Source organism: Coturnix japonica, chromosome Z (assembly GCF_001577835.2).
Source record: "Coturnix japonica isolate 7356 chromosome Z, Coturnix japonica 2.1, whole genome shotgun sequence".
Classification (NCBI taxonomy): Eukaryota; Metazoa; Chordata; class Aves; order Galliformes; family Phasianidae; genus Coturnix; species Coturnix japonica.
The window spans coordinates 50154008-50442365 of record NC_029547.1 but is presented as its reverse complement, the minus strand read 5'-3'; the positions used below and the strand labels follow the sequence as shown (position 1 = coordinate 50442365).

General features: G+C 38.7%; 3 protein-coding genes, 1 long non-coding RNA gene and 1 other non-coding gene across 8 annotated transcripts; 1 reads left to right on the top strand and 4 right to left on the bottom strand.

Annotated features, from left to right (window-relative positions):
* Window positions 1-128147: 128147 nt before the first annotated feature.
* On the top strand, window positions 128148-163256 carry LOC107306487. Of its 2 annotated transcripts, none has more exons than XR_001552137.2 (4): window positions 128148-128232; window positions 142962-143038; window positions 144354-144563; window positions 163078-163256. It is a non-coding gene; the product is annotated as an uncharacterized LOC107306487 (long non-coding RNA). The 2 variants fall into 2 exon arrangements; XR_001552138.2 differs by lacking the exon at window positions 128148-128232 and adding an exon at window positions 128245-128396.
* Window positions 129789-131080, bottom strand: CTXN3 (cortexin 3). The gene has a single exon (XM_015849713.2). The coding sequence runs from the start codon at window positions 131035-131037 to the stop codon at window positions 130744-130746; it is 294 nt and encodes a 97-aa protein (XP_015705199.1). The 5' UTR covers window positions 131038-131080; the 3' UTR covers window positions 129789-130743.
* A 2343-nt stretch (window positions 163257-165599) lies between the features above and the next one.
* Window positions 165600-186664, bottom strand: PRRC1 (proline rich coiled-coil 1). Of its 2 annotated transcripts, none has more exons than XM_015849708.2 (9): window positions 186552-186664; window positions 180286-180402; window positions 178421-178804; window positions 177020-177183; window positions 174646-174748; window positions 172481-172644; window positions 171618-171721; window positions 170104-170206; window positions 165600-166997 (listed from the first exon to the last, which is right to left on the bottom strand). In XM_015849708.2, the coding sequence occupies exons 2-9, from the start codon at window positions 180380-180382 to the stop codon at window positions 166788-166790; spliced, it is 1329 nt and encodes a 442-aa protein (XP_015705194.1). In that variant the 5' UTR covers window positions 180383-180402; window positions 186552-186664; the 3' UTR covers window positions 165600-166787. The 2 variants fall into 2 exon arrangements, with proteins under 2 accessions (XP_015705194.1, XP_015705193.1); XM_015849707.2 differs by having other exon boundaries at window positions 186499-186612.
* A 4146-nt stretch (window positions 186665-190810) lies between these two features.
* Window positions 190811-281175, bottom strand: MEGF10 (multiple EGF like domains 10). 2 transcript variants are annotated; one of them, XM_015849712.2, is made up of 25 exons: window positions 280797-281175; window positions 257622-257754; window positions 255426-255527; window positions 254385-254485; window positions 247500-247592; window positions 233568-233814; window positions 233127-233247; window positions 231018-231154; window positions 228201-228413; window positions 222464-222638; window positions 221469-221589; window positions 219274-219437; window positions 217182-217284; window positions 207882-208028; window positions 204362-204496; window positions 203893-204021; window positions 202919-203047; window positions 201420-201548; window positions 199919-200047; window positions 198719-198955; window positions 198170-198297; window positions 197876-197999; window positions 197028-197072; window positions 196034-196240; window positions 190811-195090 (listed from the first exon to the last, which is right to left on the bottom strand). In XM_015849712.2, the coding sequence occupies exons 2-25, from the start codon at window positions 257735-257737 to the stop codon at window positions 194930-194932; spliced, it is 3393 nt and encodes a 1130-aa protein (XP_015705198.1). In that variant the 5' UTR covers window positions 257738-257754; window positions 280797-281175; the 3' UTR covers window positions 190811-194929. The 2 variants fall into 2 exon arrangements, with proteins under 2 accessions (XP_015705198.1, XP_015705197.1); XM_015849711.2 differs by lacking the exon at window positions 280797-281175 and adding an exon at window positions 280483-280575.
* On the bottom strand, window positions 205892-206055 carry LOC116652578. The gene has a single exon (XR_004305738.1). It is a non-coding gene; the product is annotated as a U1 spliceosomal RNA (small nuclear RNA).
* Window positions 281176-288358: the final 7183 nt, after the last annotated feature.

Below are 288358 nucleotides of genomic sequence, written 5' to 3'. Positions count from 1 at the left end.
GGAAGAGTAGCAGTTTGTGCTGTTTTATTGAGAACAGAAGATCCAACAGGGAGACTTACTGTTTTAGGTATAAAGAGACTAAATAGGGCAGAGGATTTTTTATCCTGTCCAAAGCGCACATCTATTAATAGAAATGAGAGCCTGGAATATATCCTCTAGTGTAGCCATAAGCAAGTCAAAAACATAATTAACAAATAGCCAGCGGATGTCATTTATGTTTTAGGCTATTAAAGCCAAAAGACGATTGATACAGCTATGAAGTACTTTGATAATTTGCACTTTAGGGAATGTAAGATTTAGGTCAGAGTTTGAAATGTGCTGCTTACTAAGTTTCAGTGGAAATTAGATTAAAACATGATAATCTATATTGCCGAAAGTTAGAAATTTGTACGAGTCAAAACATTTCAGTGTACCTCTCAGTGTGGAATAAAATAGGATTTTAATCATTTTTTTAATTTAAAATCAATCTAACTCTCATGAGTCGCTGTAGCAAAATTGATTAATTTCCGTAGAGAAACATCAAATTAAGTACTGCATGCATACAGTTAAGTTACTTTTAAAAAATAATCTATCCAGAAAATCCTTAGGGTGAAAAAAACAACAACACAGTTATGTTTAATTTATGGCATTTCTGTTTTGGTGAGGAAAGATTCTGTGCCAGAAGAGTTGTTTGAGCAAAACATGGAACGTTATAATTTTTATACATTTTTAAATTCTGCTAAGATTAACTAGTTCGTTTGGAGACCAGGAATAGAATTACTTGGTGCTGAAATCTTGACACATTCTAAAGCATTTTCTTGCACAGGATGCAAAGTCACTGTCTGCAGAAACACTTCAATAACAAAGCCAGATGCATTGCCATCCTTCCTTCACATGTATGAACTGACAGGTACTGCCACATTTCTTTTCACCTCTGGACTGATGAATTTGCTTGCTTTCTACTAATACTGTTAAAAATGGAAAAGCTATCCCACAGCCAAACCATTTACAAATATCTGTCAGGCAAGGTTGTTGAGGCTTTATACATATGCTTCTGAGCTTTGAACATTGGGTTAGATTTGCTGTATTGCTATGATTTAAATGTGAACAATTTGTATCACATATTGTCTTGGAGACTGGTATACTTCAGCGGAGTTTAGCATTACATTATCAGAGAGAAATGGAGTATATGTAGTTTCCTGAGCTGGTATAATTTACAAAGTAGACACTTATGTTCTCTTTACCCAACTTTTATAAAGCAGATCACTGACATTTGAAGCTTTTATTTTTTATGTTCTTCTTATGCATGTTAATACTCTGTTTAAAATATTATTATATTACATTTTAATTATGAGACGCAATAAAAATCATAATTGTGAAGGTCTTTGCATATCATTGCAAACATAAGATGTTTATCTTACCTGCTGTGCAGGAATTTTTCTGTGATATGAAGAGTTCAAATCTCTTCTAACACAGCATTCATAAAGTAGTGTGTGACTGTAAGGTAATGGAAATGCAGATACCAAGGACTATTCCAGGATTTGTGCTCACTTATGTCAACTGAACATTATGCTGTGAGCCAGTAATTAAACATTTACAGAAGGATACAAAAGAATGTACACGAGATCTTTGAAGTTGTATGTGTAGTAATAGTAAGGGTATTGAACCGTTCAGAAAACTTCCAACAGTGATGAATTTAGAAACAACACTCATACACATCACTACTGACAATAAAATAGTGCTACTTCAAGGCAACCAATTCATTGTTCCTGCCAAAAGCCTTAGAGCCTTACACACTTGAAAAGTTCCCTTGCAGTCAGTTGCCAGTATCAATATTTCTATGCTTACTCATCTATCTTTCCAAGCATCATAACTCACTGCATGTGCATGGGCAGGACCACCCAAATGCTTATGACAACTATAGAGATAGTTGAAGCAGAAATAGTCTTAGAATCATAGAATGTTTTAGGTTCAAAGTGACTTCAAGGATCATAAAGTGCCAGTTTCCTTCCATGAGGCAGGGCTGCAGATCAGGCTGCCCAAGGCCACATCCAACCTGGCCTTGAACACCTCCACAGACAGGGCATCCACAACTTCTCTGAGTAGTCTGTACCACCACCTCGCCACTCTCTCAGTGAAAAATTTTCCCCTCTCTTCGAACATAAACATCTCCTCTGTTAGTTTAAAGCCATTCTCCTGCATTCTGTCACTACCAGTGTAAAAAGTCAGTCTCCCTCTTGATTTTAAGGGCTACTTATTGGAAGGCCACAATAAGGATCAGTCCAGCAGTAGTATGAACAAGGCAGATCTACAAAATTATTTCACACAATTAGCTGCTGAACACTTTTAAAATTCTAGCTTACTTGAATTATGCTGACATTATTCCTGTTTGTACGGAGTGATTCCAACCATTTTGAATTTGCCCCAGTCTTTGTATTATTTTAGTTTCATATCAAAAAATATTTCTTATTTCAGCATAATAAGATTTGTGTATTGATAAAATGCTTTTAGCTCAATATAAAGGACGTCCAGTGTTATTAGGGCAGCATTTCTGAATATTGCACAATCCTTTTTCATCTTACATGCTGTGAACAGGACAACATGCACTCCAGAGATCCTCCAAAAAAACCTGCTAATACAAGGTGCTATAAAAGTAACAATACTAAATTCTACATATATAACTTTGTAAATTGATATGTGAAGCCCTATTGATGTTCAAATTTAGTCATTACTGTAAAAAAACACAATTGATAGTAAGATGAAGAGAGGCTGACATGTAAGTTACAATAGCAATTTCAAGTTTTGTTCTCATCTCAGTCCAGAACAACTCTGAAGAATTACTCAGATAATTGTCAGATATCATTTCATTTTCTGCCTTTACATATTTTGATAACACTAATGCCCCTGAGCTCAAAAACTTCTCTTAACTGAACTTCAGGAGGCCCCCAAAATGGATTATTTAATTATACTGAAGATGTACAGTACCTTCAGACAGTCTTCCTGATGTTATGAACCACACATCAAAATTCTCACAAAGGTTAGATCCTAGAAAACACATGCTCAAGAAAGAAGAAGGACAAAAGAGCAGACTCTGGGAGTTTAAAGGCAGATGACAATAATTTCCAGTGGATTTGTTTTGGATGTTGTCTGGATGGGATGTTGCTGACTCTCAATATAACATAGCTCCTGACAGAGCTAAGGATTAGGATTACTCAGGAATTTTCAGTCTGATATATGGAGATATGAGACAGTCTTCTATGGGAGACGAAGTTGAACTATTCTCAAGTAGTATATGAGCTCCAGGCATACTTCGCTTATCACTGACACTCTTACAACATGACTGATCAGCTATTACTTAACAGTATCATGAGAGAAGACAGGTCTTTAGTAGGTGAGAGACAGAAGAAGAATCATGCAAAAAAACACTGGAACTTAAGGAATACGTGGGAGGAAGCCAGCGTGAGCTAAGGAAAGGTAGGGTTTTTTAGCAGGTTCAAGCTAATCTACTTGAACGATTACCACCAACAGGAAAGGATCCAAAGCTGATAATCTTGAGACACAGGCCTATCAGCTGGCTGAATCAGATTAGTCATAAGCTCCTCTATTAAGCTTTTCTTTTGAGCTCATGCTCACTTTATCTTCTCAAAGGCCGTTCCTTAGAGAACCAATTCTCCCAGGCAGTGTGGTGAAACTTCAGCTCCCAGTGAAATGCTAAAGATACCATCTGTGGGACTGCCTAGAGTTTGTGGGCAGACATGAATTATTCTGAGCTACACTCTAGAATGTAAAAGCAAGGATTTAGAAAAGTGAGTATCCATAGCCTTTTTTTTTTTTTCTTTTCTTTTTTTTTTTCCCCCAATAACAAGAGCCTAAAGCAAAGGTAAAAACCTACACTTGAATAGCAACCTTCTAGATGCCATTCTAATTTTTGAAAAACATAGAAATACCTGAAGATGTTATAGTTTATCTTTCCTTTTTCAAGATTTCATGATGTACAAAACATCAGTAAAAACCACTCTAATGTCCAATGCCACTTAATAGTTCTTATTGGGATGTGATCCTGTGTACACAATTCATATATTAATTTTATTCATTTGGGCCAGTTTCCAAATTCTGTATGTACAGAATGGGAAAAAAGCAAGAAACTAATTGCAAGAAACAAACTTTACAGAAATCTGCAAGTGTTTGATTTTATACACATCCACGTGTTACTTTTCATTTCAATGAAACTCTAGAATGAAAAAAAACTGGGACACATGTAAGACAACATGTAAATTAACTTGAAAACAATTGCATGTGAAATCTCAGTAATGGTTCAAAGCTGGAGGAAAGCTGAAAGGTAAGAATAGCATCACAACGCACTGATTCCCAGTGCTCTGTCTTTTCTGTGGCATCTAAACCCTACTTGTGTTAGAATAGATGTTCTATTTTAAAACAGTTAAGTAAATATTAAACTTCTACATTCTCTATCTTATTGTTTGCATTCTTTGACACTTGGCTGCAACTTGCTGCAAGTTTCTCAGATGAAGTCATTTTTTAGCAAGATGGCAGATAACTCTGAAGTAATACAAACAATCAAAACCTATTAAAAAAGACATTTCCTAAACGTTTTTCACATATGTTTCTTGCTAAACACACTTTTCGAGATAAGCGATTCTAGCATTCTTCCAACTACAAGAAGAAAAACACTGCACTCCATTCAGCTATTCTATTGCTTTATTATTATTATGCTTGTTTCCTTAATAAAAAGGAGGAACTTATGGCAAGCATATGCTTTTTGATGAAATGAAAGGTTGTGTTGCTGAACTCATAGCTAAGTCTCTTCTTTATTTGTTCTATCAGCCATATTCTAAGGAGATGTGGTGGCTCTGCTTAATTTAATTTCCTTTGCTTATGTGTGCGTGGCTTACTGACAGACTCTTAGGCTTTTGCTTTGTTGCTTAACGAACACCATGATTCAAAGTCCTGATCAAATGGGCGTTTGCTTTATTTGTTATTGGTAAGATATTAATTCTTTCCGTTAATGATTTGTGATTAAAAGCAAAGAAAATATTTTACATTTGTTATATGTTACCAGCTATTAGATTGATTTCTGGACGTCTATGGGAATTTCATCTATGCATCCAGGTTTCCTTTAAAATATTCTGCATTTAAGAATTAAGATGTTTATAGTTTTTTTGTAACTGTCATTGCTGCAATCCTGAGACAGAAAGCTGAACGTAGAAGCCAGAAATAAATAAACAAACAAATAAATTGTACAGCAGATTGTCAGCAAGTAAGCTTTATTCCTAGATATGCTACTGTCTTTGAAGATAACCTCGAGTAATCATTTACTTCAAAGCTTTCAAAAACATCCTCTGATTCTGCAAAGTCAATGAAAGGCATTAAGGAACTGATCCTCCCATTATAGAGGAATCATGGAAGAATCCTGTGCACTTCACAGGTAGGGGAATCACAACCCGATACGGGAAAATGAAATGCCATGCATCTCAAATTAAGCACTTATTCTGTAACACAGCAGAAGTGTGCTAAATTTTCTTAGTGAACCATCATCCGTAAAACAAGACCAACAGAGACTAAGATATCTTTCTGTTAGTAAAATTTGCTGAAAATCAGTAACAAGTTTCCCTCCTGTCCAAGAGTGCCAATTAGGGTCTCCTAGGAAACAAACAAGCAAACAAACAAACAATAACAACAAAACACCTGCTGCTCGTTTGGTTATTTTTTACTGACAAATATTAATAAATTCTTCTCACATCTTTGTGAGAAGCTTTGGGGTTGTCTTCAAGACTTGTATGGCATTAACAATTAGAAAGATATTGAATCCATTCTCCTCTGAAACTAAGAATAAATTAAGCTACTGTTACAGTCTATAAGGGTGGGATTTATCACCCTGAACTTTAGCCGCCTAAATTTAAACATCAATTTTAAATCCTGTGTTTATTCTCACACTGTGATAATGAAGAGAGATGCACCTCCAACATATGATTCACGCTGCCTGAAGATAGAAACCCAAAAGAAGTGGAAAGTATACGTTTACCTGAAGGCATCTAAGTGATGAATTCATACAAGATATCTAACTTTTGAACATGTAAAATTATTTGAAAGAAATACCAAGGAACCATGTACTACAGAAAAGGAAAAACATGGACTAATTAGCAGGATTACGGGTTAATTATTGCCTGATTATTAGGCTACAGAACAGTAGCAATAAATTAAAACCACAAATCCTGAAACTATCCTCGAGGAAAGAAGAACTAATAAAACTATTTTCCAGTTTTCTCTACTAAATGCCCTGATTTCAGCATCTAACAGTAAAGTGTTGGAAGGAGCAGTGATTCATCATCACTGCAATTGCTTTCCCATATTTCAAATAATTATTCTTAATTTGACTTCTACACGTACTCAGTCAGAGGATAGAGACACAACTTTGTTAACAGCTATCAGCCATCTGCTTTGGACTTCTGACCTATGTGCAAGAGGAACCATGCTGGAAAAAAAATTAATAAAAGCCAGACAAGGCTAGAAAAATCTGCATTGCCTGGAAAAGGAGCCAAGTCAGGTGCTGTAGGGCAACAGGACTGACACTGGAGCTCAGTACCAGAGCTGAAGGAAAAAGAGGACACAGTAATACTGCCTCAATTCATTTCCTGGCAAAAAGTAGTCATGGAATCTACAAAGCTGTTACTTCAGACAGAGAAGTGGTAGAGATAACAATAAAAGCAGCTTATCTTTGGGGGGAAAACAGACAAACAAGCAAACAACAAAAAAAACAACACAACAAATATATACATATATATATACGTATATATATATTTATATGCGCTCATCTCTCTTCTGCATCTTCTCTGTTCTTAACTTCAGACACATTCCAAAGAGGCTTTTGGATATAGACAGGCTCCCCATGATTTCTTCTGCTTGTTTCCTGCCTCTGACTTTCTCCGAGTTCCTGGCTTATATTCTGCTATCCTCCTACAGTTCCTTATGGCACTGTCTTAGGGCTATCCAAAAATACATGTGCTCCATAAAGAAGATGCCTATTTGCTTGAAGCTGATACCGGCTTCCTGGATCTTGTTAGATTGTACCTTCAGTTCATTAATTTCCTTACAGAACAACGCTTTTCTAATGCAGTGATCCAGTTTAGTGAGTCAGCTACTTTAACAAAAAGTGTGACTGGGTTTAGGTAGGATAGAATTTCTAGGTAATCTCTGTGTTTTTTTCCCCCTTCCATTTATAAATTTACACATGGACACTCCTTTACCCAATGAAATTACAAGAAAATTACTTTGTTGTTGTGCCAAGGCATACAGATACTCAGAGCTGCAGAGCACATTCATAATCACAGTCCTGTTTTTTTATGGGTAACGTCCACCAGTCTGCACTTCCAACCTCTGGTGTTCTAGAAAGTGGAACAGCGCTGGTTGAAGATGTGCAGAAATGTGATTTGGAGCTTCAGATGAGTTTTGGTACTTCCAGTTTCATACACTATCCTCCTCTGCCCTTGGCATTATGCATGCATATAAGCACACTAATACATTTATTACATAACTGTTCAGAAATGCTCCCGTTTCACAGGAAGGATGCATCTCATTCACACACCTTATGCAAACAAGCTATGAATTGCTACACAAGTAAGGACATGTAAGATGATGTTTAAAAACGCTATTCTGGTAAAGCTACCATGGCCCTTCCCTGGTCCTAAAAGTGAGACCCTCCCTTTGGCTTTTCCTCCATTCCTGGAATTGACAAAACACTACTACTTCAACGCTGATGGGGATAAGCTGAACCATAAGGAACAAGACCCTACTTACCCCTGCAACATGTGCTTTAATTTGGAGATTTGATGCCAACTGGATAGTTTTTAAAGAGCTGACCTAGACAAGGCCAGTCACCAGAATGCATGTATGGGTTAACTTATTGTCCTGTACACTGCCTTTCTCACCCTTGTCCCAGTCAGAATACAGCTGCAGGGAAGCAAGCAATAGAATGGCTGCTGCTTGGTTTCCACTTTTAAAAAGAGACATGTTCTTCCAGCAGTAGCCTTCAAACAGCTGTGGAGTATAAGCAGTTTGTCTCACGTGCAGATTTGTGGAATAAATCCTGGGTTTTTTCCCCAGCTGTGATTTTTTCCCCTTTAAACAGGCCATTTACAAAGCCTTTGATAAATTAATTTCTCATAGACTTCTTCCAACTGCTGAAGTTGTGCTAAGGTTATTTGGGTGCAAGGAGAGGAAGAGAAAGTGATCATGGTCTGACAAGAAGCTCTACTGTGATAATTCTAGAAGCTTTCCTTTTTTTTTTCTTTTTCCTTAGTTAATTCCTAAATGACAGGAGCTGAAAGCAAACTGTGTTCCCATATTTTCAGACACTGAAACACTGCAATATTTAGTTACAGTCAGTAAGCACTACTCTGCAGGAGAGCACCAAAGTGAAAACATATTGTCTCAGGCATCAGTAGACTCATGAACTGTAACAGCTGAGGCTTAGATCCTTATCAGTGAGCATGAAAATGGAGAGAGGAGAAATCTTCGCGGGAAAGATGATTGGTTTGTTATTCTAAGGAAGTTTCTGTATGCAGCAGAATATATACTGCTAATCTGCAACTTGAATTAAGTCTCCTATAATTCCCAGTCAATTTTACAGAACATTTCTTGAAAAAGGAAGTGTACTGAAGTAAGAGCGAAGCATAAGCAGGGCAGGTGAGCTGCTGACCCTGTTCCTTCACCACTCCCCCTCCCCCTGTCTAATTCTGGTACTTTTCCTGCAGCGCTCCTCACTGCAGGACAGTTTAGGAGTGTTTTGGCAGGGAACAGTCTGCTTATTCTCCCTGGAGACTGCACAGAGATCATAAATCCTCCTTGGAGTTCTTAACCCTTATATGCAACTGACAGCTTTAATCTTCTGGGTTACTAAAGGAGGAAGCAGTGCCAGTATGAGGGGAGAAGTCACATGTTCAGACCTTTGGGTAGCCAGCCACATGCTTTTGCATGTCGTTGTTGATGCATTTTGTGAGTAGATTTCTGTCACCTGCTATGCATACGATGTCTGCTTAAAACACTGTATTGTTGCAATTAAAATTAGTAACAGAATTAGGTCGCTGAGCTTTCTTTTCTTAAGGAATTGTTTATTCCAATCATGTTAGTCTCTTCTCAGTTCTGTTCTACTCTGTCCCCTCTGTCTTTTCCCCTTGGCAGAACTGGCACTACTGTTCCTTCTGCTGTTAGCCAGGTCCCAGTAGTAGTATCACAGCAAAGTGATAGGTGAAGGCTGATCTTTTTGCAGAAAAATGGAGATGACATACCTCTTAAGCCAATTAAGCCAACTATTCAGACAATAGAACATTCTGTCCAATCCTTTTTCCAGCTGGCTGAATAAGCTGTAAGAGATAAACCTAATGTTACTAACCTTACTTCTCATAAACCTCCCAGTGCCATTTTTCATTTATGCAGCACTGCTCCACATACGGTTCAGATCATTTTAAGTCACAAGTAAACATTTATCCTTGCATTGAAAAACTGAGGAAATAAGTTAGGTGTTCCAAATCGTCACGTGACTTTACTGTTAGAGTCAGGGAGAGACTGATGTCTTGTGTCTTCTTGTCGCACCATTCTGGAGCTTCAAGAACCATTTCTGAAAGATACTGGAATGCTGACGTATAATGCTTGGGGTTTTTCCACTGTTTTAGCATGCTTGGCATTAGTGTTAGACTGCGTGTTTCTGGAGATGACAGAACATTGTCTTTTTTTGGTTTGCAGAGGTTTTCATCTCTTTTACATAAGGATTGCTTTCACAGCATGGATTGCTTAAGGCAAGTGCTATCTAAATGTGTTTGAATGTCTGCAATCACCAGAAGCATGTTTGGCAACTTTTTGTCAGAACGCAATAAATACACAGCAATTAAAAGAGAGATTATGAGAATCTGGTAGGCGGGCAAACAAGTTTCTAAAACGAGCATTCTCCACACTTAAGTATTTGCCAGTATAATTTTTAAAGAATCCAGCAGTTCATAAACTGCTGTGGTGCTCTGCTGTCTTCTAGATAGAATAAAAGCTCCTTTTATTTAGATGCCAGCACAGGAAACAACATGTGAAAATTGGTACGGTGCAGATAAGTCTGATGTATCCCAGTACTTCTCTTGAATATACTCTGAATGTCAACACAGCAAAGCCAAACATCATGACATTTAAACTTCATTCATTTTCCTTCAGTGACAAGATAGACTAGGATTTGATAGTTCCCAGCAGGGGGACAATACGTGGTATAGTTACAAAGCTTGCCTTCTTAGGTGCTATCCAGATCAGCTCACCATCAGATGGTTTCACGTGAAGGGTTTGCCATTTGTGGTACAAGGAAAACACACAAATAAAGCCTCTGTTTCTGATTTTACAAAAAATCTTCTGGTAGTGAGTCAGAAGCAACTTTCCCAGGGACAGTAAAGATGTAACAGGTCACAGCATTCTCCAGCTTTGATCTAAAAACCCAAATTACGTCTTTTTAGTATCACCAACATCTGTTACAGTATAGGTGATTTATAGTGAATGTCCCTTGATTTCCGAGGTTTGTCTTGTTTCTTTGTAACTCCCCACTACCTACGGGAAGCTGCTGATAGAAAGTTGCAGGGCAGATGTAGTTGTACCTCTGTGGCAGCTCTTAGAAGTATGAAGTACTTTAGGAGCATTTTATTCATACTCACTAAGACCTACAACAGAAGTTGAAGTTCAGTCTACAGAAGCATGTAATTCGCCATGTGCCAGCATAGCAGTCACGTGTCCCTTGCTGTTATCAGTAATCAATACATCTTTTAACAGATGCTTTTTATCTACTTGAAGGATTTTAAACTGTTACTAGAAAAACAGTAGAAAATTATATATGATTTGCTGTCCACAATCAAGGTTCTCGCAACATGAAAATGTAAGAATATAAAAAAGTAACTTTTAAGAAAATGGGTAGAATATGGATATACACGTAGAATAAAGATATACATATAGTTCAAAAAAGGACAGTCTTTTCCAGGTTGTATGTGGGAGGTTTTGGATATTATCCAGGATGACTCAGTTTGTCTGGCTTTTCTGAGTCTGTGACAACGAAAGTGACGCAAACATGAATTACAATCATAACATGCCAGTGCTGCTTTTTAAGGTCTCCGCTGTGCCTCACAGCATTTATTTTCCCATAAACAGTACAAGTGTCCTTAAGATACCATTTCTTACTTTATCAAACAGATTACTGATGTAAGTCTAAAGCAAGCAAGCTTTCTTGTACATTAACAACAGTAATATAAGCAAATAGGTCAATCCTATTTCTTGTCCTTGATTCCAAGTACAATAGTTCTTTGAGGTTTTTGAAGCTGCATACATTATTGCCACATCATTACATTATTGTCAAACAAAAAACCAAGCTAAAACAAAACAAAAAAACTCCTCAGAAAAGCAAATGCTTTTCCATTCATGTAATCAGAATGAGAAATAGAAAAGAGAAAGAGGTACTCCAGTACACATACACTTCTTAACTTGTGCCAGAAAAAAGCACAAGTAAGATAATGCTATTGCTTGTAGCTTTCAGACCTGACCCACAACAAGTTCTTTGAATGAGGATGTTAGCCTGTTCCACAATTTGGTGCCACTAGACACATTTTTCATAGAATGCCCTTTGCCTTCTACTGTGTGAGATAAACACTGACTTCACAGAATAATGATTCCACCTGAACAGCAATTGTGACATATTAGATGACTTTATCTACCTTAATTGTGCAGTTCTGACATTCAGTGTGGAGTTACAAAGTTTGGAATTCAGACCCTAAATTTACAACAGTTACTTTATATATATGCATATATATATGTACATATTTCTTTTAATGTATCACCAGAATTGCTGTCAAAGAGGCTTAGGTTGAAAATGGAGATGCTTTGTAATTATTTTCTCAGGTTAACTGGCTAATTGAGACAGTATAAGAGTGAACATATGAAAGATAAAAACTGTTTTAGAAAGCGGTAAATCCCATCTGAAACAAACTGGTTTTGTCCCTGTTGATACCAGCAATTACTGCGTTTCAGGACAGCACTATAACAAACTCTTATGTGGAACTAACATACCCTTTGTAGCACAACATTCAGCCTCACCCTTCCTCCCTCCCCACTCAAGGATAGGCCCTTTGTTTCGGGCAGGGACTTTGCTGGGGTACTCCCTACAGTGGAAGGAAACTACAGCTTGTTTTTGGAACTTTTCCTTGAAATCTATCTGTCCTCCCCCAGCTCCTCTTCCTTCTCAGTTCCATGACTTAATGAAGTAGGTTCAAAAGGCTGGTGGCTGACAGCTTCTGAAACAGGTGGCGTGTAAGATAAAGGCCTGACATGTTTCTGATACGCCTTCTATCAATGGTTGCTAACATGCTTTGAGTCAGACAGGCAACTGCTCTTAATATTTGAGACTAAAAAATTCTGTGATTATTCTTTTTGTATAACGGCTTCAAAGGAAAGAAAAAAAAACTTACAACTGTTCAGCACATGTGAAATGTGAGTTTAAGGCATCAGATGGGTTTTCCAATAGGTGCACTGAGATGTTAATAGAAAAGTGCTTTCTGTCTTTCTAATGCTATGCACATATTGAATATCAAGGATCCCGCTCCCCACTACTTAGAGAAAAATACCTTTAACCAGATGCTCAATTCAACATATCAAATAACATGAAGGAAATAGTTTCTATATTTTTAGGGTGCTTTAGAAATTGCAGTCTTTGGAGAGGAATTTGAAGCACTTTGGGAAATGTATGAGTTATCCCCGCTCTGCTTGTTTTTACTGCACATGGGTACACAGATCCAGGCACACACACACACAGAGTTAAAATGACACATTAGACTTGCAGGCTACCTGATGCTTATGTTACTACCTCCACAATGAGTTGAAGAAGGAGCTGTCTGAAGTGGGCTTCTGCTCAGCTTGGAGGGAGCCTGTGCTTCGGGTTACAGGTGCTCCAAAAGAAGGCATTCTGGAGAACAGTGCAGAAAACTGCAAGACACAACAATCTACAGAGCATTTCTATAGCCACATATATACACATATAGGCCAGAAGTAACCACTACATTGATGATCTGTATAGCAAGCCAGGAGTATTTCTCAAAAGGTATTAATCTACCAATGTCATTTTTATCATTATTTTTTTTTTTCCTACTTGCAGAACAAAAATTTAGAAGAAAAGCACTGAAAACAGGCATAGAGCCTGAACATTTAAGGCTTCAGTACAGAATAGACAGGAATGGAAAATCAAAACCAAGAAACTCAGTATAACAAAACAAAATACTATGGTGTACTAAGACTGCAGTTTTGAAGCATTCCAAACTCCAGAGTCTGTTTGACAGGGACCTCCATCATCACCATCTCTAGGGATGCCACTGTAGAACCCTCCTTTTGCAGATTAGGACAATATTTATGTCATGGGTCTTGAGATTCCGCAAGATGATTTTACATTACACCTCATGTACTATGGTTCTTTTCATTCAAATTAAATTGCCTCTCTATTATTCTTTTTTATTTTTTTCTTCCATTTTACCTCTGAGTCTGGCAAAATAGGTAAGCCCCAAACTATAAAAATATGAAAATCAGAAGAAAAGCTTCCAAATAATCCAGTTTCTTTTTCATGAAACATTTCAAAACTTTCACATAAATGAACACAAATAGAAACAAGGGGAAAAAAAAAAAGACAAACCACATACATATTAGATTACTTTGTCTTTATTCGAGGGAAAGAACAACATGACTGTAAAAGGAAGAAAAACAGAGAAGGAAAATGTATACGAAAACTAATTTTGAGATTATTTTCAAAAATATCAGAGTGATCAAAGGAAAAATATAAAAATATTTTTGTCAAATCATTTGATTTCTCTAAAAATAAAAAATAATAAAAAGTAATAATTAAAAAAAAAACCTACTAAAACTTCCTACTCCCCCCTGTTTCAATCTTCAAACATTTCACACAACTATTTATCACAGTAGCATGTTTCTAGAACTGAACAAAACAAAACCGCAGCCTATCACGTTTGCTTTGTGCCTCTTGAAAGGTCAGGTCAGACTGGATGTCAGCTGGAACCTCCAACCTTGGAGGATGCCCTTCTCTCCCTTTCTGAAGAAGGCCAACCAAACAGCCTGATTCACAGCGGACTGCACATTAATTGCAAGTGACTGGCTGCCTGGGTGTACCTCACTCGGCTGTGTGCCATCTATTGTGTGCTCAGTAACGAATCTCACAGTGCTGATACTTGGGAAGTTAATATGTCCATGCAATGAATCTGCTGACTCCCATCCAAGACATCATCAACAGGACACATTCTCTTCAGCTGAGGTCTCATGAATTAATTAATGCAATCCAAGACTCTTTTATGTTGAAAATGTGCTCAGTTATTTGCAGGCTAAAGCCTAACTCTTCCAACTGGAGCAGATGATTTGCGCTATTAATCAAGGGCATGCTTAACCCAGTGCTTTGTTGCTGAAAGCAAATACCGCTCTAATCACTTCCTAAGTTGGAGGTCAAGAATTACATGTTTCCTTTTTGAGTACAGAGCATCCTATTTCCCAAAGCACAACAGCTTGTAGGCCTGGGAGAAAAAAGCATACTAAAAAACAAAGCCGCATTTCTTGTGAATCATGGAGTCTGCTCATTTCACATCTTCATTTTGTGGGAACTTCATGTTGCCAGTTACTTTCTCCTTAAATGGGCAGAAGGCCAAAGAAAACTTGAGGGATTTTCACTATTATATATATATGTGTGTGTGTGTATATATATAATATATTTACCATCTGCACAAATTTTCCTGGCTTACCTTGCATGAGAAATGAAACTGTCGTGCTCCAGTCAGCATCCTGCAGTCACATGGGAGATATCTGCTCACATATATTGCAGACCTCATACAGTACAATCATTACTATGAGCTTCTAAACCTGCCTTCAGTGTTTTGGGAAATTTTAGTAACAAGCATAATTAAGCATTTTTTAATTAGTTATCTGTCAAACAGCTTAGTTTCTTTGACAGCCACTGCTGACAAGAGAAGGCCTTTAATAGCTCTGCAATGTAGTGATGATGCAGTCTGGGCTTCTGTGTGTGCTCCTGTATTAGCAAAATATGCACACACATGGCTATACACTGACAGAAGGGTAATGTGAAAAAAATAATTAAGCTAATTGGAACAATATGAGTACCTTAAGATATTCAGAAGCTGGCTATATAACAATTTGGTATCAAATCTTCACTATGACTATTTAAACTTCTCCTCACAGTTCTGCTGGCTACACTCTTGCTGTGTGTTGTCTAAGGTTGAACCATAATGATTCCTGTGCAAAGACTGCCCTGTAGGAGTCCTCTAATACTATTGTCACATTAAAAAGAAAAAAAGAGAAAAAAGAAAAAGAAAAAGAAAAAAGAAGCTACATTTTTACTCCCTGATGTCAGTAAAATTTATAGTATAGCCCACTTCCCACTTCCCAAATCAGAACCGACATTATGCTCCATAGAGCTGTGGCAGTTGCTAGTTGGCCTATAGAGGTCCCTAGCTTTTAAACGCACTGTGGGATGGCAAAAAAGTACATTTTGTGTTAAGATAAAAAGCAATTTATTATGATAGGAAAGAACAAGGAAAATAATAATAGTGATAATGATGCAATAAATATTTACGCAGTGTGACTGCTTACCATGCACCAGCTGATACCCAGCCAGTTCCCCCCACACAGTGGCTGCCCTCCACAGCCAACTCCCCTCAGAGTTACAGCTTTTCCACAGGACTCCATGTGGCATGGAACAGGAACATCCCTGTGGCCATTTGGGCCAGCTGTCCCACTTCTGTCCCCTCTTATCTCCCCGTGCCCCCTCAGCCCCTCTCTGCAGATGATATGAGGAACTGGAACGGCCTTGGCTCCATGCAGCTCTGCTCAGCAACAGCTGAAAGGAACGTCACTGCACTGTCAGCACCATCTTACTCCCAAAGCCAAAACACTGCTATGTACCAGACTTGATGAAGAAAACCAGCTCTGTTCCAGATGAAACCTGGACAAAATGACAGTGGGAAAACTGGATGTGCTGTAGATTCAGAGGCAGAAAGAGTCTTTCACCGATAGCACTTTCAGCTGAAATATGTTTGTATGTGGAAATTGTCCAATTTCAAAGGACTACCTAAGCAGAAGTTGAAATGAACATCATAAATGGTACACACAATAGACCAAATGGACATGGAAAGCAGAGATTTGATCCTGATTTGGCTTACAGGTTTCAACTTTCTTGGTGAGAATTCAGGGGATGAAGTAACGTCTGTTGAAAAGAAATTTCAACAGTAATTGACCCTTAAAATGAAATCTGTGCCCATTTTTCTCCATCTTGTAGCCTCACAGCCTGAAGGATCAAGTGGTGGTAAGAAAAACTTGGCAGGGCTGAACTCTTGACTGCATTTGTTGATAAGCTGATTCTTTTATTTCTTTCTCCTTCACAATAATTAAATTATGAAGTAATGGGAATACTGGTGTTTAAGCTGCATAGCTGAAAGAACAATGTAATCCATTACATCAGTTTTAGGAGCAGAGTTTCTAAAATAGTTGATGTAGGTAGGTATTTCAGAGACAAGAACTTTGGCCTCATACAATCACATTTGCATGTAAGTACAAATAAAACCAGTATTTTCAGTATTTGGGAATCATTCCTCATAGAAGTAGAGGTGTCGGCTTAAGTAAAAATATTCATGCTTAATTTTCAAATTAATGTGCATTGCCAATAATCCCTAGACAGTAAATTTAGTTGTCAATATTTTCAAATACATTCCAGTAATGAATATCTTGCCAAATAGCAGGACTTTCTAAATTCAATTCAAAGCTAAACATTTCAAGATCTGAAAAGCAGTTACACTGCCAGTATAATCTATAGTTTCATACTCATGGCAACTGAACATCATTTGGAATAACTAGGTTTTATTTTTGCCTCCTTTATGAAAATGATATGCAATACTGGCCAAGTCACATGTCCCCAGACAGGTACTATGCATTTCTTGCATTCTGGGAACTAAACTTAAAGGTCTGATCCACAGCAAACTTTAACAATAACTTCTGTAGTCGGTCTAGATCTTGGTTTTCATGGGTGCTAAGCGCTGTAAGCGTTCAGATAGACATAGCTATGTGCTAAACATGATGAAAATTTACATTTTAAGTCTCATAAAGCTGAAAATTCCAAATCAATTTTAGCTGTAACCAACATTTATAAACAATCACCAGAAAGGTCATTAATATTAATTAAAGAAATAGGCATTAAAAAACTCACAAGAGCAATTAGAACCTTGGAAGGTGATTAAATCCCTTTTAAATAAGTCTTAAAATCACAAGACTACTGGAGGACTCTCTAGGAGGAGACTGATCTTTCTGCATGCACCATATCATTTCAAACATAGGCAGCAAGTAATGCATAAGGGCACAAGATCTCACACCAAGTGGCACTGTAACAATAACGGCTGGCTATTCAGCTTTTCATCATCTCCCAACCTGAAAATTATATATTAAACTGACAAACTGTTTTGAGTTCGTCATAAGTTCAAGCACTTATTTTCAATAAGAAGTTGCTCTAAGGAGACAGAGGCTGTTTGAAATACAGGCTGTATATCTAAAATACCTTTCTACAGTCTTAAAAAGACTGCAACTATGCAAAATGCAGAGAATTATTCAGGTCATTTTCTGCTTGTTTTGAAAAACTGCTGTTGTGGATGATGACATAGTAGAGGAGAGTTTTTCTGCCACAGTCAAAGTCAGAGATTTTTAGGCATGAGATGCTCTGAATTTAAGTATGAAATAAGTAAGCTGTCATTGCTTTCAGAGAGCAAAAGTAAATAAGATCTTAGTAATTTAATCTAAGAAAAGCTGTGTGGAAAAAAAAGAATTAATTATTCATCTGTGTATATTTTTTTCTTAGTATGTTAGGAGTGTACTGTTCTTCAGAGCCTGGACTGCCCTTTGAGCTAACTGCTTTTGCTGACATGTGTGCGTACGTGAGGATTACAATAAAAATAAGTTATAGGCTCTCTAGGGAAAAGACCTCTCTAAGAGAGATGTGATTGATGTGCTGTTCTTATTCCAAATATATCTCAGTTCATGCTCAATCTGTGTGAACAAACTTACAGTCTGTTCAGTAAGGATGTCTTCCTCCATTTCACCCAGTATTGAAATGGTCAGGCAATCATCAGTTTTTCAAACAGCTTGCCTTGTAGAAAATGATGGTCTAGAGATATAAATATGGGTGCTCTCCTAGGGTTAAGAAAAAAATGTTTCTCCACTGATTTAGTTGAACAGATTTATGGTCTGTGGAGCAATAAGTTGACATGCTAAAAAGGAAATAAAGATGTTGGATTGAACATGGTAATGTTAAAGGGATAAATATTAAGACAAATTATAATAGTAAAATCCTTTCTATCTTCCAAATCTAGAAAAAAAGGCCTTTAAAGCAGTTATTTTCTACAGCATGCAAGCTTCTCCACTTGGAAACTGACCAACTTTTCCATACTGAAATACCTGCCATACTACAACTGTGAGATTAAAACTTGGAAGCATGAACAAGTGTGGGAGGAGCAGGCTGTCCCTGCAGCACATGGGCACCACGCAGAGCAGATCTCCCCATGCATCCACAGCCCATGGGTACCCAACAGAGCAGCCCTGGGCCAGAGCTGCAGCCCAAGGGAGGAGATTGTGGTGAGGCTGGAGGGCTGGGGAAGCTACAGCCTGTGGGGACCCATGTGGAGCCATGCCTGAAGGGTGGGCCCAGTGGTACAAAGCTGTGCTGGGGCATCGCTGGGAGTGCTGCAGCACATGTGAAAACCATGCAGGTTCTGCAGGGGAGGGCAGCATCCATGAGAGGGACTCACATAGAGCAAAAGGCAGAGAGGGACCATGGAGGAATGGCAGAGGCAGAGCATTATGGACTGACTGTCACTCCCATTCCCTGTTCCCCTGCAAACACAGGAGAAGAGAGTGCAAGCAGAGAGGTGAGTTTACTTTTTTTTTAGTCCTCACTGCTGTTATTAAGAGGCAATAGAACTACATTAATCTCCCTACGAGAAGTCTGTTTTGCCCATGACAGTAATTGGAAAATGACCTTCCTGACATTATCCTGATCTTTGAGACCATTCCCATCATACTTTATCCTCCTCTTCTTTTGAAGAGGGTAGGTGAGTGAGCAGCACTGGAGAGCTCAGCTGCCCCTCTGTGTGAAACTACTACAGTGCTGTCCTTCATTCAGCTGAAACGTGTGACTAGAAAGTCACCTTTCCTATTGAGTCCTAGCTAGAAACTCACAGAGTCTTCAGTGTCTCAGATACCAAGGAGAAAGTTCAGACTGCAGGAAGACATCCATCTCATGCACTGCCACATGTGAATTGCAAGTCATCCCAAAAGAATGTATTGGATGATGCTATTGAAGTCTTCTTTCCCTCATCATCTAGAAAGACACATCTTTGAAATAGATATCTAAGGTTAAACTGTGCTACTTGTGATTGCTCTGATACTTTCCTTAGAGAAAACTTAAGAGTTACAAAGCTATAGTTTCTCTAGTTCTCAGACCTAGTCCTATTCAGCCCACTCTTTTAACTCCCCATACTTTCTGTATTTTATTTAGCAAGAGGAAACCTAGAAATAAGTGAACATTTTTTTTCTATTAGTCTTTTGGATTCCTCCAGTAGTCACTGCTACTCTCTTGTTTTACTTAGCATGTGAAAATTCATTCTGCAAAACATACAAAAATTTCCACAGCAGCTTTCAGAATCCATTTTTATAGTACTATCAATATTTTTTCAGAATCGTAGGAGCAGATTTTATTCCAGTTCTATTCAGTATCTGTATCAAGCCTTTGTAAATATACAGAATAAAGCCAAATAAATTCTCTTCTTTGCCTGTTTCACCCGCTGGTGCCTAGCACACAAAAAAATTAAGACAAATCTGGTATGCAGCTAAGAAGGAAGTTGGGAACTTGTGATTTGTAACTCCTGTTGATATATTTCCCCCTCCTTTGTCCATCTGGAGAAAAAGAAAAAAGAAAGGAAAAAAAAAAAAAAAAAAAAAAGAAAGAAAAGAAAAAGGATTTGGACATTTTTTCAGATGCCTGTAAGACAGCTACTTTTTCCTGAGGTACTGACTCATTTCCTATCTTCCTGTAAATAATTTTACCCAAGAATTTCTCACTTGGTTTTCTCTCTCCTAATAAATCTTCAGAAATACTGCAATATGCTAAGACTTAAGACTAAAGGGATAATTAATTTTCAGAGATTCTTTCTGAAGTGTTCTATTCCATATGCTTTTTTTGTTTTCATTTTTATTATTATTATTATTTTTTAATCTGTGCACTAATTCAAGCATGGAAAAGTGATGCACTTAATAAAACTTCCAGCATATATCAAGATAGAGGTTCTGTCTGTTCACTTGGCTTACTGCCAGCAGTTGGGAAGGAAACGATGGAAAATAAAAAGCCTAAGCTGTACGGTTTTACTAAGGTCACAGACGCATTTGAGAACATGTGTTAGAAGACTGTCCCCACTGAATGGACAATAAGCACAGTTTTTATTAGATGCATGCATGTATATACACATGTCTTAAGGAAGCGGATGTTGTTTCATGACATTTGATCTAGAGATGCAAAATATGTTGTAATACACCATTTACAAAGCCAAATGCAGAAATACTGAAAATTCTCTGCAGAGAAATAGACACGTTGGCAATATTCCTCTTTTGTGATGAATACTTGTCATAACTATCAGTATGCATTTCAGAAAGATACACATTAAAAGCAGCTTTCAAGAGCAGCAAATAAGCAAAATACAGAAGAATTGCATGAGCAGGTTTCTTATATTTCACATCTTGGTTTTATGTTTAGGAAGAACTAACCCAAAATGTGTGTCTTACCCAGTATTACTCCATTCACAGCCTGGGCTTCTGTTCTCTATTAAAACCTTTTTGGACTGCTGCATCAACATTAACCAATATAAGAAGCAAGTCACTCATCACTTACAAGAAATCAAAGCAGAATCTGCATTAATGTACACAAGAAATTGCATTTACCTCCACTATGGAAAGAGTAGAAGAGTAGCACTGCACAAGGTCCTTGAATCTTAAGCTCTGCTTTAACCAGATGTCTGTAACTGATCCTTAGAATAGAAGCCTCATTTGATGTACATAGTAGATTGTCTCGTAGTTCAGATACTTTAAAGAAACATATTTGCACTGAAGTAACAATAAAAATATCTAAATCAGCCTTGGAGTTAGAAAAAGTAGGGTTATTATTTTTAACGCCATGGCTCTTTGTTGATCTTGTTTTTTAAATGGCTTGTGAATGCTTCATACCAGATCCACCCAGAATAAATCTGATTAAGTCAGAGGATAATACAACTTAAATGAAGCACATGTACAGATTGACAGCGATGACATTGGTTTTAGAAAAGGCATCTCTAAAACATGGCAAACTTACAATTGTGTGCAATTAAATCACTTCTCTAATGAGCAGCTTGTTTCAAATTATCCATATAAAATTGTACTACACCATTAAGGAGATGAAGCATCAACTACAGTAATACAAACTGATCTCATTAATAGTGCAAAACAATTAAAGGCGTTACTCCATATTTCAAAGATTGTGATAATGAAGATTAGAGTCTGGCCCACGGAGAAGATAAAAATATCTCCGTACAGGACTGAGATACTGCTTTCCAGCAAGATTCACCTGAATTAGAATAATCCTGTGCTATCTATCTGCCTCAAACAATTTAATTTCACTGATACGCAACAGCTGTTGGTTTGAAAAAAACAGGCTTCGCACAGCTACAACCATAACAAACAATGACCTTGGCCTATGTATCGTAGCCATGGCAGCGCCTGAAAGGACTCTTCCCACAGTGTGTTAGGAGGAGGGTTTTAATCACAGTTTCCCATGACTGGGTGTCTCAAGAGCACAGCGAGGCTGAGATAGAGTCCCACAGCAGAGGAGGTTACTCAGAGGCACAATATAATTTGTGAGGACTCCATAGGAATTCTGCTTCTATCCTGTAGGGAGTATGCCTGCTTTAGAGGCTCTGCTTGCAGCTACTTTTAGAATCACAAAACGGCACCTATAAATGGTGGTGCAGTTTCTCTGTGTTTATTTAGATTTCTCTTTCAAAGGAACAGAGTAATCTGCATGTGAGAAAGTCAGTTCCTTGCTAGCCTGAGCAGGGAAGTCAAAGTCAGAACTCTGGAGCTTGTTCTCAGTCTGACCTGATTTTGCAAATCTCTTTGTGCCCCTCTCATTACATGTATAAATAGAGGGCTACTACTCTTTAATTACCTCACAGAAATATGAAAAAATAAATCATCCCATACAGAAACAAAGACTGTGAGGAGGCTTTTCTGTCTTTCCCAGCAGCAAGTAATGTGATTGGCTTGCCCTTTAAAGTCGGTTAGTCGGTGTGCTTTCTTCCTCATATCACTAGGAGATGAAAGTGGTCAGCTTGATTGCTGTGTTTGTATATGGCAAATAAAGTTTTCAAGATGTGAAGGTACCAACTGAGGAGTTGCACAAACCTTACATAACATTAAGAGCAGGATTCACTGCTATGCTAAATCATCAAAGCATTGAACTTCAGGTAAGTGAATTTCCCTTTTAGTATGTAGTTAGGTTGCAGTTCTTCGTACGGGACAGCTTTCTGTTGTGCATATATGCCACCTGAAATGCCTACATCCTATCCAGTCACCTCAAACATAGTCTGAGAAGTCTCCCCTTGGCATTTTGTGGGGAAATTCAGTAGGATTCATTGTGCTGTTACTGTGGGTTTGCACTCTGCCACTTGATGAGTTTGTAGTGTTCAGTACTCAGGGCTTTGTATGGTAAGATGTCTTAAGTTCAAATTTCTGCATCTGCTGCTCTGTTGGATCCAGCCTTCAGGTCTTTCCTTCCTCTGCACCGCAGGCCTATGGCTGCACTGAAGCTCAGATGAAAACAGTACCAGCAACTGGTAGAACTTTCTTCAGTCACAGAGCCCTCCTAGTTCATTGCAAAGCTATTCAGTACACTTCCGTGGCAGATTAAATTACTGTGGACAAGAGGTCAATAACCGAAAAAGTTAATAGGACTGAGTGGGAAGCTACCAAGGAGATGTAAGGAAACATATTTTGGCTGCATCCGATCTGCAAACAGGAGCTAACCTTTGTGTAGCACATTCAAAGAAATGTCTACATGTGTGGAATTCTTCAAATGTCCATGAAACGTATTAGAAAAAGAAATGCTAGATAAATTCATTTTATTTTATTGGAAAGGAAAGCTCTTATGCAACTGACAAACCTTGTCTGTGAAACTTTCCTCAATGATTTTGCTATATATAGTATAATTGCAGTGTGGCAAAAGGAGGAAGAGAAATACAGACTTCCTGATTATCCCTGGGGATAAGGATGGCCAGTGCCAAAAAGGCAGAATGAATCAAGTCTGTGCTTTGGTAACCCCCACGCCCCTGTTTAGAAAGGAGTGCACAGTGTAGTGTACTCTTAGTGGTGGAATGCTGCCATCAACATGGCAATATCTGATGATAACTGCAGAAATTAAAAAAAATAAAATATGACAGCAACTAGTGATGCCACTGTTCTCTTTTCAAAATGTACACAGATGCCTGAAAACAAACAGAGAAGGGAAGAGGGTGCAATAAGTAGATGCCAAACTGGATGCCTGAATTAAGAAGAGGGAACACTAACATCACCTTCTAATAATACTTTCCCAGAAAAGTCATAGCCTCCAGAAACTGGCACTCCAAGAACTACCTGAGTCAAAGCAGTTTATGCTGTTTGTTAATTCCACTGAATTTGCATGGTCCCTTTTTGAGTAGATGAAATATGTCATAATTTCCCAGTTCCCGAGGCAAGAATTCAGGTAACATTTTGTTTTAAATGAACATGCCAGACATTTTATTTACTACGTGTCTTCTAAGGCTTATATTTGAAGAGTCAGTGAACAGCCATTCACTGTCCACCTCTTCCCTATCACTGATGATTTTTTTTGCCGTCTCGTGATCCTCCTCAATCGTCTCCAAAAGACAGAGATTCAGTGAACTTTTTCTCCCTTCTTCCACAACACTCTGGCTCATTGATCTGCTTTGCTTCCCATGAACCTCTTCCAGTCCCTCTATGCCCTATTCAGTATGGAAAATTTATAACCATGTGCAGATATCAGTGTGAGGCAGCTGCTGGCTTCATATCGTGCCACCAAAATGTTTTTTGTAGAAGTCTGGGATAGGAGGGGGGAAGGGCTGGGAGTAGGGAAATAATCATAAAATGTTTATATTTAAAGTCATGGCTTGCAGACTTGATTCCTGAATTGTGAGTGTTTTAGAAGTTAATGAGTGAGTAAGCACTTCTAAATGTTGTCCTTTAAAAGTGGTTTCCCAGAAAGTTGTGCAGAGAATGGTGAGGCAGGACTGTCCATAGTCAGTGGAACAAAACTGCTCTAAAAGGTTAAAGAAAGGTCAAAGAATTTGTCCTCATTCCCTATGGGGTTAATACATATTCACAAGGTGATTATGCACTTACTGTTGTCAGCATGTGGGAAACGGTGGCCTTCTGAGGAGTAAAGCTGCATGGAAATTCTCCTGTTTTGGGCAAAGAGGAAACCATTGCCTTGTAAAACATGTAGCAAAGAGAAAAATTTCTTAATTGACACTGCTGTGTGCAATTGAACTGCATGGCACTAGTGATAGAACAAAAAATAACTTCAATTACAGTTGAATATGAACTGGGAAACAAACCAAGTACTGTAAATATTCCTTTACTTTCTGTAAGTTTGAAATAAAAAAAAATATGCCAAAATTGAGACTGCGAAATTTGGGGCAGGAGAATTATACAGGGAGATGAAACATCCCATGGATTGTAAGCCCATTGCTGACCAGTACACACCAATAATAATCAGTTGCATATGATTGGTATACTTAAATACTTTGATGCTAAACTACCTATAAAGAATGTACTTTTTATGTCCTACAGAAACTGAGATTGTAGCACTTACAACAGCTTCTTTAGTTTGCCTACACTGTAAGCTTGAAACGATTGATTTGCTTTTTAAATTAATAAGTATGTGCAGTAAGTAAATGGCAGATAAAAAATGGTTTTGTTCTACAAAGGTGCTTTATTTCTGACTGGAAAGGTGTCCTTGAAAGTTTGCATTATCAAGGTACTGATGTTTAAAAGTATTAGGGTACCTAAACATTTAGATGCCTATGCAGAACTAAAATCCTCTGCACATCTAATTTATTTAAAATTAAATTTAGCAGCTTCTGGAAGTCTCCATAACGCTTCTAACCACATCTTCAGTTATTTTGGTGACTTTGAAATAAAACTGCAACTTTCCCAGATGATAATTGCCTTGAAGAAAAAGGAGCCATAAATCTGCTTAAAGTATGCACACATTAAGCTGCTGCATCAGCTATGGCTTAAGCAGTACCACATTGAATACAGAACAGAGAGGAGAATGCTTACAGAAAATTATTGCAAACACAATCAGAAGAGCATTCAGTTCCTTCAAACGAATTGGAAATAGGCTGGGAGAGAGCCTGCATTCAAGACTTTACCTTGCCAGCTCTCAAACAAGTCCCTGTGATTCACATGAACACCAGCCCTCCCATATTTCAGATACATCAGGTTTATTTATATCAGTGGTACTCCTTTTCAGTTCCACCATTTTCACTGTTTCTACCATGGCTGTGGAAATGTGATGCTAGTTTTTGTTCCAGATTGCTCAGTTAGATTTAGTGTCAAGAAAGATTTGAGGGAAAGAAAAAACAAAACAAAACAAAAAACCAAAAACAACAACAAAAAAAACTTTTTAAAAATGCTGTTTTACAGTTTCTAATAATCACATCAGTGTGATTATCTTTTTCTTAGACTTTGCTAACATTTACCTCCTTAGAGATGAAGTACATACTGTTTCTGCTATCTAAGGTGGCTACTACCTGCTTCTCCTGTAACCTTTCCTCACCCTTTACTTCAAGGAAGGCTAAAAACTTAAGATTCAACAGCCTTAACCAAAGAAGGCAAAAATGGCAAAAATGTGTCTCTTTTGCCATGCTGTTTCCAAATTAGATTGCTGTCTCTGAGGCTTCTACCTTGCTTTCTCTCAGCAAATACCAAAATGACATATGGTTCACTGGAAAACTGCTTGGAGGGTGATGCATTTGGTTGATGCTTTGTGAACATGAGCCAGCAGTATGCCCAGGTGGCCAAGAAAGCCAGTGGCATCATGGCTTTGTCAGAAATAATGTACTGAACAAGACCAAGGAAGTGATCCTCCCTCTGTACTCATCTCTGGTGAGGATGCACCTTGACTACTGTGTACAGTTTTGGGCCCCTCACTACAAGAAAGACATTGAGGCCCTACTGTGTTTCCAGAGAAGGGCAATGAAACAGGTGAGGAGTCTGGAGCACAAGTCTTACGAGGAGGAGCTGAGGCAACTGGGATTGATTAGACTAAAGAAGGGGAGGCTCGGGGGAGATATTAAAGCTCTTCACAACCACCTGGAAGGAGGTTGTGGGGTGGTGGGTGTTGGTCTCTTCTCTTGGGTAACCATGATAGGACTAAAGGGAATGGCCTCCAATTGCGCTTGGGAGGTACAATTTGGATATTAAGATTTTCTTCTCCGGAAGAGTTGTTAGACACTGGAATGGGCTGCCCAAGGAGATGGTTAACTGAAGGTGTTCAAGAAATGTGTGGATATGGCACTGAGGGACATGGTTAGTGGGTGGTGATGGATTGAAGGTTTAACAACTGCAGTGTTATGAGTCAAGATAATAAGTCCAGGAAAGGCCTGAGCACAGGCCTGGTGAGATTTAGCTCAGGTGAGGTGCAGGGCACTGGAGCTGCAGAATGTGGAGGATAGATCTCTGGGGAGGCTGGGCAGCATAGCTAAGTCTTCAGAGTCTTCCCCGATTCCAGGGAGGTTTATGAGAAATCCTTCTGGAGCAGGATAAACTTCACCAAAAAAATTCATATAACCCTGTAGAAGTACTGTTATTGTGTCGAGCTTATTACATACTATATTTCCTGTTCTCTATTAAGGAGGACCAGAGACTGGAAAATAAAAAGGGTTGATTTTGCATCAGCTTGGAACTCTTAGTGCCCAGATCCATTTATTTTAATAGAAATAAAGTTATATGAATAAGTAGCAAAATACATGTCATCAGAATGTAAGTACACCAATATGCATCTGGTATTTTATATATAAACAGTTCATTTTACACATGTCATGGAGAAGAATAAATACATTTTTGGGTCCCTTCTTCCTTCCTGTGTTGCTTTTACTCTGTTTTTCTCACAGTTGATATATTCTCATGGTTTATTATTTTTTTATAGAACACCAAACCACAGTAAAGCACAAGACAATCTGCATCCTTGTACAGACAAGTCCTTCTAACGAGAGAAATCTTCAAAAATGAACAACTTTTTTTCTTTTTTCTTTTAATTTTGATTCAGGGCTTATGAAATGCTTAATCTTTTTTTTTTTCCATAGTTCTCGTAAATATCTAAAAACCTTTATATGATTTCAGCATTATTGTGAATACTACTTTTTTGTTGTTGTTCAGACAATAGATCAAACTGTATCAATTTCTTTTATTTGTGTGTCTCAGTTGTCTCTCCTCCATACTCCCACAACACAGCTTTTATCCAGATACCTCTTCGGGAAATGGTGCTGTCTATCCCATTTAATTAAGGAGAAATAGTTGTCATGAGCGCTCTAGTTTTTTTACCAGGTCACTGATAAAACATTCTCACTCTGTTGCAAACTACTTGGAGTGAAAATAATGTGAAAAACATTCCAATTATAAGCCAAGTATTGATGAAAAGCAGTCCTCCTCCTCCCCGCAAATAAATTCACAGCTACATGGCTCTAGTTAAGACCTACTGCCAAACCCTTTTGTGTTTATGCAATGTTTTCATTTGAGATTTTCTTTCTTCAAGTGTTGAAACTAGTCATTAGCATGTCTGTACATATGGGATGAGCTCATCTAACAATAAATATTTCTGAGGTAAAGAAACATAGAAAAGGAACTAAATGATAAGGACTTGAGGGAAATCAGAATAATTGCTTATCCTAAATAGAGGAAAACACATGTAACATGTTCAGCTATTTGTGCATGTGAAACAGGATACTAATAGACATACAGAAATGCTAAGGTTAACTTTCAAGCTGCCTCAGTTCTTCATGAATACTTTTCTTACATATTATCTACACTTCTTCCTTGGTTTCCGTTTTGCTGCAGGTTTTGTTGTTGTTGTTGTTCTTGTTCTTGTACTGTATACATAGAGGCATTTGTTTGTTTGTTTGTTTGTTTGTATCATCGCCTTTTTAAAACTGTAAATGTTAACTAAACATTTAGTTTATTCTGGTGAAATTGTATCAAGTAAAACAAATAATATGCTAGTTTAAAATGCAGGAGAAACTACAGTCTAAAGATCACATATTTTGTTTCTAAATTATAGCAAGGACTTCTTGCATTTCTTCAGGTAGGGTATTTCTTCCATATAGCTGTTCCAAAGAGGTTTCATTATATTCAGCTCTGAAGAAGGAATGATATTTAAGAGTACTAAATTCCTTGCAAGATCACATCCCCACATATGTTTTATTGTGTATGTGAGATGTTAGTTAATAAGCAGTGCAATATAATCCAACTGCTTTAGATATTCTGGAAAAGTCCCATGCCTCTGGATTTGGTAAGTAACCATAAAGAAAAAAAAAAAAAAATAGTCTTTTTCACACAGCTACAACATTTAGTATGCAAGCAGGCAATGCTACCAGCTTATGCTCTATTTTGCATCACAAAACACTTACAATAAAGGGTACGCATATAAAAAAGCAACTCATTCAAAGATTGGTGAAGTCAAAGGGTTTAACAATGATCCTTAATCTCCTTGATTCATCAGGACTGAAGTGATAACAATAATTCAGTAGATCTAAAAATTTTTAATTCCTCTTTTTATATGCACATAGTACAAAAATCAGATAGAAGCTGTTCAGATCTCATTTCTCAAATCATTTCTGGTGGGTAACGTGGAAGATAGGGCTTTCAGAACAGATCAGTACTGGGTTCTTTCCCCATCTTTATGACTGCCAGATTGCCTGTGTAGCATTAGACAATTCATAACCTTGGTATCTGCCAAGTATGAATCTTAGTTCCTGTTTATCTTTGTAAAGTACATAGGAAAATGAAGATCTGTTTATTCTGTGCACTTTGCTTACCTTGGGCCTTTGTTATTCCAGATCAGTGAAACCAATACAAGAACTATCAAATGGCGTTGCAGGTTCTAGCCTTCCATTATGATGAGTATAAGTGATACTCATCAAGTACTCAAGTGATGAGTATATAGTGATGATGCTGGCTTCAAAAAAATGCTTTATCTATCCAGAAGCAGAGTTGCTGACTCTGCAATAGCTTTTACTTTCCTGTATATTTATGAAATTCCAACATGACTATATGATGCTTGTTCTATGACTAACTGAAGTTACTAACTGCAAGATCATAGATCTTGTTAATTTTTCAAGTTGATGAATCTTATTTTCTATCATAAGCTTTGTTATGGCTTGTCAGAAACTGAGTTCTCTTACTCATTAATAAATTTACATGTCTGGAAAGATCACAGTTGGTCAACTGAAGTTGAAATAAGAAAAAAAAATAATTAAAAACATAAAAATGTTAAAAGTGGGCCTTTGGATATGTATATATATATATATATATATATATCCAGTCATTGGTGTCATTGTAACAGCAGTTTTCTTTGGGGTAAAATTGATAACCCTAAGTTTGATTCTATACAGTATCAGCAGCCTTAAAGTCCAAACGGCCAATGGATGCTAGATGTTGTACTAAGGAACATGGTATAGAAGGGAAATACAGGTGGTGGGTGCATGGTTGGACTGAGTGATCTTGGAGATCTTTTCCAACCTTGGTGATTCTATGATATATCGCCTTGTTGGCGTGTGACAGTATTAAACTGCCATACAAGCACGAGCCATTTCTCTGTTGGACTTCTCTTTTGTTCTCTTATGTGTTTCTTCCCACAGCTCACTCTGTGTGTCCTAAAATGATAAGCAGTCTACCTAATTCTTCTCCATCTTACTGTGATTAAATAGCTCCTTATTTTTTTTAAGTTACGGTTCTTGAGGAAGATACTGACTTGAAAAAAAGACTTCAAGCTAGGAGTGGATCAACTGGAATCCCTTTAGGAAAGTAAATACATTTAAGCTGATGTGAGAAGGGACTCTTATCTGTCAAGATGAAACCCATCCATACAGATAGCAGAATATGAACATGGCTTCATATTTTGATGTTTTAAATTATAAATAATCATACAAGAATCAAAATTGTTCCCTGAGCACATACATTAAGACCTTGCTCTGAAAAGAGTAACATGCCTCTCCTTTTCTCAAGCTGATGATGAGCTGTGGCTAAAGCCATATCTTTGCTCAGCCTGAGGGATTTTATCATTGAAGGAAGAAGAAGGAAAGTGCTTAGAATGCAGTTCTGACTGACACACAGCATTTGTAAGACTGCTGGTCAGCTCACTGGCATGCTGTACAGAGGTCAGACACAATGTGGTTTTAGATTCACCAGAGTTTCTCTTTCAAAAAATCCTTTCTCCCACAGAAATAATTCACCATGTGTTCTAAGAAAGGTGGAACGCTGATTGATGTCTCCATTTTCATTTTTAGTCATCCACTGATGTGATAGAAATTAATGAAGGACCTTGTGCTTTCCCATGGAGTGGCAATCTAACCCTCTCAGGGAATTTTCCCACCTGACAGGAATTGCCACACTCACAGTTTGTCCAGGCTGTGATTTGTACTGCTATAAACATTTACCAAGTGTCATAGAATCATAGAATTACCAAAGTTGGAAAAGACCTGTAAGATTATCCAGTCCAACCATCCACACATCATATGTTGTCCCTCAGTACACTATCTAAATATTTCTTGTACGCCTCTAGAGACACTGACTCCACCACCTCCCTAGGCAGCATGTTCCGGCTCCTGACCATTCTCTCAGAGAAGTATTTCCTAATGTCCAATGTGAATCTCTTCTGGTGCAACTTGCATTCCCTCTAGTCCTACTGCAAGTTACATGGAAGAAGCCAGCTCTCACCTGACTACAATCTCCCCTCCAGGTCATCAAGAAAGATATTGAACAGGACAGTGCCCAGTACCATCTCCTGAGGAACACCATTCATGACCAGACACCAGCTGGATTTAACCATATTTACCACCACTCTCTGATCCCAGTCATCCAGCCAGTTCTTTACCCTGCAAAGACTGTACCTGTCCAAGCCATGGGCTACCAGCTTCTGCAGGAGAATAATGTGGGAAACCGTGTCAAATGCTTTTCTGAAGTCTAAGTAGACCACATCAACAGTCTTTCCCTCACACACCAGGCAGGTCACTCGATCATAGAAGGAGATCAGGTTGGTCAAGCATGACTTGCCTTTCATGAACCCATGCTGCCTAGGCATGGTCAGGCTCACAGGCCTGTAGTTCCTTGAATTCTCTTTAGGACCCTTTTTGTAGATGGAAATCATACTGGCAAGCCTCCAAACCTCTGGACCTCTCCTTTTGATCACGAACACTGATAGATGATGGAAAGTGGCTTGGTTATCACCTCCACGAGCTCCCTCAGCACCCTCACATAGATTCCATTAGGCCTTGTGGACTTGTGGCAGTCCAGTTGGAGTAGTAGGTCTTTGTTTCCACCTGAATCATGGTTGTCTAAAGGTGAGGGGTTGACCACCTCCTTCTCAACAACCTCATGGGTGGATCTTCCTTACCTCTCCCCTCAAATTCCAGAACCTCAAACTTACTACGTAGGGCACCTACTGAAATGAGGTGAGTCGGGATTGGAGTATCCTTTGATGCCAAACTGGGACCTGTTTTCCACTCATCCTCTTCTATGAATCACCCCCCGCTGCTCAATGGTGTCAGGGGAAGTAGGTCCACCACCATTTGTGGGGTATCACACCAGTGTCTTCCTGACAAGTTCAGCAGAGTTACTTCACCAGTCTATCTCCTGCTTGCACTCTTTGATACTCATTAATTTCTCCACCTCCTCCTTGAGCTCCACCAGTGCACTGAGCAGATCGTTCTCCTGCTCACACCTCATGCCGGTGGAATCCCTGCAGCCCTTCAGAGGCAGCAGCAGGCTCAGACACTTACTGCAGAGACTTGAGCCACACCTCTTTAGGTACTCTTTAGGTGCTCTGTCTGAGTCGCCACATTCCTTCTTGCCAGAGCTTTCTGCCTAGTGTCAATGAAATATCTTTCAGAATTAAAGTAAAAACAAAGGAACCGAAATTGAGAACACATCTAAAGAAAAGCCCCAGGATAACTTATGTCTTTGCAATAGTCCTGCAGTCACTTCAGTAACTGGAATGTCCTAACAAATAGACATGGAGTTTGATTTTCTTCCTTTAAATACAGTTGCTTAGTAACTTTGAACTCTAGCATAATTGTTTATTTTTCATCACTCACTTTAATGACTGTGACTGACAGATTCTTTCCGCTTTAACCGATACTGTGTCTCTCTCACTCAAGGTTATTGATACCTTGCTAATTTTGTGATTAAAATTATCTTTAAGGCTCCATTTTCTGATTTGGCATTGAAATGTATTGGTCAAAATGATATCAAAAAGGAGCAAGTTCTGTTTAGTCCTGGGAAGTACACTACTGTAACTTTTCATTCTGAGAGCAGTATGAACTTCAGCTACTTTTGTGTTATGTTGTAAACTCAGCAAATTCAAGTAAGAAAATTCCAGTTCTAAGAAGTTTCTCTGGAATCCATCATGGCACTATGGCCATTTGGTACTTTCGAGGGATATTAGCAACCAGAATAGTCCGGGACTTAATATCTACTACCAGCTGCTGCATCTTCTTTTCACTGTGCTCTAAAGTTTGTTCCAGTTGTTTTATCTCTTCATGCGGCAATGAAACTTGAGTAGATGACACCAGAATCAAACACAGTCTACTGTCCCTATTCTCCACTGACCTGAAGTTGCTACAGAGCTCACCTGTAACACTTTCCTTTAAAACAAGCCTTAGAAATAAACAGTCAATTCAACCTTATGCTGAGTTGGCATAAATAAGAAGTTTTCTTTTTCTCTGGCCACTTTCTTACTCATATTCTTAGAAAGGTAAAAATCAGGTTAAAGACTTGCAAACCACACTGACAAATGTAGCTTTCTGCTGGGAAAAGAAAAATAAACAAAGCTGAAATTAAACATACATCACCTGTATCTGAGGAGATCTAATTCCTTTTTGCCTGTTTTTTTTACAATTGAGTATTTTGATACCGAGTGTATGAAGACAGGTTGCTACCACTAGTGCAAGCAGCTAACAATTATGGTGAGGCAAAAGAGGCATTTGGAGTGGATACTGAAGAATCTCAAGGGCTTACAGCAGATTGCAGATATTCAAATCTGATAACTTATTAGCTTCTCAAAGGGCAGCAACTGTTAAGATCTTCAAACCAGTATCCAGGCTTTTTTCCATGACATTTACTTTGTTTCTGAAAAGAATATAGAATAAAAGGGGGAAAGCAAGGAGAAGGAAAGGATATGAAATATGGTAAGTATAGTGTCTGCAGCAACTGTGTATCCTATAGAGCTTTAGAAAAAAATATATAACGAAAGTTATTGTTCCAAATGTGGATGAAGAACACAAGTGCATCAAGAATGCATCTTCTGTGGATCATATAAATAGATCACATAACTGCAGTGGAAAGCTAAGGCTGTTTTCAGTAAAACATAACTTGAAATGTAACATATCTGAGAAGTATGCTTTATTGTTAGCAGCCATAATCCAGAAAGCATTTGTTGAACAAAGGAGCACTAAACAGTAAAAGCACAAAAATGGTGAACATACAGTACTTACATCTCTGACAACCTCACAAACTAAAGCTGATTTTGACATAGGAAAGTTCCTTATGTCATGGATTTTTAAATCACTCATATTCTACTTACCAGTTAAGAGAGAAAACAAGACAAAATAGATACAACAAAAATTCAAGTAGTTAATACAGACTATTAGCTACTACTGCTTTGCTGCAGCATTTTTGGTAAAACACTTGTAATTGCTGCTTCTTATACTACTGTATGTAGATTGATAAAATGATATTTCTGATAGGAATTACATGTGGATCTAGGGTCAGGTTACTCAGTCTTATTTATGTATTAGAGTGGAATTCTCAGCCCGGCAGAGAAAGACCTAGGGGTCCTGATAGATGAGAAACTTAACATGAGCCAGCAGTGCGCTCTGGCAGCCCGGAAAGCAAATGGGATCTTGGGCTCCAACAGGAGAGGGGTGGTCAGCAGGGATAGGGAGGTGATTGTCCCTCTCTACTCTACTCTGGTAAGGCCCCATCTGATGTACTTTGTCTAGATGTAGAGCTCTCAGTACAAAAAAGATATGGAGATTTTGGAAAGGGTCCAGAGGAGGGCCACGAAGATGATCAGGGGGCTGGAGCACCTCCCCTATGAGGACAGGCTGAGGGAGTTGGGTTTATTCAGCCTGGAGAAGAGAAGGTTGTGGGGTGACCTCATTGCAGCCTTTCAATACCTGAAGGGAACTTACAACCATGAGGGGAGTAAACTCTTTGAAAGGGCTGACAATAGCAGGACTAGGGGAAATGGTTTTAAGTTAAAAGAGGGAAGATTTAGGTTGAATGTTAGGGGGAAGATCTTTACTAGGAGAGTGGTTAGGCCCTGGAACAGGCTGCCTAGGGAGGCTGTGGATGCCCCGTCCTTGGAGGTGTTCAAGACCAGGTTGGACGGGACCCTGGGCAACCTGATCTAGTAAAGGCGTATGTTTGGTGGCCCTGCCAGGCAGGGGGGTTGGAACTACATGATCCTTGAGGTCCCTTCCAACCCGGGTCATTCTGTGATTCTGTGATTCTGTAATTTTACGAAACTCATTACATCCTATTTTAGCTTCTGTTAGGGAAGAAAGGGTAGAACTGATTTGTTCAAGCCTGAAGAAGCAAGGCTATTTGTTGGGAATGGAGATTTCTCCAAGTAAATTTAATCTTTAATATCAAACTAAAAAGTCCTACCTAATATGTTTATTGCATATAGTTAACTAGAAAACAAACAAACAAACAAACAAACAAAACAAAACAAAACAAAACAACCCACCATTCTCTAAACATGGAAGGGCTGCGGGTATGAAAGCCCCAGTACAGTGTACATGACTGAAGGCCATATTTTTAAAGGGATGTATGCAGCTAAATTACTGCAAGTAACACAATTTTTTGGTCTTCTTACCTGCGCTGAGGCATCCAAATTACCTTCAGAAACAGCCCTGTGGGTTATCATAGCAAGTTTTGTGAGTTTTTCAAAGTATTATTGCCAGGGACTTGGGATTTCCATAATTTGTATATCTTTAATTATTTGAAATCACTTTCATTTATTCCTTACCTGGAGAAAAGTGGAGAAACAAATTTGGATTCTATGTCTCTTTATAAGAGCCTCGTGCTGGTAGCTGGGTAGAAGAATGTAGTCTTTCCAAATCAAACATATCATAAATACATTAAAAACTCCTTTACCACAGGCAACTTTGAGATAAACACACTTAACATCTTAAAAGACCAGCCTTAAAGGTCTAGTATTACTGCTGGTTCCATTATAAAGTGACTCATTTCCATACTACAAAATTCCTTATAACTGAAGGCATTATGCTTTTTTTCTGCGGACCATGTTATGAATTCCTTAACTACATGTTATTTGGATATGTGGGTAACTCACTAAAGTGCACTAACATTCTAATCCTAATTGTTGTTATTACCGCCTTCATGTCACTTACCTATAAAAGAAACACAATCCAGTGCCTTAGAATGTCATAATTGGACTAAATTCATGTAGAACTTTGGACAGTAAAGAGAAGTAATGGAACATACATGAGGATATTTGGCTTTTTTAATATTCTTTTTTTTTCATATGTATGTAGGAGACAGCTGTGTGCTATGAATCAGTGCAAGTGCTTGAGCTACTGTTACGTGATGATACTTCATATCATTGGCAAATTTGCTGAGGGTGGCCACTATCCCCTTATCAAGGTCATTGATGAAGATGTTGAACAAGACCAGACCCAGCACCAACCCCTGGGGAACACCACTAGTTACAGGTCTCCAACCAGACTATTCACTGCCAACAACAACCCTCTGTGCTCTGCCAGTCAGCCAGTTCTCAGCCCTCCTCACTGTCCACTCATCTATCCCACACTTCCTCAGCTTTATTACAAGGATGTTGTTGGAGACAGTAGTATCACAAGCCTTGCTGAAATCTAGGTAGATTACATCCACTGCTCTCCCACATCCACCCAGCCAGTGACAACATCATAGAAGTCCACCAGGTTTGTTGAGCATGACCTCCACTTGGTGAACCGATGCTGACTATTCCTGATAACCTCTTTTTCTTCCACGTGTCTGGAGATGGCATCCAGCATGAGCTATTCCATCACCTTTCCAGGGACAGAGGCCTGTAATTACCCAGATCTTCCTTGCCCTTTTTGAAGACTGGAGTGACATTGGCTATCATCCAGTTCAGGCACTTCCCCCATTCTCCAAGACCTCTCAAAGCACACCTCTAATGGCACTGTGCAGATTCAGAGTTGAAACATAGCTTGCAGTAATTACTTTTCCTACTCAAATACAATTCACATACTAACCTGCAGTGAATCAGTACACGTGTACAGAGGTTAACGTTTTATTTGACATAGCACCTCAGTTGCACATGGAGGCACCAGCAGTGGTTTTGAAGCCTAACTTTTAGGGAACAATCTGTTTAATGAATCCTGATGGCATAGAAATTGATGATAGCAGGCTAATCTAAGCCAAGACCACTCTAAAATTATGGAAGCCCAAATGACTTTTAAAGCACATACTTTTGCATTGCCCACAGCTAAGAAAAATCTACACTGTGACTGCTACTGAAAGACCTTCTTCATGTGCACCTGCAGAGCTTTTGTGTTATCTGAAAAAAATGTAGTGTTTCTGACGACTCAGCATGCTAAATCCCATATCTTCGTTCCCAGGTTTGATTATAAAAAGTTGAAGACTTTAACACAACTATTTCACTACTGTCTGATAAATTGGTTAATATGAACAAATAATTCCCATGTTCTACAGTGAATTTCCTTCAGCTAAAGAACCTCGGTAGTAGTAGCTCAGGGCTTCAACTATACATCTTGGTTATATGCGATGTTTGATGGTTGTAGTGGTGGTTTCACAGATACAAGTACATCACACAGAAAGACAGGTAAGTTATATTCTCATAAACTTTTTTTTTTTTTTTTTTTCCCCAACTTCAGGCTCTCCGCTATGATAGCATTGAGAAGGGAAAAATGGTCAAACATTTAACTAATAGACTTAACCATTTTTAATTCAGCTACAGCAGCATCAGGATCTGATGTAAATCAGAAAAGGATCCCCCAAAGCTATGGAAATGTTTGTCTGATTATCCCCTTCTGCCATAGCTAAGTTGCTGGAGGAAATATCTCAGATAAGAAGGGCTTAGCACTCTGAGTGCTGGGAATAGAACTTGTAAAGAAGAGAAGGTTTGAGTGTCATGACATTTCCAGATCAGACAACTCAATGTATAGATAAAGCTGTACAACTGCCAGCAAACATATCTTGCAGTGTAGATAAGAACAAATTTGCAGGCTACAAAAGGTCTCACCAGAAGGTAGATTCATGTAAATTGAATGGATAAATGATAGGATAAAATATCACAGGAAAAAATGTGTAGGCTAAGTAGTGGAAATGTGTATACAGTTATCCTTCATGTGTACCTGAAGACACGATTTACAAATATAATTGTTGTTGTATATGCAGATGAAACCATTGCATGGACATATTACACAATAACTTGCTACAAGCATGCATAAATAGACACATCATAGTATTACTAATTTGTCCACATAATACTAATGTATACAGGAAATGCAATCCTAAAAACCTGCTTAACTAGATAGTAGCAGTCCATTTATCCAGTCCACTCAGGGGCTACTTTCTGCTGTTGTGGTTTGTTTTCAGAAAGTTAGGATTCATTTCCTTAGTAGCAGTCAGGTTATCAGGCATGTATATTTTGTACTCCAAACTGGAAATAAGAATGGAGCTAAGCAGCTATGCAGACCACCTGGCCCAGTGATACAGAGGGATACAAGAGGGAGCCCCTGGTGTTGCATGGTTCTGGTTTGCTTCTATCTCCAGGCTGACTAGAGTCATGGAGGTTAGTCATGCTAGCAGAACATACTGTCCTTACACCTTGCTCTGAGTTCTGAACTCAGAGCTGGCATGAACTGGCATACAGTTCTCTGTATATGCTACAAATACTATATATACATACACAGAGCACAGCAAGATTCTAAATATCAAGGACATGTTTTTTTTCTTCATAGTAAATCTGTAGTAGATTTCTGTTACTCCAGTATAAGTTAAGAGAAGAAAAAAATTAAGAATGTATGAAATGCACACGTGGAGTAAACCATTCCCCCCATTTGGTGAGATGTATTTCATGTAAGACATTGTCATTGCTGAGAAATAAAAATTGTTATGTAACATATCAGTATTTTTCAAATGTGCAAAAAGAAAAATTAAATTCTGTTTCTACTGTAAGAACACATTTGAATGTGTCCTTGTTATGCCACATGAAAAGCAGCACATTATTTTTTGCAGGTCTTCAGACTTATCTTCTCATTTCAGTATCTTTATGTTTCAGGCAAGCTTCATCTTCCATTAGGAATGAGAGTGGATTTCCCCAGGGCTAACACTGTACCTGCAGTTGTTGGTTACAGTCATCCTATCTATGAAGTCACAAGAAATGTCATGTCTTAGATGGCTACCACTGAAATACTTCTTAGAGACATAAAAGACAGGAGAAAATAAGGAAGCATTCCCTACAGTTTCTGGAGGGTTCTTACTTGCCACCTGGTCAGTTGCTGATAGCTTTGTAGAACAGATTTTGCTGTTCTTCACGCGCTCTATTTTAAAGGCACTACTTGGAGAACAAACAGCTACTCTGTGGAAAGACTGATGACACAATCTGTCTCTGAGTGATTATTTTAACTTGCATCAGAGATATGTAAGATACTCCTAGAGATTTGTATTCATGATTTCAAACTCTAATTGCTTCACAGTACTTTTAATTAAAATTGTACAAGCTCAATTATTTATGTATTTAACTAATTCACCCAATTTGACAAACCCGTGTATCTTAGGGAAAGTGCAATCCACAGTACAAGTCAGAATATCCTTAGAGACAGATATAAATAATGGCCTCCCTGTAATGGAGGGATTAAAAAACATGATTTTTACAGCCCCAAGCCAGAATATACTTTACAGAAGTGCTGTCCTGCTCTTCCCAGGCCATGTCATACCCACTTTGCTCCATGTCCATCTGAAGGGTACCCTCTCAGCACTTTTTTGGGAATCCAGGCCTTTGTAAAGTAGGATTCTGCCATTCAGTATTTCAAAAAGGTCATCAGAATATAATTCTCTTAAGTCTGAAATTTTGCCAGAGGCGTTCTTCTGCCTAGAAACACAGAGCCAGCTTCTTAATGGAGGATAAAGACAAAAGGCAGTCTGAGGTTCAGTGGGGAGTGTGGAAAAATTTGAAAAAGCCATACTGTTCTCAAACAGTCCAGCTTTACATTAGAGATTTCCTCTATTTTTCTTTCCTCATGGTACATTACCAAGGAAATTTACTTGAAGGCAGAATCTTTGTTTAAGTATTCATCTCTCCTTTTCTACTTATTAAAAATCTGAAATCCTAATCCCCTGTTTGTGACATCACAGCAGGACTGCTGTGGAAATTATTATGCTGCCAGAGGACTATGACACCAGGTAGAGAATAAACAGGAGAGGCGGATGAGTTCTTGGGAAACAAGGATTCCTTTTTATCCAAATATTTTCATTAAGAAAGAACAAGGGAAGGAAAGTATATGACATGTTTCTGAAGCCCAGCTGCTCTTCTAGCCAAGCATTCAGGATGATGAAGTGTGAAAAGGCCCTGTCACTCATAACAGAAAGGCTTTAGTGTTGGTTTTTGTCCCTTTTCTTTCTATAATCTAAAGCTTGGGCTCCCATGATTTATTTACATACCTTGATTTTTTTCTTTGAAGTCCACAGGCACCAGTAGCAGGAACAGCCACAGATAATCATTTGCTGCACTAGGCTCCAAACTGACCTCCAGAAATTTCTGCCAAGTACACGGTATTGTCTGTTACCTTAAAAAATCCCAAGTTGTCCAAGATGTTAGAAAAAAATGTAGGCTTTATAGATATTTTCTGACTTGTGCACGTCTAGAACAACTTGTGCTTCAGACTTCTCCTGCAAAATAACTTCACCTGCATAACCATGTCAGCTAGATACATACATCATAGGAAAGCTGGCATCTTTCTTTGGCATTTAGCCCCAGAGAACTGGGTCTTCAGTGGAAACACTGAGTGTGAAGTGAAAGTGTGTAGGTTCTAACCCCTCAGAGCAACTGTCTGCTGTTGTCTGATAATGGCCTATGGGGCAGGCCTTGCAGATCAGCAGCTGTGCTGGACTTCTACTGTGCATGCATTTTGTATAGAGAGGCAACTGGAGAGGATATCAGGCTCAGCAAGATGACATCAAGAGTTGTACAAAATAGGAATATACAATGATAGATAATATTATTTGAGATACGTAAGGGAGTGACCAGTAATGGAAGGAATTTATTGAATCAGACTTGAGTGTATTCTTTTCATACATACAGGTTTTGTAAAGAAGGTAAAACAGAAAAGAAATATACAGGCACATTTTTCCTAAAATATTAATGAAAATGAAGTGGTACATTTAAAGTAGATTATGAGACAAATAACAAAAGAGACCATAAAAAAGAAATAAAGGTTTTAGCTAGTGCTGTCCAGATGATGTTAAACAAACAAACAAACAAACATGTAATACTCATAGCCATGCACCAAGGATTATTAATCAGACAGTGAATGTATCAAGTCATTGGATGGTGTATGGTAAGTTTTGCAGTGAAGGATTGCAGCTGCTTTCTAAGAGTTACCGTCACAAGAAGAGATCATAATCAGTGTGGTCCAGACAGAGCTGAAGAGAAATCTGATAACTTACTCACTATTGCTCATGAAGCATAAGTTAGAAGATCAGATAAAATTGTTGCACACAAAACAAGAGGTAGTGCTTCACCAGGAACATTTGTCTGCTATTTCACAAGTCTTTCTTGTTGAAAATACAAATAAAAGCATAATGACAAATATGCTCAGTCAGACAGAACTCTGAAAAATACAAATCTCATTGTAAATAACTGTCATACAGTCATGTTTTCCAGTGGAAAACAGTGCTCTGTACATTTGAAATTGACTATCAGGAACATTAGAAAGCAACAGTGATGAAACCACATGATGTGGGAGAAAAGGAGACATGGTATCATAGCTTCATCTATTTGTCCATGAAATAAAGAACAACAGATCCATAGAGCTGAAAATTGCTCTGAGGAAATACTAGGCATAGAAAACACGAGGGCCACAAGGCAGAGTTCCTACCTCCTCCTATGCATTTATAGGGTATGAGAAATGCAGATGCCATGCATGAGTGTTCAAATCACACACATCTGTATACACCATTTAGAGAAATCTACAAATTCCATGTCATGATTAGCTGATAGTCTCAGAAGCAAGGGAAGTTCTTTGTTCACTAGTGAGATCTGCTCTGAAAAATAAATCTAAAAGGTAGTTTTGGTTTTTCTCTGCATAGTATTTCCATTTAAACCTTCTCAAAAAGTCCTGGTTTACAAATCAAGAGCTTTGTTAGTTATACCTCCATTTCCATTTATCTGTCCGTCCATATTTTTCCCAGTTTACCCTGAGAGGACTCATAGAAAAGTTGGCATAGGTTGGAAGCGCTACACCTCGAGCACAAGGCAAGCATTTCACTGCATTAACATCTGCAGCTTGATCTTGGGATGTTTTCAAAGGCAGCAGAAACTTTCTATAACAAATATGGAACATTTAACTGGAGAATTAGTCTTTCACTAGTAAAGGAAAATTCACAGAGAATTTTCACACAGTCATGAAAAAAGAACATCATTGTTTAAAAATAAGTAAACTATACATGTAAGTATTGTTTCAATTGGGAATGTTCTATATTCAAATTAGCAATACAGCTGAAGTAAAAATGCTTAGGACAAGGGTGTGGTTTATTTTATTTTATATATATATATATTTGGCATGGAAGGTCTTAGAGCATCATTTGTAGTGAAAACAGCATAGAAAGTTCACTCTTAGACAGGGGCCAGGAGGAAAGAGGGGAAATGAAGATATTTCCTCAAAATGTATTCTTGGTCTTGAGAACATCGTGAGTATTCTAAATACTTTTATTATGAATCTCATAATAAAGCCATATAATCCATCATTTCTAATAATGCACTTAGATTTGAGGAAAGGAGATTATGAACTGTTATCAAATAATGTAGCATTCAACAAAGTGGGAGCATGACTTTATTAAGAGACATTAACCTTTAAAGGATTTCTCCTCCTTCAGATGAAACCCTTAGATTATAACACAGCGTATATAGATCACCAGTAGTCTTCTGCATATATATGTATGACTTAATTAAGTAAAAATATAAAAGCATTTGCCCTGGAGGTCAGTTGTTTTCTCCTTCCTCCAGAACACAATGATTATTTAAAATTAATGGAGTTGGCTTTGCCTTCTCACTATTGTTCAAAAAACAAACAAACAAAACCTTAAACTCTAGGGTATATTTACATCAAGAGTTCTCAGTCACGGATTACTGTCACTTTGCACTAACATGACATAAAGAAGCAATACAGAGCATCCATGCTACAAAGCCCACTTTGGAAGATTGTATTTAGATTTCACATACATGTAAATGAAGCTGCAGTACTGAAGGAAGAAGACAATAATAAAGAAAGACAAGCATTTATTTTGTATCTGAGGCACATGTAAGCACCGTGTATTTAGATTCCAGTACCTGGTATATTAAGATTGAAGTCAGCGTATTTTGGGAGGAAGAACACCTTGTGTGATAAACAGACTAGCTGCTTACAGAGATTGTCTCGATCAAAATTGTCCTTAACCTGTGTTAATAAACCCCTGTGAACTATCACCTAATGCCAGATTATTTTGATGCCAAACAATCTTCAGTTTTCACAGTTCTGCACAATCTCTTTGAGGAATTCTTTCCATTCCCTTCATAAACCTTTGGACTATGTAGGAATTTTAGAAATAAACACTCTCCAAAACTCCGGATCTTCAGACAGAATTAATGTCTTGTGCTTGCTGAATTTGGTGATTCAGTATTGCCTTGAACTGTAGGAGCAGAGATGCTTTTAGTACACTGTGTCTTGCACATAACATTCCTACTGTAGTGTAACAAACAGGTATTATGTGGTACAGCTCACATCAATATCTACCATGTCATTAATTGGTCAGTGATCATTATACTGACAACATCCCTAGACCTCCACTGTGAACTCTGGAATTGATGCATTCATTACATAATTGCTATGGAATAAAAAAAAAAACAAAAAAACCAACATAAATACTATTCAGTTTTTGTCTTTAAATGTTTCTATCAATAATTAAATCAAGAGGGAAAGTATTACTGTTTAAAAACCTGAGGCTGTATGGACCAAGTCCTGGAATACAAGACCTCAGCGAAGGGCATGTTATCTTATCAGCTTTTTCATTTTCAGATAAAGGGTTTTCATATACACAAAACTTACACTATGAAGTGTGGTAGCTTAACCATGTGTCATGCACCTGCTTCACAACGTGCAGCTATTGTGGACAAATATGAATAAGTATAGAATCTCATATATTCGGGGAACATATTTTTGGAGGTTTAATTCTAACAGGATATGTCACTGTAAACAGATGAAGCAGCACTTCATAAACTGTGCTTAGAACTTCCTATCCTACTTTTCCTTAAACAAAGAAAAAATATTCTTAAAAAACTGCCAATTACTCTTCCACACACATTGTCTCTTGAACCAATTCTGGACATTAGGTTACTGATGTGAAGCAAAGACGAATTAATGTCTTTTGTCTGTTATTTAAAATCTTAAGCAGTTTCATGTAATTGTACTTCATCATACACCATAATTTTACACAATCCCAAAGTGAGTGAAGCTTCTTTCATTCTGTAACAGGTGAGCCACAAATCTAAATAATATTACTCCAAGTTGTAATTTCTTTTTCTCCCATTTTTTGCTGCTTAGGCGTGCCTACTCATCAGTGGATGCTTTATCCTCTTTCTAGGGAAACGTAAGTAAAGCCTTCTACAGACAACTACTGAAAATAATTTTTTTTTTTTTTTTTTTTTGCTTTACAGAAAAGGCCAAGTCATGTCTCATTATATTACAGAATACCTTTGACTTGTATAAGAAGCAACTTTCTCTTGTGCTTTCTGAAATTTATTTTTACCTGCGTTTGACTATTTTTAAGCCTCCCTATCCCATCTGAAAGAAAGCAAGTACTCTAAATGACCTGCATAGTCAATGGATCAATGGGACCTACTCTTCGATATCTGATAAGCCTGGAGAAAAAAAAAAAAAAAACCACCTACATTTACCATCTTATTTTGTAATTGAGCTCCTTCTGAACAGTTTGTCCAGAACCAACAAGAAAGTTTGCCTTCCAGCCTAGATGTCTGGACCAGTGTAGAATTTTTTTATTGTTGCTTACTGAACAATTGTGTAAAAACAAAGGGTGTTTGCAACTTAAAGAAAAACATACATCATACTATTACCATTACAACATCCCTTGCATCCCCAGAATGGAGACAAAGTAAGTACATTTCTCATCACTGGAATTATTCTCTGTACCAGTTCACTAAATAACTGCCACTACTTTAAAAACCATGGCTTATCTATACATCTAGCTCATTTACTGCATCAGAAAACAGATATGGTGAAGACTTTCATAATAACTGTGGAATTCTTCAAACTTTTAAAAGAACGTTTTATTTTAAAGCTCCACATGACTTCCCCAAAGCTTAGATTAATAGGCTCTTGGATACTTCATGGAGCTCCGATTCCAGTAATAAATACAATGAGCTTTTTTTTCCCCAAAGAAAATAAAGTTTGGAAAGGAGGAGCCATGTTTCATCTGCTCTAAGCAGCCAGAACTGTCTTTCCAATGCAAGAGAAAGTTCCCTTCTCTTCTACTCAGCCCTTCTCAGCCCTTTCCTTTCTTGCTTTTACCTTTTTTCAGGTTTTCAGAACTACTTTTTTGGAGGACTAGATGAGATGACTCAAAAGCTGTCGTTAGCCCTCTGTTTCTAAGCATCAACATAAATTAAGCAATAAATAAATAAATAAATAAATGCAATCCCATGCAAAACAGATCCTCTAATGGAGATTCATCAGCTTCTTACTATGGTAACACTTCTTTTCCAGCTCACATTTTACTGTGTGTCCTTACTATCCAGCTCCTTCATTGACAAGTTTGCAACTTAGTTCAGGAGTAGGAGGCAACTGGCTAAATTGGCTGATTTAAAAAATGTTTATTGGGGTTTTAGTCTCTAATTCTTGTTCAGTGCCATGAATGGTTACAAGATTTTCACATCTGGGGCAGATGGAGTTTGATATTCTCCTTCCAGTTGATACAACCCATGCCTTTCCACTGAGAGACTTCCTACAAACATTGGAAAAACAAGAACAAGACATTAATTTTCATTTTTTTAAGTACCAAAAACAAAACAAAACAATATTTCTTCTACTCTAAGAAAAACCCAAAGAATAGCAAGCTCAGGAATCTTTTTGTGTATCATGTATCCTGAGCCGTTAACTCTTTTCTAAATGAGATTCATTGCAGATAAGTGGCACTAGTCATTGTTACAGCAGCAAGTGCAAATAATGTTTGCCTCAAAACAAGTGTAAAACAGAAGATGTTACCTCAAGAAAAATAAAACTGTTAGGGAAAAAAATAACAGTATTCCCTAGCCCTGATTTCTGGGATGAGGGGATCATTCCATTTGCCTATGATATTGGTCTATCTAAATATCCCACAGTTTTGAGCTGAGCAGTTTACCCTTTCCAAGAGTCTGCATTTTATGTTCAGATTAAGATCTATTGAACATATTAAAAATGAAATATAACAATTCCCTAGCAGGATTTTTTTCTGTGATTCTTCTGCTTCTCCCTAAGCAGGTCTTTCAGTGCTAAGAAGTCAGAGAGAGTGCCTGTGGATGACCAATACAGCTCCTATCAGCTCTGCCAATATTTTACACTGTAGATGCAGACAAACAGGATGTCTGCCCCATACGGCTAACATTCCATTGATATTGCTGCAGTACTACAATAACAACAGGAAAACTGCAGGAAAGTCAGAATGGAGGCAGATGCTGCGGGATGAAGACAGTAGCTTTTACATCACCCAGCTTCTGATGGCTGAAGCGTTGTCAGAGTCACACAGCAAGATGCAGGCAGCTGTCTCCTTGTCACAGCTGATGTCACCAGCAGGCAGGGGAAGTGGCAGGAGCAGCAGGTGCTTCTGAAAGTCCTCCTGGCCTGCTGCCGCTGTCAGATGCTTGCCCGATCATGCTACATGAGTCAGTAATGCCATGCTGCCAGCACACAAGAAACAAGTGCTTTAATGAAATAAAGTGCACTAGTCAGAAGCAGTTTTCTTTGGAGACCTGGGGGACTTGACCTAAGACACAGAGGAGATAGCTGCAGATTCCCAGCGATTCCATGAGCTCTGATCCAGCTCCATAAACTGTGGGAAAGAAATACACAGAAGAAATGTCACCCAATGGCTGGCCTGGGAATTTACTCTCCCAGGCATTATGATTGCCACTGACCTTCAGCAAGGCAAGCAGCAGCAGCATTTCAATGCATCTGTTTTCAGTCGACCTGTTTTGAGTCAATTTACTTCTCTGGAGGGCAAACCTCTCCTGAAGCGATAGAGACAAAACACGGAAGAAGTGCAAACAGGAGAAAAGGAGTAACAGGGAATAACAGGAATAATATTTCGTATGAGAAACTGTGCTAATGCCACCACATAAAACATTTGTAAAGCTAATCATGGAAGTAGACAATTATTGGTCTCAGTGAGTACTTGCAGACTATTCATGCACAAACATGACAGAGAATAACCTGCTTTTACTCCCTTCTGTGCAACTCAGATCATCCCTGAACTCCACTAAAGAGGTGCTAAAATGATCTGCTCTACCTAAACAGCAGGTCTGCTGGGGAAATAAGGGTCTAAATAATGCGGGCATAAAATGCCTGGGGCACCATTTCTCATGCTGCAATATCAAAAGCAAGTTCGTTACTGTTTTGGTCAGGTGTATCTACACACAGATTGCTGTGTATAGTTCATTACAGCAATTTTTTCTTTTTCTTTTTTTTTTTTTTTGCATAATTTACTCATAATTTTCACTTGATAAAATGGGGCAGTAATGGTTATGTATATGTAATTGTGATAATTATAATAATTATCATTATCGGGAGCAGTAAAGAAGCCAGAACCACTGTAACACTAGCTGTTTGAAATAAAGAGCGATGATTTTGTTAGAGAGGAACTCCTTCCTAAGACTTATAAATATCGGAGAAATCCTTGAGGCTCTTCTAAAATGCATATGGCTTTGTCAGAATGTAATGGGTACTTTTGTATATAGAAATTCAGAGGTGCACCCTGTTGTGTATTGTTTGATAGCACCAGTTTACTAGCATACATTTACAAAGATTTTCAGGTCTCTTTGATAACTCCAATACTGAATGAAGAATTAAAATCTTCAATCATTGTCTTTCATTCTAAAGCAATAATCACTGTTTCCCTGAGTGAACATCTGTGTAAGAAAGTGCCCACTGTCAGCAAAAAAAGATCAATTACTCTGCTGTTGAAATGTTCTGTATAGCATTCTGTTACAATACATGATTATTATTTTTTTGCCACACAAGCACACAGTTGCTGACACCTGTAGGTCTTTATATAGATAAGGGCAATATACAATATTTTCAACAAAACTGTTTTCATAGTACTGAGAACAAACATCTGCATGTCTGTGCTGTAAAAAAAAACAAACAGGATATACACATTAGATTACTGTAAAACACTCTGTGAAGTATATTCAGTGCCTCCTGCACTGTGACACATTCTGTGGGTTCTGATGTGGTTACATCAATGTAATCACACAGAATTCAATGTTATTACATCATTGTAAAGCTGATACGATACAAATCTTTTTATTTGTAAGTACTAGAGACCTTTTCTTCATCTTCCTTTCTTTTTTTTTTTTTTTTAACTTGTCTTTAACTTTATTCTCCTTAATTAAATTTTATTTTATTTTATTTTATTTTATTTATTTTATTTTATTTTAATTTCCCAAAGCTTGTTTTGCCTCGGGCTTAGGTTCAGTTTGGACAGCCTGAGCAGGGAGGAAAAAAAAAAAGGCTAAACAAACACTGTTTGTCTCCTTTTGAAAGTTATTCAGGCACCAGGGGCTAGGTCTTGATTAATGCTCTCTTTTGAAGCCATTGTTATCTAAGCTCTTATACAATTTGTTTTGGAATTTTCCTTGTATTCAAAGGTAGTGCTGAAAACTCAATGAATTTAACACAAAGAACTGCTGTAACAAAGTAAGACTGTGTCCATACCAAGAAAAGAAATAAAAATGAACTATTTCATATGCTGCCAGTGAACTTCAGTGTTGTGGGAATATATGAACAGTAAAAGCTTGGTTCAGCTTACTATGTACAGACATCCAGTGACATCTGACATACCCCAGGATTTACCACACTGCATTCACATGCAAATCCAAGAACGCATCAGAGTTCCCTACTTTCTTGGGGGAGCTCATATCCAACAGTTCTATGCAAACAGTCCAGTATCTGAGAGGGCTTTCTTGAGACAACTGCATCAAGCCCCAAGTGCCTGTGTATCCTGTCACCTAGTTCACTGCTGCATAAATTAGATTTAATGTTTGCTAACAAAGGACATGTTTAAAACTAAATGTTTTAAGCATCTTCTGCAATTTCTTTCCAGCCTGAATTTTGCACAGTCAGCAAAGCATGAACATAAGAATAGTGAAGCACCAGCACCTTCATACCACACGTTTTGTTATGCTATTTGGCAAATTATAGAACATTCCCATGGTGACAAAACTAACCATGTTGTGAACCACGTAAAAGCCCAAAGTCTAAATCATCTATTGCATAATTAGATACAGCCCCCATGACACTTGCAATGCTCCTGTTTCATATCATGTCCACTAATTGGTAGTGAATTCATTTGGGTCTTAATAAAATTACTGAATATAAGTATTGCAGGATCCATCAACATTTTCAAGACTAGGTTGCGTCTGTTTCATAACTAACTTCCTAAACACATGCAGCATAGAAAGCAAAAGATTCTGAACAATTTAGTTTATCTGATGGAATATACTTTTTCTCCTAGATGGATCTAGTGTTTATGTTACATTTGCTAAAGTGTTTATTACAAATATTAGGAGTACATTTTGCACTAATGCTTTGGAATGAGAGTTGCCAAGTGAGCTGTTTTCATCTCACATGTGAGAAAGCATCTTTGGAGAGAGCATTTGAAACACAAAGACAAAACACAGCATCTATTCTGTAACTGACACCAATATAAAGTCTTCAACCATTAATTATGATGGGAGATCATTATATTCAGCAAGCTTTGCCACTTTATCCAAGTTAACTTATTTTCTTTTTTACTTATTTTTCTCCTTACCCAGCTCACTTCCACTCCAGCTGCTGACTCCCTACATGTTATCCCTCTTACTTTACAGGGTCTAACGTGCTTCTTGCCCGCCACAGCAACAAGCCTATCCTTGGCACCCCACCTCCAAGCAAAGTTTATCAATTCATCCAATTCTTTTCTTATGGCTACAAAGTTGACCAAGTTGGTCAGAGCTCCAGTTCCACTTCAGTAAACTTTTTGACATTGTGTCCTGATGTACAGTGTTGGTTTGTACTGCTGACTAGTAGCGGGATTCACCATGACTTTAGAGGGGTCGTTTAAGGACAAATAATAATTGAAATGTATGCTTCTTTCTGTAGCTGGTTAATTTTATATTTAAAGACACTTAAATTTTGATTTCTGAGTGCTAATGTTACAATGATTATACTGACCCCTAGGGGTGTGCTTTTTGACGTGAAGTCTCTCTTAGCTGCAGAACAGAGAGGCAGGGGCAGCATTCTGCTTGGGTTGTGCCATATAGAACTCTGTTTCTACTTTCCTTGGATATTGCAGCTATGTTAAAAAAATACGACATAAGTGACTTCAAAAATGTTGAGACAAGTATTCAGAAAAGCACATAATAAAAGACACGGAATCATAACATAGAATCATAGAGTGATTTAGGGTTGGAAGGGATGTTTAAGATCATCTAGTTTCAACACCTCTGCTACAGGCCAGAAACTTTCAACTACACCACGTTGTCTCAAAGTCCCATCTGGCCTGGCCTTGAGTGCTTACAGGAAGGAAGCATTCACAACTTCATGAGGCAGCCTGTTCCTGTGTCTCATCACACTCACAGTACAGAATGTCTTCCTAATATGTAGTCTAAATGCACCCTCTTCCATTTTAAAACCATTTCTTCTTGTTCTATCACTACATGCCCTTATAAAGAGTCCCTCCTCAGCTTTCCCTTAGGCTCCTTCTAGGTACTGCAACACCCCTATATGGTCCCCCTGAAGCCTTCTCTTGTCTAGGCTGAAAAGTCCCAGCTTTCTCAGCCAGTCCTCGGAGGGGAGATACTCCAGTCCTCCAATCATCTTTGAGGCCCTCCTGCGGACCCACTTCCACAGTTCCATGTACTATATGTGTTGTGGGACCCAGAGCTGGAAGCAGTACTGCAGGTGAAGTCCCATGAGAGTAGAGCAGAGGGGTAGGAGTACCTGCTTGTCACTTTTCTCTTGATGTAACTCAGGATACATCTGGCCTCCTGGGCTGCATTACACATTGCCAACTCATGTTGAATCTTTCATCAACCAACACTCCCAAACCTTTCTCCTCAGGGCTGCCTTCTAGCCATTCTCTACACAACCTGTGTCTGTGCTTGGGATTGCCCCAGCCTAGATGCAACAGGTAAGAGAAGATACAGCAGTACCTTCAGCAAGAAAAGCTTTGGGCAAAATCTATGTATCTTGAAGGCCCAGTAGAAGAAGTCTTACAAAAAAAAACAGTGCTATTTTTAAAACGTTTTGCTGTAGATAGTATTCATGCTGCTACATTCATGAGATTAATGTTACCTTTGTTCCCTCTGAAAGTAATTAGAGTTTTTTTTCAGGAAGAAGGACTCAGACAACTTTTTAGTGACAATTGTCAAAGATATGCATTCGTACTATACAAAGACAAGCCACTTTCTTTAAATTACTCAAAATTGGACTCTGAGCTATTAAACCAATTCTATGTGCCAAACTTCTGCATCCTGACAATATAAATATTTCTAAAAATATTTTTGGCATGTTTATAACATCGTTCATTGTGCACCAGAAGAAAATGCACTCAAAAAACACAAACATGATGGCACTAATGCCTCTCAGCAGCATAAGTTTTTCCAGGAAAATACTTAATATTAACACTGCAGCAGCAGGATTTTCTGTAAAAACCATAGGTCAGAAAATGAAGAACTGGATGCTGGACCTATGGCTTGGAAACACACTGAGACTATGTTTAATTAATTCACTATGTTCAAATGCATATAATTCATTTTTTAAACACAGACATGTATATAATCTCTTTACTAATGAACTCTACTTTTTGTCTGTATAAAAGAACAAACAACTGGCAACCCACAAAGGCTATTAAACATGAGTGAAAAACAATTTTCAAGTCATCCCCACCTCTAACAAATCAGGAGGAGTTTCTGGAAAATCTTCATGGATTATAATTCTCACTGTCTAAATCTTTCTCCTATGCTGAACATAGTTAGGCAGCTTTGGCAAATCTTACCACCAGTTATCTGCCTGCATTAACAATAAGATAGAACCTAACAAGGCTGAAAACTTTACTGTCTAAATTTGAAAAAGCATACTGGCTTCATGCCCAAATAAAATGCTCCCAGTTTCTGTTTTCACTAGTACATCCGCAGTCACCAGGTAATCAGGAAATCCTCTGGTGGAAAATGGGAAATCCTATATTCTTCATCTCATTTAACAGGGAATTCCACTGTGGAAAAACATACTAGCTAGCTACAGTAATACTTGGGATAGTACATAAAAATTATATATACATACATTTTTTAATGAAGATTCAAACTATGAAAATTAAAATAAAACGCACAAACAAAATGAGGGGATGCCTCAGGTAAATTGTAGTTTACAATGGTAGCATGATGGAATTCTTAGGCATTGTATAAATCACACGTAAGACAGCCTCAGGCAGTAATATCAGAGAACATTACACCTAGAGAGGAATGCCGAATTCCAGACAAGGACTGAACATGTCTCATTTTGCTCACCAAATTAAAATTCCTGGTCTTCCCTCTTCAGGTTCCTTTTATGCTGCTTCTCGCTTCCCTTCCATTTCCTTCAATCCCATATAAATTTTGAACAAAGATTATTTTGCCTCTCAAATTTTATTTGAGAAGCCTCTGTTAGGAAGCTGTTCTATAACAGCCTATCTCCAAGGATGAATATTAGTATATCAAGTACAAATGAGGATTCCTGGTCAGAAAGGACTCAAAAAGACACTCTGTGAAAGTCTTGTTAGGTATTAGAGTAACCTAGAAAAGCAACACCGCTAACCATTTATTTACAGTATTTTACAAAGATTCTAGAAGATTCAATTACAAAATGTTCATTTCCTGAATGGTCTGGTAGAAAATTGCCTATAACTTCTTTCCATACATTACATCATGAAGGGAGGCTGTAATGAGGAGGGGCTTGGCCTCTTCTCCCAGGCAAAAAACAGGACCTGAGGAAATGGCAGCAAGTTGTAACAGAGAAGGTTTAGATTAGACATAAGGAAAAACTTTTTCTCTCAGAGAGTGGTCAGGCACTGGAATGGCTGCCCAGGGAGGTAGTGGAGTTGCCTTCACTGGCAGTGTTCAGGAGGAGCTATGAGACATGGTTTAGTGGCTTGTGCTAGCAATGGTGATGGGAGGACAGTTGGACTAGATGATCACATAGGTCCTTTCCAGCTTTGTCACTCTGTGATTCTATGAAAACAAGCAAATAAACAAACAAAAAACAGGTATATAGTTACAGAGCCATACTGAATCTCCATCGGACAGAAGTCCTATCAGAGGTGCTTTTATGTAAAGTATAATAAACTCACGCACTTTTCAAAAGGCTGTAGAAGAAAGTAGCACAACTATTGAACAATCAAATTTCATTTGCAGTTCTTTTTTTCACTATCTCTGTAAACAGAGGACAAATTCAGTGCATAGCTGTAAATATTATACTGCTTAAAACCAGTTCCCTGTGTTTCTGTATCCCAAATAAGAATTAGTGATCAACGGATGCAATGAAATGAGCAGCTTGAAAGCTGTTGTCCTTGATTTACTGGGAAGCTAATGGAAGACACCATGCACTTTCACAGCTCCTATGGTTTGCAAACAACTGAAAGCTGGTTGCTGATGGAAAAGGGAACAAAACACAGCAAAGTACAAACCTTATTATCATAACACACAATAAAAGCATTTTAGATATGACAGGTACACAAAACACATTGTAGTATGATAAATACCAATACTGTTTTGCTATCTAAATTATATTTTTATGGTATGTTTTGCTACGCAAGCGAAGTGCTTTAATGTAAATACTTATTAACTAACTCTTCCAGTCAATGACCAGGACAAAGCCAGTCCTGAACAAAGCTGGGCATATTTAGCTTAATAAATTACACATATACAGCATGTATGCTGGAAAAAAGTATTACATCTGAGTCCTAAGAATTATTTAACTCTATCTTTCTTTAATTCTTTTTTAAATACATAATATTTGTTATTATGTGCCTCCTTTCAGTACTCAGCCTTCAGCCAACCATGCTTCAATGCAATAAAGTATGTGTTCAAATTCTGTAGAATTACTCTCTCTCCATCTTTTTGTTTGTTTGGGTGAGAGTAGTAGTTGGCCATGAAATGGTGAATGAATGAATAGTAAATAGTAGAAATGGATGGAAAACTGGACATGACCCAGCAGTGCGCATCTCAGAAGGCCAACAGTATCCTGGGCTGCATCAACAGAGGGGTGGCAGCAGGGATAGGGAGGGGATTGTCTTTGTTCTGTCCTTGTGAGGGTTTATCTGCAGTGCTGTATCCAGGTCTTGGGCTTCCAATATAAGAAAGACAGGGAGCTGTTGAAGCAGGTCCAGAAGAACCCACAAAGATGCTCAGAGGGCTGAAGCACCTCTACTATGAAAAAAGGCTGAGGGTGTTGGGTTTGTTTAGCTTCAAGAAGAAAAGGCTCTGGGGAGACCACATTGCAGCCTTCCAGTACTTTAAGGAGCTTGTAAACAGGAGGGAGATCTGGTCCCACTGAGTAATGACAAAGTTTTTGTCAATGTAGCTATGTTAATATCACCACTGACATTGATGAGAGTATTAATTTCATTCAGCATATGTGAATGAAGCATATAGATATATATATGTAGAAATATGAATATATAGAAGGGAGTGCATCAAAGAACATCTAAAATTAAGATGCACTTGAAATAATATTCATGGGACAAAAATGCCTTGATTGCTTTTATTGCAGCCTTTTACAGTTACTTCTGTAAATGTGTTTTTTTTGCTGTTTTTTTTTTTTGCTTTGATAACTTGTTATCTGTCTGTGCTGTAATCACAAAAGAAAAGTGGAAAAGCAAGTGGACTTGGAATTTGAAAGAAAATGAAGCAGGAAATGTAGTGTTTGCAAAGTTACATCTAACCAATCTCAGTTCAACCTCAGTGAGATCTCTGAAGTTAAGAATGATAGTCTTCTTTCTTTGTTGAAAGATCCCCAAAATCTGAGAGTTACAAAAGTGTTATATACAATGGAGGACAGCCAATTGTGATAGAAGTAAAGCAAGTGTTAAGTTACCAGAATTAAAATGAATGTGAAGATTTTACCATTAATAATGAACACAACTAAGCAATTTTAGTTCATTTATTTACAGTTGACCAGTAGGTATGCCGAATTTCCTCAGCTGAATTCCTTCTACCTCTCTCGGTCTCTTGGTCTTCAAAGCTCTTAAATAACTATTATGCATCTCACAAGGAGCAATCACATTTCACAGCATAAAAGGTTCATTCTTCTCAATGTCATAACCTCCTTCAATCATTTATTTTAAAAATTACTTGTCATTTGAGCTTAATAAATCTCCTGCATTGAGAGGCAGAGTCACAGGCATGGCTTTTCAGCTCACTACTTAATGCCCAGCTGCTAGCTAAGTCATGTCCAGAAGTAAGAGAAGGCCCCCTTGCAACACGCAGCATGGCCTGATCCTAATGCACTACACAATTTTTAGAGCAGTGTCATAGAGCAAATGGGTCATGAATCAGCACTACACTATACTGTAGTTAAAGGTGAGCTATACAGTGATGGTCTGTTCCTGAAACAGCCAACACTGTGCCTTTGCTCTTTTCAAAGACATGTGACCTGGTTATTCCTGCTCCTTTCCTTTTCTCATCTGAAGCTGAGTGACAGTTTTGAATGTGGAATGTCTTAAGACTGAAAAGACATTTAAGTGTGCATGCACTTGGTTTGAAAGAAAAAAAAACAAACCTTAGGATAACATTTAATATAAAAAATGTCAGTGGGTATTCTGCACATGGATTACCTGTGCCTGAAGAAAATCCGCCTATCTGTAGTTATGCTGTTTAAAAAAAGCAGAGATACAGAATACATTCATTATATTTTTAATATATAATACTAATAAATCATTATTGACTGAAGCTTGAACAGAATACTTAAAAAAAAAGCAAGATATAAACCACAGATAAGTAGCAACATCAGTAAGTGTGCCTAGGTGTTTTGTGCTATAGTTGCAATCAGGTGTACTAATCATACATAAGTTTCTTCAGTTATTTTCCAAGCTACTTTAATTTGATGGCTGCAAAAAAGTTTATAAGAAGCAACATATATTAGCCTACTGTTAAAATTGGTGCAATGTCTTAATCCATACAACTAAAAGAAACATATCCCTGTAAACAGTGCCGCTCAATCTGACAGGCTTATCACAACAAACTAAAAATCCACCTTTCATACACTGTTGTTGTACAAAACATCAAAGAACTCTGAACAGAAGTAATAGAGTTGCAAACTCCTTTTATTCAGCAGTATCTTACGCAATTCACCTTTATAACTTCCTGCCAGTTGTATTTAACCTTTGATTTCATCACTGGAATATTTTTGGTAATAGTAGCCAAAACAAACAGCCTCAGTACAACAGAATCTTTTCCCATATTAGCTTAATTTTTATACATTAAAATACACACACTTCTTTGCTTTTTTTCTCTTTTTAAGATTTTGTTTGCCTGTAACCCTTGCCTATTAAAATATGCCATATCTTATTCAGTACATTAGAGAAAAAATTCTGCCTTGGCAAGAACGATATTAATTCTCCTACCTGCTTTGTAGACCAAACCCTCGAAACAGCCTTGTATTCTTAAATATAAAAAGCTGATTTCTGACAAATTAAGTGTTTCTGTGGAGTATTCACAATAGTTCAGCACTGTTTCAATCACAAAATCAAGTAAATGCAGCCAAAACCCAACCCTTGGATTCTTAACACAATGACTAACTGATACAGAGGTTTTATCCTCTTTTGGTAAAAGGGGAGTAATATATACATGAAGGTTGGATTGATCCATTTTCCAAACCAAAGAGAAGAAAATGCACAAATCTCCCTTTTAAAGTTTTAAAGTCTAGTTCACAAAGTTTACACTTTTCAACTGTAGGAGCTTTCACCAAAACGAAGAGCCCGAATGTAATTAACTGGATACTGAAAGCATCAAATGCTTATTGATGTTTCTGTGGCAAATTAACACCAAATCAGATCAGAGTTAATAAGAGCCTACTTAAAGAGGGCGTGCACATGAGAGAGAACTAAGATCTCTTTCTTTAACCAAGCTGCAGAATTACTATAAGGTCATCTTTGTCATTCTACCAGGCAAGAAATGTTCTTGGCTTCTTTTGTTACTACTGTGTTCAGTGAGGTTTTCTATGAAGAGAAGATTGTACACAATGCTTTGCAATTATTTTAGTACAACTTGTTCCTGCAATATCCAAAATGATTTCTAACTCTGTTTCGCTTACCACTTCCACCTCCCACACTGAAACTTCTGTGATAATACTATTGTTTACTGATGCACAAGAAAATTGATGGTGGAACATAGTGATTTCCAGAGCCATGGCAACTGTAAATTAGCTTACAATGACATTTTGATTAAAAAACAAAAACAATAAACAAAAGGGAAGATGATAATTTTTGCTATTGTCACTTTAAAGATGAACTGAATGATTAATTCAATTAATGTCTAGCAGATATAGGGCAGTATGTAAGATATTTAGATAATAAAGTTTACATAAATATCAGATTGAAGAAAAAAAAGTAATAGAGATCAAAAGTGTCAGATTAAAAATAATTGTCTTCATACATTTCTCTCTCCACTGAGAATTGTAACTAATGCTAGAAATGTCAACAGTACAAACATTATAAATAAAGATTTTGAATGCAACACAGATTGCAGAATTACAGAATGCTTTGTGTAGCAAAGGACCTTGAATCCCCCCAACCCAACCCCATGGGCAAGGCTGGCTCCCCCCGCCTCAGGCTGCCCAGGGCCCCATCCAGCCTGGCTTTGAGCACCTTCAGGGATGGAGCATTACAGCTTCTATGGCAGCTGTGCCAGGGCCTCACCACCCCCTGAGGAAAGCCCTTTCCCCCTTGTCCTGTCTTTATTTGCCCATGTAAAATTTGGTCTCCCTCCTCCTTAGAAGGTGCCTCAAGGTTTTGGAAGGCTGCAGCAAGGTCTCCCCAGAGCCTTCTCTTCTTCAAGCTGAACAATCCCCGTTTTCTCAGCCTTTCTCCATAGCAGAGGCACTCCAGCCCTCTGAGCATCTTTGTGGCCTCCTCTGGATCCACTCCAACAGCTCTGTGTCCTACTTGCACTGGGGGTCCCAGACTTGGACACAGTACAGCAGATGGGGCCTCACAAGGGCAGAGCAGAGAGGGACAATCCCATCCCTGTCCCTGTTTTGATACTGTCATTGTAAATTTAGTGTCACTGGATGATTATAATCCAGTTTAAGGCACAATAACCTTTCAGGTTACCTACAAATTAAACTTGTTCAGAAAAGCACTCTGGACACTTCAGTAGCTGCTGGATAAATGTTTGTAACTGGTTTTGTTTGGTTGGTTTTATTTCTGTTCAATGGATTGTTTGTATGGCTTTTTAAATTATTATTTGTTTATTGGATAGTTCCTTTATCTTAAAGTGCACATACAAAAGGTTTCATAAATTAATATGCCTATTTTCACTTTCTGTTTTAACACTGCAAACTGGAAAGCTAAATACAAATTAATTTAACTTGAGAAATTAAGATAAACTTGAATTTAAACCATCTGTAGTAAATCTGAAATGAAATCGCTAAGAAAAAAAATAGCATCACTTTAGCACAGAGGTAATGTTGTTAAACTTTTCACTTGGAAACAAAACATAAACCTATACAATTACAGAGATCTCTTATGGTAATTCCTATTGGCTTACTTCAAAATTCAGTGTCCCATTTAGGATTATTATTATTATTATTTTTTTTCAGAGGGTTATGTAAATATTTCTAGCAAAAGCAAAGGACTCTTTGATAAGCAAGTGAAAGTAAGGTGTCACATGTGTTTAATCTGTCTTGAGGGGCGTTAAAAGATAACATCAAGCCTGGCAACTCTTGAGTCCTTTTTTATCCTTTTCACCATTATTTTGTATCTGTGGCACCTGCTGACTCAGTCAGCCTCCAGAATCACTGCTGGCACAACATTGTACTAAACAATAAAGGAAACAAATACACTGGCACACTGGCTTGGCTGCTGGCTGGCTAACACTTTAAATACACAAAGCAGCAATTTCATCTGCACCCTGCAAAAGCTCATCTCGCTAAAACAATTCCTTTCTCTCATGGGCATATACTTCCTAGTTCAACCATCAGCCACACAAACTGAATATACATGTGTCACTGCTAACTCTTATGATATACAAAAACTCTGAAAGATTCCTTCCCATCCCCCTTTCTGAAAGACAGAGTCTGTTGATTCTCTGTTCCACAACAGTGGTATTAAGTCATGGCTTTCATTTCCTGTATACGAAATCAGAAGCTTGTTGGAGGAATGGCTATTCAGTACAGTGGAATTACAGCAGAAGACCTATCTGTCTAGAAATCTCTTTGTGTACAGCTCTAGTGAAATCTGAAGCATGACAGCAGCTGCCTGCCTTCACTACAGGAGGAATAATAAAAGGAATGGAAGTCTGGGGGCTTCAAAACTACCAAGAAAGTTGCCTATTACCATAGGACAAGGAACTGAGTAGCAGTATTACAGTGCAAGCAGTTGCAAATCCTAGAATAACTTCATAGCAGTGTTTTGTTTTGTGTGGTTTTTTCCTGTTTTTTTTTTTTTTTGTTTGTTTGTTTTTGCTTGTTTTGTTTTTTAATTATTTTTGCATTAAAATAAGGTAAATCCCATCTGTAGCTAAAACTGCTGAAATAAAGACTTTTATTTAGTGAGATTAGTCCTAGTGATGAGAGCTGAACTTAAAACCTAAGTGTTTCCTACTCCACTATTGTCTTTCACTCATAGCTTAAATTGAATCAATGAACACATTTTCTGGGAGAGAAGTCACAGCTATTACATGGAGCAGGAATTAGCTGAAAGCACATTTGAGTGGAAAGACCTAGTTCAGGCAAGTTGTGTTCAGTAGTCTGGAAATGGGTTTCAGTCATCACACCCACATGGGAACCTCTATACTCAGCTCTGGGACAGGCCCTCTGTACAAGAGTCCTCACTGAGTGTGAATTTTATCTTTAAGCCCATCACAATATTCCCAGATTTCCAGCTCTTCAGTCAAAACAGGGAAAGCATAGCAAGCTGGAGCTGTTCAGCCTGGAAAAGAGAAGTGTCTGGAGAGACCTGTTAGCAACCTTTCAGTATACAAAGGGAGGCTGTAAAAAAGAAAGTGGCAGACTCTTTAACAGGATCTGTGGTGATAGGACAAGGGGACATAGTTTCAAACTTCAAGAGTTTGAAGTTTGAGTCAAACTGAGTCAAACTGTCAAGATTTATGACAGACATAAGGAAGAAGTCTTTAACAGTGAGGATGGTGAAGCACAGTAATGGGTTTCCCAGAGATGTATGACAAGGTGTATGACCTGTTCCTCGAAACTTTCAAGGCCAGTTGTGCTGCTGGATGAATATACCCATCCAAAGACAAAGAAGGTCAGCAGTTGCTACCGTATCTTTTACCTTCACCCAGAGAGGACTTTAACACAGAATCAAGTGCATCAGATCCATCAAGCTATTGAAGAATCAGCAGTTCAAGAACCTGGGGTTGAGGGCAGGTCCTAGCATTGCTGGTCTGAAGCCCTAATGAAAGTTGTTTTCTTAGGGCTCTGAGCAAACCAATCTAGCTGAACATCTCTTTTCCTTGCAGGGGATTTGGACTAGATGACCTTTAAATGCCCTTTCCAACTCTAAGGATTCTATGATTTTGAGCACATTGCAAACTGCACAGCCTAGGCTGGATGATCCTTGAGTATCTTACCAGACTGCTTTTTCAGACCAATTGTATTCCTTAAACAATACATAAAGAGTCTTCTGTGAGCATCTTGCTTAAGACTGGAACAAAATGTGGATCATGAATTTCATGCTGCCAAGGCTACAGAATTCTTTGGCCAGTGGCCATTAGAAGTATGGTTTTTTTTTCTTGGATGTTTAATTCAATTTTCCACTTTACTAATGAAGTATTAGGTGATGTTTCCACAGCAAACCTTTCCAAGAAGAGTTAAAATTAATGCAGTGCTAGGTTAGTTGTTTTGTTTGCAGGTGTGAAGTAGGAGTGGGAATGAGGAGCAGAACCAAAAGCTGATGGAACTCAAGGTCTTCCAAGGCTGAATGATGCAGTGTATTGAACTTGGCATCAACTTTAGAAGTTTCACAATGAAAAAATCTGCCCAGATCTGGAGAAAGAATAGCGTGTTTGGGTAACCACTAAGCACCAGTAATTAAAAGGCAGTAAAACCTGATTGAATGATTAAGTTACAATGTAAGCAAAAGTTCTTGGTATTAAGAGTAACACCGGATGGTAGAAAAAATAATTGTATAAAACAGGATAATATTAAATACAGAAAAACTCAATGGAATTTATGTGTCACCTGCTTTTAGTAGTTTATCTACTATGCTTCAGTAGGGGCCAATTTTACAACTCATTAAAAGAGGAAACTTTCTACTAGCTTCATAATGGGATTTCATTTTGCAAATGAAACCTCTCCTAATGTAACAACTATAAGGATATAGTTGTGTAGGTTACTAATAGTGGCACTTCATTTATAAAGGTTGCTCAGAAAGTTATGCCTCCTTTTTTATTATGTTGGCCCACAGTGTCAGAGGCAGATGGTGGTGATACAGCAGTAGAGGTTGAATGTTCCTAATGTTCCAGTATTCTGTTACTTTTTGTTGCTGTGCAACAGATGGCAACAAAGGGGCAGACTGACCAAATGGCATCTGACATGGATATGCACATGAAGCAAAGGGGTGTCACTGAATCCCTCCATGTAGAAAAATGGCACACATTGAGATTCACCAACACTGAACATTTATTTAGACCAAACAATGAATGTGAGCACGGTGAGGTGGTGGGTGGTGCTTTTCAGCAGTGCTGATAACAACATGAATGACAAGCTGCGCTCAGGATGGCCATGCAGATTGTTATGAGTGTGGCATGCAGGTTTTTGTTCATCACTGGTGAAAATGCAAAGCTGATGGTGATAACTGTATGAAAGATCATGTTTTGTAGCAGAGAATTTTCTTTATCAAGAAGCTTTATTGTGCTCTTTTTATCTTTTTTATTTTCCACAAAAATAGATAAGAGGCATAACTTTTGGAATGACCAACTTAGTTGCACATCTAAGAATTTCCCCCTACTAGAGTACAATGCTCATTCCTTTCAGTTATGTCAGCTGTCAATGAATGATCACTGAACCTCAAGGAGTCTTCTTTGAGAGGTATCCCAGAGACCAAGGTCTTTAACACATTACTGTGTCTTCATCAGCTAACTACATCACAGGAACTTCAAATGTGGGCAGGGGGAAGCCTGACTCAGTTCCATGCCTGAGGGATACTGTTAACTGTGGATAGATACAGAGTAAGACTCCTCTGTGTTCTGTAGATAACAGAGAAATGATGCCTTCACAGCTCTTCTCTGAACGATAGAGCAGACATACAGATAACAATGGAATGATGCTGTGTCCAGGGAGATGTGCTCCACAATATGCCCTAAAAGGCAGTGAGTGAGAATCAAGGGCTTTATAGTCTTAGTGTTCAACCTACCTCTTCTTTTCTTTGGTATCTATAATTTACATAAAGTTAGAGGCAACAGATAGCAAAGAATACTCTTCCCCCACATTAGCAGAATCTTTTGGGCATTATTTTAAAGTACAAAACATGAAAGGCAATAACTCCAAGTATTAGTTGCGGCATCATGGGCAAATTTAAAAGCCTCTTATCCTGATGAGGGTGTTAGTGTTTCTTTCTGAACCCTTTTCATCAGCAGCCCTGTAACTGTTCAGACAGTGTTCTTTTTACTACTTCAAGGACACAAATCTAGCATAAGCTATTGACACCTTCCAAGAGGGAATGCAATTTCAAAAACTAAAACCTGTAAGATAGACAGGTAAGCCTGCATCAGGTACCTACAAAAAGTTTGGGACTCCAGAACTGAATCTGTTTTGTTTTACTGAACAAAATATTACCAAATAAATTAGTTAATGATGGGGATCAAACTGAAAAAAACAGAATAGCATACATATGATTTAATCTCTAGTAATTGTTACAGTTCACACCTTTCAAATATAATTTTTTAGCAGTAGGAGACTAATCAAGTGACTATAAGTTAATCTCTTATGCTTAAACTATGAGCAAAATGAGAATTGCTTCTGTTCTTTCTTCCCTTCCCTTCCCTTCCCTTCCCTTCCCTTCCCTTCCCTTCCCTTCCCTTCCCTTCCCTTCCCTTCCCTTTCCCTCCCTTCCCTTCCCTTTCCCTTCCCTTCCCTTCCTTCCCTTCCCTTCCCTCCCTTCCCTTCCCTTCTTCCCTTCCCTTCCCTTCCCTTCCTTCCCTTCCCTTCCCTTCCCTTCCCTTCCTTCCTTCCCTTCCCTTCCCTTCCTTCCCTTCCCTTCTCTTCCTTTCTCTTCCCTTCCCTTCCCCTCTTCCTTTTAATTCAAACTGCCCCAAACTTATGTCATTTCTAGGACACTACATTAGGTGAACAGAAGGTAAAGGTCCTACAGATTCCCTGTAAGTGTAAAATTACACAATTAAAATAATGCAAATGTTAAAAATATCTAGTGCCTTTTCAAATGAAGAGAGAAACTGACCTGAAAAGAAGAGACCACTGAAAAAAATTGTTGTACTACTGTGTAAGTTCCTATAACAAAAGATTTGATCTACTCCTGCCTGTCTTTGTCCAGTATGGAAAATAACAAGACAAGCAGTGTTGACAGTGCTTTGCAGCCAAACAAGTTCTTCTAGCCTCACCTAATTCTTTTACAGTGATTAAACTTTTAGGAGAAGAAAGGTAATACATCTACTGTCCTGGTAACCTGAAAGTTTCCCATCTACATGACACCTTAAAACTTCTTAGGGCTCAAATAATTTAAATCAAGTCCCTTATCAGAATAATACATACAAACTAAGCTATTTGTGTGGAAGTTATGCCTTACGTATTCTGCCTGTGACACCCAGACTTCACTGATTAATACTGCTAGTTAAAAACTAACATGTCACCTGACATTGTTTTGATGTGATGAATTTTATTATATAGTGTGCTATAGAGAAAGGATTGCACTATTTTGGCAAAGAACTGTCCTGCAGTGGTCCTGAGTTAGTATAAGGGAAAAAAAAAAACAAAAAAAACAACCAAAAAAAGCACATTAATCTTATTTCACAGAGTCCTTAAGCGTGTAAGTGTAGAGCAACCTCCCTGAACCTTCCATAAAGGCATTACTGTCTCTACACTTAAGCCAATCTTTAATCATGCTGTGTTGCAATGAGTTGAAGGATACAGAAACTACAACTGCACCCATTTTCTTCATGTAAAAATTTAATAAAACAATGAAAGCTTTCATCTAATGTATTTCTGCTTTCTTTGAGACTATGAACTTGTTTTAGCAGAGAAACAAACAGCAGCAAACAGAAAGAGTTAAGGGTGCTGCAAGTTTACTGGATACCTTGGTGGACTGGATAGGGGTTACAGACTTCCCTTCTTTCTTTCAGATGGTAGAGATCAAAAGTAATTACTGTAGTCCAGTTCTGTAAAGCACTTTCACGTGTTGTACTTTAAGAATGTAAATAGTTTAATTTGATGGAACTTGCATTCTTCAGATGACCTAAATGCATAAGCCCTTTGCTAGAGCAAAGGTGATGTTGATTATTTGTCATGATGACAAGAATGGGAAAGTTATATTTATCTCAACCAGCAAAAATGCTATCCTTGTACTTCAGTCAACAATGGATAAGTCATGGTGGCATTTAACCCAAACTACACGTCAAAAATATTTGTAAATTGAATAGATACATTTTTTACTTGCAGTAGGTTTCACTTCACATGGTTCTCAGTATCATAACACTGTTAAAAATCCCCAATTAAGTTCCCATACATTTTTAACCATGATAAATTTGATGTTCAAAGTCTACTTAATCCTTGTATGTTGGGGTCAGAAAACAAAACTTTAATGAAATTATCCTGAGTTGTAGTTCTCTGTGTTGAAAAAGGAATATGGAAAATAATGCAGTACATTATATTTGCAGAGTAGTACTCAAAAACTAGGTTGGCCTAACAAGTTTTGTTAAAAAAAAAAATAAAATTGAGGGGACAGAAAGATGTCCTAGTGGCCACAATTCAATAATTGGACAACATCTTAAAAACCAATTGCCAAAAACTCATTGCTACTCTGGGAGACAGATTGTCTCCCATCAAAATCAGTGTAAGACTCTCAGTGATTTCAAAGAGAAATAATTAAGATCAATCAAAGCCCTTTCCTAAAATTGTAGAAGTTTAATGACAAATGTTGTTACACCACTTGTTCAGTGCAAGCTGTTTTCTATGATTTTGTTGCTGCAAATTTCTCACAGGGCTTCTGACAATGGCTACTAAATATTTGTCCTGAGAAACTCCCCATAGTTACTTGACTTTCACTGTTGGTTTTGTTTGCTTGTTTGTTTTCAGTTTTAAAAACAGAGATGAAGCGGATTGCTTAAAGTTAAGAAAATGCAAAGATAGAAGAACTACACCATTCTATGGTCTCCTCCCAGTCACATGCTGCTCAGTTCTCACTTTCCATTGCAAAAAGCGGGGCTTTCTCCTGTAATCAGCAAAGTTCCCACATTTACAAAAATCAACATATATCTTAAGATGCAGTTTCAGAGAAGCGAGCTTAATAGAACCTGTACTATACTACCTGCATCACTATATCTGCAGTGATTAATTTCATTTCTAAATGTACAGTAGCTACCTCTGACCAACTATTCTCTTCCGAAATCTCTCATTCTCATGCTGGTAGAACTAAACACTTGCTTGATAAAGATTTCCTAGATGTCACTTTGCTTGCTGTTTAATCAGCTGTGGTTATGTTTAACCACTGTAAACTATGGTTCAATCAGAGGATATGGGTAAGAATTATTTCATTCTTTTCATACAATTAGAGATAGTGCCCTTCTGTCTCTCCAGTCTCAACTAAAAGTTTCATGTCAAGGTGAAGCAGCATTGCAAACTGGGCTAACTGGTCTCACTGGACATATAATAGTGTTCTAACTATGTACATTAGTCAAGTGTACAGGGAACGTGGAGGATTTATCACTCAGGTACTAACAGATTTTCAGTGCCTTCCCACAGCTCCTCCCTTTTCATCAAAGGAAAGAGTTTCTTCGACCTGTGCTTTCAAGAGAATCATGTTACTAAAGCAGAGTTTTCTATTCAATATGTTGCAAACACCCTACTGGCATTCGTGTGTTAAAGGGACCTATATAATGTGATCAGTCAGACTTGGCTTCTGTGCAATGCAGTTATGCAGAATTTTCTAAGTAGAAGGTGCCCAATGTAACACTGAACCCTACAAATATTCCTATGTCTAGTGGCTCAAGTACCTTTTACTAGACAGGGGTACATTTATTGTGGGGATTAAGTTGCATTTGTGATACCCTCTATGTCAAATAATGAAAATTTGGGGTCTGGGGAAAGCTGTACGCTATGCAGATACTCCAAACTAACAAAAATTTTGCTTTAAATCAAATGTCAGCAACACTATAAATAAGTGTAATATAAGTGTTTTACAATAGCATAACATTATCTTCAAGCTACACAGAAATGGCGTGGCAACTCCCTAACAGCCAAACCAGACACTCTGGAATTTCCTTGATTCAGCATCACAACTCTTTATGTTTAACAAGTCATGGGGTACAGTTCCACATCAGAAAACAAACAGGATTTCTTAAGCAAACTACAGCATAATAGGGTGTGTGTGAGACACAAAGAAAGTACACATCTAAAACGTGAAATTAGAAACTCTAGCATGTATTTATACCATAGTTTTTCACTCAACTAAGCTTACTACAATCAGAAAGTTTGTTTTTATCCCCCAGAGAGGTACTTTTTATGACGGGAAGTGATCTACACTTTAGCTATCTTCTGTAAAAATCTTGTAGAGATAATGTTCCACAGTTTTTGGCACAGCATAGATAAGCCACTTCAACCACAGATAAGGATGTTGTGATAGACAGAATGTTGAAATTGCCAAGTGACGTTGAAGTAAATATGACAATGATTTCTTTCCAGAAAAGTTCTAGTTGATTTTAGCAACTGAAATTAATTGTGTCAGCTTAAGAAATTTCAGAAAAAAAAACATGCTTGTCATTTGCAAAGGCTCTCCTTCCACTATGAGCATGTATATTTTGGAGCCAGGAGAGGATTCTTATACTTTGAAAGTGTTTGCAAATAACAGCGGTCCAGACAGAACAAGGCAAGGCTAAGCACACCACATATGCCCCTCTGCTTCATGTACTTGCTCAGGATCCAGTGGCAGTAGAAAAGTATTAATTATATGTAGTACATGTTTAACTAAATCATCTCCTGAGCACTTCTGCATAACTGACATTCAGGCAAAACAGTATTTAAATCAAAACTCCATAATAACTTTTTGGAGAAATAAGCAGAGAACTAGAAATAAATACTGACTTACTAATTACAGAATTGACCATGCAAATCTCATCAAGCAACAGCAAACACAGAGCTCACTTTAGTTTTGCCTGAGAGCCCTTTGCAGGGATCAGTTAAAAGAAAATGGATTTCTTGATCTCTCACATCATGGCTCAGTAATGAAAACTACAGAATCCAGAAGATGCACTGCATGTCAAAGCAATTTGAACAACAAAAAAAAAAAGATGATTAAAGAATTTATCAGTAATATGAATAATTGTGCAGCTCTTTTGCCAATGAATACAGCAATATTATTCATCATATTCTCTTGTTTCTCTTGGCAATGTAGATGGTTAATACAGTAAAGGAGATGGTGCAGTGGGTGGACAATTCCACACATAAATCTGATTGCAGGATGCATTAATTCCCTAGCTCATCTAATTTGTGCCTTGGAAGTAGTTTATTTGCACTCATTTTGTTCTAAAGGTGCTTAAAGCGGAGAAACAAAAGCACTGAATTGAGTTCCCTCTCTCCCTTAATCAAGGCTTTAAATCGCCATCCAACAGCTTTAACTGCCCTCTTATAACTGTTTCTGATTAGAGCAGTCTGAAGACTAAAGGAGTTTGACAGCAGAGTTTGTAATATCCACATTGCTCTTTGTTCTTGTTAATAACATCACAGCAGAAGTTACAGCCTTTAACCTTGACTATAGCTCTGGTACTGCACAAAATGCAAAAGAAAAGCACTGCCACTGCCTGTTTAAATTAGAGAAGCTAAATTTACAGACTTCATCTATGGACAGTGAGTCTTTGTCAGGGGTGTCTGGTTGAAACTAACTTGACTTTTATCTGATAAAATGTATTGTTGCATTCTTTACAAAAAAATAAAAAAATATAAAAATCCTGCATTCATCACTCTCCAAACTTGTGCCACTTCTAAGGCATAAAAAGTAATGCAAATTCCAGTCTCCTAATTAGCACAGTTTCAACCACTTTATGTATCAAAAGACTCATTCCCTTGTTTTCCAAACAGTCCACCACTCAATTTTTACTACTTGTGAAGCAGATTTCCTTGAACTGCCACTGAATTCAGTATATAAAGTAACGACGATTATTGGAACACCTATTCAATCAGGACAGACAGAGAGCTGGGGCTGTTCAGCCCAGAGGAGGGAATGTTCTGGGGAAACCTGAAAACAGCCTGTCAGTACCTAAAGGAGAGCTGTAAAGAAAAAGGGAACAGACTCTTTAGAAGGGTCTGCTGTGATAGGACAAGGGGAAATGGTTCCAAACTAAAGAAGGGGAGATGTAGATTGGATATAAGTTTTTCTACAATCAGGGTAGTGAGGCAGTGGCAGAGGTTGCCCAGAGAGGTGGTGGATGTCTCGTCCCGGAAGACACTCAAGGTCAGGCTGCACCAGACTCTGAGCAAACGGACCAAGCTGCAGATGTCCCTGTTCATTGCAGAGGAATTGGACTAGATCAATTATCTATTCAATTTCAAGTGAATCTATGATTATATATTTGCTTATATGGAAGCTTGCTGAAACAAAAACAAACAAAAAAAAATTAAAATGAATTGAACTGAAAGATCAATATTCTGTTTTTGCATGAGCTCCTGTAGTGCTTCTCGCAAGTAAGTTTACTGTTTTCATAATCTTCTCTTTTGTGGGTAATACTCCTGACCTGTACCTTCTGTTACATATATAACTGTGGCACACATTGATAGTTAAGCCAAGAATGAACTGCAGTTTAGCCACATAGACAACACATCTTTAGGACTTTTCAGCTGTCTGTTTTGATTCTGATGTGAAGTGAGACAATTGTGTTCCTGATCTGCACAGCTCTGGGAATTCTGTTAGTGTTCTTACTGAACATTCAGTTAAAAAAATGTGAAATTCATTTCCTTGTAAAACAGAAGGTAAATTTGCCCTTAGGACTTCAAAGAAATTGCAGATGTGACAAAGGACCATGAGGGCACAATCTGCAAGCATATCAAAATGCCATTCTTCTCAGTCAGAACACTCTTAACTCTCTGAAATGAGAAACTGTGTGAAAAATGTCCTACATTTGTATCTCAAAATAGCATGCTTTCATTTATCTTCTGAATGAATACCTCACAGAAATGAAAGGAGATGGCCACCTGCCTTTCAGAGAGTGGAGCCTACATTTATAGATTGCATTAAAAAGTTCTACCATCCAGACTTTGATGTTTTTCATTTAGGAGTTTCTATATGACAGAATTTTATCAGTCTGCACTACCACCACTATAATACCAAAATTATTTTACAGCTGTGGATTATCACACAATAAGTTTAGTTCAAAATTTCTATAGTATTTGATGATTTCATTAGTGCTACATATTATCAGACAGTTGAGTGTGTGTACAACTGTATTGAAAGATAAACTTCAGAATATGGAGTAAAAAGGGGAAATTAATTAATTAATTAATTAGAGTTAGACATATAGCTATTCCACCCTCGGTCTTGATATGAAATTTTAACTATTAAAAACCTTTGTAAAAACAACAACAACAAAAAAAAAATCAGTGACTGTATAAATACGTAAAGTAACACAACTACCAATTCTGAGTTTTTAAAACACTAAAAATAGAATTAATATGATAATAACATGCATATCTTCACACCCAAAAATAAAAATATATTTATATACATATCATGAAGTTTCAGAGGCTCAGATATATGGAGTCTCTGGGCAAATCAATATGTGGCTGAAGCTGAAGTGACTTCAACTGCATGCTGTTCTATACATATTCTCAATCGACTACGGGCAGTCTTTCCCACTTCACATCTTTTCAGCCCTGAACTAGATCTTCTCTTTATAAAGGTAAGCAATTACTAAGTGCTGTGAATAAGTAATTCACTTTCTGTCCTTGAGGCTTACTGAAAGCTTCCTCGGTTTTGAATTCTTCTATTGTTTGTATGTTTTAAAATCCATCCAGTTATTTACTGGATAGTTAATTTGAAAACATTATTCCAGTGTATAAGGCCTCTTAAAGACTCCTAGTTTGTATGTTTGAGAAAAAAATAACACCTTTATGCAGTTCTTGTGTTGTGTTTAAATCATCATTTTCAAAGTTCGTCTATAGCAAATCTGAAAGAAAACTTAAGAACTAATTCAATCACCTGTACATACATCCACTGTATGTGTTTACTGTTTGTTTAGACTACTTACAGGAACTTATAAGCTTTAAAATATTTAAGCAAACTTTCTGAAATGGGAACCGGTTTTCCCATTCTCCATGCCTACTAATCTGCTTTTCATTACTAGGCTCACTGGTTTCTAGATTCCAACCCAGTTTCTATCTTCACAGGCCAAGACAAAAATAAATGAGTATACTCTAGCAAGCAGAAAATTTTTGCAGGTGATAGATTAAAAACAAGTGTGGGAGGACAAAAAGTCCCCATTCTCTCCACTGCACTGTATATGTAACACATGATCTTTGAACACACATGCAGTAAGGAAAGCAGTAAGTGTTTACTGTCATGATAACACTTCAAAGCGTGCTTTGTATCAAACACTTAAACGCTTGAGACTGTTTGAAGTATGCCAGTCTTTTATAGGGAAAGCTGATTCACAGAGCCATTATACTGATAGTATAACAAACTACAACGGCCAGATAAGGCCCCAGGTCTTGTATATCTTCCTTTACAATTCAAGGGCAATATGCGGAATGTTTGAGACCAGAAAGCAATGTTACCTGGGGACTAAGTGAAACCTAGAACAGGTCTGGTGACCACTGGCTTTGCAATGAAATTCCTGCAATGAAATTACTCAGTGCTGAGAGGATCCCAGTATCTTCACCTACTGAGACATCAGAGATGTGTGACACCAGAGATGTATGTCACAATGAAGTGGTGAACAGTTACAGATGGTTCCTATTCCTATGAAGAGAAGGGTATGTCCTCATGGCACGTTAATAAATGATCTGAGAAAAAAAGTGGTATTGAGGTGACAAAGTTTGCTCTTTAATCTATGGTTGTTCTGGACAGTAACAACAAGCTATGAGGAAGTGGAAAACAGTGATTGGGCAATAAAACAGCAGAGGAAATTTGGAACAAATGAACAGAAGTAAGGCATGTGAAGAAAAGTAATCCTAAAATTATATATACAAAAAAGACTGTTATTTGAACAATAAAAGTCAGGGCTGGACTGTAAATTAATGATATCTAGTTCTGTGGAAACAGTATATTAGTTCTCCGTAATAGAAAAGCAAAGTGGGAAACAGAACAGAAAGTCTCACTGTTTTACCATATATAATGTAATTTACTATACTTACAGCTGAAATATTATTTTGATTTGATAAGATCTTAAGATATTATAATCTTAAAAGCATATATAAGTACTAAAGATTATACAGAAATGGGTGAAGGGATGTAATATGAAATATGTAACAACTTTCCTGTGTAGATAGGTCATCTTGGAAAACAAGTGACTGAGAAGGGGTAGGATTGAATATTATAAAACCATGCATCAGAAAAGGCAAATAGAATATGATTATTTACTGTCTTCCCTAATAAAAGATTGAAGGTGCATTAAATTTAACAAAAATGCACTCAGTTAAAAAGAAGTAGAGTTTTGTGCTGGTTTGTTTGCCTGTTTTTGCTGTTGTGTTTATACTGAAGCTGTGAAACTCATTGTCAGAGGATGCTGTACATCCATGCCAGAAACTTAGTCAAAAAGGAGAGTAAAAACCAATGAGCAAAAGTATGAAGTGACAAAATTCCATATTTTATGGTGCATCTGAACAAGTGGCACCTGAAGTAGCTATTTCTGGTAGTACAGAAATATTAGGGAAGTATGGATATAAAATGTAATTATATTTTCCCTGACTGTGACTACTGAACATTGGACTCTGGAGTAAATGAGCCTGTATGGTCTGGTAAAATGTAGACATATTTTGCCCAAACAATATGATTACAATGCCATTTGGATATTGTGACTTCCCTACAGCTTAGCACTGTGGCAGACCACAGGTGTCCAACCCCAGTGGCATACCAGCTGCATTAATACAGCAATGAACACATAGCCCCTGAAAATGTGGTGAAAGCTTCAACTGAGAGCTTTCTTTATACCTGCTGAAAGGTAAGTACTCACATATACAAGGTCAGATGAGAACTTTAATAACAAAAGAGTAATGATATAACATGCATGTTATGTAACACCGTTGTTTGATATGAAATCAGCTATATATAACTAAAAGACAATGTCAACAGACTGGATAATGGCTCCTGAGGCTAACGAAATGCAACTGTTGTCCCGTAATGTGATGAAACACTAGTATTCTGCTCCTAAAAAAAATATTAAAATAGTCAACACTAGCTTCCAGCAATGCCTAAGCAAGAAATTTGCACAAGGCATACTGAAATGTCACAAAAGACTCTGACCACAATTTGAGCCTAAACAGCGACTTCTCCTCTGAGCAACCACAATTCTGAGGGATTTGTAAGAGCAGCATTAACTCTGTAACACTTGAGAGATTATTCAGAATCACTGATAATATTGCTATTTCTAGGCAAGAAATTTGGCACAACAGGTGTCAAGCAGTAGCTCAGAGATGATGCAGAGAGCCCCAACATCAACAGAGTATGGAGACTGGGGATTTTACTTCAGACTAAAATTGCTCTGGCTGTCTGAATCTAATGTGCACAGTGCACCTACAGCAATAAGCTTCACAAAGTTACACAGCTGTTAATTTCAATCTGTACATCCCAATTAGGCTGGGACATATCTTGAGCTTACATTCTATTTCCTTTTGAAAAGAATCCAGGATCTGTACATACCAGATTCTCTGTGAATCAAACCAATGTAGTGTAGGTGGGTACAACTGAGGGCTTCGCTCTATTACGGCTCCACTCCTTACTCCACTGCCTCAACCAAACTATGAATTCAAATATTCATTCTTCGCTATCAAGCAGCAGTCAGATTACAGCCTATTTACACAGAGAAATTTTTAAGCTGCTCATTAGGTTTTTATTTCTTTCTGAACGGCCATCTTTTTTTGTAAAAAATTAGGACAATTTGCAAATCAGAAGACTACAGAAAGTATTTGCTATTTTGTCTGTGTCTTTCCTCTTGTCTTTAGCTTTGGAGAGAATACTATGTTGCTTGGGGGAAAGATATTTACTAAGTGGACTTCTTGATTGAAATGATAGTCGGGACCGCTAGATGAAAACGGAGCTATAAATAGGTGTCCTTGCAGGAAAGAAAGAACTTGATGTACCAAATTCTGCTCTTTTCTACACTGCATGACTCTTGAGTTATTGGACTGATTTCCTTGGCATTTCTCCAGGCTTAAAGTGATGTAGCTTGGAGCAGACTTCACTGAACAATAATTAGCTGGATTTTTAAAAATGTACTAATCCAGGAATGCACGTTCATTTAAATGCACAATTATTTTTTTTCCCCAATATACTAAGAGCAATTTTTGAGAAATCCGCAGCCTACGAAACCTATCACACTAAAATTTTCCAGTGGAGCACATCTGAAATACTTTGCTCTACCAGCTGTAATACTCCCTCTCTTCACAGCATATAGAACATGTACCTGTTAAAAATCAAGAGATGGTGATAGGCCAGAATGACAATAATATACTATTTCCTGAGATCTCTTCCAACCCTATGTTGCACTACACTCTTACCTGTTAGAAAGGTATTTATTTTAACAGATAATGAGGAAAGAAGGAATTGGTGTAGGAAACCCTCTTGTAACTGCTGAAGTTCTTTGTGGAAAATTTTTATATCTACACATTTAAAAGCCAGAGTCTGCTGTAGTAAATAAATAGGCCTCAAATTCTCACTAGAATTTTTGGAAGTATAGTTCTAGTAATTACATGAGTAAATGGAATTCAGATTCCGAGTCTCAACCTCAACACTGCCCTGATTAAACTATCTCTCTAAAGTACCCTTTTTGCTGTGATTTTTGCATGTTTTCTTTTTAGTTTTAATATATTGCTAAACTAAAAAGACAGAATATTGCTGATTCCATTCTGCCATTATAAAGCTATATTTTATCTCAAGTTTAAACAAATTGTTTTAAATTTTACCTTATAGACAACAAGAACAAAAAATAACCTGAAAAGGCTTTATGGTGCTGTGAATCTATGGGTTGTGGGTTTTTTTAGGAAGAAATAAACCAGTTAAACTTAAGATCTTGCACCTGGGAAGAGGCAACCCACACAATGAGTATGAGCTGGGGGGACATAAGAACTGAATGCAGCCCTGCTGAAGAAGATCCTGGGATCCTGGTGAGTGGGAAGCCACGGGCCAGTAATGTGCTCTTGCAGCCCAGAAAACTAACCGTATCCTAGGCTGCATCCAAAGAAGCACAGCTGGCAGAGTGAGGGAAGTGATCCTACTCCTCTGTTCTGCACTGGTGAGGCCTCACCTGTAGTGCTGCATCCAGATGCGGAGTCCTCAGTACAGGAGAGACATGGACCTGTTGGAGTGCATCCAGACGAGGGTCACAAAAATGATCCAAGGAATGGAACACCTCTCCTAGGAGGACAGGCTGAGAGAGCTGGGGCTGTTCAGCCTGGAGAAGAGAAGGCTGCGAGGTGGCCTTCAGTAGCAGCCTTTCTGTATTTAAAAGGGGTACTGCAAGAAAGAAGGGGACAGACTCTTTAGCAGGGTTTGGTGGTGACAAAACAAACGGAAATGGCTTCAAGCTTAAAAAGGGTAGATCTAGGTTGGACATAAGAAAAAAGTCTTTTACAGTGGGTATGGTGAGGCACAGGAACAAGTTGCCCGGAGATGTAGACGATGCCCTGTTAATGGAGACTTTGGTAGTGAGGCTGGATCAGGCTCTGGGCAACCTGATCTAGCTGTGATGTCCCTGTTCATTGCTGAGGAGTTGGACTAGGTTCTGTGATTCTATGATAGTACTGATTTCTTCTGAGTGACCTATTTCTTGTACATATTTGAAATCAGAATTAAACTATATGCTTCCCCTGGAAAATTTCCATTAAGTTAATTTAATGAGTATGCAGCGTATTTCTTTAATGCTGCAGTTCTTAAATCTCTTTTAACTATGTGTAGGTTTCATTGTGAAAACTATTTTCTACTTTAAAAGATCCCCAAAGACTTCCGAATACTATTACAACTTTGCGGATGGGTAAACTGAAGTCAGCCTTACTAAAACAATATAAATAATGAGCAGAAAAGCAAGAACAAGAACATGCTGGGCTTGACTGCCAGGCTTCTCCTCTAACTAGAGAGAATGATGCAAGAAGCAGGATGAATAAGCCATAACAAAAAGGAAGAAAATTATCTGAATGAGATCAGTAACAGCACTATTGACTGGTTAGATTTTATTGCACACACAGTGCCAGAAATCTACTTGTTTAGTAAATGAGTTTATCAAGCAGACAGAACAATCCATTGTGATATGTCTTGACTGTTAGTGGCGCTGGCAGTTCAACTGAAACTCACTAGATAATTAGCTAAGGATAAATTAATCTGTTCTCAAACATGTCCTGCTGATCTTTCCCAGGTTGCGAGCCCAGCTTAAAAGCATGGCTTCTCTCTTTTTCTCTCTAGACTCTCCCCTCTCTTGTCTCTCTTTCTGAAGCTTAAGTTAGTCTTCCTTGGAAGTCTCATAAATACTTGCCTCTGCAGCTGTGAAATATTACTTTAATATTTAAAAGAGTATTCCTGACTGAAAAAGCTGCATGTGTAGAATTAGTCATACCATTTTTTAGTTAACAGTGGATCTTTAGATTCTTTGTGCAAATGTTCTGCAGGAAATATCACATAGCTAGTCTCAAGGAAGACAAATATTTAGTTTTTGCAACACTGTCCTTGAATGACTACATGTACCTTAGGCAGAAATGATTTGGCACAAATCTCTCTATTTTTCTCTAGCTACTATAAATGAGGTTTGTTCACAGTGCTTGAGTATTTTAAAACTTGGAGTCTTGGTTCTTTTAAGCTAGCTATGCCGGAATGTACCTCTCTGGCACCTATTACTTTTTCAAATATTTCACAGATTCTGCTTTAATGGGACTTCTTTGCAGATATTTTCTGTGGCACTTGATCTTATAACTCTGCTCTTATTAGAGCTGACAGCCTAAAAATGTGGCAGGTATTTATTCAAGGCATTTTTATGAAGAAATAAATTAAAACTGTTTTCAGATACCTATTTTCATTTAAAATCCATTGAAATCACTTCCCATTAATTCAGAGCCAGTTTAATACAAATAACTAATATTCTAGATACCCTCTTTCCCCATACAGACTTTCATTAAAATTTAAGGTTATTTGAACTGCTAAAAACTTAGGTTGATGATTTTTCCCTACGCATTCTATCATGCATCTAATTAAAACTTCATTTTCAAGCAAGCTCTTCTCTACACTCCATTTTACAGCCCTTGGAGACATAAGCAATTCATAGCATGCAGGGAATCTGCTAATTACTTGCACCTACACAGACTGTTGCTGAGCATCCATATGAAGTTCTATGAGGCAGCAATTGTAATTGCCTTGAATTAGTGGGTTGTAAAAGTAGCTTTCCATTTGCTCCTGAAAAATGCTGTCAGCTAAGGTATGAATGCAGAGTTCAGGCTCTGTGCAGCTGCAGAAGACTATTCTGGTATTCTCCTTTTTATGGATTCACTCCTGAACAAAACAACTACAGACAGGTAAGAAGCAGAAGAGCATAATACACCACCATGTAAGCAACATCAAAGCCCTATATTTTTTCCCATGTTGAACTTCCCTTTTTTTAGGATTCCCATAAACTACTTCTTAAATTTTTGCTTAAACTTGGCTTTATATTTGTTTTGATTATTTTTAATTGTTATTTGTATTATTACCATACAGGTACTGTTTTGAAGATGTTTTTGGTTACAGATAGGGTGCTTCTCCTCAAACATACTGTGAACAAAGACGAGAGGCTGTGGGCAAAGAGGCGAAAAACTTAAGTTTGGTCTTGGTTATTCACCCAAATTTTCACCATGATGGTACATGCAATTCCTAAATACGAGCTTATTTACTTAAATGAAAATGTGGTGCACATAACCTCCTGGAGTTGCATGCCCAGCTCTGTTGCTGATGGTCACAAGATGTAGAGTTTGCCACAGAACAGTGCCCATCTCTTTCACATTTGACCACGTGGAATGAAGCTGGAGGTGGGTAAGGCTGCAGCTCCATGTGTCCCTGGGGTGCCAGCACGTGTACGGTGCAGCTCCCAGGTCCTAGCTGCAGCAGTGCAGCTCCTTGCCCTCAGGCTAAGCACCCTCCCACCCCACCACACCCCAAAGCCATTCTGATCTGTTTAAGGCACACACTGGAGCAAGCCGCCCCATGGGCCCCAGGTGACTCGAACAGAGAGGAAACAGAAGTAAAAGAACTGTAAACAAATCCTCTCACCCTGCCTCCGCGGTCATGTCCTTTCTCCCAGGCTGGTTCCAGTTCACCAGCTCAGGGGCTGGCTGGGTTGCAGCAGACTTGGTGCCGCCCCAGCTGGGTTCTGTGTCTGTCTCCTCTCCCATCAGAGGTTCCTGGCTGCTTTCTCCTGCCTCCCATGGGCTGGCAAGATTTCCTCTCCCAGAGGGTTCACTCCTCGCTTGGTCATTTCCTTGTGCCTCTCTCTCCACCATCCACACACTCCTGCAGAAAGTTCTTTGAGAAGGGCTCTTTCAGAATCCTTCTGTCCTTCCTGCAAGGACAAGACTAGCCTGTGGCCTCCTCTGCTGCCAAGCTACACCCTTGCAAAAGCACATGCAATAAACAGCAAACAAAACAAAACAGGTACAGCCTTTCACAGCTGGGAACTGCTGAAACTGCAGCCCAGAGGGAGCAGCAGCAGTGTTGCGGTGAGAAAGTGCCAAGCGGGGATAGATATTCCCCTGGCTGCCACAAAATGCTTCTGAGCAGAGCCTCATTCCATCTCAGCAGGGCCTGAACCCTGAAGCCTGCATGTCACCATGCCACCACCAGCAGCCTGCCTGTGCCTTCAGGCAGGGAGAGGCCTCCACACGACCTGGTGGAAAGGGAATGTATGAGAGAGGCCTTGCAGATGATTGTTCATCTTTAAAATATCTGGTGTTCGAGAGGAGTTACTTGCTCCTGTGGGAGTCTTCTGAGGTTGCTGCTTCCATCCTGAGACATGTGGTCAATTTTGCTCACTGCTTTTGCTGTGAGATAAATGTTGCAATAGTTTCCCGTTCCCCTGAGCAGTGTGCAGAAGTCGGACATAATGCTTTTATGAAAGTTGAAGACTAAATGCAAACTGGTTTGTACCAGTGAGACTCAGGCTTGGCAGCTTAGCATGGTGATGGTGATGTGGCTGCCTGCATGACCACTCAGTATCTGCCTCAAATTCTTCACCTTTTTATTAACAGTTTCCCATACTCTGTTAACAGCTTCCTATTAAGGCATGCGGTCAGACTGTTGTCAGCTATGAGACTGGTTTTCTCTGAAGTTTGCAAGTTTGTTCTGACAGCTGTATTTGATTAATGGCAGTCCAATGTCATTGAACACAGCAGGACCAGAAAAGGCAGCATGCTCCTTTGGCTCACAGTTGACTGATGAACCAGAAAAAGCTGCAGTGAATGTGATATCCCCTTTTATATAGGGTTTGCAATCAAAATTTTTTCAGTGCATATTAACTTAAAGCTGCAGGTTTCACATCAGAAGAGAGATGGACAGTGAAAACTAGAGCACAACCTTGGGTTTCTTGGCCTTCACAGCCAGCGCACTGGAGACAAGTGAACTGGGATATTAAGCACATTCAAGCAGAACTAGATCCTATGTAATTTAGGATCTTTTACTATAGGATTTCTGAGATAAAATGAAATACATGAAATATATACCAAATATATTTAGTCATTTTTTTCAGAAACAAAAGGGCTGCTTCAAAAGTAATGCCTCCTATTTTATGGTGTCATCCCATGATATCAGAGGCAGATGCTGATGGTACAGCAGTAGAGGTTGGACCTTAGCACCAGTACCATTATATTTTGTTGCTGTGTGACAGATGGCAGCAGAGGGGCAGTTTGATCGAATGGCATATGACATAGAAGTGTGGATGAAGAAAAGGTGTGAAACTGAATTCAATTCAGCAGTCTGAACCAGCTCTAGTCCATCAACCATGCCATTCACCATTCATAAGTCAGGTTCTGCACCCCTGTCTCTCCCAGTGGTCTTCTGCCAAACTTGTCTTTCCTGTACTGTAGAGCATGGAAAAGGGCACATTATCTCAGTATTGTCTAATGAAGGCAGAACAGAGTGGGAGTTCCATCCATTGACTGATTGGCTAAACTTCCATCCCTTTAGTCCTGGACATTGCTGGCCTTTGTACTGGTCAGAGCACACTGCTCGTGATTAGCTTATTGTCCATCCCTGTCCCCTAGGGCTTTCACATCAATACTGCTGCCCAGTCTGGCATATCACTGCAAGGGGTTATTTACTCCCAGGGCAGTAATTTTCATCTGTTCTTACTGAATTTTATGAGGTTCCTGCTAGCTCATTCTTCCAGTTTGTTTAATTCTTTTTTATGTGGCAGCTCTGCCCCAGAGCATATTGACTGCTGCCCCCAGTTTGGTGTCACTTAATGAAGAATTACAGTAATCTACTTCATTTTAAAACTGTTCCTTTTAATTTTGCTTTTCAAAACATGTCTGGGCAAAACAATCCTTGCAGGGAACTTAACTTGTCTGTTTGTAGGACAAGACTTTTAGGGCTATTGAGAAGCTAAGAGAATGAAGCTGCCTTTGCTGTAAGAGGATTCTAACAACACTGAAAGAAGTTTATCACTTAAGAAGTGTATTAGCTTCCCACAATTGAGTTTTAATTCACAAAAGCACAGCCACTGTTTTGGATTTAACTTCCACGGTTCCTTAAGTTTAAAATAAATCTTTGTGCTACAAGGTAAACATACAAATGTCCTCTCTGTTTGGAAGGCTTCACGTTGAGAACTGAAATAATTGACTAGTATGTTTAAATAGAAAAAGAGTTTGCATTTCTTGGCTTAAGAATTGGTGAGAAAAGGGAGGCAGGGTGTATTTTCTCATAATTCCATTTTTCTTTTAAGTTTGGAGATGTCACTGTATCTTAATGTGATTAACTGCTTACAGCTCCTGTAATTCACATGGTGGTACAGGTTTGTAGATGTCCTCACATATTAAATACTGAACACTGCTAAATAGCAAGGAAGAAAGCATATTTATATATCAAGTTCTCTTTCATTTCTTACACCAATTTGTATAATTTTCTTCATTCACTGGCTGACAAAAATGTGATCTGTACTATCTTCAGAATCAGGTAAAGAGAATGCCTCAGGCAAGTGTAGGTGTTATACACCACGGGAGGGGATGACTTTTGAGACAAACAAAAGCCCCAGCTAAACCATTCAGAGTTCACAAATTTCTTCCAGGGTTCAGTTACACTGGTTTCTACTTATGCTGCTGGCAGTGTAACTAATAAAATAATTTTTAAAATACTGTCTGAGCCCCTCAAAAGAACAGGTATTTCTGGATACAGAAGTATGCAGAGTTGGTCAGACTAGTTTAGGTGTTACATCTAACACAGGAGAAGGGCAAATAAGACTTTCCCTTCCTCCCCCTAGTTACCCTCCTCCCCATTTTTTATTTTTTTTTTCCCTCAGTAAACTGTTTTGACTTCCTAGATGTTTTAGATTAAAATACTTCAAAATAAGAATGGACAAAGTACAAACTAATAAAAATCTGTCCTGCTAAGCACAGTTTCCATTAATTGCATTGTTAGCTGAATATTGGCTGCATTTTGACTGAGGACTGAACAAGTAAGCCATTTTGGAAATAATTTTAGTAGCTGTAGAAAAGTCTTCTAGCCTTTGAGTTATGCCTTTGAGAGGCATAATAAAACTTCTAATCAGTCTGCAAGGATGCCTCCTCAGGAATCCCAAATGTCACACTCAATGTGATGTCAGGACCAAAAGCCAAAAGCAGTCAAGACAAGATACTTGTACATGAGTAATCCCTTTAATGTTTTTGTTTGTTTGTTTTGGTTTTTGGTGGGGTTTTTTGTTTGTTTGTTTTGTTTTTTTTCCCAAATAAAAGGCATTTTTATTGCAATATGTTATTACATCATGTTAAATAAAAAGCTCTTACTGCCTGTTAACTTTTCATTTTAGCCCCTCTGCAGTCCTCTTTCTAAATGTTCTTCAGCCATAGTGGCATTTTCTTTATTTTAAATGCTATTTTTTAGGAGTGAAAATCTCTATAGTATTTTCACTGAGGAAAACATTTTTAGCAATGCATTTTTTACAGTGACCATGGCAAATTTTCAGAATGTCCTCAAGAATTCTGTACCTCCTATATTAGATCCATTTAAACTGTACTAATTTACCCATCTGGAAACAAGGCCACTTCTTGCCTTGGGTGCTAAACACGTCTTTTCTGACATTCATACTGAGCCAAAAGGTGCCAGCAGATATCAAGAATATTAACATTGCTCGCAGTTATAAGAAGTGTCAATGTTACAAATCTTTATCACATATTATATCATGTTGTATTTCACACATCCAGTATTCAAATGCATATTACATGAACAGGCTGAGAGAGCTGGGGCTTTTCAGCCTAGAAAAGATAAAGTCTCTGATGAGACCTTATAGTGGCCTTCAAGTACCTGAAGTGGGCCTACAGGCAAGCTGGGGAAGAACTTTTCAAAAGGACGCGTAGAGACATGATGAGGGGAAATGGCTTTAAACTGGAAGAGTAGATTTAAGCTAGAAATTAGGAAGACGTTTTTTACTGTGAGGGTGAGGAGACACTGGAACAGGCTGCCCAGTGAGGCTGCAGATGCCCCTTCCCCAGGGGCATTCAAAGGCATTCAAAGCTGAATGGGGCTTTGAGCAGCCTGGTCTAGAGGTGTCCCTGCCTATAGCAGGGGAGTTGGAACCAGATGATCTTAAAGGTCCCTTCCAACCCAAACCATTCTATGATTCTGTGATTCTTGAATCAATATGTTCTGTGGCTTGCATTTCACTGTTGTTGGTTTTCAGCACTGTAAGACATGCATATGTAAAGCTTGCTGTCCTGTCTTCCTTCTGTCTCGTTCCGAACATTAAATTCCCATTTCAGCTCTATTAACACATTTCATTGGCTATTGTGGAACACACATAGCCTTTAGATTAGGTAAAAGTTGACTGGATACAGTGAAGTGATGTTTACTTCTTCCAGGTGCTACAAGAACGGATTGCTATTTTTTATGATTCTGTCTTTACTTCAGCCTTTGTCCTTAGAATGATCTGTGTCTGCTTATCAACCATGCCCTGAGGTCTATGGTAGACCTCCAGCTACCTTTCTAGAAATCTGGTAACAAAGGTAATTGCTGTGAAAATGTGCTGACACTACTGTCACAGAAACTGATATCTATTTTTCCCCCCAGACCCTTCCATGAACCTCTCCAAATAGTTTCCCAGGCACATACACCTCATGCGCCCACTTGGTAGTCACCACACACTTACACCCCAATTTGCCAGTAGAGATCTAGCTTCATATGGAAATACACCATTTTCACTCCTGTACTTGGCAGTCAGTTTCTCTGCACATGCTTCTTTCTAGCATTGAATAAAACAGAATGGACGCTTTAGCCTAAGTAAGGTGGTGATGAATATGTTCTTTTCATGTCTAAAGGAGGATTGCATCAGAATCTGGATTCAGCAGTAGTCTGATAGAAGGGTTTTAATCTCCCACAGCGACACTTTAAACTGTACAATGTTGTTGTGTCACGGCAGCCGGAACTGGTAACAAGGTCAAGCAAACCAGCTGGCTGTGGACAGAGGTGATAAAAAAAGACCATGAATGACAATGAGAGATAGGTGCTGGCAGTCCTACATTTTTATGATAGTCCAGTCAAAATGGACACCTTCAAAAGCTGTTGCATGTCTCCAGTCAAGAGGGATTAATTTGCCTTTGCTTGTAACCCAGGCATCTCTTCCATGGCCAGTACCAAAAAGGCCAGGCAGATACAGCTTTATAATAGCAGCCATTTGGCACAAGCACAATCAGATAATTGCTGCCTAAAAGTTCAGTAGCTGTCAGTTGTTTAGGGACGAACAGATCCCTGTGGTAAGCATTTAACAGAACATGGGCGCACCAAATTTTCAGAGTCTAGACTCAGCCTGTCATAATACAGCCTGGGGGTCAGTTTAAGCCTTTTGTTTGATTTTCTCCAGCCAGCTCCCATCCACCAAGAAGAGGAGGAAAACAACTATTAATTCAGGTAGCATGATTTCCTGTGTCTCTGGCTTTTCTGTCATCCCTAATACTGAGAAGCAATGCTCCATGGTTTGTGTGATTCCCAGATAAACTGGCCTGGTCCTGAGGAATGTGCATTTCACATGAATTCAGACACCCTTGGCTGTTGAAGGCAGAGACATTCTGCTCTTGAGCATGTTTCTTTAATCTCTTGATTTGGCAGGCAGGATAGTCTATCACCTTCAGAAATGTGTGGAATAATACAATGATTTACTGCTTCAGAAATCTTCAAGCTGCTTCTTCTACTGATCACAGCCAAAGATAGGCCAAAGTGTATATGAGGCAAGTATACATTGATAACTTAACTTCATCCCTGGACAGGTGAAGACCCACTGATGTTATATGCCTGATCTTTAACAGGGCCTTTGACATGGTTCTACACAGCATCCTTGTCTGAAAATTAGGACAATATGGATTTGATGGGTGGACTGTTTGATGGATGAGGAACTGGTTGTGAAATTGTGCCCAGCCATTGAGCCCAATTGGTGGCTCAGTGTCTGGATGGAGATCAGTGACAAGTAATGTCCCTCGGGGTCAGTGCTGGGACCAGTGCTCTTTAACATTGTCAATGACAGTGAGGTTGAGTGCACTGTCAGCAAATTTGCTGATGACACCAAGATGTGGGTGCAGTTGACATGCCTGAGGGATGGGTTTCAGATGGAAGATACTATCAACTGTTTGTCCAATCCTAAAAATCCACTGGAAAAGTGAGAGACTATAGCAGACTATATTATTTATTGAAAGCACAATTGTTATCTACATGCACCGTTCACATCACCTAGAGCATGACATTTAAGCCTAAGCAAAGCCATCAGTTATGTAATTAGTTAGCAAAGGCAAACATCCTGCCTGGAAAAACAAGAACAAAAGCTGATTTGTTGTATCTTTGCCATTCTCTTTAAGCCTGTATGCTGCTCTAAATACAGCACTGCTGTACCAGTGTTTGTGTTCCTTCCTCGCTAACAAAGCTGAGGTCCTGCTGCAGAACAATTATCTTGTAGTGACATCAAATACAAATGGCCTTAGAAGTAACACATTTGTTTGAAGAAAGTCCCGGGTACTAAAATTAGCTGCACAACTACATTTATCATGAGAGCTTACTGTGACAGTGATGCCATACTGACCCCCAGGAGACTTACCATAACAGGTTTTTCTATCACTAATAATTCTGATTTTGTGATTCTCTGATCATGTGGATGTAACACAAAACTTAAGCCTGCATTCAGGCAGAAGTAACTGGATAGAGAGATAGAAAATTCCAATTACTTACATTAGCTTTATAACTACATTTATTATGAGAGATTACTGTGCCAGTGATGCTGTGCTGGTCCCCACGGGACTTACCTAATAGGCTTCTCTGTCACTAATAATTAGGATTTTGTGACTCTGTAATCAGCTGGGTATGACATAAAACTTAAGCACGTGTTCAGGCAGAGCTAGCTACAGAGAAAGAATTTTCACTTTGGGCTCTACAGAAATAATAGTGCTTATGCACTTTCACATATAAACACTGCTGCTAAGACTACCTCACTTCAAACAGACTTATCCTCATTAGATCCAGTGTTCCATTTAAACATTAAAACACAATAGGCAGTGCATATTTGGGCAATCATTGCATGCATCGAATGATGTTTAACCACCCGTCAAGTACAATAATCCCCTAGAAATGCATCAGATGAAATACCGTACTGCTTTTATAGACCTGAACTCACAAAGAAATAGAGAGAAAACAGTCTGAATGGGCACTGACCTAAACAGGGTACCATCACAGGCAAGCAGGCAAATTTTTATTTATACAAAGTGTTGCAGAGCTATTACATAGTTTGATGTCCAAGGTATTCTCGGTGTTCTCCATAGCAGAACTAGTTAATCAGAACAGGCACATGGCACAAAAATCTTGCTTTATTTCTCTAGCTGGTACGTTCTTGCACAGATTCCATAATCTTACAAAGTTCTGCATCAAAGAGCTGTGGTTGCTGATGGCTGGAAGAGAGACTTGTTGAAATGTGGAGATAAACTTGTCATTTCTGTAGTTTCTTTTTCATAAAAACTAAAACTACGGAATGAATTCATATCAGCAGAAGTGAAGAGAGGAGTGATTCTACTTGATTGCTTTTGTGTACTTGACCTTGAACTTCATTCTTGTTTGTACTAACACAGAGAAAGGAGTCAACATGATTCAGAGGAAAATCAGTTGAACAAATCTTATTTCAGGCATTTCTCAAGTTACAGCTGAATGCTCAGTTTTCGTTTTTGGGCTTGTATTTGTGCATCTTAGGAATAACATGCAGCATTCTCAAGGATATCTTGTGTTGAAAAAGATACCGTAGGCAAGCAAAAGTAGACAAACGTGTATAGTTACAGTATTAGCAATGTATGCATATGTGAGCATATTGAATACAGTAAATGCAGTATACAAATTTACACATACAGATATCCGTTCACTGCAACAGCTATTTTGTACTGGGGCCTTGGTTAAGTCTTCAGGAGTTTCTGGCTCAAACACAGGTAGGCCAAAATTCATGACAAAATCAGTGGTAAAGGAGGTTCCGTTGTTACTTTTCTCAGCATTAATTGTGTCTGCTTGACTGCTTAAAGACCAAACGGAAATGAACCTTGTTGGATGAATGTTCTAAGGCTGTTGGAGCAACAGAACTTCTTAAAACCAAAACTGCCATCTCAGGAGCACTTAGAAGCAGAGCTGGAGACAAACTAGACAATGCAAACTATAGTATTTAGTCATTCTGAAAGAAGATAAGGATCATGGAGAGAATTCAGACCTCTTATTCTTTTCCTTCTCTTGCCCCAGACAGCGGTAGATCATTAGTGACATATGTTTAAAAATGTTGTGATTGTCTGAGCAGTCTCACCTCATTTAATGTCACCGAAGAGTGAGCAGACTGCACATAAATCAATACCAGCTATTGATCAGTCACTACCAGCTGTCTACAATAATATAGTGTATTTCAATTACAATCTCACCTACACATTTGGCAGCTTTATGAGAATTAAACCTCAGAAGGTTTTCAGAACTAAGACTTGCTTTATTCCAGGCTTCCTTCTTCCTCATGCTCTATACCCCTGAGTGGATATTCCCTTTGTTTTTCTACTCAGCATGTCTATCGAGATTAGGGATCCAAATACTCTTCTCCACAAATTGTTTTTAAGAGAGAACTATCCCATAAGACAATGCTGCATTTTCTACTAGATTCAGATCCAAATTGTGGAGGGAAATTATATTGCTGTAGAGGTAGCGCCATGGGGAGGAACTGAGCTGTAGTGGTGAGTAGCAGAGAATGGCAAAATACAGAGTATGAAAAAGTTGTTTTCAGTGTAGTACAATACACAAAACCCTCACTCCCCACATTTGGAGGAACATGAATTGATCAGCCAGATTGCAGTAAGTTTTACCAGTCATTGCCCTTAGAGATCTTGCTCTTAACAGCTGTTTGGAGGAGTAATACTTAAATGTGTAGGTATTAGCCTTTTACACATTTAGTCCAGAAAATAATTAGAAATAGAATTGTTAAATACTAACAAAGTACTTATTAGAGGTACAAGACTCAGATTGCCTGTTTCTAAGAGAATTATCCTACTTCTAGTTGACTAGTTTTTATAGGACAACCTTTAATCTCTAGTAATTTAGCAGTGCAAAAGCTAAGTGACCTCTCCTGGCAAGAAGGGCGCTTAAAAGCACAGGAACAAGAAAAGCAAAGAACTCTTTGCTAAGTAACTGAGGTCTGAGTTAATAGGAAAAGCAGTGAGGTTTCATGCCCCATGGATACTGTAAAATACTAGTTACTCTTCCCATTTCATGATCAGTAGAAAAAGGGGACACTTGCTTAAAATCCTCGAGAGCTTTTATCTTACCAATTCCACTCCCACAGATTTTGATTATGTAATTACAAAGCTGCAAAGATTTCCATTGGCAGCTTGGTCCATTTTTAATCCCCACTTGAGTCTCTTTAGAAAGCCCCATAACACAAGATATAACTCTGGGATTGGTAGGTTATTTCTGATCTGAATTACATTAATAAAACTGAGATCAGAATTTGGGACTGTGTAATGTCTCTACAGTGGTGTAAATCTCATTTGAAGAGAATCGAGCTCATTGATTTCAACAGAGCTTCTCATCAGAATAAAGCCTTCAGGATTGACCCTGGGAATCTTGTGACACAATGTTCCAGGAAGCAGCCTTTGTTTGCACACACTGTGGCTCTTATTTATTAATATGCGAGGCCAACAATGCCTATTGTCTCTTTTCATATTAGAATGTTGTCACATGAGCAGTTCAAGTGACACCAAGGATTGCAAGGCGAAGACAAGTGGCTCTCTCTGGCTCCAGCTAGAAATGCTGTATATTTTAATACATCAATACCCAACAAAGTCCTTTCAGATTAAATCTCCCGCAGATTATTTTGTTTAATTAAAACCCTCCCAAACATCTACACATAACAAAAACTTTCCCCACCTAAATAAAGGAATGATTTTATATGAAAATTTAGACGTGATATCTATATTAAAACAACAAACAACAACAAAAAGACACAAATGATGAGTAGCTGGAATCAGGTTGCAGGTTACATACTATTAATAAATTAATAAAATTTCAAAAGTGCCCACTTTGTTTTTGTGCAACTTGAAAATCCTAAGGACAGAACTATAAATGTGGTATGGACTTTTGTCCTGCTATTTGTAAGCTCTCTCTCTCTCTTGCTCTCTTTTTTTTTTTTTCTTTTTTTTTTTTTTCCCTGCCCCTTTGTTCCTAGTAGAATTTCGTCTTGCAAAATAAACAGTCTATAAAATATTTAACCTTATTTACGTGAACCCTATTATGTACACTTTCATCAGAGCCTTTTCACTCTATAAAAACTAGAACAATCCTTTCTTTATTGCCATACAATTGCTGCTTTCTCCCCATATTTTAAATGAATCAGTTTTGCATAACTGCATCTATTATTCCATTCAAGAGAAGAGATGAGGATTCAAGTAAATGGTATCAGGCTGAACTGAAATTAATACAGCTAAGCCTTTGGCAGTTATTGTAGAGCAAGGAGCAACTCGGCTCCTATACATTCCTTAGTGGAATAAACAAAGAAAAGCAAAAAGATACAATGAAGTCCAAAGCACTTATATCTGAATTGTATTTGAAACTGTATCTGAGCCATTGTCATGTAGACAGTGCTGCAGAGGTGTTCTAACTTTGGAAAGCCAGGAGTAAGTACATAAAATATATGTGCAGAAATGACGAAGTGCATTCTCTTTCTCAAAAATACATTATACACACAGACTTCAACCACTGTGCACTTCTCAGATGCAAATTTTAGTATGGGTTACACATCAAAATCTCTTATTGTTCCTGATACTTGAAAGCCTAAGCCATATTTTCTTATAGTAACACCTAGTTTCAAAAATTATTTAAGAAATGTAGTGAAATAGCTATGCCCAACCTTACGACAACACTGAGAGTTTTGAAATCTCTTCTAATCACCAATTATTTGAAGTATCCCTGTGTTTTTGGCAGAGCCGTATCGTGCTGCCTAAACATCCAGTGTCACCAGTCTTCTTGGATCTAAAGCTCAGTAAGCAAGAGAGACAGGACAGAACTGAAAATGGATGATCTCTTTTTCAATTAATACTTCTTCTGTACAAACTAGGAAAAAAAATCAGAATACATTCTTAAAAGGAGTCCATTAACAGGAATTTTTATCTTTCTAGGCAACATAGGCAGTAGGATTGAGTGCACCCTCAGCAAGTTTGCAGATGACACCAAGCTGAGTGGTGCAGTTGACACACTAGATAGAAGGCATGCCATTCAGAGGACCTGGAAAGGCTTGAAAAGTGGGCCTTTGCCAACCTCATGAAGTTCAACAAGGCCAAGTGCAAGGTCCTGCACCTGGGTTTATGGTAATCCCAAGGACAAATACAGGTTGGGCTGAGAATGGCTTGAGAGCAGCCCTCAGGAGAAGGATTTGGGGTGTCAGCTGATGAAAAACTCAACATGAACTGGTAGTGTGTGCTTACAACCCAGAAAGCCAACTGTATCCTGTGTTGTGTCAAGAGAAGCGTGGCTAGCAGGTCAAGGGATGTGATTCTGCCCCTCTAGTCTGCTCTCGTGAGACATATAGTACTGTATGCAGTTCTGGGGTCCCAAACACAAGAAGGACAAGGAGTTGTTGGAGCAGGTCCACAGGAGTGTCATGAAGATGATCAGAGGGCTGGAGCACCTCCTCTGTGCAGACAGGCTGTGAGAGCAGGGACTCCTCAGTCTAGAGAAGAGAAGGCCTAAAGGAGGCCTAAAGGAAAGCGGATGAGGGTCTTTTTATGAGGGCATGTAGCAACAGGACCAGGTGAAATGGTTTTAAACTGGGAGAGGGTAGATTTAAACTAGAAATTAGGAAGAAATTCTTTAATGTGAGGGTTGCCCAGAGAGGCTGTAGACCAGACTGGATGGGGCTTTGAGCAACCTGGTCTAGTGGGAGGTGATCCTGCCTATAGCAGGGGATTGGAACTAGATGATCTTAAAGGTCCTTCCATGATTATATGAATGCTTGCTCTGTAAGAATCAGACCTTGTTTCATAGAAACATATTTTCAAGAGCGGTGAGGCACCCACCTACTCTTGTGAGCTGAGTACTCTTATCAGTATTTCCCAGCAGTGAATTTAAACAATCTCCTCCTCAGCTTACTGACATCTGTAAACCCCACACTAAGTGCAGACTCCCTCCTGTTACTAACAAGTACGTTGCTCAGGAGAGGTAATTTCTTTAGGCACAGGATTCACAAATGTTGAACGTGTCAATACTCAGAAAGTTTTGGATGCATCTACCTCCCATTGACTTTAAAGCATGTTTGAAACTCTTCATTTGGATTCTCAAACATTTGGAAATCCTTACAATGCCTGGCCATACATTCTTTCCTTATTTAAGGTACTTCTGAACATTCTATCTCTAACTATGCTGTGTGATTTTGGTAATATTATATAACATGTGTATCCAGAAAAGATTCCACAAATGCCAAAGGCATTTAGCATTAACTTGTCTTTAAAAGCTTAGGACAATGCTCTCCCTTTCTCCTTTATGACCTGAAACTCTGTAGAAACAGAGAGAGGGAAGGCACAGAGCCAGGAAATAGCTTATCTAAGTACTCTGAGTCTTTCATAAATCAACAGTGTTACAACCGGAGAATGAAGCCAACAGCAAAATAATGCCAGCGCTGCTAAAATGCACCCACTGTACATCCTTTTTCATAGGGGGGCTTATTGTTACTGCTCAGCGCATACTGCAATTTAGGAGTAATAAAATTACAGCTTCTTTAGGTGTTCTGAAATTTACACCTCTCCAGACTAAGGGTGTCTCTATAGCTTCTTTTGACATATGCAGAACTGGTTTCTAAGTCCACCCATGATTCTGCTGAAATGAGCAGTCAAATTATCTCCCTTCTCAGGAATTCTCATCAGTCCATGACTGTTTTTCATACACCAAATACATGCCGACTTATTCTTTAGAAGTTGCTGCTCTCACCAATCGTACAGAAGTGGAATGAAATTTCAGAGATTTCTGTTGTGTTGGCAACTGCCATATTTTACAACAGTTACGCAACAGACACAAGGCTCTTTTCTTTTAGATTCTCACCATGTGCTGCTGAAGTCTTTGTGAATTCTGCCACTGACTGAATGGGCCCTAGATCCAGTCTTTACTGCTAAAATTGTTCTGCAGTGATAGACAAGATAGCTGGCAAGGAAGAACAGTGGCACCCAGTGGCGATTTGCTTTTTATTTTCAAAAATATGTTCTCTTGTAAGACTTATTCCCTCGCTTTTTTGTCTGGATGTTCTTATAAAATAGATAAACGAGTTTACACAAATACAGACATCTGTGCATCCAGTATACAGCTGCACACGTATACACACACATGTCCAAAAAGGGAAAAGTGGAGAAAGATGAGAGGTACAACTTTTGGACAAGTCCTTGTAATACAAATTGAATATTTAAGTGCAGGCAATTTTTTTTATCATTTACTTTATTTCATTAAATAAATGGCTAAAGTGTTTTATTTTATTCTACAAGAAGCTGAGCCTCCATTTCCACGTTTCTTCTTTCTAAACTTTGCAAATTTGCAAAGAGTTGTTTAAAGCAACAGTTATGGTTCTTTGTTATGGTGCAAATTTTGTTTCAGTAAAATTCTATTTGGGATTTTAGATCCTTACTTCAGTTATCCATTATTCACCCAGACATAGAAATGACAGTAACTTAAAAGATGATGCAGATTGTTCTCTGTCTCAGCTAATTTACCTGATCTCAAATGTTTCCTAGCTTCTTATGGCTGTTACCCAGTGTGCTGCAGGATATCCTGTGTTCTCAACACTTGTGGCCATCACACGAACTCAGCAACTATACTATTATCTTTACGATAATTGGGCTTCTTCTGATGCTAAAACAAACTGATGACTGAAAGCTTCTATATGCTGTTGAATGTGTTAGTCCTTAAAATATAGGCACTGCATGCAAAGCACTTCTTTAGAAAGATCCACAGGCCTTGCTGAAGCACAAACAGATGTTATTTAAAAGGGTTAAGTGGATGTGCCAAAAATATTCCAGAGGCAATTACAGCAATTCATGTGGTTGGATGGTTCAGAAGTAATGCCTCAGAACACTCAGACTCTTCTCTAACATATGGGTATCCTATAAAAATGCTATGTAGACCTGAATACTTCTGAAGCCTAAGGCAGACCTGTCACGCTTCAACATGCATTGCAGGGCTGCAGGATAAGAATGAGGCAGAAGGTCTGAAAGGAAAGAGAATTCCTGGATTGATGGAAAGACAGAAAGGTTAAGTGGTTATGTGAGCAGCAAGCTCTGGATAAAATGATCACGGAGCAAATGTAAATACTTTTTTAGTCTTTTTTTTTTCTTTTCTTTTTATTCTTTTTTTTTTTTTTCTTATGTTAATGGTTTTGTCACAGTTGCAGACTTTTGTTTAAAAAAAAAAAAGTTTGATAAAATGGATTATATTGATGTGTACAAGTTTGAGCAAATGACTACTCTGAGGTCTAGCAGTGGGAAGAGTACTCAGTTCCACCAGTACATTGCTGCCTTCCTGCAGAGAGATTCATTCTACAAAAGCAATCACAAAAGAAGAGAAGTGGCTGTGTGAGTTGGAAAGAAAGCAAAGCAGAACACTGGTTCGACTGCAGCTTGTTTGGTGTGTTGCCATCTAGCAATATATGTATTAGAGCCCTGCGATCAGATACCCACATTGTTTAAGCAGAGCATTACTTCAATTTTCCAGCATTTTCAGAAGAAGTTGAGATGCTCTTTGTTCATGGCCTTCCACTGAGAATTATCAGGCCCTGTAAAAGAAGCATGCACAGACCAACTCTTAGCAAATCAGCAGATTTCAGTTATATCTGATTTAATTACCAAAATCATGTGAAACTCACATCAAGTGTGGCTTTTGTTCTTATGCTCACATGAATAGGTAAAGCAATCTTTCAAAACTTCCAAAGCGCTGTAGCCTTTTCTACCTCATATGCCACGTGCTTCCATGTTCTGCAGGGCACATACAGCTTGCATAGTAACTCAGCAGTTCTTTGCTTGTTTGAAATATTAGACTCTCTTTCTAAACAGTAGCACTTTAGAAAAAACACCAGATTTTAAGTAAGAAGAGCTATGTTATATATTTGCAATCAGTCTTATAAGATCTATCTCTTACTTATACAGAACTGTAAAAGCACACGATGTCTGTTGCCCGGCTGTAAAGAACACCAACTGCGAGTTAATTGTGCTGACAGCTTGTAAGAAAGCAGTGCTGTTGACCCCAATTACTAAAATCTGATTAAGAAGCAAACAAAATGAAATTCACTCACAGTCTAAAATTTGTAATCTCCTGTCAGTGTGAATTAATTGATGCCAGCAGTTCTGGCTAGGGCTGCTGTGAAACACTTATGTCCAACCCAGCAAATCTCTTTGTGGAAATTAACATCAAAAATGTTGGCAGTGCAGTAAATCAAGGTTTCTTATCTCTCAGTAACATACTGCTCTCAAAAGCAAGATGATCACCAAGTACTGCTGTGACAAAATGGTAACAAATGGCAAGCCTGAGGAATACATGATATGCCCCAATTTTCTACTTTTGAAAAGAGAGCCTTGAAAACAATGTCCAAGAGTACTTCCCCTAACCTGGAAGAGTTTAATGGTAAGATGAGAATATTTCCCTAGTTCTGGGCAATCTGATGTCCAGTTGTGCATTTGGAAGTCTTGTTATGCTCAGGCAGATTTCCAGCTTCCAGAAAGGCCAGGAGCAGCTATTCTTCATTACCCACGGGGATACTTGCCACATGCAGCTTTAGGCAGTTCTCCTCTGTCTGCCAAATGCAAACAAATGAGTACTGCTAGCAAGGTCTCAAAGTGAAAGGCATCAGCACTAGAGAGAATTGATTTCCAAGCCAGGACACATATCAAAACTATGGACAGAAAGATTAATCTGGGCAAAAGTAGATGTAAAAGACCTTGGGCATCAGATCATTAAATGCCACTGTTGGAAGTTTCCTTCTACAATGAAATTAAAGTTTCAGATACTGATGTGGGTTTTTTTTGTATATATGCCAAATCCCTCATATAAATACTACCTGCAAGATCACAGCTTTTTTTGGCCTTTTTATACTTACAAAATGAATTTCTGAAGGACGGTATATAAACAACACAATTTAAAAAAAAAATGACTACAGATTAAAAATTAACTTATGATCTGGGAACACATGCTGTCATTTTCTAGTTTTGATATTGTACTAACTTTTTTTAAAATCTTGTTTGGTTTTCTCAAATCACCTGGAGGAACGTAGTGTTATACAGGCAAAAATGGCTCATGTGGGACAAAATTATTGTGGCTTGCTAAGAGATAGGAATAAATAATACCAATCAAGTGTGTTTGTCTTAAAAATTAAGGTAGATGGAAAAACTGATGTTTTCATAGCTAAATTTTTGAGTTTATATGAATAGTCACTGATTTTTTTATTTTTTTTTGTGTGTATTTATTGATAAAATCAGAGAATAAGCTTTTCTAATATTAATTTCATCAATTAAATATGAATGCATCCACACTGGTTCTTGGATCCAAACATTTAGAGTTCACAGGCTCTGAATTATTCAGAGGTCTCATCAAATACACTCAGAAAACGTAGGATGTACAATGCTGTCAGTGCTGAACTCAATTAATACTCCAAATGTGGCAAATCAATAAAGTTGTATCTGAAAAGACACATATAAGTCAAATCAAAATCAAGGAAAGCATTACAATAGACTGAGAGCACCCCTTAATGGACTTTTTATCACTAAGTGTTTCATAGGCTGTGATCGTGCTGTGTGGACAGCACAGCTAAAAGTTCAATAAAGTGAAGTCTTCATAGTGCTTTTAAGAAAGCATGACAAGAAGAGGGAGCCTCTCCAATTCTCTATAAGGCCATCAGTATTATAATAGAATTTAATAGCTATATTTCATGCCCATCTCATGAGTAAAGTGAGATATGGATGCCTCCTGGATAGACAAACCTGCAGCATATTTGAAGTCAGCAATGCTTTAATCTATAGTGAAAAATAAGGCAAAGGCTGGCAGCCCCAGAGCACAGTACTGATAAAAATGCTAGGAAAAGCTAGCATGGACTAATCTGCATTAGCAGAAAGATCAAATAGATCTTCCACTGATTGTCAGCAGAGAGTGATTACTGAGAGAATTTGATTAAACTTTAAATCCAACACTATTTTAAGTTTTTCCAAGTTCTGCATTATGTTATTTGTGTTTTGTGATACCATTTCATAACACAGTGGAGCAAAGGCTGACATATAGAAAAGGCAGTCTGTGAACAATTCCCCGTCTTACCATAATTGCCAAATAAATCATAAACATCCTGATCTTGTTTAAAACTTCTGACTTGATAAACAATCTCCATTACAAAAATCACAAAGTAATAATGAGAAGGGCAGTAATTATTAGTGAATGAAGTAATTATTAGTGCTAGAATGACAGATCTGTGTTTCTTGGTATGAAGTCTAATATTTCAGTTTGGACATGAGAAGAATCTGGTGAAGAATATGTTTGCATTTCATTGTGTGAAGTTCACAGAGAAATCTTCTCATAAGTAGAGAAGTTGTAAAAATTTCATCATCCATTCCCTTACTGTGGCAATGAAGATAACCTTATAAGTGGGAAATGCCAACAGACAAACCAATCGATTTTTAAGAAACAAGTCCATTCCAATTCAGTACTTTTCTTCATTTCTCTGATTAGAACATTAAAGTTTCTTCGCAAGTAGAATTTCAGATTTTTTGTCTTGTCCTTTAAGGCTGCTAACCCAGTAGAAACAGGAATGCTACTGATGTCAGTAATTTGGCCAAAGGAGACAAGAAGATGGAATGTACTTTCACAACAAAGATGTTTGATTTATCTGGGAATCAGCTGAGGTGGAAGGAATTTGGCTGTGTTTAAAGGAAGTACACAGAGCTGTACTTTGGTACAGTGTGGAATGTGTTTAGACCCTTTGCATGGTTGTGAGCAGAATCAGAAGATTCATTCAAGTGTTGATTTAGATTGTTGGGTATAATATAATCCCAGCAGAATGGCTGTTTCTATATTTGGACAGAAATAACTTTTCTTGGGAAAAGAAAAAATTTAGGATCCCCAGATTTTCTCCACCGACTTTCACAATTTCCTCAATATGTGAAGTAGAATTGAACTGTATCATTCCTCACTCTTCATCTTATCTGGATTTCTCTATTTTCTGTTGTCCCAACAGCCCTCCAAAAAAACAATTTGCACACATAACTATGTTGTCTGTCATGTTAAATATAATTAACTGTGCTGTTATGGGCTGTCTTGTCCTTAAACAGAAGAAACAAAGTTTGGCAAATCTAAAGTTTTACAGAGTATTCTTAAAGTTCTTGATGCTGATAATTTAAATTATTAATGTTGTTCATCTTAATGTTACATAGCAGTCCAGGAAAACAATGAGTGCTGTATAGCTCAGAATAATTCACTATTGCCAGTATTAGGATTCAGATATATCTTGTATTGAAACTGTTGCTAAATTTGTTACCAAGAATCAAGTTGGTTCTCTGTGTCTCCTGCAAAGTTTAGTGAGAAAATATTGGTAGCTGTATAAATAGCTTTTTTTTTCACCAGAAACAGAGTTTGGGGTTTTGCATTAGAGCAGCCAACAAGACCTTGCAGACATGAATGTGGATGCTCAGTGTGTATCAGACAGTATTTATATTATCCAGATAAACCTGGTCTGTAGGGCAGCCAAATCCTTAGCCATGATGGATAATAGTCAGTAGGTCCATGGCTATTGGAGTCATAGACAAACTTGTGATCTGTATCTCCTTTCTTTTGTCACGATGGGGATAAGTTGGTTCCTTCAAAAAGGCATCTTCCACATATTTTCTGACACTATCAATCACTCTTTCTTCTCCTCAGTGTAAAACTCACCATACAGTGTCTGAAGCTGGGCATTCTACAAAGGTATTGCCAGAACAAAGCAGAGTAATCCCTCATATTTTCCACATAGCAATACCATTAATATTTAGGGAATATATATATATATATATATATTTAAAGTAACACTTGCATCTTTATTCATGTGTTTTGTAACCCATTACAACATACAGAATCTTTCTTACAGCATTCCTATGTGGCCAGAATTTTATAATGTGCTTCATAAGTAGAATACTGCATGGTATGTACTATGCAGCTTACCCTTCATGAATATCACCTACTGCTCGAGTACTGTTTTACAATCAGATATATTTATGTCTCACCATAAATTCATGAACTTTTATCTCCTTAGTTAATTAGGAAAATGTCACGTAGAACTGTTGAAAATATGGCCGAGTTCAAAGTAATGTTCTCCTATGCTCTTTGCTAGATGTGTTGCCTAAGAAAAGCATTGAATATATTGAATATCGTGATTTCTTTGAGAAATAGGCACTAGTTTTCTTTTCTGCCTTTTTCTCTCTCTCTCTTTCTGTTTTTTTTTTTTGTTTTGTTTTTTTCTTTTTTGTTTGTTTGTTTTGTTTTTTTCCCCAAGTGGTTGCAAACTGGTATGATGAATAATCCTTCCAAGTTATTATAGGTTAACTAAACTGATAGGACTGAAAACCCCAGGACAGTTCCTCTTTGTCAAGACATACTTTGCCCATCTTCTGTGCACTGGAACCTCTCTGACTGCCTTGAGTTTTCTTCAAGTATCTGGAATAGCTGATCTTGCCCTTCAAATTTCCTGCAGTGCATCTTACCAATATAATATTTTCCTGTTGATTTTTCTCATTCTGCTCTCTTTTTTTTCTGGCTGCCTTGAAAATAAAACAAACACCTTTCTTTTTCTAGCCTACTTCTCAGAAATGTCATACATTTTTACCCTTTTATTGGATATATTTTGATCTGACAAACTTGAATGATGTATTAGATCATATGCAATAGCTGATCAAGCATATTATCATAAATATTATGATTAAATCTGACAAATCTGAATGGTGTATTAGATTATATGTATTAGCTCATCAACTACATTATCATAAATATTATGGTAGTCACCAATGCTTAAAAGCAGAAAAGTTAAAAAAAAATGCTACAGATAAACAGTGCCCAATTACTATCCTACATGTAGACCGGCAGAACCTGTTTCCTAGCTCCTTATTGGCGCTTTCATTTTCTGAAGGTCACTCAGAAGTTCACAGTCAGCCAGGGCCAGGACTCACAAGTATTTCAGATGTATTAATACTTGCTGCTGTCTTTCATAGTCATGTCATTTATCCATCCTTCTCATCCATCTCATCATATAACTGTAATCATACACAGGCATCTGGTAACATGATCTGCACATAAGTACATCAAGAACCTTGTCCAGAGGAGCATATGACAAGTTCACATTTTATCACGTGTTTGTGAAGGCCTGTGTTTTTATCTGGTGATGAGCACAGGGACCTCATTTTTGGACTGTATCCATTTCTTTTAAGTATCTCACAACAAAAGTTTCCCAAAGAAGAAGAAAAGAAAAATGTCAGTGTTTATTCAGCTGATGGAATTCCAAATAGGTTCTTCATTAAAGCCCTTGCCCTCTGCTACTTTTCCTAAACAATTAAGAGTTTTTCTGGAAGTAAAAAATCCGGTCAGTTCCTTCTAAATTAATTTTCCTGGCAAACCGAACTGTATATAAGTTGCTAATGCTCTTTCAGATAATTCAGGTTATACTTACTTACTTCTACACTTTGCATTCTTTTTTTTTTCCTATTTGCATGACAGTTATATACTTCACTCTTTACAGCATCCAATGGGCTGAAGGTTTGCATTGTTTCCTAGAAATAAATGACCCTTTGTGCCCTTTAAAAAGTATGAGACCAGAATATCTTTGATAAGTAAGATAAACTAGGAAGGAGGCAATTTTACCATATCTGGAAATGCAGAAAGGATATTAATTAATCCTTAATTAGATTTCAAACTTAATTTGTAGTATATAGCCGCTGTGTTTGGATATTCCCTTATGTCAGAAATTATCCATTCCGTCTGCGTAAGCGAAAGGGTCAACAACAAAAAAAGATCTTTTAAACATCTGTCTGCATACCCCTACATTCAGAACAGATAATAAAGCAGATAAAAGTTGGTGAATAAGAGATGGAGTAATTCCCAGCATTCACCTTTTTTGGCAGTCTCATTCTACAGTCCCACCAGCTTTATGTGTTAACATTTAAACTGATCAGGTGTCTAGATAGAGGCTGATGTATGGCAGGTCTACACAACCAATGACATTGCTTCCACCTCGAACAAAACAGAGGCTGCACCCCTCCCCACCACATCCTCCCCCCGTGACTCTGTAGCCTGGAGGATCTGCTGTCATGGGATGCATCTGAGCATGATGGAACAGTAATCCCCTTCTGAAAAACCACATGTATGTGTAGTGTTCATGTATTTAACACATCAACTTGCATAACTTCAAGCATAATGCTGGTTAGCTTCTACATGCCTCACATTTTGCCTACAGTAGCAAGTTTCCAAGACTTTTGGTCACATCATTCAGGAACCGCACAGAAGTCTTCATTCTCTACTGTTGTATTAAAAAGTCAACATTAAAAATGAATTTCACAGAGAATTACTTGGTAGTGGAATTGATTCAAAAGCAGCAAATTTCACTAAAATGCTGTCTTTACCTTTGACGGGCTCTGAAAAAAGTTCTAGCCCACGACAAGTAAGCTTTTCTTCCTCTGGTTCCTCATTGTATTTAGCTTCCATATCCAATGAGTTCTGTGGGAGGTGTTTTTTTGCTGCTGTAAGATGTTTTTGCTGCTGTAAGATGTTTTTAAGTTGGAAATTAAATAGTTTTACTTTGATTTCCTAGGTACACTTGCAGTACTACCTGTATTACTCTTGACTTTGGTTTCAAAACACGGTAAACTTTAACATTGCTGTCTGAAATAATGTATTTAATGGCATTTGTTTTAATTATTTTTCATAGTTATTTGCTCAGATGTCTTCTAATATTCTGTTTTTATTGGGAGAGAAACATTTCTCTTATTCATTTTGTTATCGTATTATCTAGAGCACCTGCTTTAGCAGGGGAGTTGGCCTAGATGATCTCCAGAGGTCCCTTCCATCTCTATGATTCTTTGATTATGTGACTGTCTGATTTATGGGAGCATCTTTTTATATCATGTTGACATGCCCATAGTCTCACCAAAAAAGCCTAACTTGCACTGTTGAGTTACTCCTTGACTTCTTCCTTTTGTATGGTAGATAGAAGGCAGATAACAAGAGTATTTTGCTATCTTTGAGCTCTGTATCTTTCAGCATTTCCTTGAGCGACTGAGTACAATGAAATAATGTATATTCAACTTGGATGGATGGAAGGAAGGAAGGCATGGTCATCACCTCGTGAACCATGCAAGAAAATTCTTGGGATGAGTGGAAAAGAGAGCCCAAAAGTCATTCTGAACTGCTGTGCCAAAACTGATTACTAAAACCTCCCATGGAAAAACAAACAAAAACTTTAAAAAAGAGCCACTCCCCATTAAAATAAAAATAATTTAAATTTCTCAACCCACCCAGTCCTTGGTGATGTGAAGCACCCATATAAGGCTGGCTGGACAGTAGGAGATACCGGATGATTGTTGTTATTTAAAGACAGAAGGTGAAGAGATATTTAGATGGAAAGCCAAGGCTTTTTATGCTTTCTTATTTCTTTGAACTCTCCATAAGGAGCAATTTCACAGGAGGAGATACTACCACCAAGAAGCTGTTTTTTATATTATGGGAAGTAGAACATGGGGGTTACGGTGAGTAGAAATAGGAAAATGGTGGTCTTCAAAACATACCGAATATAGCAAAACACAAACTCTTTCATTGGTCTAAAAGATGCAGCATAACCAAAATGAAAGATGTAGGACATTGTACCCTAAGGAAAATCAAGGGTAAGAATTTCAGCTGATGTCAATCAGTTCTGCCCTCTGGAGGTCAACAGAGTCACATCAGCTCTGCAGTTGCAGTGGGCTAGCTCTAAAACTTTAATGACATATCACAGAGTCGTTACAAGCCATATTTCCCATAACCTCCAGTGGCCTGGTTGTCACAAAGCTGTCCAATCTGACCTTTTCCCATGACAACAATTCATTTGTACAGACTGTTTACAGAGCAGGACATTACTTTATTTCAAACAGGAACATACTGTGAGTAGTGTCTCTCCTCAGAAGAGAGTATTCGCTTTCAAAATGTGAGAAAGCAGAGAAGACACACCAGAAAGCATTTCACTAATAACAGCTCCAGGCTGTGTTGGTCAGGGGTCTCAAATGTCAGATACTGAACATAAATCCTGTTATTTTTGTGTCCTTCATACTGACTACCTTAGCTCAATCACAGGCCTTGACTTATCCACATCAGAAAAGGGCATACTTGCATTTAAAGACAAAGATCCTACAACAGTACCAATACAACATAGATTCAAGTGCAGGAACTTGTCTTTAGCAGTTGAGTACCAGTTCGATTGCTTAAACATCCGCATTCACCAAAATGTAGCTAGTCTCAGTTTCTCCTTTTCACATATTCCTGTTGTTCAGAGAGAGCTCAGTTTGATATGCCACGTAAATTAAATGTATTTGAGCAGGTTTTTGGCTGACATATACACAGTTTGTACAGACTTACAATATCTACTCTTCCCGCTCTCTGAAATTTCACTTGTACAAAATGAGGACCACCTTCCAGATGCGTCTGAAACAGTCAACTGAATATTCAAGATGAAAACTCAAGTTGGTCTTCTCCACAGTTTTTTGAACAATATGCTATATAAACTTTGAAATCTGAAGCAGTTTTTCCGGTCTCAGTCCAACCACAAAAGTCTCAGTCATTTTGCAGACTATTTTCACAATATAACTCCACTGCTTCTCTAAGTAGGTTGTCCAAGCAAATATCAAGCTGACAGAATTTAGATTAAATTATAGTTATGTAATATGAGGAACACACACACAAACTCACTATCTATATTGTATATATTGTACATGCAGCATATATCACATATATACTATATATATTGTATGAGGGATATGTATATAACAAGAGACAAATGCTGTGATTATATGATAAGCAACACAAGCAGTGCAAAAAGTCTGCAGTATTTTTTTTTTCCATTGTTCAGAAGAATGATCACTCCAGGTACCCGGATAGTATTTTCTAATTATAAATTATTAGAAAGGTCATACGCCAAATTAAAAAGTGGTGATAGACACTGAGATAGTATTTCATATTCACATATACAAGAACTAAACTTGTCTGTGCATAAAGCAGTAACCAGTGTGAAAGGACTCAGTCAACTGATACTCGGATCTATGATTTCATATCAGATAAAGACTTTAGATATACCAGGTGAATCAAAGGGTCAGAGAGCATCAAGGCCTCTGCCATGTGCCTTCATAGCCTCATTATCCTGTGGAGTACAGATGTTTTAGAATCCACTTCAATGAATTGGAAAAGCAGAAACTTTTAGAAAGGCCATGCATTGGAAGAAGTATTTCAGAATTATTCCCAGGATTTTCACTCCCTTAAGATTCAGCAGTCTTCCTTGGATATCTCATACCACAGTAGTGGTCTAATAAAGAAAAATAACCCCAGATTTTAAATGATTTTTCCTCTGTTCAAGGACTGTGGGAAGATCTGAAGAGAACAGAATTGCACTGGCAGAAGTGCATGAACATTTGTTTTCCCATTGTCTTCTGGTTGCACAAGGACCATGCGGCTTCAGTCAAATACCCAATGAGTTTATACATTTCTGCATCATGTCGATGTTTTTTAGCAGCTTACAGTTCCAGCAGTCGTTTGTATGTTTTGAATTGCATCCTCTTTCATATGCAAATCTTATCAATTGACAATCTAACCATTACATAAATACTGGCTATGTTAATTTATTAAATCCTTGTGAACCACTCTTTGGCTGAGAATTTTTAAAGATCTTTATCTTAAAAAAGCTTTGCTGCAGATTGCCTGTGGTTTACTTGAAATGTTTTGTTGTTTTTAACTTGTTTTTATTTGGAGGCAGCAAAATTAAATGCAGAGTCAGATCGGAAGGAAAGAGCAAAAACACTGCACTGCTCACAGAGTCAGGAGGGTTCAAGGATGCTGCCTTTTTTTTTCTTTTCTTTTTTAATGACTCCATAGTCTTCCTAATTTGAACAAGGCATTGGCAGATTTTGAAGCTGAAAACTTCTCAATCCTACGGCTATTCAGAACTTATTTTCCAGTATGTTCCTTCATCTCATTTTCTCCAATAGAGTTAGTGCGAGAATGATGCTTTCTCTGGAAACACATCTTTCTTGAATTTCTGTTATGCCCCAGCAGGATAGCTAAAACAAGTTTTCTTTCTGATTTTGATAAAATAAATCAATGTATTTACTCTTTCAAGCTCTGAATTATTATAATAGAATATTGCACCATGTTGTTTTCCTCTAAGACCTCCTTGAATCTACATCAAAGTCTCAGCATCTCCAGAACAGTCTCTTACTTACATTTTGGGATGCTCACATCGTAACACACAGATAGCATTCTAATGAATGTGAAGCTCTCGTGGAAAAGTGAAAATTTTCCTAACAAAATCAGAGTAAAATGAGCATTTGAAAGGTGCTTTACTTTACCTTAGCCTTAACAAAGGATTAGATCTAAACTATTCTGAACTTGTATATGAGTTGAAATTAGTGGGAAAATTTTGCTGGGGGCATACTTTTACAAAGCACTTTTCAGATTATCACACTTCTATGAGCTTTCTGAATGAGGTTCTTTGCAGTTCAGGAGTTTGTCTTGTGCTGGTCTAAGTCAAGAGAACAGGGAAATTGTCCCAGGACAGTGCGATTTGCCTGTTTGCAAGTCATGGCACAACTTTATAACCCCGTCAAAATAATTCTGAAGGGAGATGAGTGTTTTTCAACTGATGCAATTAATTGGTGAGTAGGTAACCTGCAGAGATTCCACACTAGGAATGCCAGCTTCCAAATTATACTGTATTTTCCATTAAGGAATTCGGCATTACTTCTCTACTAAGTTAATTTAATCTAATATATTTTTAGTTTCTGCATGTGCTCAGTATAAACTATGTCTCTCTCTCTTCCCAGATGAGGAAACACAAGGTTTTGCTTTAAATGCATTCTTGTGATATTGTATACAAATACTTCTTTCATGTGAACAATTTTCAAAAGGAAAAAAATGAAAGACTGTAATCAGAAAACAAAGAAGAAATTAAATGCATTCAATTAAAAACCTGATCTTTCTGCTGTAATCAAAATGTCAGCACCTTGCAGACATGAATTCCATTGCCTTGACAGTGCAAACATTTATTTTTCCCTCAGAAGCATGCACCAAGTAGTATGGAAGGCTTTTTACAAGGGAAGAGGTGCTACAAAATGATTTGCTGGCTAAGTTTTCTGCCTAAATCGTGTTCAGCTACTGTAAAAGACTGGTGTGAAACTAGAGAGCAAGCTGCACATGTGGGGCTTTCTGTTTGGATATCACACCATACAGAGAGGAGAGTGGAAAGGAGCAGGATTATGTCTGCTTGTACTTAGCAAGGTATATGTAGAGCCAAAATTCACATCCTTTTTATTTTCTTCAGATAAATTTGGTAGATGCTGTGAAGCCTGGTACATGGAAAATAATTATCCCTTAGGTTAAATAGTTGAAAACTTACAATGAATTGTCGTATTAAGTACAATGTATTAAAAACTTGTAAGAATTGTCAGCGCACTTTTTTTTTTTTAAATTTTACTTAAAATAAGCTTTGGTTTGAAGTACGGAACACCTTAGACTGAGCTGGAAAAAAAAAACAAAAAAAAAAACCTTCCCTGAAATCTACATGTCTGCAACTCCCATCCTTAAAGTGTGCACAAAAAACCCTAAAACAGTTCACATCCCTGGAATTAGACTTTCCAAAGCTTTATCCTTCTGCTCAGGTTCTGGAATAAACTTCAAGGTCTGGGAGGCAAGGAAGTGAATTTTTACTTTTGTAGCTGTCCATGAGCAGAGTACAAAGTGCGCTATTTAGCTGCCAGAGCAAGTAGAAGGAACACGGGATGATTATTTCTCATTATCCTTTCCACCTCCAGGCAGACCCTGAAATTCCAACTCAACTGACCTGGTATGCCACAGCTAAGACAAAAATACGCATTTGCAGAGTGTGAATAAGCATAGAAATAGAGAAATACAGTGTTCCTTTTGTCAGCAACTGAATCACAAATCAACTTAAACAATAGCCTCTTTGAAATTTGGCTAATGCCTGAATAGAAAAGGAGGAATGCAAAACCATAAAAAAAAAATAAAAAAAAAATCACCCACAGTCTCAACAAACTGGTAATTAAAATCATACTTGTTTACCATTCTAAATTGGTTAACCTTTTTGTGTTGCTTACCCCCACAGACTCCCACATATTTTATTGTAACACCTCCTCATTACTCAGCTGACATCCTGATTGAGATGGGCTCAGTTCTACTTCCTTTGAAACCAATTGGAAAGTTTCCATCACACTCACTGAGAGACGGTTTTATGACTAAATGTGTTAGCTTCTTTTTTATTTTTATTTTTTTCTTAATAATGTAGCGTAAACGTGTGAATAATTACTTATTCACAAACATGTACTTGCATTCTACTGTCGGTGGGGTTTTTCACTCCAAACACATTTTAAAATGTCCCCTAACCTAATCCTCCAGTAACTCGGGCATATTCTGTGTTTGGTGGTGCATGGTGTAAACCCCACTGATGTGACTCACCAATGTGACTGAGAAGGTGTTTTCATTTTCAGAAGAATCTGAAACATGTGGGGAGATGATATTCTATACCTCCACGCCACATTTCTCCTCCTGACTTGACAAGTTCATGCAAAAAGCAATTGAATCTTAAAGGGACTAAAAACTGACCTTCTCAAATATGCTCCTAAACAAGACACACTGTGTAGTTACTGTGTGTTTCTTATGTAATTTGTAACTACTAATGGTTTAGTGGCTTGTTGTAGCTACAGTAATGGGAGGATGGTTGGACTAGATGATCTTGTAGGTCCTTTCCAACCTTGTGATTCTCTGATTCTATGACTTCCAAAAATAAGAAAGAAAACTTCTGATGAGTGTTAATTCTGGAGCCTTTGGGGTAGGAAGGAGAGGAACCACCAGAAAACCAATAGAATTAAAATTGTGCATGAAATGGACACATCTCATTTTCTGACAAAACCTCTGATACAAATGAGGCCCTTCAATCCAAATGTTTTCTTCTCGTGAGTAACCACTCCTGGATTTCACCTTTGTACAAGCTGCTCTAGAAAGTCATCAGAACAAAACATTTCCATCTGCTAAATGAAGGAATGGGACTTGGTCATATCTCTGCCTCAGCTTACTCAAATTACAGGGACTTAAGAGTCAGAATCCACTTATGTAGTTGTGCACCTGAAAGCAGCATCTTTTGGAAGCTTACACAAAGCACTCAGCGACTCAGAAATGGCTCATTTCTTACAGGGGCACAGGCTTCCATAAAAACAAGAAAGGCAAGGCAGGCTGCATGTCTGACAGTTAGACTGATCTAATTGAAGTGTTATAAAATGAACTGAAATGACAGAAAGAAAAGATGAAAGCAGAGTCCAAAACAAAACAAAAAGGATGAAAGAAACTGAAGAAGCATGTAATGAAATCACAGCTGTCTGGTATTCTGCCAGTGAGCACAGCACTACAGGCAAATAGCTAAGATTCTTACGCTTTCTGCTTGAAATTAATACCCCCCTGTAATTAAAGGAATAGACAGCTCACAGTGATTGAGGTGGGATTGGTTAGATGGCCTGATGGTTCTGAGAGACACTGTAGTACCTCCATGCACTGCTGACACTGAGAAGCTCTCCTCTGTAATTCTCACAGCAAATTAAAACAGAAGATGAAAAGATTAATGCAGAAGAGATGCATTCTGGATTATATTTTATTACCTCAAAATGCTGTTCTGTATTATTTGGAATAAATCTCTATTTCTGTAGCCATATTTTACTACTACAGGGAAAGATGTTTCCTTCCCTAGTTGAAATTCATTTACCAAATCTATGAATTGCACTCTTCTGATAGACACTCTTCTAATAAAATAAGCTTTTCTTCTTCAGTAAAATAAATAAAAAAATAAACAATAAAAATTTTTAAAAGATTAAATACGTGCATTTTCAGAGCTTGAAGGGGTAAGTATAAATATTATTTTACTTTACTCAGACGTAGTATAATAACAAAACTTTCATATCACCAAATGGTACGATTTTAGCCATAGAAGCCTTCTACCAGTGAAGTAAATAGTAAAAACTGCATCACATTTAATGGGTTTTTGTTGAAGCCCCAGATGAACAGCCTCACAGATAATTTCTAGAAAAACAAGGTACTGCGTTACAGGAGAAAAATATGCTCATAAAATATTCTGTAACAAGAAGCTGAAAGGACCACTTTTTATATCAAAACTGTATTTTCCTGTCTGACATCACAAACTCAGCATACTACAATGCATAGTGCCTTGTTGCAATGCTACATTAAGAGAAACAGTCTCCAAAGGGGATCTGATAATTACTTCACTCTTTAAGCAATCTAAAATCACCTCCTCTTGTTCTCTGAGCAGTGCATTGCCTTTGGTATCTGTGTTGTTGGTGTCATGGTGACCTTGCAGCTACAGCCTGTCCCCATGAGTACTGCAGCCCCCACAGACTATGTCACATGCGTAACAGGCAGCAGATGTCTGGTTCACGTGTCACCTTAGCTTTGAGTTTCTTTGCTGTTTAGAGTCTTACACTCCTAGCAGGCACCTAATAGAAGGCAGCAAACTACTAAGGGCAGGGTCAGTTCTGAACAGCTATACTGTCAGATCAGACTATTAATAATTAAAAATTTAGCCAGAAAAAAAAGTCTTCAGTTTCTCTGATTGCCTCAGCATTTCCTGCAGAATAAAATGTTCTTTTCATGTCTACTGCTTGTTCTCCTAATCAAAGTGGTCTGGGGAGGTGATCAATCTACTTCATTTCTTGTTAAGACAGTGTAATTTTTAGGCTCACCACAAACTGCTCACAGAGGGTGGTAAGACTACCATTTTATAGAAGCATACTCATACTCGGCAGTTTGCACGAATCTTTCTCCCATGGGTCAAGGCAGAGACTACTTCCCATCTGTTCGCTAGTAGGAAGGAATCAGTTCAAGCTACGGCTTTCAACCTAACAGATGTCCCAGCTGCTCCCCATCTCTCATGCATTGCAAAGGACAAGAGAACAACAGCTGGGCCAGTTGAAGAGGTATTTTACATTCTGGCTAGGGAATTAAAAACCTCTACTCTACCTGGTGACTGAAACAGAAAGACAAGCAGAAACTACTAGGCATTACAAGAGGCATAATACTGCTGGAGAGTGAGTCCTGCAGAAGAGGATTAGGAGAAAAGATACATTAAGTCAGAGATACAGCTCCAAAGAGGCATCCCAAAAGCTCGGGCAGGTGATGGTTACTATATTGACTTCCAAATGTGGTTTATTTAAGATTCAGCCCACTTAGAAGTATGCCAGAAGTGATCTTTTCTGCAGAGAAGATACAGAGGGTGCATCAATTTTCATAAAGAAAAACATTTCCTAAGAAATGTTTTGAGCTTTCATAACAATGAAAAAAACTGTCATGACTCAACCCACACTCACTCATAGATGAGAAGAAGCTGGTGAAGACATTCAGCTTCAGCATTATATTATTTTGCTTTTGGGGACAGAATACTTCAGATTGAATGTTCAGTGAGAACAGTCTCATTTCATTTGATCAGAGCCATGTGTCTTTTTATTAGTGCCCTTACATTTTTTTCAGTCATTGGCCTGTAGAATATGGATTCTCCAAATATTCCGGAATTAGAAAGCGATATATCTGTTTCCAAGAAATTCCATCTTTCATGATAAACCTTAAGTATTAACTCACAGGGCCAATCACCAGAACTTCAGGCTTGATTTGATAGATGAGGTGGATGTACTTCTGAATGAGAGAGGGGAGCCATGGAAACAGCAGGGAAAAGTGTTGCATACTGAGTAGGTGGTGCCTGCGTGCACCAGGCGGTGCAGGGGCTGGAGTCATGGAGGTCACGGGTATCTGATAGGGGCGGTCACCTGCACCATTAAATAGGGTTTGTGGCATGGCATTAAACTGGTACTTTCGGTGTTACACACTGTGTGTGTGTCCCGTCTGTTCCCCGTGCGTGGAGGCATGGTAAAGTCACTAGGCAGCCTTGATTTGTCACCAGATCAGGAGGTGACAAAAAGTATCAGAAGTATTCCAAGGGAATTAAGGAGAGCTTCTCCAAGAAGGTAATATGTCCAGCTGAAGTACCTCTACAGCAATGCACTGAGCATGAGAAATATGCAGAAAGAGCTGGAAGATGCAGTGCAGTTAGAAAATGATAACCTAACTGCTGTCACAGAAACATGTCTGAACACATTTTTTTACTGAAATACTGCAACTGAGTGCTGCATGTTTTTTTAAGAGAAAGACAGGAAAGGAGGAGCAGATGAGTTGTCCTCTATGTTAAGAAACTGATAAACTGTGAAGGTCTGCCCATGAGAGGCAGCCATGAACAAGCTAAAAGTTGACTGGTTAAAATTAGGAACTGGAACAGGAAAGGGAATCTGGTGTTTGAGATCTTCTACGGGCTGCCTCATCAATGGGAGACTCCTGGAGTGCACTGAGGACAGCTTCTTGGCACAGGTATCGGACAAACCAGAGGAGAAGTATTAATACACCTGGTGCTCACCAGTGCAAATGTCCTCATCAAAGGGGTTAAGGTTGGAGGCAGTATGAGCTGTACTCACCATGTCCTGGCTGAGCTTGTGATCTTGTGGAATACAGGCCTGACAATGAGCAGAGCCAGGACCCTGAGCATCAAATGACTGAACTTCTATCATCTGTTTAAAGAACTATTGGATGTGACCCCTGAGGAAGCTGCCATCTGGAACAAAGGAATGGAGCAGAGCTCTCACCTCTTTATGATCACCTTCCTGAGAACTCAAGAGCTCTCCATTCCCTGTGGGCAGACTGTTGGAACTGGGGGGGCATTAAGGCCCCTTCCAATTAAAAAAGGAAAGAAAAGAAATTCTATTAGGTATCAGATCCGCTTTAGGAAAGTAGATAGCTGGGGCAAAGCAGTTCTTCTGGACTAGCTACAGTGCCTATGGTAAAAGGGACACCAGATTTGGCAACAGTAGTAAACTAGAACTGGTGTTACAATAACAGAGTAGGGCACAGTGCCATGGCTTGCTGTGACTGAAGGTTCACAGTTCACTTTGAGCAACACAATGAATATATGGAAATCAAATTTTGAAAGGAACAACTTTCTGTACAATTAGATTTAATCACAATCTGTATGTTTGAAAATTGAGTTTACAAAGACTTATAGATAGCTGTCTCTGTGTATCTCTCTAGTTTAGAAGTCTGCATACAGCGTCACAGTCTTTCAGTCTCCCCAAGAATTAAACTAAGATTTCTGTATTTTGCAAATCATAAGTACAAGTAAAATTTATTGAAAACTCAAGTAAAAGATTTCACACTCTAGAGAAGTGCTGAATGTCTAACATTTTGAAATTCATTACACTGTGCAAAAACCTCAGGTTCCAAATTAAATATTCCGGGATTGATCAATACTGATATTGCCAATAATGGTAAGAGTTAGCAGACATGACTGTGTCTCAATATCCACTGAGAAGTTAAAATGAGAGGATAATCTTTTTTACATTATATAGGCAACAACAAAGTCAGTCATGCCCTCAACAGAGGATTTTATGATGTCCTTATCTGCTGTGGAGTAGTAATTTACAGAGTCATCTCCCAGAACATGAAGTCATAACTTCTCTATTTCAGACACTGAATTCAGATTCCCCTCTTAATGTTTCTCATTTTTACTTATAGCACCTGAACACTGCTGAACGTTCTTTGAAAGTAAGAAACAGACTCCAAGCCCTCAGAAATATTATTCTTTCCTCCTATTGAATGTAGGGAAGAAATTTTCCACAAAGTCAATATCCTGGAATGCAGTCCTTGTGGCTCCTTTGGTGAGTAGTCCTATTTTAACAGCAAAGCAGCAGCTACATATGTCAGAGCTTTCAGTATTAATTTTGCCTATTTTCATTGGGCACCTTTTATGATATACAGTGTTGTTCCAAGCTTGACTGTGGGTTACAACCATAATTATATACATTTTCTGTCATACCAAATGGCCTTTAGAAATAGCATAGCTTTAATTTCACAGCATGCAAAGGAAGTAAAGTTTTGCTTTGAATGTCCTTTTATAGTATCTCACTAGTCTGCTGACTATGTGTTTTCCAATATAGATAATAGATGCCCAAAGCAACATCAGCTAATCAGAGGCCTTTCATTGATCTCCATTAGGAGAATGCTTTCTCTGAAAAGCATATTGAAATGCCCTTCCACCTATCAGGGAGAAAGGGTGAAAGCCAGCTGATGACAACTAATAATGATTCTAAATCTAATACAAGATGGTTTTGGTGACCTGTGACACCTTCTGTGGGCCACGCAAGACAAGGAGGTAACTGTAAATGTTAGGTTCAGCCTAGAGAAACATCCTTCAAGATTCTTTAGTATCTCTGAGGTCTTCTTAAACTCTGTTTTATAACAGCTTATAAACATATTAATTTCTAGCTTTGCAGCGTTTGAATCACCAGAGTATGCTGCCATGATACTATAGCAATACCGAAAGATTTGATTATTTTGCTTGCTCTGACTAAATAGAGAACATTTCATAGTCAGCTGATTCTACTCATGTCTATGTCACACAGCAACAAAAGACAAAGCCTGCAAAATTTACTTCAAAAAGGAAAATCTAAAACAATACAGGAAAATCCAAAAAGCATCTCACTGGTGTCACTATGAAAGCAAAAGGGAACAGTCTCTATGCCTTTTCTAGAGGTTATACTTTGAACTATTTCAGAATCAGGAAAGAATTCAGAAGGATTAGGACAGGGCGCTAACAGCTGGCACCAAGAGTGACTGCCTGCCCAGTTCCTCTAAGAAGGAATTACTATCCTGAGAGGCAAACATGCTTCACCAGCCAGTGAATTTGTTCCTGGATCAGGGCAGTTCTAAGTTCAGAATACTTAAGTTAGTACACCTCAGATATTGTAAGTGAATAGAAAGGAAAAAATATCCAAAACCAAACTAACCAACTAACAGAGATGAATGGAAGAGAATTTTCCCTTGTAATTTAGATTGCTAATGAAGATGTAATTCCTTTTCAGTGATATTTGATAGCATCTCAGCTATAACTTCTCTTAAATAACACGGGTAACCTAGTTGGCTCTTGATTTGGTTTTAATAACTCACACTGCTCACACCACTCCATTCTCCAAACATCTGCTTTTTAAATCAATTCAGTTATTACAAATGTCAGTAGAGAAAATTGAGTGCAGAAGTCTGTTTTCAAAGGAAGCAGAGCAATAAATAGTAGCTTTAGTTTGAAAATTTCTCCTTGGCTTATGTTCTGAAGCAGTTATATTTTTATTTATCATCAGCATTGATAGCGAGAGTTATCATGGACTAAATGTGGATTGACTGTGGACTACTCTCTTTCTTCTACAGAGAGGAAAAGCCCTATGAAACAGTCTAAAATTTCAGTTCAACAGTCACAGGTCTCTAGCCAATCTATAAGCATACACAATATGCTGCTGTAGTCAGAGATGTCTCCGGCTGGAATTTCCATCTTTAGCAGCTTTATTGGTTTGTGTGGGTATTATGTAGAAATCTGTGTTCAAGCTGCAGTTTGTAAACTCAGAAGTGTGATCAGCAGTAATTCGGTGAGGCATAAAATGTGGGCCAGAAAGAAGCAGAACATCACAGTCCTATAAAAGAGCCAAATAAGAGATGTTTCCAAGTCCTTATGCCATCTGTAAATATCTGAAAGAGGAGAGCAAGAGAAGATATCAGCTTAAGTTCTTTTTGGCTACCAGAATGAAAACAGCATTTCAATACACTCTTAAGTAGTTAAGTTTTAGAAACTGCTTAACTCTGTTTGCAACAGCTGCAAGATTGACCCAGACCCTCAATTTTCTTGCTTCTCCTCCTGTATGATTAAGAAGGGGAGTACAGAGACATGTCTGGCACCCAAGAACTCACACATGTAGCATGCTAATAGAAAGCTCATTTTCCCAAACAGCTTAGAATTGCTAGGATTTCTGTTGTGAATCATTCTGACATACACCTTTCCAGCACTGTTTCTTGCATATTCAGAGTTCATATGTTCCTGCTGAGAACATATGGGCTGAATTCATAATTCATTGACATCAAATAGGCCAAAAGTGATTCTAAACTCTGATTCAAAGTCTTCTAGTAGCCAACAGATGTGTCTGAGCTGGAATCTGTAAATTCATCAGTAACTTTGTTGATAGACAGAAGGATGACTCCAATAGATGCATTACTTACACAAAATGAAACACAGTGGGCTTTCTTCTTCTTCTTATTAATTAATTAATTAATTAATTTTCAGATTTATATTCTCCTTCTTAGATGCACCACAGAAGCTCCAACTCGTGACTCTCCTATTGCCCGTATTCTCCACGTCTTCTTTATTTTCCCAGTTTCCTTCTGTAGGCAGGCAATGCATGAAGGACAGTTCAATTATTTTTTATCATCTGTGACTATTCTCATCTTGCTCATTGCCCATGTAGAAAACGAACTCAGATGCTCTAATTAGTTCCTTCTCTCCCTTCTACCTCCTATTTCTGTGCTAGTTTATCTGCAAGACCTGTTGCTCTTATTTTCAATGTGAATGAAGATTTAAAACTGATTTTGTCATAACATCAGAAACTTCACTTCTTGCTTAACCTTTAACAGTCTCTACTATAGCCAGATGTGGTCAGCCAAAACACAGTCACTCTAAGTAGGAAGGTGCAGTGCTGGTTGTGAAACCTTGATTAAGCAATATTAAGCTCAATTGAAGAACATCTTTTTTTTTCTTTGTCCTTGCTAAAAAGAGATTTCTGGTGAGCATTTTCTGGGCATGCTATTTTTTCCATGCCTTCATAGAAAAATCTAAGAATACAACACTGTCTTCTTTTCCACACTTTCTCACTCCCTTTCAAATAACTTGTCAGGGGTTCTGTTTGCATTTAGGGAATTAAGGTTCTTTGACTTACATATTGTTAAGCACAGTTACATTGTTCTTCGTAACTAGTATTTTCTCCCTCCAGCTTCAAGGCAATCAAACTGGAGTTCATTTTCTAAAACAGAGGTTTACATAACTGAAGATTCACAGACCAAGACAACTGATACCTTATTTACCTGGACTGTTTCTGTCCTTTTGTCAGGTTTCATTTCTGACCTGCCTGAAACACGGGGATCACAGAGTTCCCATAAGGTAGATTTTGGGGGCGTTGTTTTTTTTTTTTTACTGCAGATGAAGCAAATCTAAGATCTTAATAAAAAAAAGTATCAGTGTTTTTATCCAAGTTACTGGCAAAGAATCACAGCTGTTTAACTGCCTGTTCTGATAGAAAGATTTGCCGAATGACCAGGAAGAGAAGGTAGCAAGAAAAGTATTGGAATCTACTGGTACAAAAGGAGAAAATACTGTTATTTTCTGTTATATAAAGCAGCACTTAACCTCCCTTCTCTTTCCTTCACTATGCTGTTGTGTTTTTAGGCATCAGATTTTCATTACCTAAAGCACAACTGCTTAGGGCAACAAAACTGAGACAGAGCCTACAACATGTTCACAGTTTTACTTTGCAGTGAGAAAGCATATCCAATAGGTTTCCACAACATTAATATTAATACCTTTCTAAAACATCTTAAAAAACAGTCCCAGTAGTATAATTTTAACAGGAAAGTTGTTGAAGCATTTAGTTATTAAGAGAAAATCAACTGAAGTGAAAGTATTGAAGGGGCAAACTGATTGGTAGAAGCTACAAAAACTAAGAACAAAATTCTCCATTTCTAGAGAATGTTAACAATTGTTCAGCTACAACTCTAGAAATTAATTACATTTCCATTACACTGAGCTGTTGCTCTGAAAGTAATGTCTCCTGTTCATTTCCATGGAAACTACAACAGCTGCAATGAGCACAATAACAGTTTGTTAAAGCAAATACTCGGTTCTAAAATAGTATTTTGCACCTAAGTTTCACCTGCACATCCATGTCAGATGCCATTCTGTCAGAATGCCCCTCTGTTTCCATCTGACACACAGCAGCAAAACAGAGTAGAATATTGGTGAGAAGGTACAGCCTCTACTGCCACATCACCACTGTCTGCCACTGATATTGTGGGCCAACGTAATAACGTAGAAAGCATTGCTGTTGGAGAGCCCTTGTAGACTTACAGAGGAGCACTGAATGAATCTCTCTGTGAAGATTAAAAAATAAAAATATAAACTAAAAAATATTTTAAAATCTTCAATTTTTTTTTTTTTTGCTAATTTTAGTGTGTAAAAGACCCATGAAAATCATTTTCTAGAGTTAAATATGGTGGCTGGTTTAAAAAGTGGAAAAATAACTAGCTCGGTCATGTAGAAACTCTCTGCTTTAAACAGTAGCACTTATTTTATTTTTTATTTTTTATTTTGGAAACAGAACAGTGATTTAGAAGTGTTTGCTCATTCACACACCATCTTTGGAAACAGTTGTTCAAAATATTTAGATAAGCATACTAATATTATTTATGATCCTTAGTGACAAGGTGCTTCGGTTCTTCGTTTTAGCCTCATGCTTTAGGACCACTTTTGGCAAAACAAATAAATGGAGAAGTCTGAGAAGGAGAATTAGTTGTGCTACGGTTGAAAAAGGTTTGTTTTTTTTGTTGGTGTTTTTGTTTTGTTTTGTTTTGTTAGATGTGCTGCTTTCCAGCTTCACAAAAATCTGTTACTAAGTATATGTTTAATATATATGTGCCAAGAATTCTGCCTCATTTAGATGGCTGTGGACATGAAGGATACTTTTCTCCTTCAGTTTTAGATAGCTGAGATATGTTAAGATGATGATTAAGATTCGTTTGGTCAACATAGGAGGATTCACCAGGTAAGAAGTCCATTGCTAAAAATGTTTACATAGCTACTACTGTCAGTTCATTAAATAAAATTAAGAGGGAATTTATTAAAACGGTGGTATCTTCTGATTTACAGTATTTCTTGTATAAAATTTCTTTAGGTGGCCTTCAACACTGCTCACCAGAACACACACAATATCTTTTTCGTTTTTTACCACCTTTGTGTAAAGGATGCTCTGTTAAATTATTTCTCCTTCAGTTTTTCAAACAAGGAAGACAGAAAAAGGAAGGTTTATTCTGGCAAAGAACTACTTGATACTAGAAGAACAGAAAATTTCCACAAATGTTTTAAACACAAAGATTAAATTCCATAGCAATCATAGTAAAAGCCAAGAAGTAGCTGAAGAAAGACGTCTAAAAGACAAATAACGAGAACACTTAATGGAGAGGAGTCAATTGAAGAAACATTTTAAAAGAATACTAAAATGAATGAAATTTGAATATGGTGGCTAAGAGAAAATACGAAGCTTAAACTGTAGCAAAAAGAAGTGCAGAAATCAGTGTTGAACAGGGTCAGGTAAAAACCTCAGCAGACACTTCTGAAGAAGTCACAGCAGGAACACCAGAACTGATCCATGGCAAGGCTGCTTGCTAGTAATCATGGCCAGAATAGCCTTGTGCTGAACAAAACTTGAAAGCTGAAGCCACAAGAAAGGAAAAGAATTAATTAAAAACAACAAAGCAACAACAACAACAAAAAAAAAAAAACAACAACTGACAGAGACTTAATCTAGTCAGTTATGAAAAAAATGATGAGGATAATATAAAAAAGGAGACTGTAGACAGGCAAAAAACAAACAAACAAACCCAAGAGACAACCATTTGAAGCACTACCAATGTACGTCATGCTTCTACCCCTAAAGCAACCAGGAACTGCATGGCTGTCTGCTGTAAGGATGATTTTTTTTCCTGGATAATCTGGTTAGCTGGTGTTCAAAGCCCAACGGGGAATCAGTTGTTCTTTTCTGCATAACAGTTATTTGATCCAAGAAGTATCACTTTAGATCATCACCTACAAAAGCTGTTTAGCTTTTTGGATAATTTGAGACAAGCTATTGCAAAAAAAAAAAAAAAAAAAAAAAAAGGAACATCCTTGTATAACAGAGAATAGTACTCACACAGAGGAGTCAGATTCATTGCAAACAAGGCAGAAGAACAATACACTCACTGTTGAAGAAAGGCATAAATAATTGAGAACGTCTGCAAAGGGACTAAGTTCTCAGAAAAACTGGCCTTTAGCCACTTGTAAATTAAGTGTGAAGAGCAAAGAAGTAAGAGCAGAAAAACCTGAAATGATCAGGCAAAGGATCAGCCAAAAATTTGTTCAACTCAAGCAGACATGATATTAGCCCTATTTGTAGAAGCACAGTACGGTCATAAGAACAGGATACATTTTTGTTTCACTGTATGGCCCCTCAGTGCATTTATACATGTGCACACATACACACACACCCGTACACACGTTTACATTTGGAGATGGCACATCCATACTGCCTGTGTGCCACTCAGGCCCCTGCTTCCCCTTTCAGACAGGGTAAACTACTCATGCTGCTTTTCCAGTGCAAAGCCAGGGTGCAGGGAGGTCACAGGCCATCTCCTGTCAAGAGCCTCTGGGAGTCTTGAAGGTCCTGACAATGTACCTGTGCCACACAAGCACTCTTTTACTCCACAGTTACTGACCACTGTCAGTCTCATAAAAGTCACTGCTCCAAGCAGGTTCAGAGCAAAGAGGGCTATATTCTCCATGTCAGTAGCTCAGACTTTTGTTTTTAAATTAAGCATTTGTTCTATAGAGGGTTCAGTTTACTTAAAGTTTTCTTTTACAAGAAACAAACCAAAAAACAGGAAATAATAGCTCCTACTTTAGAAGGATGCCTTGAAAGAAACAGGAAACAACCCTTTACTTTCAAAAATGGTCACTTTTACATAAAGACTGTACATCATGTCTCTTATTTTCAGTGCATGCAGTTTTTGGCCAACAAGTTATGAATTGTTGAGTTTCCATTGTGAGAAAGGAGGCGATGCCTATAGTGGTCATCAGGGCCTGGTAGATATCTGCTGTTGAAACATAGATGGTGTGCAGTGATGGGAGTGATATCTCACTGTAATCACATGATTTCCTATGGTTTCTATGGGTTGAGCTATATTCTCTTTTATAGTCCTTTCTCTCACTTTTTTTTGGGGTGTCTGTGTCTGCGTGTGCGTATGCCTACCAGCTTTCCTGCTGTACACTTCTGTAAAGTATGTGAGATTTATTGCTTCCCTTTTCTTTAATTCTGGCTGCATTTCACAGCCTCCTTGTTGTATTTTTTCTTGCCATAATGATGTGCTCTTTTTGGAGTCCTTCTATCACTTTACAAGAACTTGTAGTCATCACCTATTGGAGACAGCCTACTCACCCCTGTCTGTCATCCCATTCACATTCATGTCCCTAATGTAAATGCAGGAAATGCTAGCACTGATCTCTGGTGCAAGAATAAAAAAAATATTGGGGGTTGGATTCGATGATCTCTGGAGGTCCCTTCCAACACCTATGATTCTGAGATTCTGTGATTCTGTGAAAATAAACCGCTTTCCCTTTGTTCATGTTCTGTTTGCATTGCACTGAAGGATTTACCTGCCCTTAGAAGGAATCGTGCTGGAGTATTAACCCTTTTCCCTAAAGCAGCTTTGAGCAAAGTGCTGTTTCTCTCCAGGGAAGTTCTATCCAGTCAGGGAGTGACCTGTGGCAACGCTGCGCTGCTCATTAACTTCTGCACTCAGAAAACGTAAGGTTCCAAATTCTGTAGAGTTAATCAGCCTACCGTCAACACGCAGAAATCTATTTCACACACCATCATGCATCTGTATCAGTGTATAACTTGTCAGCATCTCATTGTTGAATGGAAATGTGCATTTCTGAACTGCTACAAACCTGATTACCATCATTGTTTGGGAGGTAATAATTTAATTCACTCATTAAGTTCAAACACCTTTACCATCAACACATTAATAGTACTGCCAGAAAAAGTGGCCAAGCCAATCTGCATGAGCCAAAGACTTTTTCCTACAGGCCTTCCACACAAAGCCTACTGCCAAGAGTGATTTAGGTCATAGTTACAGTAGCAATTAATTGCACCAGTTTATGCTGGTACACTGAATAATTTTCTTTGTCTAATTCATTATTACAGCCTTCAGCTGAATGATAAATTAAACCAAATGTTTTTATTTAAATCCCTGTGCTGCTGATGTAACCATTTTGGGTCCCAGTATGGAATCTTCTGCTCAGGAATGATTAAACTTTAGTTAGTCTTGTAAATGTCAGTGACTGGCAAACAAATAATGCTTAAATGTGAGCATTAAATGTCTCTGGGCTGTGTACAGCCCAAATGTAACAATGTAAGGTTTAGATTTTGTAAGAAGATGCTGGAAAACAAGACAGAGAAAGAAATAACACATTGAAAATGTGTCTAGCATGGACACACCTATGGTAGTAGTACCCACTTGTGGCAGCAGATGCAGGAGGGAAATTTGTTTTATTCCTTAGGCCAAGGTTCCCCTTCAGTGATTTTGTTTAATCTTATCTTTAATTATGCTTCAAAGTAAAAGGTCCAGAGTGAGCTCAGACGACAGAATGTCGGTTTGCAGAGAACTATGTTTGAAAGCCCAATGAGCCCTTCCATCATCTCCAGAATTATGATCTGGCTCTGAAGGCCCTTCCTCCCACTCTTCAGGTCATGTTTTCAAGCTTGTCCTTTATCTAGTAATTGGTGCACTGAGAAACATCACTCTAATAGCAACAATGATGCTCCTGGGTCAAAACTAGGTTTCAAAACTAGGAAATCAAAGCAATGTACATGCAAGTACTTACAACATACACTGGATATTCCTTTTCTTAGGGTGTGCAGGTAGTCTCTTTTAGAATAACATTAAAGGTTATTGATACAGTATAAATAAGGTCTATTTTTTCCATAATCCATCATAGGATCCTTCTTCACACTGTGTTTTACACAAGTAACCTTAGCATTACAATAAGCCTTCTATAAATCCTATGTGCACTTACACATGTGTGTATATATATGTGTGTGTGTGTATACATATATATAAGTTGCTCCAAAACTAGTGCCTCCTATTTATTTTCATGGAAACTATGAGATACAAAGAGCACAATAACATTTTGTTAGACCAAGTTCTCAGCTACAAAACATTTTTCAACATAGTCACCATCATTAGCTATGCATTTATGCTGTGCTTGTAAAATTCTGCACCAGTGGAAATGATCCCCTGTTGTCACTTCTGAAATGCACCACCCACTGCCTCACTGTGCTCATATTCCGTGTTTGGTCACCATAAATGTTCAGTAAGAGTCAGTGAATATCAGCAGTTTCAGCACTGAGGAATTCAGTGACACACCTTTGCTTCATGCATGCTTCTATGTCAGACACCACTCTGTCAGACTTCCCCTCTGCTGCCATCTGTCACCTGGCAACAAAATGGAACAGAATATTGGTGGGAAGATTCAATCTTTGTTATGCAGCCGCATCTGCCTCTGATGCCATAGGACAAAACCATAAACTAGGAGGCATCCCTTCTGTGAAGTTTCCATTTTGTAAGGAAGAGCTGCCACCCTTACAGAGTGGGCCACATAGCATTATAAGCCATGTGGCATACAGCCCAAAGGCTGTGGGTTGGACACAGCTGCCTTTGAGTGTCCTATACAATTTCCAGATAAAATTACCCTAGTGTAAATCGTTTAATTGTTAATTTTTAATTGTTAATTGTTAAATTGACTATTTATTGCACTTTAAGCACAGCTAACCAGATATGGTAAACAATGCCTATATTTCAGAATAGGGTATTCTGAGCAGTGTTAAGGATTTTCTTCCTGATTCATGCTGTTTCAGTTACATTCTGCTCTCAGTGGGAGTTCTGGTGCATTGAAACCAAGCTCTTACAGAACTACACATGAGTTCCTGTGATTGACTTAGTTTATTCAAAGAGGACTGTTAAAAATAAGCAATCAAATAATTGATTCCTTACAGTTATCAAGGTGCAAAATAGTTAGCTTGGTCTGTTACTTACAGCTGAATGAAGTTTTGTTTTTGTGAGATTTTTTTTGTTTTGTGTTGTTTGAGCTTGTTTGTTTGGTTTTTTTTTCCTTGACAATAATGCTTAACTCTTTCCAGCTTATCCAAAATTCAGTATAAATTCCCCAATTGTTTGCACTGCCCTACTTGCTACCATCAGGCACAGAAGCACGATTATGGGATCCAGGTTTTATATATATTTTTTTCTACACAGTTGAAAGGAACAAGTGTGTGAACAAATAAAAAAGGAATATCAAAGCTCTCACTTCTACCACAACTCTGACATAAAACTATTTCAGCATTACAGACGTTTTGTCTCTACAAAGAGCAACACTTGAACAGGCAATGCTATCTGAAAGAAATGTTGTACTCTCTCAGACTCCCTCTCAGGCTTCATACGTGCTGTGATTTCCAGATACATGCTTATTCCCAGCATATACAGCCCTCCTTCCAGATCGAGAGCAAACAGGATTCAGGTGGCAGGAGGTGGGTTTTGTTTGCTAGCTGTCTTGTGGAAAGTCCTTAATGTGCTCCTACTTTTGCATGTAGTCTGCTGGCTGAGTTCAACCTCTAAAAATACAACCTCATGCAGTGTGCTGCAGCCTGAAGCTGAGTGCACCCAGACCTGGCCACACAGAGCTGGTCTTACCTGAAATTTCTTTCACCTTAATGTAACTTCATCAGTGAGGATCAGATCTAGTCCTGACAATAGGTAAAGGCTAGATTTTGGAAACTGAAGTAGATTGACATTGTTCAATGGTCAATAATCATAATTAATAATAGAGTTATAATAACATTGCTTCAGCAGTCCACTGATCACAGAATCTCAGAATCACACAGAATCACATAATGACCTGTGTTGGAAGGGACTTCAAGGATCATGTAGTTCCAACCCCCCTGCCTGGCAGGGCCACCAAACATACACATTTACTAGATCAGGTTGCCCAGGGCCCCGTCCAACCTGGCCTTGAACACCTCCAAGGACGGGGCATCCACAACCTCCCTGGGCAGCCTGTTCCAAGGCCTAACCACTCTCCTAGTAAAGAACTTCCCCCTAACATCCAACCTAAATCTTCCCTCTTTCAATTTAAAACCGTTTCCCCTAGTCCTGCTATTGTCAGCCCTCATGAAGGATTTGTGAAATACACACCCCTTTCACTGTCCCCTCTATTCAAAGTTTTCAGAAGTAAAATGGCATGAAATGAAATGGTCTTTTAGATATTCAAGAAAATGTTTATGTATCCTCATTTTATCTGGAAAAAAAAAAAAAAAAGAAAAGAAAAAAGAAAAAAGAAAAAAGAAAAAAGGAAAAAAGAAAAGAAAAGAATATTGGATATATATATATATTAATACTAAGATATGCAGTCCTACTCTCAGTCAATGCAGGCCTTTCTTTCTGGTCAGTGTCCTGTCCTGGTGCTGTTGGTACTACTGCTGATGGAAGCTGTACATCCTCATTTGCAATAGAACAGCACTTGCCCTGGGGGGATGTTATCTAAACTGTATAAGAAATGTGCAGCTGTAGAAAACTGACATCCTGTACGTTAGACACTAATTTCCAGCATCTGAAATATGTATGATGAGACTGGGAAAACTGGTTTATGATTTCTTCTAGGTGAATTTGCATTTCATCAGTGATAATGTCTTGTCACTAATCCTTGCTCTTGAAATCTTGCCCCTGAAATGGAAAGGTATATAGGCAACACTTATAAAACTATGGCCTGGGAGGACCTGCTATTCTGCAGTCTAACCATCAGTCACTACTAATACCTTGGATTTTGATAGCTCTAATGTTGTTAATGACAAAGTAGTCTAAGTATATCAGGAAGAGGTTATGAGCTTTACTAAAGTAATACAAGTGATATACTTAGGTACATCTTATTAAGAAGGATTTATAAGTTAGCTTTATGGGGAGGAATTAAGCTACAGGACAGATCTCCTCCCTTCTTCAGATATCAAATGGCAAACAAAGACAGAAACATTTCTTATGTGCACAAACAGCCATTGAAACTGATTGCAAAAAGGGTATTTTTCTGTTGGCTGTAGCACGTTTCATTGTGTTTTGGGTTTTGTTTCTTTTGGTTGTTGTTTTTTTATTTGGGGAGAGCTGAATGGATAGAGATCTCAGTGAAAATTTAGAGAGAAATATAAATAATAAAAGAAAATTGTATTGCCTTCCTTATGCCACTACTTTTCAGATACTTATCAAATAACCCCTGCTTTACTTCTTCAGAAGGAAAGAAAGTGAGGTTGTTAAAGTAGTCTTTAGCTTAACCCAGTATTACTTCACAGAAAGGGTGGTCAGGCACTGGAATGGACTGCTCAGGGAGGTGGTGGAGTCACCCACCCCAGGGGTGTTTAAGGTAAGACTGGATGTTGTGTTGAGGGACATGGTTTAGTGGGAGCTATTAGTAATAGATGAACGGTTGGACTGGGTGACCTTTTAGGTCTTTTCCAATTTTTTTTCTAATTTCTAGATATAATACCTAATTTCTAGGTATTAATGGGGGCGTAACCATCTGATCCAGGTCAGTGATACTTCCCTAATAGATAAGAGGAACACCATATGTGGTGAAGTGTACCCAGTTTGTGACATACAGCCACAGTGGCTATACTGTAGCAAGTCCAGCTTATTTTGAGTTTTTCGGGAGCCTGAAGAATATGACTTTGTTCGGCTTGAAGGAGGGAAAGGAGGCCTTACTGCTGCCCACAGCTGATCTTATTGGGGGATACAGTAAAGATGGAGACAGACTTTCCTGAGAAGTGCAAGGACAGGAGGCAGCTGACACAGGTTTCAATACAAGAGATGCCGAGTGGAATTTTTTCTTCTGAGGACATATGAATACTCAGACAGTTCCCCTGATAAGCTGCATGCTAACATAGCTTTAAACTAATAAAACAGTTTCGTTCTATAAGGGGAATTAATGAGTCTTTTCCAGGCTTGGTTTTTTTGTTTTGTACTGTTATGTTTTTGTTTTTATATCATGTCAACAATCCAAATACAAGATTATAATGGAAAGCAAGCACGAAGACTCCTTATTGTGTGAGTTACATAGACTATAGCTAATTCAGTTTCACATACCTGTGAAATTTATTTCACCGAACTGTAAACCCTGTTATCAGCCCCAGACATCAAGTGGCTACAAAGGGCTTAGCCAGAGCTACTGATCCTATCCAGGACTTGTTCAGTTCTGAGCCAAAATATGTTTTTCAGTGCTGTGACTACGCTACCAGAAAAAACCGAGCTTGCTACACAAGTGCTTAGGTGTATTTTCCTATGCAAATAAGGAGAGTAGATATGCTGTATGTATCTGTGCAATGCAAACATAGATTCACAATGCAGAGTACAGAAGTGATTTCACACTGACACCCTGAAATAGAAGCTCTGTGCTTGTTTACATTAGGATTTGTTGCTGTTACCTGTCCACGAAAGTCATGCCTCCCTACTCCATGTCACAGCAGTAACTGCTTCAGGTAATAGTATAATGTGTTTATTTTACATGATCAACCATGTCTGTTTTTATGTAAATGTGTTTAATTCTGTTTGCATTTGTGCAATCAGAAAAACTGAGTCTTTTGAAGAATGAGTTGGAATAGATCAAGGAACTCTTTAAAGCATATAAACTATTATAACCTATTATAAGCTATACAAGCTAGCAATGAGTATGCTAATAAAATTGAGATGCATTAAGTACCATTTGTGAACATCTATTTTCTAAACACAATGTAAACATTCTAATCTTGATATACCATCCTATGAATTTTTTTCTACATTATCCATTTGCTTTAGGCAAGAACTTTCAAAGTCTATGGTTTAACCTCCAGGATATACTTAGCAAACTGTGGTTTTGTTTAATATGTCTGTTTGTTGTTACGCAACTAAAAGCACATCAGCCAGCTAGTATTTGCTATTAATCAAATTACATAAAACTGTTGATTGTAGTTGTCTTAAAACTTTAATTGTTGTGTAAATAAGAATAACTGCCATTTCCTGGAGGAAAGCTCTGCAAGACTTGAAAATATGACAACATGTGGTAATCTTACACCATGTTATGGTAACTGTTAGTGACTGATAATTGTATCACCAGTGACTTGAGGAGGAAGCTGTGATGTTGTACACAACAAGGTCACATTGTCCTTTGAAGTTAACAACAATGGAAATAGCTGGACTGTATCTATGATGAAAGCTACAATGACTGAAAATAATCATTTTGATGGGGTAACCCTTAGGTTAAGTCAGCAATAAGGCAAAGATAAAAATCACAATATTTCAACAGTATCTGACTGCTGCAATTCTTTCGCTTTATTTTCTTACCTTGATCACTGTAGTATGTCTTCTTGCTTCTTGACAGTTGGAAATGAACCTTTTCTCAGGGAAGTAAAAGTTTGGCAACAAGCAGGCAGAAAAATAGGAGCCTGGAATCACAAACAGAATAAAGAACTGTAGTAAAGAAGCCAAGGCAGATATATGAAATGACAAGGAAGAAAGAGAAAAAAAGACTTTTTGCCAATAATTTTTAGGAAATGAAAGGAGAAACATTATAAAACAATCCCTGACACTGAGAAGTCCAAATGATCAGAGGAGCCATCTCATTTTGCAGCTGGCAAGTACACAGTCATAGTTTTGTTCTTTGGTGACAATACCCTATACACCTGTTTTGATTTAAATTGGAATCTGAAGTGATCACCAGAATCAAACAAGGAATTACAATTAGGAGTTACTATGTATAAATCTTTCTACTGACTCAGAGTGGGGGCAATTAAACGTACCCTGCTCTAAGATGCAATGGTCCTACTCCAGCCTTTGTGATTCTTTGCCCAAGTGAAACTTGGCAAAGTGGACCGTAAAACATCTGGATTTCTTTTGCCATGGTTTCATTGTGTGTAAAGCAGTTCTCTGCACAATTAGCATCTAGTTCTCAATATAACTTCTCTACATTTAAACATTAAATACCAACCCAAAGAAACTGGATAAGATTTTAAACTGATTTCTGAAAGTGGAGCATGTCATTGAAAATCAAATCCATAACACAGAATTATAGGAACTGGTTATCAAGATGCCAGGACACCAGCACTGCACCAAATCCTCCATCCCAGCTTCCTTGGTGCTCTTGCACTAGTCTGAATAACAGATGGGGGCAACTGCAGCACCATTCCCACCGACAAAACTTAAACTTTCTACTGTGCTGCTGATAGGACACAGTGATTTCAACATAAGAAGCCCCCTGCTTCACAGATCCTGTCTTAGCACCAGTGGTAAGTGCTTTTTGTCTCCGCTTTGAATAGCCCTTAACTTTTCACACCTTTCTGCTCCTGCTAAACCATGCAGATAACAATGCAGACTCTGGGGGCATAACTGGGTCTGATTAGTCAGTGTGCCAAGAGGAGAGGAATAAAAATTGCAGTGAAGTGTCAGCTGCTTCTATCATGGCACTGATACAAAACAGGAGCCATAGCAACCTGAAATATCAGTGCTGCAAAAATATATATATATATTTTAAAAAGTAAATAAACTCTCCAAAATGTTGCTGCATAAGATAGTTCTGAAATTCTGTAGCACTACAGAAGCAGTGAAAATAGAATATAAATTGCAGGAACGGAATAGCTTCGTTTTCATGCAAGACGGAACAGTGTGAATAGACATTTGAAGCTACTTACATACTAAATATATTTCAATAAACTAGGATGTAGGAAAACACGATGTTTTGTATTGGAAACATTTCTGATCATGGCCACAGAACCTGTCATGCCATAAATTAAAGATTTTTGGCTTCTTTCCTTTTCTTGGGGTCTAGAGTATCAGACGTTTTTGTGTGGATGCAGCACATAAGTTCACAGCGGTAACCTCTGCACAGCTCTTACAGAGTACAGAGGGATGTGGCTTTCAGTATTTAATTTCAGCAAGCTCACATCCACACCAGTTTCACCCAAACCTCCAACGGCAGGAGAGAAACAGTGCCAGTGCTGTTTTCACACACATATCCTCTACACATTGCTCAGGACAGACTTCCATCTCAGCTCCCCGTCTGAGCCAGCAAATTGCTTTATGCCTCATGATTGAGGCATAAAAATCTTACAGTCTTGGTTGGAGTAAAACCTGGTGTCTACCAATAAAGTCTTATTTCTGCCCTTATTTGGCTGTCTTTCTCTGCAGCAGTCCTTCAGTTTAAAGTGATTACAGCTGGATAATTTGTTGAACAAGCTGATATGAATGTGGTATTCATAAAAAATTTACAAAACACAATTATATTTGCTTGAGTGACATCAGGAAATATTCATACTGAAAAAAGTTTTTAGAAATTGCATAGGATTTCCTATGAAAACCAGTGTAACAAACAAGATTCTATAGCAGAGTGATGCAGAGCTGCAGAACTGCCTGAGCACAGCTGCATTAGCACGCAGATCCTCTCTTTCCAGTCTCATTAATATTTCAGATCATTCCACAGTGAACTTGTATTCTTATGAGGCCCAGCAATGTGCCAGATACAGCCTCATCGAGAGGAGTAGTACTCATATTTCCATTCAAAGTCTGGTCCAGTTTCTCCAGGGAAAGGAAAAGTGAGCAATCACGAAACTGAAGTGCCAGCATGTCTTCAGAAAACTTCTGCTAGACTTTGAGAGCGCTAAGGAAAAATTCCCTGCTGTGGTGAGGGGACTGGTGTGAATTTCCTTTCTCTGCTGCAGTGAATTTAGCGACATCCACAGTCTGACTTGATGTGACTGCCCAGTAGTATTAAATTCCCTTTAACAGACTGACTTATGCCTGTGATTTACAAAAATATCTCCCTGGAATGCTTCCAAGCATACCACAGATGCTGGCAAGCTGAGTTCCAAAAATAGTCCTCAGCTAACAGCTTCCAAGTTCCACACAAGAGTCAAATTGCCTCACTTCAACATGGGGCTACATTCCTTTTGTCGGAGACCTCACCACCCTCTCCAGGTGTGTGTCCTGGCTTCAGTGGGGGCAGAGTTGGTTTTCTTCATCAAGTCTGGTACATAGCAGTGTTTTGGCTTTGGGAGTAAGATGGTGATGACAGTGCAGCAACGTTCCTTTCAGCTGTCGCTAAGCAGAGCTGCATGGAGCCAAGGCCGTTCCAGTTCCTGGTATGGTCTGCAGAGAGGGGCTGAGGGGGCACGGGGAAATGAGAGGGGACAGAAGTGGGACAGCTGGCCCAAACGGCCACAGGGATGTTCCTGTTCCATGCCACATGGAGTCCTGTGGAAAAGCTGTAACTCAGAGGGAAGCTGGATGTGGGGGGCGGCCACTGTGTGGGGGGAACTGGCTGGGTATCAATCGGTGCATGGTGAGCAGTTGTGTTGTGCTTTTTAAATACATATAAATATATATTATTATTTTTATCATTACTATTTTTTTTCTCTCTTCCTCTTTTGTGATAGTAAACAGTTTCTATATCAACCCACAGTTTTTACATTATTTTTCCCATTCTCTCCCTCACTCCCTGACAGAAGCAGGGAGTGAACGTCTGTGTGGTGCTGAGCTGTAGTTGAGTTAAACCACAACAGCGTATGATTAGTATGCATGTAATGATTAGGAAAAGTCTTTTTTCTTTTAAAGTTAATTCAAATTTATTGTGCCTTCAAAAATAAATAATAATAATAATAAAAATAAAAGAAGAACCTGATAGAGGAGAGAAATCCCAGGTCACAGGGAGCTGTTATTGCAGCTTCATACATATTGACAACACATTGCTTTAGGGGGTACTGGCACAACAACAGGAACATTTTTTGTATGCCTCCCTGTCACTGCCTTTAGTTAACAGTCTGCAAGTTTGCATTAGCTCTGACCTAGGTGCCCTGGTCCTGGTGGAGAAACAGTGAGAGCCAGCACCCTGTGGCTTCTGGAGAGTGTGGCTGCATCACTGTCCCCTTCTGCACAGCCGTATCATAGGCTGCTGCCTCTGTGACAGAGATGGGCAAAGCTGTGCTTGTGTGTCAGCAGCCACAGATTGCAATCCCTCCTCATTCTTTGAAATCATCACGGAGCTGAGCTCTTGCTGCCCTCCCGTGAACTGTGATAGCCACTGTGCAGAGCCACCTCCCATCCCACTTATCCCTGCCACAAATAGCTGCAACCTTTAGCTGACAGACAGGATGAGAAGCAAAGGGAAATAAATAGTTCCAAGTGCAACAGCTAGAGACAGGGCCTCAGTGCAAATGAGTCAGCACAGCCCCAGCTGTACCAGCTACAGGCTGGCTATGCCTACAGGCTGCATGCCAAAGCACAAAGGGAGAACTTCCCAACTGCTTGTCACAGTTGCAGTCACTGTAATACAGTTATATCTAAGGTTCTGTCTTAAAACAGGCAGCATGCTGCTTCCTGTCCCCACTGAAACGAATTTTTCACAAGCTGGGCAGCACCAGGGATGTTTTCACAACATTTGTGTGTTTTGGGAGCGTGGCCTTTCCCTTCTGGCAGTACATCAGGTGTTGCTACCACTGTAGTATTTCAGTACTGTTGAAGAGAGCTTGCAAACATCCACATGGACTGTAAGCCGTTCCACTAAATCTCATGCCATCTTCTAAACATCTATTTCCCAGATCAATCGTGTACACATGTTTTTATTTACAGTGACCTCTAGGAATGCTTTGCTATTGTACAAACACTTTCAAAGGTACTTTTTGAGTGAAGGGGGGTGGATTTTCATTGATTCTTCCTGCTGATGTTTCAGTCATCCAATTAGGAAGCACAAACAATGCAATGTGACCCAACCACACAGAATAAGCAGAATGAGTGAGTACTTAAAATACACAGTCCAAAATTTGTTTGCATAAGCTACTGTAAGAACAATTCAAAAACCTATCTTAGCAGAAATCAGTTTTGGCATAAAAGGCATTACATAGGTCAAAATCATTACATATTTTGTTCATAACAGAGATTGCAGTCAGTGATTTGGTAGAATTAAGTAGCACAGTCAATGACTAATTCTAGGAAACAGCATCTTGTTGAATACCTGGGAAACCACAGAGGTGGTTTTCCCTGATTTTTAGAGCACTCAAATTCAAGTTACAAAACAGAAAACTTCGCAATTTGTCTTCAGAGCACAGAAAGTAGAGTTCATTTATTTGCTATATACAGATCATAAAATCACGTTCTTACAGCATTTATAAGACACTTTCCACCACAGCATTTTGTTAATGAAGAAAACGCTTGTTTCAGTTAAAAGAGTTCACATGTACTACATATTGTTCCAGTGTGTTTTGAAGCAACATTCTGCTAATGCAACACCCCTCTTTTTCCTATGAGGAGATTCACTAATGTACTTTCAAAAAGTTAACTTGCTTTGAGATTTAACATAAAAAAATCTTTTTTTGTGCACTCTTGCATGTTGTATTTCCTAACATTTGATATAATGAAACACAAGAGCAAAACAAACAGGCATTCCAGAGATTGTACTTTGTTATTTAAATAACCCTCCAAAATTCTCAGCTTCTAAGCAAGAGCGTAATCAAACTGGCCTTTCTCCAGCCCATCAAGTCCATCAGCCCAGGTTGAGGTTGGCATACTCCGGTAGGGGTCAAGGAGAATTCGGAAGCAGCGAACGATGAGGATTCCCAGGAAAATAAATAATAAAATCACAAAGGCAAAGGTTGTTTTCTGTTCTAGGGTCATGCTAGAATCTGGTGTCACGTTCCCAGATGGCACCAAAGTGGCAGCGAATATCTCCCCGTCCATCATCCAGGGAAGATGAAACGAATAATCCCACAGTCTCCTCCTTTTCATCATTAGTTTGCTGAGGCCATAGTAGAAGCCACTTGGATGCACTTTGTTATCTGTGGGGCAAGAGGAGAAGCAACATTAAATGTGAATAGCCCTTTTGTTTGTTTACTTCGGTGCAACTTTCTCCTAGTGAAGAAAAATGAGATGGAAAAGAACTAGACAGCAGTTTTGCTTGCCTCTCTGTGTTATGTGTACGAGACCCACAGAAATCCCACATTGCTTTGTTGGCAGTGCAGAGTCCAGCCATTGGTGCTAAATGTCACCAGAACCTGAACTGGCAGTAACCTCTCTGCTTTACCTTGTCACTCAGACTAGGGCACAACATTTTTTTCTTGCAAAGGATAAAGGAGCATGCGTCTCAATTGGCTTACCTACAGAAACAACAAGTGGGAGGCAAACTGCATGCCCTGTTGCAGGACAGACTGACTGCAGCTGATAGATCTCCAATTGGGGGCTTGAAAGTCAAGTGTATTTATACTGGAATTGCACAGTTAGTATTCCTTGATACAATTCAATTCAACTTCAACTGACAATTGAAAGGATGGGAAGATCCAAAATTTAAACATCTGGTCTTCTGAAAGCGTGTTTCAGATATGTGATCTGTTAGTGACAGGATATGGAGGAATTAATTTAAACTAAAAGAAAGGAGGAAATTCATTACTCAGAGAGCAGTGAGGCCCTGGCACAGCTGCCCAGAGAAGCTGCATTGCCCCATCCCTGGAGGTACTCAAGACCAGGCTGGATGGGGCCCTGGACAGCTGAGCTGGTGGGGGACAGCCCTGCACACAGCATGGGGTTGGTGCTGAGTGGGCTTTGGATCCTTCCAGTGCAAACTGGTTCAATGATTCTATGATTCTGTGGTTTCATGATTCTGTGATTCTAATTTGGCTTCAGGAAACTCTACAGCAAACATACTACATCACGGACTTCCATGTTGTTTAAGAATTGCTGTCAACTGCACACATTATACACTATACTCTTCTCTCAGATTGCAGTCTCAAGATGCGGTACCCCAGGTTTGCTCTCACAGATCTGATGGTTCTAGGAAATGCTTTCCTAATATTTTTCTAGTTGTCATCTGAATGCTGTAGGTAACTCTGGGAGAAAATGAAGAATATGAATAATCAGCAACTATCAGGAAAGACCAGATTTTGGTACGCAGGTTCTAAGTGTCAAGCTGAGAATACACATAAGTCTCAGCACACATCATCTTTCCATGTTTTTAAGGAAACTTGACTTCAGAAAGATATATGCAATCAATGACTCAGCAACAAGCACATGCAGTTCAATATTTTTCTTCAGGCTCTGAGTAGGCACTTGATTATACAGAGAAGAGCCAAATACTTGTTCTCATACCATTAAAAGCTATTCACTGAATACAGGAATGGGCAGAATGTCCAAAAATTTTACACTTAAGAGCTTTTCGCACTCTGAATGCTAAACCTTATGCTATAGATTACATGCAGCAAAATGGTAAGATGGAATTGCAAAGCCGAAAGGAATGTATTTCCTAGGCTTTGGGCTGCAGATAATTTTCTGAGCGCAGTCATTACACTGTATGATTGCAAGGTCTAGGGTGGCAGGTGGCTTGTCTCCACAGAATGCCATGGTACCTGGCATAACCACATACTTTGCCCTGTTTGGACCATTCTACTGCAAGCTAAAACATGAGATTGTTGTCCATTTTCCAAGCACCAACATAGCACTTAACTGCCTGTAGTGATACAAGTACACAGGTACTTGAAATGAGAATGTAATTAACTAATGACATTAATTGAGTGTTATTTAAAGGCAGAGATAATCAGTCTGGCCTGGAAGCACCTTGGTGCTTTGGCCAACACAGTGTGATCCACCACATCCCTATTCCTGTTTGCAGCAGCTGGTGAGCAGTGGAGGCCCTGAGCCTGAAATATCCCTCCCTGCCAGCCAATGCCAACTGGGTCATCAGAGCTTCCCCAGAGCCAGGCATGAGTTACTCCTTCATATTGAAAATGTTCTCTGTCTAGGGATCACACAGAAATGGCAATATAATATTAATCTGCATTTTATTGTATAATAATGACTGCAAACTTCAGGAGAATCACTCAAGCATCCTGAACTCCATTCCACCTCTGTGGCATTGATTGAAGGCTGACATGAGAGAAAAGAACTTTCCAAGAAGTCCAGTAGCATCCTGCCATGTATGAGAAATAGTGTAGTCAGCAGGAATAGGGAGAACCCACTGCACTTGATACTAGTGAGGCAGAACCTCAACTACTGTCTTCACTATAAGAAAGACACTGAGGCCCTGGAGTGTGTCCAGAGAAGGGCAATGAAGCTGTGAGGGGTCTGGAGAACAGGTCTTATGGGAAGTGGCTGATGGAACTGGGATTGCTCAGTCTGGAGAAGAGAAGGCTTAGGGGACACCATATCACACTCTACAGCTCCCAGAAAGGAGGTTGCGGTAAGGTGAGGGTCAGCCCCTTTTCCCATTTAGTAGCAATAGGACTGAAGTTGCACCAGGGGAGGTTCAGTTTGACAAAAAATTTGTTCTCAGAGAGTTGTGATGCACTGGTCCAGGCTGCCCATGGAGGTGTTGGAATCACCAACCCTGGGGTTGTTCAAGAACTGTGGCAGTGAGGGACATGGTGAGTGGTTTGCCATTGGACTCAATGTTTTTAGTGGTCTTTCCTAATATTCTTGATTCTATGTTTATCAGCTTCTTCCAGTCACTGAGAAATGAGGAAAGTTACACTATGAGAGGAAAAATCTCAAGGTTGTTTAAAAATGAGTTGATGGGTTCCTCTAGGTGCAGACCTTTTTTTTTTTTCACATCTTAGATAAACATAAAAATGACAGGACAGATTATCCTTTATTTAAATAAGTACTCCTTTTTTTTTTTTTTTTTTTTTTTTTTTCAGCAGAGACGTGCCACTCAGTTACTTTCTATAATGGATTCCTAGCAGATGTGGCTAATCCATTGTTTAATAAGTACACAGTTTCACATCACTCTATTCATATCAGGTTCTTATTATTTCTTCTTGCCAATGTGCACATCTATTATGTAGTTCAATTATGGATCTTCCTGAGGTGGAGCTTACATTCTGAGATACTAAATTTTTAAAGAAATAAAGGTGTTTCTGGAATTTCAGCATTGCATTTGTCTCAGAGTTGACTGTAATTGAAAACTGTTCTAGAATAAAATAATTTCCTTGGGGAAATTTTAAAGATTCTTACTTGGTAGGACAATGGAAAGAATAATTTCAAGAGATGCACCTATAAGAATAATATATGTATTAATAAACCATAAAATGTGGCTTTTTCTCTGTTGTTTAAGCTGTCCTCCCCCTTATTACCATATGCAACATAAATGGCATTTTGTAGCAATATACATATGTATACATTCTTATTGTGAAAGTCTTGTATGTTCATGAGAAGTCACAGACAAAGAGACTGTAAGAAATCATATTCAAATTGTGCTGTAATTTCATTTTTACACTTTTTCTGAATTTTCCTATCATACCTATTCATAAACTCTTCAGAGTTCCTGTTCATGTGGTTGCAGTATGGCACAAATAGAGACAGAGCAAAGATTCTGCAAATGACCTTCAGACTAATCACTCTGATTAGCATTAATGGCTCCTCATCTTCCAAAAGCAATGAGGAAGTGGTAACTCAAGATACTATTAAAGATATCCAAATTAAAATGCAACATAAAAATAAATAAATAAATAAATAAATTTAAAAGAAAAAGAAAAAGTTAAGAATAAAGCACCATACAGAATAGCAGCAACTGTTTATCACTGATTCTCGACAGATCATTTGCAGCACTGTTCTACCTAGATCACATAAAACAAAAAAGGCCTTTGAAATGACCAGTTTGAAAAACCTGACCAGTTTGAAAAACCCTTCCTGAGTCATGGGGATGTATGATGCTAACTAGACCCAAGGCCAAATATATTGCTACTGCAGCAAGCTATCATATTAATTACTATTTAGCCCAGTTACGCTTTTGGTCTTGTAAAATTTAAGTGATAAAGATTACAATTAAGTAATGATCACATCAAGACCAAGGCTAAGCAGAGTATTCTCTCTGTTCCATGTCAACCCCTTGGGAATTTTCTCTGCCTTTTCCTCATTCAGTTGAGAATTACTGAAGTAGTCTGTAAGGGCAGAATATGGTCTTGTGTCTATGATAGGTGCTTCACAATGTATGCACAACATTGGGTATCCTATGTTAGTGGAGCAATTGGGTTTCCATTATGAAATATCACATGGAATGTAGCAAGCACACAACTGTGCCAAGCCCATGTGCATGATTTTCCTATACCACCCATACTAGTTTCACTGATTACTCACTTCCTTAGCTACAAAAACACATAGCAAGTCTCTTCAGGCTCAAACATCTGTACACAAACTATTTGAGCAAAGATATTTCCATGTGCTCACAGCTCAGTTGCTGTGACAGACATTTTAAGTAAACAAAACTTGATTACAGAAAGGTATGAGGCTAAAAATTAAGTTACATATTCCCAACCCTTGTATTCAACTTTGCCTTATATACTTTTGAACTGTACTTTGCAACAATCAATCACTATACACTCTAAGTGGGTATATTAACACCTATCTTTATTGTTACATTTTATCTTCTTTTTGCTAAATACTCGCTATCAAACTGGCATTGCTTTCTTTGCATATATATGTCTTCATCATCTTGTTGCCAGCCCTTTGTATGATAAATGACAGTCTTGTTGTGCCTTTCAGCTGTTGACACTGTTAAAGCAAATTGATATGGTTAACTTTAGCAATAAGGCAAAGCTAGAGAACAATCAGTTCTTTTTATTCTCTCTAGACAATCTCTATTACGATGTACCACACTTTTCTACTTAATTCTCAATGGAAGGCTGAAGGAGAAACCTCACCTATAAAGGTGAAACTTCACCTTTTAAAAAACCTCACATACCATAAGCCATGTGAGGATGATTTATGCAGAAAAAAAGCCAAAGACAGTCTAAAAGACTGAATTACTCACTGTGTTTGCTGAAGTAATTGTTAGCTTCATGAATGCTACCTGTGAAAATCTGAAAGCAAGAATCTATGAAACAGACAAGTACTCACACCGTTCAGGAACCTGTGCAGTAGTTTCAAATATGTGCATGACAGACTCCTTCCCTTCCTCTCTGCCCTTTTCTTTTAGAAAGAGAGCATACAGGTACACAGGCATCAGTGCAGGAAGTCTTCTCCACAAACAATATCTTAAATTTATTGTTGTAATAAAATAATAACACATGCTAAAACCTTTAAAAGCAGTAATACAGTTAAGATCGTTACAGACTCTAATGTATATGAATCAGCGGGTAAACAATTTCTTGCCTTAAGTCACAAATCCTTACACCACCTCCCAGTTTCCCTTCTCTAAGAAATCATTTTCAGCTCAAAATGACATGAAAATAGCAAATGATAAATTGTAACATGCTTTCTGAAAACAGAATGTGCAGCAACATAACTGGTATACATTCATTTAATTATTGTAAATTTTAAGTCTAATGTCATTATTCCTGTATCTGCTCTGTAAGATTAATTGTATCTAGATGGTATTAATCATGCACATATAGTATAAAAGTTGTAAGTTTTTAAAATAAATAAGGAAAATCAGATAAGCAATTTCTGTGAAAAAAATACCTTGATCTGGTTGAGAAGAAATTTGACCCATTTCCCACTGCAGCAGTTACAGGTAGTTACAAGTTGTACTGTAAGTTTCCATTCTTCCATACATTTCTTCTGTCTCTAAGCATAAAAGATCAGGACTGCAAAGGCATCGGTGAACACCTAACTTCAAAACCTGCCTTTTAAAGGCTTAGTTTCTCTGTGTTTTTGGCTTTTTTTCCCCTCAAAATAAATAAATAAATAAATACTGGAAGGAGAATCATATTTGTGTGTTAGAAGTAATTATCTGACAATGCTGTAGTTCTTTAGAGGGAAGCTATAATTTCAGTTCTGCCTCAGCAACACTTCTGTGGATTCTGCTTCACTGAATACATCAGTATCCTTGCAGGCTGTCTGAAACCATCTTCAGCTGAACATTAACATTCAAAAAGTGTACCAAAAAAAAGGGGGGGGGGGCAGGGGGGAAAAGTATGGGGAGAGATGTTCTCACACTTTTGCAAAATCAGAGGTATCATCTGCTAGTATTTCTCTCTTCTTCTGTATTGATTGTTGCCAGTAATCTTTATTTCGGCAGTAAACTCACCTTTTATCAGGCAGTCTCCGTACTGATGACAATTTGTGATGTTCAGTGAAATACATTAACCTTTTCATATCGGCTGTAAATTATAAATTGAAAATAAATTATAAATACATGAATTAACACTTACTAAACTTCAGTGGATCGTATGCATACCAGTGGTATTAGAATGGTCTTAGAAAATAAACTGACTTTACAATGCAATATACTCACTAGCATTTAATGCTCAACTTTTATCTAGAGATTTTTGCCCTGGGAGTTGTTCTTGTTTCCACCTAGTAAAGCTGCCCTTGATATAGCTGCATTTTGTTTTCAGGGATAATAACTAAAGCAAGAAGGTTCCTGTTTTCCTTTCCCCTGAGAAAATAGAGTCGTTTTCAGTGTGTCAGTCAGATAGACTCATTTAAAAATGTAAGGTGTTTTTTTTCCCTCAGAGTTTCTACTTACTTAAAAACAGGTAAAACCACACATACTCACACCAGAGATGCCAAACCATTCAAGGGTAACAGAATGTCATTCCTTCTTATCTTTAAAGAGAACTTGTGTTTCTTGATATCCTATTGTGCCATAGATCAAGAAAGAAATATGTGATAGTGCTTTCTTTTCATTTTTTGTTCAGATATGGAAAATAGATTTGAATCTCAAATGCCAACTATCTTTCTTTCTCTGCCCAATGTAGATTCTCCTATGGAAGCATCCTTTATTTTAGAGCTCTAACTTTGCCAACTGCGTTGTGGTTGGCAGGATTAATGTTGTGGAGTGTGGGACCACGGTATCATGCACTTTATAGGACTAAATATGCTTTCACAGATAAGAAAAGGCTGCTGTATAGATTACCACAATGCAGAGATGGTCATTTTGTGGACACTCTTGTACAGAACAAGAGAAACCAACACTCCCACAGGGACTATTCTGCAAAAAAAAAACTGTACTGTGGTTTCATCCACAGCCTGGCTTCTCGTGCTTTACACAGAGATAAAGAAAGAGGGAAGCACCTTCTTTTGCTCTGGGATGACTTTTCACCTTCTTGTTCTCCCTTGCACACACAAGACATTCATCACTGATGTGTTCTGCATTCTGTGAGGCCTTCAGAATCTTTTTCCTCTGGACTGGCTTCAGAAATGGGTGTCTTAGGCCCAGTGCTTCTCTCCTTGTGAGTCAACCTTTAATTTTTCATTCTTCTAGGATTTTCCACTCTCTCAACCTGAAGTCCTGCAGCTAAGGCACATTTGATTCACACCACTGCTAGGCAATTGTTACACAGCTAATTGTTTACTATTAGCCCCTCCTCCCTTCTCCCTCCTACCTGTAGGATTCATGACAGAACTTGACAAAAGAGGCTGTACTACATTCCCAGGAAATTTCAGGACAGTGATTTTGTAACACCAGGCAGAACTTTATTTTGCATTTATCATCTTCTCTCAAATCATATGGTCTCACAGTTGCAATAGTTCCCTACTGCAGCACCACTGCTCTGTAATCCTGGAAAACGAAATATAGTGTATCAGAGAAACTCCTACTTCCTTTTAAACAACACTTGTCATGATGCAAGTTGTCATCTACTCAGCTCCAAGAAGCTGAGAAATTTTGCTAGTGAGGTCTCCCCTGGACTACTGCATCCAGATACAGAGTCTTCAGTACAGGAGAGGTGTGGACTTGTTGGAGTGTGTCCAGGAGAGAGCCATTAAAATGATCCATGGGATGGAACATCTCTCCTATGAGGACAGTCTGGGAGAGCTGGGGCTGTTCAGCCTGGAGAAGAGAAGGCTCTGGGGAGAGCTGATAGCTGCCCTTCAGTACCTAAGACAGCTGTAAAATAGAAGAGGACAGACACTTTAGCAGGCTCTGTGGTGATAAGACAAGAGAATATGGTTTCAGACAGGATATAAGAATTTTATAATAGAGGTGGTGAGGCAAAGGCACAGGCTGCTCAGAGATGTGGATGCCCCATCCCTGTAGATATTCAAGGTCAGGCTGGACTGGGATCTAAGCAACCTAATCTAGCTGTAGGTGTCCCTGTTTATTGCAGAGAAGTTAAATCAGATGTCCTTCAGTTGTCTCAAATAATTCTACAATTCCATGATTCTATTATTTCTTCCAGGAAAATAATTAATAAGAACATGGATCTGTAATCCAGCAACAAGAAAATTCCCATAGAAGGCAGTGGTGTTTTTGTTTGTTTGTTTGTTTGCTTTCCTATTGCTCTGTATACATTTTATTAGTGAGAAGAAATAAAAATCAGAAGTAACTTGTTGGTTAACTTTTATAAGCAGGGTACAGATGCCAAAAAAGTGAATTGAGCCCCTGAGGTGGCTTCCGTAGTGCTCTTACAATGTTCTGCTAGCAAAAAGCTACCAGTAGAGCCAGGAGTTGAGTAGGGAACACTGGAATGTGTCATGCAGGCCCACTGCCTTTTTGGAAAGCGAAGAGGGGAAGACAGACTAGAGAGTTCAAGCAGATAGTACTTAGAGCTAGTTTTTTGCAGTCCATTTAATGTTACTTTAGGCTTGTAAAGGTTTTGGGCATGACTTTTGGTTTTACCTCACAGTGCAGGTCAGTCTTCCAGGGCATGGAATGAGTGCATCATATTCAGCTCTGGGGACTATGTTTTTATCTCATTTGAAAGTATAATGTTGAGCATATGCCTTTGAAAGGAAATAGCTCTGACTTCCAAAATATCAGACACATTGGTATTTCAGGTAATTTCCTACCGTACTGCTAACTGGATGAATTTGCATCTCCAGTTATTTAAGAGGAAAGTTCCTTTCCTGTTCTTCAAAGAATTTTTTTTCTCAGTCAGTACTATTAAAATATTTTCCATAGCTTTGACTTCCTTTTCTATAAAGCTGTATTTCACTCTTCATAACTTTTTTGGAGTAGGAGACTTGGAGGTAATTGTATTTACTATTAACGTGGGCTTCAGTTCCAAAATCTGTATCAACCCCAAAAGGTGTAAATAAAGGCCATCTTTCAGGTAACAACTGGATTTTGATTAAAAACTATAAATGCAGTCCTGAGGCATTCACAACAGCTCTCTAAGACACACTCCTGCCAAATTTTTATATGCTTCTATTTCTGTTCACCCACAGAATTATAGCTGACTTTCAGGGGCAGCAGACGCCTGTGTACAGCCCATGCAGTGCTGTGCCAGCAGCGACGTGCTGAGGGCTTGGAGACCAGTGTCCCTCTGCCACCACCCTGACTTCTCCTGCAGGAGCTGAATGGCCAAGTGTTTCAGCTGAGTCCCTCCAGCCAACATCTGGGCTTCCTGCAACAGGCCAGAAGGTCAAGCAGGGAGGAAACCATCAGCCCCATTGGCCTCTCACCAAAGTGGGGCAAGCCCAGTAGGTTCAGTCAGCAGGTCATGTATTAAGCTGCTGAGCTCACTGAATCTTCTTTCTTCTTGCAGGTGGCTCTAATGTCCATAGAAATCTGGAGGTATCCCCAGATCCCCAGGATGTGGAGCATCCTTCTCTGGAGATACTCAAAACATACTTAGATATTTTCCTGCGCAACCTGCTAAAGGTTTAGAAGGGAGTTGGACCCTACGAACTAAAGAAGTCCCTTCCAACCCTTAAGATCCTGTGAATAACATCTTCTTATCAGCAGACTCTCAAGAGAGCTCCTGGCTCAGTGCCACTGAGGTTTAAAGCATTCAGATGTCTGAAGGAAAAGTGATTTTATAGCCCTGGTGGCCATGTAAACCCTCTGTTTACTTGTCCCAGTATAAAATGGTTATCCTGTGTTTGTATATATATCTGTTTCATACTGGTCAGAGAAAGCCATGAGAGATTTTATTCTGCATTCAGTGTAAATATCATTCATATTCTGACCACCAGCATTGACATCTGTTTATACAATCCTAATCTGCAGTGACAGCTGAAATCTGGTTAAGGACAAGGTGAAAGCAGCACTGCTTCTTGCAGGGAAAGGAATGCTGTGCACTGGGAAGTGAGGGAGGAAAGGATGTAAGTTGTGGGATGACAGCACCCTCACTGGAAATACCTAAAACATCAACATAATGCTTAAATCAAGCCCTCATATACTTGCTTGCGTGTTTTAGTTTTATATGACTGTGTCTCATAGGGCCCTTTTCAAGGCTCTTCCGCAGCATCTCCATGATGGTTTTGCCACAAAAGCTGACAAAACCCATCCTGCTTCAAACTGCCCCAAAGTGCAATCAGGTCACTCACTGGTCTGACCTATATCAGAGACAGGAAAGAATGGGGATAATAGTCACCAAGGCCAGGATAAGCAATTATTTTAGAATGCACTATATTAATACTCATGTTCCAAATTCAGCTCTGCAGTGGTGTAGGCAAGGACTGTGAGAACAGCTTAGACTTTTTCCCAAGCAAGTCAGATGGGAACTGGTAGGAAGGAAACAACAACAAAACAAACAAAATAACAACAAAAACCAAACAACATTAGCATAATTCATCATAAAAGCCAAGATTCCAAAGGGAATTTACTTTCTTTGCATTTACTTCCCCATTTTGTCATAATGCAGACATAACACCTGACATAACATGGCAGTGTTTCTGCTGTGAGAATGTAAACTTTTGTATAAATTTCCATGTCTGATTTACACCAGAAGCAGTTTAAAATTCTGATGATGTCTGCATGTAAGAGAGTACTAGGTGCCCTGTGACTGGCAGCTTTAAAAAAACAATGTTTTAAACTTCTGTCTTGCTCAGACACAGCAGAATAAAAGCAGACAATGACTTCTATCTATCTTTAATCTATAGCAACTAGCCATGAAACAAGCAATGTGCAGTTTTACTACTATAAAACTGAAAGCTGAAAAACTGAATTAGGATGGATAGACTTCCTAAAGAAATCACCACAGTATATAGGAATTATAACTTGGTATAATGTAGTTCCATAATGTCAGTAAAGGAACATTTCCCATATGAGATGCTTTAAAATAAACACAGAGTAATGCTGCTGAACAGATTTTATTGCTAAAGAAAATAGAAATTCTACCAAACATTCCCATCCCCACATTAACTAGCTCGCCTTAAAAGTCATCTCAGAATAACACGATGAGTTAGATATAATGAATCTGAAAATGTATGAGATCTTTTAATGAGCAGAACACAGCTTCTTTGCTGTTTAATTTTGTCCTTGTCATAGAATCACAGAATGGCTTAGGTCAGAGGAGACATCAAACATCATCAAGTTCCTACTCTCTGCCGTGGGCTGGCTGCCCTCCACCAGCTCAGGCTGCCCAGGGCCCCATCCAACCTGGCCTTGAGTACCTCCAGGGATGGGGCACTGCAGCTTCTCTGGGCAGCTGTGCCAGGGCCTCAGTGCTCTCTGAGTAATGAATTTCCTCCTCTCTTTTAGTTTAAATTAATTCTTCCATGTCCTATCACTACCAGATCACATAAAAAGTCAGTTCCTCCTCCTGCTTACAAGCTCCTTTTAAGTACTACAAGTCTGCAATGCAATCTCTCCAGGCTGAACAAGCCTAATTCCCTCAGCCTTTATCCATAAAAGAGGTGCTCCAGACCTGTGAGCAACTTCATGGCCTCCTCTGGACCCACACCAACTGCTCCACATATTTTCAATAACTCTGCAGCAATGTGAGCTACAGATTAGCAGCAAGAAGACAGTATTGTCTTAGCGGAGGTTGAGTGTAGTAGTGGTATAACTGCTGACCTTTAGAACAATTTGGAATGATGAGTATGTTTTTCCCTTTCAGGAATCCTGCTTCCTTTATAAAAGCTACTCCTTTTCTCACTGATGTCATCCTTTGAGAGTGTGTCATAAAAGGAAAAGGTAGGTCCCTTAAATAAACCCATACAGTTGGTTTTCTATACAATGTGCTAAAGAATGTCAGCCAAGGAAGGTGGTTACGCCCAAGCGATTCTTATCCACTGTTTTGGTTAAATTTGGGCCTTAAAGGAATGTAAGGCATCCTGTTCGCTAACCCAGAAATAAATGCCAAAGCTGGCTGCTTCTTCAGTAAAAACCACACAACTTCCCTAACTCATGCTTCACACTTCCAGCAGAACAACAGGTCACGCTGACACAGATGAGATGGAGTTTTTTCCCCACATCTATGCTATAATGCTGTCATTAATATAACATCATATGAATGTTTTATCAGTTTCTATCAGAAAATAACAGAATAAAATATTATTTTACATAAGTGTTCATGAAAGTTGTTTAGTGTAAGAGGATACTGCTTGCATAAAGACTGCAAACAATATGTTTCACATATGAGCATAATGAATTTCATGTGACAGAAGATTAGTTCTTTGATGGCTCTTTTTCAAAGAGCATAATAACTAGCATATCGTAATTCTACCTCTCACTGTTTGTCTCGGGGAATTTATACTTCTACGAGACTAAAATTAGTTTCCTTAATTAGAACTGAAAGCACGTGAGCCCTCATGGAGTGGCACACAGGCAGACAATGAAGCTATTTAACACAGCAGTTAATTTACAATCAAGATACGTTCACATTTTTTGCGACTGAAGCAATTGCTTTAATCCTATTTCAAAAGTTGGTACTAAGTGTAATGGCTTTCCTTTGAAAGGCTCTTTAATGCATTAATTAAGATTAATCTGAATTATTCTGTACAAAAGGCAGTATGCTCTTGAACTGCAACAAAGGAAAGGTATGTTAAACCCTCAGTTGTCTATTGCAAAATGTATTTAAAAACCAAAAAGCTTCTTTGTACATTTACTACATTTTTTACATATTAATACATTTGTCATCTACTAGTAGAAATACATCTGAAAATTTATAAACTTTATTTTGAATCATATTATTATTGCTTATACATCAGTAAAATCTGTATAAATTCCTACTTCAATTGATTGTACAGCCTACATTCTGTTTAGGCTGGGGTTTCAATAAACTGCAGTGAATTCCAGTAATCCTACATTTTCATCCTTTTTCCTTTTCTTTGGAGCAGAAATGAAAAATTACTAAAAATCATGCACAAAACCAACCAAACAAACAACAAACACTTAAGTTATTTTAGAATGCTTTTTGATAGTGAAGGAAGTTAAGCTTCTTCTTCCCAATCCCTCTTACAGTTTTCTTAAGGTCTCCCATATCACTTGGTACTTTCTTCCTTGGCAGCCACCAAGCAGGAAGAACTGATGACCTCTGCAGCCGGTCTCTTATCTCCCTACTTCTTGCTTCCAGACAGCCATTTCACACTGCAGCAGATCAGTGTGCAAGCTATGAACAAAAAGGGGCAAACTCACCTTTCCTGCCTTCCATCCTCTAAGGTTCCCACCACCCCCTTCACATCAGACAGAGCTATTGTGCTACTACATCATAAATCAGGTATGGAAAATTCATCTGGGGAAAATAAATAAATAAATAAATAAATAAATAAATAAATAAATAAGAGCTTCTTAGAACAGTTCCCACTTCAAGAGAGATGGGCACAGATGGGGGAAGAGAGTATCAGGACTGCCTTTTTCAGCAGCAGCTTATTATTAGATTAGTTTTGCTGCAACTTGAAACTGCATCCTAAGCCTTCCTGCAAAGCTGGGGAGGAAAATGACTCTGCAGTGACAGAGAGATGGACAAAGAAACAGATTGTAACAGATGGAAGAATCCACAAATGTGCCACAGCTGTGTCTACCTTGCGAAGCAGAAATGCAGTAAGGCTGTCACAAACCCAGGCTGTAAAGGGACAGAGCCACAGATGGGAGTGGAATGATTTCTGCCGGCTTGTAGGGGACCTCCATCCATACAGCTGAGGTGAAAAGAAGCTGTAGGAGGAGATGGGGAGAAGCTGAAGGCTGAAGGAGTGTTAATTGCAAAAATACAGTGTGAATTAAGCATGCATGAGAGCCAGATGGGTGTGCATAAGAATACTTCAGAAGAAGCCAAAGGTCTGTATATATAGATGCAAACACAAATATGTATTATGATATTCAGATTGCAAATGTGCCACAGGCTGAAGACATTTCTGGTGAAGAAGCAGGTTTATTATGGCAAACTACAAGATTCCCAGCCATACATACCACATTTCTCTGCACTCTGTGTGCTCCCTGTCAGCACCTGCAGTAACACTGCCAGCTGTGTGGTTCCCTGGTTGGATCTGCCTGTGTATCTGCTCTCACACAAGGGAGTACACCTTTTCCTGGACACCTCTTTTTTATTAGGTTCTCACTAGAAAGTTTTAAGTGTGAACCTGAGAGTAGAACTCCAGTGCCATCAGAGTTTGGGGATGTGTCTTCCTATCGTGTGGAAAGAAATGTAAAAGGAATATGCAAAGGTCCTCCTCACGTTTTCTACCCTTCTTGAATTACTTTACTGGGAAAAAAAAAAAAAAAAGGAAATCGTTTGATACATCTGACATGTACAAGATTAAAAACAAAGCAGAAAAAGAGAAGAATCTGCAAAAAGGATGTCCACAAAATCTTTAATCTGTTTCAGTACACTTAAATTGCTCTGATTAGTCTCAACTGGCGGTTAATGCAGTACTTTGAATGCCAGCTTCCAGTAACTTGACCTTCAGCGCTGTAACAGGCAGACTGCAGTAGCAAAAGGCAGGCTCAGGTAAGGTCTTGGGGGAACTCCAGCTGTGGCTGAGAGCCATGAACACTTAAAATGCTACCAAAAGAGCATTTAACTGCCTTCCATCCAACAGACTTCATAAGCACATAAATTTATCAGCTTTCTAGTGACATTAGAAATTTGAGGCCCTTATAGCTTTCCAAGTGATAAAACCACACTTAATTCATTTTAAAAGATATTAAATAATATTGAAACAATTGTGAATCTGACTTAACAGAACTTGAGACTGCAAATTTTTATCTCTCAAGACCTCCAGAGATGAAAGTGTCTCTCTTATCCTGCTTATTCAGGTATTTTTATTCTGACTTGGTAGGAAATACAGTGGGAATGAGAAGAGTTATTATCAATTAATTAACTCTTTAACCTCTAACTCAGTCTATTATTGCCAGCAATCAGGAAGAGAAATAAAATATTTCACCAAATCCTTGCATGATTTCAAATAGCAAACTCTGTTTTTATTAAAATATTCACTATGCCGCATAGTGCATAACCAACATCATGAAGCTGTCAGAAGCCGCTATTGCTATTAGAGCCAATAAGCTATTCTCTTTGATATTACTTGAAATTTTTCCTCTTGGAAGGGTGAGGAAGAACAGCACACAATTTAGCTGAGCCTCTTCTCCTGTCAAGAGTAAAGGTTGTCCTCTTTGAACAGTCTACACACACTGTGATCATCCCTAAGTTTGGCAATTACTCAGTCAAACCAGCAAACCTATTAATCTTACTTCCCATTTTCTCCCTATGCTCTGTCACTCCAAAAATCTGTATGCATAGACCTCCCTGTCTTGATTTTTTCAACTCTCCCACAGCCTGCTTAAAACAGGTCCCATAGGAAAATGCTAAGGAAGCTGCTAACTTCCACAGAATTTTACTAACTTGCAACAACCATATATCTCATCTCTTTCTAGTCCACTGAGACACTTTGCCGTCCTGTTAGTCTGTGCCTCTAGCAGAAGTTCAGTGCAAAATAGCTGCATTCAAGTAATTTTCTTCAGGTCATCTTAGGTAGGCTGAGAGCAGCCACCCTGTGAAACAGTCTGGCTGATGGTTGCTCATCAGTGCTACATTTGCATTTGTAAGGCAATGGGAATGCCTTCACAGCACTGATGCAGCAGTTCACCTTGTGTATACAAGCTTTCTCAGTGTAAGTCCTGAGCTACACTAGTTTCACTTCACCTGAACCTATACCCTCTGCTTCTTTGCAAGGTGAAGTCCTGACACCACAAAATACAGCCTTGTTTAGCTGTGGTTGCAAAAACTGTAAATATTAGAAACATGCAAAATCACCTATTTCTCTTGCTTATTCAGCTCTGCCACCTGCCCAAATCTCTTTCATTTCAGTGAGCTCTACAAAAAGCTGCTTTGTCTCTTTCTGAACATTATCTTGGCAAAAAGTCACAGAGAGAAAACTACATCTTTTATAAAGAGGAGTCTACACTGATGGATCTTTTGTAATGAGAAAATCTAAAATTGTGTAATTGAGTGTATAAAGTGTCTCTGTAACAGATAATGAAGTTACTTTCAATTTAGGACACTATATTTTCTGAAGATAATTTCCCAGTGGAATATATTTTATGCAGTCAGTACAGAGGGTCAGCTCTATCTCAGGCTGCATCAAGAACATTGGCAAAGGAGATGACTGTCCCCTCTACTACTCTAATCTGTCCTTGTGAGGCCCCATCTGAGTACTAAGTCCAGACATGGGACCCCCAGAACAAGAAAGATGCAGAGACGTTGGATTAGGTCCAGAGAAGGGCCACGAAGTTGCTCAAAGGGCAGGAGCACCTCACCTGCAAAGAGGGGCTTGATCTGGAGAAAAGAATGCTGTGGGGAGATCTGTCAACCATGACAAGATCTCACTGTGGCCTTCCAGTACTTGAGGGGAGTTTACAGGCAGGAGGGGTGTTGACTTATTTTACAGGAGCTGATAGTAATAGAACATAGGTAAATGGCTTTATATTTTAAAAAAGGGAGATTTAGCATATTTAGGAGGAAATTCTTTACTCAAAGGGCCATGAGGCTCTGGCACAGCTGCCCAGAGAAGCTGTGGTACCCCATCCCTGGAGGCACTCAAGGCCAGGCTGGGCAGCCTGAGCTGGTGGGGGGCAGCCCTGCCCACGGCAGAGAGTAGGAAATAGGTGATATTTAAGGTTCCCACCAACTTAAGCCCTTCCGTGATTCTATGATTCTATGGTTTCTTTGAAAGTTCTCAATAATAGTAACAAAATGTGTTCATATTTTTTCATTAGAATTACTAAAACTGCTTCTTTAAAATATAAAAATAGGGATGAAATATCATTGTCCCATTCACAATCTATTCCCAGAATTATGAACAAAACTTGAAACTGATGTCCTTTCAGTTCCATTATATGAAGCCAACATGAGATTTTCCTAAGGCAAACCCAACTACACCAAAAATTATTCTGGCAGATGTTTGTTTAATATTCAACAAAGAATGCTTCTTCTTCTCCTTCTTTTTGTGCGCCACTGGTGTGCATTTGGAACCCTACCGAGTGCTTATTTCTTCAATTTGATGGTTAGAATCTTCATTATTCTTTAAGTGGAAGTCAAATTTCTCACATGGTCAAATGCCAGTAGGAACCGGTCTTTAAGTAAAACATCAAATTGCCATAATTAAGTTGCAGGAGTTGGCAGCATCGTCTTAGCTTGCAGAGAAAGAAAAGCAGGCAAGTTTTTGAATAGCTGGAGCCTCTCAAGTGATGTTCTGACTCACGCAGAGGAAAACCACATGACCTTACTTCAAGAGTTTTTCATTGTACCTTAATCTAATTTGGCAGCCCTGGGGCTCAACTGGTTTTCTGAAGAGCAGTATTGTAAATCACTGACATTACTGTCTTTACCCACAAAGAATCACAGACCCCATATTGTGAAATTGTGTTACAGTGTTTCTTCAGATACAAGCTCCTTTGGAAGTACTCTGAGCTCCCAGATGTCCTTCACAGGAAAACATGCAAGGTCTTCACTGTTCCTTAAAGAAGAGCAGTGAGCTCAGTACCATGAAACACCCAATGTGTGACTGACTGACTTGAAGTTGCAGTTGCAAGGACTGTATTTTTCTGCTGAGATATCCACTGGACATCTGTGAATAAGTTGTCTGTTTTCCCAGTGTCCTCATGAATAAAAGTAACAAGATAGATAAAATAATTTCTGGACTTCCCCGTACTTTCGGAAGGATAAATAACTAGAAACAGCTAGAAAAGGATCATTTAAGGTTAAGAGTAAAAGAGAGAAATAAAGAAGGAACGCAATGCAAGTTCAGGGACCTAAAATCTTGAAGGAAAGTAGATACAGATGGAGATGGAAATGGGAATAAATGTAAATTAATGTGAAGAAAGAAAGGAAGGAAATGGCCATAAATGAGAAAGAATGAAGAGACCATGCTAAGTGCTTGCATTCCAATCTACTTTTGCTGGTAACCATGTGCCTCACATTCAGATATGTTACATCGTGGAAGCATTTTGCTATTTTCTCAGGTATCATATTCTTGCTAAAAATTCCACAGGCATCTTATTCGTCAATAGGACTGTTTTCTATCTTCTTTTGAGATTGCAGCTCTTCACTTACAAGTCTTTTCAGTCATTGAAAACTAAATTCTTAAGCTGTTCTAACACTTTTTTCTTAGAAATCTACCAGACTGAGCAAGAAAAGTAGATATGATCTTTAAAACAAAATAAACTAAAATGACTGATAACAATAAGCTTGAGTGGATGCAGATCCTGTACAACATAGTTCAGCCTTCAGCAAGTTTCCAATGCTTGTCTTGTCACATCAGCACAGTGAAACTCATAGATTCATAGAATTATAGAATCACAAGGTTGGAAGGGACCTACAAGATCTTCTAGTCCAACCGTCCTCCCTTTACCCTACCTACAGAAAACCACTCAACCATATCTCCTAGCTCCCTGTCCAGATGCCTCTTGAGCACTGCCAGTGGTGGCGACTCCACCACCTCCCTGGGCAGCCATTCCAGTGCCTGACCACTCTCTGAGAGATAAAGTTCCTTCTTACGTCCAGTCTAAACCTCATCTGATACAACTTGTGGCCATTTCCTCAGGTCCTGTTTGTTGCCTGGCAGAAGAGGCCAAACCCCTCCTCATCACAACCTCCCTTCAGGAAGTTGTAGAGTGCAGTGAGGTCTCCCCTGAGCCTCCTCGTCTCCAGGCTAAACAATCCCAGCTCCCTGAGTTGTTCCTCATAAGACTTGTGCTCCAGACCCCTCACCAGTTTTGTTGCCTTTCTCTGGACACGTTCCAGGGCCTCAATGTCTTCTCAGCCACCTGGGCACAGTGTTGGTTCATGTTCAGCTGAGCACCGACCAACACCCCCAGGTCCCTTTGCTCTTCACAGTCATGGGTTCATCTGTGCTCATAAATTCAATTCAAAATAAGAGTTAACTAGACATGACCTTGAAAACAATGATGAAAAAAATGATGGATATATAGGCATCATAATTGTATCTGCAGTCAACTTCATCATCAGCTGGCACTCAACTCATAGCAGTAAACAAGAAAGAGAGAGAGAAAAAATGATTGTAAAGTCAAAGGAAAATAAAAGAAAAAAAAGTAGAGAAGTTTGCTGCTGTCTCCAGAAGGAGCTGAAGCAAACAGAAAATGATGTATCAAGCAATATAAGAAAGGAAACAAATACTGGAAAAGCTGAGATGTGGGCCCAAGAAAAGAGGAACTGAGCAGTTAAAGGGTCAAGAAAGGCTGCAACACAAACTGATGTTCTGATAAGGAATGTTGTTAAATCCCCACTAATAAGGAAGGGTGTGTCAAGTGAAAATGGAGAGAGGACATTCTGATTATCTTGAAGAGAAACAATTCTCTCCTTGGAGAGAAAACAATGAAGAAGCAAAAAGATCAACTGGCTGCTCTTGAAAGACAGTTATATAAACATACATGTCTCCCTCTCTCAGTGAAGTATTTCAGACTCTAGTTTTTATTCCTGCTCAGGACCTCCTGAAGCTCTGACAGCTGAAAGCACCACTGTGGTATGATGTGACTCCCACCTTCCTGGCAGCTGCCCTCCTCTGCATGCCAACATAGGAACACAGACAAACTTTAGAACGTGAAAAGCACAGATGTGGCATGTGGCCATACTGTGTGTGATGGGCAGGGTGCTCCCTCTGGAGAGATCAGTTCTCAAGTACATGACAGCTGGCACTTTTCCCATAAGGATGCTGTTAGAAATAGGGTTTCCTTGCAACTGCTTTGTGATCACAAAGCCTCTGAGCGTTTCTCTGGAATAGGCAAGCAGTACGTGTTTCCTTGCCGGCTGTGCTTGGATCCAGGTGTTTCCTCTTGTTTGATGACTGCATTGTGACTATTTGCTAACCATGACTTGTATTTCCATGGTGGTGACAGGATGGGAGTAAATGCCACAGACAGCACCCAAAGCACTCGGTTTTGTGCTGTGTTCCAAAGAGTCAACAATGAAGGAAATAGGTTTGTATCAAAGTTTACAGTTCTTGGCAGGAATAGGCATGGAGTTAATAGGAAGAGAAAATAATCTGACATTTATTTTTTCATTAATAGAGAAAGAATTAACTAGGCTTATGACTAAGCCCTAAACAACAATACCAGACCAGATATGTCCACTAAAGTGAAAACAGGCTATCAATAAGCTAAATGCTTGTCTATCTAAATGTGTTTGCAAACAGCCACAGCACTGAGATTTCAAACAGACGTGCCCATTCCCATGTATATTTCTTAAAAAGGTTATGATACTTTCTTTTCTGTTCAGTTCAAAATCTTAGAAAGGAGATCTGTTGGATAGGAGAGCAAAGAGTTTTGAAAACTTTCACATTATCCGACACAGGAGAAACTCTGTCAGCGTATCAAGGCTGACATTATGGCTGTTTGAGGTCAGTGTTGGGGAATGGGAGAAGAGATATTCACAAATAAGCCTAGTGGAAACAATGAGGATGAATCTTCTCCGGGCAGACTCTATTTAAGACCTTCCAGTAAATAAGTATTTTTTACTGCAGGAGTCTAAATTGAATACTCTGTTGTTACAGATTAGTTATGATTTCTTGATTTTATATGGATTTAAACTACCTAAGAATCTACCTGGTGGTACTCTGGACTAGGACAAATCTGAAATAAGGAGGGTTATTACAAAACAAACAGATGGCATTAATATATTTTATTTAAAAGTACCTGCCTATTATTACTGATCCTTTTTTTTTTTTTTTTTTTTTCCTTTTTAATCTGGAAACATATGCTAAAAATTCCTCCCCCTCCTCCCCCCCCCGCTCCAAAATGGGGGGAAAAAAAAAAAAAAAAAAGAAAAGGAAGTTTACACTTTTCTGTAGCCTTAAAAAGAACCGAATATTTAAACTGAAGAAAAATCTACAGGAAACTGATGCCCTTGAGGAAGGAAGGATAAAAAGTTTAAATATTTCCTGCAGGTGGAAAGATATATGATCTCAGGGGAATCACCTTTCTGACTCCTTTTTAATTAGAGGGTTTTTAAAATTTGCTTAGCTGATGAAATCTAAAAACTAATTTTACTTGAAAGACCAGATTAAAATCCACAGACAGGTTAAAATTTTCTACCTATTTTCAGTATTTATGCTTATTTTGAACAAAACACTTCCAAACAGTTTAAGACAAACAATCTGTTATGATTTGACTATATTTCCCCGTAAACTGCAATAGAACTTTTTATAAGTGATGACATGGCTCCAAGCCCCAGAAAAGTGAATAGATTCCAAACTACTCTTCAAGGTGTAGCTTCAAGGGAATCATTTGCAGTGGGAAATAAATTCCAAAAAGCAGAATTTTTAAAAGAATCTAAATGTACTTTTTTCATGATCACCACCGAGGTCTCCTTTTCTAATTCATGAGTGACAAAGAAACCGAGGATTTTAGGGCTTGGTTAGCATTTAGTCACCAAATATTACACAGCTTGTCTTGTAAGGCTGACTGATGAAGGTCATTTGTTCCTCACAGGGCTGGACTCAACAGGCAAGGCCGTCCTGTGAAGATTTACTTGTTACTGTCCATACGCCTGAACTGCAACATTTATCCAATGGCCCCGTGCTTCAGTTCTGTACACATGGAGATCCTCGGGAAAGTTATTTTTTTCATGACAGATCTCCTTGATTTATATTCATCTGTAGCCAAGATCTAGGTGGAAGGTAGCACATTTACTTTAAGAATTGCATTTGCAATAATGAAAGAAATTTTGGAGAAAAAAGGTTCACATTATTAATATACTTGGCCATTAAGATCTTTGGCTATGAAGATCAGCCTTAACTCTAGAATTCCATTCTGCCAGCCATTTCCCCCTAGGATGAAATACAAAAACTCCTGCTTAAGCTAAGATGGAGCCATAATTGTCTAAGAATGGTGTGAAAGAATCATCTCTGGAGCTTACTGGGAATTATACTTTTCAGTGGCTTTCCTCAAGGTACCTCCTCAAGAAAAGATGTTATCTTTCATTCATACATATATACATACACATGTATGTAGAGAGACTTATGCACACATACAACAGTTTTTAATCTTCAGGCATACTAAGTACACTGCGCTTAAAAGGAACAAGTTGAGATGAGCAGGTGAATGGCCAGAAAATATAGATGACAGCTGAAACTCCTATTAGCAAATGCCAGGTAGTGCTATGAACTGACTCGCTTTGGCTACATGTTTCCGGGCAGAGAACATATAGAACTGGCTTTTGCATAGCAAATCTTTGAAGGTCAAAATCATCTTCAAACAAGCAAGATACCGGTATTTCTTTAAAATGCATCCATGAGGGGTTTTCTTCTCATAACAGTAGCCACAGCACATTAACTCTGTTTGCACTGATAGCCTGTGGTCTCCCCCATTAATCAAACTCAAGCACTGGTTGAAGATATAAGCCAAAGAAAGTGAATAGTTATGTTTTACTCAGTGTCAAATGCCCAAAAAGCAACTACAGTTTGCCTCATGACTTTAGTAAAAGTTCTTTTAATTAAGTGTAGAATGAGCAAGTGTAAAGCCTGGGTTAACCTGAGTTATGTTAGTGGTGAATAGCCTAAGGGAATTCATTGTCAAGGAAGTATCAGTCAACTGACCTCTGGGCTGTGTCTGTATATGAGTAAGCAAGCAGAACTGAGGAAGGGGCTCAAACACTGCTTGTTTAATCCCTAGCACAGCCGCTGGCATCACATAGGCCATACTGTGCTCTGCCCCATGATGCCTGGACTAGTAACCTACATAACTGAGGGCTGAAATCAAGAGGTACTTTAGAGGTACTTTGAATGTGACCTCTGTGGGGGCAGGGAAAGCCTTGTAAAGTTATGTTAGGGCTGAGAGGTGAAGAGGATTGTGCAGTATGATCATGGAGGATGGGATCCAACAGCTCCAGTACAGTTTCAAGATATACATTCCTATGTTGCACCAAAACAACGACCATGATCATCACAGCAAGCTTCCAAACAGGGGTCTCTGTCAGTTCTCTGCAACTCTGTCCTTCAGCCACAGAATTTCAAAGCCTTCCCTCCTTCCTCCTCTCTTCTAACAGTTGTTCACTGGTTTTTACACATGCAAAAGGAGGTGTACTACAAAACCTCAGTGATGGTAAAAGCAGGCAATATATTCTTTTATTCTGCTCCTATCCTGTCCCTGACCTGGCGTCTCCCATCCAGAATCATTTGAACCTTCTTCATATTGTCTCCATTATCATTCTCATTTCTTCCCTGAACCATAAATTCTCTATCAAGTCACCATATTCAGACTGCTTGCCTGTGCTTTAGTACCAATCTTGCATTTAGCCATATATTTTTTATTCTGTAACTCTTTTCATCCATTTCAAAACCTTCCAAATATTTGCCAATACCTTTTCTTTTGTAAATCCTATCCGAAGGATATGTTCCCACACACATTATTCCAGTGATAATTTAAAAGATCTGGAGAATATTTTCATCTGCCTACTAAGCGAGTAACTGACAGTTAAAACAAGTCTGTAATGATTGCCGTTTAGTCCATCTTGGAGAACTGACACTACTGAAAATCAAGAAATGGATCTGAAAAACAACAAAGCAGCTCCAATAATTCCACTTCATGATAAAATAAGCAGAGTGGGGCTGCCTCTTGGAGATCATTCTGCAAAATTTTAGACATAAGGAAAAGGTTTTTCTCTCAGAGAGTGGTCAGGCACTGGGATGGCTGCCCAGGGAGGTGGTGGAGTTGCCACCCCTGGCAGTGTTCAGGAGGCGTGTGGATGAGGAGCTACAAGATATGGGTTAGTGGCTTGTGGTAGTACTAGATGATCTCATAAATCCTTTCCAACCTTGTGATTCTATGATTCTATTATTCTAGGTCTCATTGAAAACAGAAACCATGTCTTGGCCTGAACTAAGGCTGCTTCCCACTGAAATTCCCCCTACAGTTCAACAGAGACCCAAGGGAAAACAGACACATCCTCAATTTTGATTAGATTGCATTATATTATCTTGCATTCTGATATCATAGTAAAACAAGTTTTCCTCCTTAGATCATTGCCATTGCTCTGTTTGTTTCCCTGAGCCCAGCTCACTCCTCCCTACCCCTTTCCCTTTTCCCTTCCCATTTTTGGGACCGGGGGGCCCATGGGCCTACTGCCCCCTTTTATGGACATAGATTGATCTAGATAGCTCCATGACAGATAGTAGGAGTCCAATGTGGTGAACGTGAGAAAAGAAACTGCTGGAAGCCGAGGAGGGATTTGTTTTCAGGAAGAAGGAAAGAAAGAAATGAAATGACACAAGAGTATGTGATCATGTTGGTACAGATGTCTCTCTGCAGAATGTGGTAGAGCTGCAGGAAAACTTAATACCCATTTCTTAGCTACTAAGTAATAGGTGCTAGAATATAGACTGGATGAATACTGAATTTTCAGTTTTTAAGAAAGCTGTGGACAAATACTTGAAAGCTCATTTTCTTCTACAACCAGTAGGGAGTAAGAGAGGATTTTGTCAGCAGCTTTCTTGCAGTACACAATCAAAACAGCCATGCTGGATCTGGCCAAAACTCCCTGTAGCTCTGTGTCCTATTTCTGACATTGATCAGAAGCAGACTCTATATGAAATAACACAGGAATAGTTCAGCACACAATGGTGCTTCTCATGTTGAGGCTTCCCATTTTCTAGGAAGTGTAATAGGGATTGTTGAATTTATAGTCCTATAAATTCTGGAATTCTGTGTCTCTGTGTCACCCAAACAGCACAGAAGGTTTTCTTCTGGTGAGCAGAAGGAACATTCTTTGTTGCAGTTTGTGCTCACTGCCTCTTGTCCAGTCACTGAGTGAAAAGAGCCTGGCTGCATCGAGCCCATTAGTTATTTATATGCATTGATAAAACCTTCCTGAGTCTTTTTATTTCAAGGCTGAGCATTTCCAGCTCTCTGTCTTTCAGTACTAGCAGAGGAGTCCAGTTCCCTCAGTCATCTTCACACCCCTTTGTCGGATTCTCTCAATTATGTCCTTGTCTCTCTTGCACCAGAGAGCCAGGAACTAGACTGTTTATCTCAGGTATAGCCTCACTAACACTGAGTACTGAGGAAGAATCACTTCAGTCGACCTGTTAGTGGTATTTGCCTAATATAACCCAGAACAGTATGAGCTTTTTTTGTGATAAGGACACATTGCTGACTCACAATCAAGTTGGTGTCCATCGGGACTCCCAGGCCTTTCCTACAGAGCTGCTTTCCAGTTGGATAGCCTCCAGCATGTCCTAGTGCTTGGAGTTATTCCTCCCCAGGTGCAGCTCTTTGCATTTAAGCATGCTGAATGCCCTAAGTTTCTTAGTATTCCATTTCTTTAGCCTGTTGATATCCCTGCGGATGGCAGCATGGCCCTCAAGCACCACCTCTTCCAGTTTTGTGGCTATGCAGCTCTTTCATCCAAATTTAGAGCATGCTCTAGGAATGCACTCAATATTTATCAGCCTTACTGTATAGTTGTCACAGAACATGATCAGATGGTAACTGAAATTCAGAGATTGGGAAATTCTTGGTGATATCATGGACTATATCTGGGCAGGAGTAATCAGTCAGCAGAATAAGACCATCACTTTCATCCTGACACTACTGCCAGTGATGAACTGCTATTGCTCATTCGTCATCCTTGTGTTGATTACAGTATATAAAAATAAAAATAATAGATAAATAAATAAGCTGCAAAGTACTTCTGCTATTCCACATGTGTTGAAGTCATAGAATCATAGATGGTTTGGGTTGAGATGGACCTTTCAGGTCACCTAGTTCCACCCCCCCTGCTAACGGCAGAGACACCTCCCACTAGACCAGGTTGCTCAAAGCCCCATCCAGCCTGGCCCTGAGTGCTTCCAGGGAGGGGATATCCACAACCACTCTGGGCGGTCTGTTTCTGTGTCTCAGTACCCTCACAGTAAAGAATTTCTTCCTAATTTCTAGTCTAAATCTATCCTCTTCCACTTTAAAACTATTTGCCCTCATCCTGTCACTATATGACCTTATGATAAGTCCCTCCCTGGCTTTCCTGTAGGCCCCCTTCTTATATGCAGTCCATATAAGTATCCTGTGCAGTGAAGTATCCTGAGTATCATTTGAAGGCTCATATTTACTGTATGAGAAATACACATACACTGAAAATATTATAGCCGATATGGAACTTATTAAGATATTTTTGCTTTGCTTCTTTTAGTGGAATGGATGAACAGTAGTTTTATGAAGAGGTTGCCCTCTATGTGAGAACACAGTTCTGCTGGCTGCTTAGCCATGCTGTAACTTGAGACATCACTATTCAGCAACGAAATGGAACAAAGGCTTCACATTTCCACCCACACTTATTTCTGTAGAACACAAAAATCATTCAGAAAGCACCAAATTTCAGGTTTTCAGGTTTTCTATTTACAAGTAGAATTTTCTTCAAAAAGCATTTAAACCAATACCTAAATGCATCTGCTCTGGAAATGCTCAGGTTGCATCTTGTTCCCTTGGCAGCCTGGTCAAGTGGGAGCCAAACGCCAGCAGAAAATGAATGAACATGATATATATATATTTTTTTTTTCCGAAAGTCTTTAAGTCAGACATTTCCTAGACAGGAGTGTTGTACAGTCTGCTGTGAAGGCTGCACCCTTGTGCTTACTGCATGAACAACACTGCCCTCCTCTGTAGGAAATCGGCAGCTCCTTGGCTGCTGCACTTTCTCCAGAGGCCTTCTAAGCAACAGTAGTTCCCTGCTGTATTAGAAAAACACTTAGAATAGTAGACAAGAAAGCATCATACAGAAATACAACCTGAAGAGTTAAGGATAGATCTGTGACTGCCAGTGCGGCCTACCTCACTGATGTTAAACGCTGAAGTGCCAAAAGAATAAGCAGTGTTGACAAACAGCTGCTGAGTTGTTCTTCAGATTCAGGATGGAATGAAGCATCGTCAAAGCACAGAGAGGAAGTGAGATGTCCTTAATGGCACTCTGGAAGAGGATGAGAGGCTTATCACAGCTGTGAAACTTCTTAATATGAATTCACATCAATAAAACTAGGTGAAGAGAATTGAAGGAATGGAATCGAGGTAGGGGAGCACCAAAGCAGGCTGGGGAAAATTTAAAATAAAGCAGATAAGGGTGATGGAAATGATAAAACTTTGGAAATGAGAATTAAAAATACAGTGGAACAAATTTGTTGGATGCTAGCAACTATTCTTTTTCTTATGCTCTGCTGTTTGTCAAAGCTGCCCGCAGATAAGTGTTTGAAACTGCAACACAAGAAGAGAAGTACTATAGAAATGTTCCTGTTAACAAGAATAAGCACAGCTCAAACAAACAGTAGAACCAGCAATGCTTAATTTGGAAAGAGTGTAACTAGTGCAAGGCAGCTGCGAGTCACAGAGAAAGTATGGCCACATCATGTTCTCATATATCATGTCTTACATGATCTTCATTTTAAAGTTTTCATCAGACATGCCTGCAGAATAGCTCCTGTGCACACAGAAGACAAGATGTAACACCTCCTGCCCTTGACATCAGTCAGAGCAGAGTGTGGCAGGGGGTAGCACTGCCTTCCAGCAGATACACCAGGTACACAGCTGCACGAGCAACAATCGCTGGCACCTCTTGTGTTTTCCAGAGCTTTGGCACTGCTGTCTCTGGAGTGCATTATTACAGGACAGCTCTCACAGTATCTCATCTCTCCTTAACAGGAGTACACAAAAGAAAATACATGGTGATGGATTACACATCCGACATTAAAAATGGCAAATGCTTTTCATCCAGTACCCACCATATGCTGCTCAATATTTGAGGTGTACACAGACCTGTGACGACTGAGAGACACTTCACTTTGACCCAAAATCACAAACAGATTCTGAATACGGATGCGTGTTAACCTGTGTTAACCTCGTAAGTGCGTTGGTGACCTCATTTCTACTTCCTGACAAATTCAGGCTCAGGCTGTAGTGCAAACAGTGGTAAATGTATGTAAAGAATGAAGTAAGTGAATGTGTGCATTTACTCCATGAGAACTTGCCATCAGCATACTGCTATAGCGAAACTGAAAGGGAATGCTGTTGCATGTACAAGTGATTGAGTATCTCATGGTGAGTGTCTCAGTACCCCATCAGAAGAGTGTCAAATCTTTGGATTATTTTAGCTGTACTCACTCACAATTAGTTTGTTTTCACTGAATGCAGTAGGTGTTAAAGAAGGAAAATCTTCAGTGCTTTAGGATAAATAAATGATAGTAAATAAATATGTGTATGAATACTTGTCTTTGTTATGGGGCAACTGAGTAACAATTCCTTTCATGCAGATGCCTGGAGCATGCAAAACTATATGGTATTTGTGATTGCTTACAAAAGCATAAAGTTTCCCAAGGACTGCTAAGCTTTCTCCCTTGGAGCTGTTTGCCTGCAATGCTTACTGCATGAAAATGCATAGAATATATAATGGCACTGTTTACCTGCAACTTGCACTGCACCACACAGAACTAAGTAGATTAAAGGGTGTGCTATATAACAATAAACTATAGTACTGTAATTGTTTAATTTATTCCAATGTATTGGAATTTGGTAGAATTTGCAACCCAAGTAGAAAATTTCTGAATAACAGCTTTTAATTTCTTTAAAAAAAAAAAAAAAAAAAATCAGGAAAAAATAGGTCTAATTAGAAGGATGCTACGTTGGCAGAGGCGAGATGTTCTGCCCAGCTTCATCCTGAAAACATGTGTCAGCTTTGACTAGAGAGATCTGCTCTGACAAAACACTGTTTATTCAGCCCTTCTCTTTAATACCAGATGAGTTCAGTTAGCCCAGAGTAGGAGGGTGGTTTTGATCACAGCCAATGGGTAGCAAGTTTCATTTCTGAGGCTACAAAACACTGAACAACATATGAACTCTTCAGTTTCCAAACCCTATCAGGCATTTGCAAGGCATTTGCAAGTTTATATTTTATGTTTTATTCAACTCTTGTGTCTGTGGATTACAACTCACTTTGTCTTGGTTTTTGCCATAGCTTAAAAGTCAAAACAATATGAAAAGAAGAAATGACTTTTCTATTGTATAACTTCAAATTTTCCAGTTTTGCAGAATTCCAAAAGGTATCTTATGACCTTGACTTATGTCTTTATAAGTGAAATCTAGCTACCTACATGGGGCCTGCACGGACTTCTGCTTCCACTTATGTTAATAAAACAAAACTAACGTTTGCTAGCAAAGGATCTAGACTGACTAAAAACTGCTATGTTTTCATCCAACAGAAATGGGAGAAAAATGGATTTCTGCTCCAAGAAAACAGAACAAACTGTAGGCAATAAATTGGCTGCAGTGACGGGTAACTAAATTTAGGAAAGCAAATTCACACACATGACTGTATGCAAGTATTGCATGGACTTTGCTAGCACTGCTTCTCAAGCATCGTATAACAGCTAGTCTTCTTTTGTTTCTTCCTTCCTTGAAAATCAGGACAGAATTTGCCAACCGCTACTTGATTGGATCTCTCCAAATTCCCACAGCCTTGGAGAAATAACAGGGACAGATCTTGCAAAGGCATCAAGCAGCTCTCTGAGTACTCTGGGGTGAATCTCTTGTGCTGAATTTGCAGGACACAACCTGAGCTATATGGGCAAAGTTTCTATATCTGCATCTCTGTAGTATATGTTTTTTTACTGTTCTTTTTTGATGGCATAGCTACACTTCAGAGTCCCAACACTGGCCAAAATACACTTCCTTACAAAAAAAAACCAACATTATAATATCCCCAGAAAGCCACGGTACAATCATCACTTGCTTGCAACAGCCATTCCTGCAGTTGGAAGTTCTGAATTATTGCAAGGATACCCAATACTATCAATTCATGTGTGATCATGTGTAGAAGCAGACAAAATGTCTTGCCTTTTGATATTGGAAAAAAATATATATGTTAATGCAATTAAATGCTTCTTACAGCCCATCTCACATCGGTAAATGTTGCCAATCATGAGAGTTTAATTGAGCCAGTATCTCATGTGCATTCATTTTGTCCATAATTAACCTACTTTTAGTAGAGAAGCAGGACAACATTCACTCATTTCGGATAAAGAGATGAAAAGAAATGGATTCATTCTAGAACCCCTTAGATGAGAGAAGAGTTTTCTTCCATTAGGAAATAGCTCTAAAAATTCAGAGTGGAACAGGCTCAACTAAGCAAGATGTAGAGCATGAACTTACAGTGCAAGTTTTAACCTCAGAGAATTCATAATAGAATTCAAGAGAAATCTGAAGAATGAATTTGGCTCAGTTGTCTAATTCATTGTTCACTGCATAACTTCTGGATTACTTAATTTTAAGCTTGATCTTTATCAAATTCATGCTGTTTTCCTTCATCTTTCAAAAACAGATTAAAATAGGCTGGGGGTACTGCTGGCTGGACATGAGCCAGCAGTGGACCCTCATGGCCCAGAAACAGGGAAGGAGACAGATTCTTTGGCAGGGTCTGCAGTGACAGAAAAACAGAAAAGGTTTCAAGCTTAAAGAGGGTAGACTTAGGTTAAATATAAGAAAAAAGGCTTTTAAAGTGAGGGTTGCCCTGTAATGTGGTGGATGCCCCATCCCTGGAGACACTCACAGTCAGGCTGGATGGGGCTCTGAGCACCTGCTGGAGCTGTAGGCCTCCCTCTTCAGTGCAGGGAGTTGGACCAGATTGAGTTAGACCAGACCTCTAAAGGTCTCTTCCAACTCAATATGACTTCTATGACTTTATGATTCTATGACAACAAATTTGAAAGTCTAAGAGCATCATTAATAGCACAGGTTTAAAATAAAAATAAATAAATCACGCTCATTCTGTTCAGGGGATACCTTTACATAAGCCATATTTTTGTGATTAAGAACCAGGAAGCCTAGACATAAAACAGGATTCTAATTCTTATTGCATTGAAAAAAGCCAGTGTTCAGTATCAGAAAATGAACTCAGATGCTGTCTCCTCAACTACATGAGATACTTCCCCATTTTACAGGCAAGCCCATGGCTACATTCACTCACACTTGAATTCTGAATGCCAAAATAAACATAAATCACTTTCCCAATGAGAGATATTTAAATTTTCCTGTAACCTCTTTAAAGCTGTATTTTCTCTTTTTCCAGTGTATGAAAAATGACTGCATTATTTCAGAAGCAGCTGAGTGTTTTTGGACCTGTCATTCAATTGCAGCACTGTGTATTCACAGTTTAATTACCAGGTCATAGTCTGGCTGCTTTACAAAGTCAACTTGCTGGAATATCTAAAAGCTTTGACAGAATTCTGCACAATGAGATGATAAATCAAAACAACTGACATTTTTTTCCTTTTAGGAACTGCAGCTCTATACACCATTACTTTTATGTGAATAGTTTTTTCCTTAATTGTGTAACTATGGATGGAACAGAGCCATAAAGTCAAAGCCAAATGGCTCCAAGGTTCAGGATGTCAAAATGTGAGTTTTTGATAGATTACAGACAGGCTTAATTATGGCAGTCAAGATATATGCTGAAAAATTAACTTAGGTTGAAGACATTTTATTCTATTTTTTTAAGTGTTAACAACTATTGATGTGATGCAGAATGTTTCCATTTTGCTATTTATTCCGGTGTCCATTAACATGAAGAAGAAATGCATTAAAAAAGAATTGCTTGGTCAAATATTAAACACATGCTGGAAAACCCACTATATGTTATATGTAAGGATAAACAGGGCAACTTTTAAGCTTGTAAACTGATGTTCCATGAAAACAAATTATGTCTGCTGTCTTAGCAGCCCCTGCTCCTGTGTCCTATTCTTTCTCCACAGACATCTACGGCAAATCTGAAGAGGGCAGCTGGGTAGAAGTTATCCAGATCTGGTTCAGTGGCTGAGTACGGTGTTCTACAGCGGTTCAGTTCTGAATGACGATGCACTGACAAAGTAGATGCAGCCAAAACAGTCTGTCAGAGCAGCCCTGGGTAACTTCAGCTGATTGTGAACAAAAAGAGAGCTAATTCTGCTAGGAATACTACATAATAAAGATCAGTATCTGATTCAAATGGATAATTTTATTTATTTATTTGCTCTTACTCGTGGCTTCTGTAACTTTATAAAATCAATTCAACCACAAGTGGACTGAATCTGACCCCAGCACCTATGTAAAGCATGCAACAAAGCTTTCCACTTGGATGTCCGCAGGAAACTGTTCACAGTTCGTTCATTCTGCCCAAGGAACCTCTCAGCCCATTAAAACTATCAGCTTCATCGCCACATGTGAATATTTTTGGGCACATTTCTTATCGGAGCCATCATTTTAGATTTTCTGCTAGGTTTATTTAAACATCATCTTCTTGGGAGGACTGATTCTTGAGGGTTTGGAGCAAACAGCATATTTATTTAAAGAAAACAAAATCATACATTCCTTAAGCCCACTGCTAATTATCATCCCCAAAGATCTCCTGCGAATAGAAAAGCTCAATACGAACAGCCAGTAAGGGAAATTTGATATGGAAAATATCAAAGTGATACAGTGTCATCTTAAGAAGACAGCTATTGACACAGGTTATTTTTTTTCCACCTCAGGAATGTTAATAAGAATAAAGAAACTGGAGGAAATATAGTTTCACCTACTAAAATTGTACTTGGTGGAAGAAGCAGAAAAAAAATATTCAACTGGCTCTTAGCATCCCATACACAAAAAAAAGGAATTTCAGTCCTCTACTCACCAGCAGCAGCAACAGATCTTATTCCTCAAACCGTTTCATTAAGTCCTGAACCTGTTTTTCAGTCTTAGAAAATAATAATCCAGTTTTTCTCCTGTAGAGAAGATCCTTGAGCTGTTTTTCTTCCTAAGACTGACTGATCCATCCCTTACTGGCATGTAGAGATCCTCTCAAGTTCAACCTGAACTTATCACAGCTCATTACTATTCTCCAGAATAATTAAAATGCTGCCACTGTGCAACCTGTGGGTGACTTAGAATCTCTACCTTAACATGTATTAAGCAGTGCATTCTAACACTTAGCATTAAAGGGGCTACACAAAAGCAGCAACTGTTCAGGCAAACAGCGGAGCTAATGAAGGTTCCCCAGCATTTTTTGACTTGGCCTTAATTCAGCTTGCCCAGATTTGCTTCAGTTATATGCAAGCTGTAAAATTTGGTTTCATCTATCTGAAATTCTCTTTACAAAATGGTAGTAGAGTGGACAAATGAACCCTTTGACAAGCACACAGGCACGTCAAGGTGTTCAGTCAGGGTATTTTTGTCACTCTACCAGGCAGTGTTGAGAAGCACTGGTGCAATCATGTCTCAGTTCAGCCTCAAATAATTGGGGCTGATCAGATAATGGCAGTGAAACAAACTGCAAAATCATTATAAAGATGTGCAGCAAAAACAAACTGTGCCTCCACCATAGTGGAGCGCGCAGTCACTGCTGTGTTTTGGCTTACCTAGAAGATGAAGACAATCTCTCACAGCTCACCTGTCTGCTTCCTGCTTGACTGCAGTGAGGTAGGAGCTACAACAGAAGGACATCAGACCAAACTATGTTCTTTCTACAACATTACTTATTTTGAATGTCTTGGTCTGTATTTGGGGATGTTATTTCTTAAACATGAACAGGCAACAGAGAAGGAAAATGAATTCCTCTCCAGTTTAAATTTTAATTCAAGTCCAGGACACTCAAGTGATCCAGTGATCAATGGAGCATCTACCCTGTGAAGAAAGGCTGAGTGAACTGGGTCTGTTTAGCCTTGAGAAAAGAAGACTGAGAGGGGACCTGATCCAGGTCTACAAATATCTGAGGTGTGGGGGGCAGAGTGGCGAGGCCAGGCTCTTTCCAGCAGTGTGTGGAGACAGGACAAGGGGAAACGGCCAGAAACTGGAGCATAGGAAGTTCCACGTGAATGTGCACAAGAACTTCTTTATGGTGAGGGTGACGGAGCACTGGAACAGGCTGCCCAGGGGGGTGGTGGAGTCTCCTTCTCTGGAGATATTCAAGACCCGCCTGGACGCCGAGCTGTGTGACATGGTGTAGGGAGCCTGCTTTGGCAGGGGGGTTGGACTTGATGATCTCTAGAGGTCCCTTCCAACCCCTACAATTCTGTGATTCTGTGATCAGCAACACACAAAAAAATAATAATCACCTTTGAAATAGATACAGTCCTCTAGGAAAATTTATTCCATTAATTTACTGAGTGAGCCAATTAAGGCAAAACATAATATCTGGAAATAGACATGCCTGCACTGAGTACAAATATTAGCTGCCTTAACATTATATTATGCATGAAAATGTCCTCTGAAAGCATCTAAGAAAAGTCAAAGCAGAAGAATACAACTGAAAAACTGCTTAAGGCAAACAAAGTATTTATTTATTCTTTGCTTCTTAAAAAAAGTATCATTAATAAAATATTTTCTTCACAATTACTTCCATATTTCTGAATAAAGACTTCAGATTGTGTGAGCATGGACAGAAGATATTCGTAGCCATGAAAAAAATCAGACAAGACCAGAAACTTTTATAAAAAACGGCCCATTACATCAATAATGCATTTAAGACTTACAAATGTATAGAGAATGCAAGATAGCAAAGCAAGTGATTTACATCCCACCATTTTCCAGATCAAATCGTTGACAATTGTAACTTAACAGGGAAACTAAATAATTACATATAAAATTTGAGGTTTGGAAACAGTGTAGTAAACTCTGTTGTCGAAATGCTATGCTGAAATAATTTCGTGTCTATATAGTTTCTGATCTAAAAGCCATGGAAGCAACAATAAATCTGCCTAGTGTTTTAACTGGAGATGAACTGTGTCTCTGCTATAGAAAAGATATACATAAAAGAAAAAAAGAATGAGGGGAAAAAAAAAGAAAGAAAAAAAGATGCACTTTGGTAAATTATATTTCAAAAATTCATTAGTCCAGACTTCAACTACTTCGTCATAGACCTGTGCTCTCCTTCAGCAATTTACTGTTACGTTTATTAAAACTACTCAGCTTCAGTCCTGAGAACTTACTTACATATACCAAATGGTGTGAAGTACCACTTCAGCACAGGCCTTAAGGAACATCCAGTACAGAATTTGCCTCCCTACTCTGAAATGCACAGAAAACATACACGTTACGCTGTCAACATGTTCATATCACTAACATACGAAAAGTAGCTAAACAACAATCCCCATCTTTGAAAAAAGTTACCGAGTAACTGAAATACTAAACATTGCAGCAAATGCCTATTAAGGTGTCAAGTAATAGCACATTCCACTTTATAAACTGTAATGCCATTATCACAGCTATAAATACGTTTGCTCTGATTTCCTTTTTTATGAACCATATTGGAAATCACACAGTTATTAAAAATCGGAATTACTCATTTCCACTACTGGAAACCACCTTCACTTCTCAAAAAGTAAAATATACAGTTTACAAGTAGATTATAAACCTGTGCTGTATCCCCACTTAGAATCAGACTATCTAACTTTTACAATTCCAGAATTATAACCAGTATTCTTTATTGTCATGGGTCAATCTTCTTTCAAATGGTCCGAGGTGGCAAATGTTGTTTGTACATCCCTGCCAGAGCCTTGGCTGCGCTGTAGATCATCTGCCGGCGGGACATGCCAGTGAACACCACGTGCCAATCAGTCCTGTTGACGTTCAGTAGATTCTTCTCAATCACTTCACCCACTGTCACCAACAGGCCTGACCATCTCAGATTGTAGTCCTGAGGCGTGAGGCTCTTAGCCTGCATAACGTTTTGAGACAGTGGTTATTGAAAGGGTATGAAATCAGAAGTTTTGTCTCTGTCTTCCCAACTACCAACTTTCAGAAGCAATCCTTCTCAGGTCAGCAGGGTTACATGGCAAATAAAAGAATATCAGATACTGATACTGCCCTATCATTCAGAACAGCAATTAGACTTTTGAGATGTATGTACCACAACCCAAATGTCATCCGAACAGTTCAAAGCTAAAATAGCATATTCAAGATAATAAAAGAAATTCTGTCATTAGTCCTAAATATTTTTCTTTTTTGAAGAATCCAACAAATAGAATCAATAGCTATGTATTTCTTTTAAAAGGTAACTGTTACCCTCCCAAGATTGTCCCCTCAGAAGAGATCAGTAAGGAGACAACTGAGTCTGGCAGTAAATGAGTACAGAGCTATACACGTGAGATCACTGAGGGAGCACATTCTCTAATTCCCTGATGCTGGATGCAGAAGAAAAACAGTGCTGTAAGCATCACTGCATTTCACTCTTCTCATGCTCATACCAGGCACCGACCTCTGGCCACCCCTCACATATAACAATGAGCAGAAGCCTTCCAGCTTCAGCAAGGCCGTACTGAGTATTATTAAATTAAAAAAAAAAAAAAACAAACAACATTTATCATCTAAAGAATGTTTCTCCTCTGTTCATAGTCAGAAATACAACTATATAATGACTGTGATTGCTTTTTTCCTGCTTTGTGATTTAAATTTTATTTAAAGATATTGGACTGGATTTATACAAGTTTCCTGAGAGAAACACTGATTCCAGATGTGTAACAGGAATAAAGGTAATAAACACATCTGCTGCAGGCAAAAAAATCAAAAGGCCAATGATTTGCCACACATCACAATTAATTTAATTACAAATTTTTGCTAGTCTTGCTATTACAAGTCTTAAGGTACAGGCCTGGGAATCCCAGCAAAAGAAAAATGTGGAGTTGTTAGAGAGAGTCCAGAAGAGGCCATGAGGATGATCAGAAGGCTGGAGCACTTCTCCTGTCAAGACAGAGCTGGGCTTGTTCAGCCTGGAGAGGAGAAGGCTCTGAGGAGACCTGATGTGACCTTCAAGTATTTGAAGGGGGTTTATAAAAAGGAACATTGAGTTCTATATAGTCTCATAGTCTGGCACGACAAGGCAGAATGGTTTTATACTAAAAAAGGGGAGATTTAGATTACATATTCAGAGGACAGTGAGGCCCTGGCACAGCTGCCCAGAGAAGCTGTGGTGCCTCATCCCTAGAGGTGCTCAAGGCCAGGCTGGATGGGGCCTTGGGCAGATGAGCTGGTGGGGGGTGCCCTGCCCATGGCATTCAGTTGGGATGGGGTGGGCTTTAAGGTCCTTTCCAACCCAAATCGTTCTGTCACTCTATGAAAAAAATACTCTAAAAGTTAAGCTATTAACAACTGCTTTTAAATAACAAAAAATATTCTACAAGACAAAAGCAAAGGTCAGCTTTGTGCTCTATGTTAAAAAACAGCTTAGTTCATATCAGTGATCTGTAGACACTGTGACAATTTACGCAGTAACTTCACATAGCTGTGCTTATTTTCAGATAGTGAAAATATAGAATAGATATTTTCAGATAGTGATAATAGATAGCTTTTCCCTCAGTGAAGCTGTATTTGCCTAATTAGTAATTCTTCTGAAGCTTCATGTCTTTCTATACCCTTTCTGAGAACATTATGGAAAACTAAATAGTGCAGTATTTCTTTTGCTGTCACGCATCAGCTTTTCATAGTTCTAAGAGCCCTGAAAAATAAGAACTAAAACCAATCAAATAATCACTCTGCTGAATTTGGTATTACCAAGCAAACAAAAAAGGATAACTGCTATTTGTTTTCTCCAAACAGCCCCCAAGTGCATCAAACACCAAACAGGTGTGATTTTTTATTTATTTATTTATTTTTTTGCTTTATTTTTTTAAATTCTGCACAGAATCAATGAAAATAAATTTCAGAACTAATGTATGGCTCATATCTGCTGCCAGGCAACATGTAGTGGGCAAAGTTTGGAGTCATTCCCAGTCCAAGCCCAGGAAATCTAAGTTATCTCATGAAAAAAAGCTACCAGCAGTGCTTAAGAATTATTCAGTGCTACGCTGTTTTCAACAGGATGAAGCAGAACCTTCCAAGATTTCAGTCTCTACATTTCCGAAAATTCAAACCTTTGTCAGAATAGCACAGTCAGAACAGGACATCTGACTTGCCTCTTAGGTATGAGTGTCTGTTCACAGTAGCATTAGGCTTGTGAACAGTTATAGAGAATTACCTATTAGGGATGAGCTTTAGGAGCACTAGCCAAAACAGTAGGCTATCAGTTTGCTGCTAATTAACTACATAATACCCAGGTTATTACAAACGCTTACTACAACCTGAGTGACCTCAGCTCATGCCTAAATGGAATGTTAGCTACTTCAGTTGAGTTGGTAAAACGTGTCTGTATGCACACAGACACTTCACTATCACATAATTTTGCTGAGGTCAGATGAAACTCCAAAACTTACATGAAGTAAGTTAAGAAAAGGAAAGCACATCTTTGGATGGATAAGAGCGCTTACCTCAAGCACCCGGTGCACTTGTTTAGTGCATCATTTGAGCTGCAAAGCTTTCCCTTCTCATCTGAGAAAGTGAGAGTATCCTTATTTTACCTATTTAAAGATTGGTAAGGTTTATTTTTAGTCACTGAGGCAGAGAGATGGAAACAGAACAGTGATAAAATTATATTCCATTCTCGAGGGCCTGTTTCTTCTTGGATAATTTTTTTTGCTATTATTTCCTATCAGTTTATTTCTTTTCAGAATACTTTTTTGATTAATGGAAAAGTAAAACTAATACTTCCATATGCCAAATACTGCAGACGAGGCTCTCAAAGAAAGATTACTTTGCCACAAAAGAATAATCACTTTGGGTAGTACATACACATGACTACGAGGCATGTTTTATCTTCATTTCATAAACTGAAAGATTCGAGTGGAGCAACAGTAAGAACTGACATCACAAATGTATTTAAAACTGAAGTCTTAAGTCTGAACTGTTCATCTACCATTGGTTTAAAAAAATAAATAAATCTGAAAACTCACCTGCTGTACATATTGTAGAGGAACTGGTGTTGCTTGGGTAAAAGCTTCCAAATGAATTCCATGAACTGGATCCTCAATGATCAGACATCCAATGTCAAACCACCTGTAATAATATGCCAGTTATTTCACTTTTGAGTACTGAATATCGCTCAGTTGAAAAGCGTGTTAATACTCAAATTACAACTCAGCCATTTTATAAACTCCACTATGTGGTTATTTGCAATAAAGTTTCATTAAGATGTTGTAATTTAAAAGCAAAATTAATATAAAGCATTTTTATTCATATGTAATTACAGTCCATGTATGTAAATGAGAAATACTTATGACAACAAGAAAGCAGGGGGAGTGGGGGCGTTTCTGACACAATTCTTTCAAGAGTGCTCCTTATTAATATAACCTTCCCTAGCAATTAAAAACCTGAATTCTCATTCATGTTGTATATAGAGAAGATTGCTGTGGCATGTCTAACCTTACTATGACCATTTATGCAATTTAGTCACAGGAACAGTTTGGCATCACTCAAAAAAAAACAAACAGTAGTGGTTACTGAAACAGTACCCAAAATGCTTCTGTATCGAGCTTGCAAAACATTGAATCATTTCTCCCTATCAACAAACTGACAACACTGATAAGATCCAAACAAAACTAAGAGCAATACATCACTGACTCATTGTATACAATTCCCAAAACATTTGTACAGTTGAGATGCCAGAGAAGAAACACTCCAGGGAAAGCAAAAACACAAAAGCATTGCCAAGAATCACAGAAGATTTAGAAAGTAAAATATTGCACTTTTGATAGAGCACTACTCCTACTTCCAACTATGAAAGACAGCTTATTCATGTTGAATGTCTTAAAAACAAATTTAAAAAGATCTCTGGCTAAGGAATAAATAAGGAGTAAAATTCAAAGGAAAAGAACAGCAGTTATTCTGAAAAAGAAATCTGGTTGTCAGAGTTACTCCTTCGTGTACATGATAAAACATCTCAACTGGACTAGGTGGAAGTGAACACTGAACAAAAATGAATGCACTTCCTAATTCTATTTACTTTAGAAACTTCACTATCTATTCTCCACTAAGGATACTAAAAGTAACTTTAAAAATGAAGCAAAACAAATGAATCAAGACTCCACCGCTTGAAGAAAAATGCAAAGATGGAAAAAGAAAAAAAAAAACAGAAAAAACCACAACTGTTTAATGTTTTGGAGGCTAATTGCAAAACTATTCAATAAAAAAATGTCAAAAAAAAAAAAAAAAAGTTAATATTGCCAGCTCTGAACTTTTGTAGTATGAAAGAAATAGACAAGGATTTTGTCTACTCAGCTCTCAAGATGAATGGACAAAAAGCTGAACACCACCACCAAAATAAGATCTGACAAAGCATGAATACGCAGACTCTCCTGTCTTCTGCTGAAAATGGTACTGGTAATAGCTCCTCAGTGGCACTTGCAAGTCTATAAAGAACATTCTACTTTCTTTCCTCCTCTCACAGGAATACATTTAAAGTTCTCACTTGTCAGGAAGCAATTCCTCAATGAAGCTTTCCACTGACACAGCAGGCTGTTTTTCATGTATCACTCCTGTCCGACGTAAGCTGTCTATCCTTTCTTGGGCCCCCTGCAAAGCACAGCACAAAACTTGCAGACAAATGCAAAGAACAACTGAATGTATTTTTCAAGTTAAAATATGAGAGATTTGGAAAAATAAAACAGCACTGAAAAAAAAAAACACTCTGAGGCTGCAATGAAAAAACTACCATTACACAGCAGTAGACAAACAGGCAGAAAAAACATACAGCTTAGCTCCGTTGTGAAGAATGCCGCATCAGTTAAGAGAAATTACTTCATTATTAATAAACAAACAATTTTCTTATATTTAAGAAACAGGACCCTAAATTGTTTTTTGCAGTATTTCCGGTTATTGGTCAGGAGGTGGTTCCACGTACACACCTTGCATATATTTATATTCAGGCTATGTTCAAATCTCATGAAACACTCTCTGCTAACCCTTTCTGCACAGTGAATTTTCATCTTTTAAGATCATTATTCTTAATTATCCTCATTATTATCTGTTTGGGAAGACTCCTGTGGCAAGTGTTGATCAAGCTAACTTTCATCTGCTGAACAAATAAGGAGGCAACCAATGAGATTAGAAGTGGACAAAACTATTCTTCATTTGCTATAAATTTATTTATAGCAAGAAATGAAAACTTATTTCAGCAAGACACTTCACAAGATCCAATGATAACAGAAAGCGGAGGTTTGCTTACCTTAAAAGCTGATCTCCCTTTAAGGAAAGTCAGATTATTTAAGGTGAATGTTTCTACAGTCTCACTTTTCATTGGAGGTACTTCAGCATTATTACACATTAACTTACTTTTAAACCAGCAGCATAGCCCACAGGCTGGGGTGCGATGTTAGACTGTGCAGCCTCTCCAGTAACAACAGCCATCCCAAAGACTTCTTGAAAGGCATCTCTAATTGCTGCAACTTTTACTTCTTTATTAGAAGTAACCACAATGTCCAGTTCTCCACCAGTTTCTTAAAAAAAAAAAACAACAACAACAAAACCCACACATACTTAGTGTACATATGTATGTCTCTATTTCAAATACATTCTAAATCTGAAGCATATGCCTCACCTGGTGTTCTCTTTCTCATACACCACACAGAATTTATTTTATTAAGCAAACAAATTAGGAAGAGTAGGATGATGAGCTAAGAGATTTATGGATTAAACAAACAAGCAAACAGACAATAGGAACTTAGAGATGTTCAGTACCCTGAAATTAAAAAAAAAAAAAAATGGGAACCTTCAGTGACAGCTAACGATTTAACAGAATAACTCAAAGTGTTCATTTCTAAAGATGATTTGGGAAGCAGTAAGAAATGTCAGTGTGATGTGGGAATTCTTTCCTACAAAAGCAACCAAGCACACAGATTCTGTTAATAGAATCCAGAGAATGACTGCCAAATTTTGTAATCTTTTAAGCAAACGATCACATTATTTCCTAGTAGTGCTTGGACTGCAAATTTAAACATTTTCTTGTTGCTCACCTTCCTCTTTTCATATTTAGTCCATTAGCTGTGAATGATAAAATTAAGTCCAAAGGGAACAGACTACAGTAAGTCACCAACTCTATGGTCATTTATTAAATAGCATCTCCTGTAGCTTCTGCTAAAACAGAATACTGGGCTAGTTGAACTACTGGTCCAACACAAATGCTTCAAGGTCTGGGGTATCTCTCCCACAGGGGAAGGTGAACAAGCAGTGACTCTTCAGCATGGAGAAGACAAGGCTCAGAAGACACCTCATTGATCAATCATAAACGATCTATTTTTTCACTGATTTCTTCTTCAAAGAGATCAATCTAAGTAAAGCTGCTTTTGCTGAAATTCATCCTATTTGCATGCCCTCAGGACACAAAATCTGCTGACAGGCTTTTAAGGCTCCATACAAGTGTAATTTAGATTATGATCATCACATACCAAAGTATATCCTTATTCAACACAGATACTACAGAAAGGAAGTAAAGGTATTAAAGCATTAAATGAAATAGCTCATGACTGACTCTGCCATGCATAGCAATACAAAAACACTAAAACCTAAAATGTAAGAATTGCATTGATTCAGAAATAGAACTGCCACATCAAGTTAAAATGTAGTCCCTGTACAGGAAATTGGACTGCATCTTTTGTGCTATAAACTGAAACATCAGTTCCACAGAAAATTAAAAAAATCCTTGTCAATTTTCATTATAAAAATATTGATTTTTATGCTTGTAATGTGACAAAACATTTACTATGCAGACAGAAAAATTCCATTCCATGCACTTGCCACAGAGACTAAGATATTTGCAATGAACCAGTGAAACAGTTCAGTGGTTTTCCAGTAAGAGATTACTGTAATAGTATTTGTAAACGTGAAAATATTCCTAAGTACTTCATCCAGAGGCTCTGGCACTTCCAGGCTTTGGATGAGGAATCTGAAATTTGTTTGAAATTGCAGCTTGAGAAGTAAAACAGGTCAAAATCGGAAGAAAGCCTCTACAGTCATATAAATACCTTTATTTTACCTCCCTGAGTCTGCCCATCTTGTTTTAATTTAATGCGCAATTTTACCAAAGTTAAAATAGGTAATGCAAGAAGACTGAAGCACAGAATGTACTTTAATTTAAAGTACATTGCACTTAAATAGAGACACAGTGGGAGAAAAAAGTATGGAACAAAGAGATTACACAGAATGCTGCTTCAATGTTTTTTTTTAATTTATTTTTATTTCCTTATCACTCACAATTTGTATTAAAAAGGCATTACTATGCCAGTAAATGAACTACAGTGAAATACTGAAGCCAAATGAACATGAAGATGAAAAGAAAACAGCCTTCAGAGAAAGTGGTTCACTGGACAATACACTTGAGAAACCTATACAATATTCTGTCTTTGAATTAGCATACAGGATCTTCAAATGCATAAGCAACAAGCTATTAAATTAACCTACTATTTACATGTATTATGTAATGGTTTGTCACAAATACTTACTGATATATGGAACCATGCCAGGATCCAGTGTTGTGATCATGGACTCCACAGAATGTTTGGTTTTATCAAGAACAGACTTTACCATGGGATTCTCCGCTACACCCTACATTTAAACAGACAGACTTCCATGTTATAATTAAAAAAACAAACAAATCTCTTCAAATGTTGTCTTGTCATTTTCTTATCACATTTACCTTTTTTAACAACCGCTGTATCTCACTCATCAGCATATAATGCTATAGAATAAAACTATCACTGCACAGCACTGTGGGTACAACATACAGCTGATATCATCTTTACCATCCTCTTTAGTGCATTATTCAGATGACTTAAAAAGAAGCATCTTCAACAGCAGTAAGGGGCAACACACTTGATCTAGTCCTGTTCTGGGACCAGAATCCCTGAGCATTTACTAAGATTGTAGGTTTCCAAAGCCACCTACAGATGTGGTAAGACCACACAGCTAGATTTAGGTTTTGCTAACTTATGCCAAACAGTCTCTTTACTACCCTTCCTAAAGACAATAGGATCTATTTTTGAATGGTCCATTACTAAAAAAAATACTTCTAGGGCAATTAAGCTGAAAGCTTATAAATAGATTCTAAACAATACTGGAAAAAATGCTCTGTGCTCTCCAGCCAAATCATAGGTGGAGCTGCTGACAGACTTTGAAGCTGATTAAATATAAATACATACACTACACTGTGTCTTGCAAATAGTCTTGATGATTGTCTTCATCTCTTCACAAGTTTATTTAAAGCCAGATAAGATCACAGGGTGAAAGAAAGATACAACTGCTGAATAACTCAGAGATAAAGCCTGAAAACTAATTTATTGAAACCTTTTATAAAATTTCTTTGGTAGGCCGACTCCCTTAAGTCTAACATAAACTGCATATGATTACATTTGCTTCACTACAATCAAGCATTACACGTGGTAACACTGTGCATGCATTCTCTTTGACAATATTTTTATTAAAACTTCTCTGATTCTGGAATTAATTATCCCAGAATAATTTCTGCTCAGCAAGGCTTCTTTCCCATAAATATGAATTCTATTCCTCTGTTGCAAGCTTAACAGAGAGAGAAAAAAATCACAATCCTACATCTACTGAGATATTACAGAATGACTAATAATGATTAACTTCCTCACATCACACAATGAAATAGTTCACTATTGAGTTTCTGTGCCTTTCTCATCACTGAGCAGAACACTAAGTCTGATTAGAGAATTTGGTAAAGAAAATTAAACAATTACTTGTGCTAGCATAAAAGTTTTGGAACCAGAGCCCACAGTGGCTGCTTCCCTGTCAATACGCACAACCCCAGCAACTTTTCTGAATGGTAGCGCCCTTCTACTAATGCGTAAGCTCTTGCGATTTCTCACTCACCCACAGGGTGCCTTTAAGGACAAGACCAGAAATATTTCTCCTTAGTTCCCTCATAGTTTAAAAGCTTGACCGTTGTTTTACTAAGAACTGAGGGAAGGCTATGAGATCCTCAGAAAGATCTGCAGTAACACGTTCTAGGTCTGGGGTCAAGCAGTACTTATCCAAATACTTCCAGCCTGGCTGCCTAACTAATAACTATAATATACAGCCCCTGAAGATCATCAGGTTTCTGAAAAGCTGGAGTTGTTTCTGCCTGAGCAGACTGCCTTTACGGTCACAGGTCTATCACAAAGCAGGGAGAAATAATCCACATTTTTTATGTGAACAATAACGCAATTAGATTTGGAATTTCTATCAAGTCAATGCTAAGTCAACAGAAATCCAAAGAGATGGAGAATCTTCCATATTGGCGGACTGCAAATATGAATCTCTTGAAAATTCAGGTACTAACCTGAATTGATCAATCAGGCAAGTACTCATACTGCGAAGTTTAGTGATTACATTAGTATCAAACTTTGTTTATAATGCACCATATACAACCAGTCTCAGAACTTTTCTGTAAGACTGCCATCTTAGACAGATTCAGGGAACTGAAACAGTCTCACTCTATTCCAATCCATCAATTTGTCAGTTTTAGATTCTTTTAAGCACTGTCTAATTTGAAGGAAATCTGCAAGAAAGGTAAATGGTTTGTTAAAAACACTTGGGAAAAAAAACAGCATAAGACTATTTACAGAATAGAAATAAGGATAACTGTAGCAACTATGATGCTAGTTCTTTAGGATGTATTTCTGCAGTCATTACTTATTTGCCTCCCAGATTCTATCTGATCTTTAAAAAACAAGAGCGCTGACACACTGAGAATATTATGGCTTAACCATAATTAACAATTCCTCATTCTCTGACCTACATACACGTTACTACCGTCAGTAAGTCACAATTCCTTGTGTAGTGTAACAAGTTAAAAACAAACAACTAACTTACCTTTATAAACCCCCACAGGCCTCCAGCAGGTGCTCCACTCTGGGCAGTAGATGCTCTGGGGTCTTCATGCTCCTCAGGAAAAGTGATTGAAGAACCACTTCCCGTTCCAGAAGCCAAGGGTGATGAGAAAGATGCTTGTTGAGTAATAGGATCTGCCAGAACACCTAGTAAGGAGAAATAAACACAAATGTTCATTCAGTTTTCTGTACTTAATTTGTTATACTGCAACGGCTTGCTGCAGTAGTTTAATAGGAAAATGAGCAGGAAGAGGAAAAGAATACTGGGTAGTTTTGCTTCACTTCTTGAAGGCCCCAGAACAATTCTGCTTGTTAAAGGTTAGCAGATACAATACCTATAAATGAGTTCAACAGTGTCTACCAATAGAACTGAGAATGCCAGTATATTATGCGTAAAATAAAACAATTTTCTTTTTCTAAGCAGGTTAGTTTAACAGTGGTGCTTTCTGTTGTACTCAGATTTTTAATAGAAGACCTCTGTGGAGGAAAAAGAGAAATGGGTGTTGCTCTTTGAACAAAGAAACAGGAATGTTCTCATACATAATAAAATGAGAGGTAGGAAATTTTCTAACCCTGAGAGCTGGAAATCAGTAGCAGTAGAAAAAGGAGCAAATAACCAAAAAGCTTTATGTATTTTAAAGGAAGATTAAAAAAAAATAAAGAAATAAAAAAAGAAAAATTCATCATGATCCTTCACCCTACAACAGGGGTCTATTTTAATGATTTTCCAACACGAGACTTAATCAAGAGTTATTTTTACTTTACATTTCCCAACAGACTGGTCTTTTTAAACATTTTCTTCATACAGACCACTTAAAAGAGATATCGCCAGCAAAAGTAAAGGCATGGCCTGATAGTCAACAGCCAAGTTTCCATTCCTCTAGCAAAACATGACATCAGTTCAGCCACTACAGCAACCATTTACATGAAAGATGTTTATTTTTAGCTGTCCTAATGTAATTTAGTGACTGGAAACAAGAAAATAGAAGCTGGCCTCATGGGATGAGCAGTTTACTATAGATAAATTATACATGAGATTACAGCCTGAGATACAGCTACAATGGCTGAACTTGATTCTCTGCTCATGTTCACATGAACAATGTGCAAAAAACCACAGCTCTCAAAAAAATGTTTTTCTGTAAGTGTGGATGCTACTAGAACTCAGCAAAAGGGAACTCTGATCCAGACCATGCCTGTGTTCTAAAGGCCACACTCCCTTCTGCCATGTCCATCTACAGTACTTGGAATACTAAGAATTTGAACTTGCAGAACTCTAGCAGAGTGGTGGAAAAAGCCACACAAGAGATCCCTCATTCTGTCTCATTAATATAAAAGCATACAAACAAAAAGGTTAAAAAATAAAATAAAATAAAAAGAACATTACCTGAGACTGGAGGTGCAGAATATGATGGCATCAGTGGGCTTTGTGGTGCTCGCCCAGCATGACCTCTGGTAATGTCATAGGTTGAAGACAGAGAAAATCCTGAAATGGGTGGGCCAGTGGGAGGTACAGAAGGACCAGAAACAGTTGTAGAGCTGAATGGAGGAGGTGCAGAGAACTGGGGCAGAGAGGTACTAAAAGCTGAAGAGGTAACAGGAGCTGGGGCAGGAGCCAGAGGTGGAGCAATAGTAGAAACTGCTGCAGAAGGCACGAACGGAGGTGTAGCTGAAGTCATTATAGGAGGAGGAAGCGGAGCCACTGCAGCTGGCAAAGGTGGTGAGTATGCTGGAGATGACATACTTGGTGTAGCAAGGGGACTGGATAAAGCTGAGAAGGAAAAAAAAAAAAAAAAAGACATTTTAGAAATACTGAGCCTTAACCTAACTGATACTGTTAGGGAATTGGTTAGTCTTTACAAGCAAGTTTTGAAGCTGTCCGCTTTTTGCCCTCCAACAGGAATTTTAGTTCTGCCTAAATTTCCAAAAAAATATTGACTCCAATCAGTGTAGTTACAGTACTATGTAAGCCATGTAGCTGTGCATTAACCTATTTGCCTGGACATGTGATTAATGGGGTTACATTGGTAGTAGGTGGACTGGATGATCTTGGAGGTCTTTTCCAACCTTGGTGATTCTATAATGCTACAAATGTTTGATTTTTAAATGCCTTGCTTATCCACAATGGCTTCATACTATCCTTCACTAATATCAAAAGGCACAGGATATAATTATAGGGTAAAGTTTATCATTAACAGTGGGAGACACAGATCCATGTTTCCAACAGTCTTCTTGTATTTTTTTCTGGCCAACTTCTTCCTAGATCTGACAAATAGCTCTTATGAGGAGCAGAAGTATCAGCTCTGTCATTTCCTTGCTGCTCACTGACATTCACATTGCTAACACTATCATCAATCTGTGATCTCTTCATTGGAATATTTCAAGGCCACATGTCCATTTTGTGAAGGTCAGTTTGGTTAAAACTGGATAACATAATTCATAAATCCACTCAACCTCACAGACAACAATGCAAAACATGGCAAGTAAGCAAGCAAGAGCAGGTTGAAGCCCTTTGTGTTAGAGAACACCCACTCTTTCATCAGGAAATCTCTTGTACAACATGTCACTGACACACAGACAAGTTGAGTAAATGCTACAAGGCTAAGGCAAATATTACTCATAAAGCTTGTTTCCTTACATCAGTGAATTGCAGGGACTGGAAGGGATAAAAATATATATCAACAGACATTCTCATGTTTTCTTCCCACTATGCAGTGGATTGCCTTACACACCTCATAGGGTAAGCACACAGCAATTTGAAGGTCACCACACAAAACAGATGTACCAGAAAAAATGAAATATTTGGTATTCAGATTCTTGAAAAGAATCAGATATAACGCACACATGGCTTGTTTCCCACCTACAGTATTAAAAAAAAATGATTATCTGAGTTTACTACTATCCCCTACAAGAATGTAAATTTGTTTTTTAACTCCTTTCTATGTTGATATCCTAGTTGTGCACTGCAGTGTAAGTTACAATTTTGCTGGACTTATATCCTTAGAAACCCTAAGTGTATATGCATAACTTCAGAAAAAAAAAGTTCACGAACAAAAATATGTTTAAAATATTCTGTATGTCAAACATGTGCCAGATAAGCAGACTTCCATGACTAAAAAATAATTTAAATTATCCAAATTAGCCCGAAGAGCACTGTAATTATACTGATAGCAACACAATGTTTTGGGATGAATTGCAATACTTCAAAACACGTGAATAAATGTGATCAACTTGCCGAATAAGTTTCTTTACCTGATGAGTCAGGCATTGCAGAGACAGCAGTAGATCCTGCTGTGCTTGGTGGGGGTGTACCAGGTGGAGTTGTCTCTATTCCACTCTCTTCCATCATTTTCCTTCAGCTACAAAAACCTGTCAGAAAAAAAAATATATATATTAAATAAGAATACCTTCAGAAAGATGACAAAGATTTTTCAACTAAAATATGAGAGCCACAACACAGTGATTTACCTTATCCTACAGAGCAGGTAATTTAAATTCCAACTCTAGGGGGAAAAAAAAGACTAATCTCAGGTACGTAATTGTCTCTCTTCTCCTGCGCTCTATCCTTACTTTTAGCATGGCAATAATAAGTCAGACTCCAAGTCTCTTCCTAAAAATCCTACCATGCATGCTCTGTTACTATTTTATAATAGATGCTGACAGTGTTTAGATGAGTAGAACTTCCGAAGTGGTTCCCTCACTTCTGAGGGATTCAGTGGAATCCCTCATCCCAGTGTAAAAAAACCCTTGTATGATCAGGCAGCATTTTGCTGCATTACTGAGTGGTAGCAATTCAATCAAGAACTTGATATTTTCAGAGCTGGTGCAGGGAAGGATGCAAAACATTACAAAGGGCAAGAGAGAGGACCAAAGCCTTTCCTGATCCGGCAGCAGCAAACAACAATAAAGCAAGAAGTTGCAGCTACCTTACTCTGCTTTAGGCATTTCAGCAGATGCTCCTCAGCATCATATGTGAGCCAAAGCACTTTGCTACACACTGTGAACAGCACCAGCATGGCTGCCAACAGCTAGGAGCCAGCCCAGAAGTTCCTGAGTCTGTGACCTAAGGTCTAGCAGTCTGCCAACAAGCAGTTTCCTTGTTTGCATTAAAGAAGTGCTCTAGGGTCAGCTAAATTACCTCCTACAGAACCCAAATTAAAACAGATGAAACTTACTTAAAATATGAATACACTGAAATCAATTAAGGCACAAAGTTAGGAACACTACACTGAATAAGATGTCCAGTGCAGACAATTCCTGTAAAATCCAAGTATCACAATATTCTGATAACAACAGAGTCATAGAATATACCTAGTTGGAAGAGACCCATAAGGATCATCAAGTTCAGTTCCTGGCTCTACACAGCACCACCCAAAAATCAGACTATTTAATGGCAGAAATGAAAGTAAATGAAAAAACGTGTCTGTATTTGGAAGGCCAAGTTATGCTGCAATTACTTTGTAGCTCCTTTGCGTAGACTTAAATATACTACTTCCAAAAAAGTAGTTATATGTTTACTTAAAACAAGAATAAAAATGGAAGTATGAACTTATAGAAGAAGAAAAGGCAACGGTAAAGAAGAGCAATACTTGCATCCTTGCCGAGGCCCTGATTCCTCCCAACCCTGGTAAGCTGCAAAGCAACAACTTACATCACTCCAGGAGATTTTCCTTAGGAAATTTTAATAGAAGAAAAATCCTACATAAAGTAATTATATGTAGGAAAATTTGAGACACTCAGGCATTTTACACAATATCCATTATGTCAGAAGCTATGGAGGAATGCCAGCTTACTCCCTTAACAATTTGAAGAGGAAAAGGATTAGGTAACGTGATTAAGAAAACTCATATATATAAAAAGAATTCCACTTGCAAAAATACTATTTTCCCTCTTCCTCGCAAAGAAGTAGTAACAAAATAGCATTAAAAGATGAAAACAACAACTCTTTAATTCACTTAAAAGTCACTCTTTAGGCAGGTTGGGCAGGACAGTAATTGGTGGGGTCCAAGATATCTGTACAAAATTAGTACATCTGCCTTATCATCCTTTAGAAAGGAACTGCACACAGCCTTCTGTTAAACTTCACAATGTAGAAGAGTTCATACTGATAAGATTCTGCATTTTAATCAAGTTAAATGAGTTTACCCCTCCCGTGAAAGCATTTCTGAAATAATTCTTCTTCCAACTACCCACTGTAAATCACAAAAGAATTTTCCACTGCGCAGTTCAAGTAATCACTGGCCAAAATCTCCTAGAAACATTTTGTTTTATCAAGTCTCTGCTGATCTGCTGCTTGATTTCAGCTAATAACATAGTTCAATATTGAGGCCATTTACAGTGACTGAAAAGGTTCCAGGGAATCTCTTTTCAAGAACTCCACAAGGAACTTAAAAGTTATAATTCAAACAAACAAAAATGCTATTGTTTTCACATTTTCTCTCCTCATCTGTCCAACTCTGTGAGACAACCAATGATCCAGGAATGCAGCATGGCCAGCAGACAGCATGAGAGGGGAGTCCTACAGTTGTAGGACTTGCTTCCCTGCCTTAGGCCTTATGGTTCTGAGTATTCACTGCTAGGCATTGTACTCAACAAGCTGGATGCCCTCCGAACAATATCAGCAGAAGGGAAGCAGCACAGCAAGCTCCCGATGGTCCTCTGACCCAAGTACACACCACAGCCTCGTGTGTTGTCTACTATGTTTGGTTGGGTGTAAAAGCAAACTCCTTAATTCAGTTCTCACACATAACCCACAACAACAGTGGCCTGCAATATTTTGTTCCACCCCCTCAATTCTTCATTCTTCTCCTTTCTACCTCCCCATCCCTGGACCAATGAGAGAACTCTAAAACCTAAATGCTCCCACAGTCTTTTTCTTGTAGCTCATCCATCTCCTCACATTTTCCATCTACTCCTATTTCCCAAGTCCCCTCCACCACAAGATGCTCTTCCAGACTTGTCTAAGCAGCCTCAAGGGGGAAACGGAGCAAGCTACACAACACAGGACTGAGAAATGCCACATTACAACCAAACTCATTGTGAAGTTCTGACCTTGCAGCCTGCACAAATAGCAGTGCTCTAAACACTGACTTCTCAACATAAGCCAGTAGTAGTTTGCATGTGCTGCATGATTTTTTTTCTTAAGTGGTTAAGAAAGAAGGAAGTACATAAAAGGCAAGGAAAAAGGTATAACAGATGTAATTGGGACATAACAGCTCATCATGTCAAAAGAATCCAACATGGTACATAATTGAAACTAATTCTGCAGCACACATGGATTAGCACTTGAATATAAATGGCCTGCCTGAATATAGCTGTATACGAGATACTGGAAAGTGAGCAGTATATAAGAGACATGGAAGAATGGAAACAAGAAAAAAATAAGGAAACCAAAGACTTCAACAGTATTCAGTCCTCAACATTTCCAGCAAGGGTTTCCAACTTCCCTCAAAGAAGATGAAGGGTAAAAGCTCCAGAAATTCCAGGATTCTGTAAATTCAAAAAATCCTTGTTACTGCTGACAGTGGAACGATTTAATACTTTAGTGATTTAAAAAATCATTATTTACACTCCAGGCCACCAACACAATTAAAAGCCAAGAGCTCTTGAAAACTCAGTTTAATTTCTTAGGAATATAAATCTTTACAGAAAGCTACAGTGAGATCTTCTGCTTTTACACAGGTGTGTTTTCAACGCGTCTAACTTTGTATGAAAAACTGTTCAACACAGCCAGCTGTGCTGCACATCCGCAAGTTAGGCTGCTTAGACAACAGACACATGCACATAATGTCAACTATAGTGAATTACTTGTTTCTCCCCTTTCCTCTAGTGTTGCTTTATGGTCAGCAGAGATTTTTCAAACATAGCCACACAATGAAACAGAAGTAAATGGGAAAATTACTTAGAAAAATAATTAAAATCAACAACAAAAAATAACAACAAATGAGACTTTTTCTCCTTCTTGCAAACTGGAGCACTCTGTATTAGTAAACTGAAGGCACAAAAGAAATATTCTGAAACAAGCAAACTGAAGTGTGTACAAAGAGGCAAAAAGTACAGCAGTACTGCCATCTACTGATCTGAGACCAGAAGCTGATCGCAGAAACTTGATAATCTCACCTCATGTAAGAAAAACTTTATTTATACTTTTATGAAATCAAAACAAGGGATGCAGGAAAAAAATAAATACAGAGGGAAAAAAGAAACACACACACACACACAAAATAACCAACCCTGTGTGTCCAACGTTTAGTTATCCTTAAAATAACCCCTTTAAGAAGCAGCACAAATCATATCAAGTTCCCAACAGTTATTTGGTTTATTAAATACGGCCATACAGAATCACAGAATCACAGAATTACCCGGGTTGGAAGGGACCTCAAGGATCATGTAGTTCCAACCCCCAAAGGCCACTCTGTAGCTGAGAAGTGACCATACAGATTCTCACCAGTCAAACCTCAGCCTAAGCCGTGCTCCCAAAGGCAAGGGAGTGCATGCACTGAGGTGAACAATGGCTCCAGACCTGATCGAAAAATTTCACAGAGCTCATGTCAAAAGCAGGAAGCAAGTGATTTGAATTAGAGATTGAGCTAGCAAGTTAATCATTTTCTTTACTTGCGTTTAATAGGAAGTGACTGTGTTTGTTTCAGTGTTTTGCAGTAATCTCAATGACATGACCATACCTCAAAACTGTTATTTGGGTTATTACTCTAACTCTGAAATTGACAGTTAATGGTAAGATTACCTACGATCGGAGATAGGTAAATTTCACATGGATAAGAACACATTATCCAGAAATCAGACAGGCTTCAGAGTTTATGCTAGGTCATATTTGATGCCATTCTTGATTAACCCCTTCTTGCCTTTCAGTAGACACTCCTGCTAATAAATGACAAAAACAATATACTTAAGAGCCTGAAGGGGCAACGTAGTAGGAATGTAGTAGGAATACTGATCTCAAATGCTATTAAACTTCTCACGTTTAAATCATAATATGCATATCTATTTCACTTAAATGCATGAAGCAGAGTAATGGTCACATACACCAGTGATGGTTACATGCAAGTTAGCAGCCTGCCAGAATAAGCAGCAGTCAGTTACTTATTTCATAGAATCGCAGAATCACAAGGTTGGAAAGTACATAATCATCTAGCCCAACTGTCCTCCAATCATCATTGCTACCACAAGCCACTAACCCATAACTTGTAGCTCCTCATCCAGACACCTCCTGTACACTGCCAGGGATGGCAACTCCACCACCTCCCTGGGCAGCCATTTCAGTTTCTGACCACTCTCTGAGAAAGTTTTTCCTTATGTCTAATTCACAGTCATGATCCATTCCCAGTGCAACCACTGCTTCAAACAAAATGTTACACCCCAGGCTGCATTAACTGAGACATAGATACAGAATTCTACTGAATGTAGTAAGAGACCAAGGGGGACTGAAAAGCCCAAGAACTCATACAGGTTTGACCAAAAGATGCTAAAAACAAAACAAGATGCACACAAAAAAGCAGAAGATAAATTAGAACGGCATCCTACTAAAGATGAAGTGAAGCTGACCTAAATCAAAAACACACCATTTGTTCTCTAAGTACACGAAGTATAAAACTTTCATTCAAAGCATTTCTGACATTGGTTTATTCTATGTTAGAAAGGGAGAGAAGGCCAGGGATAAAATTCAGAGCCTGCAGGGAGGTGCCAGAGGGCACACAAAGCCTCACGGGAGCCAAAGGAAGGGCACCAAGTCCGTCTAATCACCAAGTATTGAATGATCCTCTTGAAGTCCAAAGAGAGGCACATAATATGCAAAAATAAATATAGGAAGAAAGAAGCCTCCCACAGTTATTTCATACTAATAACAAAAACAGTAGTAATCGAGGAGTTGAAGATATGCTGAGGTGCAACAGCTCCTGCACTTCCAGATGCTGCTTTGCAGGGTGATTTTTTGTTATTGTTGATCTATTTTTTCCCCTCTCTTTTCAAAAAATAACTGTTTTCTGGGTTGTTTTTTTTTGTGAGATATCATGAATCGCTGAAATCAAGGGTAATTCACTTCAGCGGTGCCTCCAGTGTCTGATCTGACGCCGCAGCACCGCCTGTCAGACAAAAGCCGGTCCCCGATGGGAGGACGGTCACAGCCCGCAGTCGCTGACACCGGCACCGCACAGGTTCCCCAGGTGGGAGCCGGGCACCCGGACCCTACGGAGGCAGTCGGGCAGGGCAGCCGGTGACTCACCGCGCACAAGAACGCGCGAGCAGCAGCCAAAAGGAACATACGGCGTGCCGGCCCGGCCTGTTAGCCGCAGTGCTGCCTGCGGAACCCTCACGGACCGAGGTTATCGCGGCTTCGGCCCGGAGCCTCTGCCCACCCTCACGCGTGGCACCGAGGGGCCGCGGCAGCGGTGCGGCCTAGGCGGCCAGCTCGACTCTCTGCCGGCTTTTCCCGACCCCACCGGCTCTCACCTCCGCGTCCACCCCGCGGGTCCCGGCCTCCCGCAGCGCCCCGAGCCCCACACCTGCCCCAGCCGCTTCGGGCCCGCACCGCCGCAGTCGGACCGGCAAGCGAGGGCGGCGACGGCTGCGCTACGGCCCCGCCGCCCGGCCCGGCCCTCCGGACACTCCCTCCCGCCGCCGGGGACGACGGGTGACTGCGCGGCGCCGTCCCGTCGGCGCGACTACAGGCGCCTGCCGAGCACCCGTTGCTGCGGATCGGCCCCTCCGAGCACCACGGGCGGAGCGGCAGAGCCGGCCCGGAGGAGAAGGGGCGAGCCGAGCCCCAAAGGCAACGAAGCGGGTGACCGCCGGCCCCAATGCCGACTACGAGTCCCGGCAGGCTCTGCAGCGAGGCGCCTGCGCCCCGCATTGCCGCTCTGCGGTGCCGCCCCCCGCCACGCGTCGCCACGTCTCCTGCGGGGCGCCCGGTGGGGGTGGCCGCCCGCTGTGAGATGGCGCCGCGGGGCGGGCGTTGTGACTGCCGCTTGGCGGGGCCATTCTGCTGTCCGTGCCGGGGAACCTCCGGCCGGGGGGCTTGTCTCTCCTGCGGTTCTCGTGGCGATAATGCCGTGTTTATTCGTGGCCGCTGTGGTAGAATAAAGCCACGAACGGCCGGGGAATGGTTTGGGAAGGGGTGCTGAGCCGCCGCCTGAAACTGACTGAGTGACGTTAATTTTTCCAAATGGAGATTTTCCTAGGAGACGATTCATAAATGTTGAATTTTATTGATTCCTGCCTGACTTCCACCGACTCTTTGGTAGGCGGGTTAATTAATAGCATGTTCAGGAAACAGTTTCTACCATGGAAACATAATTCTTAATTTTGCTTAGTCAGTTTTTTTCAATTGCTTTGATTCTGACATCTGACCTACTGGAGGCATTAGGAAAGGCAGTAGATTTATTGACTACCTATCTGCAAGAGAAAGGGTGGGCTATAAACCCACAGAAGGTGCAAGGACCAGGCCTGTCGGTGAAATTCCTGGGTGCAATTTGGTCAGGAAAGACCAAAATACTATCCAGTGCAATAACAGGCAAAGTTTAAGCATTCCCAATCCCTACTGTGCCAGGGCGGCAGCAAGAATTTTGGGGCATATAGGGATACTGGTGTTCCTTTATACTTCACTTAGCGCAGTGGCTGAGGCCTTCATACTGACTCCAAGGAAGGCCAAAAGTGGGACTGGGACTGGGGAAGAACAGAACAAGAGGCCTTCTAGCAAGCAAAACTAGCTGTTAAACAGGCCCAGGCACCCTTCCAGCCAAACTAAATCTCCATGTGCCTCAGGACAAGTTAGGCTGGGGCCTACAGAAGTGCTAGAATTCCATTCGAACCCCAGTTGGGTTCTGGTCTCAGGTCTGGCCGGAGCAGAAAAGAGGTATAATATGATTGAAAAGAGTTACTGGCTGCCTACCGTGCATTACAGACAGTAGAGCCAGTAACCCAAGCAGATGAAGTTACAGTTAAGACAACCTTGCCAGTTCGGAGGTGGGTGAAAGGTCTGACCCATGTTGGTAATACAGGGGTGACCCAAGCACAGTGACATGATGGGTTGCCTGTCACAGCCAGAGGAGTAGCCTGTCTTCATCACTGTTGATGGAAGAGTTTCAGAAGATCCTGTCTCAAAACTTGCTGTTGGGCAACTTCAACAGATGGACAGATCCATCTGGACAGAAGTCTTCAGTCTGAAGACATGAAGGCCGGGGACAAAGAGAGATAAGCACCTACTAGATATAAGCAGCTTCTGAATGGCCGATGGGCAGCCTTTTGAGGGCACATTTCTAGAGAGAGAACCAGCCAGAGAACCTGCATGCCCACGCAGGCACTGTTTGTGACTTGTGTCTCAGTCGTATTCCAGGTATAGCGAAGGATCTCCCTTCTCTGATAATGGAAATGAGACAGCCCTGCTAGGGGCTCCAGGTGGGCCACATCTTGTGGGGCTGAGGGGTGCCCTGGGTGCTATGGGCCCTTCTCTTTGTGGGGCACCGGGGCTCCCCAGCTGTGCTTTTCCTGCCTCAGCTGAGGCCCTGCTCAGAGGGAACAAATGCCTCCTCTCCCCACTTCTAGGTCTGGGTACAGTGGGGAGCTTGCCAGCACCCCCACCGAGGGCTCCACTGGATGTGCCGGGGAGCTCCTCCACATCCGTACCATGCGGTGCTGGGGCCAAAAGTCCCCTGGTGGGTGGCAGTGGGACTGAACAGAGCTGTGGGGCCACCCTCCTGTTTGTGGCAGCACTGGGGTCTTCAAGGCCCAGCAGCCTCCAGGCCTCCCGGCCACACAGTCTCCAGGTGGCTTCGATGACGATGTCAGTGAATGGTGATGGATCCCAGCACACCCTAAGATCTGCACCAGGGCATCCCTGACCAGCCCAGTGTGGCACAGGTGTAACACTAACTAACGTGTACTGCAGCCAGTTGATTTGGCACCAGTGCAGCACCTGGATGTTGGACAATTTCTGCAGCCAGAGCAGCACCGAGTCGAGGATGTCTTGTCTTTCCCTGAAAAGCGCTGCCCAGACCTCTGGCAGGAGGCCGCCCACTCTCTCCGGCTCTGCGGCCATCAGCTCAGGGGATGGTAATGGAGTGTGTGCAAAAGATTCTTCAGCACTGTCAGGGTCAGTGGCAGTGGTGGTGGCAAAGCCAACGGGCACTATCAATGCAGGTGGGGAGATGATGCACTCCATGTACTCGTCGCCTCCCTGCACACAGACCCGGATGGTCTGCGTGGCCGTCCTGCACAGCTCACAGCTGTCCCTCAGCCTTGCCCACCGCTGGATGCAGCCAAGGCAGAACGTGATTGCATGGAATCACGTAGGTGACGTCCTGTCGCACATCGCGGCAGATGGAACATGTCCATGCCTCTTCTGCAGCCATGATCTTCTCACTGCAGCAGGTTGGGAGAACCGAGGATGTCAAGTTGTTCTCCTCCAATGGAGCTGCAGCAGAGGTGTTACACTCTGCAGGAGAAAGAGAGATCATGTCAGCACCCAGTCGCTCATTCTTCCCAATGAGCTCTTCGGCTTTCTTATATCAGAATGGTAGCCAAAGCTTTGCTCGACCTCCAAGCCTCACACACACACAATGTCACCCGGTGATGTCACAGCCCATTGCTTGGTGACACCATATGGATTGGGAAAGACCTCTGAAGTCATCAAGGACAACCTTTAATGTAGTGCTGCTGGGTGTACCACCAAAACAGCTGTGTTGTTGATCCTGCTGCCTGTGGGCTGCATTCAGCCCAGGACAGCTAGTAGCACAGCCCCACTTGTTCATAAACTTTCAACAATATCATGTGATTCTTGGGAGTATTTTTCAGGAGTTGACTGCATGCAGCTCTAACACTGACTGCACATGTGGCAACAGAACACTGCAGAGGATAAGGCATTTAACACTGCCACTGGGCAAGGGAATGTGTTGTCCCCTCTGCTCTGCGCTATGAAGCTTCACCTCTTGCACAATGTAAGAGGGGCATGAAGTTATTTAGTAGCATCCGAAGGGCAAGACATACTAGAGTCTGTAGTCCCTGGGTGTGTGCTCAGTGCAGAGGAGCTGAGGGGAGCCATCATGGCGGCTGCAGCTCCTCACAGGGAGTGGAGGGCAGCACTGAGCTCTGCTCTGTGTGACGGCGACAGGGCCCGAGGGAATGGCATGGAGCTGTGCCAGGGGGGGGGCAGCTGGTGATGGGGTCTGCACCAGAGGGCGGTGGGCATGGAACGGGCTGCACCAGGGGCACCAAAGGGCTGGAGCACCTCTCCTGTGAGGAACAGTTGAGGGAAATGGAGAAGAGAAGGCTCTGGGGAAACCTCATTGTGGTCTTCCAGTACTTGAAGGGAGCGTTTAAACAGGAGGGGGAACGCCTGTTTATGAGGGTGGATAGTGATAGAAGGGGGAATGGTTTTAAACTAAGATAGGGGAGGTTTAGGTTAGAGATTAGGAAGAAGTTTTTCACACAGAGGGTGGTGACACACTGGAACAGGCTGCCCAGGGAGGTTGTGGATGCCCCATCCCTGGTGGCACTCAAGGCCAGGCTGGATGTGGCTCTGGGCAGCCTGCTCTGGTGGATGGTGACCCTGCGTATGGCGGGGGGGTTGCAAATGGATGACCATTGTGGTCCTTTTCAACCCAGGCCATTCTATGATTCTGTGATTCTATGAATTAAATTTCTGTTTGAACCGTTAGAAAAGCTCAGTGGTTTAAAATCCAAAGTCAGCCTTGCTGCTCTGCAAAGATAACATTGTTCCCCATTCAATTTAAGAGCCATCCTAAGGAAAAAAGGAACAAAACAACAATTTTCCATCTTTCATTAGAAACTTTATTATGTCAACCTACAAATATGTGAAGTGAAATAAATGGTAGTGAAGGGCAAAATGATGAACATCAGTCATCTTTGGAAAATAGATATATTTTAACAACAAAACACTTCTTTTGTTGTTGTTGTTACAACTAAGAAAAAGAAGCCAGACATACTCAATAGGTATTCTTTAAAAATATATTACAGTTCAGTCTTCTCAAAGTGAAGTCTTGTGGGCTAAAAAACTGAAAATAGAAGAGTTAGGATCAGTGCTCTAGCACTACTTTAAATGTACCAAAAACGGAAAGATTTTCTATACAGTAATTAAGAAACATGCACACATTTGTTTTCAGTCATTTAAACTACTATATATACAATCTTTAATATAAAGCATTTTTGTCAAAATTAGCTCTGTATTCGTCAGTCTGGATTTTAGAGCTTCAGTGTAAGAATTACAATTTGGAAATACCTAATTAAAATATCCAGTTATGTTCACAGTACTTTGATAATTCGATGTATTTTGAGTAGTGCATCCCCACTTCTAATTTTTTACTTAATTTCAGTATGAACTTGATTTTGCAGATTGTCTCAGCAGAAAGTACAACAATATCTTTGTTCCTCTGTAATCTGCATATGCATTTCCAATTAAAACTAATGAGAATTCTCTGGGTAGAGAAAGATGAGGACAACATTTGTGTGTAACAGTGTGTTGAGACTAAAAGTTTTTGATGAAGTAAAAAGCCATTGAGGTTCACTGTGTTTCTAAGTGACTAGAATTAACACACCTATACTACTTAAAACCTAATGTTTATACTTCTACACGCTTTAAAATCAGCTGTTAACCTTGTGCGGAACTTTGCGCATTATTCAACCAGTAAATCAGTTTGTAGAGATGAGCTACCTCCATTTTCAGTGCTGTAGTTCTCACTCTTACAATGTGAACATGTAGAGATAACGCATCTCTTTCCAATCTTACCTGTGGTTGAAGCCAATTCTCTGTGTAGTCAGTATTTGCAAAATTATTATATCAACTTCCTCATTGAGTTCCCACCAGAATACAGTATAGGTGTTGAAATGCATTTAGGTTTTTTAAAGAGTGCAGCTGAGTCTGAAAAAGGGACCATGATAATCAGAAGGACTGAGTTGTGAATCCCCATTACATTGACAGCAGCATGCACTCTGGAGCAAGCCTCCCTAACACTAATAAAGGAGACAGGACTGTTAACATAAGTTGCATGCGTTTCCTTGTGTTTTTTTTGTTTTTGTTTTCCTTTCAAATGAATGCTATATAGATAGCAACTTAGTAGAAATGTATTACCCTTGCTGGTAATTCACTTTTCTGCATCTGCCAAGTGTCATCTGATGAATTAAATTAATGAGTCATTTACCTGATCTAAAGTCACTGCAAATACAGCTCCATCAGCTTAAGCTGATGCCACAGCAGGAGTTTTACCTGCATACAGAAAGGCTGATTTTGACTATGTGTATATTTAGAACATACACCAATGCCAGTATTAGCAGAAAATCATCTCTTCTCATGAATGTTTGGCTCAATATATCACTTGGGGATATGTGACATACTGGAAATTTTCAAACATCAAAAAACATGTATTGAGCTATCCACTGTTGCGCATGAAGAAAACTAACTGTTTATATGATGAGGATTTATTTATCTAGGGGTCTCCAAATTATTACACAGAGTAAGAAAATTAATTTTTGTGAGCTCACAGTCGCCAAATACAGAATTTTCTATTCATGGCTTCAAAATCATTCTATTTTAAAGTCTGTTTCCAACAGTACAAACACGTGTATGTACCAGTAGTGCCACACGTGCTGACATGCACACAAATCCAGTCAATATGGAGGGATTAAATGTTGACTGGCTTTTGAAACCTTTCATTTAATCTTTGTGCTGGCAAAGACTAGCAATGTGCAAGGAGTTGAAAACAGTGCTTACAGTCAGTAAGAAGCAGAACCATTAAGGGGCACTGCAAACAGGCATATACTTTCTCAGTCTGGAGAACACTTGCAACATCTTGAATGCAGAGTTTTCAATTATCAATACTTTGATGACTGACAACAAATACAAGGACTGGTGAGATAAAAGAATAAAAGAAATGTTTTTTCCACTTCAAGTCTGGGGGTCTTTTTAAAAAAATATTTCCAAAAGTTGTTTTTGCTCTTAATCTATCAACTCCTGTTCACATCACAGGTCTCACATGCCAAAATGTGGCCCCAGTGCAGAAAGAAGACTAGAAGGACTTTATGCTTCCCACTGTATGTCATATGATGCAACCACCTACATCCTTCCCCCAAGGGAAGCACCAATCCATGGAGAAAAATTCTTACAACAAACTGCAGAACTGCAGAAGCAAGGGAGGGTGGAGACTGCTGGGGTTATGTGACCAGCACATTAGCTGATGGTATCACTGCAAACTAGAAAATAATACTGGCTAGAAATAATACTGCTATGGCTGAGAATATGATTTTTAGGTTTCTAAAGCTATCTTTCCACTGAAAGAAAATGTCTAGTCTGTATCAACCATTTTATTTTCAAGCTGCCTAAAAATGTTAAGAGTTTTTGTTTCAGTGGATGGATACACTGGCAAATCTGATGAATTGTGTAGGTCACAGAGAAAGGAGTCTTCTGGAAGGTTGGCCTCCATCCACATAGTCAACAGAATAATCTAAACTTCAAAGAGAGAAGTCTGATTTTTCACTTTTTTTGCATTCTTATAATTATCCCCAATGAAAGCACCTTGATATTTTATTTTTCCAATGAAATCAATTCTTAATCTATTACATAATTGCTAACTGCCTCTTGGAGTATCAGCATGACATTATCCTTACTTTATCCTCTTTCTCTGCCCAGAGGACTCTTTAACCAGACAAAATAAAGGCCACTTGGCAAAAATGCGAGAAAAAAAAAAAAAAAAGAATGGACACACAGTAGAATACTTTTGGAATTACAAGCTAGATCACTAGGAACACATACATACAGCTTAAAAATAGAGACAGAAGTTAATGAAGAATGAGGGTACATGTGTCATGTTATTAGCGATGCAAAAGACCAGCTTAAGCATGTTTTTTCCGTACATCAGCTATAAAAAAAAGGTGCCTTTTAACAAGTATGCACAGAGATTGCTTAGTTATTTCTAAGAAAGAAAAAAAAAATCACAACATTTTACTGTTTTTACCCTACTATATTACAGTAATTATTACTACCTGTTTATAAAACGTAAACCTTTCCTTGCAAGTCAGGTTTACATAAATCATCACCTTTTTCCACTCCTTACACACTCAGTCCACACTGACAAAAATAAACTGATTTAATTTACATATTTTATGAAATAATTTCTGATATGTTATGGATTATTAATTGTGTTTGGCAGAAATAGTGGTCAGAACAGCGACATATGGAGATGAAGTGTAGCAAATATTTTTTGAGGACTGGTGCTGGGTCTGGAGTACCCAGTGATCTTGAGGCATTATATAATATTGATGTATGCAATGCTCTTATCATCTTGAAAGCTTCAAACAAGGTATTCCCACCAACATTAATGGACAAAAAAGTCCAATGATGGACTTCCCAAACAACTGCAGCGTTGTGCTTTCTTTTTCTGGTCTCGTTTCTTAATATCTATGTCTTGACTAAAGAGCAGAATGAAAGGTAGAATTTGGCAATATGGTTTTTGTTCCACATAACTAATAACCTGTATGAAGTGGCATCTGGTAAATTATGCTGTCCTAGGAGTATTTGAAACATAACAAATATGAAGTCCGCATTCAAAGTAGCTGAAGTGGGATCTGTTATCAAAACTGATCTACAAACTAAGATTTTCACGCCTGTGTATTACAGTATAAATGTGTTGCATACTTGTTTCTGTAAAATTAACTGCCACCAAAAGAAGAACAATCAGGGTCTCCCAAGTGTGGCATCTGTCCATGTGCCACTTCTATACGCGATACAAACCTCATGTTGAGATTCCTTTTTGATGTACGGCAATTTTCTGCTGGACAGATTAGGAACCAAATATGTTTGTAAACTAAGGAAGGAGCACAACTATACCACTTGTCCCACTGAGAGTCCCACTGTGCTACACTTCAGCATTTGGAGTCATTCACTGCTAACCTCCTTTGTAGAGGACGTGGGGCTGTCTCGAACTGGTAGCAAGTCATAGTGACACGGAATGTGGCTGTTTTTTGGAAGGTCGTAGGGATCCTGGCTGAAACGCCCACTGCTGCTGAATGCTCCTTGGACAACACTCACTGTTGGTTCTGTGATAAAAGAGAGCACACATGCACAGTGTGAGAAATGGCAAACAGAAGGCACTGCACTTCATTTTAGGTTGTGTTACTAAATGCTCTCTTCTCTCTGCTTCAGTGTAAAGATTCCTTGTCATGCTGTGTGCTGAACTGAAGGTACAAAAACAAAAGTTGGTATTAAAATTGTTTAGGTTTGCACTAAACATCTCCAAGCTTGCATCACAGCCCTACTATGAGTATATTTACGACTACATCTGATATTTGTGTACAGACAAACTAAAAAACAAAACCAAAATACAGGGATTATAATCCAGATGTTATAAAAAATCCTTATCAGTGCAGTGCAGATGTTGCTGGATTTCAGAGTAATTTCTAGCTGGGGACAGAAATGGTCAGTGGTGTCTTGTAGTTTGTGACATACACATTGTTCCAGTTGCAAGGTCATTATAATAACAACTGTTTCACAAAACTCCAAAATTTTCTTTAGCATCAGTAACACAGCAACTACCTGGAATCCATATTAGTAAAATACCACTTCTGTGGATGAATACACTTTATTTTTCTTACCAAGAGCATGAAACAGACCTTTTCCTCCCTCCCTTACGCTTAACCAAGCTGTATTCAGTATTTACCAGCCTAATCCAGGGCTGAATTATATTGCAGTTAAATGCTAAGCGTATGTTTTGCTGTTCTTTACAGAAAGGCGTTCAAACTAAGAAAAATCAGATGTAGCTCTAGGTCATAGAACAGAGCTGAAGATACTTCAAATGGTGGTCATGTGAATTACATCACTTACGAGTTTGTTGTTACAGCTTTGGAGCAGAAAACAGAATTGGATAGCCATATTTTTTTTTGTGTGTTTTCTCATATGTCTCCCTTAAGCTCACTGGAAGGAAAAGTGTCCTGTGCTCCCTATTTTAAACCTTCAGAATCTGAAAGCAGATTTTCTACTTACCAACTTCATAAACGTTCTTATTGGCTGAAGCAGAGCTGGCGATCTCAGCATACGGGGAGTCCCTGCGCGCTGGTGACTTCATTTCAACGTATCCACATTCTGAACTTTTTGGTACAAGAGCTGGTGGGTCTTTTATAGTAGCATATGGGTTTTCAGAGCTACTTAAGGAGCAATTGCTTAAATTGTATTCTGAATTCTTAACTAGATCTGAAAGAAGAAAAACATACTATACTCACAAACGCTCTACATGGGATAGATTTTGCTGTTAAGCAGAGCAAAATGCATTTTCACTGTTACACAGATCTGCCACTGTACAGATGTTCTTCAATTCTGAGTTTTAAAAAGTTACTTATAAACAAGTATTTAAATTGAAACCAGACAGAACACTCTAAAATCTTTATAAAGCAATTAGAGAAAATATCTCTACGGTTCCACTCTTTCATGGACTTAATCTTGCTATCAGCAAAATGTCTGAGCAACTTCAATATAAAGCTAAGCCTGTCAGATGATATGTGCTCTTTAACTTGTGCCTCATTTACGTGAAGTTAAATTTGGCTTCCCTGAGTCCTGCAAAACAACAGAATATGTGTAACATCTGTATATCACAACAATGTTTAATAAAGCACTCCTTGAGCTTATTTGTCCTGTAAGATGCTCTTTTCTGCATGTTTATTTGGTTACACTTTTTTCCTTGTTTGGATATCTAGTCACTCTTGTCACATCTTAACCATGTAACAAGAAGTGATGCAAACTAATATATTCCCACTTAAAATCTGAAGAGAAAACTGGATAACTTGAAAGATGAAAATAATAATTATAGTTCTGCATTTACTAAGCTTTTAATTCCCCTCTGTGCTGTGCTTTGATAAGCTTTCCAAATGCCTGCAGTAAGCATGAAGACTATGGTACTGCAGACTTGTAGCCAAAGACAATTTAGAAGAGTTAACTGAATATCAATGACATTTCATCTAAAAGCATCAGAAAAAAACCTCACCTTTCAGAGATTTTCCCAAATACCCCCTGTCAAGTCCAAAAGCACCTGGGGAAAATGATATAAAAAACATAACAGATTTAACGTAAAATAAAAGTGATTATATAACAGCTTCTACAGCTTTAAAATTAGCTTGGAGATTAATTTCTATTTTAACAGAAATATTCTCTTACAAGCACTGTGAAAGTGCCCAGTCATAGGGTTACAAAAGCTTTGTTACAAAGCATGCTTGCATGCTTTCAGTAGTTCCCTGAATAAGGAAGGTCATAAGAGATGTTTAAATTATTTACTCTGACATCACGTATGACACAGACCATGACATTTTGTGCAGCTACTCCTCAGTGAACCTAATAATTACTTTTTGATTAAAGCTTATCTTTTGTCTTGGTATACCATATCTACTGCAGTTAACACTTAATCTTGACCTGAAACCCTCAGAGCATAGAAGTTCTTAGTATTGTGCATCCAGCTGTTAGTATTGTGATTCCAAGGTCCACTGCATTGTCCAAGGTCACCTTGCTACAGTTCCTTGACCTGTGGGAATGGCCTGAACTTGTAGTGTCTAGGTCTGGACCTGACAACCAGTTGTTAATCCATTCAGAGACTTCTGAATGAAGTTCACACGTACCAAATCACTTACAGAGTATCTCTATAAGCAAAACTAATAATTTTGAAGAATGGAATTACACTGTTTGAGAAATCTTTAAACCACAAATTGTATTTCTATCCCATATTTTACTAACTAGTTCTCATTTTAGCTGTTTTTGCTAAGACTAATGTTCTACATCAAAGGAAATTTCTGCTTTCTATCTCATACCAACATTTTCTCTTCTTTTTTTTTTTTTTCTTACCAAGTTCATTGAGGTAGCCACCGTGTTTCCAGTCAGCAGGCAGTGTACCAGTATAGTCCATGACGGTGCCTCGCTTTCCAGGTTCCACATTTTTAAGGTTCACAAAGAGCTGATTGTTTTTCGCCTATTTCAAAGAAAGATAGATGATGGAACCTGAAACTAACATGAGGGATGCTGAATCCCACCAGGTGATAATCAAAGAAAGCAAAATAAATCCAATGAGAGACAGAAGAAATACAGTAACATAATTGAGAGACTAACCTACAAAGAAGCATTTAGATTTTTCTGCTTTACCTTTGCCAGGGTCAGCCTGTCCATGTTGTTGACATGAGGTGGTGTAGTGCACTGTGTTAGAGTATGATAACTGGGGTTAGAGAAATAGTGACTGTTAGCATTTCCACCATTGCTATGAGGGATGGTTTCTGAAAAGGAAAAGAAAGAAAAATGAACAACTTAAAATAACGCATCATAACTTTCTTCTTTTTCATTGGCATGCCTGCCAATTTCCTTTACAGTTGTTTGCAAAAGACAGCACTGCCTGCATTTTCATTTGCCTATTTAATGCCAACTTACATGGATTTTGATAGCTTGAAAACAACTGCTCTGTTTCAGAAGCATTGCTCCTTCCCTTCATCTGTCTCGAACTTGAGTATTCTGTTCTCTGCCTCTCTAGAGAACCACAGCTAGCTACAGCAGTCTTTCCATATTTCTAGCTGTTGGCATCAAATTTAATGTATTAGCAGAAACCATGTTTTGCCACACCTTCCAAGGCAGTTAAAATCTATGCACAGAGAAGCAGTAAAAACTAGACAGAGGCAAAAGCCTATTTCAAATTTCACTTACCTGAAATGGTGTAATCTGCATTGATGACCCTCATCGCAGGAGTATAAGTCACAGCAGGCATGTTTGTTTCTTTCCCTTTTTGCTTCTGTCTGTAAATGATGAACAGCACTAGCAGGAACAGCACAATCAGGACAAGAATGATGATGCCTGCGATAGCCCCAATCTGGTAAGAGTCAGCAGGGATGGCAGTACTGGTACGGCTTAAACTGTTCAGGTTTCCCACTATAATTACGCCAGCTGAAATACAAAAAGAAATGAAAATATATTGCATAAATTCGGAGGGTTACGTGTCAGGAGCAGAAGATGGTATTTCACTTCTGTATCTGATAATTTTAACTGCATTTTGTAATGCCAAAGAACCACATCCAAAAACAATGCAGAAGCAACCTTAGCCTTCAGGAAAAGCATTAATCTTCTTTTTGGAGAGGATCCAGAGGAGGACCACAGAGATGATCCAAGGGTGGGAATACCTATCCTTTGAAGACAGGGCGAATGAACTGGGCTTTTTCAGCCTAGAGAAGTTTGTGGGGAGATTTTATTTTAGCCTTCAAATACTTAAAGGGAGTTTATAAACATGAGGGAAGTCAGCTTTTTACATGGGTTGATACTGATAGGACAAGGGGGAATGGTTTTAAACTAAAGGAAGGGAGGATTAGATCAGATATCAGGGAGAAGTTTATTACTGAGAGAGTGGTGTGGTGCTGGAACAGGCTGTCCAGACAGGCTGGGGATGCCCCATCCCTGGAAATGTTTAAGGCCAGGTTGGATGGGGCCCAGGTCAGCCTTGTCTAGTAGATGATACAGCAGCTGTCAATCCTGCCTATGACAGAGGAGCTGGAACTCAAGGATCCTTGAGATCCCATCCAACCCAAGTCATTGCTATAACTGATTCATACAGAGAGCTGAAAAAGTGAGAGCATCTAGTAGGCAAAGGTACAGAGTAAATATATGTTCTATCAGCAGCTTTGGACAGTGCAGCACTGTAAAACATTTCATGCAATCTGCACCTGAGTGCTTTGATCCAATAAACTAGCACTGAGGCACCTAATACAAATCTATTGAATACACATATCATTCAATAGCAGGCTATATATTAAACACATATAAATAATTTAATGGCTGATACATAAATGACATGTAATAAGTTGACTATGTTTTACAACAAACACTTATAGTAATTTGACTTCATCTAGGCTCTACCTTGATCACACCGGGCCCCTTTCCAGCCTGGGCTACAATAACACGTTCCTGTGATGTGGTCGCAGGTTGAGTTGTTCAGACAGTCACATATCTGCCGACATCCATACCCGTAGGTACCTTGAGGGCATTCTGTACAAAAGGAGACAACACAAGTGAAAAGAAGAAGCAGATGTAGTTAGTGCTTCTGAAATGTTTCAGTATCACAGACCTACAGCACCATACCTGCTACCGATTGCTTCTGTCTGACCATGTATGTTTGTGTACGTGGCCAGCAGATGGCAATGTCTTATTATTTAGTATATGTGGTACACATACACTAAAACGATTTTCTTAAGAGGACCTGTCTGCATATCTGAGGGCATGTGTACATATGCACACATTTAGCGGGAGAAGGAAACTGCATTTAAATTATCTTACACTGGTAATGATTACTTCTGCCCATCTCTGTTATAGGGCAGACTGTTGTATTAGTGTAGTACTGATGGTTTGAGGAAGGTGGTATTCTTCCTCCTGAGAAGCAGGAGTCTCTCAGGAATCTTTTAAATGCATTAATTCATTTGTCTTTTTAAGACAATCTAACTCATCTTTTACGTATTACTGGTTTATAATAATTCATGGGGATAACATGCCAGATAACCATCTTGCAGTCTTGATAAAGGCAGATAAAAGTGTAATTTCATGTTCAACATACCTCTTCTTTCACTTGGTTACATTCCAAAAAACAAGAGTAGAACTTCACCTATCAAAAAGCCCTGTGCACAGTGCTGATGCCAAGCACAAGTTTAAACCTTCGAAACAGTAATTAAGTGTATGTAGGACCTTGTGTTGAATGTGTTGCTTTTCACTGCAGTAATGCATGTAATATGGGAGCACCACTCACCCTGTATCATTTGCTAGAGTTAGACTGATAGAGTTCTGTGCTTATGAGCTCAATAATTCTTTCAATGTTGCATGACATTATACCACCACTAATGTCAGCGGTGTTACTCTTAATTTTCTCAGGTAAAGAATCACACATGTAAGAAAATAAACCACCATTTATTATGCTTTTATAATCCATTTGAGTGTAAAAACACAGTGCAGAGATTAATTGTATCCACTAGGATTGATGCGGTACTACTTATCTTTTGTTTTCTATCTAATAATTTTCATTGTGCTTCACGCTAATAACTGTTAATCACATTCATGTGTTATTTTTACATTCAGAACCGTGGGGTTTTTTAAGCATTATGTCCAATGCACTGAAAATGTAGTACAAATACCTCTCAAATACTGCTACAAATTGAAGGAAACAAGCACCACTATCATATTCAGTCTTCATAGTTACCAGTTCTGTGGGTATTTATCTATTTGGAAAAAGCCTTGGTCTGACTCCTGAAGCTCCTGCCCAGTTAAAATGCCCACTGAAGCCAAACGACTGCATCACAACACCAGCAAAACAACAGAAGTTCAGCTGCAGGGTTTGGTATTTTTTATCAAGACAACCAGGGCTCCTACTCACTCTGCTCACAGTGCTTCCCCATGAATCCTGTGCGGCAGGTACACTGCCCACTGATGTGGTCGCAGTCAGCTCCATTCTTACACTGGCATGTCAGTGCACAGTCCTTCCCATAAAATCCAAGGGGACATCCTGCAATACAAGGAGAGGAGAGAAAAAAGGAGTGATAGGCGCTCCAGAAATAAAATTTAAATATTCTGATTAATTATATTATTGAAAAGTCATTTCAATGTGACACTCTGTCAGCACAACAGATGATGACCTACCCTGTTATAAGGGATTTGGAATACTAGTTGGGCAGCAAGTACATTAAAATGAGATTGTTTATTGTAAAAATAGCAGACAATCAGAAAAGGTAGCATGAAGGACTTCATGCTTTAAGGAGAAAGAGGGCACTCTGTCAGGGAGTCTGTTTAGCGATGGATGAACCTTTGGACGTGTTATCCAATGTTCACAGCTGATGCTGAAGCATACAAGAATAAAAATAATAACATATTGTAACACAGCTCCTCACAAAGATATCATTTCAATGTGACAAAGACATATCACTGTAAAGAGATCATAATTCACCAGCAGGAAGCAAAATAACCACGATAGCTGACAACAGAACCAAGACTGAATGTCTTCCAGAGCTGCATCCCCATGGCGCTGTAATGTATGTGTTACTTCCTGCCACTGTGAAATTATTCTGCAGAAAAAGGTAAGTTCTGATTTAATGAAAAACATGCATTTAGACACTAAATGGAAAACAGTCCCTAGCTTAAAAATGATGGTTTTGCCTAGATTGCAGAAAGTTGGGGTACCTGTATTGAAGATAAATCCAACTGAAGCCATACATATAACTATTAATGATAAAGAAACTGAGTTTAGTGATATCTAATGTTTCGCTCTCAAATACCAGACAGATAGTCTGTGCCACTCACCTGGGCTCAGTGACTGCACTGCTTCTAACTGGAATCAGCAGACACCTATCACAGCCACAGATAAGCCAGAAGCTAATCTCATGGCTTCTGCCAGCAATTGTGCTATGTTAGTATGTTAACTGCCGTGTCTCAATAGTCAAAATATTTATTAGGGAGGTTATGGAGAGGGAAACGATTAACACAGCACCATCACCCTGCATGATGAGGAACACCTGTATAGCTAACACTAACCATGCTATGGTCTGCAGCCATAACCATGTATATGCAGTGGTAGCACCTGAATGTCAGCCATTCATTCTGCATGTGCACATGACAGACAATTCCACTGGGATATCTGCCTGTGGCCAAATACTGTTTCCTCTGAAGAAGGCTCTAAAGGGAGCCCAAATGCAATGGCACTCTGCCAGTGCTTTTACAGGGGCTTCCCCTGCAACTGCAGAGATTATGTCTTGCATTTCTGGATGAAAAAGGTTCAGCAGGTAGAGAAAATGAGGAACAAAGTATGAAAGTACCGAAGGAAAATTCTGCCACTGATTTGTAGCCCTGTAAGACTGTGAACAGACAATTAGGATCACTTACGTTGTGTACAGTAAAGGCCAGTCCATCCTGGGGTACATTTGCACTCTCCATCGTAGGCACTGCAGTAAGCTCCATTATGGCAGTTGCAAGTGTGGATGCAGTTTGGTCCCCAGTGAGAAGGTGGGCATGCTGAAAAAACACAGAGCAAGTAATCAGTCTCAAGTGACAATAATCTTTGGTACTCATGGCTGGAGAGCTGCTTATATATTTCCATCAACCAATACAGGTTTACTGGTTGTTTTGAAAATGTTATGATGAATGAATTTTATATCAGATGCTGCCATTAAAACAGTGAAGTGTCTAAAAAATGCTAAGGACTATTGAGATGGCAGAGAAGAAAATGGAGAATGTTTAGTTATTTAACAACGTAGCTCAATGAAGAATAAGAAAATTAGGGCCCAGCCATTCTTTTCAAGTAGGTAACTAAGTCTTCACTGATTTTACCATAACAAGACTATATCCGGATAGAGACAAATAGAACTACACTAGAAATGCCTATGTGTTATGCTGGAAGAGACCTCTGGCACCACCTAGTCCAATATCATACTCTAACAACTTTCAGCAATAAGAATTTCACAGCCTCGTCCAGGGTGAGAACTTTGGAGACTCTCTGGGCAGTTGCTGTGTTTAACCACTCAAACCAAGGAATTTTCTTCACAAATCCAGTTAGAGTTGCCCTTGCTACAACCTGCGAGCATTGCCACTTTTCACAGTGCCTTTCTGAGACAATTCTGGTATATTTTTTCTACAGCTCCTCTTTGGGCAGTGGAAGGCAGCAAGTGGATTCTCCAGTTGCATGCAAATGGAATGTAGAAAACTTCAGGATCTCTTCCTAATACACCATGGAGCCCTAATTTCTGGCTTACACAGTATCTGTTTACCAACAAATAGAGAACTTACACAGATAAACCATTAATTAATTTACACAGATAAACCTTTAATTAAAAATAAAGAAAAAAAATGCTGATCCTTACGCTGAGAGCAGTCACTACCAATCCACCCAGGATAACACTGACAGGATCTGTCGATAGGATTGCATGTTCCATTATTGGTGCAGGTGCATATTCCAATGCAGTTCTTGCCAAATCTGCCACTAGGACATACTAAGAACAAATTTCAGTATTAGAATTCCTTAATAATCAACATAATATATTTTTTATTAGTTCAAGAATAATCAATTTATACTTGGATTAAGAAAAGTTATTCTTAGTATAACAGAACAGTGACACATAATGAATTCTGATAAGCCCATTACATGTACTTGTTATTCAAGTACTGTATATAAGAATATGGTAGTGTTCTGGAGAAAGGTATTTTTTTGTACTTAAGGATCAAATTTTAAAGAGCTTAGAAACTTCTTAAGATTCTACATTTATAAACAGAATTAGAATTATTACAGTGCTTGGTCTCTGCATCCCACAGAGTCTTTACTATAGCTTGTACCTTCATTACACAGGGCTCCAGTAAATCCAGGTAAACAGTCACATAATCCAGTAATATGGTGGCAGGGGCCACTGCTGTGTACACATTGTGGACATGTCTGGCTGCACCGGTGTCCATAAAACCCAGGGGAACAAACTGGAATCAGAAAGGACAAACTATCATTGATTCCTGCGTTTTCTACAGGAGTTCTTCAGTGCATTTGTTCCTAACTACCAATTAGCTCTGCTTCCTAAATATGCAAGGGTTGCAACAGTGGTTGTTAGTATTCACACAGCTCAGCGCTGTGCCCTCATGTAAGATTTTCTCATCTTTCTCAGGAGCTTACTGTGCTCTACTCAGTGACTACGTATTTGACATTCTGTAACTTGTCAGGCCACATTTCACTTGTGTTATGTTTGCAATGCATGTATATTTCATATATTATACATATCTGGCCATATGTGATATGTTCTCTACATACATGAACGTGAATATCCTTTAATGTGTATTCTAAGAACAGTACCTTAAAAACATATTTCAACAGATGAGTACAATCAAATTAAACCCTGACTTCCACATTTCCTAACTTGAAAGACAAATTGCCATCACTTCACTGAGAACAATGTACAAATGTTTTCTGGTCATCGTTTCACTTAGTCATTCATTGTACTCATTACAGGGTACATACAAACTCCACATCAGCTAATTCTAATAGAGCTTGATATTAGAAATACAGAGTTCTATTAATTCTCTAGCCAAAAGCAGTCTAAAAAATACTTTTAAAAAAGAAAAATAAAACAACTTTTACATGAAATTGTTTCCTCTGTTTCCCTCCTTTTCACCTTTTTTTTTTTTTTTTTTTTCCCTGGTAAATTATATTATTATGTGATGCAACAAGAGAAATAATTGTCTCACAGCAGCAATCAGCACTGACAAAAACTCACTCAGAATCTTTTCAGTATTTCAGATTCATTGAAGTCTTTCAGTTGCACACTTGGTACAACTTATGTGGCCAGATCTCTCCAGAGAGGCTAACTTTTCCAAATGAACCAGAGCCAAAAGGTCTTCCTGTTTACTGAAAAGGCACTTTCTGATTGGAGTCCAAATTATTCATATGACCTTTGTCTTCCCAGCCTCCAGACCATGCATCAGAGAAGGGCTCTGGAAGCCCCTGGCATGGAAGCTGTTTGTCCTGGTTTTAGGCGTAGTTCCAAAACACAAGGAATACTTTTACAAGTAATCTTATATTTACCTTTGGGTTATCCGATTAACTGTAAGGTCTCTACAGATTAGATAGTGAGAATAATTACTGAGCTTACTTAGAAATGCTTAAGGAATACTAATGCTCTACTGATGTGGGATTTGGTAGTAAAAGAGGCAAACACATTCTTCAGCATGAAATCTTTCCATTTGTGGACTGTTCATCTTCTGGTTTTCCTAACTTTTGGTAATAGAATCGTAGAGTTACCCAGGTTGGAAAAGACCTCAAAGATCACCAAGTCCAACCACAGCGTAACCATAGTACCCTAATTCTTAACAACCTTCTGCTAAATCATATCTCTGTGAACACAATCCCCCACTACCACAAATGATGCAGTCGAGTTTCCCACATCTGAGGAAATGGCAGGGGTCAGCACACCCAGAGTGCAGGGGATGAGCCTCGCCCTGGGAAAACCACCTGCCTGGTCATGGTGTCTCACCTGCCAGGTAAGTATAATACTAACTTATTACATAATATAACTTATTTAAAAGTACTTATTATTGCTTACATATTTATACTTAATACATCTTATTACGTAAAATAACTTACGTAATATATAATACTAACTTCATGACACCTTCTGTCTTTTCCAGCTCTTTTGGAGAGGACCTCGTAGCATCACTGCTTGGCCTTATTTCCCCCACTTCTTGACCATGTGAAAGTAGGGCTATCTCCATTTACAGAGGATTTGCATTTCTCTGCTCTGAGCACCTCTGACACAGAACTACAACTATGTAAACTGAAGAAAAGCTAAGCTGCTAGAAAACTGTCACAGATTTTCTTGTTTGTAGATACTTGTATGTCATATTTTTGCCTCCCTGTTTCTGGTATGTATTGCCTCATTATATCTGCATCTCTTCTCTTGGAGCATTTAAATTCTATAGGAGCATATTTTTTCAAATGCAAATATGCATTCCTATGATGCTATGATCTTTACTTATGCTTGATGCTATTGGCTATTTACCACTGCTTCAAATGGAAGCTTAAAAAAAGCAGTAGTTAAGCTAATGATTCCTACCAGATTAAGTGGGAAGATAAAGTTTTGTGCTTTTGAAATTCATAGATGTTTTATTTACCTGCCAAAATATGCATTATAAAATTAATAACTGAAAATCACATTTGAAATTGCTGACCTTAGAACTGAGGCTCCTACCTTGTTTGTTTCTCAAAAAGTCATGCACATAACAAAATGTGAATAAAAGTAAATTTATCGCAGAATCACATAATTCTAAGTGTTGGTAGGGACCTCTGGAGATCATCAGGTCCAGTCCCCTAATAGAGCAGGCTCCCTGCAGCAGGCTACACAGGAAAGCATCCAGGCAGGTCTTGAATTTCTTCAGAGAAGGAGAAATACCTCCCTGGGCAGCCTGTTCCAGTGCTCTGTCACCCTCACAGGAAAGAAGTTCTTCCATGTTTGTATGAAACCTCTTATGTTCCAGTAAGTACCTATTTCCCCTTGTTCTATTTTCTCACTTCACTGAAAAGAGCTTGGCCCCATCCACTTGACAACTGCCCATCATATATATATATAAATCGATATATTCCCTTTCAGCGCTCTCCAGGCTGAACAGCCACAGGGCTCTCAGCCTTTCCTCATATGGGAGATGCATCAAGCCCATACCCATCTTTGTGGCCCTCCACTGAATTCTCTCTAGAATTTTCCTGTCTGTCTTGAACTGAGGAGCCCAGAACTGGACACAGCACTCCAGATTTGGCCTCACCAGGGCAGAGCATCATCATCTCCCCACCAGGAGAAGGATCATCTCCCTTGACCTGCTGGCCATGCTCTTTTTAATGTAGCCCAGGATACCATCAACCTTCTTGGCTACAAAGGCACATTGCTGGCTCATGACCAACTTGTAATACATCAAGGTCCTCTTGAACAGAACACTTTTTCAGCAGGTCAGACCTGAGTCAATACAGATGTGTGAGGTTATTCATCCACATGTGCAGGACCCCACACTTGCTCTTGATGAACCTCCTCAGGCTCCTGTCTGCCTAACTGTCCAGATTTTGTTAAATGGCAGCACAGTCTTCTGGTATGTCAGTTATACCAAAAAACAAAGAGTGCTACTAATTGGAATGATTTGTTTATTTCAGATAACCCTTCTGTTCATTCATACACTTTTCCAACTGAAAGATCCCATTGAGGACTGTTGTATTTCCTAGTGCAATTAACAAAGCTAATGAGGTATTATATCTTACTTATTCCACGTGAGAGAGAAAGAAACAGAAGTTGCAATGCAGTTTTAGTTATAGAAAGTTTTACTTTGTCCTTACTTCTCTGACAGGTGGTGCCTCGGTATCCTGGTGCACACTCGCAGATTCCATCATCTGGAGAGCATGACGCCCCGTTTTTGCAGTAACAAGACAGTGAGCAATTTGGTCCCCACTGTCCCTCAGCACAAACGCTGTCACAGTGTATACCTGCAACCATAAGCAAGATTGTCAGCACGTAAATATAAAGAGCTTTTCTGCACAGTTATGTTAAACTTTTGGATCTCCGATGACTCATTTTCCAAAATACTGATAACAAAAACCGTTTATGAAAATATCACCAACATCAGGAGAATAGAACAAAAACAAGGAAAACCTGCATCTCTGTGCCTGCATTCCCAGGCCCCTGAGTAGTGAGTTTCTTTTATATTCTAGTAGTAGTGCATTCTAGATGTACTTAGAAGCTGATCCTGAGCTCTGTAACAAGTACTTCCGTAGCCAATTCACATGGAACATAAGAGCTCCATGGGATGCTACCTTCAGGCTTCCTTCCCACTAGCACTTTAAGATCTATTACAAAGACAAATGCAAATCCCTTGGTATTATAAAGAGCTCCATCATTTTCTGGGATAAGAATTCTTTTTTTTCCCCTCACTTTCACCAATTGTATCAATAAAGAGAAATGAAAGTAGAAAGTAATTTAAATGCAACAAAATAATGGCTTTTGCTTCCTCCATAATGGCTGCTCTAAAACAGCAAATTCTTATTTTCAAATTTAATGTTAGGGAAATACACAACAAAAGGCACTGCAGCAGCTTTTCCCCCTGAATGTAAAAATTCTTAGGGTCTGAGATAATTTGGTGTAATAATGCAGCGCAGAACACAGAATGATTTCTAATTAGTAGTGAGCTGATTACCGCTAAGCCTCATACCAAATGGAAAAGAGTTTCAAAACACAACACATGAGCATTCCAAAATGCTTAGCTGCAGCTTTGTTAAGGATGCTGGTCAGTCAGTTTTGTCTAACCATTTCTGGCATAAAATTGATCAGAAGTGGTGAACCCCCATACATAAGCTGTAACGCAAACATCTCATTATAATCACACTTCATCACATGTTTGGTGTTTTTTTTTTCTGTTGCAGCACAGAAACATTAAGTATAACTTTCCTAGTTCCTTTTAATGCTATTGGCCTTCAGAAAGCAAGCTGCACGCTACATGCCAGCAGGCACCACCGCCGTGGGACTCAGACTGTATTGTGTCTACAGTACTTTGCATTAACAATTAAGTATTATTGTAGCCCCTCTACTGAACAAACCCTTTGCTAAGGAAAAAGTGGACGGCATCCAACCACAAGTATGTCTTGCTTTGTAAGTATTTCCAGAAAAATATGTCACAGGTTTGTGGGCTGCCAGAGTTCTAATAAAGCAAAGCAGTTTCACATGTGACAAGAAAAAATCTGAAGAGCAAACTGCAGTGTTCATAGCAACACTGAAAAATAATTACAGTGTTTGTTTATGTACAGATCAGACACAGAGGTAATTCCCCAACCCCCATGGCATGGGCTGGGTAACACTGCCTACATCCAAAGACCAACTCTCTAATTGAAGGAAAGGTGAAACTGCAGGTGCTTAAATTGTTTCTTTGCAAGACAATCAATAGTCTGGATAATCAAATCTGTGGTTCAACAGATTGCACCAACTACCAACTACCAACTAGCAGGAGAGAAAACACCTGATTTTTAGAAACTAATCACCATGAGACAGCACACCAGCACCTGAGAGCCCAATGATCATTTGGTGAGTACCCGCCTGACAAATGAAAGGAACCCCCCGAAATGAAAGCCTTCTTCCACCACGACTAACTATTTCGTTTTTGCTTGCACAAGCAATGCCATTCTGCTGGTTTTATCTACTACATTTGAGAGGCAGAGAGCATAAGCTGACTTCTCAGCATCTGGGTCAACTTTTTCATAAAGTCTCTACTTGTGCGTGAACAGATATAAAAGAGGGGCTTGATTCTGAGGGATGCTGATGCACACAAGCAGGATGAGATCACTGCATTTTTTAGAAACAAGCCCACTTATTTCAGGCGCTTCGGACTTCTCTGCTTGAGGCTCCGAAATCTGAAAAGTTGGGTTTGTGTCTGTGAAAGCACAAGCAGACACATGCAGGGGCTTTCAGCACTGAGCTTGACATTCTGTTCACTTGAGTGTTATCTGTCATATCATACAGAGCTCTGCTCAGCAAACCCCGATACAGAAAAGACATTTTTCACAGAGTCTTAATGGGTTTCAGTGGTGTTCAGTATACAATGCTCACTGTTAACAAGTCAGTGGTTGCCAAGAGTTACCACAGTGCATTATGTGCGGTTATGTAGACCAGTGACATACAATAACACCACGCTCAATTATATCGTCTTGATCGGTGCACAGAGGATGCTTTATGACAGCATGGTGTCAAAGGGTGATACTGGACATACTGGGACAGAAAAGAGGAGGGACACATACAACACAGATCCACCAGATGTACAAGAGCAAAGCAGCACAATTAAAAATAAAAAAGAAACAAGTTCCTCCAGTGCACATCAGGGAAAACGATCTATTTGGGAAATGAAAATTTACTCATTGTTCCTTCTTTTCAGCACATACAAGAAGGTGGTCGGAATGATATCCCCCCTACTCAGCAAAAGGAGATCACTGAATAATAGTTATGACAATTTAATGTACTGAAAGTGCTGATTATGACATCTGTTTCACTATAAAAGCAATTTTATTGTATTTGCTGCTGATCAGAAACAAAATCAATTGCACTTCTGTGTCTGAGAGTGTTAAGAATGACTGCAGCAGAGAAGAAATAGAAATTGATTCACTGACTTACTACCCCTCTGTTAGTAAAAATATTTTTAAGCCTTTCTCAATAGCTCATAATTAGGTAAGAAAGATAAATGAGAAACTGAGCTTCAAATTATTACAAAATTAAATATACATATTTCTGAGAAAGAAAAGGAAAATAAGAATTTCACAACATCTGATGCTTTCTGTGCTATGCTCTTATAGAAAAGCTAGAAATGAAGGAGAAGAAAACAACACTTTTGCTAGAAGCTGGAAACATGACTACCCTCAGTTTTCACAACATTGGTATCAGCAGGCTTACAATTGCTGCAAACTTAAGTGAGCATTACCTTCGTATGCAACAAAATTGGTTTTGATCAGTTTTTGTGCTGATCTTAATACTGATAAGGATATCTGTGAGGAAATGTTTTTGCCAGAACAACGGACAAAGAACTCTTTGATGGCCTTCACAAGTTGCTAGGCAATAGCTGAATGGTCATGATAAACTTCAGCTAAGCTGCTCTGAAGAAATGCTCATGCATTTTATATCCAGTGCTTTATGTCGGGGGCCCCACATTTAAATCAGCACTCCCCCAGCATTTGTAATTGCATGAATAAAGAAAACAATTATTTAAGGATAGGAATGTTTCTGCCCATGCTAGCAGTGTGTTTACATACTCTCCATACTGTACTTTTAATATTCTGAAACTCGATGATCCATCCAGATCAGTTCAACATAGAACACAGAGTTTATTTGTTTTACCACTTAAAGGGGAAAATTCCAACAATTATTTCTTATGATCTTTCAAGGTAAAGTAATTATTGGACTAAGCACTTTTTCTCAGCTTATTTTGTTTCAATTAGTCTGATAAAAGTTTTCCAAATATTAATAAGTAACTATACAGTTTATCATTACAACAAGTGGAATTTTCAAGCATAGGCTCAGAATTAAACCTTATTTGGATGGTCTTTACTTTCCATTGTTCAGAACTAAGCTTAAAGTACAGTATAAACAGGACTGAGCTTTCAAAATGTCAGGAAATCTTGGTTCTATCAAGGCTAATGATAAACTTTCATTATGGTGCAAAATATCACCTTTCATATTTAATTATTTGAGAAAACCTGTTAAATTACTGCTGTTTAAGCAATCTGAGACTTACGATGTGAGAAAACTGGGTCAGAATTGCTGCCCTGCTTCTCTGTCAAATGGATGTGCAGCCCAAACAAGGAAGCAACAACACAGGAAAATGATGGAAAATTTCAGAGACACTGCTTAGAGGTGCCCTCATTGTCCCTAATAGAAAGGAAGGCCTTGATCAATAGCCGAAGGAAGTGCCTCCTTAAGCAGCTATGGAAAGGATTACAGATTTTTCTCTAGAAGTTACTACTGCTTCTTCACAGAAGTTTGTGACTGGGAGTTCTGGTAGGAAGCCAGGTACAAAAGCTTCTGTACAGCAGTTCTGTATCAAACTGAAAGCAAATACCAGTAACTGTAATTTTTAGTGGAAGAACCGCTTCCGAGATAACCCTGGTATCTTTCTCAAACCCATATTGTTGCTGCACTATGTCACCCAACCTAGTGATGCTTCTCTTGTCTTCCACAGCATTTTTGGTAGCCACAGGAAAGTAACAGAAAACATCACTTCTCCCTTTGTGACCATCTCAGCAGGTAGTAAATGAATGTACTAAATGTACTGATCTAAAGTTCTTCTTTTAAAATAGTGATATTTATTTCATACAACAACTCACTGCAGTGCAGATGCAAAAGAGATGCAGGCACAATGACACAATTAGGGTGGGACTAATCCCTTAACTGAGGTTTGGAGAGTACAGTACACTGTTTGTCATGACATCATGCACACATACAACTTCAGTTTGTGCTGCACAGAATATTTGCAACAACAGACGCTTGCACTTCAGAATCAGAGAGAAGTTGGCCGGTATGGAGGAAAAACTGTCTTGGAAGAGGCTCCTGGCTGGGGTGCACCAGGGCGCCAGCACTACACACACTCCCAGTAGCATCTCATTTCTCAGTCTGAATGTGAGAAAGGGCTATGACAGTACTCTTTTATATCTTTTTCTTCTATGCAGTAGAAAAAATTAAACTCTGTACACACTTAAAGCTAAGGAGCACGGGAGAGGTCTAGCTGATGCTTCCCTGGGGACCTAGTTATTTGCATCAGTGAAGAGGGTGTCAGATGACAACCCTGTCTGCTCTAATCCAGGAACAAATGTGCCTCTTAATAGCAACATCGCGAGCACATGGAAAAGACACAGCACTTCCTCACAGCAACAACACATCTGGTGATGGACAATCTGACTAGCGTCAGCAGGTGTCCAGCACAGCAAAGTCACCAATATCCTATCTGACACAGCATGTGAATAAACACCAGGCATGCTGGTAGAATGTAGGCTGATATTTCTGCATCTGTCTTTTCCATAAACCCATGCTATTGTTTTGGTTCAGATAGCAGACTACTGGTATTGCACAATCCCTGGCACAACACAGTCTTCAAACTGATTTTTAAAACAACAACTGTGGTATGAGTATGACACGACATTTCTTCAAAAACAGAGAGGTCCACGAGAACTACATCCAGAGAGCACAACAGCAGTGCTTTGCGACTGACACCCACACTGTACTGCTGTAACCAGACTGTCTGGAAGAAAACCTTAGCCTCTTTTATAAACCTCTAATGAAAAAATTCAGTTTGCAAGAAAACGGATTATTTTAGGCAATTGGGAACATCTGTGTTCTTGGCAACGGCTTGTAAGACAGGTTAATTTTAAAGAATGAAATTAACAGGCACCATGGTGCTTGCTGGATTGTGCGGTTATTCAGGGAAGTGGTAGAAGTGGCTTTTTCACAGAAGTTAACTTTGGGATTTGGTATAAATTATTAGGCGGCTCAATGATCATTACCTGTTGAGGAGGTATGTTTTCTTTGTCTTTACCTTTTGGCTTTTTATTTTAACGCTTCTTACCCTTTTCCCCTGTCTAGCTATTGCACTCTCTCCAGATGAAGGAAGGTTATTTATAAGTCACAGTGAAAATGTCAAGGGATGAGAGTGTTTGGGGCAGACATCATCTTCAGTGTGGGCGGATGTTTCTCATTTGTACCATCATGTCATGTGGCTCCTGGAATGTGAGGGAATGGCAAGAGTGCCTGGAAAAAAACATCACCCTTAACTCTTGCTTCTCTCAACAGAATTAATCTGCTATAGACCAAGCACTTAAGCAGTGCAATCTCTTACAGGAGTCCTATGTAGAAAGGGACTTTTGTTTAGAACTCAAAATCTATCAGCAAAGATAAAAGAAATTAAAAACATAACGATTATTTAAACGATTTCAATTATTTCTAGAGTTTTGCCACAACTCCTGACACTGCAGTAGTCAAAAACAGAACTCACTGATTCACTCATAGCTACCATTTCCAGATTATACAACAGGCGTGTTCAAAAATAAAGCTTATTCAAGAAACTAAGCTATCTAGCATCTTACGGCTGACAGAATGCTCAGCTACAGTTCTGTCTTGGGACCAAAGCACAGGAAGCATGTGAGCAAGACTGCCCTGGCTGTCCAAGGTGCATGCATCCCACAGTGTCTCTGACTGTCTCCAGGGCAGTGCGCTTCCTCTGCCCCAGTGCTATGGCACAACTGTGTCATCCAGCAAGGGAAAAATCTTCCAGCCCTGATTTGTTTCTGCAGAGTTATATAAACTCTTTTCTCTTTCCCTGGGGAAACTGTAGAAAAATGCTCTGTTTGGAGGGATGGGAAAAAGAGTGCACTTAAAGTATCTTCTCTGAAGCTTTACATAAATTTGGAGGCATCAGAACATTCTCAGAAATTTGACTTGGATTCATTGATTTATTAAAAAAAAAGATAATTAATGAAAAAACAACTTATTTCATATTCATAAGCTTGTTTAAATGTGCTTTTTTAACACTCCCCTCAATGTTTGTTCAACAGCAATAACCATCATTTGTTTTACCATCAGACTGATCCCAATTTGGTTTCCTGTTTGAGTTTTGGGTTGCTTTTGTTGGTGGTGGTGGTTTTGTTTTTCTGTTTTTCTTTTTTTTTTTACAAATTCTCCACCTGTTTCTTCACCTATTACGCACATATGTATACAACAACCCTTCTTAATCCTGAGGTCTAATGCTACTCCCTGCAATGTAACACGACATTACAGCTGAGAACCTTTTTCTAAAACATTCTCTCCTTTTTTTAATTATGCTAAATATAAATGTCTACACAAAGAACAGATTCCTTCTGGGTACAGCTCTAACATGTGAAGTGTGGGAGGAGGATTTTTCCAGACACTGAGTATGAAGCAAGCTATCCCATTTATGTCATGTTGTATGTCTAGACATCACCAACTTGTTGAAACTAGTCTTACACACACTACTGAGATGACATCATCCAGGGATGGATACCCAGTTATATCTACAATCACGCATGAAATCTAACTGTGCAGAAGCAGCAAGTTTTTTCTGAAGGCAAAAACATTTTGTCCTTTTCAGTACTTGAATTCCAGCACTGTTAAGATTTGTATTGTGCTTGAAGTTCTTGCCACTTCCTAGGTTGGTTATATCCCACTGATTGTTATTTATTATTTTTTAAAATTTGTTAAAGAAAGTTATGATTTTTGCTACAGCCTTTCAGGACTACTAGTTCTAACTTGGCTTTATTCATTTACATACTTTTGGTCTCTGATGATTTAAAAACCTCCTAACACTTAATTTGGATGGTACGCCCAGAGATTGTGAATATTTCTACCTGTCCGCTCTGAAGTCATTCAAGATCTGCAACTGTTCGTATATCTTTCAGTGTCTGTATGCTTTTGTAGATTTATTAACATACCATATTTTGAACAGTTCAAATAAGTTTTGAGAAAGAATATTCAAAGACATAAATGCAATTCTGAGGCTAATCTGCAAATAAGAACATCAGAGGCTATTAATATAACCCATAACACAAAGCAGCATCTCTAGAAATAAACGGAGTGATATTTGTTTGTTCGTATTGGGTTGGGTTGTCTTTTTTGTTTTGTTTTTTTGTTTGTATCCTTCCTTGCTTGTTTTGTTTGTTTAATTTGTGGTTTTTGTTTTAACAGCCCCCTCAAATCACTTCTGTTGTTTTTGCATTCTTGTGGTAGTCATTTCCCAGGGGTATCTGAGTGGCTGACAGCAAGTTACACTGCAGCTTGTGGGAGAATAAATTCAGTGAAAGCCGAGCACAAAGGTAAGGGCTGGCTCTGGAAACCTGTGTCTTTCACACTGAAACCAGTTGCAGGACAGTACAATAAGGAAAAAGCCTCTCCAAAGAACTTGGCAGAAGCCTTCAGACAAATTGCACAAATAAGTGGGTAAGCTGTACTCAACTGCAACTAATCAACCTGAACCACAGACAGAGACTTTTGCATAAAATGGCTGTGATCCACCTACAGAGCTGAAAGAAATAAACAAGCATAAAATTTGGGAGAAAAATGAACAGAGATTGTATCTGAGAGGTCATACACTCTACACAAACTTTTATGAGCAGAATTATTTGCTAACCATTTCAAATCTCTTACTTGTTGCAGATTACCCAGTCACCTCCATCTAGTATGCCTAGAAGCACCAGAGAAAAAGACAACTGTATAATGGTCAAGTAGGAAAAATATTAACTTATGAATGGGTGAGGTGATATTAAACAATACTATACTACATCTGAAATCACAACAGCAGAAGTTAAAAGGTATGTTTTTCTTGATAGCTTTTCATTATAAAGTGGATTGAGTCCATACTTGAAATCAGATCCTTGCAATGCAGCAGCAGTGAGTATCTCACAGTGAGACACAAAATGCAAGACATTCTGCAAGACAAACTCATGCCAACTAATCATAATTGAAGATGAATGAGCTTTTCCAACATTTACAGCATAAAGATCTGTGTGAGAAATAAATCTCATAAAGGAAACATTAATTTCATGATGGTTTAACTTTCTCCATAGTTTCATCCTGTTTTCAAATACCCTGCTTTCCATAAACAACAGAAACAACAGTTGACAATACATGAAACACAGTTCTGATGAATAATTATATATTTTCCCTAACGCCACAACAACAAAGATAAAGGAAAAAAAAACACAAAAACAAACAATAAAAAAGTGCTACTCTTTTAACTCAGGACAAAACATATACAGAGAACCTGTTTTGTTTTGTTTTTTCCCCCAAAGTATGAGAAACTCCACTGGCAATACAGCTTCTGCACAACTTATATCAAAACTGCTAGCACAAGGTCAACAGCTGTTAACCAGTTTTATGAGGAGTCATAGTGTGGAGCTACACATGTTCTAAGATTCAATCTTCTATTCCCAGTTTTCTTAAAAACCACAGCCAACCAAGTTTCCATGCCTGTGAATCACAGGAAGGGACACAGCAGCCACAGAACTAGCCCCTGATCCTTCCAAGCCCACATACATTAAAAAAAGACCAACTCTCTTCATACAGGAAACACTCAGTGTATTTTGTAATGGTCTCTTTTGTACCTGACCATCCTGGTAGACAGCGGCAGTAACCCGTGGTAGGATGACAACCATCTGCATGGCTGCAGTCACAGCGTTCAGCACAATCCATGCCATATGTGCCATCCTGTGGCCAGGAAAACAAAACAAAACAGAGATGATGAGAACTGAGAGTTAGACAAGAACAAGTTCTGGTCAGTCCTGCCTCAGAAAAAAAAGGAAACCTCAGATCTCTTCTAAGCCTGTAATCAGCTTGCTTAGTATAAAATGCTTTTGGCTTTTGGAAAATGTTGATGTTCTACATTTCCATTCTTTTATTTGAGTGGGGAAGAGAAAGCATTAAACAGTCTGGATAAATACTCAGAAGCATACCCTATGAGTGGTAGCAATGGAAGTTTCTTGTACTGTCCCTTTAATTTCTCTTATAGCTGAGTCCCTTGTCTAGGACCCAGGAATCCTGGAGATGGGGAATTAATTCAGTTTCCTTCATGTCTCAGACCTTATTTTCATGTATTTGTCCAAATAAATAAATAAATAAATAAAAATTAAAAAAAAAAGATGCCATTTACACAATTTCTAAAGAAAAGAATCAAATAGGAGTGAAACACTGTATTAATATACGTTTGTTGTAAAGTTTATTTCATAAACAGTGCATGCTGTATCACTTTGTTTCAACTGATAATGTTTTCCTCTGCATAACAGCACAGAATATATTAGAAAGGAAGCCTTCTGGCTATTACACATTACACAAAGTTCTGCATTGGCTGTTGAACATTTTTGAACCAACAAATAAGGTTATCAAAAGGTTAACATTACAAGTTGAATAACCTTCTCAGTGTGTTCAACTGTGCCAAAAAGACACAGCTGATTTTCATGGAACCATGTCAGAATATGTGAATTTTGACTTCCTGTTTCTTTGGTAGAAGGTGGCACGTACTTTTAGACAGTAATTTCATATAAGGCCAAATAATATTTTTACAATGGCTTCCTCAAAAGAAGGTTAAAATACATCAGCAAATAGGAAATGTGGATACAGCATCAAAAACAAGGAAAAAGAAATGATAATTTTAAGTAATACTTCTACCTTCACACCAAAGGAAATTAAATAAACATATGTCAGGTTTAAAAGACAGTCATTTACACTCAAGCTTAAAAATTAGTCAAAGTTACGTTAAAAACTGGAATAAAACATATATCAGAATTCATCTGGTTGTTTTTTGTTTGTTTGTTTTTCTGTAGTTTCACAGGAAATGGATATTTAATTCCCAGTCTTTCAAGTCTGAAGTAGAAAAAATGACGCATTACTTGAGAATAAGGAGTGTTTTGCTTATCTTAAGAATCCATTTTTATTGAGAGAAAAGGAAAAAAATAAGGCACTTCCTTTGCATGTAATCAGATTTGGATATAAAGGAAATTCTAAAATATATTGCTGAAAAAAGGATAATTTTAGTCTGCTCTGTGTTTTGTCCAGACTTCATTCAATTCTGATTAACATTCTGAACAGTGGCATTGATTTTCTCAATCTAATGAAGAAAAAGAAAAAAAAAAAAAGAAAAGAAATTCACTGATAAGTATTTGCATATGGAAATGATTCTGGACAGTATTTGACACAGAAGTAAAAGGAGGTGTGTGGAGAGTGACACAGTACATGGCTGTAAGTTGGTTGGGAACTGTAAATTTGAGAATTGCTCTTGAGCACTTTACTTGCTATATTTGAAACAATGGAGCAAATGGCATGGAACAGTACTGGTCTTTTTTAATTAGTCACTTTTAGAAGTGCTGATGGAACTTAGGAGATACTTAGCAACATCTTTCAGAATTAGACAGTAAGTGATAAGCAAAGCTTCTTCAGAAAAGCAAAAATGAGTCTTCTTATTGAGATGCATTTGTTGGAAATGTTGCATAAACACACAAAGGAAGCACTCTAATCAGCTTTCCAGGATATTTTAGAATTCATGTGTCACTTTATTTACTATCTTGAATCCGGGTAAATATGGGATGACTGTTAGATGCAGTGCTTCTTAAGGATTTATTTCCATGAAGTGAGAAGAATTATAGCAGTGTGCCCCTGCCTGACATTAACACAATGCCATATTAAGCAAAATGATTGAACTACCTGGCAAGGGAGTTCACACTTTTCTCCTCTCCAGCCCGGGGCGCAGGTACAGGTTCCATCCAGAGCATTGCAAGCCCCTCCATTAAGACACTGGCAAGTTAAGTTACAGCCAAGTCCCCAGGTACCGCTGGGACAATTGATTGAACAGTCTACACCATGCCAACCTACCATAAACAAGAATTAAAAGGAGAAATTAGTCAGGTTTTCCTCCAACTCATCACAGAGCATGCATTTCCCTCCACCTCCCATCTGCAATCTCTGAGATGCAAAAAATTGCTATAGGATGGTATTACTACTTTAGCTGAGAATTTGTCTGGATTTGAACAAAGACGAAGAAGGGCACCTTGTAACATCTGTGCTCAACATACACTTTGCAGGCAGTGCCAACATACAGGAGCTATTGATGAGAGATTTGAAAGGAAAATACAGACACCTTGAAATTTTGCTGAGAAGCACCAACTATATTGAACGTTCTAAGGGATACCCTGTAAAAAAAAAATCATAATCTTTTCTCTTAAGCTGCTGCTTTCACAGTTCTTACACCAAAACTAAATACAGATAGTTCTGCAATGCGGTTTTAACAGAAATCTTGGATTCTCCTCCTGAATGCACCTCCTCTTTCACCGCCTCCCCCAAGAAAAAGAAAAAGTAGAGAAAGCACAGCAGTAAAGTAGTGCAAAAGTTGGATTTCTCCACAGATACACAGAAGACCTTGTAGATGATTTCTGCACTTCAAACACAAAACAGAGTGTAATGGAAAGTGCCTCTGAAATGCAGCATTCACCACTGATTATGTCTGATAGCAATGATTCAGATTGTGCACTGGGTAAACAGAAATGTACATAGGTTTTCAAAAATGTGATCAACTATTGGGTATGACAGAAACCGAGTGAGCCAGTCATATGTTATCATCAGCAATGACACAAGCCAAGTTTCTAATTTTGTACCTTGTTTACAGTAAGTGAAGGGAAAAATAATTCAGCAGAGAGTACAATCAATAGACTATGCAAAACAAATGTATTGAAATAGAGCTGCCTCGTGCCCTTGATTGTTAACTTCAGAGTTTAGGGGTCATTTCAGGAAAAAAATGTTACACTGTAATAGCCAGAAAATTGAGACCCTTTCTCTCTAGTGATTTTCAAGGCTTTTTATAGTTTCCTTCTCTGTCTCCTTAAAGAGCTTCCCATAGCACAAGCACAGTTAAAAGTGGCAAATAATGTCAGATTTGGAATCTTTCAATGGCAGACAGGTTACATTTTCCAAATGCATGCTGATCCACCCACACGAACCTTCTTTCCTCAGAGCTACAGAGCTGCCTCGTTTCTAAACATCATGACTGGAAAGAAACATGACTACTAATTCAAAAAGTAGAAGAATTCTCATAGAATGAGCAAAGCAGGGAAGTTGTATGTGAAAACTGGAAGGTATTCTCATTTCATTGAAATCTATGGGATTTTCATCATTTTCTTGTCTCAAACCAGACTCCAAAGCAATGGGCACTTGAGTTATGAAACTTGTAAAAAATGTCTTCAGTTAAAAGGGAAAGGATGTTAAGAGACTTGATCAGAAATCTGGAGCACCTCTCCAGAAAAGAGGTGGAGGGAGCTGGCCTTGTTCAGCCTGGGGAACGCCCTGGGGAGACCTCATAATGTCCTTCCAGCACTTAAAGGAGGCTTAAAAATAGAGACGAGAGTGACTTTTAAGACAGTATGATAGCAATGGGAAAGGAGTTAGGCAAAGTTTTCTAAGGGAGATGCTGAGAAAAATAACATTCCAATGAAAAACTTACTGGGAAATACCAAGATCCGTGTTAAAAAGGCAGAAAAATAATTGTGTCTCTGTGGTGCAAAGAGTTTGGTGCTCATCCAGATGGAGCAAAAATAGGGCTGCACATAAACTGCATACCAGGAGTCATTCTAGCAAATCTTAGCCCTGCTATAAAGTGACAAGTGGCAACTCATCATAAATATCAGTATCACAATATCCGGATCTTTCAGATGAATACAAAGTATGTGTCCTCTTCTCTGAGAAGATGCTCTCCCATTTTTCACCTTCTACTGCAGCAGAAGCACAGAGAATAAAATATATGCCCTTACAGTTGTTCTACAGTTTATTAAATACATCGCTTCGTCTCAGCTTCAAAAACTCAACTTGATTTTATCGACTATAGAATATTAATCTGAAGACACACTTACCTGCTTTGCAGGTACAAGAACCATCTACTGGTGAACAGATGGCTTCATTTTTACAGTTGCAGACAGAAGAACAATTTACTCCGTATGTACCCGGAAGACAAGGAGTTCCACAATCAGCACCCTGAAAAATCAGAAACAGAGTCTAAAATCTCTTACAGAAAGTTCAGACAATACAACTGTACCTGAAACAAACTACCTGGACATGGAATTGCCTGATTCTGATGACTGAATCAGGTGCCACACAAGTCAGAGAACACACAAGCCATGACTTCTTGTCACTAATTTATTCTGAGTGTAAGAGGAAAGGAATCTTTTGCACTGAGTTTTTTATGAGTTTTAGGTCTACAATAAGCATTAGTTTTCTATTAGTTGCAATGAGGGCTCATGTCACATAGCTAATGAACAAGCACATGGTGAGATCAATAGATGGTGTTTTTAGTAACAAAGAAGTCCTTTGCAAAACCAAAACACAGTCAGATAGTAGTTTAATGGAAAATACTGTGGATATGTAAAATATTCTTTTAAGAATTAATTTAGTTGAAACGTTACTCCTAGAACAGTCATACTGTAAAAAGTTTTCTATGTTAGATTATTAACATCCAGTGCACAAAGAACAGCAAATGTGTAAAAGCTACTGAATAATGTACCTTAAACTGTAAAAACAAATGTCTTTGTCTAGAGTTTATCTGAATGGAGCACAAGGAATCAATACAGTAAGATAACAACTGAAGCCCATAGTTAATTCCTTCATTTACATCTCAGGAGTACTTCCTCATTTGTATATCAATGTCTTATGAAGAAGTGAACTTTTCTTTCTTAAAATGGTTACAATCCAGTACTTAGAGCTAATCACAAGTTCTGTCTTTCCAGGGTCTTATTCTGAAACGCACCCTGTGATAGCCGAATATTCTTACCTCTCATTTATATGGTAGAGATAGGGCACTCTGGCATCTTTAACCTTTGTGTACTTCAATAAGAAAGTGAAACTTACTTACCTTAAATCCAGAGGCACAGCTGCATTTTCCAGTCACGCTGTCGCAGTCAGCACCATTTTGGCAGCTGCAAATCTGCTGACAAGACTTGCCATAGAACCCCGGAGAACATGTCTCGTTGCAGTAGAGCCCAGACCAGCCAGGCTTGCAGGAGCATTCTCCAGACATAGGGTGACAGCTGCCAAGAGGGGATGAAAGGATAAATAATTCAGGGCTAAATGTGACACCAGTTTGTTTTTTTTTTTCAGAGAACAAAATGCTGTTATAGATAGGTTGTTTAAAACATCTTGCATTCTACACATAGAGATGGGTTTCCTAACCAAACCACAGAGCAAAGGGCTCTGTCTCTACTTGTATAAATGCATGCCAATTAAGATAAGAAAAATTATATATCACATATATCACATATATATCACATTGATATTTTCAGAGGACATGAAGAGAAAAGAAGATGCATCATTTTTCTGCGTCTTGCTGAAGACAAACTTCTCTCCTAAAACATAGTTTTTACTATTAAATAAATATCAATGGTTACAGATATTAAAGTAATGAAAGCATTAAAATCACCAAAATTTATCAGTCGATGTTTGTTTTAACTAGAATAGGATCCTTTTCATAAGGCTGACCAAATTCAGCAGCAATTTGTCTGAGAAATGATGCTACACTAAAATACAACAACTAAACCTAAACAGTAACAAAACACTGAATGAGTCACAGCCATGCTCTTTTCAAACCTCTGGTTTAAAAGAGAACAACAGGCATCTTTCCAGGAATGCTACAAAATCATTTGCATTGAGCAGAAGTCAGATATACCACCAGATCAGGAATCTTTTGGAGAATATCTCCCCTGTGTTGGCCATACCTGGTGGCAGACCATCTGTCCCTACCTGGAACAGCAGTTCCATTGAAGAGCCAGTCAGACAGCTGTTGCCTCATAACAAATGGACATCATCAGCTGTGCTAAGATGTATGTGCTGGAAAAGTGGACACAATGGGGTACTCTGTAGGACTCTGGCAGACAAAGCACTTGCTTAATTCTCACCAAAAAGAAAGCCTTAAAGTCCAAATCCAATATATTTACAATGGGAAGACTGTTTAAAGATATTTGTTTGCCTCTGATTGAACTTATTTTAAGTGTGCTGGAAAAATGTGCCTTTGTCCAGGCACATTAAATTACCCATGACAAGAGACTGATTCTGCGAGATTTGCTGACAATTTGTGTGGGGGTGTATGAAATAAAGTATTTTCCTAACCACCGGAAAGTTTAAAAAAACACCTACTACACTTTTAAGTACTATAACATAGGTAATAATCGTGTTCTTTGAAAAAGTTGCGTAACAAGGAAAAGGGGTATTAATTGTTCTTAGTCTCAAGATACATTCTTTCAAAACATAAGTTTCCTAATGCAAAACAGAATGTCGTGCCATTCAAGGAAAGAATGAATTGTAAAGGCAGTCAGTTCTGTATATACAGTTGTATTCACTGTAACACTGCAAGAATTTGAGGGTCATAAAGAATTAAAATCTCTTTTTAAAAGTATTAAGCTGGCTTACATACAGCCAAGAGGAAAAGTTGTTTTAGTTAAATGATGCATGCAAAATTGATTCAAATTCATGTTATTCATAGTTAACACTTCCGGTTATTTATTCAGTTATAAGTATACTTACCAATGAAATTATTTGGAACAGAACTATTCTCATGGAAAACAAAATGCTAGACTAAGAAAACACATGATGGGAGAACCAGATTTGCACCCTATTCTTAACTCTTTCCTGTAGGCTCCCAGTGGCATTTTGGATCCAGTTCCCAGGTTTATTACCCAGGACAGGGAATATGGAAGGGTTGTTTTGTCCATAACTGAATAGCCATTAAAATATGAATTAGAATATTTTAAATGTAAAATTAATAATACTGTCATTTTAAGACATATGAGTAAATTTTAGCTTTATTTGTTGTTGGTTCTTTTCCTTTCAGAAGAGAGGGAGACTACATGCATGAGCAAGCATTAGGTATGAAGCAGAGGCATCGATATTCTGTGCCCCCTAGTGAGTGTTACAAGGCACACTTGCACATATATTGATTGACACCAAAATTAGTATTCCATAATTTGTAATTAGATGTAGGAAGCTAGATCTGTTCTAAAGCTTTTTGATGGGTCCTCATGCAGTTAGCTTAATTGCCAGTAAGATTTATGTTAAGATTGGGAAATAAAGAGATGTTGAGAAATGCTGCAAGTACAGTCACTCTTATTTGCAGTCTTTTGTTCACACTTTCAAGAACTACAACCTTACACTGACATAAAATATATCTGTGATAATATATATTATAGCAATTTAGATGAATGTCTTGATTTTCAGCCAGCTGACTCACTCTGGATTTATCCTTGGCGATCTACTAAAAAGGGGTATATTGATAGTGTCACTTAATCAGGGAACGGAAATCTGTGTCTGATTTTCACTCTCATACCTATGAAAACATGTAACAGGGAAGAACCATCACTTGACTGAAGAACGTTGTTATCTGCTGCCGTCCAAATAGAACAAAACGTCTGCAATACATCCATATCTAACCCTGTATAGAGTGTATGGCTATTTTGGCTGCTACTGTTCATAGCTACAACAATGTGCGTGCCTTTCACACTCAGAAGCTCCATTAACCAACAGCAGCAGTGAAATACCTTTAGCTAAGCCTACCCCACATGTACATTTATTTCATCAAATAAATAAATAAATAAAAGGAGTTATTGGAAAAGTTGTTTTGATGCAATTTCCTCATTCATAATATAGCAATAGAAATGAGTAAACGAAATTTTTAAACTATAACACATCACAGTGTTGTTTTTTTTTTTATCTTTAAGCATTTGAAGGAGGCTAGATACCTTCTTATATATTGCAACTTACCTACAAATCACAAATACTCATATGTAAAAAGAAGCATTCAATTGGCTGATTTTCTGTTTTTTCATGGTTATTTTTAACCTTTTTAACCTCCACATGACAAATTGATAGGGACTCTACAGCACTGTAGGGTTGGGAGCATGTTTGCAAGAGCATAACAACCAATGAGGAAAACATAAATATTCAAGACTTCACAATTTTTCACACTTAGGTGAAAACTTAAGTTTCATCTGAGATCAGGAATATTATTTTTTTTTCTGCTGAATACTTATTTTAATTAACCTTTAGTTCATTTTCTTATCTGTGAATGCGAGAATGTAAATAATTACATGGAGCTCAGGGCCTACCGCCAACTACTCTTTGACAAATCTGTATCAGTGGCCACACATAAATGAAAGATCCCTGGAAGTCCCCTCAAAATCCTAGATACAGAGACACACAGAGTTTATTCAAATAGGAGATACATCATTTTTTTAGTGCCCTGGGATTGCTGGCTGATTTGCTGCTGTTAAATGGGTTAACGCTATTAAGATCCATTGGCAACAAGACCAAATATTACTTGTGGTAACAAAGTATGAAATGAGGATATTCCCTAATATGTTAAGAAAGTCGTATTCCGGATAGCTGATATTTATTTGTCTCCTGGATGACTGGCTTCTCAAAAAATTGCCAAAAGTGTAAGGAAACATGTCAGCAGGGGAGTTCTCACTTCTGAACTATTTGTTTCAGTATTTATTTGGAGCTTAGTCTGGAGGAAGACCAATGCAGGCAGACAGTCACAAGAAAAAGGGAAAGACTTTAAAGTAAAAGAGGGGAAATAAGGTTTGATATTAGGAATAAAATCTTTACTCAGAGGGCAATGAGGCCCTGACACGGCTGCCCAGAGAAGCTGTGGTGCCCCATTCCTGGAGGTACTAAAGGTCAGGCTGGATGGGGCCCTGGGCAGCCTGAGCTGGTGGGGGCAGCCCTGCCATGGCATGGGGTTGGGGCTGGGTGGGCTTTGATTTGTCTTTCAACCCAATCCCTTCCAATGATTACTCAAATAGCCTTTTAGCCTTTGATTTCTGTTATTTGGTGGTATTATACACCTCCTGATCTCAAGGGATGAAACCTAAGAATGACTAATACACATTGAAAGTCATGAAAATTTTTATTTTCCTCACTGGTTACTATGCCCTTGCAAATATGCTCCCACACCTACAATGCTATAGTCTTCTTATTTGTCATGTGGAGGTGAAAATGTTCAAAAGACCAGTCAACCATATGTTACTGTTTACATGTGAACATTTGTGATCTGAATTGACGACAAGCTGTCCTGTACAGTATAAATGAAGAAGCAGCTGTTGTTGAACATGAACCAGAAATAATCCCTGTAATATCAGAAACACTACACACTGTAATACATTCCTGTCAAACAAAGCTCCTGCAACAGTCTACAGACAAATCTGCAGGAAAGTAGCTAGCATAATTCATAATGCAATAGTATGGGGTCTCCTAACATAATCTTGAGAGCTAAACAGGTCAGCATTATGATTTCACTTACTTTTGAATGCATTGCCCAAAGTGGCTTGATTTTATGTCAAAAACACAGTAGTTTTTTTCAAAAGACATCTCAAGTAAATGGGATAAACAGAAGTGCAAGTACATGACTGTGCAAGCACATGAATGGAAGGTAAATTCAGCTTGCTGTCACACTGCTTGCCAATGAATGGTATGTTCCACAACTCAGGCAATCCGCAAAACTATTTTTCACAGAGCTCTAACAGGTCATTTCCACGTAAGTGCTTGAGTGCTTTAACATCTCTTCTAAATTCTGACTAAAGGCCTTTTTTTTCTTTTTCTTTTTAAAATCTGTATACAAAATACAACAGCATAATAATTTATCCATATTTCTCTGACTACAGTTTTCAACAGCTAAATTCATCATATACTCACAAAAGTTATATAAGATACCGTAACTACTAACAAAGGTACATGTAAGTAAATGCACACCAACCAAAGTATTTCATCAAAATAACAGTTTTGTAATATGAACTATTGTCTAAATACACTGACTTGCTCCAGCTGACATTCCTCCTTCACAGCTGATAGACTGTCTCCAAATAGTTAAGCCTACAGATTTTCATAACAATTATGTTCGGAGAGGAGCCCACAAAGACAAACAAAACTCAAAGAATAAGACTATGTCTGAAAAAGGAGAGATGGGAAAAGGTAAGACAAGTGAAAATCTGCTTTTAGTTGATTTATAGGGATAAGATTTTAAGAGCTCTCTGGTGTTTAAGTGACAATTAAAAGAAAAAAGAAATCTAGATTTACGATTGGTAGGGCTTCAGAAATTTTGGATTAGAATACTCACCTGCTCTAATTCTTATATAAATACAGAGGGGAGGGTGAGGAGAGAGAAGAGAGAAAAATGGATTTGCCTCTCTTTCCAGACTCAAGACTATATATCCATTGATTTCAATTGGGTTCACATTTAAGTATCCCATAGAATGGCCTTCATGCAGAGGGGAATATAAAGATTTACTCATGTGGTAAATATAGTAATAGTTCACACTTTGTCATAACATTTATATCATGTATCAGTGACTGAATGTAGAGGTTAATATTAAGAATAAATACATATACAAGTACTAACAATAAGAAGCTCTCTAGAGTTAGCACTTTCTTTCTTCTTATGGCTAGAAAGTGTTAAATACTCCCAGAAATCTTTAGTTGCTTCCATCTGCATGAAAGTATATCAGAAAGTCCTTCTGTATCAGTAATTATTTCTTTTCTGATTATATTCTGATTTCTATGCCCTACACAGAAAAAGAGAACAGGCTATAGGGTGTAAAGCCTACCTCCAGGTATTATGCACATGGCAGGGACACTTTCTGTCACATTTGAGACCATAAACTCCCTCAGGGCAAAGCCTTGTTTCACAGTGCTCTCCAGTATATCCTGGTTCACAGAGGCAAGCACCACTGATATGGTAGCATTTCCCACCATTCATACACTGGCAGGTCTCAGCACACCGTACTCCGTAAGTGCCCACTGGACACTCGTCTTGACATCTGTGAGAAAAACAAAGGAGAAAGCCATTAGTTTTACTTTACGTAAAATACAGCTATTGGGGGCTTTGATGAAAGTACTATTTATGAGGAATCTCTGCCTCAGGTCTTAAATTTGCCATAAGGAGACCAAGAATTTATGTACCCATATATTTAAAAATGCCTCTCTCTCTCTGGATTCTTTTGCTAACAAGGCAGGCTTAAAAACACTGCAGATTCCTCTGGAAAAGGTCTCTCCACTCCAACAGAGAAGACAACATGCATACACTGATCACTGCATTTCACATTCAACAACCAGAACAGAAATGAATCCTCTTAAATCAGAAGTTAGGGATGAAAAGCAATAAATTTGCAAGAATTTTGTTTCAAAAGATGTTCATCCATAATTTTCATCAGTTAGTTTTGGTTTGCGATCTGGATACTTCACTTAGCAATACTGTGAACTGCCAGCAGACATCTGTGCCACTGCAGACACTGAGGCAGAAGATGCTTTGCAATTGCTCTCAGCTCACTCCAGAGAGAGAATGTTCTAATTATGTTTCCAAACATATGTTGTTTTTACAATGACTTTATTAACTGAATTTCATTCTGAACTTTCTATTGATTTCTTTACCCTTAGTAGATTCATAATAATGACCTAGGAAAATCATCAAGAATCCCAGACTCTTTATTTAATCTGACTTTGTCATCTTGTTTTGTATTCATGTGTTAGAGAAGACTAGAGTTGAACCCATATGGGGATATATAGCAATAACTATATATTGTTTGTTGCTCCATAAGGAGAATGTCTCCTAAAATTATAGCTTATCATCGAAGTCTTCCCTTTCATTTGCAGAGTGTTTAGAAGATAACTGATGCAAATTTGCATAGATCATTCCAAAAGTAACGCCTCCTATTTATTCCAATGGAATCTACAGCAGATACAAGTAGTAAAATAACGTTATTTGATGGAGCAAATTCTCAGTTAGAAAACACTCTTTTTCAACGAAGTCAACACTATTAGCTATGCATTTTTGCCAGTGATTAACTAAGAGCATGCAAAAAGTTGCACCAGCAGAGGTGACCCACTCTTTCGCAGCTCCATGGCACAAGCTTTCATAGAATCACAGAATAGCTTGAGTTGGAAGCAACCTCAAGAATCATCGTGCTCCAACTCCCATGCCACAGGTAGGGTTGCCAGCCACTAGATTAAGTATTAGATCTGGCTGCCCAGGCCCCCATCCAACCTGGCCTTGAACGCCTCCAGGGACAGGGCATCCACAACCTCTCTGGACAATCTGTTTCTGCACCTTACCACCTTCTCAGAGGAAATTTCCCCCCTGACATCTAAATCTTCCATCCTTTAGTTTAAAACCACACTCCCTTGTCCTATCACTATCTACCCATGTGAAAAGTTAATTTCCCTCATGTCTTTAATCTCCCTTTCAATACTGGAAGGCCACAGTGATGTTTGCTCATAGCCTTCTCTTCTCCAAACTGAACCATCCCAGTACATCTGTATAGTAGAGGTGCTCCTACCCTTGGATCACCTTCATGGCTCTCCTCCAGACCCTCTCCAAAAGCTTGACATCCTTCCTGTATTTGTCCCAGACACAGACACAGCACTTCAGCTGGGGCCTCACCAGGGCAGAATAGAGAAGGGACAATCACCCCCTTTGCCCTATCAGCCACACCTCTATTGTGCAGCCCAGGATACTTCTGGCCTTCTAGGCTGCAAGCACACATTGCTGGCTCATGTTAAGTTTTCATCAACCAGGGCCACTAAGTCTTCTCAACAGGGCTACTCTAAAGAAATTCTGTGCCAAAATAATAAAATAGGAGGTATTTCTTTCAGAGCAGCCCTCATAATATTTGCAGGCAAATGGCTCTGAACTAACTGTGCCCATTCTTCATATCTTTTTTTTCCCCCTAATGCCTGACACAGCTTTCTCTATGTCCTGTGAAGCTTGTGTGGGAAGAGCATATGGTTATAATACTTACTATTGTTGGCAGAGATCCCCTGTACTGACCACAGTGATTAAGACACTGCTGACTTCAGCAATTGAGTTGTGTGCTGTTTAGAATGTATGCAGGAAAGCATTTCTTTCACCACTTTACCCTGCCTCAAAATTTGACATTTTCTTTCCTCTGAAATCTACCAAGGAAAAATTTTTTTACAACAAATTAAAAAATGCCAAATTTTCACTTCTTTGTTTGAATGGAATACTTTAGGAGACAACTCCCCGACCCCCACACTTTGAAGAGGAGCTGGTGGAGCCTTCTTTGCTACAGCCACTGCCAAACATCTGGAGAAAACCAAGTACTTCTCTCCTTACCCCACAGCTCTATCTACATCATTCTGTGCAGCACACAAATGAAGACCAACACAACACTGGCAGTGTGTGGGCCACAGCATAAAAATCCTGAAACCAAGCAACTCTTCAGAGAATAGTGATCACTTTTAACTTGAGATTCAATATCAGATAAGTGACATGGAAAACACAGAATTTTTATTGATATCATGGGCATTCTCTTTTCATTATGGTTTTTCTATCACTTCTCTACTTTCTCTGTTGTAGTAGATCTCTCACAGGTTCAGCAGTCTGGCAAAAATATTTTTTTTCTTACCTTTCCCCTGTGTATCCTGGGCTGCAATTGCATTGACCAGTGGCTGCGTCGCAGATCCCTCCATTGTGGCACTGACACTCCTGGGAACAGTTTTTCCCATAACGACCCTCAGGACAAGGCTGACCACAGACCATGCCCTGTGTATGCAGGAAAAAAAAGTGATCTTACATTTTGATTTCAGATTGAATGGATAAGGAAGAAATGTTTGTAATGAAGATCAAGATCATGTCACTCATCTAGTGCAGATCCTGGAAATGAAAGGCTCATCTCCATCTCACACTCTATGCTTCAGCGGTAAATGGCAAACAGCCCTCCGGGAAAATACTACTTCTAAGCAACACTGAAAATTAAAAAACATTTAAGACTAATTGATGCCAAACTCTTCCCAATTTCTTTATCAGCAGTCATATATTTCAAGATGTCTAGAAAAGCCCTCTAGCGAGTCAGAGCACAGAAATACACAATTGCTGTAATGTCCCAATTATATAACAACTTCATGATCTCTTGCTGATATTTCTGATGAAAGGAAAAGTTCCTTAATTTCACTGAAAGCAGTGAAATACCTTAAAAAGCTTCTTTTCTACAGTATTTCAATATCTGCATTGCTAATTACATATTTGGAATTTACTGCAGTTATGCACTGACAGAAGTATCAGACCTTAAGACCTTCAAGAAGCCAATTCAAGAGGAGCAGATTTACAAGTATCTCACCAGGCAAAAGATACACAGGAATCTTAGCTAACCTGAGACACTTTAGTGGTTGTATTTGACAACTTTATGCCAACTTTACACAGAAAGAAAAAAAGGTTAACAAAACTGTGACACACAAAATTGAAAAATCTAAAACTAATATCAAATTATGCTTAAATAACTATTTGGAATGGATAATTAATCTAAAAGCTAAATAGTAAGTTATTAGTTAAGATACACACTAGCACAAACTTTTCACTACTTCATCATATATGTCTTTAGATTAGTGGCATTGAGGCCAATAGAGGATGTAAAGATGAAATGCAAACAATTGTATCCTGTGATCAATAATTTAAGCTCTTCCATCATAAAACAGAATAAATGTTAAAATTACCATAATCTAAGTTAGGTTGACAGGTGAGCAATGCTCACACAGTGAGACACCATTTCCTCACAGTGATGTACTCTACCTGGTGAAGAGCTCATGTGACCACTGAACTCCTCATGTATCATGAGATAATTAGAAGTTCAATTAATGTGGATTTTCACCCATCATGGGCATCGAAAAAAAACTGAATAAATATGATTGTAAATATTATCTACAGATGTTTTCTAAGGAAACTTTTGGGCTTTGATCACTTTCAATCCTTTTGATCACTTTCCCACTTCCTAACTCCACCATCCCTGGATGTGTTTAAAAACTGCTTGGATGTGGTGCTCAGGGACATGATTTAGCGGAAGGTTGTTAGAGTTAGGGTAGTATGGTTAGGACGTGGTTGGACTTGATGATCTTCAAAGTCTTTTCCAACCTGGGTAATTCTATGATTCTAACTCAGAACTGGCAGTCTGGTAAGGGAGCCTACAAGTAAATGACGAATTTCATTTGTAGCTTCTTTCCCTACTCACTGACCAGAGGGCAGAAAGTCAAAAGATAATGGTCAAGTTCTGATGTCTTGTTTCTGTTAGCATCACTTAACAAAAACCTCAAAGTTTGGGCTTTATTTATTTATTTATTTATTTAAATGCATACTATAAATTTGAAAATAGATGCAAAGTCCTCCATGAAAAATACACAATGTCTCTCTAAGGAGGTATCAGCACCCTAGACTATTAATTTCTATCTGGAAATGAATGCTTTCTAGGCAAAATTTAAAGGATATTGCTTGTATAATTCACATCCTTTGCTTCCCAGGACCTTACATGGTTAAAACAGTAGTGCAGAACTGGAGGATTTTCAGCAACAGATGGTTTTTCAAGTATTTGATTCCAGTTCTTTATGCTGAAATACACTTCTTTTTACTCCTGGCTACAGGCTGACTGCATTTTATATTCTAATTCACTGCTCTTTTCTGATGCTGCCTGAAATCTAGAAATCTGGAAATTCTGCAGGGCACTGTTGATTTCAGAAAGTGTTTTTACCATCCATCCTGGTGGACATGCACACTCCCCAGTCACGTGGTGGCAGATGCCTCCATTCTGGCAGGGACATCTCTCCTCACACTGCGGTCCGTGCTTCCCCGGGGGGCAGAGATCCTCGCAGCTGCAGAGGTGGTACACAGTACACACAACTGTTACTTTGGCACAAAGCTCGCTCTCTGGCTACTGCTATGTTGCTAGTGCTATCATTTGTTTGTGGTCAAAAGTAGGCAACAGAAAGTAGTTGACAATAGAAACAAAATGAATTTTTTATAGCATCCATGCAACACACCTAAGGGAACAGACCTAGAAGGTAACAGAAGGTGACACACCTAAGGGAACAGACCAACAGAACCAACAGAAGTTAATCCAAACTTAATTTCCCCTGTTGGCACTCTTTTTCCTCTGCATTTCCCCCCTGTATACCACATGCCCTCTACTTACAAGGCTCCAGTGTAACCAGGAGGACATCTGCACTCTCCAGTTACATGGTCACAGGTGGCTCCATTCTGACACTGACATTTCTGATGGCAGTCATTTCCATACGTCCCTTGGTCACAGCGCTCCTCGCAGCGCCAGCCTTTGAAACCAGATGAACAGTGACAAGCTCCAGTGATGGGGTTGCACAAGGCTCCATTTTTGCACTGACAGCGGCTGCTGCAGTGAGGTCCCCAGTGGTCACTGTCACAAGCTGGAAAGGCAGAAGGAAAAATGTAAACCACTTTCAAAATAGCTCATGCTAGAGAACTGATGAAACTATGAGTCAATCGTAAGATAAAAGAAAGAAAAAGCTACACATCAAAGTTGTTATTGGGCACATCCTCAGTTCCTTAATATATTTAGAGGTAAAACATTACCTGGATGTAACAGATTTGGTTATACAGTGTGTCTTCACAATCACTCAAGTGAATCTTTTCTTGTTTGTGCCAATGTAGTCCATTAAAACCCCATAAGTAACCACTACGCATGTCTCAGAATCAAAAGAAAAAACCTACAGCTTAGGAGGAAATTTTTCTTAAGTGAGAAACATGGGAATTCTGTAAAGAGCCGGAAGGTTAAGGTCACTTAGAGTTCAACAGGAATGTGCTAATCATATGGTCAAATGACCTGGTTTTATTTTTGTGTTCTATCAGTAACAGCACTGCAACAGAAAAGCGTCAGTTGCAGCTACTAGAAGTCTGGGCTCCCCTCAGTGACTGACAACCATTGTTCTCTCAGTCTTCTCCTGGGGCAAAAAAGGCAGGCAGAGAACAGGCACACTTTCCTGAAGTACAGCAAAGTAATTCAGAACACATCCTCAGGGTAGGAATTGTTCTGCTATCGGAGCTGTTCACTTAGGCTACACAAATGAAAAGGGATTAGAGCCTTTTAAGATTTTTTTTCCCAATAAAGATCACAAGAACACTTACACACAGCAAAATGCAGAGCAACAGAAAATACTGTATGCATTAAAAATGCCTAGCAATACTGTCAAACTGACAGAATGACTACCCACCTTATTGTTACTGTGGCTTCCCCATTTATCTACTTGATGATGTTTATTTTCTGCTCAGGACTACACACACAGCACTGTACACATGGCCTATGGCATACAGCTCATCACAGGATGTCTTTAGCCATGGTAACACATATTCATTCTCAATTTCTACCTACTTATTTTCAGCACACTCACATGTAATCTGGTTACTGAGGAGGTGATTGTCCTCAGACAGCTAGATATTTTGGGATACATATATACATTATACATGTAAGACCAGCAGAACTTGTGAGACAGATGTAGTTATCTCATGACTGAACAGACACCTCTACACTTGTTTTTTATTCCCTTAACACATCAGTATGGATTCAGTGTAAACTCATTCTTCTGCTCCCAGATAAAATATACAATTTCAATTTCAGTTATTCCTCATGGAATAATAATTAAAACCAAAAAGAAGTTAGGGACATCTGATAAGCAGAAGAACCCAGAATGACCAACAGAACATGTCTGTTCCAGTGCAAAACTCAGTCAAGGATGAATATGGCCTAAACGCACCCTTAGATATAAAAACATGGCAGACTATGTTTGGTTCACAAGTTCCAGTTTGTACTCTTTTCCCATTAGCTGATAAGTGGTGTGCAACAACAATCATGCGCCTGCTTGGAGAACTCGTTTAATTAGTTTCAGAGCCATGAAGACCAAACCCGCACACCTCACATCTACCATTGCACAGACACCCAGGCACAGAGACTACGTTGCTACTCACTTGTGAAGCAGCAGAGCCTTGCACTCCCTCTGCTCCTTTTACAGACCCATTCCCAGTCTGCTGCCTCTCCCTGGGATGCATTTTGCTGACTCCTGGGGATTTACTGACGTATGGGATGAATGTGCTGTGCTGATGAACTTGAACCTTTCTAGACTATTTTACTGCAAGAGCATGCACTGAGTAGAACGAAATAATTTATTAGCTTCCTGACGTGATCTTCACATTATATTTGCAGGAAATCATTAAAAAGCAACATATGGCTGCTAATAGGATTTCCAGTCTCATGACCATTCTTCTGGCAGTGGCCAGGTAGGTAACAAATATTGAGTACGTGATTCTTCATTACAGCACAACAGTGAAGTATCCCACCAGGACAGTGATGGCTGTACTGTAGTATGGATGCACAGTCCATTATGCAAGGCCTGTCACCAGTGTAGCATCTAACTGTGAGTTATGGGCAAAGCTGTGGAGAAATCTGCAGAATTAATGGGAAAAAAAAACAACCTAATATTTTTAGAATGAGATATGTAAATAGTGTATTTTACCTCTACATCTAACGTCTGCTAATCAACAATATTCCTCATAGGAAATTAGAATGGTTTGTCAGAAACTGATACTCCATTTACCACTAAAGACATAAAAAGGCAAAGGGTAAAACTGTTTTCTATGGTGAGTTTATTTTTAATTAGCTTTGAAAGCTGAATTTACCAACTATTACATCAGTCTGCTTCTGAAGCTTCCTAGCATTCAGAAACTGAGAAAGCTGAGCTGGAAGTTGCACAGCTGCTGATCTGGTGGAATGGATACTCTTTGCATTAATAGCTACCGTCAGATTACAGACTGTCAGCTGGAGTTTAATCAGAATAGCTGCTCTGCTGTCCTGACTGCACCAAGGTCACAGACACATGCACATATGCTAACACTACATGTGCACACACACCAGAGTGCCAGCTACTGGCTGCTGAACAGAGCTGAGGTTGTACATCATCTGTCTCAGCAAAGGATGTGCATGAAAGAGAAGCAGAGAAACAAGAGTCCTGTGTTCAGAAAAAACGCAGTCTGTGCACAATTTTCTGTATTTATCATAAAGGAATAGACAAATACTGCTGTTGTTTTGGTTTTTTTTTGTATGTTTGTTTTGGTTTTTTAGCATATATATTGTATTCATCGCCAGTTGTTTGACTGTTTTATTTGTTTTAAGCAGACGTTATCTAACTGCACTGGAGAGCTCACTATCAGCTTTCATAAGAGACTCCTGAGGTCCTTCCTACTTTCATCTTACACTGCTGGGAAAAAAGAGATTTCAAAGGAAACACTTAACAACATGGCGGTGTTGATGTCCTATCTTGTTGCCATGTTTGCTTTTATACTTTTATACACACAATGCTACAAATATCAGGTGGGAAACTTATCTTTCAAAAACCTGCTTAGTGAAAGCAGAAGCCGCTGGGAAAAAGGGATAGCACATTGTATAAATGCTCAATTAAATGAGCAGGTATGCCACAAAACTCCAAGACAGTACAAGTCTACCAACACACCAAAATGCTCTGTGAAACTGAGTGCCGAATGTTGATTTTAGGAACATGCAGAATCTCAAGGCTTCAAGCGTGAAGAAAACACTTCCAAGAAAATAAATAAATAAATAAATAAAATAAAATAAAATAAAATAAAATAAAATAAAATAAAATAAAATAAAATAAAATAAAATAAAATAAATCCATGATGTAAATTGCCATCATTTTTTCTTTTTGGTTTTGATTTTTGGTTTTTTGGGGTTTTTTTTGGTCTTTTGCAGCATTTATCAAAGTTTAATGTACTGCATTTCCCATAGCTTCGATGCATACTGTCATTATGTGACTCTATATGTGTTTTTATGCTAATGGTTTTTTGAACAGCTGGTAGTTTGCAAACTGAAGCATAGGGAAACTTATATAGCACAAAATATTGATTTCTATAATGATTTAGAAGTCTTTTCGAAGGATTTGGTAACTTTTTTCTTATTCTGTATAAACAAATGTATTTTAGAAAAAAAACCTTCAGAGAACCTTATTGACCTTTTAGGGGGGATAATACTTTTTTTTTTTTTTTTTTTTGGCTTTTTTTAGTTGATTATATTGAAAGGCAAAAAAAAAAAAAAAGTTTATTCTTGACAAACCCATCTTGATCACCTGCAATTCTATACTTCTGTAAAGAATGGCCTATAATGAGAACAAAATAAGGCTATCAAATCAGGTCAAAGAACATTTCAGCAAAATTATACTTAGAAACTCTGACAACTGCCTTGTAAGAATGCTACAGTTCACTTTATTCAAGACAGATGGTGATTTTTTGTGTGTGTGTATTTTTTTTTTATTATTGGTTGGTTGGTTTACTTTTTTAAGATCTGACTTCTTTCTCTTTCTGTGGCATGTGGAAGCAAAAAATCATGGCAAAACTAAGATTTACTATTTTTACCATTGTTATTTGAAGCTGTCCTCCATGCATCACCAAGATAACAGAATGGGATTTTATTTTGGCATGTCTTTCTGCCGTTTTATGTGAAAACACTGTTTTATAACTTCTGGAATTATATAACGTCACCAAAAGAGAGGATACTCTTATTGGAGTACTGGGCTATAGTACTGTTATGGATTTTTAAAACAACTGTGAACAAAATCTCCATCTCCAAAAAGCAGATAAAAGTGAAACACTTCCTCTGGAATGCATTATAAATAAACAGTAGCAAATACGCAGAATTCTTCTCAGTCTCTTCAAAACTTCAACATAATTTCCTTAGGTACGTCACAGCCAATATTAAGTGAAAGACAATTCTTTGCTCCAGCATGTAAAATAAATTGAAGCTGCTTGTAACTTCAGCATTAGCTCACATCATCCTTTCTTTGTTTCTAAGTTGTCATGTCAAGGATAACTCTAAATCTTTGCCCCTTCCTTGGCACCATTTCTTTGACTCTCAGATGTCTATTGGTTTGTCCTTACTTTCACGGCCTTCGTCTAGCCCTCATCTATCATTTCTCATTCTGTGTACAAATATCAACCATCACACTTACACTGTCCATGACATTAGGCCCCTTGTTATATTTTGAGACTGTCGTCTTCCTTGCTTCTCCTCAAGTAGCCCCTACAACCTGGCACAGCTCTCCAAACCACAAGCTATAAAATTGCCACATTGTCCTTCTCTATGCCTCTACCTTTCTGTGAAGTCTACAAAAAGTTAACACAAACTCTGTGGCAAATATACTGAAATCACTACCTGCCAGTATTGTTTGTTTCTTCCCTCATCTCTTACGTGTTTTGAACATTGTTTTTCTGTTGTTTGCCATCAATTATAGGCTCTCTAGGAAAGAGGCAACTTTCCATTCTATATTTTTACTTGCAGAAGGTCAACCATATCCCAGCCTGCAACATAAGTATTAACATCAGATTCAGGGAAGTGATTGTCATCCTCTACTCCACTTTCAATAGGACCTGGGATACTGAGTTCAGGCTCTTCAGCACAAGAAAAGCATAGAGCTATTGGATCAGGTCCAGAGCAGGGCCACGAAGATGCTCAGAGGGCTGGAGCACTCCTCCTATGAAGAAAGGTTGAGGGAGCTGTTTTGTTCAGTCTGAAAAAGAGAAGGCTCTGGGGAAACTGCACTGCAATCTTTAAGTTTTAAAGAGGGCATGTTGCAGGAAAGGAACATTTTATCGGGGAGTGTAGTGCTGGACAAGGTATCATGTCCTCAAACTGAAAGCGGGTAGATTTAGATTAGATATCAGGAAGAAATTCTTCACTCAGGGGGCAGTGAGGCCCTGGCACAGCTGCCCAGAGAAGCTGTGGTGCCCCATCTCTTGAGGCGTTCAAGGCCAGCCAGGCTGGATGGAGCTCTGGGTAACTGAGTTGGTAGGGTGAGCTTCTGTCCATAACAAAACAGATGGGACTAGCTGACTCCTAAGATCCCTTCCAATTCAAATAATTCTGTAATGCATGATTATCAGGGAACAACAACTACTAATAGCTAAGTAGAGCCAATGCTAGAAAATACTGAGAAAATACTAATTTATCCAAAGGAATAACCCACTAACAAGCTTGCTATGATAAAATGCCCTAAGGCTATCTGTATTTTAGAATTTGGATCTCTTCTCACAGCTCCAGAAGTCAGAAACCTGCCTAGAATGAATCCACACTAATAGAACTAGCATTTTAGATATCCAGTAGTAAGTAGACAAAACATACATCATGCTTCAGATCAAAATCTTATCAGAACATTGGATCAATATCCTTCTTGACAGGAAAGAGGATATTTCAGTTACATAACAAGAGTCACCTAGATCCCATTTTACATAAATGCATTATGTACATCAGTCTGTACAAAACTAAATGTGAATGTTACTTCATGGGTTCTCGGTTACTCTTTGCTGAGATGGGCAGGAAAAGTCATAGCCACACAGATGCTACTCTTAGTAATCCTAATTTCTAAGCTTGTCCCAGTTTAAAACATTTATTAATTCACTAAGAAAAGGCCATAATAAAAATACAGAACTTGTCACAAATCTAATTCCAGGTCATCCTTACACTGGAAAGTCTGCAGTTCTCTGATACTACAATATGGTTAGTTATTTGTCTAAATTCATGGCATTTGTTTCCCTTAAGATACTCCTGCAGGGTAGGGAACTGATAATTATTTTACGAAGTGACATTAAAACCAAGTAAAAGTCAAGTCCTTCAGATTCTGAAATTAATAAATACTCAGAATTTAACAAAAGGCATAAACCCCTACTGCTGTTGACCAGTGTGTCAGCCCAGATTTCAAGACAGTAAATGTGGAACAGAGCAAACAAAAAATTCAGAGATGGGTCTAAAAAGCCAGAAAACAATGAAAAAAAGAATTTATTTATTTATTTATTTATTCTAATGTATGTATTAGAATTAAAATATCCTTCAGGAAAAAAAAAAATCAGAACCTTATTTAATAAAAATGTGAGATTGTTCTCCATACACTGTTGAATATCGTTACCTTGAGATATTATGAAAATTCATGCACATACATAACAGAACACAAATCTTTTCCTGCAGACAGTAACTTGTGGTAATTATTAACTACCAGTGCATTTTAGTAAAAGACATTTCACCTACATCCCAGACACAGCAATGCACAGTGCTGGCTTCTTTTTTTTCCAAAATACACTTCTGTTCAGTCTGGATTTCCTTTGGATTTCCTTTGAGTCTGTTGCTTCTATCTGATTTCACTTGTTATACTGAAGGCTTTTTACCCTGTGGCATATTTTTCATTCTTGCTTTTTGTTTTGTGTAAAAGAAAGGGTTTTATTCAAAATGCTAAGCTTTAATTTAATTTAGGGATTTTTATTATTTATTTTTTTTTTCCAATTTTTACTTTGTAAAAGCTTTCTGACCCGTGAAGTGGAAGAACAATAAAAATGTGTTTTTCAGATCCTATGAAAGGCTGGAACTATATGCCTTTCACATGCCATAAATTTCAGAAGACTCTTTAAAGTGCTTTAGACACTGGAACACAAGGCTGGATAATTGCTAAGGAAAACACATACAGATGGCTCTTGGTGTTCAGTTTATCTTGGTACTAAGATAGAATGTGTTAAAAATAATCACTATTACTGGAAAAGTTATGAAATTATTACTATGTCTGATTGTATTTTTAAAAATTGACTGTTCTACACGATCTCCTTGCAGAATATTAGTTTTTATCCTTTCTTCTTTTTGTAATACTTTCTAACATCCTAAAGGTGACCTTAATTTTTGAATTAGTCAAAAACATCATCCCGTGTATTTAGCCAGAGACTAAATACATAAGACAGACTAAAACAAAACCAATACTGAAAACATGTTTGCATTGTTACTGGGGGAAAAGAAAAAGCAAGATTACACAGAGCTTATCCAACTGATCAACTTGGGTAACCACAAATACACTGAGCTCAATAAAATGATCAAAGACAAAAAATGATGTGTTTCTCTGATACAGAAAATTTTTGCAAAGAAATAAAATTACTACCATTAACGGCAATGCCTTCCTTCAGTAAATCTCAGCTTGAAATAAATTCTGCAACCGATAACTGAGTTTTGCAGAAAATATATTTATTTTTACTCATAATTTCCTGTAGTGACTACACTGACAATGAAGGTGATAGCAACTTCCAGTAATGTCTCTTGTCCCTCTTAGCACCTGATTTGATTTGTTATTGGGTTAGTTTCTGAGACCAAAGATACTAGTCTTTTTTGGGGTGAAAATAGATGTTCAGCTGGGTAAACTGGTAAGTGAGTCAGGAGAACCACAGACGTTCCAGCGAAGGACATGGGAGTGTTATGTGTAATAGGAAAAGTTTAAATTTAAACTGCTTATGGTGTGTAGTCACTTTTGCTAACAGGATTTATTTGCACATGTGGCCATTCGGAAGTTGGATAGAAAAGTTCTACATTACTTGAATGAGCTATTTCTCTATATCCCATAAAAGCAAACAGCTCTGTATCAAGACACTGCAGTTTCACTAGTGTGTTTAGCATTTTCTAAGTTCTGTGAATTAAACTTCTGCAGTTTGAGCATGTGTTTGAAGTCAGAATCTAAGACCGCTACAGCTTAGTAAACTTAAGCAAGAGCTAGTTCTTTGAGCATATCTTGTAAGCTCTCATTCAGAATGCTTTTGAGAAACAAAATCAGAAAGCAGTGCCAGCGTTTGAGATTCACAAGCTGTGCTATTGAACATATGAGATGCTCCTGGGCACCTCGCCAGGTGCCTGCACTTAAGGGGCTGTTTCGTTTGGGGTGCAAAGGTGCCTGCAGAAAACATTCATGCATCCACTTCATAAGGGTTAATGGATATTACAAGCTCCACTGAGAAACTGGCAGCGCCTGCAGCTCACGTGAGTGTCTCACACAAGCTGTGCCAAGTGATCCAGTTTCTGCCATATTCTGCATCTGCCAAGTATCATGAAGAAAACAGTGAGATTTGAAAACTTAACGAACCTCTGCAACAGTAAGTAAAATCTATCTGTAGCAGAGCTACTGTACCTTAGAAGTTTCCTTGACAAGTATATTTACAGGTTAAAAGACCATTTTCTGAGATTCTGGCTTTAAAAACACTGCTTGAAATATTAAAGAAAAAGTCAATGATTCTCTTCTTATGGTTTATAAAACCATGGAGCCAAATTATGCCTTAATGCCACTTGTCCCACCTCCATGCCCTTAGACTATAGTCCTAATGATTTACTCTTAATCACCATCAGAATTAAATTACAGGTGAAACTACAGCAATTCACACAAATCTGAGATTAAATAATCAAATACAAAGTGCCTATTCATGTTTCCACAGGCAGTTCTAGCATACTTATCATAAAGCTGAACAGAACACATGTCATTCCCTTTTTCCTTTATTACTTAGGCCAGCTGGGGACCAGGAATGCTATATCTTTTGCAGTCAAGCCAGTGTAATATTGATTTGGCCTTTTGCCCCTGCTACAAGCTTATGCAGAAACTGTCCTATTGATTCTGATGGATTTATTTGTGGACTACTAGGCAAGAGAAGAAAAACAAAGGGAATGTCCTGATTGTTTACTGGGGCCCACATTAGACTGCATGTGTACCTAAAAAAACTGACAATCAGGTCCATATTTTATGTTTTACAGCAAATTCTGTTCTATTGCTGAGAATAGAAAATGGGCAGAAAACGTGATTTACAAATGAAAAAGACAGTCTGATCAGCACTAGGCATCTAGATAGCCAGTTATCATTGTATACAGCAGCTTCTATAGAAGACTGCTTTATACACAGCCAGCTGTCAAAATGTTCTCACACAACAACCAGCTTGACACATGCAATTTAAAAATCTGATAGAAAAAAATAATCTAAAATAGGTGGGTTTGGTTGATTTGTTGGTTTGCTGTCATATTTTATTGATAAAATCTATTTGTTCACGTTTTTATCACACAAGCAAGGCTATCTGTACCACTTTATCCTTTCTAAAGTTTTCCCCTCTCCTCAGACTAGAATTAATTAACTTGTGCCCCTGAAGTTCATAAACATTTCTTCAAGGTGTTGCTGACAATGTGCAAGTTATGCTGACTTACTTGATCAATGGTACAGACAGGTTCAGCACGTCTTCTGCCCACTCATTTGTCATTCACCTACTGTGCTTACTACTCAATAAATTATTATTAGAATAACTTGTCTTGCATGAGCTTCGTTCTTTGTACTAGAATGGAAGGGTTCTGTAAACGAGTGACCACCCAATCCAACTCATTTTTCCCTTCAGATATATGCATGTTAGCATCATCTCCTTCATCATTTCCCACCAAAACTCACTGCAAGCAAACACTGAGTAATAGACTGCAGTACTTTTAACTAAAATGAAAAGGCCTGAAGAAAAATTACATTTCACACAGACAACATTCTCCGGGGAGATATTATTTAATGAGTCAAATTTGGAAAACACATCTCAGTTTTTACTCATAGAAGAAAACATCCATTCAAATTTTCCTCTCAAATAGGATGCATGGTTTTCAGAAAGGCAGAGAATGTGAACCAGGGAAAAGTTAAAGAGTTGGTTTAGAAATAGGCACTGAATAAGGACAGTCCCAGAGAAAGAATACTGTTTGAGTACTCTGCTTAAATCTTCATCCTTTTCCCCTCAATTGAAAGCAATCACTGACCTGGGCTATTAGGAAGTAATGGTTGCCACAAAAAGAAATGAGTCTCCTAGAAGTTTAGTCCCTGAAAAGGTGATTAGACCATGGCACACATTGGTATGCAAAGATCAGGAGGAAGCTTGCTTATTCAGCTTTTACTGTACAGTGCACCAATTAGTCCATGCAATCACTTTTAGAGAGAACATTAAAGTGTTAATTAACTGCAATTACCTCCCAGGAATCCACTGCACCAAGGAAGGCACAGCATATGGTTTAAAAAAATATTTTAAGCAATGTGGGTAAATAGAACTGGGAAACAACAGGTAAAATTAATTGTGGCATGTGTGGTTTGGCAGATGGACAGAAACTGCTACAGGCCTTAATGCTGTACTCAGATACTTACAGACGAAAAGACAGTGTAAGGAGAATAATCAAAACTAATAGAGAAAGGATTGTATTTTTGGGAGAGGGGAGGAGGATGGGGGAAGTTCAGGAGTTTAGTTCTGCAGTTCTATGAAAAGTTTCCTTGCAAATGTAGAACAGTTGCTTCCAGTGTATTTGTGTCCATGGAAATGAGTCAACAACTCCAGTCTGAGTGTTTGTTTCATACCACAAACCCTGAGAATAATCTACCCCTTTTTATCACAGTATCTTATTTGGTCATCAGTAAACAACTACATCCCTGAACATCTGCCCTACAAAAGTACTAACATGCCGTAATCATTATTCCTTCTCTATTATTCAGTTGAGTAGTCAAGTGTTTATATAATACATATAAACACACTATGGCAATTTGCATGAATTTTGCATTTAATTAATAACTTACTGTATCAAGGGAAATGATTATAAAAATAAAGTGGCTCTTTATGTTACCTTATTGTGCTTTTGTGTTACTAAAATTAATCAAGTCAAAGATCAGGCAAAAAATACAGTTACAAGCAAAATGTAAAAATCTCCTACATAGGACAAGCAACAAAATTCAGTGCCAGAGATCCAAAGACTTGCTCTCTTTCCAAGAGTACTCTCTGTTCTTCAAGCTGATGTGATCTGCACTGTAGCTCTCGGACACACAGACAAGGAAATTACACATGGCTCGCAACAAAGAGCAGCACTCAGAAGGACAATATAGTGAAACCAACATCTTACTTAAATTTGTCAATATGGAACAGGACAAATACCAAGCCAAATCTCCCAGCAACATATGAACAAAACCCTTTCATCTCATTAGAACTTCTTCTTGGGCTAAGCCAGCAATCTGAAATAAATATCTGCAGTTCCAGTTAGCATTAGTATACTGCAGAAGTCTTCAGAGGATCGCAAAACTCTCCAGAGATTGCACTGTTCAAAGGTGTGTGAAGGCTCTTTCAGTTTCAACCTGTTATGTATTCACATGAGAAACTGGTTTTGGTATTGAGACTGCCATGACCAGCAGTCAAAAGCAGTGAACTGATGCAAAAGCATGGGAAAATAGCTGTACGTGTATTCAAAATGAATTATAACAGGCAGGTAAGGGAAATGGACTCTAGCAAATCCTGAGAGAGAAAGAATTATTTCCAGAGAGAGATTTAGAGATTTCCAACTCACCTAAATTGCCTTTTCAGTGAGTTTCAGATTTGGAAATCTCAATAAAGAATGGTATCTCCTCATTCTATGTTGCGTAGCAATGCTCGCTTTTGTAAATCTCCGTAGTTACAGAGAATCTCAATTCATAAGGCTTAAAGTTAAAGGCATAAAGTTCACATGCAATAAGGTTATCATTTTTCAAGAATTTCCTTTGACAATTCTGCACACTAGATCAAGATCTGCGTACTGTGTTGCCAACTATTTTATGCCTGGAGCAAAATGGTGTTTCTTTGTTTATGAAAATAATAACTTGTGTTTACAAAGACAAAACACCAAATAATCTTACAATGACCAGTTACAACAAGTTCTTTTTCATGTAATTCATTAATTTTCTTTCTCACCCCGTATTTTACAAAATAAACTGCCTTCAAAACAAATCAGTTCTAGACAGAGTAGCATTAGCATCCTGCCTGAAAAGAGGAACGAAACACATTTCCCTATTTTTATTAAGTGGGGAAAAAAGGAGAGTGAAAATATATCCAAAATTGCTTTTGACTCACTTTAGATCCAGGTTTTTCCACACTTACTGTTTTCACAAGAATCTCCTACTAAGTAAACTCGTAGCATAATATCTTTGCAAGACATTAACACTGTTTTATAAATAAGATTTTCATGTCTGTGAAATTTAAATTATAAACATTTATTAATCTCTTATTAATGACTAAAACTATATGTTCCTTTCAAGTGGATAGTTAATAATAGTGACCTTCCTTGAACGTGTCTGTAATGAAGGAAATGGCTGTAGTGTCAGCCTGAACATGACATTTCCTAGCACCTTATAAAGGGAGAGGAAAGAAGGAATACATACCTACTATAATGAGTAAAAATCCAGAATTACTCTGAGAACCTCTGTTTTGGGTAAAGTGAAGGAAAAAACAAAATAATTCATGGTCTGCACAAATTATTGCCTTTGACAGAGGAAGAGACAGCACACAAAGATGCCACTCCTGCTGTGGAGGACTTTCTGTCTTCTGTCAGCACTCTGTCTTAATGCAGCCTGGCTCCTTGACTGCAGCACATGGCTTTACAGTCAGGGGGTACAGAAAGTGGTAGTGACTAAAAGGGTCATCAGATGCTATTACTTCAGTACTTTGTGGATTTGTTATTTTGCTGTATGTATTATCAAATATGTGACAGTCTCTACCTTCATAACTTTGTATTAAGAATGACCACCAGCTGATTGGTGTGTGCCCTGCTAGGCAGGGGGGTTGGAACTACATGATCCTTGAGGTCCCTTCCAACCCGGGTAATTCTGTGATTCTGTGATTCTGTGATTCTGTGTGAGTACAGTCATATACCAAGCAATGATGGTGCTGCTCTGCCTTCCTCCCATATGTGTCCCTGATACTCTTTTGCTGCCCTTCTCTTCTGTACACACTCTTAAGGCAAAGGGGAAGAAGAAAAGAACTGGAGAAGGATCACTGAAGTGAGAAAAATGGAAAGAGACTGAGCAAACAGGGTGGATCTATTAATGCAAGAGGGGAACACAGCTTGGTTTAAAAAGCTGTGGTTTAAAAGCTCAGAGCTTTTGAATGTGACCTTGCCCCATCATTCTTCATTCCTCAAGAAAATTTAAAAAATGGAGACTTTATCATTCAAATATCATGTTATTTACCTACTGCAAAAACTAAATTCTATACTATTTGGCATATTTCTGAGCATTAAATATCCAGTGACATTTAGTGTTGATAGAGGGAAAAGTCTGAAAGTAAACGGAGAAATATCAGACTGCACATAGTAACTTGATAGCTCAAAACAAACACCCTGACCAGAAAGCAGGAAACCAAGCACAGGATCAGTGATAATCTGCCCCAAAGAGGGGACAATACAGTGAAAAGAACACAAGATAGGCAGAAGCAGGTGAAAACTCACCACTGGAGCAGTTGGGTCCTCCCCAGCCAGGCTCACACTGACAGGTGTTTGGAGCAATACAACGACCATGGACACATTTGTCAGCACAGTGAGCTGTCAGTGAAGGAAACAGAAAAATAATAATTATAAATTACAGCTCCTGGTACTAGGGAAAATATTCAAAACTTACCCCCAGTCAAGATGTTTTATGCCTCCAACATTGTTTAAAAGCAAAATAAATAATAACATATTAATGTTTGATGGACTCCCTTAAAAATACATTTCCTGACTTCTGTCTCTTCTATTTTTTCATGTTTTGAAGGCTCCAGCTAAACTATGTTGGTATCATTCAAATATGTCTACATGTAGAAAAGAGAAAATCCTCCATATCTAGTCAAAAAAATAGTTATATCATAACACAGGTTGGAAAGCTGTCTGGCCATGGTAAAGGGCAGTTTGCTTTAAGTGTCTCTTCTTGAGCAGATTGTTGGATCAGAAGTACTGCCAATCTCAGCCCAATCTGTTATTTTGTGAACCCAGCTCTTATGCCAGGAGAGACAGAAACCTCTGCAAGCAAAAACAGTGTGGTTAAATATGATTTGCAGCATATCAAGATCTTAATATTGATTTTTAAAAATTGTTTCACAGTTCAAAACATGATGACAATTAAGGTAAGCCATAAGGTATATATTTTATGAATCACTGCAACCTTTATGATAAGTGCTAAGTGGAGCTGCTTGAAACTTTTCACTGTCATTACTCGTTATGGTTTGCAAGCACATATGTGTGTGTTTCTAGTTATGGCTTATTTTGAAATAAGGCTTTCCTTTGAAAATTAAACAAAACTTGAAATGGCTCCAATACCCAGCACACCAATATAACTCACTCAGAGTACAAGACACTAAAGAATTGGCAATCGGCAAGTTGCTGGCATCATACTTATAAAGAAATGCTCTCAGCTTTCCAAAGTATATACAGTGTAATAGCTTCCATCCAGTTCAAACAGCAATAAAACTTCAAAAATGTGCAAAGCATGAGAATTTTCTTATACCTTAATTTCCAGGAAATCTATGACCGGAATCTGACTGGTGTGCTGATGAATACAAAGTGAACAGTACAAAAGAACAAGGCGTTGGTGTTTACAAGAAGATTAATGAGATTAGATGCAAATTATTTACATTCTGAAAGGATTGAAAACACTACACAGTAACTAGGAAAAGTACCTGCAAAACGTTCTGTGATCTTTTTTTTTTCCCTAATTCAACATTATAAAGCAGGATATTCATATTTATATTTTTATATCACTAAAATAATTGGCTATTTGGGGTCCCAGACATTAACTACATACAACAACCTTTAAGTTTCCTTCTTAACCTGTATGCCTTACAAGCCACTTTTAGGATATGCATTAAAATGATCTTCACTAGAAATTAACAAGGTAAATATTTGTAACTGTACAGTAACATAAAGCACAAAACTATTTCATTGTTCTCTATCTATTATGGAAATAGTCACTAAATAATGCATCACACATTTCCATCTTTTACAACTAGACACGAATTCCATCTTTGAAGATTCTTGCATAATAAGTGCTGCCTTTGGCGCTGAAGATTTCTCAAAGCCAATTGTGTGAAAAATCTTCCCAGTAAACCATAAGACAGTATGAGGTACCACAGCAAACATATGTCTCTCTCTGTGAACATGTATGAAAATCTTTATGAATATCAACACACAAAACCCAACATCATTACTAATATGCACATTAGTCTGCTGACTCTAGGAATAAGAACATGTGGATAAGGAACACTGATGAACCTTATAAAATGTTGCTTCCAAACAAACTCAAAAACACTTGAAATACGTGGCATACAAATGCATGAACTTCATTTTCAAAGTAAAGTAGCATGTAATTCTTTACTTCGAAGAGGTTGAACTAAAGCCAAGAATGTCACAAACATGCTAAAAGCATATGTATTTTTAAAATCCTGGTTTTCTTTTTTAAGTTTCTTAATGCCAAAAAATATATCCAAACAAGGAACAATTTCCCTCTATATTCCAGACATACATAAAAACCTGTTCTGTAACCAAAAGTATTATTCTGTATATGCTAACTAGTCTAACTTATTCTTGTTAACAGAACTATAGATTACATTCCTAAAAGATTGTCTATACCACAATTTTTGCAATGAATATGGTGAAAAGAGAACTACAATTTACTGCATGATCTAAAAAACACGCAAGGTGCAAGCAATGGGAGGACTACTAGCAAACAAGCTGAAAAGGCCTAAACGACATCAGGAACAGAGAGAAATTTCTGATTCCTCTCACACAAGTTGTAAAAAAACACGTGCAAAAGCTAATGAAAAACTTCTTCTGAAATCTCTTTGATACTGAGCAGTGCAAAGAACCAAAAATTAACTGACAGCAGTAAATTGCCCAAGTCATACCTTATTCTTTTCTAAGCAAAAATCAGTTATCATATGAAAAGCAATCAGATTGCAGTTGCTTATTTGCCTTTTCATCTTATTTTCCCCATTCTTCTATGTCTTACTGTTTCCTTCAAAATCGTCCCTAAAATTTTGATTTTGTCCAACTCGTATCTATATTTCAGCAGATCACATCCTTGAATTTTCTTAAGCACAGGAGGAGGACTTGCTTTTCCTGACTATATAGTATCATCAGCCAACTTAAAGCATCCATAAAATATCCTGCCCAGTTCCCCAGACAGAGGGTCACCTGGCTTGTCAAGTTCTCTTCCTGACTCACTTGTGTTTCTGCCACCAGCCAAATAAAAGTGCTCTGTTGAGGAAACTCAGGAACATGAATCAAATTGGAAAGATTTGTCTTAAGTACAAAGACCATCAACATCACTATTACAGCAAGATGAAAATGAAATGAGGCGAGGGCTTCTCAAAAAACTCAAAAAAACCTCAAAAAACTCAAAAAACTTCTCAAAAAACTGCATCACCACAGTTTTGGAAGGGGGCCTTATACCAAGAGAGCTAATACTGATCACAAGGCTCAGACTGATACCAAAGAGAGGAGGGAGATAGTGTTCAGCTCAAGAGAAGACTGCAATTCAAACATCTACATATATGCTGATGGGCTCCAGCGTACAGCCTGCAGTGGAGATGCAGACTGCTCCTACTACTACTTAAGTGCCACAGCTAAGAGGAGTAACTCTGGTGTCTTGTACCACTTCTGAGTTGGAGCATATATGAAGAGTGGAACATAAAACTTCAAATTTATGAATAGCATTTTATGAATCTGTTCTCTATGATTAAGAAAGTGCTATGTAATTATTTAATCAAAAGTCACCACTGACAACATTTAGACAGCTGTGCATTGCATTACCTAATGTAAAAAGATAGAAAAGTATTTCCAAATAATAAGATGTGAAAAAGACTATTCTTGCCTTTAATTAAAGTTCATGTATGCATTTTTATATCTGTCATTTATTCCCTTTAAAAAGACAGATATAAATCAATTAAAATGAACAAAAGCTTGAAATATTTTGATTGCAGTTGTGCACATCAGTAAATGAGCAGGAGAATCCACTACAGCTCCCAGATTAGACTTCCAGCTTTTAAACAAATGAGTCATAATCAAATAAACAGTTCTCTGAAGTCATACCTGATTTCACAACTGAAATCTCCTATTAAGAGAAATTCTGATCAACTTCAAGGAGAATTAATGTTAGGACAAACAGAGTGATAATTGAGTGAGGTCTACTTTAGGTGTTAAGTACATCTGCATATTATTTATTTACAGAAATGATTTCCAACACAAGAAGCCATAACAAATGCATGACTCCATGCTTTGCCATTTCTGCTAATACCGTTCTAACTATATTTGGATACCTACAGTGTTCAGAAAGAATAATTTGAAGAGTTACATCCCATCTTTTGGGAGAAAATAAGCTTCTTTACCTGTTAAAGTTCTCAAAATTTTGGGAGTGATGTTTGAGTGCATAAATAATTTATACTCAAAATGGAAAAGAACTCTTAGATATTGCACAAAAATTAGCTTTGACTTCCTTTACCTTAATTAAAGTGTGGTCCCTCAGCACTTTCTGTGCAAGATGAAACACCTGTACCTTTTAAACTGCATTACAAATGTGCTTTTTCAAATGAAGTCTTCCCTTCTACACTGCATGCTGGAACATACCCTTTGGTCAACCCTTTTTTTCCTCTGCTTGATGTCTGCTTTTTTTGTTAAGGTAAGTGGCATTCAGCTACATACATCAAGATAGATTTTTTCTTAATTCTCCCCATTTTCCATATCCCAATGTGGAGCCCAGACTAGCATCCATATGACAAATCTCCTTGAGAGGGTGTAATATGAGGAAAAAAGCAACAGTAAATTATTTGGAATAAATAAAAGACAGTCTTTTCACTGCCTAGTATGGAGTTTTTAAGTCTAAGAGTGAATTGCTTTATAGAACTTAATAAAATGAATCTACCTTTGAATCTGCCTGCAGAGCTCAGATCACCTCAGGAAGTCCAATAGGTCTACCCATGAACTACTTTCATGCTATATCTGAAGGAAACTTATAAAAATATACTGAAAAATGCACTGCAATCATTAAGAGAAAATAAATAAACAAAGGGGGAGAAAAAAACAACAGTTGGCCTGCCCTTTTGCAGCTGTCAATAGTGAAGCCAGAAATCAGAAACTCCATCTCCTTTTTTAACAGAAGTTATGCAACGAGTTCACAGAGCAGTGTAACAGCAGAAGTACTGATATCCTCCTGCTCATAGACATTCTAGTACTGATGCCTAACACACTGCCAGAATTTAAGTAAAAATACTGGACTTCTATCCACCTGAAAGCACACTCAGGTGGCACAACTACTAAAGGGTGGCAAATTTTCTGTTCAGAATGACTGAATACTCATTGCTGTTATAATCTTAGTCTGTAAAAGGATCTCTCTACTGACCAAATGTTACGTAGAAAAATCACTGTTTTGTGACATTTGTTAACGTAATTTAGAATACTGAGCTTTCTCAAGAGGTTCCAAAAAAGCTTCCACAGGTTACAGATGGAGGTTGACTTTTGGCGTTACTTTACTGCTTCATAATAGTGTTGTGAATATCTTACCATTTCCACAAACTTGGAAACAACAGAAGAATGGGTATCTGAGCTGCTTACCAGACTTCAACCTAAGATTAATTCAACTTAATCTATTCAGTCTGGACTCAGAAAGAGTCTGAATATGTACATATAACACATAAAATTCAGACTGTTCTTTTGTCTGACTATTGGTCAGTCTTTTCCTATGTGAATACAACATCTAGAGCCTTCAGCAATGTAGACTACCACATTTTTATAATGGCTTTATACAGTGATAAGCAATTTTCTTCCCATAATAAGCAGCACAGTAGCACTGCCATTAGTAAGCAGTTACTCTAGGGGAATAGCAAATCATGGGTGTTCATGCTGTAAATTCCCAATTAGTATTTCTAAGAGGAAGTCACAGGATTTCAGTTCATCACTGTATGCAGTGAAGTGTTGACTAATACCCAAATCATCTACCAGTAGAATTTTCTAATTGAGCTTTTTAATTTGAGAAGTCAAATAAAGGAGCAAATACAGAACTATTTATCAACAGCACATTTTACCATTTTACAAATGCACCCTAAATCCTCACAAAGTAAAAAAATAATCCAAGCTATAGAAACAATTCTAACAGAGATCCTGTCTGCATTGTGGGACAGCAGTGACAGGAGATACTTACAACACTTGTGTCTTATTCTCTTTTGTCTTTACATACAAAAAAGAGAAGTGCGTGTGTGTTTTTCAATATGGTCATCATTTTCTTCTGGAGAAACAACTGATGTTGGTTTTTCGACAGTGATATTTCTGCTTCAGTGACACGGGAGAAGAATCCTCCTCATGTGACTACATGTTTTCCCTTACAGGCTGATTCCAGTTAGAAACACTGCGCGTATTTTCCAAGTTAAAATGAACAACTGGCCATATCACACTGTATACAGGTAACATCTAATCCAGAACATGCAAATGAAAAAAGCTAGTTGAAACAATGTAAAGCACAAAATGTTTGCCTTACTCTTTTAAATACTGAATTCCTCCATTTTCCCTGAGTTCTCACTCCAACTGGTGATCAAGAGGAGTGGAGGACCCTCATGCTTATTCATGGTCAATGATTGCAGAATCAAATAAATGCAAAGTTAGCTCCACAGGAGAATTTTAATTCTTATATAATTTTAAATATAAATCAGACAGAACAAATTAAGAAACTAACATTTATGTTGAATAAATAAATTCAGTGTACATACTGATAACTAATTTTCAGACTAAAGACTTATCTGCTGCACTGTGTTCTCCTAAGCTTGGTGGCAAAATCCAGTGGCAAAGACAAATCTCTCATCATCCATGATTTTGCAGGTTTTGCTGGAGGAGGCTTTGCTCCTCCAAACACTGGAGGAGGTTCACCACTGTCATTGTAGCAGTAAGTGAGATGACAAAGCAATGAACGAGTCTCCATTTCTCACAATTTCAAGATATAAGCACTAGATAAAGCAGCATAATGCAGGGGGTTAGGCTGGAGGTGATGGACACAGTGGTGACCTTGGCCAGGGCCTTGTTCAGGGCTGTGTAGGCCAGCCAGTCCAGGTCTTGGCAGGAGGAGGCGCTACTAGGAACAGCTGGAAACTAAGGAATGGAGTTAGCTGTTTTCCCATACAGTGCCTTCCCATTCTGTTCCCTAAGATAAACAGAAGTATAGGCACATACACAATATAGCAAATGACAGCTTTATTCACCAGACTGTCTCTGAATAACTGATGCTCTGATACCTCACCTCCAATAAGTCACCCACCAAATGGGAGCGAGCAAGGCAATAAACACACAGAATATCAAAGCAAATAAAAAAGTTAGACTTACGGACACACATTTCCCGGCTTTCATAAAATCCAGGGCAGCACTGGGATTTACGCCTGTACATTGTTTTTTCACCATGTCTGTAGGCAGTACGGTAACTGATTCTAAAAGAAAGAATGAATGGTTGTTGCATACATTTCAGTCTGAAAACTGAACAATTTATAGTGTTGTTTATCTTCGAAAATCTACAGCCTTTAGTAAAAGGAAAAGAAAAAAACCCTCTAAGTATTTACCTGCTGTTCAAGAGTCTTTGTGGTTTCCCAGAAAAACTTATTTCCATGGATGGCCAGACAACAGTTTTCTAGTAGCATTCTAGCTACTTAAGCAATGCACAAACAGTAGTATCACTACCTTCACTACTAGCATCCCCAAAGAAGATTAAAGACTAGCAAAGCAAATCCATTTGCTGTATCACTAACAGAATCAGTTCCCAAGGTAAAGACTTTTGGGGTTTGTCTTTACAAGAGTGAGTTGATTTCTACAGGGACAGAGAAATTGCGCTAGTTAAGTACAGGTTAATGCACTTTAAGGTATCTTGAATTGCTTCTTAGAGATATTCAAAAGCCATCAGGATGTAGTGCAGGACAACCTGTTCTAGGTGGCTCTGCTTGAGCAGAAGGATTGGGCCAGATAACTTCTAGGTATCATTGCATGATACTTTTACTTCCCTTTCAAGTAACATACATTTTCCCCAGAAAATAAGTTTCAAAGCAGCAAGGTGCCACAAGACATTTTGGAACAAATACATCTGGCAGGATCTGGAGAAATTAATTTAACGTACTGCATACTTCTTTTTTCTATCTGTTCTTTTTCTATTAGATATCTACGGGATGCTATACCCCGTCCTGCTAATAAAATTTATGTGACTTTGCTTGGACTAGGCATTTTCCAGTTGTCAGATACCTTATATATTACACGAATAAGTCACTATAGATAATATGTATATTAACTATATATATGTCATGCTTTATTTCAACAGACATATGATCTCTTCAAATACACACAATACCAACATTTTGACATATTAGCAATATTATACATCACCTGTGTCGTGTGCACTTAAACCAGTTTAGGATGTCAGTACAACTGGTGTAGTAAATTTGATCAAAAGGATGTGGATATGACTCTTGCACTGTAACTGAATAACTGTGGAGAGACAGAGAGAAGGCAGACATTATTGAGCAAGTGTTTTCCAGTACAGACTGATTTAATACTTTTATAAAGTCCTGACAAGTAGCTGTAAATAATAATTACTGAAACAGATAAAACAATTGTGCCAACCAAGTCTGTTCAGAAATTATATTTAAGTCCACAATTTTCGTTTGCTTGTTTTCTGTTTAATTTTGAACAGAGAAACTTTTTTTCAGAAGCATTATACTGGAGTTCTTGTACTGTTTTCTGCCAAACTGTGAGTGTGGTGTTTTACAAATGAATCTGTGCTCTGAAATCCAGACCCTCCAGAGCTGTCAGTGGGGCCAGAGGAAGAGACTTCTGCTGCAGAAGTGAAAAATATTGAATCACCCCAGAAAACTCTTGTGCAGACTGTTTGTGCTGGCAGCCTGTCAGTCCCTGGTTGCGTAAAAGGGTTAGAAAATATGGGAATGCGTGGTCTCTCCCTCTTGCAGCACTGGTTCCCAGGAGCAGTCAAAACACTTGCTGAGTGAACAGCCCATCTGGATTTCACTCACACCACCTTTGACCCCTCAGCACCTACTACAGGGTAACAACCGCAATCTCCTCCTACTGCTGTCATCACCTATACTGAGAGAAAACACATCCAGATCCATTCACTCCTCACTGCCCAGAACTTGCTCCCTGTTTTTGCTATGCCCTAAAAAGGCAAGCATCTCTAATTCGTCCAGCTGTAAGACAGAGCCTGACAAAACGTCTGTGCCTGCTTGTTGCTGAGCGCCACATCCAGCTCATCCATTCTTGGTGCGATCAGAGCTCATTTGTGAAGACTGTTTTAGAACAGGGCTGATAGATTTATTGCACTGCCAGTGACAGCAGCAGCAACAAACTTGCTGCAAAAATCTGGGGGCTTTACTCTGCTGTAGCTGTATTCATTCAAAAGCTGGATGTGCTTGATGGATATTTCTTCTTCTGCAGACTTTCATCATTTTAAAACATGTTATTCTCTGTAAACATTATTGGTTTTTGCCATTTTGTTTTCCCTATTATATATGTTCACTGAAAACCTCTTTTATGAATATAAGTAGAAAGTAAAGGAGTGGAGTAGCATCAAGTAACAACCTCAACTTGTGTCTGAATGCTGTAAACAGACATGATAACTGCTTCATAAACTAAATTTTGTATACACCAAATCTCATGCAAAGTATCTGCTCCTAACGTTGCTTAACACAAGCTGAGATTAATTGCTGAGTAAAGTCGTTAAGTGCATTTTTTTATATACAGACTTTATAAAAAATTAAATACAAGTTTCAACTTTCTCTGCAAAGATTTAGCCATATCACTTTGCACATAGATGTACAGTGGCTCGGCAGCATTTCCAGCATAAAAAACAACTTACTTCCAATGAAGACAATACTTATGTTTTGAAATGAACACTTGCACTATCTCAGGAAATAGCCGATCAGTCATGGCCTTAATAAAGTAATAGCAGTGAGACATTCAGGCCTGGTTTCACTACTATAATCTTCACTCAAGAAAAGTACAACAAATGCTTGCAGTTCAACCTCTCCTACCCACTGTGAGCATTCTACTTGCAATTAACGTGAAATTGGTGAACAAATTGATTAACTAAATGGATGAATTTATAGCTGTATGTTACAAATTTATGAACCTCATCAAAAAAATTAAACAACAAATCTTAATTTAGATTCCAAGAATGTTGAAAAGGAAAGAATCAGCATAATCAAATTTGGCCAAACTCCAATATGGCTAATTACATTTTGCATATGTAAAAGCTTCTTTTCACTTAAATCAAAGAAAGATTTTTCTTGATTCCTTTCTTGTCCCTGGATGGTTCTGTAATATTGCCTGTGCAACTGTCATGGTTTTAGCATTCAAACTACTACCACAAAGATGGCTGCATTTCACCCCAGCATGAAAGCCTTTTACTTACCCTGAACTTATTGGGCCCACGTGTTAGCATAAAATTTTATTCCGAGTTCATTATTTGATTGAAAGCTTTAAATCATTTAAAATGTGTTACATAAAAAACACTAGCATTATTAGAATCAGCATTTGTATCAAGTTTTCTGTTAAAGAAACTATTACCTTTCCCAGTGGCTACACACATTTGGATCTTCAAGATTCAAAGATGAAGTTGTCCCCAGCCAATGGTACAGGAGTATAACAGGGAATCCAAAAAAGGAGTTCAAATGAAGAACCATCTTTTCGAAAAAGTAGCCTGTAAAAATGTATACGTATTTATGATTTATGAAGAATATTGTAGAAATGAGAAAAGAGACAGAACTAATTATTCATTTTACTAGGAAATACATAATCAAGCCAATGTATGAACCAGTGGGTACTTCAAGACACATGTGATGCCTGCCCAGCAGCAGTAAATACATGTCCAATTTGGTAGAAGACAAATGGAGTAGTTTCTGCAAGTGGTTGGGCAACCAGCTGGCAAGCAGTACTAAGCCATCACCAGATTGCAGTCAGTGAGGCTCAGACCATTTCATGGTGGTTGTCCCTGCCAGATAACAGATACAGATAGCTGTAATTTAAAGGAAAGACTAGAGCCTCCTGAAGACCAAAAAATAAAAAAACCCTCATTAAAGGTTTGGCTGACAACATGTCTTCAAAAAGCCTAAACTTGACTTACTCAAAAAAGTGGCTATCCATTGATGGATAGCAGCACCAACCTTCTAAAAATCACAGATAAAGCACCTTAAGCAGCTTCAGTCAGTGTGACATTTCCTATTAAAACCATATCCCCAACATTATGAACCAGTTTCACAATACAGCTTCTCTAAGGATGCCTAAGCACTGAGAACCTGGGGGGAAGTGCCCAGTGTCTGCTCAAGAAAGTCTGCATCTCAATACCTGGTGATACTTTGATTTGGGCTCATCCACAAAACAACTCCACACAGGGCATAGGGAAAGGTGTCATATGTTTTTTTATTAGTTTTTCAAGATGTTAGACGACACTATGAATAAGTGCCATGTTAGTTCATGATTTGCAAAAAATATTACAGTGCCTTTTACTGACTAACCAACAGTGCCTATGCAAGCAAATTAATTAACCACAGGAAGAGGTTCAATCACTTTGCTTTAAATTATTAAAAGACAGCATCACATTTTATTCTAGTGTTACTGCATAGTCTGCATAAATATCCTCTTCATTACCAGTTGTACAGTTTCCAAATAGAAAAAGCATTCTGCTCAAAAATGAATTACCCTTATAACATAAAAACCTAAAAGATTATCCCAGTACTTTCACTGAGTCTATCTTAGATTTCAAGCAAGCAGTTTTAATTTGCATACCAAAACACTTAGAATTTCATTTACCTTGAATTCATAAATGACAGAATGAAAGCTGACAGAAGGTAATCTGTAGCAGCTCTAACTACCCTGCTTCCCCTTATGGGAAACATTTGACCTTACGCCTTAATTTCTGAACAAATTTTAACACTATATTGTGCCTGAGATCATACTAAATAAATAAATAAATAAATGAATAAATAAATAAATAAAAAGATATAATTGAGTCTATTGTGCAGGATAATAAAATAAGAAAGTAACTTCTGGTTGATGTACTTCTTTTCAAATATTACAGATACTACTAACAAAGTAAAATAATTGAAAATAGACAATTATTATTCTAAGTATCATGGAACAGGTAAGAGCAAAACGCACCAGTAACTTATGTTAAGAGAAAAAAAAGGCTACAAATCCATGAAAAAGGAGGAGATGAAATAGTCTTACTTTACAGGACCCTGTTCTGAAGTCAACACAAAAAAAAACTCACAGAAAGAAAATAATATATTTAAGATATTTGAGAAAACAGAGATGATCCCATTTTGCTAAACCTCTCTTGAAAAATCATGGCTGCTGAAGGGCATTTCATAGTCTACAACATAGACTATTAAACTACTTTCTCTACATAGCAGAGTAGCCAATGCGCAGTTGTTTAAGAAGGAATAAAAGCAGCTGTATTTTCAGTTAATAATTTCAACGAAGTGGTGATTTCCCTCATTAGAAATAGTCACTTTGATTATGCAGATTATAAACTGTATTTCTTTTATTTTATTTTTTCTTCTTCTCAACTTCAGTAATTTTCCTTTTGGATACATTTAACAAAATATAAAATTAATAAAATAAAATTTAAAAAAAAAAAAGAAAAAAATTTGCATGAACCCCCTAGTGTAAAACTTGATTGCATTCCCAATCTTTTGCTTAATTATTAAGGAAAATCAAAACAGAAAATCAGCACCACTGATTAGCATTGCTAAAGTGTTTATATTAGCAATAAAAAACGCAGATGACTGATTTAACTCTTGGTGTCTGCAGTCAGCACTGAGATGCCCTTTTCAGAAATTCACTTCTTACATTTTGCTTAAGCCATCTCACCCAATAATTCATCAGTGTGCTCACTATCCATATACAAAATACCTTGATTTAAGTAATAAAAATGTTCCTGCTGCAAGATGCCTTGACTCTGTAAATCACTGATTAGTAGAAGTGAGAGGGAAATAATAACAAACACTAAAACTGAAAGCTCCTCTGGCCTACTACATAATATTGTGTAATTCATGTCCCCAGACCATAAACACTTCCCACCAGGCATCTACTGAAAACTTTAAGATCTGATTATCCTAAAACTTGGAGTAAAAGCCAACTTCACTTGCATTTGAGAAGAATCTTTAAGGTAAGTTCTGTGCAATGAGGTCACAGTCTGTTTAGATCAGATATACCTCTGTTTCCATGGGCTTTAATACAATCACACAGTTTTAAAATGTGAACTAGAAAGCAAGGGAGCTGCATGAAGCATCCATAGATTACTCCTATATGTTTCTGTACTCCTATTAAATAAATAACTTTAAAATAAGTTTAGCTCATGATATGTCTACTATATCAAATCAAGATATTAACAGCCACCGGTAATAGTCATGTTAATGAATTGAACGTCACAAGGCATACTGTCACTTCTAACAAGGTCATTTTTAAGATGGAATAACAGGTGTATCTTAAAAATATACTCCCCAAAATTATAGATTCTCACCTGAAACACTTTTAATGTGAGCAACTACATGAACTACTTTAATCCCACCAGCAGGCAGATGAAAAAGCCTGTATACATATGGCATAACAAAGTTAACAAGTGCAGTCATCTGAGATATTTAGACACTTTCTCTGTGAATACCAGCAGTGTTGATACTTTGCACACATTCTGTTTTATTAATCTTTTTCCTATACAATCCAGGATCAAAAACAGAATAAGTAACAACAAAAAAAAAGAAAAACAAATTATTTTCTTCTGACTACTGAAAGCTGAGGTGTGATTTCAGATGAGTTTCTTTGTCTTCTCCAAGCAGAGCCACAAGCATAACACAGAGGACACAGTGATCCCTTAGACTGGTCTGCACGAAAGGTAAATGGGCAGAACTGGGGGAGAAGGGGAAGATAAAGCAGTGCAAAGCAAAAACTGAAGGTTGCTCAAGGCTGTTAACAAATTTTATATGGTCAGCAAAATCAAACACTGCTGGTGAATCAAGCAGGATTAGAACTGCATTGGCAACAAAGAATATGATGACACAGTTGCTAACATGACATAATGGATCCAAGACTGAGGGAAATGCTGAGGTAGCTTTCTCATTAGCGTTGCAAAAGCATTGTTACCACTGCAATATAAAAAATGCAATTTATTTAGTGGATGAACTTCAGGACATTAAGATCTTTCTATACTTTCTCATGATATCTGTAGAATTTTCCAACACATATTTCTGTCTTCACAGTGGCACAGAATGAGTATGTTAAACAGTGTTCTTGCACTTCAGTGTGTTGCTTTAAATTGCACTTACTCTGCATTATCCTGTGTGTACAGCAAATCCTATTTTGAAACATTTTCATTCTGTCCATCATAGATCAACTCTCAGACTGAATTTGTAAACTACACAGATTCTGTTGCTGATAGCTCTGTCCTTATGATCTCCGGGCCGTGAAAAAGCAAGAGGCCCATAACAGACTGCTACCAGCATGTAGCAATTGCATCTCCAAATGAGATAAATACATTTTGTAAAGACCCTCTTGTGAATTTTTTGGTTCTTCGGTTCCTACTTAGTGTTTCTGATACCCTTATGTTATTCTCACTCCCAAGTTTCAGATCCTCTATGAGATCCACAATTTGTTTATAAAGTCATCTCTTATACAACTGATGTCACGTGATGCAAAATCGAGCCTGACCTAATCTTGTCAATAATGATTAGTCTCATGTTAACTTCTATGAAGAAAATCTGATTGCTTTCATTGATTGCCTTAGAAAATTAATAGATGGAAGAGCAGAAAGCGGTTATCCTTTGGAAATCAGTTGGATAGTGTCACATGAAACCTCACTCATAAAATAAATACGAACTAACCTGAACAGCAACATTATCACATCAACCCTACATGGCTGGGAAAAGAAAACTTAAAGAAACAACACAACAATCCCACCATCTCACTCTAAGTGACCATTTCTTCTTGAATGCTCAAAATATGTCACTCCAAAGACATCATTGCTAGTTAGGGGAGCACAGAAGAAACCAAACTACCATTCATCTTCAAAGCTGAAATTTTTCTCGACAGTACATGTGGAATTCGGACACTTTGCTAAATGATAATTCAAGAAGGGCCTAAACTGAATGGCTCTTTCACACCCTGATGTTTAGAGATGACAAGGCCCTGTCTTGGTGCAGGTTAAAAAATATAACCCTCTCACCTTGTGCTTCTTTAAAATGTTAATGCACAGCCAAATGTGTTCTTCAAGCTACTTCAGCAATACACCAACTAACAACTTGCTTGCTGAATATGCCAAGTATATGAGGAGCTATAAAATGCAGTAATCCAATCACTAAGCTCACTCCACAAGAGAAGATATTAATTTTCTGATTTCACATCTTAGTACACCAATGCAACAGTCCCTCCAGGTTTCAACTTCATACTCATTTACTTATCTGCAAGCTCTTTCACAACAGAAGTCCCTCAGGATGGTAGTCATTTATGACAATTGCCTACAAGGCAATGAACAATATCCCATAGTTCTCTTTCAATGAAGAACAGGGTATCCTTAAGACATTTAAGGAAACCTATACCTCAGACAGACACTCGAACCTCAGTTAATATATTTAAGATTCAAAGTGAAAAAAAAACCTGAAAACTCTGAAGTGTCCAAGGCTTTTTTTAAGACAGATTGCGAGCAGTTAAATGAAAAAATGATGACTTCAGACTGATATCTGAGAAACATATTAAAAGCTGACTGTGCTGGAACAGGTCTCATTACAAGCATTTTGCTACTTTTTTCAAAGACTAAAAAAAATAAGGTTCTCTTTGGACCACCAAATTCACTTAAAATTATGCAGCATTTTCACTATACAGACAAAAGGACCACAAGAACTAAACTGTTAAGGATGACATATCCATTTATCAGTCCCCCTCTCCTCCCACATACCAGTGTTAAAAGGAGAGGAAAATAAAGTTCAGTGGAAGTCAAGTTTGCATGGGGCAAGGAGGCACAGAAAAGAACAAATGCCATCATGCCAGATCCTTTGCAGATGGACTCATTATTATTCCTATGGGGCAGGCTGCCAAACATCACAAGCATGGAGTCCTTTCACTGTATATCATTGTGCACTAAACTAGAGCACTGTTGACGTTAAAGTATTTTACATTATTTTCAGAAAGATAACAAATATAGACCTTGAACATGCAAGGCTGTGATCATTAAGGTTACCTGTTGCACCTGTCTGATTGGCATATGGAGCATGTCTGAAGATTATTCACACAGGAAGCAGCACAGATGAACTGTTAACAAATAAATCTCTCAGCTAAAAGTGCTATCCAGCTATTTTTCAACTAGATGAAAAAATACCCAATAAAGACAGTTGTCTTTATTAAGGCTGTCTAGAAATCAAGACAAAGTATCTGAAAAGTGCAACTTCAGAAGATGAACTGTAGCTAGAATATAAATCGTGACAGAACTTCTTTTAAACAAGAAGCATTAAGTGGACTATATAAAATGATGTCAAGAAGGTGTACTTCGTATCTAAGTGAAGGGCAAGCAGAAGCCTGGCTTTAGAAAGACTAGCTTCAATTGCCATATCTTTCTGCTACATTTTCTGTGGATATTCAGACATCACTGTTTCTGTGCAAGCTATTGCAGCTGTTTGTGGTCTGCACAGAGGTTCACGGTTGTCCTCCCTTCCAGTCCCTCTCCACAGCTGCTGACGGCCCCAGGGCTGGCCAGCTGCTCCTGGGGAAAGCCACCAGCCACATTTTGGAAGTAAACAGCGGCTGGACACAGGAATTTGCAAGAGCGAGGATCTAGCTGGTGCCTTCCCCCCAGCTGGGACAAGGCCACCAGCACAGGGAACCGTTGTGGTTTAGGGACAGACACCAGGCACAAGCCTGAAGGGCCATCAGGCACAGGGCTATGCACCAGTGGCTTTCGGTCTGTACGCAGATGGCACCTGTCAGCACTGGGCATCCTTCCCAGGATAGCTGCTGATGGATAGTAGTAATGAAAGCAGATACCATACTTTTAAAGAAAGGCAGTACAGTCCAGGACTTGATCTAGAAACCATATCCAGACTTTTCCCCTCCCTTTTCCTATTTTTTATCAAATAATGTAATCCTTACTGGACCATCAGTCTGTGTATTAATCCCAGCGTTGTTTAATTGTACAGGTGAAGGCTAGAGAGCTAAGATGCAAGTGTTTAGGGAAAATTATTTCTCAGGCTAAATGTTACTGTCATGTATGAAAGCTCTATTTTAACAGAAGAACTTGTTAAGAAATCTATACTGAATGTTTAGCACTGTCCCCTAATCAGATAACATCATCTGACATCTGATACTATTTTTTTTTTTCCTAAGGATGTTATATTCATGGATGCAACTGTGAAAACTTTGTGGTTGCTGACAAGTTGCCTGGGACAATCCTGTGGCTGCCTAAATAAACCAATTCCATGGTTCCACTTATGTGGAAACTCTCATTCATAGTTTTACCCTCTCTTGACCGTAGCTTTTGTGAACTTTATTTTCCTATTATCTCAAGCACCAGCCTTCCAGACACTGCATCCAGTATTTTGATAGTGCATAAAAGAGCACAACCACAGGACCCAGACAATTCCTTTGGCTTCCTATTCATTTAGGATCCATTTCAAATGTGTCTGCCCTTCTATAAAAGTCTTTCACTTTCTTGTATCAGCTCCCTTCAAAGACCTCCTCTGTTTTTTCCTTCCCCAATTACATGCACGTTCTCTTTTTCCACATACACTTCCACATACATTAGATTCTTCTCCTTCCCAGACACAGCCTCTGTCAGCACTGACAAAAATCTTCAGTCTGCAGTTCCCCACACTTCAGACAGCCTTTCACTGGACTCTTTCTTTATGAACATCATATGTATAAACATACTCATTTCTTGTTTCTAACAAGAAATTGTTGTAATTTGTGAACAGATATGCTGGTAACACTGCTTCAATATGTCTACCTTTAAAATGTCATTTTTAAGTAACATTCTACAGCAAATAAAATTGTTATTTCAGATGGCTCCTGATTCATGATTTAGACTGAACATTTCTTTAATTTTCAAAGACAGTCTTTAATTTTCAAAGAAAAACAAACAAATAAAGAAAAAACTGTCGCCATCTCATTTTAACAGTCTGAGTAGTAGTAGTCTATGATTCACTGCATAAGATCTCCCTTCTCACAACGATGCAAATCTAAAACATCCTGATAGAAGAATGGGGAACCCAGAAGTGTCTTAGCTCACATTTCATTCATTCATTCATTTCTTCTACCTTTTATTTTGGCTCTGCAATAGTTAGAATGGACACAGCACTCCTCCATTCTTTCCTCAAAGGGGAAAATTGAAGACTATAATGCAAACCAAAAGAGCCTAGATAATTCTGTTTAACAAAACCATAGTTAAAGGAGCAAATCACATTATCTTGAAGTCAATGGCAATTCTGCCCTAAAGAGCTTTCAGTGACACTACAGGATGAACTGCTGAGGCCAGTTTACAGAGCGAGGAACATGTTAAGATCAACAGTGTGAGCTCTTTTGGAGTTGCTACTGGATAGAATAAATGGAACAGACATATGCACGACCAGACCCATTTTCCCAACCAGTCATTTCACTTCTCACTTATTTTCCTCCACTATAGCTAATTTATTACATCTGAAGTCCCTAATGAAATGCTGTCAAGTGATCACATTATGCCCATTTATAGAGGCAGTTGCTCTACATCATTCCCGTTCTCCAGTTAAAAAAGCAGTTACAAAAACAGTGCTTGTATCTGTGAACTTTCTTTTAAATAATCTCTGTCCTTTTCTTACTAACTTATTTGATTTCCACTGTTCCTTGATGCTACAGGGTGACAACTTGGATTAGTGTCCCATCTATGGCACGTAATATCTGCAGACATATAAGCAAGCAGTTATGGAACAGCTGGGCATTCAAGACACTTAAACTCAACACTTCATTCTTAAAACAAACAAACAAAAAAAGCATTGCAATCTGACAAAAAAAAAAAAAAAAGAAAGAAAAGAAAGCATGTTTGCAGTTACATTGTTTTAGTGCTTAGTCTCCCAGATTGTCAAGAGAGAAGAAAATATATTCCTGGAGAGAAATACAGCTCCTCAGTGGTCTGAGGGCATAGAAGGGATCTCTCTTCTGTAAGTTTGAGTGTGCACACATTTGTGAACACTGGTGCCTGTGTGTACACACAGATAAATACACACAGACTCGCACAGATTCCCTATACTTCAAGCTATATAGTTGAAGCTGGAGAACAAGGTGCTGTTTATTAAAGAATAAATAACACCTTGAAGCAATTAAAATGCTACCAACAATAGTGATTGGTAGTAACAAAATATGTTCTTCCCCGAATGACAAAGTAAACAGCTGTGCACTTTATGCATAAAAACACTTTGATAATGAGTCATTTCATATCAAAAAGTTTCCAGTAGTGATTTATATCAATTTCAGTTTTCTCTCACCTCAATTTTGAAGATATCCCAAATCATTAAATTCTTAAATTCATTTATTTTAATGATGAACCAGACTCTCCTTTGAAAAGAGTGCCTGGTTCATCATTAAAAGAAACTAATGAAGGGAAGTGCCTTAGAAGCTCTAACAATCAAAAGAAGGCCTTTTTGATTTTAATTAATATTTTTTTCAAGATAATTTTTCTTATTAAAATATGTTAATTTACTTTGGTTCCAGGTTATCTGAAACCTTCCTAAAAATGTCTGCTGCTAATTCCAGCCAGAAGCAGTGTAATTTGAAGCTAGAAGAATCAAGACTGCATTTTTATTAACTTGACCACAAGGTCCTAAATCCCTCAAATTGTTCTCCTTTAGGACACATGCTGCATTCTTTAAATCTGTACCTCTTTACAGTATGGGTTTCAAAAGGACAACAGTAGCATAAGCACATATTTGTCATTACGAAAACGGTTTGCTGATAGCATTCTCTGATAAACCACCTTTAGTGACAAGGCATCCTATTCAGAGATCTAATTCTTGCAGAGATTTTTATGCCAAATTCAAAAAACCTCTGTGGTGGTGGGTTTAATGAGGTACTTTGTTATTCTCTGTAATAAAAATTAAAAGAGAGACAGAATTCTTCAGCTTAATTGCCACATCTGTTATTAGCCACTTTACTGTGATTGACTAGAGCGAATGTGCCAGAGATTGTGCCAGAAAACAAGCAAACTTTGTAAGTAGACTTATAAGTTATAGCCCAAGTGGTGTTAGCAGCATCTCTGTTACATCTCCTGCTGTCGCTCAGTTAAAATTACAGGAACACTGGCTTTGGTTCAGACATTCATCAGGAAAAAAAAAAGAGAGAGAGAGAAAGTTGTGTTTTGTTTTGTTTTGTTTTTTTAATGGAAATATAATGCATTGACAATGTTCAGAAAGAAATGTGATGGTCACCTGAATGCAGGAATATGTCATCTCCCATTAATTAATGAGATTTAAACAATCCATAGAACCAGACAGGCCAAAATTTCATACTAAGTAATATATATGCTTTTAAGTTTGCTAACAGATGAGCAGCCAGCTGATTGATAGAACAGTAAAAAACAGGGAGGAATTTGCAGAGGGATTGGACAGTCTGTCACAGACAGGGAGTTTCTGGGAAGAACTGCAATGACATGGACAGTGATTTTGATCAGTGTAGAAACTGGGGATGAAACCTGAATTAACTCTACTTGTTTCCTCTGAGATACTGACCAGCCCAACAGCTCAAAGCCACTGTCACATGCCAGGCCACTTCGATGGCTGCAGTAGGGAACACCCAGGCAGCTTAGCCAAGTGCTTTGTACAGGAGTAGCAAACCAGCCTGCAACTTCAGGTGGGGAAAACCAAAGCCCATTTAAGTGCAGGCAATGAGAGGAGACACACCAGTACTGCCCATGGAAATATAGTGCATAATGCTGAAATCTGGCTTCTGATGACTGAAGACTCAGATTCATGGTAATTACAACTGGAGAAAAACCCTAATGAAGTTGGAGCATGACCATTATTGCACTGTTTTTACTACAAGCTGATCTCCTGTTGGATCTAAAGTCCATGTGATTCAAATCAGTCTTGATGTAGTAGCAAAATGACTCTGAGCTTGTTAAGGCATATTCCCTTGACTAACTGTTCTTTTTCAACTTCACACCATTTTACTAAATGCACAGAAACAAATGTTGCTATTGTTAGCAAGGAAGACGGACAGCCCACCTGTCAAATTGCTTGAAATTACTTCTTTTATTCCACTTCATACAGAAAGGAGCAAAGGATCATTTGACTTTCCTTACTGATTTTTCTGTGCTGCTCTAGAGACCGAGAAGAAAGGTAGGAACACATGGAAGAATGAAAACTCTACTGATATCCATTGCATCCGCTCCTCAAAGGCAGAAGGATGTCCTTGTGTTAAAAGCTAAAGTAAAGCTGTCTACCATGAGCTGAGGCAAAAGATAGGCACTTTGTCCAACCCAATCTATCAGCTGCTTTGTGAACTAATCCATGAATAAATCTTTCTTCTCTCTGGAGAGCAGACTGAGATACTCAGATTCACTCCCTCCAGGAATGACCAGTTTTTGGACAGAGTACTCCCCGCCTGGTGAGATGAGCCAGGGCAGATGTTCTCTCACTATCTGAAGGTCTTTGCTGTGCTCTCAGAAGCCCAAGGCTGCTCCAGACTATCAGATGTTCTAGCAAGTTCCTCAATGGTTCCCTACCTTAGGAGTCTCTTAAATGACTCTTGCAAATAGTGCTGAAGTGCTATCTCCCTTAACATCTTTAATTTAACAAAAGGTGGGATTCCCTTTACTTAAGCACACTTACTCCTAGGTATATGCCATTAAATATCTCACATACTTTAATTTTTTCAAGATAACTCTCTTCAAGAGCTAGAACACCTTTTCTAATACTACAAGGTATTTTGTTCGTAAGGCTACTATCAAGAGCCACAGTGTATGTGTAAAGTGTTTAAATTCCTATCTAGATTTTGTATTTAATTTCATGACACAAATCAACAGGATAGTGGAAAATAGAAGGGTGTCCTTAACCATGTTGTCAGTGTACCCTTAGGATTCAATGCTTCCAGTTCAATATTTTGCCACATTGTGCTTACCTTAGCTGCAGCATCATTGTTATAATCATAAAAGAGATTCTGGAGTCTTAGATTTTCACAAAGTAATTCTCACACAGAGTCTCATGACAAATTTTTTTTTTTAATAGATTTGGGACATGTCTGTAAAAGCAGATAATGCCTTGCTATCTGTCTGTTTGTTCATTTATTTTTCCCATGGGCATTCTTTTTGTAAACTACCATGAAGAAAAACACACATACATGCCTAAGAAAAAAAGCTTCATGTACTAAAACTTAGGTATTTCTCAAGAGATAAGCAGTACACCAGAAGGCAATTTTTAGAAGTCTAGTAAGAGACTCCCACGGAAAAGGAAGAGGAAGCTTCAAGTACATCTTAAGATGCAGCCTCCAGAGATATTTCTGAATGCCACTAAGCATTCTAGAGTTACTGCAGTGGACTTCTACTTCATTCCAAAAAATTCCTACCGAATAACAAGAGGCAGAAAGCTACCAATTACATCTTCTGCCATTGCCAGAGGAGAAAGGGCATTTCCTCCCTGGATCCCAGTACTACTTTAGCAAACCAAACAAAACCAAACTTCATTTGCTGAAGTTGATTCACCATCAAAATAGAAGTCATCTTGTAAAAGGGTGGGGTTTACATAGAAAGCTTGACAATCTTCAAAGAAAAAGAAAATATTTTTACTATATATAACAACAAGGACACCAAATTGGGGTGTTTATTCAAGTCACTTCTTTTGAGGCTCACATACTACCTAGGATGCAATCACTGCATCCTTTGAGATTCAACTCCTGGATGTTGTTATACATACATGATGCAAATTGATGTAAACTATCATCAAGAAAGAAAGAATGGAGCACATCTTAAAAGTGCATTAAACTTGCAGAATGGTATCTTTTCAGACATGTAACCAGGTCTCCTGGCTCTCTGAAGTGGGTTATAGAGATGGAAAATGGAAAATTCTACAGACAACAACATGAATACTTATAGTGAAGAACTACGTACCCTTGCAATGATTTTGGTTTGCTTTACAATGCCTATTCAACGAATCTTTTTACTCAATAATTTAAAGTACATTCTTTTGTGAGTTCACAGTTTAGGTAGCTCACCCAGAACAAGTAAAATGCACTTCTATTCACAGCTATCTTGTCTTAAAGTGGTGAAGTTCCATAGCATACCTGTAGAGGAACATTTACAATACCTAGTGCTCTGGATCCAAAGTGACCCTGAAGCACAGGGGGCATTAACGATTCTATGCCTTCTCAGTAGAGTCCACCACTTACCTGTCAATTCATCTTTTCCCTAAAAGAAAAATTAGTAATCTGTTAATAGACTAGTTGTCCTGGGTGTAGAGGCAGCACTGGATCTCCATATGCTCACACACCGAGCAGCACATTACCCAAGCAAAGCAGGAGGATTTGTGCTTGCACACTTCACGTCTGCTACCCCTGCCTCCACTGATTTCATTTGAGCAATGGCTGTTTATTTGGGAACATCAGGCCCTCAGCCTCTGCTCTCAGGCCTTTTATTTGAGAAGAAGGGGAAACAAAATTCAAAACACATATGTTTGCAGATAGCATAATTTTTCATGACATCTACTCCTCAGTTTTGAATATGCACTTCAGACTCTCTGGCAGACACTCTTCAGTAACAGTTGTTATTTACAATATCAGTCTGGGGGAAAAAGGAAAAAAAAAAAAAAAAAAAAAGATTAAAAGATCAAGTTACTCTTCACTTCCAAACAAGCCTGGCCACAGCTGTACACCAGCTTCTGAGCAACTGCTCTGAAAACAGACAACAGGGCTTCTGTCTCCCCACAGGGTTTGCTCGGGTCACCCACCCTTATGCAGCGTGGGCCTGGGCAGTGCTATGGCACGGCAGGAAGTGCTGCGGGTGAAAGGGAGTTCTGGACCTACAGCCCCAGCGCTGCCCATGGCAAGGGTGCAGGGGCAGGGGGGACTGAGCAGGGCCACAGTTTGCAATACAGCCCTGCAGGCTGGGTGTCACTGATCAGTGCAGTGCCTGTACAGCCATCCGCTTCCAGCTCTGTGCAGAACTTTGTACAGGCTGAGCTGGCCAAGGGGGTTGAATTTTGGCTTCTAGCTCTGCTCGTAAACACAGCACTGGGAAACTGTAGTCTTCAGTGCTTTTTCTTTCTTTCAGTCCATGCCAGGAGGGCAACCCCAGGCACAGAGCAGCAGCAGCACCAATCTGGCCACAGGTGCCAAGGGCTTCATTGTGGCAGAAGAAACTATTTCTTAATTGGTACTTGGAACAACCATTTTGCTATCTGGCCTGCTTGATAACAACAATGATCATCACAACCAAGTATATCATAATAAGTACAATCATAGCAATATGTATTATTTGGTCATCTCTGAAGAGACTGATATTGCCCTCATATCTGTCTGCTTTTTCATTTCTTTATTTTTCTCAGTGATAATCTTGTCTTAAACTCTGACGAAGAAAAGCACACATAAGTGCCTAAGAGAATAGCTTGATGAACTAAAAGTTTGGCTTATTTACATATTATATATATTAGTTGATATAAAGAAAAAATTGTATTTTGTATGTATTGTATAATTTTATATCTATATATACTTATTTATATATATGTATATAATGAAATAAGAATCACCAAGTACAGTAATTTAGAGTCTTCCAGTGCAATAGAAAATACCAAAAGGATGAGTAGAACCTGATGGCATTGAGCAGAATCATGGCAGTTTATGCTGTGAGAAACAGAGACACCTATATTAAACTGTATGTGACAGGCAAGAATCATACAGCACCACTTCAGCATTATGCCATACTCATAATGTTTAAAATACATACTCAAATGTCTATCTTCTCTGGCCTCAAAATTAAACATGGTACAAGCAGATGTGATCTAAACATAAAAACATGCTTTGGACATGAGTTCATTTGTACAAATTCAAATGTTAGTATTTGGAAACAGTTTCCTCTCACTGACACTAAAGTCCATGTGAGAAAATGGATTTTGGTCTCTAAGAGGCTGCATGCTTTGCTGTCCTTTCCCTAAAGGACAATTTCCTGTTTCTTGTGATGCGCGCTCTTAAGACATTAGCAGTGACATTATAATTGAGGAGACTTTTATGCACAAAAAAAGTAATTATACGGATAATTAAAATGCACTGCAGTAAAATAGCTGTGGCCTACATCCTTTAGTGGCAGCACAGACAGACATCACAAGCATTATTTCCATAGTGCTTCCAGGAGACAAGGAAATCCCAGATCCTTTGCAGGCTGGCATACTCCTAAAAAGCTTATAAAAAATTGTGAAGCACTGATCTTGTTTCTTGAAAGGGGAAAAAAAAAAGAAAAAAGAAAACAAAAATATACATATTTGCATCCTGTCTAGCACAGCTTTACTCTCAAAAATAATTTATTCACTTGACTCACTCAGAGATCACTTATTCCAGAATTATTCTTTTATCAGTGGGAAGGACATCTTAGACCAGGAATTTGGACTCTCTTGAACACAGCTAGGCTGTATCCCCATTGTAATATTTTCTATTAAAAAAGATTTACTACAATGTACTACTTAAATACTGGTGGAAGAAGCTGGTCAGGAGACTAACTATGCCAACACTGCTCCCTCAAACAAACATTTCTTAGTATTTCACCAGGAGCAATTACACTCTTCAGTATCCTTCATACACACAAAAGTTTAAAGAAAGAAGCAGCAACCACCAGAAAACATCAAAGCATCAGGTCAAAATTAGCTGGGATTTTTATTCGCATACAAAATGCAGAGTAAATCATTAAGCTCTCTAATTTTGATCCTCAATCACAAGTAGCTTAGGGAAAAAATAATGTGTGAGCAAAAGTGCTGACTCCATACAGATCCTGCAAGAACTCCTGACAGTCATTGGTCTGGAGTGCACAGGGCGAGCACATGCTGAATGGATCCTCATTGGTGTAAGTGCAAGCAAAATCATCAGCTCCCCAGGCACTTATTCATTAGAATACAGCTATCGATACATCACGTTTTCTGATTTATCATTTGTACCCCAAACACAAAGTACAGCCTAAACCTCTTCAGCTTACTTCTGCTGACACAAAACTCTTAATACAGGCATAAGCAATTTTGCTAATAGCTTCTTCCAATTGAATAGACAAAAAATACTCCACAGAAAAACCTAATGACGGACCACTAAATAAAAAAGATGTATTATTTAGTGCAACTACATTACAAGTTGGGAAAAAAAAAAAAAAAAAAAAAAAGCTTTCTGTTTCTCTTAGCACTTCAAAAGCTTTTCTGAAGTAAAATATTCACTAGGAAAGTGGAAACAAAGTAGGAATGATGTGTCAGTCCAATCAAAACAAAACATCAGAGGACAGAATTTCTCTGTATTTTGAATTTCTGTATTCAAAAAATTTATTAGTCATAAATGAGAAACACATATTTGAAAGTTTCAGGAAATTAAAGATATCAAATTCATAGTGCTTTGGTTTTATACTGGTACCAATACACCAACGAACATGCAAAGACCACTCTATAAATCATGTTTCCCTTAAGGTAGGTGCCTAAGAGCAAGCATCAAAGACCAGTTTATTAGTAGAGTTCTCAATCAGAACTCAAAACAAAATGGTGATGTATGGCAGTACAAAGGGAATGAGGCAAAAGTACCTCTGCAAGGCATCTCCCCAGCCTCTCTGGCTGGCATCATGTTCCACCTTCTGTGTGCTGGAGAAGACAATCCAGACCTCAGGGCTCCACAGTCAGAACAGTTGTTTTTAAACAAACACAAGTCTAATTGAAGAGCTTTCCACACTGGCTGCTGTATCCTATTTTTTAAGTAGATTTACTATGGCTGAAGCAGGTATGCTGCCTCTGGGGCCAAGGCTGTTGCAGCTCACAAGTTGTCAAGCGCATTTCTTCATTTACCAACTATTCTGATTCTTGCTGCTGGTCTTGAACACTTTCTAGAGGATTTTTAAGTCACCAGACAAATGCTTCCCACAAACACAGATGAGCATTATTTATGCATAACTTCTACCAACCACAACATGTATGTGTTGACACAGACTAGAGCTGTGCAAAATTTTGCAAACAACTTCAGAGGAAGCTCAAACTCAATTATTCATGCTCAAAAGCGCACTGTAGTAAGCAACCTTGTAGCACAGGGCAAAGCAGCTGAAAGATCTGTTTGAGCTCTGGATTTTCTCTAATTCCCACCATGTTTGTTCTCAGTTCTACACCACTTTTTTTTTTTTCTTTTCTTTTTTTTCTTTTTTTCTGATTCCTGACAGCAAAAAAAAAACCAAAAATCAGTCATGTCATTTTGTAGTACAGTTTAACCAGACCTTGGCATGCACACGTACACACACACACACACACACATACATGTCTTTTTCATCTTTTTTAACATGCAACTGCTTCCAATATATTCACATTCTCAAGGCTACCAAGCTTAGTTTGACTATTGGCTTTGGGAGGATCTGATGCCAGCCAGCCATGCATAATGGCTTCTTTGTCTAGCTGTCACATGAACAGTGTTGTGTTACAATTATTGTCACTCTGGGCTTAAACTGCAAGGCATGCTTTCACACAAAACGTTCACTTTGGGTCTCTTTTTGGCAGAGCCTCGTGATGAAGACTCTTTCACTCCTGCAGTTAATCAGTTTAGCAATTCTGAAACTTTAAAAATAAGGATTCAAAAGCTCTCATCCAAATCAACTAAAACTTCCACGCATAAAGAAAGGGGCAAGTAACAAAAAAACAGCCATGACCTAAATCATTATGCATGAATCAAAACCAGGCTGAAGCAGCCAGTAAAAAACAGACTGTCATGGTGCAAAAAGTCTGAATGAGGCCAACAAAGTGAAAACATATGAATAAATTTGATTTAGTTCACCTTTGCAGTATGTGAGCTCCTATTATGCCACCACAGCAGTGGGATCCCCCTGAAACCCAGTTCAGGAGATGAGCACAGAGTCACAGCTGCAAATTCCTTCCCTTTGTTCCACCAGCTAACAACCTCATTGTTCCTGCCTGCATCTATGACACAAGGCAGATGCACCCTGTAGCCCTGATCTTCAGATATGAATTATGAACATGTCTCAACTGCACACCACAACAAGACTGCAGCATATGCCTTACTCGAGCACATGCTGTCACCCTGTGTGAAGTCCCAGCAAACAGACTGAACCAGGACTGAGAAGCTCTCAGATAGCTCTCACACCCTGGGCTAGTGCTGCAGCAGAGCACAGCCAGTGAACAGCATCACACTGCATAGAGATGCTGCAGTGTATAGGTAAGGATCTCATCATGACTTTACCTTACGCCCTTTTGTTAGATGACTGTTTTGTTTGAAATAACTGCCAGAGACAGGGAAAACTCCAAGTCACAGCTATCTCCTTTGGAATATTTTTCTCCCTTGCCTTTGAAAAATGCCCACAAGATAAAATATATATCAAATAACGCTACAAACTAAATCCGAGTAACTTAGGTGACAGTGTTACTACATGTTATATAAAACCCCTAGATTCCCTGAAAAATACATAAGCAAGATAACAGCATAAAAGAAACTTCAAAAGATGCTGTGAACATGCCAGACTCACTGAGACTGTACACAGCTGTTTTAGTTTTCATTCATGCAAAATCTTCTCACAGGGCTATCATGAAAATACTACAAACTACATCCTCCTTTCTTTGAAGAATTCTTTGCTGCACTTACTTGTTTCATACTGTTACAGAAAATAGTACTACTCGCTTTGAAGAGGGCTTATAGAATCTACCCCCGAAGGAGATAAGCAGAGCACAGCAATAACTCATAGCATAATGCTTGCAGTGTATGCAAAACTTTTAAAAAGCAATGGCTTCTTTCCAAAAGACGTGGGAGCATGCATGGAACAACAAACTACCAGCCTGCTTACTGTTTCCTGTCCAGTTCATTCTTCTTTCCTTTGGAGTCCTTTAAAGCAACATAACTGCTGCTAACTCTGGGTTTCATATTCCATCCCACTATTGCTCATAGATATGTCAGTCACCCTAAAGCCATATTATCACTCTTGTTCATGTTTCTTTCTTCAGATGCCTTGAGCAGGCCTCCCAGTTCTCAGCATTCTCCCTCACTGCTTCAAGCATAACCTCCCAGAACAGCAATGCCTTTGTTAGATACCAGTAGGTCAGGTACGGATCCTGCTATCAAACGCAGGCCTGAACAGCTTCACCTGCACTACAAAGCTCCGCTGGTCTTCTCCAGATCAGGCTGACATCTTCTGCCTCTCTCTGTAAAGTCATGACTCCTGAGCCACTATACAGTCTCCAGCTATTTTACTTATCATAACTTGTGAATCATCTTTGACATAAGTAATTCACTAAGTATTCTGATGCTCAGAACTTAAATTTCCTGGGTGAATCCTGCAAGTGTCCAAATTACAGCTCTCCATCCACACAAAAAATAGCATATATTCTGACATCCACTTGACCACTGCAGCCTCTTTTTAGTGGATCAGAAATCTGACTAATACTTTACCATACAACTTCAGTAACTTTCTACAATGAATATTTCCACATAAGAAGATGTTGTATGACTCACAGAAATGCTTTCTCAATTGCTTCTTGTTCTTAAAACTCATGCCTTCCCATGCCCATCAATTCTTGTGCTACATAAAATGCTGACCCCTTCTTTGGCACAACCATGGTACCAGCCTTCATGTTAATGCTCTGTTGCTTCAGATAAATAGTTTTGAGTGTTCTGCTGTTTGAAGATCTCCACTTAGAAGGAACTGCTACTTGAAAAAAACTAGCTTTAATCACTTTACACATTTTCATTACTTTTTGAATAATAATCTGACTGTGGCTTGATAGCTGTTCTCACGATTTCATTGTCCTTCCTTCGTTTTTGTTGTCTTTTGTCTTAGATCTCAGACTGTATAAGGCAATATCGCTTTTGCTATTGTTTTTGTGTTGTTGTACAGTCCCTGTTATTAGACCCATGTAACCCACAGCTGTTAGCAGTCCTAGTGTTTCAGCTTTAGATATAATTTCATATTGGGTCTTCATATTCAAGTAACTTTGCAAGTGTTAGCTTGCAATTCTGTATATCCAAAAATAATCTGACTGCCATAGAAGCAGTGATCTTTTGCAAGAGCAGGAAAAAAAAAAAAAAAGACTCAACATGTTCTCTGAGGTCATACATGTCAATGTCAAATTTAAAATTACACTTTTTAGTTCCCAATCTACATTCTTCCATTGTTTCGTATATTAAAAGGGCCCAGAATTAATACTTCATTCCTGACTATGGGCTAATTTCTCTGACAACCAGATACAAAACACAGATAAGACATAAAGAGCCGGCTGTCTATATTTTAATATAAACCTAATGTGTACATCCAGAGGAATGAACCACAAATCCTTACAGAAGCAAAACATCAATTAAAGATCAGACAGCTTAAATGGGTTAATTAACAAGAATGCTGACACAATCAATAAAGCTATTCTAGTAAAGGCAATCTCTGCCCAGAATACCCCTCCCACTTTTCTGACAGATGGCTTCAGATCATGCATGCCTTTTTCATAAGAAAACATTTGGAATAGGAAGATAGAGATTCTTGTAATAGATGAGAAAAATAATGCAGTAACACAGCTTCTATTTACTTGATTGCAGTGGCACAGGTGTCATTCATCAAGTAAGGCACTGCTTAATGGGAACAAGGGTGTGAGAACCTTGATTGTAACATCACTACTCCTCACCACCCCAAACCTAAAGAAAGACTCACACTGGATTTTTATTGTTCAGTACTAGATTCTGTTTTAAATAATAACAATGCATTGGATTACATCTGTGTCACAGCACTTTCCATGTAAGAATCAACCTACCCTAATTTTGACTAAAATTGTAGGAAGATAATCTGTCCACTTTTTTCCCTCCTCAAATGCCACTTACTTTCACTAATGAGAAGTAGAAGTGCTTAGACAACAAATAGGTATGTGGAGACATGGTGCAACTGCTGCCAAGTAATCTGAATATAAATTCAAGGGACCTTCACCAGCTGCAGTAAACACACTCCAAACTCCATTAGATGTTAATCAAACTTAAGTACGTTAATGGGTAGTTCCTGTGCTCTTTGCATAGCTGAGTTAACTGCTCCTGTTGAAGTGCCTTTGCTTCCCTGGGTGCATGCTCCCACATAGCACAATACATCCTTTTGTGGAAAACATGGTTATGAAGGCTGCTGGTGGACTGCTCATCAGCCAAACTTCTCTACTAGTCTGCAAGACAGGAGGCTGCTCACTCAACACTGAGACCCATGGGCACCTGAAGACACAAACCACACTCCCAGCTGCTGTTCAGGCACACATGTTAGCCACACATACTGCAGCTAAGGGCAAAACTTAGGGGGCACAAAGGGGTGAAACCACATCCCTAGTGCTAAGGCAGCATGGTTTCAGTATACTGGTGCTGCTTTGGAGAGTCAAAACTGGTAAGCACAGCTTTGCCTCTGGAGAACAGTGCAACTCTGGTAGGTGACTTCCAGGAAAATTAAACAGACACAACCAACTCATTGCACACAGGTCACTGAGCAGCAAGCAGCTGGGATTTATTTTATTTATTTTTTCTTCTGCAAGATTGTGATGTGAACTAGTGAGCAAGACACAGGAAACTCACTCCCAGCCCTGTGCTCATCTCCTACCAGAGACCTCTTTAAACTCATAACACTACAGACTAACAAATACATCATCCGAAGAAGTCAAATGCAAAGTTGTGCAGTCTGCACAGCATTATTAACAATCAATATTAACATGATGCAACTGATCTACCTCCTGTGGGTGCGATCTGCATTTAGATTTGTTTGTGTGACAAGGACATATGGTGATTGCAATTGCCTTTGCTAGAAAAAAATTAAATAGATTGTACAAGTTGAGGTTCTGTGTTCCAAAGCTGTACAGGCACATGAGTTAAATGAATAAACAAATAGGAACACAGGCCTAAATTGCATTGTTTGTCCAGATTATTAAAAACTCCTGAGCACACCTGCTCAGATGGTATTTCTGACATGATATTAGTTCTCATTTATCATTGCATTTCATCTGCAGGACCACAGAGTCTCAACCAACACCGTTTTTTTTCACTCATCCAGTCTGCCATTCTCCTAAGTTCTGACTTTGGTTTGGCCAGTTGCACCCTGCTGCATATCAAGGACACAGAGATAATCATGTATGCTTTCCTCCATTACTGTGCTATTGAGCACAAGTGCCATTTAGGGGTGTTGACAAGGAAACTGGATCCTGAAGCCAGCTTTCAGTTTCAGTCTCCTATCAGACATTCTGCTCAGTCTGAGAAAGCTCTCCAGCATCAGCCTGCAACTTATCTACTGGGAAATAAACTAACTCTCCAGACTTTTCTTTTTCCTTCTAAGTTTCTGGATAAAAACACTTTTCCTAAATAGAGTCATTATGTTAATCTGCTTTCTAAACTGCTGCTGCCAAAGCTTAGCTACAAACCTGAGAAAGCATATCCAAAACAGAGGCTTTAAATACTGTGTAATCAGAAGTTGGTACCCAATAAAAACTTCAGAGCTCTAAATGATACTGAGATTAAATGTCTGCTTTGACTACAGGAAACTACTCAGCGATTGGCTGCAACATTTAAGTAATTCCTAAGATTACAAATAAGGCTGCACTCCTGGCTCATTCTATGAAAAGCAGCTGTTTTGGGGTGGGTTTTTTTTTGTTGTTTTTCTCCTTAATTGACTTGTGCCTGTATTTCTAGATTGAGTCTGTTTCTTGGCTGAGACAAACAAACAAAACAGGATAAAAAAATGGAAATATTTACACTGCTATGAATGCAGCCAAAGGAAAATATGTACAGGACATCACACAACATTTTTTCTGGGCAGCTCGTGCTGAAAGACATATGCTGGAAAGAAGTCAAGCTGCTAAGCAGATGTGCACATTTCTACGTGCAGGTCATGCTTATTTACATACATAGACAAACACCTCTGTCTCTCAGTGGATGCCACAGTTCCAGTCCCTGTACAGGACAGTCAGAAACTTCCCACGAAGACTACAATGACCCTTACAAATCAAACACCCTTTCGCTCACATGAGCGTGTGCCTGAATTCTGAGAAGCGTTGTGTTCCTCTTACTAATTCGCACCGCACCCTGAAGCGTCCGCTCGGGAGAGAGACAGAACCCATCTCCAAGCCCCAGAGTCCTTCCACGTCCCGGCTCACCCCACAACGCACGGGATGCTGCCTGCTCCCGGCGCAAGTACGTGCCTCGGACAGTCTAACACCCGCACCGCCCCGCACCGCACCTGCGGGAGGGCCGGGTCGCCGCTTCCTACCTGTCCGCGGGCGCCCTCCCCGTCCGAGTGGGCGCTGGGTACCGCCGCTCCGCCGCCGGGTCCCCAATGCCGCTGTGCAGGGCGAGGGGCGGTGTGTGCGGCGGGGCGCAGCCCCTCCCTCCGTCTCTCTCCCTCTCCCTCCCTCCATCACGCCCTGATCCGCCCCCGGCCCCTCCGCCCGCGAGGGGGGCACCGTCCCAACAGCACCGACTGGAAGGATGGAGACCGGCAGGGTCCCCGTGCTGCTCCCCCCCCCCAGTAGCCCCTGCCTGGCCGCTCTCAAACGAAGTAAAACTCAGAGGGTGAGAGCTTACAGAGGATGGATGCTCTCCAAGCGAGTGATGGAGGGATTTAGTTGTCCCGGTTCCCCCGGAGCTCGCTCACGGGTCCCAGAAGCGACAGGCAGACGCCCGTGCCCCTCGCTAGCACTGCTCGGCACTACGACATCCTCACTTCTCTGAAGTTACGCATTATAACAGTAGAGATGGATGTTTCGGGTAACTCCCGCTTCGTAACTGAAGTTTCAGCTTGGAGCGATGGGAGGAAAATTCTGCCTGTAGCAGCGCAATCGCCGCTTGCAGAAGAGAGTTTCGGAAAGACTGACAAACGCTGTTCTCTCCCCCTCGCCCCCCGCCGCCTTCTCCTTGCGCGGCTTCTGTACGACAAACAAACGCTGATACGCTTTCAACATTAAAAATAATAATAATAAAATGGAATCTTAAATAGCGAGGAGAGCTGATAACCTGCCCAATTAGCTGATGCACAAGGAAGCCCTCCCGGATAAACAGAATGCTGCTCAAGGAGCGGCCGGTTTGGGCGCAGCGGGCGCGGCTGCTGAGGGCCGGGCTGCGCTTATTTCCCAGGGAGCAGCGACCCCTGCGGGCTGCCGAGGGGCTCCTCTCTGCGCCTATCATAGTCATAGTGTCACCAAGGTTGGAAAAGACATAAAAGATCACTCAGTCCAAAGAAAGTCCTTCTTTCTGCCAAAGAAGCTGATCTCATGAACAGAAGGAGGTTGTCAGTCTTGTTGCTTTGATTTTTTTAACTTCATTGCCCTTCGTGGAAGAATATATCCACTTGTTTCTTACCTGTGCATGTGCCTTAGGGCTGGTTGATTAGTGTTTTAAAACAGCACAATTTCTTCAAGTAATGGTAAGTCTGTAATTTAGCTGTATGGTGCTGTTCTCTGCTGTTGTGGTGTCAGGAAAAAATATAACTTCACATATTCATTCTCTGGCTTCAGCCAAAAAAAGAAATGTTACGCCATTTCTGTGTTACTTCTTGACACCTCTTACAAGCTGAAGAGGTTTCCTTTCATCGTTTGTTCACCCCAAATGAATGCATACGGCATAGTAAGAAAAGAGCTTTATATTCCTCATCCTCTTTTGCAGTGTGAAGCACACTCTTCTGTAGACTGTCTCATTTTCTTTAAGGGAAGTGGCAGAAGAATGAGGAACTGTGCTGTAAGAATATGGCCCTAAATGCTCATTTGAAGGCAGCTTCCTCTTTAGCATGTTTGTCATGAAAATGTGCATTCCAGGTAGAAAACAAACAAACTTAGCAGCAAGTGATGTGGTGATGTTCTACCAGGTAACTGCTTCTCCTTCTATCTCTCTCCTTCTGTTTTAGTTTGGTTTTGTATCACTTTGAACCAAAGTCTTCAAACAGCCTGAAGCCAATAACTATTTTGTATAATCAGGATTAAAGCTTTAGAGATGGACAACATAAATGCTGATCAGAGCCAGCATTATTTACTTTACAAGCCTGTTCTTGCTTCTTAGTCTAAAAGCCTGCACCACTTCATCGTCTTTTGGAGCATTACATTCACTCATTTCGAATGTAGAGCAATACCATGTTTTCATTTCCACCATCTGAACTTGACCTCCTTAATAAGACAAAGATTATAACACTGTTCACAGTTGATGTTCAAACTGACTGACACAGGGGAGGTTTAGGTTAGATATTAGGAGGATTTTTTTCACTCAGAGGGTGGTGACACACTGGAACAGGTTGCCCAAGGAGGTTGTGGATGCCCCATCCCTGGAGGTATTCAAGGCCAGGCTGGATGTGGCAGCCTGGTCTGGTGGTTGGCAACATTTCACATAGGAGGGGGGCTGAAACTGGATGATCATTATGGTCCTTTTCAACCTAGGCCATTCTATGATTTTATGACATGGTTTTATGATTCTGAGGAGACTTACTTTGTCTGCACCTTTCTGGTAGCACAAATGTTCTTCAACCAGTGAGGCTTAATTATAGAATACTTCAGTTATTTTTAAGTATTATATTGTGCGTGTGTGGCCCACATAATCTCTATATATGTATGTCTATTTCTCCACATAAGTATCTCTTCATAATGGCCAGCCTCATTCTATGACTGCCCAGGAAAAATTAATTGTATGATGTTTCTGATTCACATTCTTTTGAGTATGGAAAACTTTTAAGTTATTATTTGAAATGTCTGGATTGTAGGTCATGAGGTGAAATCAAAGGAGGGATTCTCTTCAACCATATCTCCTGATGTAGGACAAAACACCCACATAACACTGTGCAATAACAACAATAAATGGCAGACCCTGATATCTCTCCCCCTCTCAACCCATGAGGGATGCCAGAAGAGGTCTAGTCAAGGGCCAGAATTGCCCCTACAGTGGCAGCAAGGGTAGGAAATTGGAAGTAATTTCCTTGTAATTGGAGATGAAGGTGAAATATTAGGAAAACCTAAGTGGTTCAATGAGCAGCAAAACAAAGCAGTTACTTTCCTTATATGTTTTTATCATATTGACTGATGCTGTTGTTGGTACGAAAAGGGATGAGGGACTGAAAGAGTCAAGAGTGGTTCTTTCTCATTGGGCTCATTTTGGACAGTATTGTCTGAACAACAGAGAAGTTGACCCCAGATCTGTGGCTGTCACATTTTTGTATGATCTGTGGGCAAAGAGACCTGACCTGGATTTACGTGGACCTCTGTCTTGACACTTCAGAAATATTATTTGAATAACTGCTGCTTTCTACAAAGGACTGGTCTGGGGGCCTTGATACAGGTTTTGTTCTGTGTTTGTTTGTTTGTTTTTCTCCTTTTCTTCTTCTTATTTGTTTTGGTGTTAACCCTACCAAGTTATGTACATATTTGAGGTCCATTTCATGTCCTTTACTGGCTTTTGTCTCACAAGCAGTAATGCTTTGGCAGGTTTTTAATGTAACTTCACGGAAAAGAGAGCTTTTCAATTATTTGCTTTGGTTGTGCTCAATTCAAGTGCTGGTTACTGTGGTTTATTTTCCTTGGATATTTCATCCAGCTGTGCTTTCCTGAAGAACGTATGTCCTGATGAAGAGAAGTTTTGTTTTCCTTTCTCTGGAAAGAACTAAAGATCATACGCGGTCAAATAGGATGTTAGGCATGAACACAAAGACATGAGAGCCCCTTTGGTCCATTGAAAAGGAAGAGGGCAGGAAGGGAAGAGCTGAAGTGCCTTGCGGCATGTTGGGTCCACATACCTGAATGGTCTGCCTGTGAGCAATGCCATCACCTTCTGCCCAGTGCTGCACGGGCAGTGCTGTTCCTGACGAGGAAGTGGTGGGTGTTTCTCCTCCTATCCACAAGGAAACAGCTCAGCTGTGGTTGGCTCCGTGTTCCACACGCTTGGGTATTTTGAAGTGGGTGCATTTATAACATTTTCAGCTGTGTTCCCACCAGTTGGGAAATTATTTATAATGCTGAAATTTCCTTTCAAACACTCCTCTGCTTTCATGCCAGCCGTAACACTGGATTCCAGGACAGCTACTGTTCAGCAAAAGAAAATGCTGTATTGAGATTGAGTGGGTCTTATTCTGTGGGATACTTAGAAACTGTGATTTCTTCCATCACATGTTAAGCAGGAAGAGGAATTTTGGTCCATGCAGCTAACAGCATGTCCAGCAGTAGTTAGTAGGTGTGCCACATTAGGAGCCACCCCAGTGAAGCTCAGCTCTGAATCAAGAGCAGCTCTATCTGACCATCCTTCTGTGCTTTGGTTAGTGTTGAGGTATCTCAGGAACGAGCTTAGCTTCAAAGATAATGTAGGAAGTTTTGTTTGATTCACCTTTTTTAAGTCGTGCAGCTATTTTATGTTTCATTTCCATTTTATTTAAACTATTGGAATAGAAAATGAAACCTGTTTTGCATCTATTTCAGTTCAATTCCTTTGATCCTTTCAGTAGTATCAGATATTATTGAATTTGCAGATGGCCGTTCATTTGTATTAGATAAGAATTCAAGATTAGTATGGAATATGCATTTTAAAAGTGTTTGTTGGTCCAGAAATAGAGTCCTCATCACCTTTTAAGAAATACTTTTTCTGAAACTTGCTTTAAAAGATGTGGATTAATTGTACTATTGAGAGATGTGTTGTTAAATTGATCTGTATGAGCACATTGTATTTCAACTAATTTTCCTTTGTCCCCCATCAGCAGACATTTGACAAAGTAACACACCCACGGAAGTGGAAAAGGGGAGATGCAAGACCTCTTCCAAATCATTTTTATGACTTCAGTTTGGAGTACTATGACAATAATAGCAAGACCACAGCAAGAGGACTGTATTTCTCATTCATTATGTGTATGTTCATCACTTCTTCATTAAGTTCTGTAATGTATTGTCTGTGTGAGCGATGGTAAGGTCAGCTGGATGTGAGCTGGCTCTGGTTACTGCTGTTTGGGAGATGCTGTGAGAGAACGTAAGCACATTTTCATGCATGGCAGCACTGCAGAGCTCCCACATTAGCCTTGGAGCTCAGAATTCTGAACCTCCAAATCCATTTGGGTGACCAGTGCTTCAGAGCAACAGCACAGACCAGCAGGTCCTGATGGAGTTCCTCATATCTCAAAGGCTGGTTTTGGCCCTGAGCAGAAACTGCCCATACTCAATGAACCCAAACAGGGCTCATCCTGAAGTGCTGTTCAAACGCACAGGTGAAACATTTCTGCTGTCACTCCATGCTGAAATACAGGGTGGATAGACTGTTCTGTTTGGTTTTGGGAACAAAGAAAGTGTGTTCTCCTTCTGCTTCAGTGACCTGGTGGTTCTGCTCAGAAATAATAACTGAGTGCTTAAAGTTAGCAGTACCCCCAGCAATTATTCCCCGTCTGTAGAGCTGAAGGGGAGAGGAGAAGCCCTGCGGAAGGCTGTGCACAGCTCTTATTCACTATGATTCCTGCAGAGAGGACAAATGCCACAGCATTTGGAGATGGGAAAAGAGGGGAGTGGTAAGGCTGTTGATTGTTGGTTGTAGAGCTGTTTGAGTGTAAAACTCAACACACATTCTAGATAAATTCCTGAGGCTGCTATGGTGTGATTTAACGTTAATAAGAACATTGAAAATAAATAAATGAGGCAAAGCAATATGCAAATTACCTGTTAAGAATTCTTCTGTTTCTGCTTTTTTTTTTTTTTTTTTTTTTTTTCAGTCTAGTACTTTCTGCATAAGTATTTCACAGGCTAGTCTGCTTTTGCGCAACATACCCTTATTAATCCCTACTTTCATCCATATATAAAAAAAAAATCACTCAAACTCAATCCAGCCATTATCTTTAGTACTTCTCTGGGTGGTTTACGTATACTTTACTGACCAAGAAATATATCTTATTGTTTATATTGCACGATTAATACCTGGATTTATAGGTATATATTGTGATTCTGGAACAAAATTCATTACTTCTGTTGTTTGAACCCCCTTAAGCACAGAAAAATTTGTATCTACTCATGATGATGTTTCCATTTCTTCACAAGTAAGAGTCTCAGTCTCTGGAGCGGTTATTAAGACTAGCACATCATTTTATCAGCTGTGAAGGAAGTGAAAGAAGCTGTAGTGATTTGAGGACTGGCTTACACAGAATAAGCAAAGCAGTAGGGCAAGAGAGTAAACAACTGCATCCTTTGTTGTGTCTCACATCAGTTAGTGAAACTTATTGCTTTTAAATAACTTTTCCAAGTTGGAGTCATATTCTTTCCCTAGAATATACTCTATCTCATATGCAGAGGATCAAGGTTTCTAAAAGGAAATCTAACTTAATGAGATATTTTAATATGTATTTAATAACAAACAGCATGTACCAGGCATAACTGTGGGCCTTGAAATAGTCAAGCAAAAAAAAGTCAATCAAGGTGCCACAAGGTGCCGCTCTTCTCACCATCAAACAGCCTAAATTTTTCTAATTTCTATTGCAGGACAAGAGGAAATACTGTAAATCGTACTTAGAAATGCAATTAGAAAACAAACAAACAAAAAAAACCCCACCAAATAATTGTTTTGTATCCTGATAACTCTCCTTGACGAATGATGAGCTGTGTTACGACTGCAATTAAAATCATTTAAAAGTAGAAGCGAAAGTCAGAATAAGTGAAGCAACAGAGGAGTGGAGTACAATGTAAGGAGTGTCCCAGGCAATTTCCAGGCTACTTTTTCTTCCTTTCACTCCATCAACAGCTCTGATGTGCATCACTGAGTGCTTTTCTTCAAGATGAACTGGTCTGCAGTAACTGGATTTAAATCAGTTTTTAAAATGTTTCAAATGAAATGGCTTTGGTGGGGAGCAGCTCCCTTTGATCAACAGAAATTACTGATTCATTTGCCTTTTAAGGAAATTTGCAGACACCTTGTTAAAAGAATTGTAATCTCTGATGTCATGAGCCAAAACAATCAAGCAGGTATCTTTACCTTCAAAGAAGCCCTCATAGTAGTACAAATTTAACTGCAAAGATGTTATGCCACAGAACTGGAGTTGTTACTGTACTGGCAGACAGGTTCAAGGTGTCACTAAAAGAAGGAGGGAATATAGATTTTCTATTAAATTTTCTTAGTACTTACTGCATAATATTCAATAGCGTTTATTATTTGGCCTTATAATGGCAAACTTTTTCAGTCTCTAGACTCATGATTTCAATTTTTAAATATCTTATGTGATGACTCTTACCAGTCATTTATCTCTTTATAAGGACTTATAAGGTCTTATTAGGTATTTTAGGAAACTGTGATTAGTTTTGAGTCCAGTTTGACAGTAGATCCATTCAGTGATCCACACAGCATCACAGAACTGAATTTTGGTTACCATCATTCCAAATTATTTTGTTGTCTGGCCAATAAAGATTGTACAACTCAACACAGTTTTGACAGCTAGTTTTGTATAGAGAATCAGATGCTTCCATTCCCTCCTAAGGAGTAAGATTCTAAGGCTTCTCTGGCAGCTGCACAACACCTTAGTAATATAGCTTGTACACATAGCTTTTATTACATGGTGAGAAGCTAAATGGGATTATCCAATGATTAAATAAGCACATATCAGATAAGTGGTTAGCCCTACTAGAGCTAAAGTGTTTTTAAATCAACAGAAAACACGTTACTGCAGACATTATATGACACAAAATACTTATCCAAAATATCCATGGCATCTGAGATAATGGGCCACAGCATGGATTATGCCAGCAGAGGGACAGTTACCACATGGCAAAGAAAGAGGGAGTACTGAGAAATAAAATGTCTCTGTTATATTAAAACAAACAAACAAACAACAACAACCAAAAAAGAAAACATGGGACGACATTTCTAGGGAAAAAGATAGGAACGTATAGGAGAAAAGCTAAATCTTCGCTTAATGCCAGACAACTGCTGCTTGTTCAGATGTCGTTTGTGTGTAATCAATGAAACAGTATGGCTTTTTAGTTAGGAAAACGACTGCTGAGACCATTACATAATTTACTGAGGACACATGGACCAAAACTACACAAATGTTACTTCAGTCCCCACTTATTCAGCTGTGCAGTCCTGGAAATGAGAGTGATGTGTCATTTACAACAGCCATTTATCACAGCAGCCTTACAATACATCGAAGACAAAGCTAG

Excerpts from the sequence above, each read along its gene's own strand:
- PRRC1 (XM_015849708.2), bottom strand. The coding sequence starts at position 180,382 with ATGATGGAAGAGAGTGGAATAGAGACAACTCCACCTGGTACACCCCCA. Across the intron at positions 174,749-177,019 it reads GCCTGTGGGGGTTTATAAAG|GGTGTAGCGGAGAATCCCAT; the intron begins GTAAGTTAGTTG and ends GTTTAAATGTAG. Across the intron at positions 166,998-170,103 it reads CTCTACAATATGTACAGCAG|GCTAAGAGCCTCACGCCTCA; the intron begins GTGAGTTTTCAG and ends AACGTTATGCAG.
- MEGF10 (XM_015849712.2), bottom strand. The coding sequence starts at position 257,737 with ATGGTTCTTCATTTGAACTCCTTTTTTGGATTCCCTGTTATACTCCTG. Across the intron at positions 198,298-198,718 it reads TGCAGATTACACCATTTCAG|AAACCATCCCTCATAGCAAT; the intron begins GTAAGTGAAATT and ends TTTCCTTTTCAG. Across the intron at positions 197,073-197,875 it reads TGGCTACCTCAATGAACTTG|GTGCTTTTGGACTTGACAGG; the intron begins GTAAGAAAAAAA and ends CATTTTCCCCAG.
- CTXN3 (XM_015849713.2), bottom strand. The coding sequence starts at position 131,037 with ATGATGAAAAGGAGGAGACTGTGGGATTATTCGTTTCATCTTCCCTGG.